This window comes from Tamandua tetradactyla, chromosome 14, assembly GCF_023851605.1.
Source record: "Tamandua tetradactyla isolate mTamTet1 chromosome 14, mTamTet1.pri, whole genome shotgun sequence".
Taxonomy (NCBI): Eukaryota; Metazoa; Chordata; class Mammalia; order Pilosa; family Myrmecophagidae; genus Tamandua; species Tamandua tetradactyla.
This window is the reverse complement of record NC_135340.1, coordinates 47,953,450-48,177,343: the sequence shown is the minus strand read 5'-3', so window position 1 is coordinate 48,177,343 and position 223,894 is coordinate 47,953,450. Positions and strand designations below refer to the sequence as shown.

Below are 223,894 nucleotides of genomic sequence, written 5' to 3'. Positions count from 1 at the left end.
GTCCTGGCCCCCACTCTGCAGAAGTTTTCAGAACTGAATCTCAGTTCAAATTATGGAGCAAATCTGTCTGCTCACTGGACAGCAAATGTATTGGCTCCTCTTATTACTGGACAAAGGCGATGGATTCTTTTGCCTGATGTGCTCAAATGACCAATTCCAGAGATACCAGGTTTCCAAAGAGAGCAACAGTTATTACTAGGTGTGTAAAAGGAGAGCGGATGGACTGTTGGCCTAAAATCTGTCCCCCTGAACTACAGTAATTCTGATAGTGTATTAGAGGAACAGATGGGCAGGGTTTAGGATAATGAGCACAGTGGTCCTAGGTCCAGTCTTGGCGGTTATTAAGATAACTTTGGACTTGGGATGGGTTAGTTCTGGGCTGACCCAAGACCCTTCATTAGAAACACTAGGGGCAGTCAGTGATTACAAGACTCTAACGTTGAAAAACTGGATAAATGGGTACAAATGAAGGTTAATCCCAAGCTTTTTACAATCATAGGGGCAGAAGATAAAGACTATACAATCATTATCAGAGATCAAGGCAGCTTGATTACAATTTAGAGATTTCAGGTATTTCCCCCTGTCTACTCCAGTGTACCAGAAAGCAAAAAAAGAATATCTAAATAATGACTCAATATTTCAATAATTTAGATTATTTAGTAATCTAAATAATTGATTCAGTAATCAAAACCATCCCTTAAATCCTAATTTCTCAGTTACACTCTGATCTTTGTTCAACTTTTGGCCCCACTACATCTACCACTTGTCCTGGAGAGGCAAAGAGAAGACTTGACTTCACATGAGAAAGGGAGAATCAATGTGACCATGATACTTAGAAATTCAGTTTCCTCTTCCCTAAAACAGAGGTGCAAATTCCACTTCACTGTGCTATTGTGAGGATTAAATGTAAATTTTCATAATGCAACCATCACAGTTCCTGGCCCCTACCCATTTCATTTCCATCCTCCCTTGGTCTTCCCATACATATATCCAATGTAATCAAATGCGTCTTGTTGATTCTTCTTTTCCTCATTTCTACCTATACCTATTTTCATAACTCATCAGCACTGAGAGAAGAAAGAAAGTTTGTAAAGCTCAAGTGGTTTCTTTTTTCTCTCTGGTTGAGAAAAAGTTTAAAGGCCAAATTTTTGGTTTCAGTGACTATGGATTTAATTCATCTGTGCTGCCACTCCTATGGCCTTGAAAAATACTTTCCACCGAGTGGGCATGCAGTAACCACCTACTGAGCTGTTTTGTTAACTTTAATCTTTTTTTAATTCTATATTATCATTTTTACCTGTTTTAAATTCTGTCGGTCTTCAAAAGGTAGACAAAGATTAGATATGGGTAATAGGACTTAAATTATTTTTCTTTTTTTCCTCTGGTGTCTTCTGACATGTTTTCTGTTTCTTTTATAGGGTTAAGTTGGCATTATCTCTTTGTTTTTAATAGCTCCCTAAACTCTCAGTCCTATCTTGCCCAACTTAAGTCAGCTCATCCTGTTGTTTTTCAGCTTTTTGTCAGTGGAGAGACTCTACAGCTTTTCAAGCTGTGCCTATGTAGGATGCAAACTAGAAAGAAAACTCTGATGAGCAGAATTTTTGGGGGGGGGGAGGGAACTGGGTACATGGTCCAGGAATCAAACTCTGGTTTCCTTCATGGAAGACGAGCATGCTACCACTGAACCACCTGTGCACCTTTAGCAGAATTTTTATTTGATAAGCTTTCTCATGTGAAGTCAAGTCTTCTCTTTACCTCTCCAGGACAAGTGGTAGAGAAGCTTTTTGGATCTTTTATCTTCTAGGAAGCTTCGTAAATCTGGAGAAAAACATCCTTTCTTATCCTTTGTCATGTTGTTCAAAGCTTTTAAGAAAGAAAAAAAAAAAAACAGCAAAGAGGAAAAATTGGTTTCATCCAGAGATGGCTCCTTGTGGAATTCCTGGACTGCAGAGAGATATTTAGGAGGCAGGTGGTCACTTTCTTTTGAGGTCAGACAGCTGTCTCTTTATCATACTGACAGTCCCTGGGTGGGAAGAACATCTGAAAAGCATATTATCTAAACATAAAAGTTGAGGCAGCTCTTCACCCTGCCTTGTCCCCTGCGAGTCTCTACAGGAGTCCCTCCAAACAAACCTCATGTCAAAATAGTGCCAGGTCCATTCCTTCCATCACATCCTGCTTTGCATCCTTTTGAAGGGCCACTCTCATTCTCCCATCTCTCACAAGCCCATTTCTGTTGGTGATTTAATTTTATACTTTAGAGATGAGAGAAAAGTCTGATGTTGTCTAAGTGGCAACATTAAAATGGCATTTCAGCCCCTGCAGAAATGAATAAATCATACAATCCACTTTGAAATTCGGAACTGAGGAAGATTATAGACCAAATGAACTTTGGGGACCTCACATGGAACCCTCAAAGAGGTTCTGAGTGACACTTGAGGAAGGCATTTTATGTGAACATTCAACAGCCCTGCCCATGAACCTGAAGGGACAGGCTCTCCCCAAAAGGGTCTTTATTTCAGCTAGTCAGAGGGCTCAGGGATGAAGGTGCTGTAAGAGAAGGACAAAGAAATCATAATAATATTAAATAATGATAATAATAAGGATCAATTTTATTGATTACTTATTCTGTACCGCGTATGCGTTGTATTTTTATGAGCACGATCCCATTTAATCCTCCAACCAAGTCTATGAGTTCTTCATTTTACAGCTGAGGAAACAAAAATAATGCAATAAATCAGAAGTATACATGCGTGTGCCTTGTTTCTCGTGGCCTTAAACTTGAAACAACTGTCTACTAATAGAGGAATAGTTAAATGCATTTTTAAGAAACAAGCTATTTACACAGTAATGTCTATAAAATGACACTCTTCTGGCCAAGAGGAAAGAAGGAAGGCAAGGATTCAAAGAAATTTGGATATGATTAAAATTGAACACATAGTAGTAACTGGGAAACCCATTGCTTCACCACAAAAACTCTCATCTAGTTCTAGACCAGTTTCTTGGTCTTTATGAAGCTTTATTTGTATGGTTTACAGGATTGTCAAGAAAGGCAGCCTTTGGGGATTCTGATGGAATGTCTACTGAAATGAATGGGTGGGGTAACGATATAATTTATCATCCAAACCAGGACACTTTTAGGAGTGAAAGAGTGTATTATCTATAACTGCTCCAGGCCACAGGCATAAACCAGAACTATCCCAAGCAGACCAGGGCACATGGTTACCTTTTAACAGAGACCCTGCAAAGGCAAGAACGTGACAACCCCAAATACAGCAGTGAGTCTGATCCAGGCTCGACCCTTCTTTGGCTCATGGGCTCCTTGATCTAACAGCCTATTACTTCATCTATGTTTGCAAATATGTCTTTTTCCCTTTGCATCCGCTGCCTGACTTCAGGTCTCTGCCCCAGCTAACTCGCTGAGGTTTTTTTTACTTCCATGTGAGTCTCCAAGGGAAATATCATCCTCCAGTGAGGACAATAGGTACTATCTCAGGTACTCTCTCACTCTAATCCACTGTCGCTAAGTGATCACTGCAAGGTTTGTCAAAGACCAGCAGCAGGACAGGTGAAAACAGTTGCATGAGAACTCCATGAAGAAAAGGAGACTTGTTTGCAATCTACCCCGCATTGCTCAAGAGATCGAGTCAGCCTTAAACTCCAGGGGACTAAAGAAAAGGAGAAAAGGGGCTGAGATAATTCAGAAAGTAAAAAACCAAACCACATTCCATTCAAATTGTCTCAATCATTTATCAGAAAGAAATCACAGAGCCCTGCGCCCAAAGTAAAGCAAATCTTCATTTTGTCTTCTTCAGGATGAGATGGAATGCAGAAGGGAGATTCAGCGTCTCCTCTCTTTGCTCACCCACTGCTGCCTCATATCACATTATTCACCAGAAGCCTTTCATGCCAGGTAAAATATAGCCCAGGAGAGGCCAGGTCCGTGAATTCATGAACATATATTTGTATCCATTTTATGGAGTTCTAAGGAATCCTATTTTCATGCAATAGAAAATGTCATTTAAGAATATTGCTCAAAGGATTTATTAAATCCTCTTCTTTCACCTTTTCATGGTTTTTCCTTCTGTGTCTTGTGGCTTGGGTCAGTTAAAATGAATGCTAAAGGTTTAGACCCAAACAGCAAAATGTGACAGAATTTCCTCTTAGCTGGTTGTTACCCAGGTCAATCATAGAAGTCAAATCATTCATGGAAAAAGAGCAGCCTCCTGTGGAAAATGTTCTATAGACAGCTATAAAAGGCATTTGTCCTGATTTCCCATCCTGCTTGAGGTACAGCATCGGAATGACCCAAGGACCTGGGAGCTCGCCCGCCCACAGCATGCCCTTTCCGTGGGATTATACACCACTGTAAAGCTTTGAGAGTGGGTCTGGTCTCTAAGGGTCAAATTAGAGGAAAGTCTCCTTCCCTGGCCCTGGGGTGGGGCTCGGAGGGGTTTAAGGGGATGCACAAAGAGAGCAGTGCTCCCCCTTCTCACACACCAATCCCTGTGCCTTACGAATGATCGTTAACACAAATGGCTGAGCGGTTTGTTATCTGTACGTTTATCCATTATTGTGCCCTGAGGAAGATGCCCAGAGACATCTACAGCCCGTAGTTAGAACTGGATTAAAATACAAAATTGGGTCACAAAGATGACACCGAAAGTGAAGAAGGAAGGCCCTGCCCCTCCCTAAACAAAACCAGTGCAAAGGCTACGAAGGCAGTGCTGAAAAACACGAAAAAGGTCCTTATATCACCCACCTTGCGCAAGACGCCCTTCTATGATGGTTTGAAGCTATATGTACCCCAGAAAAAGTCATGTTATTAAAGCTAATCCATTCCTGTGGGTGTAGACCTATTGTGGGTGTGAACCCATTGTAGGTAAGATCTTTTGGTGAATAGGATCTTTAATGTGATGCATCTCATTCAGGGTTTCTTAATCCTCTGACTAAAGTCCTTCATTAGAGGATGAGAAACACAGAAGACAAACAGAGAAGCTGAGAGAGATGGACACAAAAAAATGCAGAGAAACCACTGAAACAAAGAGAGGAAGAAACTGAAGGTGGAAGCCGAAAGCAACAAAATCGGGAGAGAAGGGAGAGACCAGTCACCATGTGCCTTTAGGATCACCAGTAGCCCATCTTCAGGGAGAAAGCATCATGTGTTGATGCTTTGATTTGGACATTTTCACAGCCTCAGAACTGTAAACTCGTAGGTTAATAAATCCCCATTGTAAAATCAACCCATTTCTGAAATATTGGATTTCACAACTTTAGCAAACTAAAACTCTATGACTCCAAAGACAGACCCAATATCCTCAGAAGAGCACCCCAGGGAGAAACAAGCTTGATCACTATGCCATCCAAGTCAGCCATGCAGATCTAGCACACTTGTGTTCATTGTGGATGTCAAGACCAACAAGCACCAGAACAAACAGGCTGTGAAGAGGCTCTATGACACTGATGTGGCCAAGGTCAACCCCTGATCAGGCATGATGGAGAGAAGAAACCTGTTTGACAGGCTCCTGACTATGATGCTTTGAATGTTGCCAACAAAATTGGAATTCTCTAAATGAAGTCCAGCTGGCTAATTCTAAATACAAAGTTTTTCACTGAAAAAAAAAAAAGGTATGACTTCTTTAAATGCCAGTATTTTAATTTGGATAATCCCACCAAACAATAAAGTCGATTTATTGGGAGTTATTGGACTAAATTAACTAGGAAACAATTTGTCATTTGTTTATCGTGTGAAAGTAATTCAGTGTAGGAAGGAAAGAAAACTGACATGTTGAACCTTTATTGATTGACGTGTTGAGCCTTTACTGTATGAAAATTCTGAGCCAGGCACTCTGCATTCGTGAAGCCATTTACTTTCAGAACAGTTCTCTGAGGTAAGTAGCATTAAACCCACTTTGCAGATTACCATGACTCAGAAATAGCAAGTAACTTGCCCAACTTCCCACAGTTAGGGAATAGAGGGGACGAGTCAGGTTCAGACCTTGAAATATCTAAGTCTAGAGCCCACCCTCTTTCTACTGCACCAGAAAAGCCAGATGCTTTTCTAGGTATGAGCTGATTACACACAGGAGTACCTACAATCATGTACATATTGGGAGGTTGCCACTTACTCATTATTATGCTCGATGGGTGAAAAAAGTGATATCTAAAGCTGATAGACCCATCCTCATCAACTCCCAACTACAGTATCAAGGAGAACAAATATTGAAAGGTTCAATCTGGTTTAAACCTTGTTCAAGTGCAACCATTTACAAGTCCCTTTTTTTAGTGCTCCTACTCTCTAGATAATAGTAGTTGGTGATTGCCCAGTCTTCCACACACATACCCCTTCTGGTCTCCTCTCTAAGACGGCATCCGAATCCATGAATACAGCTGGGTTTGGGCTCTTTCCCTGCAGTCTTCCATTCTCATGCAATCTTACATCCAGGGGTAGAATGACTGCAGGACCTTGTCGTTTGATCACCCAGTTGCTGTTGACCTTTTAATTGCTATTTGTACGTTTGTGCAGCTTGTCCACTGGGTTCTCTGTAAGTTTAGCCAGTGCCCAGTGGTGCTTCCTGGCTTCCTAAAGACCTCCCCTCCACTCTTGCTGGTAGGCTTGCTGGAACCCCTGAAGAGGTCTCCCCACAAGTCTCCTTTGGGCTCCAGACCTGTGCTGCCCTTAGCTAAAGGGCAATTTTCTTCTCTGCTCATCCTCTCCTCCCCTTCCCTCAGACACACACAGAGATCCACGCATACATACCAGGGCCAAGGGCCTTGGCCGCCCCTGTGGCGAGCTTAGCAATCGTGAGTGTCCCTTCTGGATACATAGGCACTTCTGGACACCTTCTGGGTTCCAATTAAACTGGATGAGGCCCTGGGGGGATGAACTCAGACCCTTATTCTTTGTTCACCTGAGTGGTGCTGCCGCTTTTACCCTGATGTGTTGCCCCCTTCTCAAACATAAATGAAATATTCAATCAATACTTTGAACTCTGCACCCACTCATATTTATTCAGCAGCATGGCTGTGCCTTACCTATGGCAAATATGAGCCTCAATATTTTTATACAAGTCAAAATTAAATGTCAAAAGGAGCCTTAAAGGTATGTGTGGGGCGGGGGGGTGGGGGGGGAAGAGCAGGGAGCAAACTCAAAAATGGCAATCTGTGGTCCAAAGATTTGGAGAATGGTAGATGGGGAGGCACGCTAGATTTTGCCTTGAATACAGGCAAATTATAGAAAGAGGCTGAAAGGAGGCTGCAGAGGGCATATATTGTATCTACTTATATATTAGAGCTGCTTTTTATCTTTTTCTTACTACCAACTAAAATAACCACTTTCCTCTGAGTTCCACTATATTCAGGCCACTGCTGGCCAACTGGACTAAAGTAGAAATGAGCCTTGTTCTAGGAATGGCTCACACCTCCCACCACAGCCCCCATTCACCTTCCTCATGGGTTTCTCCCCACCTCCTCCTTCTACTCTCAGAGTCCCCAGAAAGTGGCCAATGCAGAAAGTGTACCCCTCCACTTGCCCATCCATCCCCATTCTCGTGCCCAACAATTTCAACATTGGAAGTTGTGTTTTGTCCATCAGACCTGGATTAGAAATTTGAATATCTTTATCCCATTTAAGGTAGTTACAAGGTTTTCAGACACCTTATTTCAAATATTTAAATCTTTTTCTGAGGAAGAAATTACAAAGAACCAAGGTATATAAATAGCCAGTATTAGAATTTCCTCAAAATGTAACTTTAAATTTTATTAAAGTAACCAAATGTTCTCAAGTATTTCCAGATACTATGGAATATATTCTATGGCCACCTTTGTTTTAAAATCCAAATAAAATTACTCAAGTTATGATGCAAAAGCCAGAAAGATTTCCTGAGGCTTCTCAGGGCCTTAAATTCCATTGCTACTTGCCCCTTGAAACATCTGTTACCACTAAATTATCAGTATTATTATCTCACCATCTCACTGCTAGAATCCAGTACCCTTTCTTCCCTGCTCTCAGCCTCTTTGCTTCATTCCCCCATATACCTCTTACGCAAGAGTGTTACACATACCAGATTTCATTAGTGTTGGGAATTCATTCACTCATTTCACAAACATTTATTGAGCATCTACTACAAACCAAACCCTGTTGTAGGACCTGGAGACAGCAGAAAACAAGAGAGACAAAAGCCCCTGCCATTGAGGAGTCTACATTCCAGGGGAAATACTCAGATAATAAATACAATAAATAAGACACTATATAGAGCATCTGATAATAATTTGTGCAAGAGGAAAAATAAAACAGGGAAGAGAGATGGAGAGTGTTGAAGGGAAGGTATGAATTTTTTCAGTAGGAAAATCGAGAGGCTTCACCAAAGGGCCTTAAGGTTCGAGGGGCTGTAGGAAGGACACCCAGGCAGAGTGAGTAGCAAGCACACAGCACCTGAGGATGGAACATGCCTGAGAAGTCCGGAAACGAAAGGAAGGCTCCTGTGACTACAGTGAGAATGAATGAGGGGGGAGCTGAGATGTTATCTGAGGGGTTATGGGCATGGGTTAGGTTGGGGAGCAGATTGTGTAGCCAGTGGAACAGGGCGATGACTTCACGTTTACTCAGCGTGAATTGGGAAGCCATCTGGAGAACGTCAAGCACTCAGGTGTCAAAGTGGTCAACTAGGACAACAAGCCAAACTGAAAGGAACAATCAAGGCCTTATTCACTTACTGTGGCAGTACGAGCAAAAGTCAGAAAGAGGCACCTGCTCCATAAAATTCCACTTTTCCCACACATGGCTGAGGGTTGCATGGATGCAGTGCAGACAGTGAGGGGGAAAAGGTCTCATTGCTAAGGAGGTCTGAACCAAAGGCTACACCTGTGGACCAGAGGATAGACAGAGGGAAAGGGCTAGGAGAGGAAAGACGATGAGTCAAAGTGGAGTCAAGTGCATCAGACAAGGTCCTGGATAAGAAAGTCTCCCGATGAAAGATGCAAGTACATATAGTATGACTGGCCTGCTGGGGGAGTAGGCTGGGCTGCTGGGGGGATAAGTTTCTTGACTGAACCCCCTCCAGAAAACCTCAGGTCACTGGCTGTGCACCAAGTCTGATGTGGGAACAGTAATATCCCCTCCTAGGGCCTGACAGGCAAAGGCTATGGTGAGGTCTGAAAGAGCACCCATAGGATTTCAGTTGGGAACTGTAGGGCTCAGAGTAGGGGAGTGATGGCATCTGACTCGTGTTTGGCTCCTGGTTTGAGAGGAGACTGAATGAGGCAATGGCAGAAGCTGCAAGATGAGTTTGGAAACTTGCAATAGCTGAGGTTAGAGTTGGTGGCTGGAGCCAGGGTCCTGCAGTGGGTCTTGTGAACAGTGGTTGGGTTATATTTTGCAGGCCTGCCAATGAGATTTTCTGATGAATCAAATGTGGATGTAAAGGAATAAGAGGAAGAAAAAATGAAACCAAAGCTTTTGGCCTGAGCGGCTGGAAGGATGGGATCGTGGTTCACTAACAACGGGAAGGAAAATAGTCATAACAACACAGATCAGGAATGTCCAGCTGAATGTCAGGCATGGGAACCTCTTCCCAGCTGTGTCCCTCTGGGGTCCCAGCCTCTGGCCTTCTTGCTGGGCCTTTTCTCTCCATGTTCTTTCTCTCAGCCCCTCTATTCCATGGTTCCAGCCCCCTACCTTGAGCTGCTGGACTAGAAACTCCAAAATTCCTGTCATCTATTTTTTTTTATCAGTGGACAGTTTAGAGCTTTCCATGTGATAAAACCAAATAAAAATAAGAAAAAAACTGATTAAAGCAACTTCTGAGACAAAATAATTAGGAGAAATATCAGTTTCATTTCAAGCTTGTTGCTGGGGACAGAAGGCTCTGAGCAAGCAAAATGAAGTTTTCTCCAGGAGAAACACTTATAGAAAAGAAGAGAAAAATAGGTTAAAAAGAAGAAGAAGAAGAAGAAGAAGAAGAAGAGAGGAAAAGGAAGATGTAAAGGAGAAAGAAGGAAGAGGAAGGAGAAAGAAGGCAAGTAGGAAGAGGAAGAATGTAGAGAGAAAAAAAGCACAAATGAAGGTCTGGTTGAAGACTATCAGACTCCAGACTGCCGGCTTAGTGTATAGGTAGCCCCCTTTCTAGACAAGGTCTTTATCTCGGTAAAGTCTCTCCATGGCAACCTGAAACCGATAAACCCCTGAAGGTCTTTCTTTTCTAGAGAGGTGAGTGCTACTCCTCCACTACAATGGAGAAATGTGACAGCCATTTCTTTTTTGCTGGCTGTAAGTTTTTCCTTCCATTATGTCGTGCTTTCATGGAACGTTTTCGCTTACATCATATTACGGTGTGACTTTTGCACGCAGAATTGGTGTCGCTGCCCCTCAGCCTACTTTTTGTGCACAGGGCTCCCCTGTGGCCGCAGGGCTGCGGGCTGCGGAACAGGCGTTTGACCGGGACATCCATGAAAGCACTGACAGCTCAGAAACGTCAATCTTCCTGGCATCGTTTTATTTATACTTCCTATTAAAGATAATGAACTCCCATGTACCCATTACTCAGCTTCAGCAATTATCAACTCAGGCTGATCTTATATCACCCTCTTTTCTCCCTCCTGTATTATTTGTAAGCAAATCCCATACATCATAACATTGTATCTGCAAAATTTTCACTATCTCTTAAAAATACGTTCTCTTCCTAAAATATAAACTCAATACCATTATCATAATTTTGTTTTCATTTTTAATACTATTTTAACACGCATAATCCCTTCCTTAAGCTCATCAAATATCCACTAAGAGTTCAACTGCCTCAAGAATGCCATGATTTTTTTTTAATTTTGTGTTTGTTTGAATTGCAATTCAGATAAGGTCTACACTTTGGTGGACTGATCAGCCTTTTAAGTGTCTTGTGTAGGTTTCCCTTTCATCTCTCGCTCCCTCTTATGTTCTCCTTCCTTTTTTCCTTGCAGTTTGTTGGAGAAACCAGAGTTTTGTTCCTGTGGAATTTTCTATATTTGGATATTGCTCATTGCCGCTCCATGGTGTAGTTTACCGTATTCTTGCTACAAACTGGTGGACAGATCTAGAGGCTGCTGGCATTCTTTTAAAATCACATCTGCTATTTCCATTTATGCAATCACACTATTTCTCAGAATGTTAGCCTTTGCCTAATTTTCTTGCTTCTCAAATCTCGCAGCACTCTTTAAAGGTCAAAAACATTGAATTGCTTTATTCCAAATGGGTTGGCTACCTTAAATCCAGTATTAGAAAAAAATTATAATTTTAGAAAAAGATAATGTTAACTTTTTGATATGAAAGTTTTATTCACAATGAGAACAAAAAATTGTCCCAAACCTGGTGTAGGCAGAACTTTTTTGCGTGATATAATTCACAGCCTCCTTCTGGGAAGTAATTGGAATTGCAGTTAAAATGCTTCAGCAATTTTCTGATAGACTTCAATGAGATTAAAGACTTCAGGGAACCAGGGTTACCTACCCAGCTGGCTGGACAGCCTAATAATCTTTAAACCAGACCTTATTTTTTCTTATATACAGTTTAACAATGATTAACCATTGACTTTTCCTATAAAATCCCCAAACAGAATCTTGAATTGGCATGTTTAAAGGGCAGTGTGAAATAAAGCTGACCCAGGCTTATAATCTATTTGTCTAAGAAGGTGGTTTAACAACATTTAAGAAGAGATACTATATATTTTTTTTTACTACTTTGTGTAGCTAAGAAATTTCAATGAAAGATATTAAATGTATACACGAGAGTCTTCAAATACAAGGATGATTGGTTTCTTTGAAAGCTCTGAGTACTTTGATTTGACTAGTGGAGAGAAATTTCTTCTTTGGATAAAGTAATTCAAATGTGGCTGCTATCATGGAGTAAAAGAGTTTCCTTCTCATTCCTTCTATTGAGCAAATTGGTGTCTTGGATCTGGAATTCAAGTGTCTTGAGGAAACAACATGTCTTGATAAGTGGAAGTTGATTTAATATTAAGTTTTAATTGTTGAGTCAAATGTGCGTGTCAGAAGAAATGCTAGCATCGTGGAAAAATCTATGGCCTTTAATGCCAAGAAGTGAACTTCACTTCTGCAGTTTTAAGAATACATTTAACTCAATGAGAAGTAAAAGATGAATCTTGGGGAAAAATTTAAAACTTGATCATAAATTAAAAAGTCATGGGAAATGTAATCAGGTGATAGATTGTCTTCAATAAATCTTCCCATATCAATGATATATATAATAGAATATATAATAAATATAAATAGATATTTTAGAAAATTACATTTTGTCACATCTGTACAATATTTTTGTTGACATTTTCTGGAAACTCTTTTAGTTGCCAAGAAAAAATATATGAGGTTTTAAATGTAGGTTATCATGGAATTGAGTCCACGGTCCTGTGGACTGTCAGGATGTTGGATCATTACAGATGGCTGGAGGTGGCTCTAAACCAGACCTGCAGACCTCATTAGAGCAGGGCCTCTAAGAGCAGGTCTGGGCCCTGGATAATTTAGCCTCTTGCTAGCTAAAGATCTTCACACAGGATTTACGCTGGTATGCAAAAATCCCAGGCCCAGTCTGCAGAGCCAGCCCTGTTCATTTAAAGTGGCTTACTCCTCCTTCATTAGCCCCTAGTCTACACCAAAAGAGAACAGAGTTCCCAAACTAAGGAAATAAATTCTAGGGACAGCTGAGAATAAAAATAACGATTTCAGAGAACTGTTAGAAGAGATTAAAAGCCATAATGTTTTAAAGTGCCAGGCACAAAGTTCAGGGGACACATGAAGCACTTAATATTTATTATAATATATAAAATAATTATTAATTGTATCAAATTGCTACTTAATGTGTTGAATTAATGTTTATTAGGTCTTTTCCTTTCCCCGAACCAAGAGATTTCATATGTGTTCAGGATTTGGGGTTGGCAATGAAGAAAAGGTTGATAAAATGAAAATAATTATGTTTTTGTAGTGTTTTTTAAACCTCAAAAAGCTTTAACGTGCATATTTCACTTGAACCCTAGCTCACTCACAACTCAGAGTGCTCTGAGAAACAGGAATAAATCATTCTGGTTTACAGGTCTCACGAGACAAGGATGTGATATGACAGCCACACTTCCAAAGGCCCGAATTCCCAGAGGAGGTTTGGCCTTTGGAGGGTCTAACTTTTGCATAGGTTATTGTCCAAGATTCCAGGTAGGGTGACCAGGTGACAGGATGCGGGACCTTCAGTGATGGAACTGGGAAATTCCCAAACAAACCAGGACACGTTGGTCAGCCTCATTACAGGAGAGACATGAACACCAAATTCCACAAACCAAGAGTGCAAAAAATATTAATTGTGCCTACAGAGTCATGGGGAATGTGCTGCTTAGTCCCTGGTGTACATCGCCAAGGATCCATAGTATCTTTGGGAAGAGTCCTCAGGCTTGGACAAACAGGTCCTCTCAGGTCTCTGCTCTCCAAGGGAGGGTGGGAGCAGCGTACAAAGGCTTTTCACCACATCTTCTGCCAAGAGGTCAGCCTCCTGATCCTCCCCCGCCAACTCCCCACCTCCCCCCAGCTTAGTAATGCTTCCTGAGGCTCAGCAGGCAGGTCCCAGCAAGGACTGAGCAACCACAGAGCTCAGGTTTCCATCCTGCCCAAAGCAGATGTCTGGGGGTTGGGGGGTCAGCAGGGGATGGTGGGGGAGGGGATGGTGGGGGAAGGGGAAGGGGGGTAGGTTCCCAGCTTACAGCTGTGTGATGGGACTGTGTCACAATGTGAAGGAGAGACCAGCATCTCCAAGATTCCCCTTTCTTAGTATGCTTGTTTAGAGAAACCTAAAAACTTTATTCAACATAGAATTAAAGAAATTTAGGCATTAAAAAACTAGCAATGTTGTCAATGTTGTCCCCCGCTTCATTATTTTGAGAGCCAATATGTGGAGCTTGGAAAATATTGCCCTTATCCCTTGGGAGCTCAAGTATATGAATTTCACTGAATTATTTCTAAGAAAAAATGCTGATCATAAAGCAGGTTACATGAGGCCACATGTAAATGGGTCTCCTGCCACTCAACTCAGCAACACCTAAGCTTTTCACTCTATAGGGAGAGTCTGCTTCTGTCTCCCAAGATACAAAGACCCTAATTTCAAGTTCTCCACGAGGTGTATGTGTGTTGGGTGGGAGAGGAGGGAAAAATCCCTCTGAGGCGTTCCATGATTATTAGACATGTTTCCTAAAGAATGCTAATCTCCAATGAAAGAGAGTGAAGAAGAATTTGTTTTGTGGCTTAATGTACATTATGAAAGAAATACAAAGCTAAAAAGGGCATCAAAGAAACTGCAGTTTTTTTCATCAATGCAGCTACCACTGGAACAAGCTGAAGGGCTAAGACAAAGATCCAAGGAGACCCTAACAATATAGAAATACCAACCATACTATTTGAGTATTTTAGAAAAATGCGTATTCACAGGAAAGAAATGGCTAGATAAGCTTCAAGGAGACACTTTGACATACTTCCCTCAGCACAACACAACCCTCTCATTGTGTAGATAGACAACTTCAGCTAAGGATCAGTTACCTGGTGCATCAGGTAACTGCAGCATTCCCCCCACCCCACCCCCACCCCACCTACTCTTCACCCTTCCCAGGCCCACTCTGGGCGCTGGGAGGCTGATCTCTGCTCATTGCATCACCCAGCTCCCTTCCCCTCTTTCCAATTAGAGTCAACCAAGGGAAGACTTTCGAGAGATGAGAAAAGAAGACAAAGGTTGTCAGTAGTCCTTTTTGCATGGCCATAGGTTGGCAGTGGCCCTTTCCCTCCAAAAGGCACAACTCTGCCCCTGCTGTGTTCTCCGACAGTTTCAGCTATTTCTTGGGTTTCTGATATGTTTTTCTCCCTCTGTTGATTTCATGCCCAGGGCTGGTAAAGACTCCCAGCTCTTGTTAATCCTGGGGTAATTTAATATTCTTTGCTAGTTTCCTCTAAACCTGTCTACACTTATATAAATAGTCTCTTTGTTAAAATTTCCCGAGTAATCCTTCTTTGGGTGTGCCTTTTCTTCCTTTTGGGACCCTGACTGATGCCTTTGGTGTATTAAGGGTGGTGCTAATCTGCATAAGGCAAAGTAACAAAGTATGGTCACCAATGGTGACCAGCTAGAGACGAAGCAGAGGTAAGCTACAACCACTGTCCTTCCACTTCACACTTTCCCCTATCACCAGGGAGGGCATATATTCCTGGTGGAAGTCCAACATTTCTCCAAATATGACGTATAAGAGAGAAAAGAAAAGGAATGAATTTCTGTTAGAAATTTGACGTGGAATTTTCTATGCAGTTTATAGATGAGAAAGCATGGGTGCTGGTTTGAAGCTGTTATGTGCCCTGGAAAAGGCCATGTTCTTTTAATTCATTTGTGTGGGTGCAGACCTATTGCGGGTGAGATCTTTTGATTAAGTTATTTCAGTTGAGATGTGACCTACCCAATTCCCGGTGGGTCTTAACCCTTTACTGGAATCCTTTATGAGAAGATAAAGGCCAGGAACACACAGAGAGAGCTTAGAGAGAGAAATACAGAGAGAGAGAGAGAGATTGAGATTAGAGAGAAAGTCCCTGGAGACGCAAAGAGAGGACCTACAAATGTTCAGAGAGGAGACCATTGGAACTGAGAGCTGAAGGCATTGAAACCAGGAAGCGAAGGACCATCAGATGCCACCATGTGCCTTTCCATGTGCCAGAGGAACCCCAGATGCAGGTGGCCTTTCTTCAGAGTCCAGGCATCTTCCTACTGATGTCTTAAATTGTGACATTTCCATGGCCTAAGAATTGTAAATTGTAAGTTAATAAGTCCCCATTGTTAAAAGCCAACCCATTTCTGATATATTGCATTCCAGCAGATTTAGAAAACTGAAACAGTAGGGTTCTGAATTCAGAGTTTCTTCCTTATGTCAAATAGCTTTTCCATTGCCCTCAAAATATAGGTAATCAAACATAGGAATTTGGTCAGCAAGCAACTGCCTCATGCAAGAGCCTCTCCACACTCAATTTCTAGTTGAAGAAAATACACATAAAACAGAAATGTGGCACATACTTGAAGTCAGATGTATTTACGAAGTGAAGATAGGATAGAAAAAATATATAGGTATGTTTTTAAATAGGACATGAATTTTTGTCAGGTTGGAAAGGAAGAGTGAAAGCAAGAGAGATACATGAAGGATCTCACTCTTTAAAATGTAGGAAATTCATCCTTCTTAGGAGTCTGACCTTGATTATCACAGTTGCATCATTGAAAGGAGTTAGAATCTAATGTAGCAACCCCACAATAGATTGGCTTTGTATTGGCACCAAGATAATAATTCTGTTGACAAAAAAAATTCTCTTCCCATTTTACATAAAGATTCTGATTCCCTGGAATTCTTAAAATTTAAAAAATATATATGTATATATTCATTCATTTGAGCATAATTGGCTCATGTTCAAGGCACTGTTTGATGCTGAGAATGTGGAGATGAATAAGATATGTTCTCTGCCCTCAAAATCCTCACAGTTTAGTGAGAAAGCTGGCAGATTTGAATATATCAAATTAATTGTGATGTGATAAATGCTATCATAGAACAATATAATTAATAACTAGATTCCAGTGACCACCTTATGTATGTTATTGTTGAAGTTCACAATACATTATTCAGTCTGGAATTATTACATGTGTCTCCACAGCCTCTCTGCCAACACGTCAAGGAAAGGACTGCAACTTTTTCATCAGAAATGCAATGCCTCTTACAGTGCCTGGTAAGTGTCTGGTATTTTAATGAGAATTAAATAGATAATGCTATAAAAGTTCCCTGCAAAATGCAAACCGTGACATTAATGCATGCAGGTATTGTTTATTTAGTGGTTGGGCATGTAGAGAAATCCATTTAAAAAATAACCCCATTAATGCAGCTGCCATGGAAAATAATTTAGTGGTTCCTCAAAAGTTAAATATAGAATTGCTATATGACCTGGCAAGTCTATTACTAGGTTTACCCCAAAGAATTGAAAGCAGGGAATCAAACAGATACTTATACAACAAGGTTCATAGCAGCTTATTCACGATAGCCAAAAGGTGCAAACAACCCTAGTTTCCATCAACAGATGAATGGATAAACAATATATGTATTATATTTATATATATGATAGAATATTACTCAATCTAAAAAGAAATGAACTCCTGACACATACTACAGCATGGATGAATCTTGTAGACATTATGGTAAGTTAAATAAACCATACATAAAAGGACTAATATTGTATGATTCTACTTATATGAAATATCTAAAATAAGAAAATTCATAGATACCGAAAGTAGATTAGAGGTTGTCAGGGGCTGGAGGACAAGAGGGAATGGGGATTTATTGATAAACGGGTGTAGAGTTTCTTTGTGGGGTGATGAAAAAGTTTTTGTATTAGCTGGTGGTGATGGTAACATAATACTGTAAATGTAATAATTAATATCACTGACTTGCACACTTAAAGATGATAAAAAATGGCAAATTTTATGATATATATGTTAACACAATAAAATTTGTTAAAAATGACTCCATTAAAAGATTTGAAATGCCAACTCTTTTCTAAAAAGGCGTAGATTTTAGACGTAATCTTACAGATTACAATCTTACAAGATTACAGACGTAATCTTAACAGTGTGAAATTTTCATCACTCTAATAGTTATGTTATGATAAAAAAAAATTTTTTTGAAATCACTCTATACCATCTTTCTTAAATATTTCCACAGTAGAGTAAATGATAATATAGATTTTACCGAGACTTTCCACTCAGCAGACACAGCAGGCAAGGAGGTAGCAGCTGAGCTCTGTCAATGAGAAACCAATTTGGGTTAGACTGATATGAAAATTAAACTACTGTAGTGTATCAGAATACGATAAAGTGCTTTCAAATCTTAGGCTTGGTGATTTATTGAGAAGAAGGAAGTGACTTATTGGAAAAGAGGAAGTAAAAGAAGAAAAAATAGTAAGAGGAGTTAATGATGACGAAAGATGGAAGGAACAATCACGAAACCAGCCAATTCTCTCCTTCAGTTTTTACACTTGTGGTTTATTAATTTAAAGGGCTGGTGTAAAAGCTGGATTTATTTCATCTTATTTTTTCTCTTTTTTAGGCATAGGAAAGTGGGAAAATAAGGGATAAGAGAGAGTGATGTAAGATAGAAGTAAGAAGGGAGAGATTTGAGCAAAAGTAAAATAATTGATGAAGAAGAGTGAGGGGAAACAGACAGAAACCTAGGAACATAAAAATGGAGAGAAGTAAGAACATTTACCAGAAGTAGTGAAGGCTAGAAAGCAGACCTAATCCATCCCTTTGTGTAAAACATTTTTCTCCTTCAAAATCATAAAGCAAATATCTTGACAGTGGTTTAATATTTTACTTCATTTTTCTTCTACTGCCTTATGCTCAATATCCTACAGACTGGCTACTGTTATTATCCCTACCAGCCTATTCTACTCTTCAGTATTGTAACAGTTTACTTTAAGCATGAATTGCATTGTGATAGGCCTTGAATTGAGGTTTGGAGCAAATGGGTTACGATTATTTTTTCAAGAACAAGAACAGCCAATATGATGAGACAACATCAAAAATTGAGAGTAGCCCAAACTGTTGGGATTCAAGCTATCCTAAGATTTTAGAATCGAGAAGGAAACTGTTGGCTTGTAAGCATCATCTCTAAAATCGAAATAAAAAATATCTGTATGTTATCATCTTTGTAAAACCAAACTGAGTTAATGGACATAAAGCATTAGTATTGTCTAGGCACAAAGCAAGAGGTCAATGGTTGGATTTTGAAGGAAGAAACAATTTAAAGTAGGGATTTGTGCTTGAATTATTTTGATATCTGAAGCATCAAAAATGTAAACTTTGGGGGTGCAAGGGTAGTTCAGTGGTAGAATTCTTGCCTGCCATGCGGGAGACCCGGGTTGATTCCAGGTCTGTGTACTTCTTTCCCTACCTCACCCCCCAAAACATTCAACATATGATGCTGCAATAAAGGGATAACCACATGGAAAAAGAATGAAATGACATACAGCATACAAAAATAAAAATGCAAACTTTGATTTGCGGAAAATGCCTATTTTTTAATACCTTCATCTTTGAGATATAAAATCCACAAAATAAAAGTCACTCCATTAGAGATGCTCAAAGAAGGAGGGATGGGAACATTTCCTTCTAGTGAAAACCTGGCCCAACACTTTGACGTCTTCTAAAGAAAACCTGTCCTTGTACTCGTTTCCTGGCATCATGACTATCATCTTTCTTATCAAGATCTCCAGCCTTACACTTTGTAACATTCATATTAGCAAGCACAAGCAGTGATGGCATCTCTACAACTTTCTCCTGTCATTCCATTTTTCTTGCAGTTTCCATATGAGAAGCATGAATGGAGCTAGGGTAAGTAGAAGGTTATACATCTAACGATCGCATTAGAATACTACTGTAAAAAAAAAAAAAAAGTACAGGGCGGGCCACGGTGGCTCAGTGGCAGAGCTTTTGCCTGATGTACCAGAGACCCGGGTGCGATTTCCGGTGCTGCCCATGCAAAAAAAAAAAAAAAAAAAAAAAATTCACAATGGCAATTTCCTCAAAGGAAAGGGTCAAAACAATGTGCCAAGTAATTTAATTTTCAGAGTGACTTTAGGTCAGGAAATCAGGGGCCGGTTTGTGGGTAACTCGGGGAAAGCCAAGGATGGTGACAAAGGCCCGGATTCTGCACAGCGGCAGGCACGGCGAGACCGACCCCGCAGAGAAAAGCTTGTAAGTCCTTCGCAGCGCAATGTCTTACTTTCGGGTCTCTGACTGTCAGCCCTCCTCTCTGGTTAATATCATCGAGGGAATCCTTGCCTGACAGAATGTAATTTAGGATCTATTAAATATGATTACTTGGCCTTGAAAATGATGGATATTGGACAGAATTATAGAATCGCTTTACAAAAGAAAGGTCTCTTTTACATCCTTTCTTGTGGAGCCTAAAAGAAAGCCTGGGGAAATCCCTCAGTGGGTTTGTGGCATTTATATGTTAGGTTTATGAAAAAGGGGATTGATATTCATATTAAAAACTGTAAAAAGTGAGCAAGGTGAAGACTGTGCGCGTGCAGACAGCTGTGACGTGTGTCTGAAGGGTGAGTGGCATGCTGCCCAGTTGATTTACTTGCTTTAATTATATTAGTGATGTGAAAGTCTACATGATTTGAAACAAGTTCTTTGGGTTTTTCATTCAAATATTAGCCTCTAGTGACTACTTTTTATGGGCCTTCCAATTTTCAGTTATATTATGTTCATAGCTCAAATACTTCAGAGTTCATTGCTGCAGTTGCTTTGGAAGTGGCCTGTGCTTGAGTCTTCATTTAATTACATTTTGTTCTTGATTATAAAGTAATAATGAAAAATACAAAAAATAAATTAAAATCTTTAATAATTCTGCCACCCAAAGATTGCCATTAACATTTGTTGAATACCTTCGAAGTTTTTCTTTTATGTATGTATATACCTATATTTTTGTGTTATTTAATTGGTATAATATCATATATGCTGTTTTGTCACTTTTTTTACTTACAATCATTGCATGACCATATCCCCATATTTTAAGTGTTATTCTACAATGAAATTTTTAATAGTTATGCGCTGTTCATTTTATGTATGCAACATAAATTTTTAAACTGATCAGCAATTGATGAAACTTTAGGATGCCTACTATTCTAGTTTGCCAGCTGCTGGAAAGTGATATACCAGAAACAGAGCAGCTTTTAAAAAGGGGAATTTATTAAATTGCAAGTTTATAGTTCTAAGGCCATGAAAATATCCAAATTAAGGCACCAAGAGGTTATCTTCACTCAAGAAAGGCCAATGAAGTTACAGGTTTCTCTCTCAGCTAGAACGGCATCTGGCGACCTCTGCTAACTTTCTCTCCAGGCTTCTTGTTTCATGAAGCTCCCCCAGGGATGTTTTCCTTCTTCATCTCCAAACGTCTCTGGCTGCGTGGGCTCTTGTGGCTCTAAAGCTTTTTCCAGAATGGTTCGGTCTTAAAGGGCTGCAGTAAGCAACCTCACCTTGAATGGGTGGAGACATCTCCATGGAAACAATCAGAAAGGTCCCACCCAGCAATACTGAATGAGGATTAAAGGACATGGCTTTTCTGGGGTACACCGCAGATTCAAACAGCACACCTACTCACATTTTTTTAAAAAACATTATGATAACTCTTTGTACACAGCTGTTTCCTTAGGATACATACCCAAGAAGAGTTGCCACATCCAAAGGTTTGCAAAATATTAAGACCATGTGTAAAAAATATGGCTGAATTTGCAAATTTCTTTTATCATGCAAATTCTGCATTATAGAATCTCCACACCCTATCTTCTTAATTTTTACCTTGCTAGTACCGAAAACAGCTAGCAGATAGAAGTGAGATTACCACCGTTACATTTATGATTGGCTGTGAATTTTGTGTTAGGGATAAGGTGGGAGCAGGATCAGAATTCTAAATCATCTCAAAAAATAGGGAAGCAAATGGAAAAAGTTTCTACGGCTTGTGTTGCAGAGGATCTTACTAGGAAAGAAGAAAGAGACTCCATAAATTCATCTGGTAGATGAAGCCATAAATCATAATTAATATTTATATGGTACTTTATAATTTATATGTGCTTTTGTACATATGATTCTATTGGCATAACAGCCCTGTGAAGTAGTTGATTATCCTCATTTTCCATAGGAGAACTCTGCAACTTAAATAAAATCAAATAATCACCCAAGGTGATATGGCCAGCGAGGAGGGGAAGCAAGGCCTCATTCTAAGTCCCCAACTCCTTGTCCAAACTGCTTCTGTATGAAATATACTACCAAGTTGGGAGGAAGCTGCTTTATGCTGGCAAACAGTCAAGAATAAGACCAGACTCTATAAACGAAAGCTAGGAAGATTCCCCCTTTCAGGTCTAAGCTGACTCTCTTGGACTCTGTAATACTCCTTCACTAAAGAGGAATTTTGAACAATTGTGATCTGGAAAATAGCACCCATGAAAAGAGGCCAAAAAAAAAAAAAAAAAACCAACTAGAAATGCTGACACTGAAGAAAGTAAGCTGAGAAAGTGTTGACAACTGTCAACTTTGGCACAAGTCTAGAATGATAAGCAATGGGTCTCTGTTTTTTATATAAACAGTCAAGGGCAAATATTTAAATGACATTTAAAGAAAAGATTTGGCTGAGAAAATAATTTTGTAACAGGTTGATGAAATATTAATAAATAAAACTCTAGTGTCTAGTGTTATTTTGATCTTTTTTCACTTTCAGATGTTGATTCAGCCGTTTAAGTTTCTGTCTATAACATATTTATTATAAAAAGGGGAACATATGACCAGTTATTGGTAATGGGCAGGTCAGTTCATAGGGTGGGGGACTAAGAAAACTTCCAATAATTTAGACTCAGTTGTCATCCTCTTCACTATTGTTTATCCTGTTCAGAAACAAGGATGAAGTGTCCAGATTAAATATTAGAATAAAGTGTATTTTTTTTAAAAGATATAGATTTTCCCTTGTTCCCCAGGTTTTTATTATTTTTGGATACAGGGGCAGATCAATCGTTAGAAAGTTGTTATTGGCTTATTTCTATAAAATATTATCTTGAGTTATAATAGATGATTTCTCCAACTTTTCAAGTTCTCTTACAGTTTTGTCTTTGAATGGCTCCCAAATATTTCATTTAACAAACAGGTGTTTTTGGTAAACATAAATCTGGTCTATGAGGTTTATTTTGCCTGCCAGCCCATCTATCTTTGAAATACAAGCATCATATGCATCATGAACATTTCTTGTTCTCATATATTGACCAACCACTTACATTCAATGCATATTATTATGGAAATACTTTGTGTCCACTACTGCAAAAATAAATAATGGTCCCAAGGAACTCTCATTATATTAATAAATAGAGAACTAACACATAAACAAATTATTAGAATGCAATGGGATTCTGGGTCACAGAAATATTAACTTTGCCTCTAAGAGTGAAAAAGCTTTGCAGAGAAAGTGTCCTCTGAGCTGGGATTTCACAGTGAAAGGATGGGAAAGTTTAAGCACAAATAACATCTTGTCCCTTGTTTTAGTATTAGGTATTTTCCTTCAGTTAATATTAAGGAGCAGCACAATATCACTGACTCTCTGACTGTAACACTGAAAGCATCTTTCAGATTTCATAGCCACCTGTTCTTATCAGGGTTCTCTAGAGAAACAGAACCAACAGGACATATCTGTGAATATGAGATTTATAAAAGCGTCTCAAGCAACTGTGGGGATGCAAGAGTCCAAAATCCATAGGGCAGGCCACAAGGCTGGTAACTCCAATAAAGTTCCTCAACGAACTCTACAGGAAAGGCTGGCTGGCTGAAGAAGTGAAAATTCTCTCCTCTCTCTTAAAAGTCTTCAATTGATTGGCTTCAATCCAACTCATTGGATTCTCTCATTGCAGAAGACACACCCTTATTAATCATACATGTAATCAGCCACAGATGCAATCAACTGACTGATGATTTAATAAACCAGCCATGAAATATCCTTGCAGTTACAGCTGGATACTTGTCTGATCAGACAACTGGGCACCATCACCTGGCCAAGTTGACACCCGAACCGAACCATCACTTTACATCATCCTTTTGTAAAGTCTGCATTCTCTCCAAATTGACCAACCTGTCTATCATTTTGCATGGTGCCTATTGAACAGAGTGATAAATCACAGTTGATCAATAGACATTAACTTAACTATTAAGCTCCTTGATAAATTTATTACTGCTTTGTGGCACCAGGATGCCCAGTTCCAGAGGGTGCCATTCATATAGAAGCAATCCATGGGGATTCTAGGCAGTCTTCTGCACATCTTTTTATTTTAGGGCTTTCTTCTCTAACAATTCTAACTACTGCATTTTACTTTCCAGTTGAACTGTACCTGCAGAAGATATGTTAAGAAAAAATAGGTGCTTACTATCTATACTTGCCGCTTCCCCAGGTAATTTGGTTAAGAAAAATTTCTAAAACAGTAGTAATGGCTTTTCAAGATACTGTATTATCACTTACATTAATCTCTTGCTGGTATTGATGTAACATAGACCATTGGACAATGTAATCGCCATTGAATAGGTGCTATTGATGACTTCTGGCCAACTGAAATCTGCCAGATTTATTCAGAAATCATGCCAGCTTTGAGGTTTCTGATCAGCTATAATGTGCATTCTCTTCTAACCATTAATTGAGATTTTCAAAAGAAATGAGATATTTCTCTAACCTCTTCTTTAACAGTCAATGAGATCATAAATAATTTATTGCTTGAATGGCAGCTACCTTGCTTACCTCCGCTAGTAAATAATTCAGGGTTATTTTAAGACAGGCTTGAATTTTTTTTTTTTTACATATTTGAAATAAATGAATAATAGACCAGTACTTACATGCTTCTTCTGTACAAAGTTTTTTTACAAAGTTTTATTCTAGGTGTTTTCCAGTCATTTATGTTTCTTTGAGACATCTGCCTGGCAATGACTTTAAATAATAAACTTTACTCTGCTTTTAGACTTTTGCCCATTGGAGACTGTGGAGGTTTTCTCCCTAAAAAAAACGAAAAGGAAATCATGTGAACGGAGTAGAGAAACATTTTATACTCGCTTGTAAGAATTCAGGGCCAAATGAGTTCTGCAGGACTTTCCAACTCTAGGATTCTATTTGTCTAATGGCAGAGTGAAAACAACAGATTGTAGTTGTATGAATGTTGTCTGTACTATGTCAAGGAGAAATTCAACAAATTCATCCCGAATCAGATCAGATAGAACAGCCCAAAGATTAATGGGGTGAAAATTTAGCCAATTAATTGAATTGAGAATTATAATTTTCAGCTTTCAGACAGCATATATGGAAATAGAAGTCCCTAAAAATTAATTAAAATCCTCCCATGGGCTTTTGGATTCTATCCCGTTTATTTTCTTTTTCAGAATCTTTTGCAGTATGGGAGCATCCGGCCTCCTGTGCAGGGTCCTGTAAAACCACACAACTGAAATGTCCCTGTGTGGGATCCTTCACTCCGTGCTCTGCCTCTGCAGAAACAGGAGGTCATGACACGTAGGAAATTAGTGATTCTGCTGAGTACAAGAGAAAGCAGAGTTTCTGACAGTGGATCAACCTCTTTCTAATTTTTAGGGGAAAATTTACTTGCAGGTTATTCATAAAAAAAAATTGAGCCCTTTGTCAATGTAAAATTGAGTCTATCAGTGGATTATTAAGAAGAAAATAGACAACAAAGGAGTGACTTTTTACCAGCACTCAGGAAAATGTTTCCAGCTTCTTAAAATTTATATACTGGGTTGAGTTACCTGTAGCATTTCATTGTCAGCACATACAGGAATGTTTTATGCATTGCAAGATAAATGAACTCCCCAAAACAATTACTTCAAGGAAATCTTTTTTCTTGTCCTAAGCAAATCTAGAAATAAGCAATGAAAATAATAATTTCTAAAAAGCAACCTATTTATTGATATTAGGGTGACAACTATCTAATGGCCATAGCCTCTTCTATACCTCTCTGTAAATGCAAACCTCACCTCCATAACCTGCTTTTTACAGCTGTTTCTCTAATGTTGAATGAATCTATACTAAATCTCCTATCTAACAGTGATAAAAGCTAACCCTTATTGAGCAATTAATGTGTATTGCTCCAGACATAGTGTGTATATTAAGTCATTTAATCCTCACCACAACTCTGTGAAGTGCATACTGTTAGTAATCCATTTTGAAGATAAGGAAATTAAGGCACAAAGTGGGTAAGCAACAGTTCAAGGTTACAAAACCAATAAATTGTTCAGACTGTTTTAGAAGCCAGGTTGTCTGAGAGGTAGTCACTCAGTAAGGAAGAAAATCCTAGTATTATAAAGCAAACAGAAAATGAAAGAATTTTCCTTCTCCTATATAAGAGCCTTAATGGAATTTTTCCTAAAATATTTAGAAAGCAAGAGATGTACGTGAAACAATCATACATGTTAAATTTGGGGGCGAACCTCCCAGGCAGTGATCTTTATTACTAAGATTTGAGTTCTAAGCCAGTTTTTATAGCTCTGTTATAACTGCCAAATCCAGGCACTTATATAATAGAAATGCTGGCATGACCTTAATTCCAGGGGTGCAAAGGGTATAATTGAATTTAAGAACAATGTATCTCATCCATTAAGTCATTAAAGAGATCATAATAATCTGACACATTTGGTAAGTACTACATGAAAGTGGTTAACAATAATATGCAAATAAAATGAACTTGCACTATTAGCTACTGTATCTTCAATTGCGTTTACCAAATATAGCATTAAAGTATAATATAGTGATTTAGAAAATGCTATGGCAATAGGTTTTAAAAGTTTTTCAACATAATGCCAACACAGAGAGAGGGGATGATAGAATCTTACAGGATATCGCTAGTATGTGTTCTGCTTATATTTACAGCACTTAAATTTAAACCTAATGAGAAACAAGTCTTTGGTTCCAAGCTTCTGAAGTTGCTCTGGTGGTACAGTGAATCTGGTTGAAGAGCATATACAAGGATGCCAAGTAAATGCAAAAGTTGAAACATTCCTCCACACACAGAGGTATATTTGGCAATGCTGAGAAAAACATCCAGATGTTTGGCATCATATAGACAAACTTCAACTCAATGCCTAAATCTAAATGAACTTGAGAAGTAAAAACATATTCAGGAAATTTAAACAATTTAGATATCAGTCAGGCTCATTCTAGCACAAGTGAAATAAAGCAAAATCAAAAGCCCTCTCTTCTTTTATCAAGGGTAGAGTTGGAGACCTGAATTTTCTACTTCTATTGCCTCAATTCTCCATTTAATAAGATTGTTCATAGTACTAGTAGAGAAGTGCACTCATCATTTCAGTGCAAGAAAATCCAGGAGTGAAAATACATTGGCATGGCTCTCAAAGATCCAACAGTTATTTAAATCAAATCTTCTGGTTGTTTTATTTCCCTATTCAAAAGCTGATATAGCAAATAAGAATTCATAAATAAATAGATTTTCTAGATAAGAGCTGGTCAAAATAATTGCAAATATATTCAAAAGTCTTATTTAAGCTTATATATAGGCAGCAAGCCATGACTATGAATATATGCAAATATATAAATATATGATATAGATACGAAGCAGTGACCTAAAAATTGAAAATGTCAAAAATCACTGCCATAGTGAAATAGATAAAAACAATCAATGTTTTAAGTTGAATATAAGTGACTCAATTGGTGTGGTAGATTGATTACAAAAATGGTTCTAATTTTTTTCCTTCCACACTTATATGTCTTTACAGTTCTTCACATCGAGATGCACAATTTTTTTGTACCCCCAACTCTTGAATTGAGACTCATGTATAGCTTGCTTTGGTCAGCAGATGTAGTGGACAAGATGGGGTCTACTTCTGAGTTGAAGCCTCAAGAAGCTTATGCACACTCACTTGTTCTCTTGTTCCTCTTCCTTTGCCATGAGAACAAGCCTGGGCTAGACTGCTGAAGGATGAGAGGCCATGAGAAACACAGCCAAATACACAGCCACCTAAGGCTATTCTAGACCAGCCAGTTACCAGCTGACCCACCAACTGATCACATAAGCAAGCCCGCCTAGGCACAGTGGAGACTGGCACAGACCAGCAGAGCCCACTCGGCTGATTTACAGACTTATGAGAAATAATAAGTGGTTGTGTTAAGGCAGTAAGTTTTGAATAATTTTGTTATGCAGTGATTGATAACTGATACAATTAGTGTCAGACAATATTTTTATAGCAAAACAATACAAATATTGTTGTGTTAAACACAATAATCCTTGGATTTATATGTATATGTAATGTTTTTGCAACATGCTGTCACGGATTTGACCTGTGCTATAAGTAAGGCAGATATAATTATCTTCATTTTTAGGATGAGGCCATTGAGACACAGAAAAATTAAATCACACAGCTAGTTATTGTTGAGCAAAGGGTACAGGTAAGGATAAGTCAGAGAGTAGAATTCAGTTTTCCTCTCTCTAAATCCATATCAATTTTCAATAATACTTATGCTCTTAACTGGCTTCATTGAGAATAAAAAAACTTGGCTTAAAAGACTAAAAAGGTCAGCATCCCGGTATCCAGTGAGGCAGCTAATATGGCAAGTTCTGTCCTCATCATTAGGAAAAGTAGGGCATCACTGCATCTAATAAATCCTCTAAAACAAAAAAATGAGAAAATCCTCCAAAAACCTACACACTATTTAATATAAATTGTTGTTGTTGTTGAATGTCTTTGGCTGCCAGGGTGTTTATCTTTCATTTAGAACAAAAGGGAGCAGGGGGAAAATTCACCTCTCTTATTTTGGTGTCAACTTTGTATGATTTAACAAACCAGTTAAATAAGAGATTAAGAATGCACCAGTCTTTACACTGAGATAACCACTGAGCAATCAATGATAATTAAAAAAAATCAATTGCTCTTCTGTAGTAATTAAATTTGTCCACTTAGTTATAATTGATATTGTTTGCAACTAATTATCCAAATAAGGGCTCTGAGGGACTTTTAGAGAGTAAAGGAATTGAGCCAAAGATTCTTCCTAATTTGAAATTGAACTGAATGCCATGTTTTCTCAAAAACTGATTGAGTCTTCCCTAGAAACAAACTCAAATACCGTCAGGAAATCAGTAATTAATTAAGGACCATTTAGCATAGTACCTAGAACTCTCTGTGTGACCGTGGGCAAATCACTTAACCTCTGTGTTTCGGATCCCACATCCTTAAAATGGAGAGAGTAACAGTACCTTCCTCATGGAGTTGTTGTAAGTATTAAGTAAGTTATTATCATTAAAGTTAGAACAGTAACTGATCCATAACATGCCCTATGTTAATATCAATATAATTAGTTGTTCTTGGTACCATCTTAAGAACAAAAGGCTAATCACCAACTACATGTTTATCCCATTGCTTTATCCTCATTTGCACCTAATTCGCATAGGCATTCATGAGTGTCAGGTAAGTGTGGTAAAACTGTCATAAAATAACCTGAGAAATAATTGCATATTAAAACCAGATTCAAGCGAAACCATACTTTCTCTGGATGCTTAATGCAGCTCATTTGCTTGCTTAAGGGTGAGCTGTGGGTTCAAACAATGCATAATAACCAGGTTCAGAGCACACAACACATTTAAAGATGGTGGATACCAAAGTCCCAAAAGTCCATTGGCTCAGGGGTGGAAACAAAGCAAGTGAGTAGCTATAACAAGAAGTCTTGGGATCCGGTCCAACACAGTGTCAGTGGAAGGTCCAAAGCTGTGGGCAGGAGATTCCAGTCATGGCGCAGTGAGGATGGCAGTGAGCCTTGCAGCACAGTATGGTATTGGAGCCAATAGTCAGAGCCTCCAGGTGTCAACCTGCCTCTACCAGACACTCTGGAGTGGCATCTGTCCTGGTTTTAAGCCTCAAACGTTTGGGCTTTAATGTCTTTGTCAAAGGGGTGTCCTTCTGGCAGCTAGCCATAAGTCCATATTGGTGCAGGAATGCCTGGTTATCATTTCACTTGCTCAAGGACACGGTTTTCTGAATTCGTTTATATTCTAATTGTGGTCAACAGGTTTACAATATTTATTGGGTTCAAGATCATTAATACCCATGTCAATATAAGGCAGTGAAATGCTATTGTTCTTCTTGGGGAAAAAGAAAAGGCACTGAGAAGTTCACATATGCCGTGTGGCATATCTAATCACAAGTTATTAAGCCAATGCCCCCTTCCCTCTTGTGAGCAATTCATTTCTCATCACCAGAAGGGAAGAGTAATCATAAAATGAAACACAGAATGATCTTACCACTGATGCTTAGCATTTGTATATTCACTTAAAAGGTGACAATTTACTACAGCCCTCAGGCGGCCTAAATGACGTGTTAGCAAGTTATATGGATATGCTATTACCTATTTATTCTGATTTTCAATGCAAAAATGTCAAGGAAATCTCTACTTAAGTGCCCTAAATTACTGACTCCTGGGGCTGGAAAGTACACTGAGAAACTATTAGCTACTGAACCCATCCTCCAGATAAGAAGCTGTAGTCTGTATATATATGTAAACCTTTCCAAATTCTAGAAAAAGCTATAAAACTTTTTCATACATCTAATTCCTTATTCTTCCAGGAAATTCTTTGTAAGATCTTCTGGCTTCAGTTTAAGTGCGTGTGCATTTCTTCTATCATTCGATGGCATGAAGACAGCTGGTAAGACTCCTGATCCATGCATCATTTCCTTGAATTTTCTCCTTGGTCCCAGATCTGTATTTCCCCATACCAAGACGGATAGCTTTATCTTAATGTCTTCCATTTATCCCATAATCTGCCTTCCCAGATTAAATTAAGACTAATTTAAGAATATTTTATGCACATGACTCTGAAAGCACAGGTATCATGACTTGAGCTTTGCAGTTCAGTTATGCCTTTTCTAAACTTCCAAAATGCCCGTCTTTCCAGCCTTCGGAAACACCTAATAAGGTTTAGCGAAAAAGTTTACCTTGGAGGTCAGACATTTCTTATTGTTTCTGCCAATGGCAGGTTGAGCTCTGTAGCCAAGGATCAGAAGTTGAGCCTGAAGGCCAACAATGGATCATAGCAGCAAAATTTCTGGCATATTGTAGTTCCTAAGTAAATATAAAATTAAAAACAAGTAAATGTAAGAACGATATACAATCAAAAGCAAGCTCTTACATTTCTAAATCTATTTCTTAATTAAGGAGTTCTGGCATAAAACAAGGAAATAACCTGACTCTGATGTAAGAATTCAGAATTTGATCTTTGATTGAATTAAGTCAGCATTAGTAAGAATCTATTTCAAAATGACAGGCTGAGCACATGTATCTACCTTCATTTCTTCCCAATATCATTAAAATTCATATTTACAAATATATATTATGCTAGAAAACAAGAAAAGGAGTCAGTACCAGGCCAGAAAGTTGCAAGAAGTATTAGAGGAAAAGGTGGGTTAGGACTATCTATTTTCTTTACTAGAGAAAATGGAACAGGAAAATTTTTAGCCTGAATCACCAAAAGTTAAAAGAAAAAAAATAGTTGTTCCCTAGGAAACCCAAGCTGAGAACCAACATTAAGCCTTGGGGCATTGATCAAGGTCATTAGTTTTAAAACATCTTTTGGAATACAGAATAGGCTGGAGCCCTTCTCTTCCTCTTTTTCCCTTTCCATGCAAGCAGTATAAAACTGGGTGTTTACCCTCAATAAAAAAACTAAAAATCTTTGAAAGTTCATTTTAGATTTCTGAAAGTAGAAAGATAATTCAGGAAATAAAAAATATATTTTAAAATTCTAATTAGGTGGTGGTTACACAAGGCCTCACATGATAAAATTGAATAGAGCTGCACACACGCACACAGACACATGCATGAGTAGTGAAATCTGAATGATTTGTCCAAGTCTTGGTTTTGATATTATACTATAGTTATGTAAGATGTTAACATTGGAGGGGACTTAGGAGACAGTGCACACGACCTCTCTCTACATTTCTTTGCAACCTCCTGTGAATCTATAGTTATTTCAAAATGAAAAGGTTTAAAAAATTCTAATTTGCATAATCAGAGAGAGTCAAGAAAACAGTGAATCAATTAAACAAGAACAGGCTTCTATGAAAAGAGGAGCAATCAGAAGTTGATAACATAGAGTGCCAGGAAATCAGAAGTATTTTTGAAATTTAAAAAGACAAGAAATGCTAAAAATAGCTAACACTCCAATGTCTGAAGAATAAAATGCACAGAACTAAAGATTAAGTTGGTAGTCGGGAAGATAAACACGAGGAAATTTACTAATACACAAAGTAGAAAACCCAATAAATAGAAGATGTGAATAAAATTGGGAGAGAAAAAGTATAGATACAGGGGAAAGATCCAGGAAATTCAATGACTTTCAACAGGGACAATAGAGGGGAAACTAATAAAGGGAGGAAGAGGAGGAGAGGAAGGAAAGAAGGAAAATGAAAATGGGAAGAAGAGAAAGTTTTTCTGAGTCAAGAAAAATATGAGTCTTTAGGGTAAAGAAATCTACTGAGATAAATGGAAAAACACATGAAAAAATATTGGATCTACTTCTCAAACAAGAATAAAATAAAATAAGAGATTTGTGTTAGGTTTCTCTAGGGAAACAGAACAGGAGATATCTGTAAATATTACAAGATTTTATAAAAGTGTCTCACGCAATATAGGGATGCACAGGTCCAAATTCCATGGTGCAGGCTGCAAGCCGGCAGCTCTGATGAGAGTTTTCCGTGAATTCCCCAGGACAAGCTGGCTGGCAGAAGTACAGATGAAAGTTCTCTCTTCTGACTGCTGAAGTCATCACTTCTCCTTTTACAGCCTTCAACTGATTGGATTAAACATCTCTCATTACTGAAGACACTCTCCTTAGTTGATTGTAGCTATGACTGTTTACAAGATTTAAAATGGAAAGAAATGAGACCATATGAGTATTAGATAAATATATGGATAAATTCTTCTATAGCCTGGGGGTGAGGAAAACTTTGCTTAACTGTGACTCAAAATCCCGAAGCATTAAAGGAAATGATTGATAAATTTGTTTACATAAAAGTTTATAAAAGTTTAAAAATATGATTTTATTTGTTTTTTTCACAAAGCCAAAAAGAATATCTCAAGCATCATGGAATTGTAACCCATACCAAACTTTAAAATCTGTTCTGTAACTACTTGCCAAAGTATACTTGGAAATCTATTGCTTTTTTGTATATATGTTTTATTTCACAATTTAGAAAAACATTAAATACATATATATATATATATATATATATATATATATATATATATATATATATATACCTAAGCAAAGTAAATGACAAAGGACATATTGGGAAATAAAATCTGCAACTTCTATCATCACAGACATAGGGTTAAAATTCTACAACTTTATCCACAGACAAAGTTAAGGCTTCTAAGGCATAAAGAGCTTCTAAAATATTTTTGAGGAGATACAGAGCAACTATCACAGTAAGAAGAAAGGCCAAGTGATATAAGCAGACATTTCACAGAAAATGAAATGCTTTCAATTATATGAAAAGATACTCAACTTCACTCACAAAACAAATGCAAAACACAACTAGGCCTGGAAACTACTTCCCACCTTTACTTTTGACAAAAATCTAAATGTTTGTCAACACATTTTGGAAAAATTTTGAACAGACAGGTACTCATGTATATTGCTGGTTGGATACAAAATGGTATGGAGGGGAATTTGGCAATATCTGATATTTGGTGATATTTGACAAATATACAGTAATCTATACTATGACCCAGCAATTTCATTTCTATGAATCGATCCCAAATATATAATATCAAAAATATGAAAAGAAAACATATGCACAGGCTATTCATTGCACCACTACTTGCAATAGAAAAGATTGGAAACAACCCAAATGTCTATCAATGGACTTAATGAATAAGGGGAATCTCCACACCATAAAGTATTATGCAGCTGTAAAAAAGAATGAAGGCTATCTTTATTATCAATATGGAATGATCTCCAGGTTATAATATTCAGTGGAAAAAACAAAAAGCAAAATTTAGGAAAGATATAATTTTTAGCTAAAAAAAGAGGAAGTGATACAAATATATACTTGTGTATTTGCATAATTAAAAACGCAGAAGATAGAAGATTAAAGCATAAATAAATAAATCATTATCTATAGGTGGAAGGAGAAGAAAAGGGTGAGAGAACAAAGATGAAAGCTGGGCTTTTCTGAATATACCTTGCTTAATAGATTATACTTTGAAATCATGTAAAAGTTTTATGTAGTAATAAAACAAAGACACAGTAAAATATTTTAAGGTATGCCTGAAACTCAAATGCAAAATATAACAGACGAGCCACAAGTGCATCAAATTGGTGGTCTAAGCATGCAGAGAAAAAAAAAATATTTCAACTGACTCTAAAACACAGTAATTTGACCACACATCCCTAATGGTTCTTGATGTTATAAGAAGAAAAATTTCCCGAGGAACAGAAAAGACCATAATATAAAGCCAAAGAAGTTTAGTAAACCCTGTTATACTATTTATGAACTAGAAATACCAGTAAAGAAATCGTGATGCATTTCCCTTTTTAGAAATGTAGGTGTTCCTGGCTTCCCCACTGGAAGGCTGAGCAATGGTCAACGCAGTAACAACGAGCCCTCTCGCAACCAAGTCTGGCCTCTAAATATGATCTCTCCCTCAAAGGAGCCATCACTCCTTGGAGAAATGGCTAATTACATGTCTGGAACAGGAATTACACAAGCTGGGCCCGGACACTCTTTCATCAAGAAAGTAAGGAAGTTAGGAAGTTATCGAGGTCAATCAGGGTCATGTCAAAGAAGTTTAAGAGTCAATTTGATGAGATTTCCCCTGGCCAAAGATGGAAATCAATATGAATAATAACAGCCATAGATTTCAAATTCATCAACATATTAAAATCCATGCACTTATAGGACCCAAAAAGGAAAAACCTCACTCCACTACACTGGTTACCTTTAGAGGATGCTAGGGAATCTGATAAATAAAGGGCAAAAAAAAATAAACATAATCTGCCTTTCTGCATTGGATACTGATGTGCCTCCTCAGATCCCCCTTTTGGGACAGAGATGCTCGTTTTCCCAACTGCCAGGATTTTCCACTACTGAACGTTCTCAGCTGAGCCCGTCCCCAGGAACTGTCCTTGGCTGAAAGGAAGGTGCTCTCTCACCCAAGGTTACATCCTCTCCTCTGTGGCAACCACAAACAATGCAAGGGCAGGGCGTAGCAGCTCTACAATTCAGCTTCTCCTCTGTCCAGCCCCTGTTGCCCTCATTCTCTTGCAGGTATGGTTTCTGAAGGCTCTCCCCTTTAAGCCTCTGACATGCAATCTCTGTCTCAGCGTCTATTTCCCAGGGAACTGACCTATAATACTTTCGCATATGAAATACACGTCAGGGTAATAAAATAATTCATGAGGGAAATTTATCTCAATAATAAGTAGAGAAAGAATGATAGAATAAGATTAACGCCATATCTAGGCAATGATTATGAAGGGCTGCTAATGTTAAAAAGACAGAAACTGGATATTATGTACCTCCTGATGGAATTATATACCACCATTTAGGTATTTTTGCAAAAACATTTAACCTGAATGAGATTCTATCTCTAGATCCAACTATCAGTTTATAAGAAATAAATGAGCAAAGCATTATTTTTAAATGATACCATGAAGATATGATCTAAAAAATCCAGAACACAGGAGACTAACTGGACAAACAACCAAGTTTCTTCAACAAATATATAAAAAGGAATATATTTTTAAAGTGGGGGAGGGTAGGGAGAAATCTATCAACAAATTACAGCAAGTGGATCTTATTTGGCTTTTGCTTAAAGGAAAAACAAATCTAAAAACCCTTAGAACTATATGACACAAAGACTGAACCCTAAAGTAAATTAGGTACTATAGTTGATGATTATATAATAATATTGTTTCCTCAGTTGTAATGAAGACAGCACACTAATGTAAAATGTTAATAGGAGAGATTGCGTGAATGGGGGCGGGGTGGTATATGGGAATTCTGTTGAATTTTGAATAATATTTCCATGAACATACGACTGCTCTAATTAAACAAACAAAAAAGGTCCATGTACATTCAGATGTGAGTAAACTAAAAGAAACAAACAAAAATTATTTAAAAAAAAAAAATGCGACCTGTGCCACGAACCTCCCAGAGAGTTGCATGCAAGTATGATGACCCATTTGTTGAGTGGGAAAGTTACATGCTGTGGGTAGATAAGAACTGACAATTCCATTAGAACATTTAATGAAGGAGTTTTTTTTAATTTTTTGTTTATTTATTTTTTATTGATAAAACAACATACAAGAACATATATTCTGAACATACAAACATTCCATACATGGTGTACAAGCAATGGCTCACAGTATCATCACATAGTAATAAATTCATCACCATGAGCATTTTTTAGGACGTTTGCATCACTCCAGAAAATAAAAAGAAACAAGAAAAGACTCAGACATACTATATCCCTTTTCCTTACCCCTCCCTCTAATTGTCACTAGTATTTCCATCTACACGATAAATATTTTCTTATTTTAACATTTGTCCCCCTATTATTTATTTATTTTTAATCCATATGTTTTACTCATCTGTCCATACCATAGACAAAAGGAGCAGCAGACACAAGGTTTTCACAATCACACAGTCGCATTACGAAAGCTTTATCATTATACAATCATCCTCAAGAAACATGGCTACTGGAACACAGCTCTACAGTTTCAGGCACTTCCCTCTAGCCTAATGCACCTTAAACTAAAAAGGTGATGCCTATGTAATACATAAGTATAACCTCCAAGATAATCTCTTGACTCCGTTTGAAATCTCTCAGCCACTGATACTTTATTTTGTCTCATTTCTCTCTTCCCCCTTTTAGTCGAGGTTTTCTCAGTCCCTTGATGCTGAGTCCCAGCTCATTCTAGGATTAATGAAGGAATTTTTCAATAAGAAGATGTGCCACAATGACCCAAGATTCATCAGTGAATGTTTACAATTTGCTGAGTGCAAAAGTGAGGTCATCAGTTTTTTGAGTTTCTGTTCAGCCATGAGGTTGGGGCCCTGTCACTGCCTCTGTACATAGCCTGGGCTGGCCATCTAGAAGATGTGGAACAGTTGCAGCAGCATGCCACTGCTGTTTTTTCAAAGGGGAATTCGAAATCGGGAGAAGCCTAGAGAGTTACTGCAACAACAGTCCAAGTTATTTCAGAACCCGCCTTCCTGAGACTCATTTGCCAGTTCAGGCTAGAACCTCAGAACCTCTGCATAATGCACAAATTTTAAACCAAATGTTAACATCAACATCAGATCCAAGAAATACCTCAGCCTTGGTTTCCAAGAATCAGGTTTCAGAACTTCCTGGAGTGATGTCTTCAGCTTGTGATAAAGAGCCAAATATGGAATGAAGGATGTTCATGATTTCCAACTGAGCATATTCTGTACACACATCTATGACAGCCAAAGCTGAGGGTCAGCAAATTGTTATATATTGAAAGGAGACGCTTATTCGTGGAGAATCAGACTTTTCCTTTGAAGAACTGAGAGTCCTGAATTCAACAACCAAGAAAGCATGAACAATGGGTAAATGAAGACACACATGACACAAAAACGAAAGAAGCTAATGTTTTTGAAGAACATGGAAGAGAAACCTAAAGAGGTACCTCCTGCTACCTTTCCCAAGGCGAATGCTGTTTCTTCTTCTCTGGTGTCCTTAGCTGCCAGCTAGAGTGCAGCTCATCCTGTTCCTTGAACAGGCCAGCTAGTGACAGACCCGTTTTTGCAGTAGCCAGAAAAGATGCCAGACATGTAAATAAAAGTACTAATGAATTCATGTCAGAGTGGAACAGCAATAAAAGAAGTATGTGAAACACCTAAGCTTGTGAACATGAGTTCTTTTCATACAACTCCAAACACAGCACTGGGAACGGTTCAGGCCACACCATCTGTGCTGGTTTGAAAGGAAGTATGCCCCCTAAAAAAGCCATATTTTAATCAAAATCCCATTTCATAAAGGTAGAATAATCCCTATTCAGTACTGCATGTTTGAAACTGTAATCAGATCATCTCCCTGTAGATGTGATGTAGTCAAAAGTGGTTGTTAAACTGGATTAGGTGATGACATGTCTCCACCCATTTGGGTGGGTCTTGATTGGTTTATTGGAGTCCTATAAAAGAGGAAACATTTTGGAGAATGGGAGATTCAGAGAGAGCAGAGAATGCTGCAGCACCACAAAGCAGAGAGTCCACCAGCCAGCAACTTTTGGAGATGAAGAAGAAAAATGCCTCCCAGGGAGCTTCATGAAACCAGAAGCCAGGAGAGAAAGCTAACAGATGACGCCATGTTCGCCATGTGCCCTTCCAGCTGAGAGAGAAGCCCTGACTGTGTTCGCCATGTATCTCCTCACTTGAGAGAAAATCCATGAACTTCATCAGCCTTCTTGAACCGAGTTATCTTTCCCTGGATGGATGCCTTAGATTGGACATTTCTATAGACTTGTTTTAATTGGGACATTTTCTTGGCCTTAGAACTGTAAACTAACAATTCATTAAACTCCCCCTTTTAAAAACCATTCCATTTCTGGTATACTGCATTCCGGCAGTTAGCAAACTAGAACACCATCCAAAGCACAGCCATTGCCCACTGTCTATACAAAAGAAGCATTGGTTTTCATCATAGATGTCTTTCAGGCTCCTACACTTCCTGAAATTTATGATGACAAAGATAAATGGTCATTTCTAGATAAAAATGAAGATGCATTTGAAGCCCAGTTCTTTAAAAATGCAAAGTCTTCTGGGGCTTAGGGAATCAATAAGATTATCTCTTCTTTGTTATCTGCTTTTCCTGTGTTTGAAGATGCAAACAAAGAAAATTATGGATTGCCACAGCCTAAAAACAAACCCACAGGAGCCAGGAACTTTGGAGAATGCTCTATAAGCAGCTTTCCTTCAAAACCAAATGATGTGCCTCACTCAGAAGAGTTTGGGGATGATTCCACCATATAAAGGATGTGCTGCAATAAAATCTTGGCCCCCAGTCCCATGGACCCAGGAGACATCATGTCTGCCCCACAACTTGCATCTACACCATACCACATGCTTCTGGGCAGGCTAAGAGCATGCTCTAGAAGATAAAGATAATGTGGTGGCAAAACAGTTTACCCGTGTGACTTTGGATTCTTACGAAGAAAACATGGGAAAGCCCTCAAAAATCAGAAAGTTCAGTCCAATTCATGAAAAAGGCCCAGAACAAGTGTTCCCTGTAGACGTATCTTCAGCACCCCTACTCCTGAGCCAGCCCACCGCTGGCATGTCAATTTACAGGCACTGACCTTGTCATTGCACAGGACTCACCAGAAGCCAGTAACAAGCTCCAGGAAGAACAGGTACAAAATAGTTTGGTCAGAAATGTCGGTGCTCCAAACTTCATTGTTGAGAACCCATGGGATGATAAGCTGGTTCTCAAACTTTTATCTGGGATTTCTAAATGAGTGAGCTCCTATCCAAGTACTTTTGAACAGCAATATAAACTCTCAGCCTTCAAGTCCAAGACTGAATTTCAATTGGGTTCTTTTCTCCTCTGTGTTAATCACCTTCTTGGAGAAGGAGCTTTGTCAAAATATATGAAGTTACTATCCACGAAGATGTAAACGATATCAAATGTAAATAGAACGTTGTTTTAAAGTTCCAGGAGTATGCAAACCCCTGGGAATTCTACACTGGAACCCAGCTGATGAAGAGACTCAAGCCACGCATGCCACATTTTTATCAAGTTCTAGTCTGCCCATTTATTCCAGAACAGCAGTGTATTAGTAGGAGTATTCTTCAGCTTTGAGACACTATTAAATGTCATTTAACCTCTATAAGAAAAAAATTTTTAAAGTGATGGCCCAAGTTCTAATCGTCTCTTTTGCTATCAAAATGCTGTACATGGTTGAATAAATTCATGACTGCAAAATCGTTCATGGGGACATTATGCCAGAAAATTTCATACTTGGAAACAGACTTTTGGAATAAGATGATAGAAATGATGACTTATCTGCTGGCCTGGTACTGACTGACCTTGGTGAGAGTATAGATCTGAACCTTTTTCCAAACGGAATTACATTTACAGTAAAGTGTATAACAGTATATTGAGATGCTCAGCAAGAAACCATTAAACTACCAAACTGATTACTTTGGAGTTGCTGCAACTCTCTACTGTATGTTCTTTGGCGCTTACATGAAAGAGAAAAATGAAGAAGGAGTCTGGAAGCCTGAAGGTCATTTTAAAAAGAAGTCTTCCTCATTTGGATATGTGGAATGAATTTTTTTATATTACATTGAATATACCAAACAGTCATCAGTTTCTCATCTTTGGATTTTCTGAGGCAAAAATATTAAAATATTTCAACAACACTATACAAACAGGATTAGGTCCCTGCTGAACAGGCTAATTGTGCTGCTTTTAGAATATAAGCATTCTTAGAGAATGACAATGCATGTGAACACACCCTAGAAATCACTTTGTAAGGACTCATCTGCTCCCTTTGGACCTTGGTGATTTCCTCATTTATTGTTTATGTAAATATTTGTTAAAAGTGAGGTTCATAAAACATAAAAAAGAAAACTGTGAGACAATCAGGGAAATGTGAAACCTTCTTAGATATTCAATGATATTAAAAATGCTGTTGATTTTTTAGGGGTGATTATGATACTGTGGATATTTTTAAAAAGATCTTTACCTTTTTAGAGATATATACTGAAATATTTACCAATTAAATGAAATATCTGGGGTTTGCTCTAAAATAATTATGGGGGAGGATAAGTTGGGAGGATTAAGTAGAAGTATAAAAAAAGTAAGATTGACCATGAGTTGATAATTTTTGATGCTGGATGATGATAAATGGAAGTACATAATGATACTCTTTCTACTTATGAATGCATTTCTATAAAAAAATAAAATAAAAAGTCCACTGACTGCTGAACAGAATGCATGAAAACAAGGCCCAAATCTAGATATATACTGATAAAATTCTGAACTATGAGGATAAAAAAATTCTAAACCTTTCAGAGAACAAAACCAGATTGTCTATAAAACAGTGAGATTCAGACTGACATCACTCATCTCAAGACCGGTGCTAGATGATAATAAGACAAGACCTTTTGAAGTTCTGAAAGAACAAGGTTTTTATACTTAAGTTTCTATAAGTAGCTAAATTATCTCTCAAGTGTGAGAGCTAAATAATTTGCTACTTTAGGCTAGACATTTTTGGGCAAACAAAGGACTCAGAAGTTGGACCAGCCACGTACCAAGTTTGAATAAGTTACTTGAGGAGGTATTCCCCAAACTCAAGAGAAACAAATGCAATAGAGAGGGCAAAGATTAGAAATAGTGGTGAATATGATCTAGAGAAACTTTCAGAAGTGAAAACGAAATTTTAAAAGAACCCATTGAAAGTTGGTGCTTGAGATATTATCTCTTGAGTTACTAAGGTTTGGTGATAGGATTATATTTCGTTTCCCCCTGAGTTCAATTACACTACGTGTAGCGGATGCTGCGGAATATTTCCCAGATTGCCACCTCTCCACCTTTCTCAGGACCGACGTACTCACTCCTTTTGCTGGTGAGAGTGTTGACAGCTCTCAGCTTAGTCACTCTTTCAGAATTGTCCTAGCTAAAGCGTGCTGTCTTATTGAAGGACAAGGTAACTTCCTGCACAAGACTGTCTCAGAATCTGTTTCCCAAATAGCCAACTTGCAGCTACTATAGTAGTGGCTTTTACTGGAAATACTTACATAATAGTTTGAATGATGTTCTTATTGTGTTAAAACTGAATATCTCTGGAATATGGAACTAAATAGGGAGAGGGAAAAGAGAGATTTTTATTTACATTTTTGACCCTTCTGAAAGATTCTATTTTTTTTAACCTTGCACAGTCAGTATTTTTATTTAGCAGTGCCTATCTCTGGTTAGTAGGAATGTGGAATAATGCAAGTTTTTAATCTTCAGTGTACATTTCTGTATTTCCAAAACTGTCTCTTTAAAAACAAAAGGATTGGCTACTGAAATCAGAAAAAAAAATTGTTGGGAAAAAAGAGAAATTTTTATCATATAAGGCATCCACAGAGTAGCAGCAGCTATCCTACTCCTTTGAAAGTAGCGCTTAGAATCTCCCAAGAGAAAAGGTCACAGATCTTGAAAATGTCTGGCTCTAGGACCAGCAAACACAGACTTGAGGGGTTTACCCTGGTCTCTTATCACTAGAAAGAAATAAAACCATACTTTCCAACATTTTGTCTGTTTTGGCTCTTTACTCCATGGAATGCCCAAGATTTACCACTGAGTCAAGTGGTGAATTTTTAAAATTTGTCTTCAGATAATTTATGGTAATTCATATTATTGAACTATAATGTAATAAAAAACAGTAATGATAAAAAGTTCTTTTGATTTAAGGTTAAAACACAGAAAATGCATGAAAGATTTAAAAAGGTAAACTAAATATTAATCTCCTATATAAAAAGATGAGGGGAAAAAATGACTACTTTGAAGGGAAATGTAACTTCAAAGGAACTAAATGGTAATATCCAAAGCATTTAGACAATGTATGCTTTAAAATGCCACTAAATAAATAGTGTGTAAAACAACATTTTATTTTTCCACTATGGAATAATTAGAACAAAATCAAGGGAGGAATAAAAGCCTCACCATTTGGGTTTCCAGGTAAACAGGACATCCAGATAAATTTGAAGTTTAGATAAACAATAAGTAATATTTTAGTATACATATGCCCCATATATTTTTATTTGCTGAATCTGGCAACTCTTCTTTTAATTCTTTAACTTATATTTGTAGTTGGTTTTGCTTTTCCTACTTACCACCATTTGATAGCTTGTCCTGAAATGTTATGGAATTACATTAAGGCAGCTATTATTTAAAGATTCTCATGTTAATAATCTGAGGGAGAGTTCTAGCATTGTCAGTTTAGGGAGGGCGGTTCTGGCACAGATATTTAATTTTGCAATCTCAAAATACTTGCAGAAATTATCCCTTAGAGAAAGGAATCTGGAAAGTTTTGGACAGTTCTTCCACATTCTTACACCAGTAAATGCTGCCACTTTTTTCCTCTCTCCTCTTGCTGTTTCCTTTGCAATAACACACAAACTGTATGAATCAACCAGGCAATGGTGGTGTTGAGTGGGGGCTCATGAGGAGTTTCAAAGTGCGGACTGTGCTGACTGTACAAGATGTATGGCTTGAGGTGGGAAAAATGGGAACCAGAATGCAAACTCTTTGTCCCAGCCATGGACCTTCAAAAATGAGCACATCTCTTCTATGTCTCCACTAATCCAGATTGATATTCGTTTTATTTTCAAAGTGCTTTCCTACATTTTACTTTGCTACTCCAAAAAGCTCTGAGAAACAAAGAGAATAGCAGGTGGCCAAAGGTCACCCACCTGGGGTGAAACTTGTGCTCCTGATTCTCATCTGGAGAGTCTTAGTTCCATAAGGATAAGGCTGAGCTGTAATAAAGTTAGGGACTCTGTAGATGAAGTTCCTGTGAACTGATCACAGTTCTGGTCCCAGACCTTGACCTTACTAAGTAGAGGGGGTCCCTATTCGCATAGCCCCACACTCTCAGTTCATTCAATCACTCAATAAAAATTTAATGAGCATTGGACTAGCTATGAGGAAATGGCAGTGGACAAGATAGAAAAGTCCCTGCCTTCAAAGAGATCACCGTTTAAGGGGAAATAGGCAATTTAGATAAGCAATGACAATGAAATGTGATGAGTGCTATAATAAAGAGTTTTGAGAACATATACTAATGGTCTCTAACCTTAAGTTGAGGAACCCTCCCTGAGAAAGGAAATTTTAAGCCGAGACCCGAGAAACTAACAATAATGAAATAAGTGAAAGGAAAGTAGTGAAAGAGGACAGACCAGTGTCCCAACCAAGGGGAACAGATGTGCAGAAACCTGGAGGGCAGGGAAAGTAATATGAGGAGATAGTGTGAGAGATAGGGCAGTATCAAATTATAGAGGTGCACGGGCCCAATCCTGTGCCTCTTCAAGGCAATATTTTTAATGTATTTGTTAAATTTAAAGAAGGTGACTAAGCCTGGAGAAAAGTAATGTGGGGGTGAGGTGGGGGTGGGGACACTCAGCTTCTCCGCTGTGATCCCAACCCCATCCTAAGAGGCTTCTTCTTTTCAACCATAAACATAGCTCTCTCTAAGGAGTTCTGCTGATGACATTTTCTTCTATATTGTCACATTTGTATTTTTTTGTTTTAGCACCTTTCTTAATGCTGCTTTTCCCAAATTCTGATCTAGGAGGAGAGACAGGATGAAGAACTAGCAAGGGTCAAGAGTGGGGGTTCGTGCATTGTGTGAAGTTCACATGTATCACCCCTACCACCACCACCACCACCACCCACACACACACACCTTACCCCAGCATCACTGACTGCTAAGCTTCAGGGCCCATGCACATTAAGCATCCTGTCCCATTGTTGATATGGAAGCCACATTCTGGAATGCAGCAGGGGCCCTTAAACTTCCCTGATGAGAAAATCATCATTGAAGCTTTTAAAACCATGGAGTACTTGATCCCACTCCTGACCTAGAAGTCAGAATTTCTAGGGATGGTCTTTAGGGATTTGTACTTTCGAAACTCTCCTTGGGTGAAACTGATGCTAACCAATTCTGGAAATAATTGGACTACAGAGGGAAAATCATACAATTCAGAACCAGTAAAACCTGGTATCAGCATTTATTGGCTGTGTGATCTTGGACAAGTTGTTTTGCCTCTCTGAGCTTAGGTTTCTCGATTGAAGAGAAAAAAAAAAGGAGTGGCATGACAACTCATAGGATTGTTAGATTAGATGAATTCATGTCAAGTAAGTGCTTGACAGTGGTCCATAAGTGGCTGATTCCTACCTTACCCTACCAGGATGCCATATTCAATTCAGATACCTCCAACCCAGCCCTGCTTGCTACATGCTTTCATCTCCTGAGAACCCATCTTACCACTCCTTCAACTTACTACATGCGTCCACGGAGAAAGGACATGAGATGGTAGGCAGTGACTGCTGAAAAGGGGGTTGAAATTGAAGCCACCCCTACCTCATGCCCCATCTCATGCACAAAGACCTTCCCAAAGAGTTGGTCATTCCTCCTGATGACTGGATAAAATTATGGCAAGATGGTCAAGGCAGATTTGATTTTTTTCTTGGAAAAAATCAGCAGACAGAAATAACTCTGAAATGGTAAGTGGCACACATGCTGTGCTCTTCTAATGACTGGGATGATGACTCCCAGGAACATCTACTCATTATTAAGAAAAAAACTGTGCATGGAGACCTACATCAAAAACGTCCTTTAAAATAAATACTTGGATTATTTGGCACATGTTTTTCAGAATTCAGAGTTTTTAAATATACATTATTTCTGTTTTCTTCATAACATGCTTATGAATTAGGCTAGAACACATTGTTTCCATTAAAAAACATCTTTTCCTGGTTATAAAATGTGTACCTGTTCATTAAATTCAATTTGGAAAAATACTATATAAAAATAAAATTAAAATCATCTCTAATCTTACTACCCAGAGATAATAAAATTAATATTTTGATATATTTTTCAAGTATTTTATAGGCATATATGTATATTATCTACAATTGGTATAATTTAATATGTATAGTTTCTGTTTCATGCCTTTTTCACTTAATATTATATTGTGAATTTTTATTCTACTGCCAAAATTTTTCAAAACCATTATTTTTAATGTTGACAATATTCCAGCATATAAGTAAACCATAATTTATTTCACCATTGTTGGACATTTAGTTTTTTCCCCCATTTTTTTGCTGTTACAAATATTAAGAACTTGTTTTCTTATTTACACTTTACCTTTGGGAAAACTGACTCAGTAAGATTAAGTGACTTGCTGCAGGGCTGGAACTGGAAAACAAATTCTGTGCTCCATCTAATTCTCTTTTTCATAGACCACAGATATTAATTTTTTAACGCTATTAATCGATCCATAGACCATTCTTGCTACTTTAATGTATTTTATTTCCTAGCCTTCATGTTTAAAACAAACATTGCTGATTGTGTGGAGGTTATGAATGGAATTGATATGTAGTGGGAGTAAGTGGGAGTGAGTGGGAGTGAGGGGCCACACAGAGCCCCTATTACTTACTCCCTTCCTCATCTCTACCTCTTCCCACTCCACCAGCTTCCCAAGTTGAAGTGCTTAGTACTAAGTGCAATACTTCTTGGGTTGGATTAAAAGAAGAAAAAGCTTCTCTGAAGCACAATGCCCACAACCAAGACATTGGCCCCATCATTTCAATGCTTCCCCTCCCTTCTTTTCCTCTCCCTCTCTCTCTCTTTCTCTCTCTCATGCACACGCACATACACACACACCGCATACACATAGTCTGACTGGTTTTTGATTTGCAGTTTCAGCAGAAGCTGTTGGCAGTTGCAGCTCTGCTCTGTTACATCACTGAAAAGAAACATAGCATTAACAATTTCCATGTGGCCATTCTTTCTCCATGTTGCTTAAAAGGGATCCAGCACCAGGTCATGGAATGAACCCAGTCCTTAGAGGAGAGCCTGGAAACACAAGTTTTTGCTTGAGTTCTTTCGCTAATTTGCATTCTGACCTCGGACAAGTTGTTTGTCTTCCTGGTATCATTCCTTGTGTATTAGATGATTGTTTTAGTCAGCAAGCTACCAGAAGGCAATATACCAGAAACAGAACGGCTTTTAAACAGGGGAATTTGTTAAATTGCAAGTTTACATTTCTAAGGTCGTGAAAATGTCCAAATTAAGGCACTAACAAGAGGTTACCTTCACTGAAGAAAGGCCAATGAAGTTCAGGATTTCTCTCTCAGCTGGGAGGGCTTATGTGACTTTTGCTAGGTTTTGCTCCTGGCTTCTTGTTTCCTGAAGCTCCCCCGGGGGTGTTTTCCTCCTTTATCTCCAAAGATCTATGGTTGTGTGAACTCCCTTGATTCTGGTTGCTCTCAACCATTTTCCAAAATGGTTCCCTCTAAAAGGGCTCCAGTAAGCAACCTCACCTTTAGTGGGTAGAGACATATCTCCACAGAAACCATGTAATCAAAAGTTACCACCCACAATTGGGTGGATCACATCTCCATGGGAACAATAAAAAAGCTCCCACCCAGCAATATTTAATGAGGATTAAAAGACATGGCTTTTCTGGAGTACATAATAACCTCAAACTGGCATAATGATCCTTACAATCATTTGAGTTCCAACATGACATAGTTTTAGAACAGTCATGTTCTTTCAGTTGTTTTTTAAAGCATCTCTTAAACACCTTCCCTGCTAAAAATAATAATAACTTGCTTAAATTAAGATTGCCTCTTTCTGACCATCAACCATTTCTGCCTCCATTCCTTGTAAGGGTCCAACCCAAGAGGCAATACCTATGGTAGGACTCTATATCAGGGTTTTCTTGAGGGAAATACTGCTTTTGATTCAGTCAGCCAGGGCTTCTGTCCTGGAGTCTACATTTTAGAGGACAATAACTGGACCCCCTCTGCCCCTCCTTCTCCTCCTCACAGGGTGGCAGATCTCTGTGGCCAAGGGGATTTGCCCTCCTGGAACCTTCTTTTCCTCTTCCTAGACCAAGTTCCCTCAACCCAGAAAACCCATAATTCTCTGTTTACATAAAGCCCCAAGCCAGCTTCCAGGCTCTGCTTGGGCTTCTGCCCATATCTGTCCTCTTAAGAGCAGACAGCACTTCCCACAGGGTGGTCAAGGGTGGCTGTTCCTGGAATGTGCATTTCAAGGTATGGCTAGAACTTCAATGTGTGGAGTGGAATCTACTAACTTATTTACAAGTCTCTTTGAAGTCAGTACAGAGCAAAGGAAGGGACATCTACAGGAGGGGATATAGACATCCATTTGAACATTTTCCCCAGGCCCATGAATGTTGGGGATGGACCTGTTTGTGAGATATGCTGTCTTGCAAAGAGAGACCTAGAGCAGTAATGAAGAATGGCTTTTCAGACTCTGTGAGTTATTCGTGGCCACACTAGGAGAACTCTATATCTGGAGTGAGTGGGCAGTAGAAAGAACATGGGGAAGTCACAAGCTTTTCATCTTTGACTCTAGCTAGATGGATGTTCTGGACACAAAGGTGATTTGTAATTTCTTGTCTGGACTTCTTATTGCCAAACTAGAGTTATCATCTGATAGGCACAAATAGTCATATTATATTAACAGTAATAATAATAATAGCAATAGTTTATTGAGCCTTACCTGATTCCCATGTTGAAATTCCTTCTCTCTGTTTGTATTGCTATATTTTCCCTCAAACCTAATAAAAAAGAGGTATTAGCTAAAGCAAAGCAATCTCCTTAGTCTGACCTAACCAACCCTCAATTAACTAGTATACCTGACACCACTTGTAATAAATGGTCTATTAAAAACATATTAATCCCCAACCTCGTTTAACTATTTCTTATATCACAGTTTTATTCTGTATTAGAACACATGATTTGTAAATTGGCCCTATAAATTATATTCTTATGATATTCAAAAGGATCAAGTGTGTATCCTTTAAAATTCTTTTAGTTGTATTTTCTACCCAAGTTCAAAAAATTAGTTTGGAAAAATTCTGCCCAGTCTACAAATCAGCTGAACATGTTATTTATCATCTTTGGAGCTAAATTTCTTTAACTATAAAATGAGGGGGTTGGACTAGATGGTCTCTAAGCTTCCTTCAAAATCTAGTGTTTTATGACTGTCATGATTTTTATAAGCAGTTATGCCTAGAGCTATTTGGCAGAGAAAGTTGCAGAATGTAAAACCTTTAGGACTTAGCAAAGAAATGAAAAGACCACTCATCAGGAAGTGGGGTCAAGTTAGAGAGCAAAGAGTGTACTTGCCGGAACAACTTGAGTTGGAAAAGAAATTATTACAGAGTTAAACACAGGTCAAGGAGAAAGAAAAGACATGAGAGCTCTGTATTTTCATTTTGTTTTCCTGGAAGAGGAATTCTATGGTAGCTTTGTTCAACTTTGAGGAACAAAGTAAAGGATAAAATAAATAAACAAGCATATAAAATACCTGATTATAAGCTGTGGTAGTAGCTGCTACAGCCTAATTCTTAGTGTTTTAATCAAAGTCTGAAAGTTTGAATATTAACTCTCCATGGGTACTTCAGCATCAGAAATCTTCCCCAAAGCTCTATAGGTATGATTCTAAGCTCAACCTGGAGTTGAAAGCTGGTATTGAGTACCCAGTTTCTGTTAGTGACAATATGAGGACATAAGGCATTCAACTTTGTTGCGAAACTAAATAATGATACAGCAGACAAGAATATGTAACTGCTTGGTCAGAGTGTTCAACCAAAGGCCTCAGTTAAACCGCTCCAGGGAACATGGATGCTGCAAGGGGTGTGGTCCCTTATACTGTCTGCTAGGATAGTCTTCCTGCTAGGAGGAAAGGTACTATACAGTTTGCTTTAGGAATGTGGCCATATTATGAGATAACAAATTTCATGTCTGACTCCACATGCTTTGTAATTGATCAAACTGAAGAAAGTCGCAGGGATGGGGTGGGAGGGACACACTCGAAAGAGACTTGTAAAATCCCAGATCTGACTTATCAGCTCTGGAATAAATAAAAATTGGCTGTAATTCTAATAGCTGTAATATTAAATTTTAACAATGTAGGAAATAAATATATATTGTCAGTGAGTTTCCCATTCTTTTTTTCTGTTCAGAAAGTCACAGATTTCCAGAGAATCAAGTCAGTTTTCACTGTACTTATGTTTCTGGAAATCTGGCTCAGTTTCTTCCATGACATGTCTTTGTAGATCCTCTCCTCCTCTTTTATAATATTTTGTTGAACATAAAGAATGTACTAACAGTTGTCTGGGAAGTAGTACCTGTGATAGGTTCAGGTGTCAACTTGACCAGGTGATGGTGCCTAGTGTTCTATTACTAGGGACTTAAATCATCAGCAAGTGAAATTAATCTATGACTGATTAGATGGTGGTCAGTTAAGAGGAGTCCCTTCTGCAATGAGTGAGGCTTAAAAGGAGAGCTCAGTAGAGCTCAGCAGGGCTCTAGTGAGTGCTCAGAGCTGGTTCAGACCCAGACATTTGGATATGCAGAAAGGAAACACCACCAGAAAAAGCCATTTGAACCCAGAAGCCATGAGAGAAGGTCAGTAGGCATCACTGTGTGCCTTCCAAAATCAGCAAATTTGTTAACTAGATAAATCTCCTTTATAAAAGCCAATCCATCTCAAGTATATTGCATTCTGGCAGTCTTAGCAAACTAAAGCAAAACCTAATATCTGTTCATTTTCTTTTTCACCAAAATAGAATAAATCTCATGAGAAGTTTAGACATCTAGAACAGACCCCTGAACCATATGGCTTCTGTGAGGGCCAAATGAAGAAACTTCTATAGGTGTGGAGGAGGAGGGAAATTTTCACATGATATTTTGGACAACACAAGCCATATTTGAGCTCTGGGAAAGTTTCAGTCACAGCTGGTTCTTCAGGAGACCAGGAAGAACAAAGCCTGTAGCGCTGTATGTTATTCTATTTAACAAATAGTCACATAGCACTTACCATGTAGCCAGGCCCTGTAAGTGCTTTACGAATATTAACTCTGATTTTACATAACAACTCTGCAGATTGGTGAAGGTGATATCATCACCGTTTCAGTTTGCTAAAGCTACTGGACTGCACTATACCAAAGTGGATTGGCTTTTTCAAAGGAGATTTATTAAGTTACAAATTTACAGTTCTAAGATACAAAAATGTCCAAATTAAGGCATCAACAAGAGGATACCTTCACTCAAAGATGGTCAATCATGTCCATCGTTTTTCTTTTAACTGAGAAGGCACATTGTGCTGGTTTGAAAGGAAGTATACCCCCTAGAAAAGCCATGTTTTCATCGAAATCCCATTTCATAAATGTGGAGTAGTCCCTATTCAATACTGTATGATTGATACTGTAATCAGATCATCTCCCTGGATGATGTGATTTAGTCAAGAGTGGCTGTTAAACTGGATTAGGTGATGACATGTCTCCACCCATTTGAGTAGGTCTTGATTGGTTTATTGGAGTTCTATAAAGAGGAAATGTTTTGGAGAATGGGAGATCCAGAGAGAGCAGAGCAGAATAACGTAGCCACAAGAAGTAGAGTCCACCAGCCAGTGACCTTTGGAGATGAAGAAGGAAAATGCCTCCCGTGGTGCTTCATGAAACAGGAAGCCAGGAGAGAAGCTAGCAGATGACACCATGTTTGCCATGTGCCCTTCCAGATGAGAGAGGAACCCTGAACTTCATTGGCCTTCTTGAACCAAGGTATCTTTCCCTGGATGCCTTAGATTGGACATTTCTATAGACTTGTTTTAATTGGGACATTTTTTTGGCCTTAGAACTCTAACTAGCAACTCATTAAATTCCCCCTTTTAAAAGCTGTTCCATTTCTGGTATATTGCATTCTGGCAGCTAGCAAACTAGAACACACATGGCTGGCATCTCCTGGTCTTTTGTTCCTGAGCTGTGTTGCCTTCAACTTCTGATTCCAGTGGCTTTCTACATTGGCTCTCCAAGCATCTCCAAATGTCTGTGTCTAGGTGTCTGCTTTCTGTGTTGGCACTTTTAAGGCATAAATTAATTACAACCAACCTTGATTAGGCGGGGTCACATTTCCATTGAAATCATCTAACCAAAAGGTCCCACCCTCAATTATGTCGTCTCATCTCCATGGAAACAACCTAATCAAAATATCTCACCCACAATAAATCTGTACCTACAAGATTGGATTAAAGAGCATGGCTTTTCTGGGGTCCATAACAGTTTCAAATCAGCACAATCATCATCATCATCAACAGCACAACATCATCATCCATTTTAACAAATGAAGAAACGGGGCACAGAGAGGTTAAATCATTTGCTCAAGGCCCATAGCTAAAGCTGACATAACCTAGCACTGCAGAATCCATGCTCCTAACTGTCACACTCAGTCCTTTCATGGTGCGTCATTAACTGAGGAGGAGGAGGAGGGCAGAGAGTAAGAAAATGTCTCGGATGCCAGGCCCCTTAGCATTGTCACTTCTCTACTGCAAAAATACTGCTTTTAACTTTTACCAACTTCCACCTTGTTAGTCTGGAGATTCTTTCTCAGGTCTGTGCCTCTCAGATGTCCTTGGGATAAGAGGCGTGATGAGATGACCACTGAAGAAGAATTTTAAGAGTAATTTCCAGAAGTATCTGGCTTAAAAAGTTGAGATTAATGAGCTGAAGGAGAAAATAACAAGGTATTAATGGTCCCTACAGGATCTAGACCCCCTTAATCACCTTCATCATTTGTGAAAAAATCAGTAAAATTTTTTTGTTTTGATGTCTGTAGGTTAATAGGAATGACTTCTGCTTGTGTAAGAGAAAAGAGATATCAGTTCCTCCAAAATTTATATTTTAAAGGGTTAAGTACTTCACAGTGTAAGGTCCCCCAAGTACTAGTAAAAAGAAGTACAAAGATGTTAATTTGTGGGATTATTTGTCATAAAAAGAAGTTATTTACCCATCAGTAAGAGAATAGCCAAATTAAAGACTATCCATGCAATGGAATACAAAACAATCATTAAGAAGAATTAGGTTAATTTATACATATTTACAGGAAAAGATATACCTAACATATTATTAAGTGAAAAAAGCAAGTTGCAGAACACTCTGACAGTATTATGCCATTTTTTTGTGTGTGGGAAAGCCACCTAAGAACACACACAATACTCTCAAGAATGGTTACCTCTGCACAATGTGCTAAGAGTGGGTTGGAGGGTGTTTCATTAAGAAACGTGGGTGAGACCTCAATATGAATAGGGTCGGATTCATGAGTAACACGCTGTGCTCCAATTCAAGCAAATAGTATTTATTGATTAACAGAAGAAAGAGAGAGAAATAAGTTAAGTTACATCACCAGTTGGGAATTCACTAACACCCAAAGGAGAACTCGGGAATCCCGGAGACAGCATTTTCAGGGTCCAACTGGGAAAATCTTGAGCAGAGTATCCTCCCCACGGATGAGATTCCAAAGTCTAGCTGTTTGGGGGTAGTTTATGTATTACTTTTTTACACAATGGTGGTTAAATTCCAATTAGCTATGTGACCTGGCTCAAGTGTTTCTCATGAGACTGGCTAGGTCCCAGGAGGAACTCTCCTGAGCATGAACAATTTTATGAAAGTACATTTCCCTCTGGGAGGGTAGCTGATCCCCTCAGTTGGATTGCACATATTTGTATGTTTAGTATAAATGGTCATGAAACAGTCAGTGTGTTCCTGGGCAAGACTGCAGACCCCTGCACCCAGTTATCATAGTCACACTTCATTCCTCATGCTCCACAGTCACAGTCACATTTCACTGGGCCCTACGATCTGATCATGCTCCGGACACACACTATTATTATTATTCTTAGAAATTGTGTAAAGAATATATTTCTTCATATATTAATAATCAATGAATTAGACAAATTAGGCTTGAGCAGTCAGTAATAACATCTTATGATCAGATACCAAGGTGTGACAATGGTCAACATCAGCTGAGCCGAGCAAACTTCACAAATTCAGTTTCCCTCTTTTATATTTCATTTGGCCCCGGAGTCTGGTCTGCTCACAGTGTAGGCCATGGTTATTATGGGGGCAAATTTAGTATGTATCTTTTTATTTGAGTATACATACAGAGATTTTAAAAAGGAAATCATACCAATGATGAGTACATCAGACATGATTATATGTGAAGTTATCCAGGATAAAGAGACATCATCTACATGGTCTGAGGAGAAATAGGAAACATCACCCAGTACAATATTTCTACAAGGTGTGGGGAAAGGAAACATCCCCCAACCAGTGTTGTATTCCTGGATACTGCAGTTATCCAGAATTGGGACTTAACGGATTAAGCAGAGTATATAGAACTCCATGTCATCGCCCACACATTATAGTTTCCCATCAAATGTTTGCCAAAGAATGCTGCAACAGGAGAGTAGGCAACAAAGAAGAATTAAGGATACCATTGTAGCAGCCAGTGTTATTAATACCGAATGCCAGGTACTAGTGAGAGAGGTCCACCATGACTACAGAGGGTCTTGGGAAAGGGTTTGTATGGCTTATACTTCTTCATCTATTTCTTATAAAGCATTTTCAACAGAGTCTTGATTATGAGGGATATATACACAACATTCTACATGTATAACAGCACAAGTTCCTCCTTGAGCAGCCGTTAAAAATCAAAAACTATTCTGTTCTGTAAAACCACTTTTCTCATGAGTGGTTTCATCTAGCATTAAGGTTAAGACTTGTCTAGTTTGATTAAGAGCACAAGCAGTATGCTCAGCCAAAGCTTCTATATCTAATTCTACTTTGATAGTTCCAGTCCCTGGAAGGAGTATAGCTAGAGGGTAAAACAAGCAACTGCTTTTCTCTATGCCAATGGTGGTTTACCACATCCCAATTATAGGGGAGTTTTGGTAATGAGGTGAGAATATGCCCTTTAATATATAGCCATTCCCATGTAAATCTTCCCAGTCTAATTTGTGGGCACGTAGAGTTACTCGTACCACCAACATACCCACATGTATCCTTTGGGAAGTTAATCTTCCCAAAGATTGTTTGGGAGTTCCTATGTGTCTGTGGCTGTCCCACCATTTATTAGGGGCAGTAGATATTATAGTTGTGTTACCAAAAAATGGGGAATACACCCTGCCACCTGTTGGGGATCTTCCCAGGTTTGTTCAATAAACTGTGGCACTTTTTCCCTTAAAACATGCTCAGCCATTAGCCATACAAATCTATTATAAATAGCAAGTTCCAAAGTGGAGAGGAGGTTTGCCCATGTTATCCATAAATAATTTGTCAATGGCTCACTGTATTTCTTCCCAGGCTGAGGAACTGCAATTGGCATGTTCCAGCCAAATCCAGTTCTGTTCAGTGGCAAATGCTATTTGCCTTGGAAGTCCTTCAGATGCATCAGTGGGGAGTTCAGTGCAAATCCAGCAATGGGAGACATTCTGAACCTGGGCGTAGGTATGGGCCCATGATGCCAGACTATTAGCCATTCTTCTGGTAACCATCCAGTTGACAATGATGAACACTTATTCATGAAGAAAAAGTTAGTTAGTGGGCAATATTTCCAATACATCTTTCCTGGCATAGGTCACTACCGCTGTATTCCTCTCTGCTGTTATTTCCTCGGCCTGGCTTGATCGTGTTTCTTTACCCAGACTTTAGAGCCAAGTTTGACATCAGTGGAGCCAAATCCTCCTACATGAGTTGTCATATTAGAAGTATGATTTAGCTTTTCCAAGTCCTCCTTTTTATAAGGAATGATTACTAATTGAACTATATGATCATTTGGCATCAGGTGCACTGGTTGTGAAGAGACATTGTACAGTATCACTTTAACTTCCCCCACATAGTCAGAGTCTACAACCCTAGCCATGATTTGAATTCCTTTTACAGATAAACTAGATTGGGGAAGAATACCAGTAGGAATTTGAATTCCAATTCCGGTTGAAATGGTATACCTTTGGTTTGGGTCTATCCACGCTTTCTGTTAAAGTACATAAGTCATTTCCTGCAGAACCCAATGTTCCTAAATAAGGAGCTTGGGCATTTGGGTCAAATGCCCACCACTTTAACATGGTGGATGCTTGTTGATTTCTCATCTGTAAATTGGAAGTCATCATTTGAGCTAATGGAGTGGTTCCTCCCAAAAGTCTATTGTTAATCTGTTGTAATGCTATAAATAAATTATCCTTCCAATTTTTGTAGGTGTTCTGACCTAATTTCCTTAAATTCTCTTTTAATAATCCATTCATTCGTTCTGTTAGCCCAGCCGCTTATGGATAATAAGGTATATGATATATCCAAGTGATGTAATGCTGGTGACAACATGATTCTATTTCTTTGCCCTTAAAATGGGAACCATTGCCACTTTGGATTTGGAAGGGGATTCCACAATATAAAGTTATGATGTCTAATGCCCTACAAATATTTTTCTGGGTAACACATAATGATACAGCATTGGCAATGTGACTGTGTGATTGTGAAAACTTTGTGTCTGATACTTCTTTTATCTATGATATGGAAAGATGAGTAAAATATATGGATAAAAAATAAATAATTGGTGAAACAAAGGTTAAAATAGAGTAGATTGAAATACTAGTGGTCAATGAGAAGGAGAGGTAAGGGATATGGTATGTATGGGTTTTTTCTTTTTTCCTTTATTTATTTTGCTGGAGAGATGCAAATGTTTAAAAAATGATCATGGTGGTGAATACACAACTATGTGATGATATTGTGAGCCACTGATTGTAAACCATGTATAGAATGCTTGTCTGTCAAGAATGTTTGTATGCTTGTTATTTACAATAAAGATATTTTTAAAAAATTATATCCTTTATTCCTTTGTACTAGAGATATTGGCTTTAATATGGGGAGTATAGTTTGACTTGGGGAGGAATTTTCCTGTGCTATTTTTTCATGCAAATTAGCTACCCCATTTTTCCCTGACTTGGCTTGATTTTGTATATACCATTTTCATTCAATAATGCTAGATTCTTGTGCATACCCTATTTTATGAGAGGCAAGGATACTCATTATCCAATTCATAATGGGAATTCCAGATCTCAAAATAACTTCATGACCTATGGCCATTAGTTCAGTCTCCACTAATGCTGGTTTGAAGCTATTATGTACCCCCAGAAAAGCCATGTCCTTTTTCCTTATCCAATCTTGTGGGCGCAGCCACATTTCTTTCAATCCTGTTACAGTATTGTAGGGTAGAAACTTTGGATTGTTTAGCCCGTAAAAACCATCTGTCCAGCATTTTCAAGGGTGAACCATCAACTGACCAACCTCCTATAGAAACGCCACCATCCAGCAGACCTGGACACTTGCCAAATCTCTGGAGCAGCCTTGGAAAACTTGTCTGAGAATGGGGCTTGAAGGGAAAACCCCACCCATGGAAGTAATAGACTCACAAGAACTATTACCGCTACATACATTAAATATATGTTGAAAGAAAGATTCAAAATTTCTTAGTATTTAATTATTCAATAAAACATAAATTATAAAGTTTATGAATCAAGAAAACAATGGGTAAGTATACTCATAAATAACCAAATTCAGTTGTTTTTGAACTTTCTTTTGATTGCCCCCTCAATACAATAACTCACAGGCAAAATATAAAATAGAAATTTTTGAAAATTGGTCACCCTTTTTATGCACAATCTCCCTATCGTGCCTATTACACATCGCTTTTTTTGTTAATATTGATCACAATCCCACTAAACGGATTCCGCAAGAATGGGTTGTGCCATATATAGTTTGAAAGGCACCAAGCTAGGCAATATTCATTGACAAATACTTCCAGACTTTGTCACATAAAGAAACAAAATGTGAACCTAAAATTTTAAATGCAGTTTAGTTACTTTTTGCCATTTACACTTTCCATTTTCAATAACTTAGTCTCCTGATCGGGGCAGAAATTCTTGTCCTCAAGTTGGATGACACATGGTGGGAACCTTAGCATGTGTTCAAAGACAGAATCCAGAACAGCCAGCAACCTGGGAGTTAGCTCTGTCTTAGCCAATTTTAGATATTTAATCACCTTGTCTGAGATTACATACAAACTCATTTTTTTTCCAGTTTCTTAGAAGATTTTTTTATTGTGTAACAATTTTTTTTTCTGTGTTGCTTAATGATCTGGGTGAATTTCAAACAAGGATATATGAAATCTGAGCTAATACCAGGAAAGTGTGAATAAATTGTTGCTTTCCTTGAGGGAGGAGTAGTACTTTTAACAAGAAATCCTAGGAAAATATCTAGATCTATTTCAGATTTCCTTCAGAACTTTAAAAAAGCAAGCAAAATATGGTTTGGGTAAGGTTTTTGGTATATATGAAAATTTTTCTAATTAGAATCTTTGCTTACAGCTATTCATTCAGGTCCCTTTAAATGTAAAGGCATTAATTATATGATATTGTATTATTTAGAATTAACACTGGTTGCATGTAATAGAAATCCAAAATAGTGGTGGATCTATTCCTGTGGGTACAGATCTATTGTGGGTGGATCCTTTTGATTAGATTATTTCAATTGAGATGTGACCTACCTTCTTCAAAGTGGGCCTTAATTCTTTTAATGGAGTTCTTTATAAGAGGATAAAAGAAAACAAATGAAACATTGACTTTAAAACACCAAATATAAAACAACAAAAGACAGTGATCTGTGAGAGATGGGAAACACACAAGATTAGGAACTTCCATGTATCCTTCAGGTAGAAGTCATTCAATGTAATGATGTGCTAAAAGGCAAATATTAAGAGAAAAATATAACAGAATTATATAAATCCTCCTGTATTAGTCAGGGTTCTCTAGGCAAACAAAACTGACAAGAGGTATCTGTACATATTAGGAGATTTTCATAAAAATTGTTTCACACGACTGTGGGGTATACAAGTCAAAATTCCATAGGGTAGGCTGCAAGCTGGGAACTACAATGAAATTTTTTTTATGGATTCCCCGGGAAAAGTTGGATACCTGAACTAGAGATGAGAATTCTCTCTTTTGACTGCTGAACTCATCACCTCTCCTTCTAAAGCCTTCAGCTGACAGGTTGAAATGCCCCTTATTGCTGATGGCAAGTTCCTCAGTTGATTGTACATTTAAAAAAAAAAAAGAGAGAGAGGATAAAAAACAGAGAGACAATTTTGTCTTCAGATGTCTCCTCCAGCTGTGCCTTCTTCATTTCTTCAAGAAATACCTCATATTAAATATTAAATAAATATTAAATAAAAAAAAAACAGAGAGACAGAAGCTAAAAGAGATGAACTCTAGACAAGTTCACAGAAAAAAGTCACAGAGAAGCCAGAAGCTGAAGCAATGAAACCCAGGAGAGAAGAGCCAGCAAATGTCAACATGTGTTTGGTCATTTGATGAAGGAGTCCAGATTGCCAGTAACCAGTCTTCAGAGAAGGTATCATCTTGTGGATGCCTAAATATGGACATTTTCATGGGCTTACAACTGCAAATTTGTAAGCTAATAAATCCCCATTGCAAAAGTAAACCCATTTCTGATACATTATATTCCAGCAGCTTTAGCAAACAAAAACAGCATGGAATTCAGCTGAAAGAAGGAAAGAAGAGAAATGGCATGCCCCCTTCCTCTAAGGACATGTCCAGGAAACTGCACACACCATTTCCCTTTACAGCCCATTAAATAAAATGAAATCTCATGGCTGTGCCTTGCTGCATGGAAGGCCATGTACCCAGCTAAAAAGTAGAAAGGTTTTTTTACAAAGGTAGATGGCAAGGACAGATACTGGGGAAAAATAAGCAGTTTCTGCCACAATATACACTGCCAAAGACTGAAAAGCCTATATGCTTGATAAGGTTGATAAACCTTCACCTCTCCATCTTTAAAGGAACCACTCTGCTTAGCTTAGCTTATTACTTTGTCCCTAATGGGCAGAGACTGCCATGCTAAGACAGTTTGTGGATGGCTGGAACCAAAGTCAATTGTCCCTCAACTACAGACTGGGAAATGTGCTATTTTTCAGTAATAACTTCGAATGTTAATGGACTAAATTTATCAGTTAAAAGATACAGATTGGCAGAATAGGTTAAGAAATATAATCCAGCTATATGCTGCTTACAAGAGACTCATCTTAGACACAGGAAGGATACTGTGGTAGTTAGATTCAGGTGTCAACTTGGCCAGGTGAAGGTGCCCAGTTCTATAGCTGTGGACATGAGCCAGTGGCAGGTGAACCTCATCTGTTGCTGATTACATCTGCAGTCAGCTAGGCGGTGTGCCTGCTGCAATGGATGATGTTTGATTTAATTGGCTGGTGCTTAAATGAGAAAGCAGAACTAGCACAGCCCAAGTAGCTCAGCATACCTCATCTCAGCACTCGCAGCTCAGCCCAGGCCTTTGGAGATGCAGAAAGAAATAACCCTGGGGAAAGTTGTTGGAACACAGAGGCCTGGCAGGAAGGCCAGCAGAGACTACCCTGTGCCTTCCCATGTAAGAAAGAACCTCAGTTGAAAGTTAGCTTCGTTTCCTCTGACGAACTATATGTTAACTAAATAAATCCCCTTTTACTGAAAGCCAATCTAGCTCTGATGTGTTGCATACCAGCGGCTAGCAAACTAGAACAGATACAAATAGGTTAAAAATGAAAGGATGGAAGAAGATTTTCCATGCAAGTTGTAACCAAAAGAAAGCAGGAGTAGCTATACTAATATCAGACAAAATAGACTTTAAATGTAAAGACATCAAAGAGACAATGAAGGACACTATATACTAATTAAAGTGTCAATTTACAAGAAGATATAACAATCATAAATGTTTATGCTCCCAATCAAGGAGCTCCAAAGTACATGAGGCAAACACTGGCAAAACTGAAGGGAGAAATAGATATTTCAACAATAATAGTAGGAGACTTCAATACACCACTCTCCTCTATAGATAGAATAACCAGACAGAAGATCAACAAGGAAATAGAGAAGTCAAATAACTTGATAAATGAATTAGACCTAACAGACATATATAGGTCATTGCACCCCAAAGCACAAAGATATACATTCTTTCTCTAGTGCTCATGGAACATTCTCCAGTATAGATCATATTCTGGGGCACAAAACAGGTCTTTATATATTTAAAAACACTGAAATTATTCAAAGCACTTTCTCTGATCACAGTGGGATGAAGATGGATCTCAATAACCACCAAAGAATGAGAACATTTGAAAATATATGGAGATTAAATAACGCACTCTTAAATAACCAGTGGGTCAAACAAGAATTGCTAGAGAAATCAGTACCTATCTGGAGATGAATGAAAACGAGAATACAGCTTATCAGAATTTATGGGATGTGGCAAAGGCTGTGCTGAGAGGGAAATTTATTGCTCTAAAATGCCTATATTAAAAAACAAGAAAGAGCAAAAACTGAGGACTTAACAGCTCACCTGGAGGTACTTGAAAAATAATAGCAAACTAACCCTAAAGCAAATAGAAAAAGAGAAATAAAGATTAAAGCAGAGATAAAAGAATGGGAGAACAAAAGAACAATAGAAAGAATCAATAAAACCAAAAGTTGATTCTTTGAGAAAATCAATAAAATTGATGGGCCACTAGCTAGACAGACAAAGAAAAAAAGAGAGAGGATGCAAATAAACAAAATAAAAAATGAGAAGTGTGTAACCAGACCCTGAAGAAATAAAAGAAATAATAAGAGGACATTATGAACAACTATATACCAACAAACTAGACAACTTAGATGAAATGGACAAATTCCCAGAAACATACAAACAAGCTACACTGACTCAGGAAGAAATAAATCTCAACAAGCCAAATCACAAGTAAAGAGATACAATCACTCATCAAAAAAATTCCTACAACGAAAAGCCCAGGGGCAGATGGCTTCAGAGGGGAATTTTATCAAACATTCTAACAAGAACGAACACCAATCCTTCTCAAACTTTTCCAAAAAACTTGAGGAAAAAGGAACTCTACCTAATTCATTTTATGAAGCAAATATCATTTCAATACCAAAATCAGGTAAGGATGCCATAAGAAAGGAAAACTACAGGCCAATCTCCTTAACGAACATACATACAAAAATTCTCAAAAAAATATTAGCAAACCAAATCCAACAAAACATTGAAAGAATTATACACCACAGCCAAGTGGGGTTTATACCAGGAATGCAAGAATGGTTCAACACAAGAAAATCAATTAATGTAATACAGCACATTAACAACTCAAAGGGGAAAAAATCAAATGATCATCTCAATTGATGCTGAAAAAGCATTTGACAAAATTCAACATCTTTTTTCTGATAAGAACACTCCAAAAGATAGGAATCAAAAGTAACTACCTCAGTACGATAAAGGGAATATATGAAAAGCCAATAGCCAGTATCATACTCAATGGAGAGAGACTTAAAGCTTTCTCCCTAAGTCCAGGAATGAGACAAGGATGCCCACTGACATCACTATTATTCAACATTGTGCTAGAAGTTTTAGTTAGAGCAGTCAGACAGGACAAAGAAATAAAAGGCATCCAATTTGGGAAGAAAGAAGTAAAATTTTCATTATTTGAAGATGACATACTATACTTGGAAGATTCTGAGATATCTGCTATTTTTCTATTTATTCTTTCAAATTCCTCTTTATGCTCTTCTACTGTCTTATTGATCTCCTTTATGTCTTTCGCCATCCCACTTATTTTATTAAGTAGAGTTATATGAATATTTTTGATTAGTTGTTCCAATGTCTGCATCTCTGGTGTTTTAATCTGGTCATTAGGCAGGGTTGTATCTGTCTGCATTGTGATATGCTTAGCGATCTTCTGCTGTTTTCATCGCATGTAAATATCTTGACTGATTTACTTTGAGAGTTGATTTCTTTCAGTAGTCTAAGGCCTTGTGTTTGCGCGATGGATGTGCAGCCAGGTGTAGGGTACAGGGTGGGGCACAGCAGCGCTGTAATTCATTTCAAGGCATGTATAGGTGCAGATTGGGGATGTTCCACTGATGTTTGTGAATTTGGGCATCCAGTGGCACAGCAGATGTAGCTGTGTGGGTGCACAGGTCTTGTGGGGGGGGGGCGTAACCCTGGTATGCACTGATCTGGGATGCAGGGCTCTTTGTGTGCATGTGTAGAGCTGTGGCAGCAGGTTGGTGTTATGCCTTCATGGGTTGGGGGCAGATATGACTTGGCTGTGCAGGTAAGTGTTTTCTCAGAGATGGGAAGCGTGACTGAGGGCTGTATGCATGCTTGGGTCTAGGGGTGTCATAAACTGATGCACAGAGCTCAGGGGGGGTACAGGGTGAGGCTGTGGAACACTATTGGGGGGGGGCGGGTATAGCCTGGGTAGGAAGGTTAGCACCTGTAGCCTTTGTGAGCTGGCAACAGCCTGCAGGGAACAGGGAGGGGGAGGAGGTGCTCAGGAGGGGTGCAGGATAGGTGGGTTGGGCTGTACTTGGGGTGGAGGTCTGGGGCAGGCACACGTGCTGGAGCCTGGTGGGGCGGGGGCGCTTAGAGCACGAGGAATGGGGGAGCAGGTGACCGTGTCCGGGTACATGGGATGTGTGGTGAGTCACGGGTCATGGGGCTGTGCTGTTGAAGGTAGCGCATGCAAGGATCATGGCCTGGCTTACTTCCTACTCCCTATCTCCCCGTCCGTCCATGCACTCCCAGGGGCTCCACGTCTCCGCGCCAGGCTCCAGCTCTCTGCTTCTCAGTTCCTCAGCCTCTGCCTACTTGAAGCCTTAAGAACAAGAGTGGTTCTGATGGCCACGCCTACTTATTTTGTAGGTAATGCATAAAGTAGTACTCCCACCCTCTATTTGTCTCCAATTTCAGGCAGTATTCTCTCATGGTCAGGATATTTCTCCCAAGGATTTATGTAGCTGATGACGCATGCCATTTTAGTGACTTCTCTAGGACACTGGTTTGGCTGAGCTGTGATCACAGAAGAATATATGGAATGGAGCAGGTCTCCAAGAGTTATTTGAAAAAATAGCATCCCCATTCTGGGGTTAGCACTCAGAACACCTAAAGCTTTTCCCCTCCACTCCTCCTTTCTGCTTCTGTTGTTGGTAGTAGGCGCTTCAACCTTTCCAACTTCAACTATCCTCAGGGGCTATGGGGAGTAAAGGGCTATTTCCTAATGTTACCATATCGAAGATGGCGACACTTTTCATGGTTCAGCTGTGTACCTTCTGTGGTAGAGAAAAACATACCAACATTAAAAACTAACAATTCTTGTTGTCAGTGGCCCTTAGAAAATAATTATTCCTGTTGCTTTAGTAAAATTTCTTGTAGTAAAAAAAAAAAAAAATGTACTTGATACTTGTTCTCCTTTCCTCATCTACCAAGCTGTGACAATTATAATCAGTACCTGAAAAAAAACACAATTTATATTCTTTTCTAATGTCCTTTGTACTTAAAATCTTCAGCAGATGTATTAAACAATGGGTTAGGCAATGCATATGACACTAAAAGCATGGCAACAAAAGAAAAATTAGATAAATTGGACTTCGTCAAGATTAAAAACTTTTATGTATAAAAGGACATTATCAAGAAAGTGAAAAGACATCCTACAGAATGGGATAAAATAGTTCTGAATCCCATATCTCTAATAAGGGTTTAATATCCAGAATATGTAAGGAACTCCTACAACTCAACAAAAAAGACAAGAACCCAGTTTAAAAATGGGCAAAGGACTGAACAGACATTATCCAAAGAAGATACACAAAAGGCCAAAAAGTACAAGAAATAATGATCAACATCATTAGTCATTTGGGAAATGCAAATAAAAACCATGATACTACCAACTCATAGCGTCAGAATCTAGAATATACATTACCAGGGGATGGGGTGGGGATGGGGAATGGGAAGTTAAAGATTAAAATGTACTGAGTTTCTATTCGGAATTAATAGCTTCCAGCTTCTGTATCCTTCTCTCTCAACTTCTGTGTGTTTCTCAGAATTTCATCCTCTTATAAAGGACTCCTTAAGAGGATTAAGACCCACCTAAGGCAACTGAAATATCCTAATCAAAAGGTCAGGGTGGGCCACAGTGGCTCAGCAGGCAGAGTTCTCACCTGCCATGCCGGAGACCCGGGTTTGATTCCCTGGGCCTGCCCATACCACCCCCCCCCCAAAAGTCACACCCACAATAGGTCTACCCAAGTAGGAATGGATTAAATTTAAGAATATGATCTTCTAGGGTCCACAAGATTCAAACCATTACAGGTATATATGCCAAAGAACTGAAAGCAGAACTCAAATAAATATAGTACACGAATGTTCACAGCAGCACTATTCACAATAGCCAGAAGGCGGAAACAAGTCATGTTCATCAACAGATGCACAGATAAACAAGTTATAGCATATTCATAAACGGAATACTATTCAGCCATAAAAAACAACTTCTGATACATGTTACAACATGGATGAACCTTGAAAACATTATGCCAAGTAAAATAAGTCAGAAACAAAAAGAGACACAAAGTAGATTAGAGGTTACCAGCCTCTGAGGGAGGAGGAATGGGTAGTTATTACTTACTGGGTACTAAGTTTCTGTTTTGGGTGATGAAAATGTTTTAGTAATGGAAGGTGGCGATGGGAGCACAACATTGTAAAAGTAATTAATGCCACTGAATTGTATACTTAAAATAGCAAATTTTGTGATATATATGTGACCACACACCCACACACATATCCTCAGTAGACTCCTTAGTACCTTATCACTCAGCAATGATGCACCACCCAAGCCTGCAACTAACTGTACGATAACACTTGACCTTAATTGTGACTACAAAACGTTGAAACACCTGTAACTTGGGAAGCACTAGTGAACTAAAAGTGGAGATCTGGCATCAGACTGCCAATGTCCAAACTCCACTCCCATCGTTTAGCAACTGTGTGACGTCAAGTCATTTAACGTCTCTAAGCCTTATTTTCCTCAGCTTAAAATGGGAGCTTATCACTTCATATAGTTTGTACTTAACATAATAGTGATAACAACAACAACAACAACAACAACAACAAAGAGCTAACATTTGAGGGCTAACCATGCGCTAGGCATTATGCTGAGCACTCACGTGCACTTCATCCAGTTAGAGCAATTAAGAAGAAACTGAGACGCCAAGCACAAGGCTTTGCACATTGTAGACACCCAAAATATATCAAATAATGAGAGTCGAAGAAGCTAACAAAGTCTGGAGCTGACAGGCCAGCTGGGAGAGCCAGTGGAAACCTGTTTGCAGCTCCTGCCCCTGATCTCTTCGCTATCCTGGCAAAAGAAAGCGCCTAATACATAGCGTTTTGGTTTTCACAGACTTCTGCATTAGGGAGGACTAGCTGAGGGGGTTCCAGTCGGCCTTGAACCCGCTGTATTGGGCAACAGGGCTTCCATGGTCGAAATTTAGGGGTGAACTCGAAATTGCGCCCCTTCTAACTCCTTTATTCTCTCTCCCTGGAAACTGCGGAGGGATCCGGGACGTGCCTCTCTCCTCTTTTACCCGGCTCCCTCCAGACGCGCCGAGGCGCCAGCGGCCCTGAGGTGGGGAGAGCGTGTTTCCAGTCGGACCGCGTCCCCGGAGCTCCCGAGCGCCGCGCCTGCGCGCCCCGCCCGTCGCCGCGCCGGCCCTACGGACTCTGGTTGGCTTGTTTCGCGGTGCTTGGGCCCTGAGATGCTCCGCTGTCGGGTGTCTGTCAACTCCAGGTGCGTGAGGAGGAGTTGAGGAGTCCGGGAGCGAGGTGGAGTTGAGGAAGCCAGGGAGTGTCGGGCCTGCCACGATCCCGCCCTGGTGTCCGGGGCCCCAAAACCGGGGACGCCAAACCTCGCTCCTTTTCCTTTCCCACCTGCTGGCCTTTGGTGCTTCTCACGGGGAGCGGGAATCTCTGAGAGGAAGGGACGGAAAGGATACTTTTCTCCTCCTGAGGTTCGCATCACGTGCGGCAATTTTTTTTTTTTTAATTTTCTTCTTTCCGGCCAAAGCGGTTTTCACCCTCGCCCATCTATTCCTTTTGCTGTCTCTGGACTGTGTCGCTCAACCCTAAGGTGTTTGTTGGTTGTAGCAGATTAGGACCAGAACCAGCCATCAGAACCCTCTCTCTGTTCAGTTCCGTCTCACTGGGAGTGGGAGGTGGGGGTTCGAGGCCGAGAGAGCGGGCCGGAAGTAGTGAACCAGCCAGGAGCTAGAAATAAGGAAACGCTGTGATAAATGCTGCTAGAGGTTACTGCCCTATCGAAGGTTGTCTAAGTTTCTCTCAGGCCTTTCTTTTCTTGTTCCTTTAACTTGTATGATGCCCTCTTTTCTATTTTATTGGTGTGAACACTTGAAAATCCACAGGCTTTAAGCCTTGAGGCAACATTGGATTTCATTGAGATCAGTTTTTATGGAGTTGGGTGAATGCTTCCAGGATAACTTCGTGGTTGAACCGCTGAGCCCATTTACTATTTTATTTTTTATTTTCAGTTTGACAGGAAAAAATTATAGTCTCGCGTTTGCTTTTTAAATGTTAGTGGTCTAAAAAGAAAATAAGTTGGGAAAACAAAATCAGTTGGAATGTTTTGGAGCAGTATCAAATTAATGGGCACCCTTGTCTAAATACTTGGAGGACTGCACTTGCTATGGGGATCCCTGAATTGACACTAAGATAAGTTCGCCACTTTCCATCAATGTTTCTAACAATATACGGAAAGTAAGTGCTTTCCCACATGGTGAGGAAACATGACAATAGTATCCAGACTTAGTGCTAGTGGTGATCAGCTTTTAACCCTTTTTGGCCCAGGAGCTGTAGATAGCCATTCCCTTTTATAATCAGAGATGATGGTCATATGTGTGGGTTTGGTGTGGGATTTTTTTCAGGAGCGTTCCACAGAAACATTTATTAAAGGGAAAGAGAGACATGCCCAGCCAAAATCCTATGTGTGACCTTTCATTCACAAGATAGGCAGTTATAAAGCTGTGCCTGGCAGGCCTCATTGGCAGTGAGGGTGGTAGGAACAGATTTGTGTTTACTGCAGTTTTCTGGAAGAAATTGCACTTAAGGATTCAGGTCCACACATCCCCACCACCACCCTCCGCCATACACACACCAGCCAGGCTCATATGCCTGTCTGCATTCAGGGCCCAGGCACCTTCTTTGTGAGGCCTCCTTATCATGGAACCTTAGCTGAGGCACTTTTTTCCACTTTTAACTTGGTACCGTTCCACTCCCTCTGGCCTTCATCCTCTCTCTTCCCCCAGCCCATTGCTCCATGGAGGCAGGAGCCTTTTTTGTTCAGGGCTCCTTGACAGTGAGAGTTATACCTATCTTGACTCATCCACTTAACCCTTATCAGGTGCTGTTCCTAGGGAAAAATGGAACACTGGGGAGTGGCACCTTTTGCTTGCTTGCATTGTGCAGTTAAGTGATTAAAGTCTTGAATGTTACTTTCATTTTGGCCATTATCCTAATTGGTCCACCTCGGCACGTGATTGCTGGACAGGACTTAAATTGCCAAACTCTTGGCTGTACACTGAATTAGTGACTTAATTTTAATTCTCATGTCTCTTGCTGTGTATCAGCATGTTTAGAGATTTTTAGTGACTTAATTTTAATTCTCATGTCTCTTGCTGTGTATCAGCATGTTTAGAGATTTTTTGAGGTTGTTCACCTATAATTTCTCTTAACTCAATGTAGTGAAAGTGCAGCTTCATAGCACCAGTAGCTGATTGTTGCTAAGTTGGCTATCTGGCTTATAGAATGTATTTTATAAATTAAAATGGTGGCTTTCAGTCATTATTTTTATTGCATAGATTTGTGCGGCATATTTAGCCACTGACTAGGTGGTTTTTTTGTTTGTTTTTTGGGGGGGTATAATTATCCTCTTCTCATTCTAAGCCCCCCCCCCCAGCTTCATCACCCTTATAAACTACTTGGCCAATTTGAATAAAATTATTGATTTGTTGTGGGTTCTTCTGTCTAGTGTTCTGTTAAAAAGTATGCCAGTAATAGCTTTCACATACTTTTTTTTTTTTTTTTTTTTTTTTTAAAGGAAGGAAAGACAGAGAAGGAAGGAAGGATGGAAGGAAAGAAGGGAGGAAGAAAGGGAAACATTTTTAAACATTTTCTTGTTTTATTATATTTTGTTTGTTTGTTTGTTTTTTACATGGGCTGGGGCCGGGAATCGAACCGGGGTCCTCCGGCACGGCAGGCAAGCACTCTTGCCCGCTGAGCCACCGCGGCCTGCCAGATTTCACATACTTTTTTACCTCTTCCTCCAGAAGTTTTACAAAACAATATTCATTCCTTACTGTATGTTATCTGTTCGGATATTTTCTCGTCTATTTTGTTAAACAAAAATGTTGATGGTGATCTACTAAGTTGATTTTGTAATCCCTTAATGGGTAGTGACCTGCATTTAAAATTAACACTAATAGAGCAAATAGTAGAAAATAGTTAATAAACAAATAATTTGTGGGTTTTTTTGTTTCCAGTTCACATTGCTTAAGAGAACCAGATTTTTGGATTTTTGAATTCAAGATGTCTTTTAGGAGAAGACAGTAAACAGCATATATGTTATATGATCATCAAATCAGCTGATAAAAAACTCCTAGGTTTCTGATAGATTTACCAACTCTCTGCTCTCAAGTAGAAGACCAAACATAATTAGAGGGCTAGAAGAGCAATTAAAAAAAAATCTCTGATTCCCCTAAAAGATGTAGTAGTATAGGAAAATTGACATCTCTAATAAAAGAGAAAATAGCTATAAGATAGTTGTGAAAGTGCCTGGGAAACTTTTTTGGGGGTAATGTAGTGGTATGTGTCCTACAGAGAGAGGTATATTTTTATCTTTGTATTAACTCTGAGGCCAAATGATCCTTTATATTGCCTGAGAAGTGAACTACTGTCAGTGTTTAATTATTAAACTCTTTTTCTACTTCATTGCCTCACTATTTGTCTTTTAGAAATTCCACAACAAAATGGAAAAACAGAGAGAAAAAGAACTGTAAATTTAGTCAGTGTTCTTATCTCTTAATTAGAAACCCTAAAATATTGTTGCATAGATAAGGATAAAGTTTTATTTCATTAGTGTTGAACTAAAATAATACCTTACATTTACATATTGCTTCACAGCTTTCCTTTTTACATGCATTCTCTCTATTGATTGTGTGGTGGGCAGGCCAGAAGGCGTTTTCTCTGCTACTAAGATCATAAGGTGGCAAATCCAAAACTAGGACCCAAGTCTTCCAGGAAATTTTCTCCTAGCTTTCCATGTTATTCTTGTTGGGGTTAAGAAGAAGTAATTGAGAGTAAACAGTATTAATGTCATGGCTAAGAAATCCAACTTTAACAAATGAAACATTCCATTCTAAAGTTAGATCACGTCTACAATATTCTATAACTGAATGTGAATACATTTTATTTTTAGTCTTATATTTTACTTTTCACAATCCTTTCTAGCCCAGTTATTAAAAAGGAAAAAGACATAACCACTAAGTATTGACAAATCAGCTTAAGAGTAAACTAGGTTCTGGAGTGATGCAAAAGTTCTAAAAAATGATCATGGTAATGAATACACAACTGTGATGATATTGTGAGCCACCGATTGTACACCATGTCTGAAATGTTTGCATGTAGTTTTTTTTAACTTTTTATTGTGTAACATATTTTATGTTGTTTTAGCAATAAAAATATTTAAAGAATAAGCTAAGAGAATTAGAGTAAAAAATCTACTTAATGTCAAGTAATTCAACTTAGTCCCCTTTTAATGTAGCAGCTAATTAAAAATATAGCTTAAAGTTATAGAAATTTTTAGGTATTTCTTTGAAAGACATCATTTATGTGTGAAATTAGTTTTATACTTCTCAAATATTCTTCTAAAATGGTTACTAACTTACTTTTAAGCAAAGGAAAAGTCCAGATTTTCCTTTATTCTTGATATCTTTAACCAAAGGACAACTTAAATTATTTCTTTTCATATGAATAAAGAATTTTTATATTACTACTTTTTTTTTTTTAATTTCTAGACATCTGTGGAGTTTAAGAATGCTGTGGAGTTCCTCTCAGTGCATTGCTGAAGAATATGATGGCTGAAAACAGTTTTAAAATGCTAAAGATTCAACAGTGTGTAGCCAACAAACTTCCTAGAAATAGGCCATATATTTGCAATATTTGCTTCAAGCACTTTGAAACACCATCAAAATTAGCTAGGCATTATCTTATTCATACTGGTCAAAAGCCATTTGAATGTGATGTGTGTCATAAAACCTTTAGACAGCTAGTTCATCTGGAGAGACATCAGCTAACTCATAGTCTGCCTTTTAAATGTAGTGTTTGTCAACGCCATTTTAAAAATCTGAAAACATTTGTGAAACACCAGCAACTTCACAATGAAACCTACCAGAATGATCTCAAACAGGCGAGAAGATTGTTGGAGGCCAAGCAAGAGAAGCCACTTTATGGAATGTATCATAGTTTTAACACAGAGGATAGATGGACGTTACACCCATGCTCTAAGTCTGATCCTACGTACAGCCCTACAAAAAGAAGAAAGAATGTTCACGCATGTATGGTCTGTGGCAAGACATTTCCGTCACAATCAAAACTTGATAGGCATGCACTTATTCATACTGGTCAGAGGCCTTTTAAATGTGTCCTGTGCAGTAAATCTTTCCGACAGTCAACTCATTTAAAAATTCACCAACTCACACATTCAGAAGAAAGACCTTTTCAATGTTGTTTTTGTCAAAAAGGATTTAAAATTCAAAGCAAACTTCTGAAGCATAAACAAATCCATACTAGGAATAAAACTTTTCAGACTCTTTCATTAAAGGTAAAGAGTCCAGAATTGTGCCCCCTACCTAATAAAGTAAATGCAAAGCAGGATGGTTTTGAAAATGGTGATATAGATGAATCTGAGGAGAATAATCCACTTGATGTCCACTCTATTTATATAGTCCCTTTTCAGTGTGCAGCGTGTGAAGAGTGTTTTGAATCAGAGCAGATCCTCAATGAACACAAGTGTTTTCCTGCCAAGGGTGGCAAAATTCCAAGCAGGCTCAAAAGAAGCTACAACTATAAAACCATTGTTAAAAAAATCTTGGCCAAGCTGAAACGTGCTGCAGTTAAGAAATTAGATAACTTGCGATCTGAGAAAAAAGTATGTAAAACTAGTTTCTTGAAAAATCGTGATCTTATTTCTAGTGAGCAGAGCTCTGAGCAAACCCAGAGAACATTTAAGGATTCTCTTGGCAGACATGGACCACATAAGCCAGTTGGCAATAAAAAGAAAAAATCGTTGACTTTGCCATTATCTTGGCAAAAGCAATTCCAGAGCCAAAATGTGGGTAAAAATTTTAAAGGTATCTGTACAACAGAAACCATGTTAACTATGGATAACTCAGTGAATAATAAAGACATATCTATCTATGAGTCATCAGGTGAGGAATTCTTTAATAATTGTGAAGTGCTTCAGTGTGGTTTTTCAGTTCCAAGGGAAAACATACATACTGGACATAAAATGTGTCCTTGTGACAAATGTGAGAAAGTGTTTCCTTCTGTATCCAAACTACAAAGACACTATTTAATTCATACTGGACAGAGGCCTTTTAGCTGTAACGTTTGTGAGAAATCTTTTAGACAGTCAGCTCACTTAAAAAGACATAAACTTACTCATATTGAAAAGATTCCTTACAGAAGATCTCTTTGTCAAGTAGAACTTGACAATTTGAACAAACTTTTCTTTCACCCAGGTGATAATGTTAACTATAATGCTTCCCAACAATATCAGGCTCTTGGTTTTCAAAAATACGAAGTCTCAGAGTCAGATCAAATATCAGAAATAAAAGTAGAGGCAGGAACAGAGGATTTTGTTCTTGGGACCCACTATGAGAACAGGCAGCCATATCCCCCTAATACATTTCTGGAATTGGAGCGGAGTCATCATAGTCATTGTTGTGGCTATTCCGGGCATACTGAGAGGAATGATGGCCTCCTTTACCAGTGTAGTGTTTGCTCTAAAAGTTTCAGGTCTCCGTCTAAACTGGAAAGACACTATCTAATCCATGCAGGACAGAAGCCCTTTGAATGCTCAGTTTGTGGCAAAACATTCAGACAGGCTCCTCATTGGAAAAGACATCAACTTACTCATTTTAAAGAATGACCACAAGAGAACGTGGTTGTCTTAAATTCACTTATGTTATTGATACAACCACTAACAACATTTGTGGTCTATCTAGTCTTGTTCTTAAACCCTCTATTGTTTAACATGTATTTTTATCAAATGGCCTTCATTACATTGACTACAGAGGCAGTTGCTTGTCCTGCATTGTAAGGAAGATACATAAAAAATTAAAACAATGTTTTAGGGACAGCCAAATGAATTTTAATTGGGAAGAAAATGATCTGATGCTATAAAGTAAGCATTTATTTTATTTGAATATTATATACTTTTGCTGTATTATAAGTGTTATAAGAATGTGATGCTGTACAAATAATTTAGCCTCATCCATTTTTTAAAGGAATTATTCCTTAAAACATGCCATCTCCTTGGATATGCTCAAAAGACAGAGATGAAAATTGATTCTTAGCTGCAGCAGATAGCCCCACTGTATTTCATTATGCTTACATTCATGTGAAAGCATAATTTTGTCCACTTATGGCTCAGGTTCATTTGTAGATTTTTTCACTGTAAGTTTAAAAAAATACATAGATAATAAAATTAAAGAGATGAGAAAACTAGAACTATTTTCATTAGTCTCTTCAAAGTCATTTAGTCTTAGGGCTATGTAGTAGTTTCACCTCCCTTTTCCTCCAGTGATGAGGATTATATTTATGCCCAGGCTGTTGTCATCTTTTCCAAAAGAATTTTTAAATTAGAAGAGAAGTTCGAATGCACTTACTTACATTTACCATGTTCCTTTACCAGGAATATTTTCCAAGTACCATAATCTCTTCAGAGGTCTAAGCACAATTCATCTATTTGCTTGTTAAAGGCTGACAGCAATAGTCGCAGACTTGAGACTCTCACCTAGAGATATGTTCTCTTAAGACTTAAATTTACTTTAGTAAAACTTTCTTTTAATACCTCTTTGAGTGGTAGTATGACTTACCTAAGCCCATTCTAAGTTTTATCAAATGGCACTGTCTGTATCAGATTTTGCTTTTTATTCCTCTATGATTTTGCAAGATTCTAATGCTGAAGAATGTTATTTTGTCCCTTATTAAGTAGCCGTTTCGATTAGAAAGGTAATTATTTTATTATTCCTATGGAGAAATAAGATGCTCATAGACTTGAGGATATCATTCTTCTAAACAGAACTGTAATGATTTGGGAAATATTTCATTTAATCCTAAACTATGAAAGACATCACAAATTTTCTTTCATATTTGCAATTGTTCATAAAATCTTTAATAGTAACAATTTTTGGAAATAAAAAACTAAGTTCATTTCCTGGTTCCTGCCCATGCAAAAAAAAAAATTAATCATATTTCTAAGATGAAAGGAAGAACAGATGGGTATTTATCCTAGCACTCTTTAGTGAAAAATCCTCCTTTGAGAATGTGGATAAATGAACAGTTTTAAGTTTTGAATCTAAGAACCTTTGGGGTGAGGTTGGGGGTGATGTCTGCTTATTTTACCATAAGTGAAGTTCAAGTCACTTGGTTTTAATTTAAGAGAGGAAAAATGACAATAGAAGCAGAATGCTCAATGATGTGCAGTTGTGCTTTTTTTTTTTTTAATAATTCAGATAAAGATATCCAGCAAGCAGAGAATTTTATAGGCTTTACAGAAGAATTTCTTTTAGGTTTCCTTGAAACGTGTTCTTCCAGTGCAAGCAATATAACTTTTTACAGAATTTGCTTTACACAGACTTTTCAAGAACACATCTATTACATAAAAGCAAGGAATAACTAGTTCATATTTTCCAAGAATACTTAGAAGTTCAAGGATTTTATTTCTTAACATGTCTGAAATAATGTATTTTTTTGGTGTTTTCCTAAACTATGTAATTTTATTTGAAGGAATTGTCTCATGTACTCCTTTCTCAAACTACATGGGGAGAATTGTAACAGTGTCGTGCTTGTATAATTATGAGATTTATTTACCCAAACGATACTATTATTTACCTTTTTATGGGGGGGCATGCCTTTTTAAGATGTTTCATATTGAAAGTCGGAATATCGTGAAAATTTTGTCTAAGATGTATTGTAGTGCTATTTGAAGTACCTGTAACAAAACACTTTTTTTTCCTTTATTATTATTTTAAGCTTCTTATGGAAACTTTATAGGAATGAAAATAAACTGTATACATCCATGTTAAGATAATTAAATATTAGATGTTAAATAATGGTCTGCTGCATGCTGAAACAGTTAGCATTTTTTAAATCAATTACTCTTTTTTTTTAAAAAATAAACTTCATAAATATCTTTAAAGAAAACTAGAAGAATTTTTTGTATGATTCCAGACTGTAGCATGATTATTCACTGAGGTAGTTTGACTGAGTTAGTAGAATGGTTGTTTTTGTTTTGTATTGAAGGGAATCAAAGATGGCTAAAATTTTTGAAGAACTCAGAATATTTTTAAAATAAAGATTCAAGTTATACAATTTAGATATTTCATTTTTAAGGGAAAGTCACATAATCATGGGACAAAGTCCTTATTGCCATTCTCTTGGGCCATCCAATTGCCTTCCACATTGAGCTTCCTAACATGAATATTTAATCATTTACTTCCTAATTCACAATGTGTTTCTTTGAGAGCTCCTTATCACCTACAAAATAAAAATGTTAACACTATTGCATGTCATATGGTGTGCCGGTTTGAATCTATTATGTACCCCCCAGAAAAGCCATGTTTTAATCCTGATTCAATCTTGTGGAGATAGCTATTTCTTTTAATGCTAATTCAGTACTGTAGGGGAGAAATTTTTGATGAGATTATCTCAACAGAGGTACGATGTGCTCAATTGTGGGTGTGACCCTTTGATTAGATGGAGATATGTCTCTACCCATTCCAGGTGGGTCTTGCTTAGTTTACTGGAATCCTTGAAAAGAGGAAACATTTTGGAGAGATTCAGAAATAACAGAGCTGACAGAGAGAGAGAGCTGACACAGATGCCAACACTTTGAGAACAGAGACACAGATGTCTGGAGATACTTGGAGCCCAGCAGATGTGGCCATGAGATGTTAGGCAAGCCAAAACCTGGAGAGAGCCAAGGGAAACCAAAAGATGAAAGCCAGCCCTGGAGAAGCAAAGTGAGGAACCCCGACAGGAGCAGAGGCTGAAAGCATGGAGCCCAGGTGCAAGGGACCAGCAGGTGCCAGCCACCTCACCACCCAGCTGACAGAGGTGTTCCTGACCCATCACAACCTTCCTTGAATTAAGTTATCTTTCCCTGGATGCCTTAGTTTGGACACTTTTACAGGCTTAGAACTGTAAACTTATAACTTATTAAATTCCCTCTATGAAAGCCTTTCCAATTCTGGTATATTGCATTTCAGCAGCTTACAAACACATATGGTCTACCTGCTTACCCATTCATCCTTTTCTGTGTTTACACATTCATCCTTTTTCTGCTTTCTGCTTCAGATTTGTACTAAAGACATACAGAATTAGTTCCTCCAATACATATGATTCCTTTATTCTTTTTTGCTTCCTTGTTGTCTACATGATATTAATTTAAATTCATCACAGACTCTCATGCTATTCAAAGAAGAAATTTAGGTTTTATTCTTCTTTCTTTACTTCCATGATTATGGGAGAAAGTAGAAGTACCAGTGACTCTTTTGCTTAAAACTGACTTGCAGAAAACACTTCAATTTACAAATTATATAAGACAACCAATAGAATTACAGATATTTTTAAGACATAGTAATAATCTTTGAAGTCTGGTATTTCTACAATACCCCTTTGTTAGAAATAATATTTGTAAGACATGCTGAAGAATGGTACCTGCTTTTCAGAAAATGCAGGGAAAGAGGGAACACAATCCCTATCCTGTTGAGATTTCTCCTATAACCAGTTAGAGGGGCTTAGAAAGAATATCAGAGCTAAGTGCTAGAATTCAATGAGCACTAAGAAAAAAGGCAACTTAACTAGAAAGAAAAATAGTAGAATGAAATTACTAAATGGAATATGGAGCATAATATTTTGCATCTACACTGGCAGACTTCTCTTCATTCAAGTATGAGGTTAAATACTCCTTCCTCTGGAAGACTTTCTGAGGCTTATACTCCCACTACTTATTCATAGCACCATTCACCGTTAGTATGAATATTCCATCAGACCAAAGGTTTTCAAATTTTAGTGTGCACAGGAATCATCTAGGGGCTTGTTAAAAACATAGGTTTCTGGCCCACAGCCTCAAAGTTTCTGATTTAGTGTTGGTTTAGGCCCAAAAATTTGCATTTATATCAAATTCTTAGGTGATGTTGAGACTATCTTTGAGAACCACAAGGTTAGACTACATGTTTCTGGATCAGGAGAACGCATCTTTTTATGTGTTACAAAGAGGGCATAATACAATGGCAAATATTATGTCTTCAAGTATATATTAAATATATGAAGGAAGAAATGAATGACTGAGACAACATTCCAAACCTCTTAAATCTACAACTTCACTTAGATCCTTTCACTCTTGGGATGACTTGTACTTTGTTGAGATTAAAGCCAATCAAGTACAAACTCCCTAAACTTCCATTCTTTTCACCCAACAATGTCTATCTTTACCCTGTCTATCTTTCTCCCCATTCTATCTCAGAATAATAGTGTTCCTTCACCTTTTTGAGGCTAGCATTTTCTTGCCCTATTTTCCCTTCTAGAACTGCATCAATTTTTTTTCTGGCTTCTTTAGTTTTTCCCCTGTTCCTTGGTCCATTTCCCTCTACCTAAGAAAGTTTCATGTGCTCCATATTCAGTTATGGGTGCTTTCAGGTGCAGTGAGAAAAACCTGACTCAAATTGCTTAAGCAATAAGGCCTTTTATTGGTTTACATGATTTGAAGTCCAGGAACTAGATAAGCTTTAAGGTTGCTGGACCATGTAGTTGAATTGATACTGATTCCCTACATCTGCCCTCTCTTTCCCAAGGAAAACGTGATCTTAAGGCTGTCTCCCTTGTGGTTTATAGGAGGCTGTTGTTTGCAAACAGGACCACATGCTTCCTTCATGGCAGAGGTGGTGTGAGTGAGAGATCCAGTAACTCTACCACAAGAGCAAGAAACAACTCACCCAGAAACCTCCGAAGACTCCTCTCTCATCTACCGGAACTGGTTCACAGGTACATTCCTAAATCAACCATTGACAAGAAATAGGATTACCTGGAGCTCGGTCTGGGGCTCAACTTTTTTTTATTGTATATTATAACATATATACAAAGCAAAGAAATAAAAAAGCTATAGTTTTCAAAGCACCCTTCAAAAAGTGGTTACAGGATAGATCCCAGAGCTTGTCATGGGCTACCATATGATCCTCTCCTATTTTTCCTTCTAGCTGCACCAGAATATAGGAGGCTAGAGGGCTTAAATACTTTTTTTAATCATCACAATCGACATTTTTTCCCTTTTTTGTGTGTGTGTACAATAACATGTATATAAAAAAGCTAGAATTTTCCAAGCACAGTACCACAATTAGTTGCAGAACATATTTCAGACATTGACATGGGTTACAGTTTCACAATTTTAGGTTTTTACTTCTAGCTGCTCTAAAATACTGGAGACTAAAAGAGATACCAATTTAATGATTCAGCATTCATATTCATTTGTTAAATCCTATCTTCTATGTATAATTCCACCATCACCTTTGATATTTCCATACCCCTCATTAGGATGTTTCGGCTATGGCAATTCTAAGTTTTTCATATTGGGAGGGTCTGTCACTGATATGGGGTAGGGAGATGGAACTATCTGATGTTCTGGAGAGGGTAAACTAGGTTTCAGAACTTATCTGCACCAGGGACCCATCTGGAGGTTGTGCGTTTCTGGCAAGTTACTCTAGTGCCTGGAACCCTTTGTTGCGATCTTATAAATTGCCCTAGGTATTCTTTAGGATTGGCTGGAATGGTCTTGGTTGGGGGTTGGCAGGTTATGATAGGTAGCAAGGTCTACCTGCATCTTGTGTAAGAGCAACCACCAGAGTAGCCTCTGGACTCGATTTGAACTCTGCCACTGATACTTTATTAATTACACTTCTTTTCCCCCATTTGGTCAGGATGTAATTGTTGATCCCATGGTGCCAGGTCTGGATTCATCCCTGGGAGTCTTCTCCCATGTTGCCATGGAGACTTTCCCACCTGGATGTCATGTCCCACGGAGGGGGTGGAGAGCAATGATTTCACTTGCAGAGTTGGACTTAGAGAGACTGAGGCCACATCTGAGCAATAACAGAGGTCCTCCAGAAGTGATTCTTAGGCATGTCTATAGGTAGTCTAAGCTTCTATGCTACTTACATAAGTTTCACATGAATAAGCGTCATGATGGAGGGCATGGCCTATTGATTTAGGTGTCCCTAAAGATTGACACAGTATCAGGGGATTCCCTGATGGTAAGGTTTAATAGTTCCATAGTCTTTCTCCCCTCCCTCAGGAGACATTGCCAATACTTTTTGATTATCTGGTTAATATACTCTAGGATGTTTCCGGGTATTACAATAATCTATACAGGATTAAAGGGCCGCTTTCTCATTCTGTGCTCTCTGTGTTTCATTTGTTCAAATGAGCTATACCAATAGATTGAATTAGATTATGCACTACAGAAAATTTCAGTTCCAGACCAAAGAAATCTTTCTTCCATTGGTCTCAAAGAGTATGTATGGTTCTAAAATATAGACACTGTCTTCCTTACCCCTAAGTTCTGAGTTACTTTGTTCTCATCTCTAAATATCAGATTATATATATATATATAAAACAGCCTCTCAAAATCCAAAAATAATAATCGCCATTCCGGACCTAATGTGTCTGCTCTAAAATCTTACAATCTAGGCCCCTGTTTTCTTATAAGCATTTTCTAAAGGTGACCATACCATTGTTGTTTTTTTGTTTCTGGCTTATTTTCTCTCACCAAATATCCCACATGTTCATTCACATCATTGCATGCCTCACAACAATGTTCCTTTTTGTAGCAGCACAGCCTTCATCCATAAGTATACACCACGGTTCACCATTCTACTTCTCGGTCAGTGCATCCTTCAGCCACCTGTGTTCATCAGGCATCATGTAATGGGCCCATAGTCCACAGTCCATCAACATTCTCAATTTTAGATAATTTCTTTGTTCCCAGGAGACAGAAAACCAATAAACACACCCTCACCAAAAAGGAGATCTAAACCTCCTCTTAACTCTTGTCCCTCACCCCATTATTTACTTCTGCTGTTGCTGTGGTAGTGCTGATGATTTCCTTTTGAACATAGCTCATAGCGTGCAATACCAAATTTCCCCCGTACCCTGGATTTAAACACTCTTTGTACAAGAATCATATCTTTGAAGTAATTCTTACAAGAACTCATTCATATTTCTAGTGTGAGTCAGTGGGACACGTAGATCTATTCAACCCCTTTCAATGTTTTTCATCTTCAATATGGTAATATTACTTCTAGACCCACTAGAGAATCACCTTTGCTCCTATCTCTTCCCTACATTGGAGTTCAACCTCATTAGCTAACAGTTCACCCATCTCTAGCTTCTATATATCTCCAAGTCCCCTGTATTCTATATTATAAGTCTCTGATTATACCTTTATGCTGGTCATAAAAGTGTAATCATAGAGTATCTGTCCTTTTGTGTCTGGCTAATTTCACTCAGCATTATGTCCTCAGGGCTCATGCATCTTGTCATGACATCATTTTGTCTTACTGCTGCATAATATTCCATAATATGTATATACCACATTTTGTTGATCCACTCATCTGCTGATGGGCATTTGGCTTGTTTCCATCTTTTGGCAATTATGAATAATGCTGCTATGAATACTGGTGTGCAAATATCTGTTTGTGTCATTGCTTTCAGCTCTTCTGGGTATATACCAAGTAGTGCTATTGCTGGGTCATAGGGCAACTCGATATTTAGTTTCCTAAGGAACCACCAAACAGTCTTCCATAGTAACTGCACCATTGTACATTCTCACAAGCAATGCATAAATGTCCCAGTTTCTCCACATCTTCTCCAATATTTATAGTTTCCTGATTGTTTAATAGCAGCCATTCTAATAGGTATGAGGTGGTATCTCATTGTAGTTTTGATTTGCATTTCCCTTATAGCCAGTGAAAATGAGCATCTTTTCCTGTGCTTTTGAGCCACCTGCGTTTTCTCTTTAGAAAAATGCCTATTCATAGCTTTAGTCCATTTTATAATTGGATTGTTTGCTCTTTTGTTGTTGGGTTTATGATTTCTTTGTATATACAGGAAATCAAACCTTTGTCTGATGTGTGATTTCCAAATATTTACTTCCATTGAGTTGGCTGCCTCTTCACCTTTTTGACAAAGTCTTTTGAGGTGAAGAAGCATTTGATTTTGAGGAGCTCCCATTTATCAATTTTTTGTTGTTGTTGCTTGTGCTTTGGGTGTAAAGTTTAGGAAGCTACCTTCTGTTACTAAGTCTTGAAGATGTTTCCCTAAATTTTCTTCTAGAAGCTTTATGGTGCTAATTCATATATTTAGGTGTTTGATCCACTTTGAGTTAATTTTTGTGTAGGGTGTAAGATAGGGATGTTGGCTCTTTCATTCTCTTGGCTATTGATACCCAGTTCTTCTATGCCCAATTATTGAAAAGACTATTTTGTCCCAGTGCATAGGATTTGGGGCCTTGTCAAAAAGCAGTTGACCATAGATTTTGTGGTCTATTTCTGAACTTTCAATTTGATTCCTTTGGTCAATGCTTCTGTCTTTGTGCCAGTTTTGATCACTGTGGCTTTATAATAGGTTTTAAAGTCAGGGAGTGTTAATCCTACCACTTCGTTCTTTTTTAGGATGCTTTTAGGTATTTGAAGTCTCTTTCCCTTCCAGATGAATTTGGTAGTTAGCTTTTCCAAATCTTCAAAGTAGGTTGTTGGAATTTTGATTGGTACTGTGTTGAATCTATAGATCAATTTGGGGAGAATTGACATCTTAACTATATTTAGCCTTCCTATCCATGAGCAGGGAATGTCTTTCCACCTATTTATATCTCCTTTGATTTCTTTTAGCAATGTTATGTAGTTCTCTGTATACAAGTCCTTTACACCTGTGCTGTTTTGAAAGGATGTATGTCCCCTAAAAAAGCCATGTTTTAATCTAAACTCCATTTCGTAAAGGCAGAAGAATCCCTATTCAATACTGTGTGTTTGAATCTGTAATTAGATCATCTCCCTGGAGATGTAACACAATCAAGAGTGGTTGTTAAACTGGATTTGGAGAAATGTGTCTCCACCCATTTGGGTGGGTCTTGATTAGTTTCTGAAGTCCCATAAAAGAGGAAACCTTTTGGAGAATGAAGGAGATTCAGAGAGAGCAGAGCAGAACGACATAGCTATGAGAAGCAGAGTCTACCAGCCAGCAGCCTTTGGAGATGAAGAAGGAATATGTCTCCCAGGGAGCTTCATGAGACAGGAAGCCAGGAGAAGAAGCTAGCAGATGATGCCGTGTTCACCATGTACCCTTCCAGATGAGAGAGGAACCCTGTCCGTGTTCACCATGTGCCTTTCCAGATGAGAGAGAAACTGTGACTGTGTTTGCCGTGTGCCTTCTCACTTGAGAGAGAAACTTCATTGGCTTTCTTGAACCAAGGTATCTTTCCCTGGATGCCTTAGATTGGACATTTCTATAGACTTGTTTTAATTGGGACATTTTCTCAGCCTTAGAACTGTAAACTAGCAACTTATTAAATTTCCCTTTTTAAAAAGCCATTCGTTTCTAGAATATTGCATTCTGACAGCTAGCAAATTAGAACAACGTCTCTAGTTAAGTTCATTCCTAAGTATTTGATTCTTTTAGTTACCATTTTGAATGGAATTTTTCCCTTAACTGACTCCTCAGCCAGTTCATTGCTCGTGTATAGAAATGTTACTGATTTTGCACATTAATTTTACATCTCGCCACCTTGATGAATTTATTAGCTCAAGCAAGTTTGCTGTAGATTTCTCAGGATCTTCCAAGAATAGTATCATATCACCTACAAAGAATGAGAGTTTTACTTCTTCCTTTCCAGTTTGGATGCCTTTTATTTCTTTGTCCTGCCTGATTGCTCTAGTTAGAACTTCTAGCACAATGTTGAATAATAGTGGTGACATTGGGCATCCTTTTCTTGCACCTGATCTTAGGGGGAAGGCTTTCAGTCTCTTTCCATTGAGTACAATGCTGGCTATCAGTTTTTCACATATTCCATTTATCATATTGAGGTAGTTACCTTTGATTCCCATCTTTTGCTGTGTTTCTTTTTTATCAGAAAAGGATGCTGAATTCTGTCAAATGCTTTTGCAGCATCAATCGAGATGATCATGTGGTTTTTCCCTTTTGATTTGTTAATGTGCTGTATTACATTAATTGATTTTCTTGTGTTGAACCATCCTTGCATTCCTGGTGTAAACCTCACTTGGTCATGGTGTATAATTCTTTTAATGTGTTGTTGAATTCGATTTGCTAATAGTTTATTGAGAATTTTTGCCTCTGTGTTCATTAGGGAGATTGGCCTGTAGTTTTCCTTTCTTATAGCATCTTTACCTGGTTTTGGTATTAAAATGATATTAGCTTCATAAAATGAGTTAGGTAGAGTTTCTTTTTCCTCATTTTTTTTTGGAAAAGTTTGAGCAGGATTGCTGTTAGTTCTTTCTGGAATGTTTGATAAAATTCCCCCGTGAAGCCCTCTAGCCCAGGGCTTTTCTCTGTAGGAAGATTTTTGGTGAGTGATTGAATCTCTTCACTTATGATTGCTTTGTTGAGATTTTCTATTTCTTCCTGAGTCAGTGTAGCTTGTTTGTGTGTCTCCAGGAATTTGTCCATTTCATCTAAGTTGTCTAGTTTGTTGGCATATAGTTGTTCATAGTACCCTCTTATGATTTATTTCTTCAGGATATGTGGTAACACACCCCTTCTCATTTCTGATTTTGTTTATTTGCATCTTCTCTCTTTTTATCTTTGTCAGCCTTGCTAGTGGCCCATCAATTTTATTGATTTTCTCAAAGAACCAACTTTTGGTTTTATTGATTCTTTCTATTGTTCTTTTGTTCTCCCATTCATTTATCTCTTCTTTAATCTTTGTTATTTCTCTTCTCCTATTTGCTTTGGGGTTAGTTTGCTGTTCTTTCTCAAGTTCATCCAGGTTTGCTGTTAAGTCCTTGATTTTTTGCTCTTTCATGTTTTTTAATATAGGCATTTAAGACAATAAATTTCCCTCTCAGCACAGCCTTTGCCACATCCCACAAGTTCTGATAAGCTGTATTCTCATTTTCATTCATCTCCAAGTAGCTGCTTATTTCTCTAGCACTGGTTGTTTAAGAGTGTGTTATTTAATCTCTATATATTTGTGAATATGGTCATTCTTTGGTGATTATTGAGATCCAGCTGCATCCCATTGTGATCAGAGAAAGTGCTTTGAATAATTTCAATATTTTTAAATATTTAAAGACCTGTTTTGTGCTGCAGCATATGATCTATCCTGGAGCGTGTTCCTTGAGCACTAGAGAAGAATGTATAACATTGTGCTTTGGGGTGCAATGACCTATATATGTCTGTTAGGTCTAATTCATTTTTCAAGTTATTTAACTGCTCTATTTCCTTACTGATTTTCTATCTATAGAGGAGAATGGTGTATTGAAATCTCTTACTATTATTGTTGAAACATCTATTGCTTCTTTCAGTTTTGCCAATGTTTGTGTCATGTACTTTGGAGCTCCTCGATTGGGAGCATAAACATTTATGATTGTTATATCTTCTTGGTGAATTGACCATTTAATTAGTATATAGTGTCCTTCTTTGTCTCTTACGATGTCTATAAATTTAAACTCTATTTTGTCCAATATTAGTATAGCTTCTCCTGCTTTCTTTTGGTTTCAACTTGCATGGAAGATCTTTTTCCATCCTTTCACTTTCAGTCTGTTTGTATCCTTATATCTAAGATGAGTCTCTTGTAAGCAGCATATAGCTGGATTATGTTTCTTAATCCATCCTGCCAATCTATATCTTTTAATTGGTAAGTTTAGTCTATTAACACTCAAAGTTATTACCGAAAAGGCTTTTCTTGATTCCACCATCTTTATTTTTTATTTTGTCAGATCTGTATATTCTTTTCCCTCTTCCTCTTTGTAGTCTTTAAATTACCCTTAGTGATACTCTTCAATTCTGTGCCCTCCTCCAGACCTCCCTCTCCTGTCTTTTTTTTTTTTTTTTTTTTCCAACTGGCAGAACTCCTTTTAGTATTTCTTGTAGGGCCAGTCTCTTATTGACAAATTCTTTCAGGACTTCTTTGTCTATGAAAGCTTTAATCTCTCCCTCAATTTTAAAGGACAGTTTGGCTGGGTACAGAATTTTTTGGCTGGAAGTCTTGCTCTTTCAGGATCTTGAATATATCATACCACTACCTTCTTATCTCCAGGGTGCTAGTTGAGTAGTCTGAACTCAGTCTTATTTATTTCCCTTGTATATAGTAAATTGTTTTTCTCTTGCTACTTTCAGGATTTTCTGCTTCTCTTCAACATTTGACAGACCGATTAGTATGTGCCTTGGGGAAGGCCTATTTGGATTTATTCTGTTTGGAGTTCTTTGGGTTTCTTTGACTTGTATATTTATGTCCTTTATGAGGGTTTGGAAATTTTCCCCAATTATATCCTCAACTGCTCTTCCTAACCCTTTACTCCTCTCTTCTCCTTCTGTACACCAATGATTTTTGTATTTGTGCACTTTGTCCTGTCCATCATTTCCCTGATTTTCCATTCAATTTTTTCTTTTTTTTTTTTTCCGTTTGCTGTTTTGAGTCTTCAAAGTCAATTAACCTGTCCTTTGTATCACTTGTTATTTCTTCTGTCTCTTCAAATCTGGTGTTGTTTGCCTCTAGTATGTTTTTTATTTGGTCACCAAAGTCTTTAATTTCTGTGTTTTCCACTATTTTTCTATTTATTCTTTCAAATTCCTCTTTGTGCTCTTCTACTGTCTTCCTGATCTCCTTTATCTCATTTGCTATCTCACTTATTTTATTAAGTAGAGTTGTATGAACATCTTTTGATTATTTGGACCAATGTCTGTGTCTCCTCAGGTTTTTTAATTTGGTCATTAGGCATGACTATATCTGTCTGCATTGTGATGTGCTTAGTGATCTGTTGTCTTTATCGCATGTAGATATCTTGATTGTTTTACTTTGGGAGTTGATTTCTTTCAGTAGTCTAAATCTTTGTGGTTGTGGGATGGTTGTACAACAGGGAGCAGGCCACAGAGTGGAGCACTCAGTACGGTGATTTGTTTCAGGGCAGGTATGGGTGCCAGTTGGGGATGTTATGCTGATGCTCGTGAGCATGGGGGCTGAGTAGCCAGGAAGGATATAGCTGTGCTGGTACACGGTCTGGGGGACTTAGCCCTGGTGTGCACTGGTCTAAGGAATGGGGCCCTTTGTGTGTGTGTGTAGAACTGTGGCAGTAGGTTGGCATTATGCCTTAGTGATTGGGGGCAGATGTGACCTGGCTGTTCAGGTTGGCACTTTCTCAGAGCTGGGAAATGAGGCTGAGGGCTATGCTCATGCACAGCTCTAGGATTATTGTGATGTGCAGTTCCCAGAGCTGAATGACGTGATTGGTGGCCCGTGCACATGCGTGGGCCTGGAAGCACCTTAAACATATATGCTGAGCTCAGGGAGGGTGGGGTGAGGCTCTGCGACACTAGGGGCGGGGTGGGGGAGGGTGGGGCTCACATGGGAGTAGCCTAGGTATGGAGGTTAGTGCCCGCAACCTTTATGCACTGGTAACAGCATGCAGGGAACATGGATGGGGATGTAGTGCTTGGGAGGTGTGCAGGAGGGATGGGTTGGGCTACACTTGGGATGGGGGTGGGGGACAGGTATGTGTACTGGGCGCTGGTGGGGTGGGGGCTCCTAGAGTGCGGGAAATGGAGCAGGTGAGGCAGTTCAGGTGTGTGGGGTATGGGATGAGTTGCCGGTCACGGGGCTGCGCTGGTGAGGGTAGCGCGCCCAAGGAATGTGGCCTGGCTTACTTCCTAGTCTTGTGTACCCATCCGTGCACTTCTGCGGGCTCTGCTGCTCTGTACCTCCATGCCAGGCTCTAACTCTCTGCCTTTCAGTTCCTTGGTCTCTGCAACCAGGGCTGCCACATGTGGTACAGAAGGTTCTCCCAGGTCAGTCGCCCTCCTGTGCTTTCTCTAACTTTTCCGTGGAGCAGGGCTAATCTCAAACTGCTCTAGTTGGCCATCTTCCCATCAACTTTCTTTTAAGTTGTATGGGAGTGATACAGACATCTGGTTAAATTTGAAGTTTGGTATGGAAAGAAGGAATGTCTAGGCAATCAATGATGTCCACTGCACCTAGCTTAATATAAGCTGGGAGTGGGGACAAACAAACCTGTTATTCTGGCTACTGTCATATTCCACTCACCTTTTTATGGTTAGAGTTGTTGAGAATTCATCTTACATCTACTGTCCCAATACCTCTTCATTTACTAACTTCTTAGTCCTTCCTTAGCTGGTGTTTTCCTCACCACTCCTTGAGAACTGCTCTCTCGATGGCCATTGTAGTGGGCATTATTGGTTGCAACCACAATATACATTCCTTCTCTCCTTCACTGTATATAAGTCAGGTGGTCTGGTTAGGACTGACCCTAGGGGCCTCATCAGCAATGGGTCGATTCGTTTAAGTCCTTTAGAATTCTCTTATGTCCCTTGCCATTATGAATGTTCAGGGATGGGTAACCCAGGTCTAAGGCAGTTAGTGCCTATCATTACTTTAGTTGATCCGAGCAGCGTGAAACCTTGGACTTATTTGAATGATTGAGGAAGGAGAGTGTGAAGAAGAAAGGGCCATAAGTGGAATGGTCATGAAAGATGCTAGTCTGAGGATTAAATCAACATACAGAAAGGGGCAAAACAAAAGAATCACAGGAAGCCTGATCAAACTGTACCTTAATCTAACGACATTTGACTTTTCATTTATTTACACCTATGCCTTTTCTTATTATTTAAGCCAATTTGAAAAAAATTTTTATTCAAAAATCTCAATAAACGATGGCCACCAATGGTATTCTAGTTGACAAATCTCATGGTCTTTTTGAAGGTTTTTTCCTTTTGGATTTCTTTGAAGCATTTGACACTGTTAACTACCCTCTTTGGAAACTCTTTGTTCTTGATGCCTTGGTTTCTTTCCTTGATCTTTTTGTTATTTGCAAAACAGATTATGGAAATCTTGTAAAATAAAGGGAAAAGCACAAAGTACATATATTACAGTTTTATGAACGTCAAAACTCACCAGTTAACTTAGCAAATAGAAATGCTATGAAAAAAAGATCAAGAGAAACAGGGAGAGAAAGAAGGGGAGAGATGATACTCTATTGGCCATTAACCCCTAGATATTATTCATATTCATATAGTTAGAGCACTAGAAAGCTACATATGATCTGGAGATTATTGGCTAAATATCCTTAATGCCTGTTCTAGTTTGCTATCTGCCAGAATGCAAGAGATGGATTGGCTTTTAATAAAAGGGGATGTATTTCATTAGTTCTTCAGAGGAAAGGCAGCTAACTTTCAGCTGAGGTTCCTTCTTACGTGGGAAGGCTCAGGGTAATCTCTGCTGGTCTTCTCTCCAGGCCTCTGGGTTCTAACAACTTTCCCCAGGGTGTTTTCTTTCTGCATCTTCAAAGGCCTGGGCTGAGCTGCGAGTGCTGACATGAGGTATGCTGAGCTGCTTGGGCTGTGCTATGTTGACCTCTCTCATTTAAGCACCAGCCAATTAAATCAAACATCATTCATTGCAGCGGGCATACCTCCTAGCTGACTGCAGATGTAATGAGCAACAGATGAGGTTCACAAATCATTGGCTCATGTCCACAGCAACGTAACTAGGCACCTTCACCTGGCCAAGTTGACAACTGAATCTAACTACCACAATGCCTTTGGCCAGAAAATCACAAGATAAGTTATGAAATATATATATATGAACTGGCATGTAAACTGCTTATCATCACCTAAATCTCCTCTTGCTACCTCAGACTATTTCCATATGTAATGGTATTGTATCCGTTTTCTAGGTTTCCCCTAACAAAGTATCAAACTGAATGGTTTAAAACAACAAAAATTTATTGTCTCACAATTCTGAGAGCTAGAGGTCCAAAATCAAATTACCAGTAGGGCCATACCCCCTCTGAAATCTATAGGAAAGAATCTGTTCTGTGCCTCTCTCCTGGCTTTTCAAGTGATTGCCAGCAATCCTTGGGCTTCAATCTCTGCCTCAGTTGTTACATAGTGTTCTCCCCCTATGTCTGTCTCTGTGTCCAATTCTGCCTTTCTTATAACGATGCCAGTTGTATTAGATTAGGGACCACCCTAATCCAGTTTGGATTCATCTTAATCAACAAAACCTTCAAAGACCCTATTTCCACATAAGGTCACATTCACAGGACCAGGGGTTAGGATTTGAACATGTCTTTTGGGGGGACAAATTCAGTCCATAACAGGAATCATCTTTCTTTAAAAACCTGCTCTACCCTCTATCTTCTCTCTGTGCTTTAAAGAGCAATTATTCTTTTAATTACTTAGGATGAATTTCTCTTTATCTTTTCAGTGTCTTCCACATTTATTCCTTCCTCTTCATTTTTACTGCCAGCACTCAAATTTAGGCCTTTTTACTTTTGCCTCAGATTTATAGTAGTCTTCCAGTTGGTATTCCTATTCCCATGTTAATGACTCCAATCCATCTAACATTCCACTGAAAAATCATCTTCTAAACTAGATTTCCAATCAATGGTTTCCCATTGCCCTCCATAATAAATAGTTTCATTAGCTTTCAAGGCTTTTGATATGTTAAGCCTTATTGCTCACGCCTAACATTCTCCCAGCATGTCCTGTTTCTATGGTGTTATCTTTTCTGTAACTATATTATTAATATTGTCTCCACTGTTTGTGCTTGTCATAATCTTATTTATCTTTCAAGACTTATAAAAGTAATTTAGAAAATCTTATTTTACCTGTTTAATGGACACTATATTTGGAAATAAAACGCCCACAGATATTATATATGCAAAATCTATTGCACTTAAAGTTGTGACCATTTGTGCAAATTTCATTTCTAGCTCTATAGATGAACTTTACACAGTAGCCTGTAGAGGGTAAAAAAGGATTACACATTTAATCTCCATATCTACAGGTACTTTCTTGTTTTTTCTTTCATTACTTTGGTCTTTAAAAGCTCATCTATGTCACAAAATTCAAAAGTTACCAAAGGATATAAAATGTAAAATAAATCACCCCCTGTTCCTATCCTCCCTCCCAATTTCCTTCTTTCTATAGGCAACAGTGTTACCAATTTCTTGATTGTGTTGTTCTAGGGCAGATTTGCGGGAGATACATGTTTAATTTATTTATGGATTTGGGAATTGTAACAGTGTACATTCAATCTCAATAATAAGAAAACAAGCAATCCAACTAAAAATAGGCAAAAGCAGTCTGAACAGATACATCCCAAAGAAGATATATGGATGGCAAAAGCACAAAGGGAAAAAGACTCACCATCATTAGTCATTATGCTGGTTTGAAAGGATGTATGTACCCTAGAAAAGCCATGTTTTAATCAAAATCCCATTTCATAAAGGTAGAATAATCCTTATTCAATACTGTATGTTTGAAACTGTAATCAGATCATCTCCCTGGAGATGTGATTTAATCAAGAGTGGTTGTTAAACTGGATTAGGTGATGACATGTCTCCACCCATTCGGGTGGGTCTTGGTAAGTTTTCTGGAGTCCTATAAAAGAGGAAACATTTTGGAGAATGAAGGAGATTCAGAGAGAGCAGAGCAGAACAACATAGCCATGAGAAGCAGAGTCCACCAGCCAGCAACCTTTGGCGATGAAGAAGGAACACGCCTCCCGGGGAGCTTCATGAAACAGGAAGCCAGGAGAAGAAGCTAGCAGATGATTCTGTGTTTGCCATGTGCCCTTCTAGATGAGAGAGAAGCCCTGGATGTGTTTGCCATGTGCGTTCTCACTTGAGAGAGAAACCCTGAACTTCATCAGCCTTCTTGAACCAAGGTGTCTTTCCCTGGATGCCTTTTATTGGACATTTTTATAGACTTGTTTTAATTGGTACATTTTCTCAGCCTTAGAACTGTAAACTACCTACTTATTAAATTCCCCTTTTTAAAGGCCATTCTGTGTCTGGTATATTGCATTCTGGCAGCTAGCAAACTAGAACATTAGGGTAATGCAAATTAAATCTGCAATGAGATACTATTACACACCTACTAGAATGACTAAAATTAAAAGTTGCTGGATGTGATTAGAAAAAATAAATTTACATCATGGATATTTAGTTATACTTCATGCCATAGTTATAAATTTCATGACATCAAATAGCCACCAGATTACAAAAAAAGTAAACCAACCTACTAATCAACAAACCAACAAACCAAAAAGGAATTACTATATATTCAGCACCCATCCATGCCAGGCACTCTGGACACATTTGCTTTAATTTCTCCCTATAGCTGAAAAATGAGTATTATAAGCTGGGTGTTATACCAGGGGAACTGAACTTCAAAAAGATTAAATATTACATTATTTGTCCCAATATTTCATAGACTAATAAATGGCACAGCTGGCATGTGAACTCAGACCCACCCAGCTTCAGAATCTGTGTTCTTACTATAACACATTGTCCTTCATGTCCAATCTATATTAGACATTTTTAGCCTCACAAGAGTTATAGACTGATTAACAACACTTAATGGGCTTGACTAACAACTGCTAGTTACTATGAAAAAACTGTATGAAGCCTCATTGGACTTGGAAAAGTGTTCCTTTATTTTCTAAATGCTGCATAAATGGGAGTCACAAAATGTCAATGACTAATAGAGGAAACCTTTTTTTTTTTTCTTTCATACATGTGAATTATCTCCCCAATAGGCTGAAGGGAAGAAACCATGCTTTACATATCTCCTCCATCTGTCCGTGAACTAAGTGGTTTGGGATTCATCCTGGTCAGCTTGGCCTCTAGAACTTAGAACACCTGACCCAGGACAGGCTGACAAGCCTGATGGACTGAAGAAGTTCAGTGTGCAGACAGGTGTAGGACATGCAGGTGCCTCCTTGCTAAACCATGTAGAGGAAACTCTTAATGGCAAGTTTCCTGGGAATAATTTCCACATTATGGCTCAATATTCTAGCAAACCCTATACAGTGCATTGTATGTCTAAGACTGCTAGAGCCTCTTTTCAACACTTACCTTTATTTATATAATTTTTTGGAAGTTGAAAGGGCCTTAAACACATTTAACCCAATCCTTGAAATAGCTCTCTTCCATAAGAGTAAGTTTAAGTCACATGGTCACATAGCAATTAGTGTCAAAATCAAATTAAACACCATATAAAAAATTAACTCAAAAGGGATCATAGACCTAAACATAAAACCTATAATTATAAAACTAGAATACAGGAAAAAATCTTTGTGAACTTGGGTTAAGCAAAGATAGGGTTTCTCAAACACCAAAAGCACAATATGTAAAAGAAAAAAAAATTTTGAGTTCATAAGAGTTAAGAATTTTCTTTAAAAGACACTCTTAAGAAAAGCCACACATCAGGAGGAAATATTTGCAAATCCCTATCTGATAAAGGACTTGTATCCAGAATACACAATTAATTCCCAGTACTCAATGATAAGAAAACAAACAATCCAATTGGAAAATGGTCAAAAAATATGAACAAACATATCCCCAAAGAAGATATATGGGTGGCAAAAGATTGAATTACATACCCTGACAAAAGACGTTCTTAAACTTATCTGCATCCCTGTGTGTATGTGTGAATCCATTGTAAATAGGACCTTTTGAAGATATTATTTTTAATGTGTGGTCCAACTGAATCAGTTTGGGTTTTACTCCCTATTACTGGAGGCCTTATAAAGAGAGGTCAGAGAAACCTAGGAGGAGCCAGAAGCTGTAAGTCAGCAGAAACCACAAGATCAGAAACAAGGAGAAAGAGATGAACATGTGAAGGCAATCCAGAAACCCCAAAGACTGCAGCAAGCTAGCACCAGAATGTTACAGCTTTAGGGAGAAGGCGTGGTCTCGCCAAAGCTGTGATTCTGGACTTCTAGTCTCTGAATTCCTAAGGCAATAAATTCCTAGCAATAAATGGCAATAAAATCAATTATGCGTTATTTGTCATAGCAACTTGACAAACTAAGATCACACATAAGCACATGAAACCATGCTTAAAATCATTAGTCATTAGAGAAATGTAAAAGTCACAATGAGATGTTATTATACACCTATTAGGATGGCTAAAATTAAAAAGTCTGACCACATTAAGTGTTGATGGAGCATTCTCATATGCTTTAAGTGTGGAAGTTAAATGGTATGGACACTTTGGAAAACTAGCAGTTTCTTAAAAAGTTAAACACAACTGTCATATGACCTAGCCATTCCACTCCCAGTTATTTACTAAAGGGAAAAGGAAACAGAGGTTCACATTAATACTTACCTATAAATTCTTACATATAGCAGCTTTATTTGTAATGACTCCAAACTGGAACAATCCAAATATCCATCAACAGATGAACTGATAAACTGTGGTATATCCCTACAATGGAATAATAGTCAGCAATAAAAAAGAATGGACTACTAGTAATTGCAACAACATGGATGAATCTCAAAGTTATGCAGACTGACTGTATTAGGATTCTCTAGGAAAACAGAAGTGAAGGGATAGGATATACACATATATATATATATGTAAAACTGTCTCACACAACAGTCACACAACTGTGGGGCTAGTCAAGTCAAAATACTGTAGTGCAGGCCATGAGTTGGAAATTTTGATGAAGGTTTTCAATGAATTCTCCAGAAGTATCTCGGCTGAAGTAGAGATGGAAATTCTTTCTTCTGACTGCTGAAATCATCACTTCTTTTAAGGTCTTCAATTGATTGGGTGAGATTTCTCTCATTGTTGATGGCAATTAGAAGATTATAGATGTAATCATCCAGAAATGCAAACAATTTACTTATTATTTAAATTCATGAAATAGCCTCACAGTAACAATCAGGGCAGTGCTTGCTTGACCAAACAACTGGACACCATAATTTGGCCAAGTTAACAAATGAACTTAACCTTCACAGTGAAAAAGCAAGATGTAAAGGATATATACTGTATGATTTCATTTATATAAAATTCTAAAAGAAGTATATTATTCTACACTTGGTAGTGGCAGAAGGCAGATCAGAGATTGCCTTGTAATAGGTGGGCGTAAATGACAGAAGGGAGGAAATGCTAAAGGACAGGAAGAAACCGTTAGGGGTCTTGGGTATGTTCATTTTCTTAATTGAGGTGATGACTTCACGTATGTATGCACATATCAAAAGGCACCAAATTTTAAACTTTTAATATATATAGTTTATTGTATGTCAATTTATGCTCCATAAAAGCTGCTAAAAACAAATACTTAAAACCAAGCCAACAGACTAATTAAAACGAACGCAAACAAACCTAGTCCACATTCCCGGTCTGTTTTCCCCACTGCAGCTCTCTTCAGGGCTGAAAAACACCACTGCACCCGTGCCTGTTCGGCTAGCAAGTGGGAACTCCCACCCCAACACTACCCACAACCACTACATCACCAGTCCGGTCTCGGTGACTACAATCCGACTTGCAGGGTGTCTTCTCTCTGTTACCCGTTAGGGGGCGGATGCTGAAGTCGTCCAAGCTCTAGACCCAACGCCTGCATAGACTTCCGGTCCCATTCGATTCCGCTTCCGGGGGAACGAACGGGCTGCTGTACGCGTTCCCAGCGGAACCGTGAAGAGTGAGGCTCTCCGGGCTGGTGGACTCCCTCATCTCGGTATTAGGCAGCGACTGGTTTGGAAGTGTGCGGGGCTCAGCCTTGCCGGGGCCGTTCTTTTGTTTCCTCCTAGAGGAGTGAGAGTGCTGCCATGACGGCCCCTGCGCAGCCCAAGAAAATCGTGGCCCCTACGGTGTCCCAGATCAACGCCGAGTTCGTAACGCAGGCGAGTTCGGGGCGAGTCTGATGTGTGTATGAGGGGGTGAGGCCGGAACGTGGAATTGGGTATTTTTCTCGGGACCGGGAGCATCCAGAAAGCATTAATTGGCTCATCAGTTCATTCACTCGAGTCTTTACTGAGTGTGGGCTGTCTGCCAGCCATATGCTAGGTGCTGTAGATATCAAGGTAAAAGAGGCCATCCTGCCCTGAAGGAGTTCGTGGTTCGGGGAAAACAGACACTTGAAAGGAATACTACTGTGTGAACTTTGCTGTTTTCAAGTTGGCCGCAGGAGCAATGGATTCAGAGAAGGAACACCCCTGTCTGGCTGGGATAGGCAGGAAAGCTTCGCAGCAGGGATGCTTCTGGACTGACTCTTGAGAGAAGAATAAGCTTTTTCCTGATCGTAGAGTAACCTGATTTTAGAGCGGAGTGGCAATAATCTGAGAAGACACCTGTCCCAAATAGATCCATCTAGGAAGTTGCTAGTTCTGTCATCTGAGAGTGTTCATCTCTAACGTGTTTATTGTGTTACATTGTGAGCCATGGTTGTCTTTGAATAGGGAAGCAATTTTGCATCCTGCAGCAGTATTCCTAAACCTTATTAGTTGTGGTGGGACCTGGGTAAGAATTCCCCCCACCTGCTTCTGTCTTCTCTCTTCTTTGTTTTAGCAGATTTGCTGAGAAGCCTAGGAATCATTTTGAGTCCCTTTTTTGCCCCCTTGTCCCTCACGTTTCTAAATTCTAAATATCTTGTAACTCTGTCTTCTTCTTTACATCTTTACTGCTGTTACCCTAAACCAGGCTGCCATGGTTTCCTGCCTGGACCAAAGCACCCTCAAATGTTTCCTTTTTTTCTCTTGCTCTCCTCCAACCCATTCATCGTGTTGCTATTCAGAGTGATTTTATATAAGTGCAAATCTGCTCATATCACTTGCCTCCTTAAAATGTTTAGAGTCCTGATTGTCTTTAGGATAATGACTGGAATCCTTCAAAGTGTTCTGTGATCTGCCCTGTGCTTAGATCTTCAGTTTCCTCTGTTTCCACTCTCCCTTTCTAACTTTGTACCTTAGCCTATTGGACTGCATTGTTTGATTGTGCCATGATCTTTCATCTTCTGGTCTTTCAGCATTATTCCCTGTACTTGGAATCCTCATTTTTCCCCACCTTTATTTGATTAGTTCATTCTCATGCTTTTAGTACTACTTCTTTCATGAGACTATTCCTGACAATTTGAACTAGAAAAGATCTCCTTTTCCCCTTATACCTGCATTTTTTGTATGTGGTAAAAGTTGTTTATTAGGTTCCTGTTATTGTGGACCTTACATTTTAGAGACATGAGTTGGAAACTGAATAATAGTTTGAGACAGTAATAAATGCTGTAAGGAAAATGAAACAAGATGTTGTGATGATGACTGGAGTGTGTGGCCTTATGATTGAATTGAGTAGTCAGAAAGCCCTCTCTGAGATGACAGTCTGAACTTAGAGCAGTAGTATTTGATGTTGATTGATTGGGTAGGATGGGGGAAAGAAACAAATCGAGACTAGGTTGGACAGCTGGATGAATGATTTTCACATTTACTGGAATGGGGAGGAGAAGATTTATTGGAAACAGCAAGAGCTCTGTTTTGTCCACGTTAAGTCTGAGATGCCTAGTAGACATTCAATTGCAAATGTGAAGGCGATGGTTGAATGTGAGCCTAGAGCACTTTGGCAAGATTTGGGCATGAATATAAATTTGGAAATTATTGACCTATAGATGATATTTAAAACTGTAGGACGGGGTAATTTGTTCTAGAGAATATTACTAGTAAGCCTATACTATTTATTATTGTTCCACTTATTAGATTGTGAACTGTAAAGGGACCATAACTAGTTTATTCCCCATTGTACTCCCAGTACTAGCAGTGTACTTGTCATGTGTCATGTGATGAGTATTTGTTGAATGAAAGAACAAGTGAATTAATAAACATATGTACCAGGACCATTAAGATGCAGTGTGAGAAGTGAAGGTCCTCACCAGTCTTGGATCATGATTAATGTCTTAATATTTGCCGGGTACTGTTTTGGACTCCTCTAGACTGCAAAGGAGGAGTCTAGACTGCAAATCAATGAAATGTGATCCTTGTCTTTGGGAATTCAATTTGTGGAAGGAGGTTTTTAGAGACATAAAGTACTCACTGTAGTTCAGTGTGATAAGTGCCTGTTTTGAGGTGTGAGGGAATGCGTTGAAAATTGGATTTAAAATGATTACATTTGCCCAAGGAAAGAATATTGGGGAGGGCCTCACTCAGAAAAGTGCTGTTTGAAATGGATGTTGAAATATAGGCAAGTAGGTGGGGGAATGGGTTTTCTAGCTAGAGTGGAGAATTTGGACTTAGGTTTATCTTCTTTTTTAAATTTAATTTCCAACAGCTGGCATACCAGGACAGAAAATAATTTTAATTATTTATTAAGTGATTGAGGTGGAGAACTTAAAATTTAGTTTAAGATAATCAGAGATCTGAACTTTGTGACCTCACTTTTTTTATGCGATTGTATCTTTATTTCCTTTTTCTCTTTCAGTTGTTTATTTGGAGAAAATATATGCATCATAGGTGTGCTAAGTGGAGAGCAGAAAGAGTTTCTGTTCTACTTGAGACTAGAGGATTTGGAAGAGGGCACGATATTCCTGGAGGTAGTAGTGTTTGAGACCCCAAGGAAAGGGAAAAACTCAGGGAGAAAGAAGAGATCTGTTTAGATATACAATAAGAGTTTACTAGATCATTAATCAAGTAGAGATGTACAGTAAGCATTTGGATCAGAAGGCCAAACTTACATATTTATTTAGAAGTCCCTGACCCATGAAAAAAAAGGTCAGATTCAATTTTCTTAAGGGTACGAATATGGAGATGGTTGAGCTTGTGTGATGCCCATAGGGGCAAAATGAGGAAATGAGGCTATCACAGAATAATTGGGAATGAGGCAAGGATTTTCTGTTGGGTTAGAGAATGATTGGTAATTTGGGGAAATTAAGCCAGTAGTAATTACTGTAATGTTTTTGAGACATTACATTTTTGTTAGGGCCAATGTCCTAACTGCTTGGAAAGCAATTTAAGTGTGTTGAGCTATGAAAACAAACCAGGCACAAATCCTTCTTCTTAAACGTTCTACCTCAGTGGGCAGGAAAAATAGGCAAGTGATCAAATAATTATAATATGGAACGATAAAACTATAGTTGAGTTATTTACAAAATGAAGTGGAGGAAGAAGTGGTTTTTATCAACAAGGAGGGTTGAGGAAAGCTTCACAGAAAAGATAACATTTCAGACTTTACTTCATTTATCTGCCCATCCAACAAATACTATTTGATATTAATATAGCTACTCCTGCTTTATTTTGGTTACAGCTTGTGTGGAACATCTTTTTTCCATCCTTTCACTTTGAGTCTATTTGTATCCTTGTTTTTAAAATGAGTCTCTTGTGAGCAGCATATAGCTGGATTATATTTTTTAATCCATTCTGCCAATCTGTATCTTTTAAGTGGTAAGTTTAGTCTGTTAACATTCAATGTTATTACTGTAAAAGCATTTCTTGAATCCACCATCTTATCCTTTGGATTTTATTTGTCAGATCTATATATTCTTTTCCCTCTTTCTCTTTTTATCCTTTAAATTACCTTTACTGGTACTTTTCAATTCTGTGCCCTCTGCCAGACCTTCCTCTCCTGCCTTTTTTTGGCCAGCAGAACTCCCTTTTAGTATTTCTTGTAGGGCCGGTGTCTTGTTGACAGATTTTTTCAGCATTTGTTTTTCTTTGAAAATTTTAATCTCTTCCTCAGTTTTGAAGGACAGTTTGGCTGGGAAAGGAATTCTTGACTGGAAGTCTTTCTCTTTCAGGATCTTAAATATATCATACCACTGCCTTCTTGCCTCCATAATGCCAGTTGAGTAGTCTGAACTCAGTCTTATGTAGTTTCCTTTGTATGTAGTGGATTGTTTTTTTCTTGCTGCTTTCAGGATTTTCTGCTTCTCTTCAACATTTGACAGACTGATTAGTATGTGTCTTAGGGAAGGCCTATTTTAATTTATTCTATTTGGAGTTCTTTGAAACTCTTTGATTTGCATATTTATGTCCTTTATAAGGATTAGGAAGTTTTCCCCCATTATTTCTTCAACTAATTTTCCTAGCCCTTTACTCTTCTCTTCTTGGACACTGATAATTCTTATATTTGTGCACTTTGTCTTGTCCATCATTTTCCTGAGGTCAAATTCAAATTTTCCTATCTTTTTTTGCCATTTGGTCTTTTGTGTGTTCAAAATCAGTTGCCCTGTCCTCTAGTTCACTTATTCTTTCTTCTGCCCCTTCAGATCTGCTGTTGTGTATCTGTACTATATTTTTGTTTGATCTACTGCATCTTTAATCTCTGTGATATCTGCTAATTTTCTATTCTTTCAGATTTCTCTTTATGCTCTACTAGTGTCTTTTTAGCCATCCATTGATTTGTGTGTGTGTGGGGGGGCAGGCACTGGGAATTGAACCCAGGTCTCCAGCATGGCAGGCAAGAGCTGTGCCTGCTGAGCAACCATGCTCCCCCCCATCCCATTGATTTTATTTAGTATAGTTATATGAGCATCTTTGATTAGTTGTTCCAAAGTCTGTGTCTCCTCTGGTGTTTTAATTTGGTCACTAGGCTGGGCTGTATCTGTCTGCATCATGATATGCTTAGTGATCTGTTGCATTTGAGACTTCTGAGTATCTTGTTAGGGTGACTTTGGAAGTTGATTTCCTTTAGTGGACTGATGCTTTGTATATGTGGAATGGTTGTGGAGCAGGATGCGGGGTACAGCAGTGCAGTGATGGGTTGCAGCGCAGATAGAAGCATGGGTCAGGGACTCTATGCTGGTGTCTGTAAGTGTGGGGTGTGGGGTTGTGGAGGTGCCATGTGGAGGCCATGGGTGGGGGACTGCAGCTCAGGCAGACATTGAAGTGCAGGAGCAGGGCATGGTGTGGGGGACACCAGTAGGGCGCAGTGGAAGGTGGATGGGGGCGCTGAACTGATGCATGGGGGCTGGTGTGCAGGCAAGATGTGGGCAGGCGTGTGGAGCATGGGGGTCATTGGAATCAAGGTGTGGGGTTGGTGACAGAGGTTAGGGCACAGGGAAGGCAGAGAGCAGGTGTGTCCTTGCTCAGGTAGAGTGGTTCTGGGGGCCTGGGATGCTAATGTGCGAGTGTGTAATGACAGAGCACAGGTCATGGGAGTTGCAGGATGTGGGTCAGGGGTGGGTGGGGCCTTGGCACAGGTGTGCAGGTGTGTATGAGAAGTTTGGGGCAGAAGTGCACATGTGTGCGGGGGTCTCTTTGTAGCACCGTGCACACGTGAGCACCTACCAGGTATGGGAACAGGGTGCCTGTGCCAGAGGGTAGGGCAAAGATGTGCATGTGTGTGAAGTAGGGGGTTGGGGTGCAGGGGTCAAGAGATCAGTCTACGGATGCATGGGTGCCCAGCAGTGCGGATGTGGCTGTAAGCGTGCCTGGGTCTGTGGGGTGGGGCTTGGCCCTGGTGTGGGTGGGTCTAGGGGGCAGAGCCTTAGTGTGTGTGTGCACAGAGCTCAGGGCAGCCGGCTGGGGTTGCATCTGTTTGGGGATGGGTGTGGCCTGGATGCACAGCTCAGTGCTTGCCCAGAGATGGGGTAGTGGCTTGGGTACACAGGTGTGCATGCACATATCTGGGACGTCCTTACAGTGATGTACACATGCACAGAGTTGGGAATGAGTGGGGCATGGTTGTGAAACTGTATGGGCTGGGGGCAGATGTGGCCAGGGTGTGAAGATGAGTGGCTATTGCCTGGATGTGCAGGCAACTGCCTGCAGGGCGGCGGGGGTAGGGGGGAGGGGGGAGGAGGGGCTGGGTGGGTGCATGGCTCTCCAGAGGGCCCAGGTGATACTGTGTGCTTGTATGGGAGACGTGGGTCGGGCTGGGACAGGTGTGTACATGGGGTGGGGGGTTGGGGCAGGAATGCGCAGGGAGAGGGTGGGGAGTCAGGGCAGAGTGCTCTGAGTACGGTGCATGGGGGCAGGTGATGGGGTTCAGGTGCGTGGGATGTGGGGTGAGTTGCAGGTTGCAGGGCAGGGACAGCACACATGAGGGTAGCATGTTCAGAGAACGTGGTTTAGCTTACTTCCTAGTCCCTGTCTCCCTGTCTGTGTACTCCTGAGGTCTCCCAGCCTCCATTTGGAGATGGGTGTGCTAGGCTGTTTGCACTAGCTGGAGGGTCTCTGGTTCTCTGTGTCTCATTTCTTCAGCTTTTGCAACCAGGGCTTCCCCGTATGGTATAGAAGGTCCTCCCAGATCACCTACATCCCTTCTCTAGCTGTTCCTTGGAACAGGGGTGAACTCGACCTTTCCGATTCTGCCATCTTCCCGTAATTCTCAAATATTATTTGAATGCCTCTTATGTGTCAGTCACTGTGCAGATTCACCCTTTTATTTATAAATATATTAATGAATCTTTGCGCTTACCAGACTTTTTCAGTTTTCAAGAGATTGTAATTTAGTTTATATTTTTAAAAAAGGTAAGATTATGTTGTTTCTAAAATATTATAAAGTCTAAGTGTTTTCTAAGTAAAACCTAATTTGCTGAAATATATCAGCTCCTTTATTTTCTTAAAATAACCAACTGATAGATTACAGCTAATTTTTAGGTTTTGTTTATTATGTGATGGTGTGTACATTAATCTTAAAGGCTTATTATTTTACAAATCAACATTCATGAAGATTTGGATCTAGTTTTGAATACTGGCCCAACTGTTAAGTAATCTTGCATAGCTCACTAAAGCTCTCTGATTGTGGTTTCCTTTTTACTCTGCTGAAGATTTTTGAGTCTGGTTATTAACTGAGCTGTACTATTTCCTGGGAGCAATTGGAAAAGCATATTTGTTTTTTATTCTTTCATTTGAATTTTTATAAAAAAGAAAAGCAATGACAAAATTTTCATCTAGATTGAACAAGACTTGCTTGCTTCATTGGCTCCTTTCCTCTACCATCTGCAAGCATTTATTTGAGAAATGTATGTTGAACAAGTACAAGACATTATAGTATACCTAAAATAATACTGTATTGTGCCATGTTAAATGAGATTTGGGGGTGAAGAAGCAATGCAGAGCACTGCTGACATTTAGTGGGTTAGTGGGTTGGTGCCAAGTTTGCTAAATGGCCTGCATTCCTGTATGGTCCCATCAGAAGGTAGAGTTACTTTATCTCCCAATGTCATTAGTGCCGTCTTGAAAAGCTTGTCAGTAATTGGTCTCAGTCTTTCTGCTTTACAGTGGTATGAATTTTTGACTTACTGTTTATACTGTTTTCTTTGCAGTTAGCATGTAAATACTGGGCTCCCCACATCAAGAAAAAATCACCTTTTGACATAAAGGTAAGTATTTTGGTTTGCAACCTGTTTTGTGAACAGATACTCTCTTTATGTCTATTTTAAGGTTTAATGCAACAAAAGCAGGCCATATTTTTTTTTAATTGTGGGAACATATAATCTGTAATTTTTTTAAAAGTTTAAAGTGCAGTTTTGTGATTCTTAAACTAATAATTACTCATAGGAAAATATAGAAATTAGACATAAAAAAATAAAAATCACCACTCAGAAATAACCTTTACTATAATTTTGGTTTTTTGTTGTGTTTCCTTTAGATTTTTAAAAAAATGTGTGTGTATGTAATTTATTTAGCCATTTTCCTGTTTATAGATTCTTAGGTTGTTTTTATTCTTTCATTATTATAAATGATCATATAATAAACATCTTTGTAAATGTACTGAAGTTTTTGTGTAACCTTTAGACAGTTCATCTAGGATGTAATCTGTTGTTTCCCTTGTGTTTTTTTGTTTGTTTGTTTGTTTTGTTTTTGATGAACTGAAGATAAAGGTCATTGTGAAAGGAGTAGGAATTGTTTAGTATAGGAGATTAGATGACTAGTAATATTAAATAAGGGAATAGATTTATGATTCACTTGAAGCAATTTAGAGTAAAGGAATAGAAAAACTCCTAACCATAGTATTAATTCTCATTAGAACAAGTTCCTAAAGAGAGGTCTTTAAATGTAACAGATGTTGTTGATATATTGCATGTCAGGAAACAAATAATGAAGATGCACCTTAAGTTCAGCCATTATGAATTAAATTGTGATTCTTTTGGTACCCTTGGTAAAACTGAAATTCTTAACCTAAAATTTCTTGCATTATTTGAGCTTGTATGTTTCATTTATAAATATATATGTATATTTAATTTCCTATTTTGAAATACTTCCAAACCCACGGGGCAGTTACAAAAATAATACAGATCTCATACAGAGAAGTCTAACAAACATGTACTCACTCCCCACCCATGCCCCTGACACCCAGATTCACGAACTTCCACACCTTGCCATATTGCTATATTTTTCCATCTACCTGTTTATCATTCCATTTTCTGAACACTTGAGTGTAGGCTGATACATCATTTTCTTTGAATACTTAATACAGCCATGTACATTTCCTAAGAATAAGGACTTTCACTTTATGTACTCACCTTAAATGCAGTTGTCAAGTTTAAGAAAATTAACATTGATACAAAGCTTTCAGTCTATATTCCGATTTTTTCTTATGTCCCAATAATGTCCCTTTGTACCTTTTCTCTTTCTTTGCTAGATCCTATCCAGGATCATGTAATTGTACTTAATTGTCATTATCTCTTTAGATGCTCTTTCTTCCTTTTTTTTTTTAAATGTCAGAACATATATTTAACATAAACTTTCTCATTTCAACCACTCTCAAGCATACCATTCATGAAATTAATCATATTCACAATATTGCATTACCCTCACCACTTTCCATTACTAAAACATTCCCGTTTACTAATGTTTTTACCCTCACTGGAGATTAAAGGACATTATAGTATACCATAAAATAGTGTTGTATTATACCATGATAGAGCACTTCATAGTTTTATACTAGGGTTTTATTGTTATTATTACTACTACCGTGACTGAAGGCTATTATTGAAGGTTCACCAGGTGCCAGGCCTTGTACTAAATTCTTTACATGTTTACATGTAAAGAATTTCTTTACAGAGTTTTGCATCTATTTGTGTTTATATAACTATAGCTGTAGACATGGGTTTTGATCTGACTGCTTTAAATTATGTAATTTAAGTTATTTATATTTGTTATCCAGTTAATTACTGAATCATCTATTTTGTTTGAAAGCATGTGTTATTTACAGCAACCCTGTGGAGTAGTTTTATTATTAGATTGATTTTGTATATTGGGAAATTGAGAGGTTAGGCATACCAGACTTAAAACTCCAGAGCTTGAATTTCTTAAGTATTCCCCTCTTCTACATATTCTAATTCAAATGAATGTAAGTTCTGAGACTTTATCATATACATGTACATAACAGGATGAAATGGTTAGCATTTGCTTCTATAGGCCTTCACACTTTTAACTTACTTTCTTTCTGGCTTTCGAAAGCCCATTCTTAGGACTCTTAAATGGAATCGCTAACATTTATATACTTTAAAAGTAAGTTTTAAAAAATATCCTGTCCCTGTGAATTTTTATTTTCCCTAGAAATGTTATAAACACATAATTTTAATTATCTTTGCAAGACTCTATGTGTAGCAATGTTTTATTATTTATCTTTTTATACTCTTTTGCTTTTTATTTCACACTTTAAATAATGTAATGGGATTATTTTTAAGTCTCTTAGGTGTGGTTTCAATAGCGGTAATATGTGATAGTTTTCCTAAACCAATTTATTTTATATGAACTCAGAAATTGAAAACCATAAATTTAGGGTCTGGAAAAAAATTTGTTTAAGATATAAAAAAGTTTTATATGTTTGTTTACAGGTAATTGAAGATATATATGAGAAAGAGATTGTTAAATCAAGGTAGGAACAAGTTTTATTTTCACATGTTGAGATAAAGGGCAGATCAAAATGAATCTTATTTAAACTCCCAAACTAAATGTGATCATAACTTAAAACTTTTTCTCTTTCAAGTTGGTCATCAGGAAGATAATGACTAGAGAAACTATATCTAGGTGTTATAGAATCATAATTTATTTCTTTGCCTACTAGTTTTTGGCTAAGACTAGAGGAATTAAACTCTCTAGGATTTATTTTGGTTTTAGAAGGAATGTGAGGGAGAATAAGCATAAGGAGATTTTAATTTCAATTTGACTCATACTAATTTTCTTATTTTCTGATGAATCTTTTTTGAAAGGTTATTTAAAAATCATGCAAGTGAAACATACAAAATTAAAAGCATTAAAATAAGTGTAAAATAATAAAGTATATTTTATGCATTATAAAACAAATCAAATAACTAATAAAATTATTATTGGAAGATAAAACTATTTATTGACTTCTGTTCACCAATAATTGCAATAAAGTAAACTATGCAATTAGATAACATTCTGATTGCTACGAAGTTATTGTTTTTCCTGGCTTCTGTTGAGCCAACAGCCCAAATTCTGAAAAGATTGAGCCTATATGTAAAGAATGCATTAAGGGTAAAGAAAAAGCACACAACTCAATAGTTTAGATTACAAAAGTCTGTTTACCCATTTATGCCAACAGGTTGTAAATTGCAACATCTCTAACCATCTGATTAGGTTTCCATGAATCTTGACCTTTTTAGACAGAGCAGCATAGGGATTTCAACTTTCCATAAAGGAATGGTGCTCTAGAACAAATCTTTAAATACCCATTTAACTAAGGATATTAGCTAAGCCTTGCTTGGCTAATGAAAGCATAACAGTATTTACCTTGTTTTCTCATCTGAGTAGGGAGATTGTTGTTTGTGGTTAGATTTCCCTCTCAGAGTTTTACATATATTTATGTTTATATAACTATAGCTGTAGACATGGGTTTTGATCTGACTGCTTTAAATTATGTAATTTAAGTTATTTATATTTAAGTTATCCAGTTAATTACTGAATCATCTATTTTGTTTGAAAGCTTATAAGGAAAATTTTCGGTTACTTGAAGTGTTTTCTTGGTTTGCTCAGAATGATAACATCTGCTTATCCATGGTTGTGAAATGTGTTCAGACATAGTGAAGCAAGGAATTAGTATTGTAAATTGCTTTACTGTTTACTCATTCCTTTATTCCTTAATTCTTTTAATCACAAATAAATTTCGGCTCGGCAAAATGTCCGTCATTTAGTAAAAAGAGACAATACCAAAAAAATGTGAAATAGCTCAATTAAAAAAAATTGAGTATATGTTGAAATTAAAATATTTGGGATATATTTGGTTAAATAACATTAAAATTAATGTGGCTGCTAGGAAATTTAAAGTTAATGTGTGCTTTTAATTACATTACTTTCGGACAGTGCTGATCCAGAAAGTAGAATGTAAGGTTTTAGAAATGAGGATTTAGAAATTAGATTTCTAAAAAAAGGTATACTGACAATTGAAAAAAAACAAAACAACTTCTGGTAACTTTTTTTTTTAAACTTCTGATAACTTTTAATAACTATGCTACCTGTACAGTGTTGTGCTATACCAGAGAAGAGAAGCTTGTTAGGAGATCCCCTGAGCAGTTCTGTACACAGTGGGCACTGAGTGAAAAACTATTGTCCAATATGCAATTAAAGTGAATTTTCTGCAGTTGGAGATCTAGACAGTATCACTTAAGTTGTCATATCCATTCACTGGCCTGGTTGGCTGGAGAAGCCAGTAGTGTCTTGGTAGTGTTCTATCTTTGGGTTTTTATGTAGTGAAAATCTTCTTTTCATCCTCACTGAAGTTCTGTGACCTCGCTTACTCAGTGAAACTATTTAAGAGATCAGAAATCATTTGAAATAGTATTTTGACAGGATAATGGTCTCCTGGGGTATTATAAATTCATAATGCCTACACATTTAAGTTTCAAAGCTAGAAATTATTATCTAGTAGCAGTGTTCTGGTATGGCTACTTTATTTCCAAGATAGAAAATGATAAAACTAAGTTAGTGGGTATTTGAACCTGCCTTTGAATAGCTACCTCATGACTATAGCATTTTTTATTTATATAGAGCAAAGTGCTTCTATTAAAAAGAGATAGTATAATAAAGAGAAATACCTGATATTCCCTCCATGATTTTCTAGTATTTTAGACTTACTATTGAGACTATGGAGCATGTAAAATGTCTGATTCTCACATTTGCAATTAAGATGCATGTATCCCATGTGCTTTTGGGAGGGTATGATTCTTTATTGGAATGTTTCCATTTGAATATTAAATGAAACAGTGTTGGCCAGTGCTTAAGAAGTTTAAATAGACTAGCATTTGGCAGTTAAAATCCAATATCATGACTGTTGATGAATATTTGTTTCTTTTTTTTTAATTTTTTATTAATTAAAAAAAATTACAAGAAACACAAACATTCCCAACACATACACTCAGCAATTCACAGTACCATCACGTAGTTGCATATTCATCATGATCATTTCCCAGAACATTAGCATCAATTCAGAAAAAGAAATAAAAAGACAACAGAAAAATAAAACAAAAACAGAAAAAAAAAATTTACATACCATACCCCTTACCCCTCCCTTTCATTGATCGCTAGCATTTCAAACTAAATTTATTTTAACATTTGTTCCCCCTATTATTTATTTTTATTCCATATGTTCTACTCATCTGTTGACAAGGTAGATAAAAGGAGCATCAGACACAAGGTTTTCACAATCACATAGTCACATTGTGAAAGCTATATCCTTATACAATCATCATCAAGAAACATGGCTACTGGAACACAGCTCTACATTTTCAGGCATTTCCTTCCAGCCTCTCCATTACATCTTGGTTAACAAGGTGATATCTACTTAATGCGTAAGAATAACCTCCAGGATAACCTCTCGACTCTGTTTGGAATCTCTCAGCCATTGACACTTTGTCTCATTTCACTCTACCCCCTTTTGGTCAAGAAGGTTTTCTCACCCTTGATGCTGGGTCTCAGCTCATTCTAGAGTTTTTCTCAATTCCTTAATGCTGAATCTCAGCTCATTCTGGGAGAATGTTTCTTAACTAAAATTATTTTGGATTATTAATCTGTGTACTTGCTTTCCTAGTTTGCAGTAGAGCTGATTGTATTTGTTACATGGCCAGTGCCTTATTTTGCCAGGCTTCTGTGATAAATACACACAATGGGTTGGTTTACACAGTGAAAATTTATTGGCTCACAGTTCGAGAAGCTAGAAGGCTTGCTTCCTGGGGTTCGTAGTGTTCTGGTGCTGGCTAGTCGCAATTTTGGAATTCCTTGGATTGTCTCTCTGTTACGTGGCGATGTCCTCTCCTTCATTTGGTTTCCACTGATTTCTGGCTTCTTCCTAAGGCCCTTATTCTGTGACTCTGGCTTCTGTTTTTTGTTTTGTTTTGTTTTGTTTTGTTTCTTTACAGTGACTCCAGTAATGCAGATTAAAGCCCACTGCTTCAGTTGCCCATACCTTAACTAAAAAATAACATCTTCAAAAGGTCCTATTTACAATGGGTTCACACTCTCAAGGATGTGGTCAAGATTTCACTTAAGTAAATGTTATTGGATAATTTTAAAAAGTAAAATTAACACCCTAAAACAAAATACAAACATGAAAAAATCTTAAGTAAAATTAGCATTTTTTCAATGCATTTTAAAATATTATTCTAATATGTAAAATAATATTAAAACAAAAGATTTCAAACTGCATTATATTAATAAAAGAAATGTTTTTATACTTTACTAAAATAATTTTAATATTTATTTTTACATTTTTAGGTTTGCCATCAGAAAGATAATGCTTCTAGAATTTAGGTAAGTTAGAAGACTTCACCTTGATAAAGTTAAAGAGTGTAAATTAATACTTAGCTAAATTTTCTTTTATTTTGTGAGTGATTAAGAAAATAATTCTACATTTGCAAAGATTTTTATTTTTGTGACTGGTTTATTTTGGCATATGTATATGCTATCCTTTATTTTTCAAGCTGGTACCCCATTGTCAATATAACTTATGTTTTGAGTTGTTTCTTATTAGTTAGGATAGTGTGTGGCAGGCGATTTCCAAACTCTCACAGAGTTCCTCTGAGAATCAGTGACAATAATTTGAAGTGCATTCTGTAGCCATTTTTTCCCATGCCAAGCTAAGCTGACAATTTTGAAATTACCAAGGCAGCTTCATTTTGACCTAGTCATTGATAACATAAATATTTCAATCAGAAGGTAATGTTTGTACAATCTTTGGATTATGAAGGCTTAGATGCTTGTTAGAACCAAGAATGACAAGTAGGCTGAAAATAAAAGCCAGAATTGTTATTGATGATAGTAATAATTACCATTTACTGGACATTTGCATTTTGCTAGAGGCATTTTACAGACAGCGCTCACAACAGCCCTGCAAAGGAAGTAGTATCCTCTCCATTTAGTGGAAGAGGAAATTGAGATCAGAGAGTCTAAGTAATTTTTCCAAGATAATACAGTTAAATAATTAGCATAGCTAAGATACCAGTCTCTGATGCCAATACTCATGATTTTTCTGCTTCTCTACACTGCCTTGAGATCTGGTTTGCACCTGAGATCAGAGCCTCTGTTTTAACAACTGTCACTCTCTGCAAATACTGATTTGACCTTCACAAAAATGGCATGAAGTACAGAGGGGACATTGAAATTCGTAGTTATGAAGTGACTAGTAAATTGAGTACCTACTATATCCTGAGAACTGTTATATACTTGCAACAACTTCATAATTTCCCATACCAACTACAGTACAATTCTGACTTTACCAAGAGTTAGGCTAGACTAAGTTCAGGGCATATTCTTCTGCTCTTATGGAGAATTCATTTCTTCCCTTACTGCCTTCACTTCAGACACCAGCTGCAAGTTTGGAGGTTCTCAGTACCACCCTTACTTCTAATCAACTGGCTATAAACTTGAAGGTTCCCACCATCCTCTCAGGTTTGATCATTAATACTGGTCAAAAGTGGTGTGTTCACTGTCCAGTGGTGTCAAGAGACTGATTCCTGAGACACCAGGGTTTCGAAGAGAGAAAGAGTTTATTGCTAAGTGTGAAGCAGGAGATCATACAGCCTGTTGGCTTAAAAATCTGTCTCCTTGAAAGCAATAGCTCTGATAATTTGATAGTGGGTTTTAAGGATAGAGCACAGTGGCTTTAGATGACAAAGTTAGAGATGATCTAATTATTGTGCATGTGCAGAAATTATTATATTCTTAGTCACAGAATTATATAAGAAAATGGCGGCCTTATTATGACAATGAGTGTGATTTTTAGTATTATAATGAGGTGTAGGTCATTTATATTAAAATTTAGACTTCTGTGCCTGTCAGCAGGCCAATTTTGGTTAGATCCGGTTCTGTCTAGCCACATAGTTTTGAAATTAGATTGGCTTAGTTCTGGGCTGACTTAAGACCTTTCATTAATAAACATTAAGGATGGTCTCTAGTGATATTAAGACTCTAAATTTGAAAAACAGAACAAGGGGCTACAAATGAGGGTCAGTTACAAGGTTTTTACCATCACAAGATAAAGACTGTATAGTTTTACACTCATTATCAGAGATCAAGGATTACAGTTCAGAAATTTCAGGTATTTCCCTCTGTCTTTTCTAATATATTAGAAAGTAAAAAGAAATATCTGTATTCAGTAATCATAATCATTTCTGAAATCCTGATGCAAGTTAGTGTTAATATGTCAGAAACATTTTTCTGTGAAAATGCCATCATACCACTTTGTTTTTGAGTTGTCAGGAACTTCTGTTTTTTTTTCACTTCATAGAGAGCCTTAGATAAGAGAATATCCGGGGGTCTGATGGTGATAATCAGGTATGGGAGTAACCTTTGATGTCTTTCTACTTGAAAGTGTAAGACTCATTTTACAAAACCACATATTCTGTATTTGAGAAGTTTGTAATAGGTAACAACACTGATCTAGATTACAGGTAAATTTGTGAAGCATTCTTAAATTATAAATATCAGTTTTCAAACTATTTTCAGAAAGTTGTGAATAATTGTGCTTTTCTAGGTGACTAATACATTATGGTGAGTGGTGTTAACCAATAAACTATTTTTCTATGCCTTTTTACTTTTCATAGCCAGTACCTTGAAAATTACCTCTGGATGAATTATTCTCCAGAAGTGTCCAGCAAGGCCTTCTTGATGTCGATCTGCTGTATGGTGAATGAGAAGTTCCGAGAAAATGTCCCTGCATGGGAGGTAACAGTCTTAAATTACTTCATAATATTCATACTATGCCTACTTAAGCCGTTACAAAATAGCATAACTTTTTACTGATAATAACTAGTACTGTTAGAGCAGGACTTTTCCAATTAGAACAATAACTGTTGAGAAAAAGAATGGGTATATGAAAGATGATACCAGTTTTCATTTGGATTCAACACTTCCTTCAAACTAATTTACTATGTATTGAAAAAATTATGCGTGTTGTGTTATTTTTGTGCTTTGTGCTTGAAACAAATGGTATAGACTCTATAAAGATTTTTACATCAGGAGCTGCCAAGGTGAAAATTATATTAACAAGTAGAGATGAATATTAATATGCTCAAATGAGATAACATGTTAGTGTCTTATTTCACAGCAGAGAGTATATAGTTATAGATTTACATGAATAAAATGTGTTTCTGAACAAGATAGTTTATATTGTAGTTTCAGTTTTTTCTTTGTGCTTGATTTGTAATCTGTTTTCCCTTATTGAAATTTCTAATGAACTAATGTTTTCTCTTCATGTTGGTGCAATAGAGGTTTGATCAGTGGAGGTCCGAAGTCTAACTTTTCTTTGATCACCATAAAATGGTCAGCTTATGAACAGTTTCTTCTTTTCCAGGCATGTTATTGGTCTTGAGGGTATATGTTCTCCAAAATGAGAAAGTGTTAGACTCCTTAAGAAAAAAACATGGACTTTTTCTCAAATAGTCATTAAATGACTGCCATCTCAGGGCAGATTAGAGACCAAACTAAACTATGGGTCTTATATGTCTTATTGAGAAATCCTGTCAATTGTGCATGTTACAAAGACTGCTTTGGTGATTAGGGCTTAAATTAGAGAAACAACAATGCAGATTGAGACAATAAGGCACGCACAGGTTTAGAAAACAAATTATTGGATTTGATAATTAATTGAAGTTGCATTAGTGAAGGATGTTATTTTCAATAACCTTCCAGTTTAGGACAACCAAATATAATGGATGATGGTGCTGTTCACCAAGATATATAATAGAGAATTGAGGAATACTTTGGAGGATGCAAAGTTGTTGAATTGAATTTTGGACATACTAAGTTTGCCTTTGGGAATATCTATATGGAAATGTCTAGTAGAGGAATCTAAGGAGCTAGAGCTAAAGAGAAAAATTTGGATTGAAGATGTATATTTGGGATCAGTAGTATTTGATAGTTGAAGTAATGGGAGCAGGTGAAAGAATGAGAATAGAAACTTAGGAGCACTACCATTTAAGTTTCAAAGGGAGAGGAGCCTTCAAGATAGTGAAAAGGAGTTGAGGGTTGATTAGACTTGACAGCTATAACTGCTTCAGGGGAGTGATGTGGGTAGAAGTTTTAGAGAAGTGAATGGAAACAGCCAATGTCGAATGTCTATTCATAGACAATTTGGAGTGCTTGTCTATGACAGAAGAGAAATGTGGCAGTAACAAGGGGAGGCAGGTCAAGAGAGGTTGGATATGTTTACATTATTTACATGTTAACAGAAGAGAACTAATATAAAACAGGAGAGACTGATCTTGAGATTAATTTGAGTAGGCAAACTATAATTTTTGCCAAAGATGTTATTTATTTTATTTAAGTCAGAATAACAAAACACTTCAACTCCTTAGTAAGAAAATGAAGCCCAGACTAAGTATGGGCATAATCCACAGAAGAAAAACTAAAAGAATTAAAGCCATTATTTTATTAGTTTAAGGTATCTGAAACTCATATTACTGCCAGAAACCTATATTTGATTGCTACCGTTAATTATAATTATGTTACTAATCGTATGTATAATCATATTATTTACTTTTATTAATAGACAACTAAAAGCCTATTAATGTTTCTTTTAAGGGAGAAAAATACTCTGTAGGTATATAAGACAATTCAAATGTATTTTTATGTCTTCTCTTTTCAGACCTTTAAGAAGAAGCCAGACCACTTCCCATTCTTTTTTAAATGCATTTTGAAAGCAGCATTAGCTGAAACTGATGGTGAATTTTCACTCCATGAACAGACAGTCTTATTGCTTTTTCTTGATCATTGCTTCAATAGTTTGGTAATTTTACCTTTTGGGGGGATTTTCATGTTTTCTTGTTCTTCTATGTTGAATTGAAATGATATTACCTCTGTAGCCAGCTCTTCTTCCATAGTAGTAAGGATTGAGGATAACAACAAAAGCTTAGTTTCAGCCTCTTAATAAAATCGATTTTATAAGACCTGCTCATTTTTTAATGTACTTAGACTTGGTTTCTCCTTTTCTCTATCCAGACTCTAAATTAAAATGATAGTAAGAACTGAAAATCTCCAAAGTAAAGCAGAAAAATGAGAAGCAGCAAAGAGTCTTGTTTATATGAAGTTTGAATAATGAGATCTGTGCCATAAGCTGCACACAAAAATGTTTCCTCATTACCTTTTTTTTTTAGCCTGGACAGGCACCAGGAAACGAACCTGGGTCGCCTGCACAGCAGGCAAGAACTCTGCCACTGAGCCACCGTTGCCTGCCCAATCTCATTACATTTTAGTTGATCTTCATGCACAGACTGGCTAGTCAGCAGGAGTTGTATCTTGAGTTGGCTGATTAAGGCCAATTTTGGATGATCTTTGTGTATGATGCATTTCCATCCTTATGAAAATCTTATAAAAAAGTAAGCATTGACAGTAATATTTCATTTGTGCTTCCATGCTGTGGTTCTCTGAAGGTATATACACATTTATTTAAAGATAAGCACTTTAGAATCAATAATGCACTTAGAGCCACAGAGCAGAATGTATGGGGTTCTTTCTTATTTGGGTGTTTATTATTATTTCTTATCCAAGTGTTAGTTGTCAGCATTAGATAGGTAGATGGTTATTTCCTCTTTCTTTTATGTACTACTTCATAAGGACTCTTGTCCAGGCATACAAAAAATTTATTGTGGACTAAGTGCAACAGTGGCTAACTGGCAGAATTCTCGTCTGCCATGCCAGAGACCTGGGTTCAATTCCTGGTGCCTGCCCATCCCCCCCCCAAATTTATTATGCCCTCAGTAATTTAGACACTGGACTAGACACACTACTACCTGTTTAACATTTATTAAACAAAACAGAGGAACTAATCAATATAAATGGATGTGATTCTGAATCAGAAATTGAATAAAAACAAGATTTAATTAGTATTGGTAGTTTAGGGCTAAATTTAACCAACAGAAAAACTAATTTATTATTGAAATGTTTTGTTTTTTAGGTATTAAAATTAAGGATAATTTTAATATAAAAAATCATTCATTTGAAATTACTGATAATATGCTTTGCCCCAGGACTTAGAAAGGCAGTGTGTGTGCCTTATGTAAAGACTTAGGTACAAATGCAGGTGTACTGATAAACTGTTTTGTTAATGCCTTAAACAGGAAGTAGATTTGATCCGGAGTCAAGTACAGCAGCTTATCTCTCTCCCAATGTGGATGGGGTTACAGCCTGTAAGTATCTAATATCAGACATGTATGTTATAAGTGGAACACATTTGTTTTTAGACTGTGTGGCTTTCATATAGATGTAAAAGTGGTAGCTATAAAAATCTCTTTTCCTAGTTAGGACATTTATCTAGGTTACCATGCATTAATCATAGATGTAATTTTTAGTTTTAGAGTTTTTAGGTGAAAGCTAATATAGTGACAGTATTGTAAGATGAAATAAGGTAATATTTATTGAACTCATAGAAAAGAGGAGAAAACTAATTTAGCAAAGTGTTATCATCTGTAAGTGTGTCTTTAGATGAGATGAAATGCAGACATATTTTTTATTTACCTTGATTGGAATGTACATACATCTGTGGGAGAAGGTCTGGATCATGTTTAATGTTACCAGCTTTGTTTTTTCATCAGATCTTTATGAATGATCTTTCTATTCAGTTATCAAAGCCAAATTAATAGATCTTAAGGAATAAAGTTAAAACTACCAAATTTCAATGTAATACTTTATGCAGAATTCCATTTCTTGCACTTGGGTTTTTTGCTCACACCTAAATATTCAAGCACATTCTTAATAATCAGTTGATGGGATGAAGGCACAAGGTGAATATAAAATAATTAATACTAAATTGAAAAGTGGTAAGTGCCATAGAGAGAATATGGTGATGTAGGCATTTCCTTCTTGTGATGACTGTTTTATGTTCATTGTTTCAGAATCATTTTTCAGACTTCAGTGCTTATTTTTAGAAATAAAAAAGAAATTCAATTGATTATTGAACTTAGACTCTTTACTAGAAAAGGCAGTTTCTTTTGTATTTTTTTCTGTTAACAAGTATTAGAATTAAAAAGTTTTTAAAAATACAGTTATTAGTTTCTTAATTTTTAGATTTTGTCATGTTACTTTCACATTTTATGATATTGGTGTATGTCAATATATTAGGAAAATAGCTAATAGTTGGTCTTTATCTTTGTAGAATTTAAAGTTACTAGGGATTTACTGTCATATCTCTCTCAGGCACGATTGGAATTAGAATTAAAAAAGACATCCAAGCTAAGAAAATTCTGGAACTTGATTAAAAAGAATGATGAAAAGATGAATCCAAAAACAAGAGAACAGTATGTTGGCAAAGTTTTATTCCATGTTGGTTTATTGTGCTGGGTTATGGGATCTGGATGACATTGACTGGTTTATTGCTTCCTTTATATAATACTGTTCTAGTTTGCTAGCTGCCGGAATGCAACACACCAAAGATGGATTGGCTTTTAATGAAAGGGGATTTATTTTGTTAGTTCTTCAGAGGAAAGGCAGCTAACTTTCATCTGAGCTTCTTTCTTACGTGGGAAGGCTCAGGGTAATCTCTACTGGCCTTCTCTCCAGTCCTCTGGGTTCCAACAACTTTCCCTGGGGTGATTCCTTTCTGCATCTCCAAAGGCCTGGGCTGAGCTGCGAGTGCTGAGATGAGGTATGTCGAGCTGCTTGGGCTGTGCTATGTTGTACTCTGTCATTTAAGCACCAGCCAAGTAAGTCAAACGTCATTCAGTATAGTAGGCACTCCTCCTACCCGACTGCAGATGTAATTAGCAACAGATGAGATTCACGTACCATCGGCTCATGTCTGCAGCAACAAAACTAGGTGCCTTCACCTGGCCAAACTGACAACTGAATCTAACTACCACAAGTACTAAATCCAGAAAAATGATTAATAAATACTTTTACCTAAGACTTGCATAGGATCATTTTTCACAAAGGTCTGCCAGAGAAGCCACAACCCCACCATGCTTCTTTTCTTTCCCATTTCTCTGTGCCAGTGATAAGTAGATATAGTTGCTGACTGTTCTTTCTGCCTATTCTCTAAGCCTGTCCCTTATAGATAGTGTCATTCTTCTTCACAATTCTTAGGCTATTAATTCAGTTTTTCTTTCTTTTTCTCACTCCCTCTCTGTTAACAATGACCTTGACACACTTCAATCATAATTTATTCACTTATGCAACAAATACTGTTTTTTCATCAGATACTGAATGAAATCACTGAGTATCATCAAATACTGAGTGTCTGTTTTTTTCAGGTATTGTTTTAGGCATTAGTGATATAATTGAGAACAAAACAGAAAGTAATTCCTGCTCTTGGGGAGCTTATATTCTAATCTAGTTGCAGGAGACAGCAATGAGCAGATGAATTATGTTAGGTGATTATATGTGCTAAGGGGAAAAATAAAAAAGGCATAAGATTAAAGGAGCAGGTGAGGGTATATTCACATGTATGTTTATGTGAATGTGATGGTGGGGGCTAAGGGAGGGTGTTGTGTATTTGAAGTTTTAGATAGGGTGGAAAGAAAGAGAAACCCTCACTACAGTGTAGACATTTGAGTAAAGATCTATAAAAAGTGAGTTAGTCATGTGAATTTCTGATGAAAGAGCATTCAAGAAAGGGAGCTGTGCAGGTACAAAGGCTCTGAGGCAGGAGCATGATGGTGTTCAAGGAACAGTAGAAAGGCCAGCCTAGCTAGAGCAAAATATACAAGGAAGAAGAGGTTAGAGAGGGAATTGATGGTACTTGTGCTGTGAAAGAACTTAAAATTTTTCACGTAGGAGCGATATGATTGTTTATATGACAAGCTTACTCTAGCTGCTGTGTTGAGAATAGACTTAAAGTGGGCAAGGGTGGAAACAGGAAGATTAATTGGAAGGAAATACAATAGGCCAAGGAAGAGATGAATGTACTAACAGTGGACGTGGGGAAAAGTAGTCAGATTGTGGATATATTTTGACAGGATTTTCTGTTGGATTATATGTAGAATATGAGAGAAAGAGAGGACTCTTAGTGACTCCAGGAATTTAGCTCAAGCAGTTGGAAAAATGGAATTGCCATGCCCTGATATGAAGACTGCTATACACTGTGAAGATTTGGGGTCGATGAACAGAGGCTCAGTTTTGGGCATACTGGTTCTGAGTTACAGACATCCAAGAGAAGATGTTGATTAGACATTGCTTATACAAACTCTAGGGAGAGGTGTCTACGGTGTATGTGGGTGGGTAGGTAGGTAGGTAGGTAGATAGGTAGGTAGGTAGGTAGGTAGGTAGGTAGGTAGGTAGGTAGGTAGGTAGGTAGGTAGGTAGGTAGATAGATAGATAGATAGATATAGAGATAGATAGAAAGAAAGGTAGATGGATAGATAGGTAGGTGGAGATAGATAGATAATTTCCAAATATAATTTTGGGAGTCAGTCATATTATTGAGAGGACCAAGGTGGGAAATGTAGATAGAAAGATGATATCTTTATAGTTTCCTATGCTACTATTACAAATTACCACACATTTAGTGTCTTAAAACAACTCGTAATCTCTTAATTCAACTCTAGTTCAAAGTCTGATGTGGGTCTGACTGACCTAAAATCAAGATGTCAGGTAACAAGGCTGCATTCCTTTCAGGAGGTATTAGGGGAGAATCCATTTCTTCTACTTTTCTATCTTCTAGAAGCTGCCCACATTCCTTGGCACATGACCACCTTCCATCTTCAATACTAGTCATGGACATTCAAGCTTCTCTCATCGCTCAGACCTTGACTTGTCCTGTGTCTCTTACTTTTGCTTTTAAGGATTCCTGTGATTATTTACTAATCCAGGATACTCTCCCCATTTTACAGTCACTGATTAGAAACTTTAATTCCGCCTTTGCCATATAATGTAACATATTCATGGGTTCCTGAGATTGGCACATGGACAGTCTTGGGGAGCACTGTACAGCTTTTAAGGATCACCTGAAGTTAATGATCAAGTATTTTAAGTGAGGCTAATCTACATATTTGTATGTGTTTCTCCAGCCATGTTCAACTATGGAAGTAGGCATATAGACACTTAACTGGTAGTTGGAAAACTGGATTTAATTGAGTTTGGGATATAATCACATGAGCATGATGAAAACTAGCAAGGAAGTTGAGGATGAACGCAAGAAAGTGATAAAATTGTACCATGTAATTTAAGCTTGGTAAATAGAGAGATAAAGACTTGAGAAGGTGAGGGGACAATGAAAAGATAATTTACTCAATGGATTATAGGTCTAGGTGGGATAGAAGGTTTGTTGTTGGATTACTTGAGGCGTGGGCCTGAAAGATGGAGATGGTAGTTAGAATGTGAAATACTTAAAACTGAGATTATGGAGGGGTTACAGTTATTAGTATTTAGAAAATCCAGATATACCCAGTGGGAATGGGTGGCTGAGATGGGCTAAAGACAAGGTCATTAGCAGAGAGGTCAAGAATTAAGACATGGTGTTGGAAGGATCTTGTATATAGGTGTTGAAACCACCAAGAATATGAGAGAATTAGTATTAGAGAGTAAATGTAGCCAGGATCTAAAATCTTCATAAACTTCATGACTTTATAAACTTTGTAGGCCTCAGTTGTGTTATAAATGTCTTTATCTGATATTGCACATGCTTTTCCTTCCTATTTGATGTCTTTCTCTTCTTTCCCACTTGGTGAATTTCTTTAAATCCTTTTCATTCTTCAAGATGCCATAGAGCATCCTCTCTGTTAAGTTTTCCCTTCCTGTCAGCTTGCATTGATTACTCTCTCCTTTGTTCCACTACTGTACCTTATACTAAATCTATAATATGGTGTCCTATCATGGCAATTAGCAGTCTTTAGTTGCCTGACCATTAGATTTGAAAGCAACTTGAAAATGGGGATCACAGCAACTTCTTTTTTTACCACCTGTATTTAACAGGTCCAGGAAATTTGATTCCGTCATTCTGTCATTTGACCTGAAGGAATTTGAATTTTTAAAAAGAAATCATTCGACATTGAAGCATTTTCATTTAGAAAGCATTTCTTAGTATAAATTACACTGAGCCAATTTAACGTTTGGTTGATTACTGAAATTATTTTCTATGTGATGTTTGATTCATTGACAAATTTCTTTGTCCAAATAAAAATTTCCTAATTTTAGCTTTTACTTGTGAGTTTTCTTTGGTGGTTCCTATAGTCAGCAAATCCAAATACAGAATATTCAGATCTAAATATTATAAGATTTAATTCTTTCTTCATCTTTGATCAGTGCATTTTTTTAATCAATGCATTTTTATCATGTGCCTTTTAGCTGTTATCAAAGTGTTTATTCTTAAATGGAATAATTATTTCTGTCAAGTTTATCAGAAACAATGTTTACTATGTATAATTTTTGTCATCAGCTTTATTTTTTTATTTTTAAACAGTTTTGTTCTCACATCATGCAATCCAGCCTAATAAAACATCAGTGATTCCCAGTATAATCACATAGCATGCCTTTGCAATCATAATCTGTGTGAGGGCTTTTCCTTTTCTTCTGCAAAGAATCCCATACCCCTCCCCCATATCCCCACTTATTGACATTTAGTTTGGCATATTGCCTTTGTTACATTTAATGGAAGCATATTACTGTGTTACTGTTAACTCTAGACCCTGGCTTGCATTGATTTTATTTTTTTCTGTATACTATCCCATTTTCAGCACCTGACAGTGTTGGCATTCATTTGTTCTCCCTCATGCAAAAACATTCTGTTTGCACATTTCATCACCATCATTGTGCACTTTAGGCATTCCTAAGTTTTACCATTTCAGTTTTTTTCCTCTCGTCCACTTTATTTTTATGGATTATTTCTACTAATAATATGTATCATTAATTGGATAAAAGTTTGTGATAGTATTTATTTCATGGAACAAAATACTGTTGGTAGGACACAGGACACAAGGGAAAGGATCTGAATACTCCAAGAGGTTTGTTCCCTCTGTCTTTCTGAGGCTAATCAGGGAAGGAATGTCTAAGAGACGGTGAATAAGGCAGTTCACAATTTAGGAATCATGAAAAATAAAGCTCAAAGAGGTAAAGTAACTTCCCCAAGGTCATTAAGAAATTGAACCTGGGGCCCATTAAATCTGAGTGTAGAAGCCATACTCTAAACCACTATACAGTAACTACCATATCAGTAAATAGCAGAAAAATACTTATTCTAGGACATCAGTGGAAAGCTCTGTGGCCTGAAGTAGGGGTGATCTGGGAGTGTTTTTAAATAGTTAACCTTCAACTGAGGTGGGTGGAGAGAAAAGTCCACTCAGGCAAGGAGTGTCTAAGAAGCAGTAAATAAAGCAGTTGGGCAATTTGGAGAATCAAGAAAAATAACAGGTTTTTGATAAGAGTTTATCCAGTGGGAACTAGAATACCACTAAAAGCTTGTAAAATTGGGACGTAGTATCTATTTCATAGGACTAGTCAGTATTATATGAGATTTTTTGTATGAAATACTTAACATAGCTCAGCTCAGATCCTGGCATAGTAAGTGCTCAGTTAATGTCAACTTGTTTTTTTGGTTTTTTTGTTGTTGTTGTTAGTATATGTATTTTTTTTTTTTTTTTAAACATGGGCAGGCACTGGGAATCGAACCCGGGTCCTCTGGCATGGCAGGCAAGCATTCTTGCCTGCTGAGCCACCGTGGCCTGCCCTCAACTTGTTTTAATAATTGCATACTATACAAACTCTAGGGAGAGGTGTCTAGGGTGTATGTGGATAGATAGATAGATAGATAGATAGATAGATAGATGGGTGGGTGGGTGGGTGGGTAGGTAGGTAGGTAGGTAGGTAGGTAGGTAGGTAGGTAGGTAGGTAGATAGATAGATAGATAGATAGATAGATAGATAGATAGATAGTAGTAACTTACTAGTTACTACTAATTGTCTTTACATTGTGTGACTCATTATTTCAGGTAGAGTTTAGTTCTCCTCTTATGTATTTCCTTCAGGGCTGACATAATCATTTGCAGGTATCTAATACCTAATCCTTGTTTGTTGATTAATTGCTACACGGTGTATCTTAAATTAAGAATGAGTAGAAAATGTCAGATGACCATTTATTTTTAGACATTGTAATATTTGATCATATTTAATACTTTAAATGTGTTAAATTATAAAATTGCTCATCTCTTTTTAACTACATATTTAAATTTTAGATTTATAATGTTAAGGACAAAGTATAAATGCAGTTTTGAAAACTCTTTTTCCAATCCTGATCCTTAAATCACAAGTGAAAATTATTTTACAGTAAGAGAAAGCGAAGCGTTCTTAGATGCCTTATTAGGCCAGTAATGGACTCTTCTTTTCATAAGTAATGCTGTATTTACTTATAAAGAAGCTTTGTGTGCAAATTATACTCCCAATTTCAGAGAGAAATGGAGCACTTCAACAGTGTAAGAAAAGCATGTTCAATATTTGAAAATTTACTTTTGAAATAACAATTCTTTTTCAAAACTAGTTTGGTTAATGTAATCTCTGATTTTAGGGCCTATCGGGAAAGAAGATTTCTTTCACAACTTATCCAGAAGTTTATTTCTGTGCTGAAATCAGTCCCACTTTCTGGTAACTATCTCCTTTTACTCAGCTTACTTTACTTAGCTTGTTCAGATGCTCCTTTATATTCACTCATCTCTCTTTTAACTACGACACTTAGAATTGTTGTTTAATTGTAATGATGAAAGAGTATATGTCTTCTCTTTTTCAACTATGCTATCAATCTGAGTATCGTGCCGGCCTTGGAGGGTTATTTTAAAAGTGCCAAATGCTTATTGAAATGTTCATTTATTTAGCAAATATTTTTTAGCTTATTTACATTAGGATACAAAGGTGAACAATTCAGTTGCAGATCCTGTCCTCTGTCCCCATGACATTTACAATAAGCTATTGAATAGAGTTTCAAATGGTATCAAATATGGTTTGAGGGAAAGGGGAGAATTATTTTTGAGATATAGCATACAAGATGAAATTAAATAGAAGTATAGAAAGTGAAACAGGAAGGATTTTCCTTCTTCACAGTCCCCATTTATTGATGAAAAATATATACTCTGTATAGTACATACTGTATTAAAATATTCCATGAATATCATATACATGCATATTTATATGCAACCATACATGTACACTAAAAAGGGTTAATTACTCCTGGTGTGCAAGATTTTTTAAACATTTAATGAATACAAATAAAATATTGTTTACTTAATAAAGGTATATTTGCCATTGATAATATTTTATTTCACAGGTGAAATACAATCTAAGAACAGCTATGTCAGTGGACCATATTTATATTTTTTAATCAGAAATTGTAGCTTTATTTAAACTACAATACAGCAGTACTTATAATTCAAACCATCCAAGTAATGTTTTACAATTGAAAATCATATCCACAGTTCACTGAGAAAAGGAAACTGTAAGTCAGCTGTACCTAATTTGGGGCATAATACTATTACCAACCATAGTATAAAGAAAAAATTGTCAAAATTTTATAATCTAAGTAATTTGATATTGGTGTATTTAGATCGTTCATTTAAGTGGCTTAAACCCGGAAAGGGGACTAAGATTTGGTTTTCTTGACACAAATGATAATAATGAGTAAGTAGAACAACTAATAATTTTAGTAATTAAGGTCATTAAAATCTATATCTCTAGCTATGGAATGTTTATCTAGGGTCATCTGGAAAGGTTAAAAAAGCAAACAACAACAATATGGTGCCTGCAGTAATTTTAGCAGTTTATAAACCAATGGCTGTTACCACCATTTTTTACGTATTGTCAGGAAGCAAAATTTCTTAGATTGATCTTGACTAAACTTTAATCATAATCTGTTAACAAACTGAAATTGTTTAGTTTATACATCTTTATGACCTAGACTAATTCTTAAGAAATCTGGCTGTAGCTTTGGTCCAGTTCTACCATAGCCTCTAACTATACACCATAAAGTATTTTTCTTTGTCAGTTTTTCAACTGGAAAATTAAGAGCTAGAGTAAATGTTCTGGAATAGATATTCTCTAACATTTTTTTAAGTTGTTAAATTCTGTTCTGTTATTTTAGGGCCTGGATTATGGGCATATATTAACTGGAAGGATTCCAATAAACATTTGCATATATTGGTCGCAAAAGTATTCATATTTTTTCTTTCACATGAAGTTTTGCATTTTCCTGTACACTACAGATAAAGAAATGGGTTTATATGTGCACATGTTGGTTGCCTTCTACAGGTCTGGTGACATATTAGTCACTGCTGGATAGCCATAGCCTAAGCACCATTAGAGACCTGAATTATTTCCTGCTTAAATTGAAATAATCTTGGCAGAATGGTTTTGGCTGACAAAATAGTAGACCATATCCTGGCATTAGGGAAAAGAAAGCTACTGTACTCTGATAGTATTTCATATCATGCATGCCACAGATTATAATTACTTAAAAACAAAAATGTTTTTCAAAATAGTACGTTAAGAAAAGCTTATGAATAGCATAAATAAAATAGTGAGCTTAAAAAATATTTTTTTGTTGACATTGTAATGTCAAAAGTAGTACATGTTCTTAAAAATAATAATAATATACATGTACCATCGGAAAAAGTCATAAAAATTACCCCTCTGATTAGTTTAATGTGTATTTTTCCAACTCTTTTTTTAAGGCATTTTAAAGCTATATGTGTATATGTTGAAGCAGGTTACAGAACTTTTAGAAGTTTGGGATATAAAAACAATATGGAAGAGTGAAACAAAAATGATAAAAAAAAACATTTCTCTAGTTATATCTCCAAGCTTTTCAAACTATAGTCATTAAATTAGCGTTAAAAATATCTTTTCAGGATGAGCCATGGTGGCTCAGCAAGCAGAGTCTTGCCTGCCATGTGGGTGACCTGGGTTCGATTCCTGGTGCCTGCCCATGCAAAAAAAAAAAAATCTTTTCATACCTGATTTTTAAAATGTGCTTCTGAACCAAGCTAATTTTCTAATTTTCTCAGCTCTGTCTAGGTAACTACAAGGGTAAGTCCTGTTGATTTTGAAATACAAGTGAGGTCCTTCTTCTGAATTGTAGTTAATGCAATCTTGATGGATAAGAGCTAAATGACAATTAAGTAAATAACTGCCAGATTTAAGCTATAGTGCAAAAAAATGACCTAGTAAAAAATCTAACATTTTCTCTTATTCTAGAACCTGTCACTATGGACAAAGTTCATTACTGTGAAAGATTCATTGAACTTATGATTGATTTAGAGGTAAGAAATCTGTGGTGACTTTTCTTTTATAGAATCATTAAGGAGGCTAAGTATATGACTATTTTGAAATATTTCTTTATCACTTCAAACTGGCCTTAATTTGTTTCAAGGTGTTACATAGAGAAGGAAGTCAAAGGTAATTGGCCCTTCAAGTTTTTAGATGACTGTCTCATCCAACATGGGCTACTCTTTGCAGAATAACGGCATTTAGTATAGTTATTAAATATGAGCTCAGCAATGACAGTTTATTTTTCATATTTTAATTCCCCTTCATAGAGTTTTTAATAGTGGTTGAGGTTATGGGTTATGATAATCTTTTTAATAATCTCACTTTTCTAAGTGTGCCTCATATTTATATATTTTTTTAATTAGAGTTGTATTTACAGAAAAATCATACAGAAAATAGAGATCCATACCCCACACACACACATGCTATTTTCCCTATATTAACACGTTGTAATAGTGTAGTGTCTTTGTTACAATGGATGAAAGAATATTAATAATTATTATAATTATGATTCATAATTTACGTCATAGTCCTAAGTTGTTTTTTTCAATTTTTTTTCTAGTAACATATATATAAAACCTGAAATTTCCCCTTCGAGCCGCATTCAAATATATAATTTAGTGATGTGAATTACACTCACAGTGTTGTACTACCACACCACTGTCCATTAACAAAACTTTTCTATTACTCCAAACAAAAATTCTGTACCAATTAAGCATTGACTCCCCATTCCCTACCCCTGCTCCAGCCTTTAATAATCTGTATTCTAGTTTTTGACTCTATGAATCACTTTCTCTAATTATTTTCTATCAGTGAGATCATATAGTATTTGTCCTTGTGCCTGACTTATTTCACTCAACATGGTGTCTTCATGATTCATCCATGTTGTCATGTGTATCATAACTTCATTCCTTTTTTTACAGCTGAATAACATTCCATTTAGGTATATCCATTCATCAGTTGATAGACCTTTGGTATTGCTTCCATCTTTTGGCACCTGTGAATAATGCTGCTATGTATATCAGTGTGCAATTATCTGTCCAAGTCCCAGCTTTCAATTCTTTAGGGTAGATACTAGAAGTGAAATTGCCAGATCATGTGGTAGTTCTATACTTAACTTTTTGAGAAAGTGCTAAACTGATTTCCACAGCAGCAGCGCCATTTTAAATTCCTGCCAATAATGAATGTGTTTCTATTTTTCCACATTATCTCCAAAACTTGTAATTTTTTAATAGCAGCAATTCTAATGGTTGTGAAATGATACCTCGTGATTTTGATTTGCAGTTCTCTAATGGCTAATGTTGTTGAGTATCTTTTCATGTGCTTATTGGCCATTTGTATATATCTTCTTTGGAAAAATGTCTATTCTCGTCTTTTTCCCGTTTTTAAATTGGGTTGTCTGTCTTTTTATTGTTGAGTTGCAAGATTTCTTTATATATTCTAGGTATTAACTTTATGAATCTGTGGTTTCCAAATATCTTCCCTCATTCTTTTTCCTTTCGTGATGAAGTCTTTGATGCACAAAAGTATTTAATTTTGATGAAGTCCCATTTATCTATTTTCCTTTTGTTTCTTATGCTTTGGGTGTCGAGTGTAATAAATCATTGCCTAATACAAGTTCCTATAGATGCTTCCCTACATTTTCTTCTAGGAATTTTATAGTTCTGGCTACTACATTTAAGTTTTTGATCCATTTTGAGTAAATTTTTGTATGTGTTGTGAGGGTAGGAGTCCATCTTCAATCTTTTGCATATGGATATCCAGATTTTCCAAGACTACTTGTTGAAGAGACTATTCTTTCCCAATTCAGTGCACTTGGTGCCCTTGTCAAACACCAGTTGGCCATAGATGTGAGGGTTTAATTTTGAACTCTCAGGTTTTTTTCCATTGTTCTTTATGTCTGTGTATATGACATACATGTCTGTCTGTATAACTTCTGGTGCCCAGCTCTTTGCCATGGCTTTCTCTGTGTCTCAGAATCTGTTTATAAATGACTCAGCTAATCCAGATTAAGGTCCATCATTCATTTGGGCCATGCCTTGATGAAAATACCATCTTTACTAGAGCCTATCTGCAATGGGTTCACAGCTATAGGAGCACAAATCAAGATTAAGAATATTTCTAATTTTGGGTACACAGTTCAGTCTACTAAACTCAACATTGTCTTACTGATTGTGATAAGGGAAGAGGGTAGAGGAAAATGTGAAAGGAGTCTCCACCTAGGAGTTCCCACTCCTTTTTCTCCCAGCAGAGTTTCCTCTCTTAAACCTACACACAGTACATACTGGGATTTCATGTAGGATTTTGTTTGAAACTACTGGCTGGGATGATCTGAGATTCCTTCCAATGCTGGATTTTAGTTTTTGCTTTATCTTAAAAGTCTGTTGTCATCATTATTGTTTTTAAAGCTATCAACATCAATAGTGAATTTATTTACAGGATGACCCTTACCCCTTGCTTTCTGCTAATGTGTTTTTGGGATGACTGTAGGATACTTTGTGATTAACACTTCTGAGTTAAATATTGGTAGGCTTCCTTAGTTGAGAAATACATGTAAACTTATTGCCATGGTATTAATTTTTTCTAGGCTCTTCTCCCAACGAGACGCTGGTTTAATACAATCCTGGATGATTCTCACCTTTTGGTTCACTGTTACCTTTCTAGTCTTGTTCGTAGGGAGGAGGATGGCCATCTTTTTTCTCAGGTGAGCATTGATATATCTGAATATACTTTCTTAAAAAAATTTTTTTAAGTTATCTTTAGTTTGCTATATATTGGGAGTACCAGGGTATGACATTAAAGTAAGTTTTTCTCAATATTTGAATTGAACAATATTAATTCTTTTTTTTTTATTAATTAAAAAAAGAATTAACAAAACAATTAGAAATCATTCCAATCTACATGTAAAGTAATTCTTAATAACATCACATAGTTGCATATTCATCATTTCTTAGTACATTTGCATCAATTTAGAAAAAGAAATAAAAAGACAACAGAATAAGAATTAAAACAATAATAGAAAGAAAAAAAAAAACAAAAAAAACAAAAACAAAAAACCTATACCTCACATGCAGCTTCATTCAGTGTTTTAACATAATTGCATTACAATTGGGTAGTATTGTGCTGTCCATTTCTGAGTTTTTATATCCAGTCCCGTTGTACAGTCTGTATCCCTTCATCTCCAATTATCCCTTCTCTTTTTTTTTTTTTTTTAATTAACGGAAAAAAAGAAATTAACCCAACATTTAGAGATCATACCATTCTACACATGCAATCATTAATTCTTAACATCATCACATAGATGCATGATCATCATTTCTTAGTACATTTGCATTGGTTTAGAAGAACTAGCAACATAACCGAAAAAGATATAGAATGTTAATATAGAGAAAAAAATAAAAGTAATAATAGTAAAATCAAAACAAAACAAAACAAAACAAAACAAAAACCTATAGCTCAGATGCAGCTTCATTCAGTGTTTTAACATGATTACTTTACAATTAGGTATTATTGTGCTGTCCATTTTTGAGTTTTTGTATCTAGTCCTGTTGCACAGTCTGTATCCCTTCAGCTTCAATTACCCATTGTCTTACCCTGTTTCTAACTCCTGCTGAACTCTGTTACCAATGACATATTTCAAGTTTATTCTCGAATGTCCGTTCACATCAGTGGGACCATACAGTATTTGTCCTTTAGTTTTTGGCTGGATTCACCCAGCATAATATTCTCTAGGTCCATCCATGTTATTACATGGTTCATAAGTTTATCTTGTCTTAAAGCTGCATAATATTCCATCGTATGTATATACCACAGTTTGTTTAGCCACTCTTCTGTTGATGGAGATTTTGGCTGTTTCCATCTCTTTGCAATTGTAAATAACGCTGCTATAAACATTGGTGTGCAAATGTCCGTCTGTGTCTTTGCCCTTAAGTCCTTTGAGTAGATACCTAGCAATGGTATTGCTGGGTCGTATGGCAATTCTATATTCAGCTTTTTGAGGAACCGCCAAACTGCCTTCCACAGTGGTTGCACCCTTTGACATTCCCACCAACAGTGGATAAGTGTGCCTCTTTCTCCGCATCCTCTCCAGCACTTGTCATTTTCTGTTTTGTTGATAATGGCCATTCTGGTGGGTGTGAGATGATATCTCATTGTGGTTTTGATTTGCATTTCTCTAATGGCCAGGGACATTGAGCATCTCTTCATGTACCTCTTGGCCATCCGTATTTCCTCTTCTGAGAGGTGTCTGTTCAAGTCTTTTTCCCATTTTGTAATTGGGTTGGCTGTCTTTTTGTTGTTGAGATGAACAATCTCTTTATAAATTCTGGATAGTAGACCTTTATCTGATATATCATTTCCAAATATTGTCTCCCATTGTGAAGGCTGTCTTTCTACTTTCTTGATGAAGTTCTTTGATGCACAAAAGTGTTTAATTTTGAGGAGTTCCCATTTATTTATTTCCTTCTTCAGTGCTCTTGCTTTAGGTTTAAGGTCCATAAAACCGCCTCCAGTTGTAAGATCCATAAGATATCTCCCAACATTTTCCTCTAACTGTTTTATGGTCTTAGACCTAATGTTTAGATCTGTGATCCATTTTGAGTTAACTTTTGTATAGGGTGTGAGAGATGGGTCTTCTTTCATTCTTTTGCATATGGATATCCAGTTCTCTAGGCACCATTTATTGAAGAGACTGCTCTGTCCCAGGTGAGTTGGCTTGACTGCCTTATCAAAGATCAAATGTCAATAGATGAGAGGGTCTATATCTGAGCACTCTATTCGATTCCATTGGTCGATATATCTATCTTTATGCCAATACCATGCTGTTTTGACCACTGTGGCTTCATAATATGCCTTAAAGTCAGGCAGCGCGAGACCTCCAGCTTCGTTTTTTTTCCTCAAGATGTTTTTAGCAATTCGGGGCACCCTGCCCTTCCAGATAAATTTGCTTATTGGTTTTTCTATTTCTGAAAAATAAGTTGTTGGGATTTTGATTGGTATTGCATTGAATCTGTAAATCAATTTAGGTAGGATTGACATCTTAACTATATTTAGTCTTCCAATCCATGAACACGGTATGCCCTTCCATCTATTTAGGTCTTCTGTGATTTCTTTTAGCAGTTTTTTGTAGTTTTCTTTATATAGGTTTTTTGTCTCTTTAGTTAAATTTATTCCTAGGTATTTTATTCTTTTAGTTGCAATTGTAAATGGGATTCGTTTCTTGATTTCCCCCTCAGCTTGTTCATTACTAGTGTATAGAAATGCTACAGATTTTTGAATGTTGATCTTGTAACCTGCTACTTTGCTGTACTCATTTATTAGCTCTAGTAGTTTTGTTGTGGATTTTTCCGGGTTTTCGACGTATAGTATCATATTGTCTGCAAACAGTGATAGTTTTACTTCTTCCTTTCCAATTTTGATGCCTTGTATTTCTTTTTCTTGTCTAATTGCTCTGGCTAGGACCTCCAACACAATCTTGAATAATAGTGGTGATAGTGGACATCCTTGTCTTGTTCCTGATCTTAGGGGGAAAGTTTTCAATTTTTCCCCATTGAGGATGATATTAGCTGTGGGTTTTTCATATATTCCCTCTATCATTTTAAGGAAGTTCCCTTGTATTCCTATCTTTTGAAGTGTTTTCAACAGGAAAGGATGTTGAATCTTGTCGAATGCCTTCTCTGCATCAATTGAGATGATCATGTGATTTTTCTGCTTTGATTTGTTGATATGGTGTATTACATTAATTGATTTTCTTATGTTGAACCATCCTTGCATACCTGGGATGAATCCTACTTGGTCATGATGTATAATTCTTTTAATTTGTTGTTGGATACGATTTGCTAGAATTTTATTGAGGATTTTTGCATCTGTATTCATTAGAGAGATTGGTCTGTAGTTTTCTTTTTTTGTAATATCTTTGCCTGGTTTTGGTATGAGGGTGATGTTGGCTTCATAGAATGAATTAGGTAGTTTTCCCTCCACTTCGATTTTTTTGAAGAGTTTGAGGAGAGTTGGTACTAATTCTTTCTGGAACGTTTGGTAGAATTCACATGTGAAGCCATCTGGTCCTGGACTTTTCTTTTTAGGAAGCTTTTGAATGACTAATTCAATTTCTTTACTTGTGATTGGTTTGTTGAGGTCATCTATGTCTTCTTGAGTCAAAGTTGGTTGTTCATGTCTTTCCAGGAACCCGTCCATTTCCTCTAAATTGTTGTATTTATTAGCGTAAAGTTGTTCATAGTATCCTGTTATTACCTCCTTTATTTCTGTGAGGTCAGTAGTTATGTCTCCTCTTCCATTTCTGATCTTATTTATTTGCATCCTCTCTCTTCTTCTTTTTGTCAATCTTGCTAAGGGCCCATCAATCTTATTGATTTTCTCATAGAACCAACTTCTGGCCTTATTGATTTTCTCTATTGTTTTCATGTTTTCAATGAATTGAACAATATTAATTCTTAACCAGTCATTTTAAAAATAAAGTCTTGTACAAAATGAATGCATTTGTAGAAGTAGGTTTTAGTAATTAAATACTATAATCTTTTGTTAATGATGTGTAGTTTTATTATTCACCTAAATTATGATTTGGGGAATGTAGTCCCATATATTCACATATTATCCTATTATATTAGTAACGAAGTAACTGTGGAATATAATAGATGATAAGCATTAATTTTTATGTGAACTATACCCCAATGCTACGCCTTTCTCTTTCCATGAAATGATGGTGACAGAGACATGATAGCACAGAAGCATAAGGCACTTAATCTGTTGCCTTGAGTAGGGAGGAAAGTATTGTTGCGTTTCTTCCAGTGTCTTGAAGAAATAGCATGATACTTTTAAGGCTTATTTTTCAATAAGTTAATGGGAGATTCACTTTTTATGTGTGCATGCATAATCTTTTAAGAATAATTTTGTCCTGTATTTTTGAGCATTCATCTTTTTTTCATCTCTTCTTTAATTTCTATGCTGCGATTTTCTGCCTGTATTAAAATACACTAATATTCTAATTCTGATCTATCATATGTTACAACCAGAAATAATAAGGGTTTGGGATGAGTACAGCCAGTAGGCTCTATTGATTATGCATAGGAGGAAAACAGAGCCTCATTAGCAGCAAGAACTATGCCAGAGAAAGGACTTGAGGGCCCTAAAGACTGTTGAGAGAAACAAATAACTTGACTTTCCACCTTATTGTTTTTCCCTAAAAAGAGGAACATAGAAAGATGAATATCTGCAATTACTCATCACCAAAACTCTTACTTAGAAAATTCTTCTGAGTGGCCTCAGTAAAACATCTCATGAGTTCTCTTTAGTTGTATAGTTCTCTTTAGTTGTATTGTTTTATAAATTTATAGTTATGTAAAAAAATAGAGTTTTTTTGTTTGTTTGTTTTTTTAATTAAAATGCCTGACTTCCTTTGATTAGGTTCTCTTCCTGACTCTTAAGCATTAGGATTTTAGTTTAATTCTTTATAGAAAACCATGTCTTTGGAATAGATTATTAATAGTATATTTACAAGGCATATATTTTAAACTTGTTTAGAATATGTTCTAAGAAGTTTGTTGGAAGTGTGTACTCCAGAAGTTTCCAACATTTCTGAGAAGGTATATGGGCATATTATTATTACTTATAATAAATAAAGTTTGTTCATGCTTTCTCACTTTTAGGTTCACAAAGTTTATTAATTTAAATGTATCCTTCCAGCTTTTGGACATGCTTAAGTTCTACACGGGTTTTGAAATTAATGACCAGACTGGAAATGCTCTGACAGAGAATGAGATGACCACAATTCACTATGATAGAATTACTTCTCTACAGGTAATTGAGGTGCATTATAGCCTTTGCTTTTGTTCCATAAGGTTGGGTCATGTTATAATTTATGTTTTGTATAGTACAGCTAAAAGAGGTACTTATTTAATAGTGTTATTATATTAAATTTTTTAAAATCTTGCTATAATTCATGAAAAAAATTGACTTTCACTCTGTCTTGAGTATTCATATATATATTTTTTTTTCTTTTTTTTTTTTTTTTAACTTGGGCAGGCACTGGGAATTGAACCTGGGTCTCTGACATGGCAGACAAGAACTCTGCCACTGAGCCACCATGGCCTGAGTATCAGTATATTGATATCTAATACTCAGAAATAGTAATTACTGGTCCACTTTGGTTGTAAATACTGGCTTTACCATCAGTTTTATTTTATGAAAGAATATTTCAACATATAGCAAAGTATACATAAGCATTTTGTACATTTTTAAGATAAACATATGTAGTGAGACTGACATTTCAGATATGCACCCCCCTGCAAGAACCTATGTTTTTTTTCTATTGTGTTCTCAAGCTTTGCTTCCTCTGATGGTAGAAAGTGGCTTGTATCGACCAATTTAAAGTAAATTCAGTTCTTTCTATTTTGTAAAACAAACTTAAGTTAAACAAACTTAGGTTCAAAATTTCTTTCATAGTCAATTCCACTCTCTCTCAAAGAGTCTCTTCTTTTTTCCCAAAATGGGATGTGAATACATGGGGACACTAACATAACCTCATGGTTTTGGAAGAGAAGCGATCTGCATACTGTCTCAGCTCAGGTGTCTCTCCTGATTATCTCTGAATAGTAGCATTTTTTCTGTCCATCTCCGCCTTGAAGTTACCGTATCTGGTGTAGCATGTCGTCTGTTCTCTTATATCATCAGGCAAGACATGATGATATCCCAAGGAGTTTGGCTGTCTTCCCTGCTGATGAGTGCCCAATTCTGTTCTAGTTAACATTTGAGTTTTCTTGTAGTTTGCCTCCCGTTCATTTCTTTCTTGGACCGCCCAGTTTCAGGTTTGGGCTACAGGCTCATTTTGTCATTATCTGTTGAAATCCCCTGATAGGCTCACCCATAACCATGGCTACCTTCTTTGCATCCACAGTGGGGCATATGAAAACTCATGGATCCTGTCTGTATCACATGGGAATAAAGGGAGACTAAATATATTATCTCTAATACTCTCTTATGAGATCATTCTAGTTCCACTGTTTCCATTTTCTTGCCCCTTACCCTATGCTGATTGGGGTATTACCCTGCAAAGTCCTTTACTAGAGTTCCAAACAAAAACAGGGCATAGATGCTATTCTTTTATTCTCACCTCCACGCTGTCTCTTCAGTGGGATTTTACCCTGGAGATGTTCTCTTAGTTTTGTTAGGGTAGTACTTGAAAACAAAGTAGGTTTTATTATTAGTTATTCTTTTTTCTTTCCTCCTATCATTGAAACTGGTTACCTTGACTGTTTTCATGTATATTCAAAATCCAGTATCTGAAGTACAAAATTGAACACTGACTCTTTGTTTTTACACTTCTGCTAAGACAATTCTAGTTTTTCCCATTATACTGGATGCCTCTGGCTAAATAAGTGAGAGGTCACATATAAGAAGCATACAAGAAAGGAAAGTACGTTAATATTTTTTTAAATATTATTTCTAGGGGGTGCAAGGGTAGTTCAGTGGTAGAATTCTTTCCTACCACGTGAGAGACCCAGATTCAGTTCCCAGCCCTTGAACTTCCTAAACAAACAGACAAACAAACAAAAATTCAACAAATGGTGCTGCGATAAGGGGATACTCACATGGAAAAAGAATGAAATATAACCCCCTGCCATACAGCATGCAAAAAAAAAAAATTTCCATTTATAGTGTACAGATTATAGATAGTTGAATTAATATGTAGATGTAAATTATTGATTTTTTTAACTCTTCTTTTCTAGAGAGCTGCTTTTGCACATTTCCCTGAACTTTATGATTTTGCCTTGTCAAATGTGGCTGAAGTAGATACTCGAGAATCCTTGGTTAAGTTTTTTGGACCTCTTAGGTAAAGAAAACTATATATTCTCTTTTGGTATCATGTTCCTTGAATTTTCATGTTCTTTGTAGCTTTTAATCATTTTTATAATTTATTGCACTGCTTTAGATAATGTTACTTCTTGTGCCACTATTATTGATTTCAAAAAAACATTCTCTCCAGCAATTTATCTTTTTTTTTTTTTTTTTTTTTTTAAAGGAAAGACAGAGAGAAGGAAGGAAGGATAGAAGGAAGGAAGAAAGGGAAACATCTTTTTAAACATTTTCTTGTTTTATTGTATTTTTGTTTCTCCGTTTTTGTTACATGGGCTGGGGCCGGGAATCGAACCGAGGTCCTCCGGCATAGCAGGCAAGCACTTTGCCCGCTGAGCCACCGCGGCCCGCCCTCCAGCAATTTATCTTTGAATCACTTAAAGATAATTGTCCATCTTTTCTTTTATTTTCTTGTAAATCTGTATTTTTCGTTATAACTTATTTAATTTTCCTAGATCTTAAATTTTTCTTAGAGTAAAACATACAGATATAATCTTATCAACCATAAATACAATATAGCAGAAACCAAAAAGTGTTCATTATATGTGATATTAGAGATGTGACTTAGGAAAGCTTTGTTTACAATTTATGAAATCAGTAATATTCTCTGGCACTTAACTGTTAATATGCTTTTGAAAGAAAATGGTAATAATAATAAATATTTACTTAGTATGTGTTAGGCAGTCTACTAAGTATGTAAATAATTTCATCCTCAAAACATTTCTGTGAGGTGACACTACCATTTTATATACATATAAGGAAATAGGCACAGAATAATTAAGTAATTAACCTAGGTCACCAGTAAGAAAGTGGCAGAGACAGTGTTTAAAACTAGTCTGGTTTCTGAGCCCTAACTTTTAACCTGTGGTCTAGTTATCTCCCCGTTGTCCTTAACTTTTGGGAGTATTATATGTAGTTCATTGACCATTTCAAAGAAAACAAACTAGGGCTGCATAAGTAGTTCAGTAGTAGATTTTTTTAAAAAATATTTTTATTGACAAATCTTCACACACACAAAGTCCATACATGGTGTATAATCAGTGGCTCACAATATCATCACATAGTTGTATATTCATCTCTGTGATCATTCTTAGAACATTTGCATCACTGACTTTCATAGTTCAGCACTCTGAGTCTCAGGTGTCACATGAATATTCTAAGTTTCTCAGAACAACGAGGTTATATATCTCAGAATTCAGTATTTCAGAATCTAGAAATAACAGTTATAACTCCTGAATATATGTGACTGCTGTAAGAGCTTACAGTCTAGACCCTTTACAATAGACCCTGATCTGATACCCCATGCTCTCAACTTCAGTTCACCAAGTTTTTATATTATAGTTAGTCTGTATGAGTGAGGCATCATAATATTTGTCTTTCTGTTTCTGATATTTCATTCAGTATACAGTCTTTAAGGTTCATTCACCTAGCTGCATGCCACAGAACTTCATTCCTTCTTGCGCTGCCCAGTAGTCCATTTTATGTATACATCAGTGGTAGAATTCTTGCCTGCCGTGCGGGAGGCCCGGATTTGATTCCTGGTCCATACACTCAAAAAAACCCTAACCAAACAAAAAACATTCAGCAAACAGTGCTGCGATAACAAGATATTCTTATGGAAAAGGAATGAAATATGACCCCCAACTGCACAGCATACAAAAAAAAAAGAAAGAAAAACAGGTTGGTTGGATTGTTCATTTTGATAGGAGTATATAATAGTAACTCCTATAATACCACATAACTCTACTTCATTCTTTTAATACTGCATAGAATTCCATTAAATGAGTCTACAACACTTTTTAATCATTCTCCTGTTGATGAGTCTTTAATTTTGAAATTTCTGCTGTTACAAACGATTCTGCAATAAGCTCCTTTTTATTTTGAATGCAAAAATTTTTGGTACGAATTCCTAGAAGTAGAATGGCTGGACCAAAGGGAAATATGTGTTTAAATCTGTATACTGCTAAAGTTTCTTCAGAAATGGCAGTACCAATTTACGCTTAAACCAACAGTATATGAGGACTTATTTCTTTCCCTACCACACTAGGTAAATTAGTCTTTTATTTTTGCCAAATTTAATGATTAAAGAAAAACTCAGTGTCTTATTTTGTGTTCTCTAATTTTCTGTTTTTCTATTTTTCTTGATCATTTGCATTTCTTCTAGTGAATTTCCTTTGCTACTTTGTCTTCCATTGTTAGTCTTACTGATTTTTTAAGGCACTTTTATCAGTTCTGGATCCTGATTCTTTGTCTAGTTCATGTTGCATGTAGTTTTAGTTTCTCACTTAACTTTTTAACTTTGTAGCATCTTTTGTTCTTGCAAATGTGTTTCAAATTTTTAGTCAAATCTGTCTATCTTTTTTGTAATAATATCAGGTGCCTTATAAATAGGCCTTCTTCATCATAAGGTTAGAGAAATATTGTCAATTTTTAAACACCTTTATAGTTTTGGCTTTTCACATTTAATTTAGTTGTATAATTATCTGGAGTATTTATTTTCCCCTAAAACTCCTTTATACCCTTAAAAGATTATTGAGGACCAAAAAGAACTTCTGTTTATATGAATAGGTATATTGATATTTACTATTATTAGAAGTTAAAATTGGAAACATTTAAATATATTTACTACTTCATTTAAAAACATCAATAAAAATCCATTATATATTAGCATACATATTGTTATTGAAATATACAGATATATTTAAAACTGTTTTATTGAGATATATTCACATACATACAATCCATCCAAAGTATACAATCACTGGCTTTTAGTATGTTCAGTGTTGTGCAGTCATCATCACAGTCAATGTTAGAACATTTTCATTGTTCCAAAAAGGATATCCCTTGCCCTTTAGCAGGTACCCCTCAATCCCTCTGTTATTCTCAAGCCTGCATAACCAGTAATCTATTTCTGTTAGAGCAAACAGTTTTTTTTTCCATCTCCATAAATTTATTTATATTTACATTTTGTTTAAATGATGTCAAACAGTGTATAGTTCTTTATGATTGGTCTTTCACTTAGCATAATTGGGTTTTTTACTTTTTGTTTTTTGTTTTTGCAGTTGATAGAAGAATATTCATATATTACTATTCACTATAGTCCTTGGTCAGCTATAGTTATATTTTTACCCATCATTACCCTATTATTATTCCTATACAATGTATATAATGAAAATACCCTGTATTTTTACTCTGTTATTAATATCTTATAAAAGTATCTTAAATTGGTTCTAATTCATGAAATAACATTCTTATATTTGTACTATTAACCACTCTCATTGTCCGCAAGAGGGTCACTGTGTTACACAGTCCATGTTTCATCCTCTAGTGTGACTTCTATTGACATATATGACCCTAAACTTGCCCTTTCAACCACAGTCATACCCAAATATCATTGTTGTTAATTGTACTCACTATCATACACTACCATCACCTCTATTTCAAATTTCTTTAATATTTGTCTTCAGCAAAAACAACTAGACTTGCATATTACCTTCCGGATTCGGTTTGTTGTGAGATGTTTTCACTGAAGTAAAGGAAGAAAATCCAGTCTTGCATAAACGTGTGGTTTGTTCTTTTTTATTGTGGTAATATATATAGCACGAAATCTTCCATTTTAATCATTTTTAGGTGTACACTTTGGTGGTGTTAATTTCATTCACAATATTGTGCTACCATCACCACCATCCATTTTCAAGACTTTTTCATAACTTCAGACAGAAAATCTCAGCCTATTAATCCAGTACTTCCCATTCTTCCTTTAACGTCTGACCCTGGTGTCCTCTAATCTGCTTTCCATCTCTATGAAATTGCTTATTCAAGATGTTTAATATAAGTGGAATCATACAATATTTGTCCTTTCTGGCTTATTTTACTCAACATAATGATGTCAAGGTTCATCCATGCTTTATCATGTTTTAGAACTTCATTCCTTTTTATGTCTGAAAGTATTCCACTGTATAAATATACCACATTTTGCCATTCATTTATTTACCAGTGGGCCCCTTGGGTTCTTTCTACCTTTTAGCTATTGTGAATAATTCTGATACGAACATTGAGGTACAGGTATTCTGTGTGAGTTCCTGATTTCAGTTCTTTTAGGCATATATAAATATTGCGTTAGACATGAATTTGTCAGATCATATGATAATTCTGTCTTTAACTTTTTGAGGAACTACCAAACTGTTTTTCACAGTGGCTGTTTTACATTCCTACCAACAAGATACGAGAGGGGAGGCATATTTTGATAACTTCTTCAAGTAATTGGGGATATTCTTCTTTGATACTTTACCAAAACTTAACAAATGGTAGTTTTAAAAAAATTAATTTCAATTTGGACTCTGAAAACATGTCAAGGAATTCTGCATAATTAAAATGAATTAATAAATAGATACGCCATGCTCATGAATGAGAGAACTCAGTAATAAGGGGTGAATTCCTTACAAATTGATCTCTACCAATAATGCAATCCCAGTCAAAATTTCAGAATATTTTATTGAAATTGACTAGCTTATTCTGAAATATTTATAGAAAAGCAAAGGAACTAAAATAGCCAAAAACATTTTGTAAAAGTTGGAGGATTTGCACTATTTGACTTAAAGCTATAGTAACAAGCCATTGTGATATCAATTGAAGGATAGACACAGTGATTGGTAGAACAAATAGAGCGTCCCAGAAATAGACCATGCTTATTTGTTTGATTTTCAACTAAGATTTCAAGGCAACTCAATGGAGAAAGGGTAGACTTTTTTAATAGTGATGCCGAAACTATTGGACATCCATAAGCAAAGTACAAACCTTGGCCCATACCTTGCATCTTATATGATAAATAATTCAAAATGGACCATAGACCTATCAAAATTAAAGCTACTAGAAAGAAGGGTAGGAGAAAAATTTTATATTTTGGGTTATGTAAAGATTTCTTCAGGCATCAAAATAAATCCATAAAGTAAAAAAAATTGGTAAGTGGTTACCAACATGTTTTAGACTGCTGCTATTAGAAAGGCATTGTTAAGAGAATGAAAAAACACACAATAAACTGGGAAGAAATATTTGTAAAACGCACCTCTAATAATTAATTGATATTTCAGTGTTTCAGAACTCAGTTTTTTAAAAAAAAACCTAATTAAAAAATGGCAACGTATATAAACAGACACTTCACAAAAGAAAATGGAGATGTCAGCCCATGTAAAAATGTCATTTTTCATTACGGAAATGTAAATTAAAAACATGAGATACTATATACCTATTAGAATTGTTTTGCAAAACAGTATTGACTCCTGATAAGGATGTGAAGCAATCAGAGTTCTCCTACATTGCTAGTGGAAATTCAGAATGGTATATACCATTTTGGAAAATTTTGGCAGTTTCTTGTAGAGTTAAACATGCACTTACCATATGACCCAGATTCTCACTTAGGTTCAAGAGAAATGAAAACTTAGGTTCTCGTGAAAATCTGTACAAAAATATATGTGACTTTATTCATGATTGTCAAAAGCTGGAAACAATGCAGATATACTTTAGATGGTAAATGAATACATAAACTTAATATATTCAAATGTAAACAAACACGAAATGGAATCTTATGTACAAATAAAATGGAACCAGCCACAGATAACACACAGTGATATGGGTGAATCTCAAATTCATTGTGCTAAATGAAGGAAGCCAGATCAAAATGCTGTATAATCTATGATTCCATTTATTTGGCATTCTGGAAAAGACAAAACTATAGAGTTGGAAAACACATTAGTGGTTGCCAGGGACTGGTTTATAGGGAGGTTTTGACTATCAAGTGGCTTGAGGAAAACTTGGGGGGCATTGAATCAGTATTTAAGTATTGGAAAGCTGTCATGCTCACAATAATGCATGCAAGTTTTGCAAAATTCTTATTTTTCACTTGGCAGTTCGGATTTTATCATTGTCAATGCATATTATCACTTGTTTTCTTTAAAATGACAGGCTTATTAAGACCATTTTTTAAGATAAATTGCCATTTATGCAAGTCTGAATAGCCACAGTTCATCTATCCTTGACTTTCAAGTAAAAATTGTATTCTATGAAGAATGACTAGTTCAGCTGAAATTCAAAAGACAAGTTCTTTTCCTTGAGATACCATCATCATAATTCATTTTGCTTCAAAAGTATTTTATATGTACTTCTCATCTTGTCACACAAAATACTTTTTAGAAAAAGGTACTCAAAGAGTGTAAATTTAATAAAATTCGGAACATTTTACTGCTTCATCAAAGATATTCTTAAACGAAGCTGGTTTTGTTTTCCTCCCTCCCTCCCTCCCTTCCTTCCTTCCTCTGCCTTGATCCACATTAAAAAATACCAGTAGTTTTACCCACTATTGCTTTTGCTGTCAGTGTAATATAAAAATAGTAAAAGCAAAAACAAGCAATATCTTGGTGTTAATATAAAAAAAGAAAAAAGTCCTTGTGGTCTCCCCGAAAGGATTTTAGGGACCAAAGTTTTGCAGATGATACTTTGAGAACCCTGTATTATGGTTTTAATTTTCATTACTGATTTTTGGCATTTTCTATCTGTGTCACATTATATTTGCCACATAAAACTTTTAAAGCTATCTGTCAAATTATGTGTTTCAAAAGTGAGGTAAAATGAATTGTTATGAATAAAATATTCTGATCTGAATATTCCTTGTTTTCCAGTTCAGACACACTCCACCAGGTGGCATCATACCTCTGCTTGTTGCCAACCCTTCCCCAAAATCAAGAAACAACTTTTGATAAAGAATTTCTTCTAGAATTGCTGGTAAGTATGGTTTTTGCCAACTTTTTAAATCATTTTAAAAGGTAGATATGGTACATTTATCCTCTGGGCTAATGATTAGTTAGATCAGCTGTTTTGGAATTATATAATCATTTGATTTTCATTTGGTTTCTTTTCTCATCCCTTGAATTTCCTTTCTCGGGTCTTTTATCTCTTAAAAATGCCTGATGGCATGAATTCATTGTATTACCAAACATGAGCAGTTTTTATGTCAGTCACTGAGTTGGGGCATCGGGGATATGTAGATATTTGGTAGCTAAACCTGTTTTTGCCTCTAAGGAGTACAATACATATATATATTCATATGTATAAATGTTAAAGTGATCTTTTAAAAATAATGCCTTGAGTATAAAGCTATGTCTTTATCGTTAGAAAATCTTAGGGATTTTAAAAAATAGGGTAAGTTATCACAGACTTAATGTTATAAGAATTCTAAGGAATTTCTCAACCTTTTGGGGAAGATAAGAGAATTTAACTCCCAAACTCAAATGTTTTTTTAACTTTTTTTTATAATACAGTAATATATATACAAAGCAAAGAAATAAAAAAGCAATAGTTTTCAAAGCACTCTTTAACAAGTAGTTACAAGACAGATGCCAGGGTTTGTCATGGGCTACCATACAATCCTCTCAGATTTTTCTTTCTAGCTGCTCCAGAATATAGGAGGCTAGAAGGCTTAAATATTTTTTTTATCCCCACTATCGACTTTTTCTTGCTTTTTTGTGTGAAAAATAACATGTATACAAAAAAGCAATACAATTCAAAGCACAGTACCACAATTAGTTGTAGAACATATTTCAGAGTTTGATGTGGGTTACTGTTCCACAATTTTAGGTTTCTACTTCTAGCTACTCAAAGATACTGGGGACTAAAAGATATCAATTTAATGATTCAGCATTCATATTCATTTGTTAAATCCTATCTTCTTTGTATAATTCCACCATCACCTTTGATCTTTCTATCCTTCTCTTTAGGGATGGTTTGGGCTATGGCCATTTTAAGTTTTTCATGTTGGAAGGGTCTGTCACTAATATGGGGTAGGTAGATGGAACTATTAAATGTTCTGGAGAGGCTGGGCCCTCTAGGTTTCAGAACTTGTATGGTCCAGGGACCATCTGGAGGTTGTCGGCTTCTGAGAAGTTACTCTAGTGCACGGAACCCTTGTGGAAATACATTGCCCTAGGTGTTCTTTAGGATTGGTTGGAATGGTCCTGGTTAGGGTCTGGCAGGTTACGATAGGTAGCAATGTCTAACTGAAGCTTGTGTAAGAGTAGCCTCCTGAGTAGCCTCTCGATTGTGTTTGAACTCTCTGCCACTGATACTTTATTGCCAAACTCATTTTTTTGATGAGGTTTTTTTTTTTAATTTAAAGTAATATATTTTATAAGTAAAACACAATAAAGAAGAATTTGAGATTAAAAAGTGGAAGTCTTGTTCCCCACTGACCTGCATTCTGTTTCCCAGAGATAATCAGTTATGTGTATTGTTCCAGATACATATTTTTTAATTGTGGATTTTAATTGTGTATGTAATTCATGAGTGCATTTTAGTATAATATTGAAGTATGTAGATCAAAACTCATTCTTCCAGAACTTGTTTATGCATTTACATATAAATATACACGGTATAGGAATCTAATTTCGGGTATACTTTTTAAACATATATTACATCACACTTTAATTGTTCTGCTGCTTGCTTTTTTTTCCATTTAATGTTATATTTTTGGGTCCTGTACATTTCAGTAATGTAGAGCTACTTTATTTTTAACTCCAGTATAATCTTCCATAAATGGATGACATCTTAACTGTATCTCCACTGGTAGACACACTTCAGATTGCTTACAGTTTTTACTTTTACAGATAGTGATGTAGTTCTTGTTCTGGCCTTTTTATGTCTCAGTGTGGATACTTAGGAGGGTTCTCAGAAATGAAATTGTTTGATTGAAATGTATGCTTATTTAAAATGTAAAAAATCCTCCCAAATTACCCTTCAAAAGGCATACATTGCCACAAAGTGTTTTAAAGTATCTCTCTCTAAGCTTTTGCTTTCACTGAATAGTATTAGACTTCCCAGTTTTTTCCATTCTGGTGGGTAAGCAAATGATAAGGTAGTATAACTTTTTGTTTCCTCATTGCTATCAGATTAAGTAGCTTTTCAAATGTTTCAGCCATTTTTTGTGCCTGTACAAGCATCTACTGGGTCACTGTAGTTTTACGTTTTTCCTATGCATATGAAACTGTATTAGGCACAGTTTTACAATTTATTTTCTAATGTAATACTTTTAATACAGCATGTAGTGCAATACCTTACTGTAGGAAAGAGTATAGTATTCTAAACTTATAGAGAAGGTAGGGTTTAATAAACAAATATGTTTGCTGAATCATTAAGTTGATATTTCTTGTAGTCACCAGTATCTTTGAGCAGCTAGAAGTAAAAACCTAAAATTATGGAATTGTGACCCATCCCAAACTCTGAAATCTGTTCTACAGCTCGTTATGCTGTGCTTTGAAATTTATTGCCTTTTTGTATATATGTTATTTTTCAGAAAAAAGAGAAAAGTGGATTGTAGTGATAAAAAAAATATTTATTCCTTCTAGCCCCCAATGTTCTAGAACAGCTAGAAGGAAAAATCTGAGATGATGGTATGGTAGCCCATGACAAACTCTGGGATCTGTCTTGTAACTACTTGTTGAAGAGTGCTTTGAAAACTAGTGCTTTTTTCTTTCCTTGCTCTTTTTCTATGTTATATAATGCAATAAAAAAGTAAAAAAAAAACAAAAAAACATGTTTTCTAATCTATTACTTTTAATATAGCATGTAAAATGCAGTACCTTTTACTATAGGAAAGAAGATGATATTCTAAATTTTGAAGCAATGATCAGAAACTATTTGTAGCAGGAGTTTTAAGCCTAGTAACAGGTATTCAAGTGCCATTTGGAGAAAAATCCTTGGGAAGGCTTTGAAAATTAATTCAAGTATGGAAAATACTTTTCTATCAATATATTCACTTGCATGAAATATATCTCTTAGGCCATCATCTTTGCCTTCAAATTACTTTTCATTATTTCCAATTATAGTGCTTTCTAAAAATCCCTTGTGATATTTTCTGACAGTGTAAAATCCTGTAATTCAAGCTTGGGGATTAATAGTAAACCCTCACTATAGAAAGAACTCTTTCTCATGGAATGTAGGTTTGAGTATAAAGCTAATTTTGTGCCTTTTAGGGTCTTATACCAAAATTTCAGCCTGAAAATTTAAATAATTATGCCAACAGAACAATTTTTTAAATTTTATAGTACTACAATATTTTTTCATTTTTCCCTTTTCCTAAAGTATTTCCTCAGAGTTTTAGATTCTTTTAATATCCAAATTATGATTAAAAATTTGAAATATACTTTTTTTGACATAACAATATCTTCTAAAATAATCATCTTTACTGAAGAGAATGTGACACATTTTTCAAATATATCATTTTAGCATTAGGTTAGTTAGGTTACAAACTTATTTCTATATTTGAGGTAGATTGTTATAATGTTAACAGTGCAAGGGTACATAGAGATCAAATCCAACTTTCTCATTTTATAAAGAAGGAAGAGACTTTGGCCAGGGAATTAATGAACTTCCCAAGTTGTAGAGCTAGTTAGTTTAAGAATGAAAATATTGCCAAGGGTTTAGCATTCCCAATTTTTTCTTACATTGGTGAATATAAAATGCTAGACTTTTTAAGCTCTTGTCATGTGCCATGTGCTTTATTTTAAAATATTCTATTTCATTTTCACAAGAAATCTGAGAGGTAAGTGGCATTTTCTCTATTTTACAAAAGAGAAAAATAACTTCAGGGTGATTGAAGTAACTCGTCCAGTTTTTATATAGCTTATAAGTAGAGGAAGTAGTCATTGAAGTCAGGCCTGTCTGATTCCAAAGCCCATCACTAATGGTAGCGCTTTTATCTGTGATGTATAAGGAAAGTGAAAAATGAGAAAAAAATCTTTTAGTAGATGCTTCACTAATTGAAAGTCATGAAAATTTTCATTCCATAATTTATGGTAATTTCTCCATAAGTTCTTATAATTGAAAAAGATGCTTCTAAAAGATGCACGAATCTGTTTTTTTCCTTTTAGGTATCTCGTCATGAACGACGAATTTCTCAGATTCAGCAGCTGAACCAGATGCCTTTGTACCCAACTGAGAAAATTATATGGGATGAAAATATTGTCCCTACAGAGTACTATTCTGGGGAAGGTATGGTTAAGAAAACAGGATTCAAAAGAAGTATTTGCAAAGTCCACTTGGGGGAATGGCCAGTAAGGGGGGAAAATTCAACTTCCCCATTGGGAGAATTCCTGATATTCACACAAGCAGTGGGGACAACCAAATCAAAAGGCTGAGCCCTCAGTCTTGGGATTTGTTCATATGAAACTTACCCCTGCAAAGGATAGGGTAAGCCTAATTAAAATTAGCATAAGAGGGGCGGGCCGCGGTGGCTCAGCGGGCAAAGTGCTTGCCTGCCATGCCGGAGGACCTCGGTTCGATTCCCGGCCCCAGCCCATGTAAAAAACAAACAAACAAACAAAATACAATAAAACAAGAAAATGTTTAAAGATGTTTCCCTTTCTTCCTCCCTTCCTTCCTTCTCTCTGTCTTTCCTTCCCTTCCTCCCTCTTAAAAAAAAAAAAAAAAAAAAAAAAAAAAAAAAAATTAGCATAAGAGGGCAGGCAATAGTGGGTCAGTGGCAGAGTTCTCGCCTGCCATGCCAGAGACCCGGGTTTGATTCCCTGTGCCTGCTCATGCCAAAAAAAAAAAAAAAAAAAAAAAAGAAATTTAGCATTAGAGTCACCCCCAGAGAACCTCTTTCATTGCTCAGATGTGACTTCTGAGTCAAACAAAGTTGAGAGGTTATCCTGGAGGTTATTCTTATGCATTATATAAATATCATCCCTTTTTTAGTTTAAGGTATATTAGAGAGGCTAGAGGGAAATGCCTGAAACTGTAGAGCTATGTTCCAATAGCCGTGTTTCTTGAAAATGAATGTATAATGATAAAGCTTTTGCAGTGTGACTGTGTGATTGTGAACACCATGTATCTGATGCTCCTTTTATCTATGGTATGGACAGATGAGTAGAAAATGTGGGTTAAAAATAAATAAATAATAGGGGGAACAAATATTAAATAAATTGAGTAGATTTAAATACTAGTGATCAATGAAGGGAAGTGGTAAGGGTATAGAAAAAAGGGAACAAAGGTTAAAATATAGGGGGTAGATGGAAATACTGGTGGTCAATGAGATGGAGGGGTAAAGAGTATGGTATGTATGAATCTTTTCTTTTTTTATTTCTTTTTCTGGAGTGATGCACATGTTCTAAAAAACGATCATGGTGATGAATATACTACTGTGTGATGATATTGTGAGCCATTGATGGTACACCATGTATGGAATGTTTGTATGTTAAGAATGTTTGTGTGTATGTGGTTTATCAATAAAAATATTAAAAAAAAAAAGGAAACAGGATTCAGGTCAACATGGAACTTAATTTAGAATGCATCATAGCAATTGAAAACATTCTCTACTCTAAATGTTAGGATCATTTTCTGGTACTCCAAAAAATAGAAGCTACAGACTATTCAATATTTTGTGTACTTAGTGCTAAGGATTTTTTTTAATCACTAAATACTCTTATTAAATTTAACATGCAGAGCTAGGGTATTTGCTCTATGTGCCTTTGTAACAACAGTCTTATTTAAAAGGATAGCCAAAATAATTTCTGGGTCACTTGCATATGTATATTTGAATTAAGCACAGTTATGACTTATGTATTGTGTCCAGTTGTATATGATGAGCCTTATCAGTTACTTTAGCTCTTTCAGCATTGGGCCTGGTAGAAAAATTGAGTCACTAGGAAAATGATGTGAAATTTTTGTATATTGATATTTCTTGCCTATAGGTTCATTATTGCTTCTGGTTTGGTAGGTATGGATAAAGTTGATGAAAATATAATTTGCCAGTAAAATGTTTTTTCGAGTTCTGCTGTTTTTTAACCTTTCTGACATTGCTGTTGAATGCTTGGTCAGTTATCATTAAGGGTTATAGTATTAAGTGAAAATAATGGCAAAAATGTTTACTAATATAGTCAGGGGTAGGTAACTCCAGGAATAGAGAGTCTGGAATATTATGCAGGGCCTTTACTTTAAAGTTTAGCCAGAAGACAGGGAAGGTACCACAGTAATCACTGGAGGTTAGTTAAGCAATGTAATATATGAATTCAGTTTTCATGATAAATTTTGTCTTGAGCCATGTTTATTGTAGCATTTTTTACTTCTGGATTTACCAGGTATAAATTAGGTGATGAAGGAAGAATTTTCAGGCAGCTTGAGACTGTTAAATATCTTCAAATACTTTTAAGAAGCACTGTTTGTATATGAATCATTGATGTACAGATTTATATGTATTACTGAAACTCTTTATCCCCAGTTCTTTTTCTAAATTTTATTTGTGTTTTAACTTTTTTCTATTAAAGAAGTTGTAAGTTTACAGAAAAATCATGCAGAAAATGCAGAGTTCCCAAATATTCCCTCTATAACATCCCTGCATTAGTGTGGTGCATTTGTTAGAATTGATGAAAGAGTATTATTATACCATTAACTATAGTCCATTGTTTACATGAAGATTCCAGTTTGTGTGGTACAGTCCTATGGCTTTTTAAAAAATATTTTATTCTAATAACATATATACAATCTAAAATGTCCCCTTTATTTTTAAGATCTATACATGTGGCCATGTGTGCATCTAGTCCATCAGTCCTGACTGTTGCAGTGCACTGTGCAGTGTTCACCCACCCACTTTACCACTCTGCTTCCCCAGTGATCAGGAACCTCAAACTGCCAACTTCCTATGACCAAAAACAGCCTGCCATGAATAGTTTTGTGCATTTCCCATTAAAGTCCTGGGTGGGGATCTCTGTAAGCAACTTCTTACCTATATGGTGTCTTTTTTTTAAATGCAATTTTATTGAGATATATTATATATTCATATACCATATAATCATCCAAATTGTACAGTCCGTGGTTCACAATATCCCCATTATCATCACAATTGACTTTTGAACATTTTCATCACACACCCCACTTCTTAATAGATACCTTTTGTTAACCTGATTCCAATTTCTGTATGAAAATAAAAATAATAAAATTTATCAAATATGCTATGTTTCACATATTATTAATTAGATTCCTGTCAAACTTATGGTGCCATTTCTTAATCAGAACAGATGTCTTATTAAATGAGTAGTTTTAATATGTATGTTGTTTTCTTTTTCAGGTTGTCTTGCTCTTCCCAAGTTGAACTTGCAGTTTTTGACTCTTCATGACTATCTCCTCAGGAACTTTAATCTCTTCCGCTTAGAATCAACTTATGAAATTAGACAAGACATTGAAGATAGTGTCAGCAGAATGAAGCCATGGTTAGTACAGTGGTTTCTGTTATAATGAAGTGATGCAAACAATTACTGACATACTTTTGTCAGAAACCTCGAGTGTATTTAGAAATAATATACCTGCTTTGATACCCTCTAAAATAAGAAATACTACTGTTTGAGAAATTCTTTAATCTGAATTAAAATATACAAAAAATGCTAAAATATAAAATATGTATCTGGGTACTTTGAGGGTAGATCTAGTGAACTGGTAATAATGATGGAGAGGTTGTCATTTTCAGGGAGGAAAGGAAGAAATATAAAGGAGAGTAATTTGGACATAAATAAAATCATAGAGAGAAAGATATGTGTTGGCTGGCAGGTCTGCACTAGAGCAGGACAATTGAAATCCTGGGAGAAGTTTATGATAAAGAAATACTCTTTTATCCTGGATACTCCTATGGCTTTCTCACCAGTCATCTCAGACCGTCAGCCTCTCTAAAGGAATTGGTGATGGGGTGGAGGAAAAGAGGGAGTATGCTGAGCCTTGCATGAAAAGTCTTCTCTGGCTCCTCATGCACAGATTACCTTGAAGAAATTAAATCATCAGGATTTACTTTTAGGGTCATTTGAGTAGGTCTGCTTATTTCAGTAACTCTTCTTAAATTTGACTCCTCACTTATTAGCTAATGTCTGGAATTCTTTTTGTTAGGAGAGTCTTTTATTCTCATTATTGTAGGCAGCTCTGCATTGTGAGATTTGTGAAGGTTAATTCTGGTTTTATAGACGTAGCTGACTTTGGATAAATGTTATTCAGTCACAGTTTCACTCTAAATATGAAATTGATGAAGATAAGTTATTAGATATCAGAAGTGACTAAATAAAATTGATTCTGTGCAATGAACATTATAGTGGTCATATCATGCATATATATACAATTATACTATACTCTATATGAAGTTAACATTTTGAATGTGAACTGATTCAGGTATCTTTTGGTCTCTGCTTATTAATAATTACAAAGAGCTACATGGACACTGTGATTATCATCTTTTTTTTCACTTCTATATTTCATGCATAGTTCTTTTTTTAATTATTATGTGAAAAGTTATTCTGGGTGAGACTACAAAACACAAAAAAAGTATTTTTGACTTAATAATTGGTTGAGTCAGTAGGCAGGCTAAGACTCTAAAATTTGTATACCCATTTGCTGATCATCCCTGCCCACATGTTTGCTGAAATTATTGCCCATTGTTCGGACCCCAGGGGTTTTGCTTGATCAGAGAGCTTCCTTACAGTTTATGGTTACCTTGAGTTTAATTAGATTCTAGACCTGATTTTGGTCATTTTGCAAATCAGGGATGTATTAACTAGCAGTTCACCAGATAGAATTTACTTATAATTACATAAATGTAAAATAAAACAAAACACAGATTCTTGAAGTCTAAGATTTTAATTGTACTGTAATTTGCTAGGTGTAGAAAATTATCCTTTTTTGGAGTTAGTTCTTTGATATTTGTAATGATAAGTCTGCATTCTTACTGACCATCATTGAAAGCTGTTAAAATGATGAAATCTATGAGGAATGTGCTTCTTTCTGCTTTGAATTTCCTAATGATGAAAAAAGTAGCAGAGGCATTTTTACTCATGACATGGTTCTACTAATCATATTTTCAGGCTGCTGAAACCACTGAGCAGTAGTAAGAGAGGATGTGGGTGTAGGAGGCAGAATCTGTAAAAATAGTGCTTCATATTTCAAACATTTTATCAGGGGAAACAGGTAGAAGGAAGTAATTAGTAGATTCCTGGGACTGGGGGTGGGGCAGGGATGAACTATAAATGGACAGGAAAGATCTTTTTTTTTGAAAAAACTTTTTAGTTTAAAAGACTTACCAAAAAAACAAAAAAGGGACTTCCGGAGAAGATGGCGGCTTAGTAAGACGCGCGGGTCTTAGTTCCTCCTCCAGAACAGCTACTAGGGGAGTAGAAACGATACAGAAAAGCTCCCGGATCCACGACAGAGATCAAGAAGACAGCGTACCCCATTCTGGAATGGCTGACTAGCTGGGAGAAACCGCTCCGGTGAGATCGCCGAGGGGCGCGGGCTTCCCCGGGCTGGGGAGGCAGGCGGCCGGAGTCCCTCCCTCCCTCCTTCCCGGGCCGGCTGGGAGAATTGGACAGGTGGTCCCCTCAAGCCGTGGCGGCTGGCGCCCCCCCCCCCCCCACGCACGGCCCCCCGGACCAGCTGGGAGAATTGGATCGGAGATCCCCTCCCCAGGCCGCGGAGAACGGTGACCGGGGTCCCTTCCAAACACGTGGCTTCCCGGTCCGGCTGGGAGCGGTGCAATCCCCCGGGCCGCAGCGGCTGGCACCCTCCCGCCACGCTTGGCACTCCGGGACTGGCTGGGAGATTTGAACGAGCGTTCTCCCGGGCTGCGGCGGCCGGCGACCCTCCCCGCGTTCGGATCCCCGGGCCTGCTGGGAGATTCGGATTGGCACTCCTCCAAGCCGCTTCGGCTGGCGAACCTCCCCCACGGCGAGAGTTTTCCAAAGTTAAAGGACCCACAGCACCTTTTACTGGTGGGACCCACAGACAAACGAGTGCCACGAGCACCACCTACTGGGCAGGATAAGACAAACAGAACCCAGAGATTTCACAGAAAAATCTTTCAACCTGTTGGGTCCAACACCCAGGGAAATCTGATTAAATGCCCAGACGCCAGCAGAAGATAACGGATCACACTCAGAAAATTGAAAATATGGCCCAGTCAAAGGAACAAACCAATAGTTCAAATGAGATACAGGAGCTGAGACAACTAATGCTGAATATACGAACAGAAATGGAAAACCTCTTCAAAAACGAAATCGATAAATTGAGGGAGGACATGAAGAAGACATGGGCTGAACAAAAAGAAGAAATAGAAAATCTGAAAAAACAAATCACAGAACTTATGGAAGTGAAGGACAAAGTAGAAAAGATTGAAAAAACAATGGATACCTACAATGATAGATTTAAAGAGACAGAAGATAGAATAAGTGATTTGGAGGATGGAACATCTGAATTCCAAAAAGAAACAGAAACTATCGGGAAAACAATGGAAAAATTTGAACAGGGGATCAGGGAACTGAAGGACAATATGAAGCGCAGAAATATACATGTTGTGGGTGTCCCAGAAGGAGAAGAGAAGGGAAAAGGAGGAGAAAAACTAATGGAAGAAATTATCACTGAAAATTTCCCATCTCTTATGAAAGACCTAAAATTACATATCCAAGAAGTGCAGCGCACCCCAAAGAGAATAGACCCAAATAGGCGTTCTCCAAGACACTTACTAGTTAAATGTCAGAGGTCAAAGAGAAAGAGAGGCTCTTGAAAGCAGCAAGAGAAAAACAATCCATCACATACAAGGGAAGCCCAATAAGACTATGTGTAGATTTCTCAGCAGAAACCATGGAAGCTAGAAGACAGTGGGATGATATATTTAAATTACTAGAAGAGAAAAACTGCCAACCAAGACTTCTATATCCAGCAAAATTGTCCTTCAAAAATGAGGGAGAAATTAAAACATTCTCAGACAAAAAGTCACTGAGAGAATTTGTGACCAAGAGACCAGCTCTGCAAGAAATACTAAAGGGAACACTAGAGTCACATACGAAAAGACAGAAGAGAGAGGTATGGAGAAGAGTGTAGAAAGAAGGAAAGTCAGATATGATGTACATAATACAAAAGGCAAAATGGTAGAGGAAAATATTATCCAAACAGTAATAACACTAAATGTGAATGGACTGAATTCCCCAATCAAAAGACATAGACTGGCAGAATGGATTAAAAAACAGGATCCTTCTATATGCTGTCTACAGGAAACACATCTTAGACCCAAAAATAAACACAGGTTGAAAGTGAAAGGTTGGGAAAAGATATTTCATGCAAATAACAACCAGAAAAGAGCAGGAGTAGCTATACTAATATCCAACAAATTAGACTTCAAATGTAAAACAGTTAAAAGAGACAAAGAAGGACATTATCTACTAATAAAAGGAACAATTAAACAAGAAGACATAACAATCATAAATATTTATACACCGAACCGGAATGCCCCTAAATACGTGAGGAATACACTGCAAACACTGAAAAGGGAAATAGACACATCTACCATAATAGTTGGAGACTTCAATTCACCACTCTCATCAATGGACAGAACATCTAGACAGAGGATCAATAAAGAAATAGAGAATCTGAATATTACTATAAATGAACTAGACTTAACAGACTTTTATAGGACATTACATCCCACAACAGCAGGATACACCTTTTTCTCAAGTGCTCCTGGATCATTCTCAAAGATAGACCATATGCTCAGTGACAAAGCAAGTCTTAACAAATTTAAAAAGATTGAAATCATGCACAACACTTTCTCGGATCATAAAGGAATGAAGTTGGAAATCAATAGTAGGCGGAGTGCCAGAAAATTCACAAATAGGTGGAGGCTCAACAACACACTCTTAAACAACGAGTGGGTCAAAGAAGAAATTGCAAGAGAAATTAGTAAATACCTCAAGGCGAATGAAAATGAAAACACAACATATCAAAACTTATGGGACGCAGCAAAGGCAGTGCTAAGAGGGAATTTTATTGCCCTAAATGCCTATATCAGAAAAGAAGAAAAGGCAAAAATTCAGGAATTAACTGTCCACTTGGAAGAACTGGAGAAAGAACAGCAAACTAATCCCAAAGCAAGCAAAAGGAAAGAAATAACAAAGATTAGAGCAGAAATAAATGAAATTGAGAACATGAAAACAATAGAGAAAATCAATAAGACCAGAAGTTGGTTCTATGAGAAAATCAATAAGATTGATGGGCCCTTAGCAAGATTGACAAAAGAAGAAGAGAGAGGATGCAAATAAATAAGATCAGAAATGGAAAAGGAGACATAACTACTGACCTCACAGAAATAAAGGAGGTAATAACAGGATACTATGAACAATTTTACACTAATAAATACAACAATTTAGATGAAATGGACGGGTTCCTGGAAAGACATGAACAACCAACTTTGACTCAAGAAGAAATAGATGACCTCAACAAACCAATCACAAGTAAAGAAATTGAATTAGTCATTCAAAAGCTTCCTAAAAAGAAAAGTCCAGGACCAGACGGCCTCACATGTGAATTCTATCAAACATTCCAGAAAAATTAGTACCAACTCTCCTCAAACTCTTCAAAAAAATCAAAGTGGAGGGAAAACTACCTAATTCATTCTATGAAGCCAACATCACCCTCATACCAAAACCAGGCAAAGATATTACAAAAAAAGAAAACTACAGACCAATCTCTCTAATGAATATAGATGCAAAAATCCTCAATAAAATTCTAGCAAATCGTATCCAACAACACATTAAAAGAATTATACATCATGACCAAGTAGGATTCATCCCAGGTATGCAAGGATGGTTCAACATAAGAAAATCAATTAATGTAATACACCATATCAACAAATCAAAGCAGAAAAATCACATGATCATCTCAATTGATGCAGAGAAGGCATTTGACAAGATTCAACATCCTTTCCTGTTGAAAACACTTCAAAAGATAGGAATACAAGGGAACTTCCTTAAAATGATAGAGGGAATATATGAAAAACCCACAGCTAATATCATCCTCAATGGGGAAAAATTGAACTTTCCCCCTAAGATCAGGAACAAGACAAGGATGTCCATTATCACCATTATTATTCAACATTGGTTGGAGGTCCTAGCCAGAGCAATTAGACAAGAAAAAGAAATACAAGGCATCAAAATTGGAAAGGAAGAAGTAAAACTATCACTGTTTGCAGACAATATGATACTATACGTCGAAAACCCGGAAAAATCCACAACAAAACTACTAGAGCTAATAAATGAGTACAGCAAAGTAGCAGGTTACAAGATCAACATTCAAAAATCTGTAGCATTTCTATACACTAGTAATGAACAAGCTGAGGGGGAAATCAAGAAACGAATCCCATTTACAATTGCAACTAAAAGAATAAAATACCTAGGAATAAATTTAACTAAAGAGACAAAAGGCCTATACAAAGAAAACTACAAAAAACTGTTAAAAGAAATCACAGAAGACCTAAATAGATGGAAGGGCATTCCATGTTCATGGATTGGAAGACTAAATATAGTTAAGATGTCAATCCTACCTAAATTGATTTACAGATTCAATGCAATACCAATCAAAATCCCAACAACTTATTTTTTAGAAGTAGAAAAACCAATAAGCAAATTTATCTGGAAGGGCAGGGTGCCCCGAATTGCTAAAAACATCTTGAGGGAAAAAAATGAAGCTGGAGGTCTCGCGCTGCCTGACTTTAAGGCATATTATGAAGCCACAGTGGTCAAAACAGCATGGTATTGGCGTAAAGATAGATATATCGACCAATGGAATCGAATAGAGTGCTCAGATATAAACCCTCTCATCTATGGACATTTGATCTTTGATAAGGCAGTCAAGCCAACTCACCTGGGACAGAACAGTCTCTTCAATAAATGGTGCCTAGAGAACTGGATATCCATATGCAAAAGAATGAAAGAGGACCCGTATCTCACACCCTATACAAAAGTTAACTCAAAATGGATCAAAGACCTAAACATTAGGCTTAAGACCATAAAACAGTTAGAGGAAAATGTAGGGAGATATCTTATGAAACTTACCATTGGAGGCGGTTTTATGGACCTTAAACCTAAAGCAAGAGCACTGAAGAAGGAAATAAATAAATGGGAGCTCCTCAAAATTAAACACTTTTGTGCATCAAAGAACTTCATCAAGAAAGTAGAAAGACAGCCTACACAATGGGAGACAATATTTGGAAACGACATATCAGATAAAGGTTTAATATCCAGAATTTATAAAGAGATTGTTCAACTCAACAACAAAAAGACAGCCAACCCAATTACAAAATGGGAAAAAGACTTGAACAGACACCTCTCAGAAGAGGAAATACAAATGGCCAAAAGGCACATGAAGAGATGCTCAATGTCCCTGGCCATTAGAGAAATGCAAATCAAAACCACAATGAGATATCTCACACCCACTAGAATGGCCATTACCAACAAAACAGAAAATGACAAGTGCTGGAGAGGATGTGGAGAAAGAGGCACACTTATCCACTGTTGGTGGGAATGTCAAATGGTGCAACCACTGTGGAAGGCAGTTTGGCCTTCTCAAAAAGCTGAATATAGAATTGCCATACGATCCAGCAATACCATTGCTAGGTATCTACTCAAAGGACTTAAGAATAAAGACACAAACGGACATTTGCACACCCATGTTTATAGCAGTGTTATTTACAATTGCAAAGAGATGGAAACAGCCAAAATGGCCATCAACAGACAAGTGGCTAAACAAACTGTGGTATATACATAACGATGGAATATTATGCAGCTTTAAGACAGAATAAACTTATGAAGCATGTAATAACATGGATGGACCTAGAGAACATTATGCTGAGTGAGTCTAGCCAAAAACTAAAGGACAAATACTGTATGGTCCCACTGATGTGAACCGACATTCGAGAATAAACTTGGAATATGTCATTGGTAACAGAGTCCAGTAGGAGTTAGAAACAGGGTAAGACAATGGGTAATTGAAGCTGAAGGGATACAGACTAGTATCCCAACAGGACTAGATACAAAAACTCAAAAATGGACAGCACAATAATACCTAATTGTAAAGTAATCATGTTAAAACACTGAATGAAGCTGCATCTGAGCTATACGTTTCTTTTTTGTCTGTGTTTGTTTGTCTTTTTTTTTTTACTATTATTATTATCTTTATTTTTCTCTGTATTAACATTCTATATCTTTTTCTGTTGTTTTGCTAGTTCTTTTCCTAAATCGATACAAATGTACTAACAAATGATGATCATGCATCTATGTGATGATGTTAAGAATTACTGATTGCATATGTAGAATGGAATGATTTCTAAATGTTGTGTTGATTTCTTTTTATTCTTTAATTAATAAAAAAATGAAAAAAAGAAACAACAACGACAAAAACAGTAAAAGACTTTCAAACATAAGATCCATGTTACAAAAATAATGCAAACCCCACATAGAGAATTCCAGCATACCCCTGTTTCCCCAGATACTCAGATCCACCAATTTTAACATTTACCACATTTATTATATCATTCTAGCTGTTTATCCATCATTCTTTCAATCCTTCTATCATCTTTCTCTATATTGTTGTGTCTGTCTATTTATCAATCCATGTTCTGAACACTTGAGTGTAGGTTTTATACATCATCCTCCTTGAGTCCTTAATAGTAGCATATACATTTCCTGGGAACAAGGATATTCACTTCTATAACTACCTTAGCTGTGGTTATTAAGTTCAAAATAACACTGATGTAAATACTACAGATTGTCTTCTAGTTTTTTCACCTGTTCCCTTAATGTCCTCCTGAGCCTGCTCTCCTTCCTTGTTGGAGCCCTTCAGGATCATATGGCCTTCAAGTGTCGTGATCTCTTTCCTTACTTTATATTGTGGGAACATAGACAAAACATAAAATGTCCTATCTCAACCATTCCCAAACATGCTATTCAATGCATTAATCACATTCACAATATTGTGGTACTCTCACCACCTTCCGTTACTGAAACTTTACCATCTTCCCCAGTAGAAGAAGGAAAAAAAAATGCCTTCCCCAGCCTTTGCACTTTGACCTGTGCCTTTCCTCTTCTTCAGGGTTCATCCATGCAAAGAGTCTAGGGGATAGCTCCAGGCCAAAACATGAAGGCCTTACTGGTCCTTTCCACACATGCGTCTTGTCTAGGGCATGTGGGTGTGGCCCCAATTTACACAGGTACAAATGTCCCCTTTCCCTAAAAAATAATTTCACATGGTCCCAGGTACTGCACTGTATGTCTTAAAACCAGCAATCTCTTACCCCAGGCAGCACTACTGGACAGCTGTCCCATAGCATTCTGTGGGAGACTTCCTTGAGCCATAAGCTACCTTCTATACTCAGGGCAAGTTGTGGTACAGTGAGTCCCTCACACCACCACTAGTTAGTTATATTGGGCCAGACATACATGCTCCCAATATGTGCCCAAAGGTTACTCTGCTCTGCCCAGAACTGAGACCAGGGATCACAATGGGAGTACAGGCTGGCTCTGTGCTGAGCCTGTGAGGGTGGAGAAGGGGCCAGCCACATCACCATGAACTAATACATCAGGTAACACTGTGATGAGGTGCTTGCCCTTTACTGCAATCCTTTAATTTTTTGGAGCTTTGTGGAAGATGTTTCTGCCAGTTCTTGCTGGTTATTCAGAGCTTCTGTGAGGGGACAGATTCCTGAAACATCTCACTCCACCATCTTGATCCTCAGGGGATCTTTTTTGAGGATAATGAAAATTGTTCTGAAGTTGGATTGTGGTGATGGGTTACATAAGTGTAAATTTATTTAAAATCATTGAGTCACATCTTTTTTTTGTTTTTTTGTTTTTTGTTTCTTTTTTTTATTTTGTTTTGTGTCTGTGTGTGTGTGTGTCTTTTGTTGAATCCCATCTTTAAAGTGAATGAATTTTGTGATATATAAATTATACGTTAGTAAAACTATTAAGAATTGAAAGTGGTATAGAGTTATTTTACAAGGATTAGACACAAGATACTGGATTTAGAAATTGTCCCCATTACTAACCATCATTGGTGTTGCAGGACTTTTATTTTTCTTAGTTTCTCTCTTTGATGTCATGAATTTCTACAGTTTTTTGTTGTGATATACAAAGTCTTTATCAAGGGTGTAGATTTTCTTTATCTTTGTAAAGATGTCATTTTTGGCAGTACTTTCCATTGAATGTTGCTACAGTTTTTATGTTAGGGATTTCCCAAATACAGTATTTAATGTAAAAACTAAAGCACTATAGGACTAACATAAGAGGAAAGAATGGATATTTGGATGTTAGTGGTTCTGTTTATTAAAAACTAGCTTGAGTTTCCCACACCCAGTTCATGGAAGCATCTTTTAAATTATTTAAATATTAGCCCTAAAGAAGTGTTTTCAGATACTATCACTTGTTTCCTTGTTTTTAATTTTTTAAAATTCTAGCTTATTTTAAAACATTTGAAACAGCTTATAGAAAAATTTAACAGTACAATAAAAGAAAAAATATTAATAATTGAAGTTATCTTGATGAGAAGGTAAAAAGGATAATATGAAATAGAACTAGGTGTGCTGGACTATTTCTTTGACTGAATGGTTCAGCTCTAAAATGCTTTTATGAATATCATATTATCTTTCTTTTTCCTGACTATTCTTCTATCTCCATTCCTTTTCTGGACTATGTTTGCTGTTTCAAACTACCACATATGCTACCTATATATTTGAACTTAGATTTAAAATAAAATTTTGGAAATAAGGGTTTCTAATGTTAGAATTAAAATACTATCTTAGTTTATATTTTTCCTCACTAGTTATACTTGTCTAAAAGTTGGTGAAAGATTATTTTTTGTTTAATAATCATCCATTTCTTTGGTTTTCAGGCAATCTGAGTATGGTGGTGTGGTGTTTGGTGGTTGGGCACGAATGGCTCAGCCTATCGTGGCCTTCACTGTAGTTGAAGTTGCTAAACCCAACATTGGTGAAAACTGGCCGACCCGAGTTCGTGCAGATGTTACCATCAATCTGAATGTCAGAGATCACATCAAGGATGAATGGGAAGGTAATTTTGTAATTTATGAAACTACCTTTTGCCTTTTTAGTTTATAACTTTCACTTAGAGCATAAACAAAGCACTTTTACTAACCATTACCCTTTTAAACTTTTATTGAATTTTGTTCTTAAAATTTAAGAGTGGCAGTTGTATAATTATTACTAAAACTTCCAGGGATTGTACACAAAAATAGACCTTACTATTTTAATTAAAAGCTTAAAATTGCATACATGTCAAAGTGTTGAAAATTGTGTTTACAAATGTGATAGGAAAAAGTGTTTTTTTGGGGGAGGAGGGGCAGGCGCATGGTCTGGGAATCAAACCTGGGTTTCCCACATAGAAGGTGAGCATTCTACCACTGAAATACCCATGTACCTAGATAGGAGAAAGTTTTAAGTCTTAAATTTTTAAAAATAATATTTATGAATTTTTAGGATCAGTATAAAATGAATAAAACATTAATGTTCACTAAAGAAAGAGGAAATATTACATATAATGTGCACCCACATATAGAGCAAGTAAGGAAAGTGGGTATTTTTTAAAAGATAAAAAATAGCCCAAATGAAGAAAATAGAGATGCATACAATTTGGCAGGAATAATGATGCAAAATCAAAATTAGGCAAACCCCAAAGGAATTAGGAGGCTCTAATAAAACAACTCAGAAGTAAAATAATTTCTTTGCTCCAATGGAAGGAAATTAGATAAAAAAATCATTGGTATTAAATGTACTTAAGGAAAAATAATTGCAGAGAAATCAGTTCTTAGCTAGGCAGGGAAGTTCTTGTTCACAATTAGTTTTATTTAAAAACAGATGTGTTCAAAGTTACTAAGTCAAATACAGTTAATAGTAATATAGATAACACGTGCCAAAAATGGCACATGAACTGATTTTTAATTGGCACTTTTATATTTTTCTCTCAGCTGCCTGTGAGCTCTCTTGCTTGCTGCTCTGCTGTGAGAAACAGTAGCTGGTAGGTTTTATCTCCCTTCTACCTTCTTGACATGCCAGAAAGAAAAGGATAGGCTCTTAATAGATCAGTTTCCAGAATTTACTGTTCCTGATATGGTTGTTTATAACCATAAGGAAAGATGATACATTTATCAAGGAATTCTGAAGGAATCCAACAGTGAAGCTGGCCAAATGTTTAACAAATGGCCACTGTAGTGGGTATAGTTTGGTAGGTTGTTATTGTGACGTCTGTGTCCTTCAGAATAATTCCAGTCTGGTTAATTATACATTTAGAATAATGTATACCTTTATTACTGCTGAACTTCAAAGGAGCTGGAGAAGGTCTTATACTTATTACCCCTTGAAGCCTAAAGAGATTTTAAAATAAGCACCATTTTCATGTAGGTAATAAATTGAGATAACTTTTAGGTACCCTAGAATTAGCACTGGTTGGTAATAAAACTGAAAATCAACACAAAAGACCCTTTTTGGATGAAAGATGACAGGTCTCCATTGTGATGTTAAGGGGAAAAAAGGTGTTTTTTGCGAAAGCCCTCCTCCTCCATAACTTTGGAGTTTGCTGTCAGAAGGACATTAGTCTTCCCCCCTCTCCCTACTCCTTTTACACATAGGTCTGGTAGAATGGGTTAATTTTGATGGGCAAGATAGGGAACAAGAAAGTATTGTGGGATGACTAATTCATCTGTGGGGAGAGAGGTTTTCTGAGAAGCCAGATCAAAATGCAGCTCCCGTATAGATTGCAGAAGGGGTAACCAAATAAAAAATAAGGGTCACAAAATCAAAAAGTGTTTTTACTGAAAGTTGTCTCATAGAAACAGAATAGTTTTAGAGATTTCAGATTAAACAGTATAAAACGTTTTTATCCTTTCAAGATTATGTAAAGCTTAGGCCCTTATATTCTCCATTACTAATTAAAATTAAGGAAACAAATGCTAGTTTTTCTTCAGAAGACACATCTAGGATGGGTTGCATGCTTATTATAATATAGATGTTTAAATGTAAATCTAAGGTGTCCAACAGTAAAATGATCTGCTTTAGTAGTGAACAGATGGACATTCTACAAGGATGCCAAAGAGGAACTCTTAACATTGGTAAGGACTAAGTGACTTCTCAGGACCACTTCTTTGGCTCTAGCTTTCAGAAGTCATGTAAGCAGTATAAATCAGATAGTAAAACTATTCACCTAGTTCTCACTGCTTCTCATGCTTCTTTCCATAGAATCTGTTGGGAAATACACAATAAAGGCAATATTTAATTCAAATCAAAGTTAGTATTTCTAGCTCTACCCACACACAAACCTCCCTTCAAATTGAAACAAAACAAAACATAATGGTCCCAGAACTATTAGCCATACACATTGCTGATTTGTTTAGTTTTGTATCTTTCAAAGATTATGAACAAATAGGCTAACTGACTAACAAAAATGATTCAGAAAAGAAATGAAAGTAAGTGGTATGATATTACTTGCTATGAGGTCTATTACTTGCTACTTTGTCTTCCAGTGTCTTTACTTTTAATAGAGCTTTGAAACCACTTGATTACACTATTTGGTCTAATGACTGAAAAGCTATGGACTTTGCACAAGTTTTCTATCTCTTGACATTCACTTGTAAAAATTTTCATTATTGTCAACTGAAAGTATATTCAACCATCTTTCTCGAGATGGTATCTACAAAAATCACTTTTGTGCCTTGATATATTATTATTCTTGAGTTGACCTCTGTTAATGAAATACGATTAGGCTATCCTTGCAATGACACTGATGGACAGTTTAAACTCATATTAGAAGCCTGCTTAATATGATATATGGATTATATGCCGACCTTATTTTTTGGTTACTTAGTAAGAATGTTAAAAATAAGAATGATAATTAGCATCCAGTTTTGGAGCTGTAGCATAACTTGGAGTGCATATTTAGAAATGTATCATGGTGTAAAAGTCTCCAATTTTAATAAAAAGAGAAATTTTCATTTCAATTATTGCTATCAAACTATAAGTATTAAAGATTGTAGAACTTATAATTATGTTACAGTATGAACATAATTGTCAATATCTCTGATATTTTTAATGTTTTTTTAATTCTCTGTTCCAGAAATAAGAGGATGAGAATTTGCTTACCGAAGACTGTAAAACAATGAAATTTGAATCAGTGAAAATGTTTTTATTTTACCAGGTCTTCGTAAGCATGATGTGTGCTTTTTAATTACTGTGCGTCCCACAAAACCTTATGGCACTAAGTTTGACCGGAGGAGACCTTTTATTGAGCAGGTTGGCCTGGTTTATGTTAGAGGCTGTGAAATCCAGGGCATGCTGGATGATAAAGGGCGTGTCATTGAAGATGGTATGATGATCTATATTTTTCAAAGCATGTGTGTAGAGAATGATGAATTTCTTTGTTTTTTTTTTACCTTGTTAGGTAATATTTTTTAGTTGTTTTATATACTAAATCAGCACAAAGGTTAATGTGTGTGATACCTACCACCCAGTTTTAGAAATACAGACTTCTATGTTAGATATTGGAATGATCAAAATCTTTTGAAGTCACCTCTACTCAAAACTTTTCCTTTATAATACTTTATAATATTGCTTTTGAAAACCTCTTAGCACTTCTGAGAATTGGGTATTTTTGTGCTCAGTGGTCTATTTCTCCTTTTTAAATTTTACTGATTGATTTTAGCGGGATTCTTTTTTCTTCTTTTTTTAAAATTTTTTTTATTGCAAGCAGTTTACTTATTTTTCTAAATATTTTATTGACACATCTTCACACACATACAGTCTGTATAATAGTGCACAATGAATAGCTCACAATATCATCAGATAGTTGTGCATTCATCATCATGATCATTTTTAGAAGGTATGGACTCATCTGTCCATACCTTGAATAAAAGGAGCATCAGACACAAAGTTTTCACATACAGTCACATTGTAAAAGTTATATCTTTATGCAGTCATCTTCAAGAATCAGGGCTATTTGAACACAGCTCAACAGTTTCAGTCACTCCAGTACACTGTAAACTAAATGGGGATATCTATGTAATGCATAATAATAACCTCCAGAAAACCTCTTGACTCTGTTTGAAATCTCTTGACCGCTGAAACGTTGTCTCATTTCTCTCTTCCCCCTTTTGGTCAAGAAGGCTCTCTTAAGCCCATGATACTGGATCCCAGCTCAGCTTGGGAATTCTGTCCCACATTGCCAGGGAGATTCGCACCCCTAGGAGTTATGTGCCACCTAGTGGGGAGCCAGTGAATTCACCTGCAGAGTAGGCTTAGAGAGAAAGGCCACATCTATAGCAGGGTTCTTAATTGCCAACAATAATACCCTGCAACTAGAAATGTATGGTGGTATTTAGGTTGTTAAATGACTGGGAGTGGAGTAGAGAGGGTGTTACTGGCATTTGATGAATGGGGCCCAGGGATGCCAAATATCCTGTCGTACCCAGAGCAGTCTTGTAGAAGAAACTGTCCTTCCTAAGGTGCCAGCATTGACCTATTTAGAAACACTGCCTTACAGGATTAGTCAGCTCTTTGCTTTCCTATGCTTATCACTGACTGTCTCTTTGAAATTCTTTCTTATGTTGTCCTGAATTCCTTTTTAATACTTATTATCAAATTATAACTGCATCCATATCCAGTGACTTTATGATTCAGTTGCTCAGCTTCTCTCAAAAGTTGAATCAGCTTCTACCACCTGTGATTTTGAAATTGTACCATTGCTAAACTGCTAATGATTAAGCTACTATTAGTACTAGAATAAAAGAAAATTGAGCATAATGGAGGATACATGGAGATCAAGTCAAAAAAGAAAGGAGAGAAGGGAAAGGGACAAGAAAAAGCTTCTGGGGCTTTCAACATTAGTATCCTGTATTTTTGTGTATGTGAAATTTCCTTTCATTTTAGTGATATTAGTGAAAAGATGAGAAGAGTGATGAACCTCTATCAAATTAACAAACATGAAAGCTATGCCTTAAACTCTAAAATCCGTATATTCATTTACTCAGTAAAGTGTCTATTGTGTATTCACCATATATGTAAGCAGTAGGAAGAACTACGAGTGACTGACAATAATAAGGATAAGCTCTTTGACTTCTAAGAGCTCCTGTTTTGATTAAGGGCATATATAAGTACTTAAAATTCAGAGTGGTGCATCATAAACATTACATGACTATTATGCTGTGCTGTTATGCAAGCAATAGAAAGAACAGATAAAAGAGAAGATAATTACAGCTGCTTGGAATTTAAAGTAGATAAGGAAGGGTATTCCAGTTAGTGGGAAGTGACTGAAGTCAGGACAGTTTTTTCATAATTTCTAGAAAATGAATACTTTCTTTGATATTTGAAAAGTATTTCTTATTTCTTAACATGCTTTTTCTAAATGTTCAGGACCTGAACCTAGACCCAATCTTAGAGGAGAGTCAAGGACATTTAGAGTGTTTTTGGATCCAAACCAGTATCAGCAAGATATGACCAATACTATACAAAATGGAGCAGAAGATGTATATGAAACTTTCAATATAATAATGAGGAGAAAACCAAAGGAAAATAATTTTAAGGTAATCTTTGAGCTATAAAACTAAAAGTGTTGTATTGTAGTTTGAGTAATTTTTGTAGCCTCAACACATAGGTATTAGATAAAAAAAACATTTTTGGAAAAAATAGTCCTCACTGCTTATTTGAGTCTAAACATTAAATTCTTAGTATATAGATTAAATATAAAAACCTAAGGAAAATCATTTGCTAAATCCATTTGTCTTTTGAAGAGTTTAAAGACTTTAATTATAAATTAATCTGGGTATTATTCTAAAGGTCTGCCTCCTTCCTCTTTTTTTTTTGAAATAAATGATTACTCAGTTTATATTGCAATATAAGAGGGAGAAAACTGCTTGCTTATGTGCTTACTGGGCTTTGTATTTTAAGTAAAAAATAGATATACTTCTAAACCACTTTAAGAATAAAGACATGGAACTTCAGAGCTCCAAATTACTCTGTTTTATAGTGTATTTATACTTTACTCATAACTGGGAAAATGGTGGTTTGGTGGGCTAAAGATTTTTAATTGTATAATAAATTTGTGGGAAAGAGTTTTTTGGTAAAGGAAGTTTTTTAAAAAATTATTTGAACTTTAACTACGAAACTTAAAGGTTGAGCAATTCCTGCATTTAATAACAGCCAGCTTTTGCACAAGAGTGCCTCTCTTTTCTACCCAATAGCGCAGTGCTATACATTTTTGTAACTTTTTACCAGCTGTTGTGATTAAACAAAAAGCTAACAAAGAAACTCTATTCCAATATAAGTAGTGAAAACTGTGTTCTGTAATAATGTCCATTATACACTATTTGGTTTAGAAGAACTCGCTACAAAGGAAATGTATATTTTCTGGTTTTTATGGTAGTTTTTAGAGCTAATGTCACTACTAATGATTATATCAGAACTTACAACACAGAAATTGTCTTTTCCTACCTTCCTTTCTATACTTATCAGTTACTAAATGAGACTCCAGGAAAAAATATGTTGTGTTTCTTCTCCAGATTACCTGTGTTTTCAACTTATCCACACACTCCCTCCGTATCGGTTGCAATTACTCATAAGCATTAGAAAACAGAACTGCAGCTCTGTTGTCACAGTTGCTTGGTTCTGCAGTTCAGAGTTGCATCAAATGAATACTAAATAATAAAGATAAAACAAGAAGAAAAATAATGAAATAAAAGAGTTTTCATATGGAAAAGAGGTTTTAATACACACTAAACTGACTAAAATAAAGACAGTGTAGTTCCTGACTGGTTTAACCTTTTTACACAGCTCTTGAGCCCTAAATTATGTCCTGCTGTTGGGAAGCAAGAAGGGTAGAAAGGATTATATTTGTACTTCACAAAGTATACTGCAAAAATTCCTCTTTCCTAGGCACAAAGAGTTAAAATGCTCACTTCATTATAGATTTTGATAAGCCTATATTGTGGTTCAGAAATTGTGGGGAAAATTGGGGGAATAAGCAGGTGCTTCCTACCTTCAAGAAGTTTGTAATTTAATAGAGGAACCATATTCCAGAAATAGCTGTGGAGATTACATAGCACACTAAAGAAAAGGCTATAATTGAGCAACTAATTTTGACTAACAACAGTTTGATCAACTCTTTCCTCCTCGTTTAAGGACTCCTGCTTCTAAACTTTTGAAAAGTAGATATTATGATGTATTAGAATTCTGCCTTATAATGAGTTCCAAATAAGTATTCTAGAGCTTTCTGCTATAAGTGAAATGTCTATATTTTAATACATGAACCTTGACATTTATTTTGTTCTTTAAAGGTCCATTTTAGTAACTTGGAGGTGAGTTGCAAGATTGCCAAAAATTGAGGAAATGAAAAAAATCCCATTTAGCAGTAAAATGCTAATGTTGAGTCTATAGTAAAAATAAAAGTAGTGCTTTAAAATATTTGATTTGTTTGCACTTTTTCCTATAAGGAACTTACCTTACCTAATTCTCTATGACAGTGTAGTAGGAACAATATTAAACTGTTATATAGAGCAAATTCTTTTAACCTCTCTGAATCTCTACCTTTCTTGCTCCCCAAATAGCTATAAAGGTTAAATTTATTCCTGTAAAGCAAATAATCAGTGGACTAATAGTTATGGTACAAGGTAGAACTTATTTAGAGTTCTCAAACTAGAAACCTCCCTTAAGATCAAGATTGAATATTACATTTTTCCTTTATATGTAAAAATAAAACAGTTGAACTAGATGATCTCTAGGAATCTTATTTAATCTTTTTGGACTTCTGGCTATCTCTGAAATCAGAGATATTGACAATTTTATTTCTCCAGAGTTTTAAGTAAACTGAAAATAAGACTTCATACCTTTAGATACCATTTTTCCATTTGCCTATGTCTAGATTGAATTTGTTCTTTTGATGCCAGTTCTGCTTTTTCCAGTATTCTCTTAAAAATGAATGTCACCATTTAATACGGTAGTATTTTCCTTTTCTTAGAAGCAGTTATTACATTACATAGTGTACATCTGACAATTGATGGGATCTTATTAAAGTCAAGTAGCCACTTGAAAGTCTAAATACTTAGGCAGCTAAAACTCAAAACATGTCCAGAGCCATGCTCCTAATTTCTCTGCTTTCAGCTAGATTGTTCCCCATCTCGTCTCTTTGTCCAAGACAAAAATCACTAAGATACCCTTGATTTTTCTTTGTCTCATACTCTACGTCCAATGCATCAGTAAATATAATTAGCTCACCTCCACTAGTGATGCTATGTTGAAGGCACTATCATCTCTCACATCCTTGCCTACCATGTTTGCCTACCTTCTCCTTATACTGTCCTCCACATAGTGGCCCGAATTATCCTTTTAAAACATAAATTATGCCTTGTGTTGAGTACATGCCTACAAAAGGCATGTTCAGGTCCCGACCTCTTGTCCTGTGAGTGTGAATCCATTTGTAAATAGGACCATTGAAGATGTCATTAGTTAAGATGTGACCAAAGTGAGTAACACAGTCAGTTACCTGTTTTTTAATCCAGTATGCTGAAATCTATATAAGCATAGGAACTTAGATATGGGAGAGAAGGTCATGTGGAAAGCAAGAAGCACAAATCAACAGAACCTGGAAGACCCACACTGACTTTAAAAAGTCCAGGAACCCTAAAGATCACTGGCAGCCAGCCCCAGAGTACCATAGCCTTCTAGAACAAAGCATTGCCTTGCTGACACTTCCATTTTGGACTTCTCCAACCCTCAAAACTGTGAGCCAATAAATTTCCATTGTTTAATCCAACCTGTTTTATGGTATTTGTTTTAGCAGCTTGGTACACCTGCAAAAAACTCTATAGTTTTCCATCACATTAGAAAATTTTCACCATCGTCCAAGAGGTCTTTCATTATCTATCCCCTGGTTACCTTTCCTTCATCATCATGTTCTGTGTTCTTCAAAAGTCCAAGTCTTTGTTCATGGTGTTTCTTATACCTTAATACTCTTCTCTCAAGTATTTGCCTGGTTCACTCTCTTGCTTTGCATGGGTAACTGTTTAAATGTCATCTCTGAGATTTCCCTGGCACCCTTATCTAATTAATGTACCATTCCTCCTTCATATCATTCTCTATACTAATAGTTTTTTTTTTTTCACTTATAGCTTTTATCACACCTATTAAATATTTGTTAGTTATCTGGGTTTCCCATTAGAATTTAAGACTGTGAGGGCACGGTCTTTGTTTTGTTTCTCATTTATCCCTAGCACCCGGACCTGTGCATGGTACATGGTATGTGCTCAGTAAATATTTACTGAGTGAATAAGGAATGGAGAAGTTTGTTTTCAGGTTTACAGTACCTAGGACAGTCTTACATCTCAGTAAATGTTGGATTTCAGTCACCTCACTTAAATTTTTTTTGAGGTTCCTTTCTGATGTTCATTTATTTGACTTTTATTGAGTGCCTATTGTGTATCTGGTATTATACGAAGATGTATATTATAAAAATGAGTAAGACAGTTTCTACAATTGGGAAGCATGAACTAATCAGAGATGTTAGAACTGTAAACAAATAACTACTAATGGGAGATTAAAATGTGCCAAAAGCCATCAGAAGGGTATAGATATACTAGCATTGAAGTTCAAAGGAGGCATTCAGGTTCTGATCCCAAGAAACAGGGATAATTAACTTGTTTATGCTTGGGAAAGGAAAACTACATACTTTATTATATACATGGTCAGTGTCCCTCATTTCTTTCCTTCTCTCTTTTTTAGATTGTACAGACTGTCCTAATTTAGATCCTTTATTTCTTGCCTGGACAGCTGTGATTAGCCTCGTCAGTCACTACCCTTAGTCTCCTCACAGTTAGTTACCTGTTTTTCATACATTTCTTTCTTCTGTTACATAACTGATCATTTTACTCTGCTTCTCAAAAAAAAATGTGGCTTTCCATTAATGATGAAATGAATCAAAGCTCTTTCACAAATTCTTTACTTTGGTTAAATTAAAAGGCCACTTTCTCATGAAGCTTTTCCTAATGCCAAAAATTCTCCCTTGTATCTATCCATCTCTTTCACCTCTCTCATCTCCATCACAATCACAGTTGTGCTCCCATTGTATTTTGTAATATTCTTTACTATTTGCCCCACATTCTGCTGCTTTGTATTATAGCTAAGGACATATTTTATCTCCCTACTAGAATTATAATTTCCTTAGAGTGTAGAACCCTCGTTTTATTTGTGTTATGTGAACATATTCATTTATCTGTCCATCTGTCCACTCACCTCTCCCGTATTTAAACTGTTCTAGATCCCTGCATTTATGGAAATTATATTTTGGTGGAGATTAGACAAATAATAAACAAGTAACCAAGTCCATGAACAAGAGAATTTCAGGTAGTATAAGTGCAAGAAAGTAAAACAAGGCAATGTGATTAAGAGTGGGATTAATATATATACCTTTTATTTTTATTTTTTAAAGTTGAATTGTATAGCATTTATGATATAAAAATGGCTAGTTGATTGTTAAATTATTAATGACCAAGCCTCCTGATTTCCATATGTGAAGCAGATCACTTGGTTGAAGTCCTAAGAATTTACGTTGGCTCTTTTTTTTTGGCATGGACAGGTCTCTGGCATGGCAGGAGATTATTCTGCCTCTGAACCACTGTTGCCCACCTACCTTAGCTTTTGATAATGATTTTTGACAGTATATGTATTAACTGCCATAATAACATTTTATTCAGTTGAGTCTTTCATTCTGAAACTTCCTTCATTTTTATCATTTTGCCCACTTTACTTTTTATTTCTTATTTCTAGCAATGCTAATTTAAGTATTACTAGAGATGTTTCCCAACTGAGGCATGCAATAATGTACTTGTGGTTGTGTGTAATCTTAGCATAGAGTAATCATAGAATATAAAGTAAGAAAAACTCTAAGGGTTTCTAAGAGAAAGCATTTTCTTTAAGGATTGGTTCTATAATGTTTTCTTACTGTTATGTAGACCCAAGTCAAATTTTCATCCTACCCAATAGAAATCAATTGGTTAACTCATTTATGGCATTCTCTCTGAATGAACTCCTAGTGGATAAACTGTTCTTGCCAAATTTGGTCTTTTGTTTAACTAGTGTATGGTATCAGCTGAAAATATAGTTGTTGATTCAGTCTAGCCAAGCACCTGTCAGCAGAAAATAGCTTCTTACTCTGAAACACTCTGGAATGCTGGATTAGTGCTGCCAGCTTTACATTCCAGTGAAGTACAAATGTTTCAGAGATCTTATTGACTCAATCGTTTTCTGTTTTTTTACTGACAGGCTGTGCTGGAGACTATTCGAAACCTAATGAATACCGACTGTGTGGTACCTGACTGGCTGCATGACATCATTTTAGGTTATGGGGATCCAAGCAGTGCACATTATTCAAAAATGCCCAATCAGATTGCCACCCTTGATTTCAATGACACATTTCTCTCCATTGAGCACTTAAAAGCCAGCTTTCCTGGTCATGATGTTAAAGTAACTGTGGATGACCCAGCTCTACAGATACCCCCTTTCAGGTAAAATCAGAACTGGATATACCCCTGTAAAGCATTAGGCTATCAGATCATGACTGTTGGTTATGTAAGTTTTGAGTATTGTATCTGGATTTTGTTTTGGTAATCCCTACTCATCATACAATAATTAGAATAAATTTATGTTATTCAAATCTATATATTTCTAATTCTTAGTATAAATGCTATTTTATGACCACAATAAATACTCTTACAGAGTATTAGCAAATGCTTATTGTCTGAAGAATGCTATATAAACATATTTATAGCATTTACTGGAGAAATATGTCTTTGTATCTTATGCATGGTGTGCTTCCTAACACACATGGCCATTTGATGTTGAACTTTTTTGTTTTTGTGAAGAATTCTCTTTTTTAAAAAAAATCTTGCTAGGTTTCACAAATTTCTAATATTCATAATATGGTTATATTTAATGTTAAATGATCTTTGGTTTTAAAATTTGAGTGGAATAGAACAAAATACTTGAAGCAATTTGTTGCTGCTCCCTCAGTTCCTTCATATGGATTAGTGCAAAGCACTCAGTACACCTATGGGTGTAGCACAGGGCTTACTTTCTTGGTTTGTAGTTAAAACACACAGCTCTCAACTGGCTGTTAAATATAAATATAATAATTCCACATAATAAAAAATAAATCCTTTCTATCACCCCACACCTAGTCTCCCTTCATATTCCCCTAATTTTCTTAATGGCAAAAGCCATTCTTCCAGTCATCCCATCTTGAAACCTTGGCGTTATTTTTTATCTATTCATTCCCATAACTCCTGTCATGTTTTATAGATTATACCTTAAGATACCTTTTCACATGTTATTCTTGACTGCTACTTCTCTAGGCTCATAATATCTTTAGCATTTATGATGATAGTGACTTTACTGCTTCTTACCCCCAAACCCATTTCTTGCCTTACTGCTAGAATCATTCTACTTCCTAGCTAAAAAGCTGACTGTTCCCATTGTTCACCAAAATAAGGTTTGACCTTTTAGTCCCTTTGATTTTTTTAGCATCTTTTTTTTGTATTTCTTGTCCATTTAGACTGTAAAGAAAGACTGGATGAAATCTTAAAAAGAGTTTTTAGGTCGTTCATTGACTTCCCTCAGGTATCTATAATCACCTCCTAAGGTATCCCTGGCCCTAGGCTATTAACCTCTGTCTTGAGGCTTGATATTTCAGACTCCAGCCTGTGTGCTAGCCTCATTTTTCTCTATTATACCCTATTCTCCATTAAAACTGCTGCTTGTACTTGAGCCTCTGCTATTGCTTCTTTCATCCTGGAATATCTTTTTTTCCCCTCTTTGTATTTGTAAATTATTCTAGGCTCATCTTTGATACTACCTCTCCCATAAAGCCTTCTTAAGGGACAGTGTGGAAAACACTTTACAGTGCAAGTGCCATAAATATTTAAACGTTTTTTCTTTGATTCTTCCTTACATTATCTTTTCTAATGTGAACATTCTTGACAAATATTCATAACTTATTTTAATGTTCTAAATCTACTTTTTTCATAGTTTATACACTAATAATGAATTCCTTTAGGCCAAGAATGTTTCTTACTCATCCGATTATTTTCTGTACAATGTCATGTAAATGGGTGCTCAGTAAATCATTGTTAGTTATTAAAAATGAACACAGATTTTGGTTTTGTAGGATAACTTTCCCTGTAAGAAGTGGGAAAGGGAAGAGAAGGAAAGATGCAGATGGGGAAGATGAAGACATTGAAGAGGCAAAAACCTTAATTGTTGAACCTCATGTTATTCCTAATAGAGGTCCTTATCCTTACAATCAACCCAAACGGTAATTTTACTACCTACGCTAATTGTAATGATAAATATTTTTTACAGTTTTTGATAATTATCTGATTCTTTGTAAACCCCAGGACACTTTTGTTTAGATACTGTGAGAGATAAATATTAGAGGGCCGCCTTAATTTGAGCACAGAGTTTTTTACTTCAAGACCCTGTGTTACAAGCCTCATACATGTCTGCCATAACTAATAAAGTGGTGTTATACTTTGTGTTATTGAGAAATAGCTAGTTTTTCTTTCTAGTAGATTCCGTCTATATCAGTTGGTCTGGGGGAGGGGAAGGGGATAGAGTATGAGGATAAGGGGATCACTCAGAAGAGATTGAGAAAATAAACTGAGAGAGATGTTTAGACCTCTGATCATTCTCTAAATTTTTCTAAATGTTATTTATTTGTATTTTTAACCAACTTTTTATCTACTCTTTTGTTTGTAGTAATACAATTCAGTTTACTCATACCCAGATAGAGGCCATTCGTGCTGGAATGCAGCCTGGGCTGACTATGGTAAGTTATTATTACATATGTTCTTACGTGAATTAAGATTAGAAGGAAGATTTTTGGTGTATGTTTTATGTGAAACACAAAAACCCAACCATGTTTAAGTGTTTCTCGGAAATTGTGGCATCTTAGGGATATAGAAATCTTTTGCTTATTTCACTATTCATAAATGAAGTTTTATTGGAACACAACTATTCCCATTTTTTCATGTATCATCTCTGGCTGCTTTTGTGCTATATCAGCATAATTAAGTATTTGTAGACAGATTAAATGGTTCTCAAATCCTCAAATATTTACCATCTGGCCCTTTACAGGAAAAGTCTGCTGACTCTTGATTTAGAAATGTGTATTTAATTTCCAAAGTGTTTGAAGATTTTCTTGTTATCTCCCATTACCAATTTCTAGTCTTAATCCATTATAGTCAGAGAACATACTTTGTATGATATCTGCTTTATGTGGGTTTTTTAAAAATGTGCTCAGGCTTATTTTTGACCCAGGTTATGATCTTTCTTGGTGAATGTTCTATATGTCCTTGAAGAGAACATGTAGTTTTTGGTAGAGTGTTCTATAAATGTCACTTAGATCCGTTTGGTTGATTTTTGTCATTTCCTCTCTTTCATTGCTGATTTTCTATCTTCTATTTCTGTTGATTACTGAGAGATGGGTGTTAACATCTCCGAATATAATTGTGAATTTGTTTCTTTTTTCAATTCTGTATTTTTGCTTCATGTGTTTTGGAGTTTTGTGGATAGGTACATATGCATTCAGTATATCTTGATAAATTGATCCTTTTATCAATATGTAATGTCTCTCTTCATCACTGGTACTTTTCTTTACTCTGAAGTCTACTTTTTCTGATGTTAATATAGCTACTCCAGCTGTATTTCTTTCTTATGATTTCTTATGATTAATGTTTGCATGGTATATATTCTTCCATCCTTTTGCTTATAACCTACCCATCTGTATATTTGAAGTCTGTTTCTTGTAGACGAGCATATAGTTGAGAGTGGTTTTATCCATTCTGACAGTCTCTATCTGTAGACCATTTACATTTAATCACTATTGGTATGTTTTGATTTAGGCCTGCCAATTTGTTTTCTGTTTGTGCCTTCTGTTTTGAGTTCTTCTGTTTCCCTAGCCTCTTTTTTGGTTTGACAATTTTTAGAGTACCATTTTAATTTATATATTGTGGGGGCTTTTTGTTTGTTTTGCTTTCTTTTGATAGCTCTTGTATAGTTTTATTCAATTCATGGTTGCTCTAGGAATTATAGTAAACATAATAAACTTCACAGTCTACTTAGAATTGGTATTTTATCACTTTAAGTTGAATGAGGCTACTTACCTCTAGATAAGTCCTTTTATATCTTCCCCTTTTGTGTCATCTTGTATGTTACATCTACAATATTGAAAATGATATCAAACAATGTTAGAATTTTTGCTTTCAACTATCAAACATTTTTAAAAACTCAGGAGAAAAGAGTAGTCTGCTACTATATTTATCTGGATAAGTACCATTTCTTACTTTTCTTTTATTCCTGATATTGTATTTCCTCTCATGTCATTACTTTTCTGTCTGAAGAACTACTTTTACTGCTTAATGTAGAGCAAACCTGCTAGAATTGAGTGATTTTAGTTTTCTTTATGTGAGGATGTTTCATCCTTTACTCCTAAAAGATATTTTTACTGCATGTAGAATTCTGGGTAGACAGTTTCAACTGTTTGGTTATGATGAGTCTAGGCTTGGATTTTTGTGGGGGAGTTATGCTGTTTGAGGTTTGCTGAGCTTCTTGAATCTGTAGGTTTATGTCTTTTGCCAGATTTGGGAAGTTTTCAGGCATTATTTTATTAAACATTTTTTTCTACACTATACTCCTCCCTCTTCTTCAAGTTCCCTGACTCTTACTTTCTTCTTTCCATTCTACTATTAAGAATCTATCCAGTGACTTATTAAATTTTGACTATTTTATTTTTCATCTCTAAAATTTCCATTTTCTAACAGTGTGGTAATTCAGTAGTTGGACTCTGTTTTCCTCTCCTTTTTAGGTTGTGGGCCCACCTGGTACAGGAAAAACTGATGTGGCAGTCCAAATCATATCCAACATTTACCATAATTTCCCAGAGCAGAGGACTCTAATTGTTACTCATTCCAATCAGGTAAATGCATCTGTGTGTATGGAAGGGTGGGGAGTAGGGCAGGGAGGAAGAGATAGAGAGAGGGAAGGAAGGAGGGGAATGATGGATAAAAGCACAATGGAGGAGATTTTTCCTTGTATGATAACCTCATCATAGGTACCACAGAACAACAGGAAAGGCTAATTACTGTAGAATTTGCTATTAACTTATTCCTGAATATATTAAAGGATATATAAAAACAATCTCTTATTTCTAATGGGTGGGGGCAAAATGTGGAAAATCTAAGACTAATTAATACTGGCTATATGGTCAAATATTAGGGTTAAATTAAATTACCATTTTTTTCCTTTTCCCCATGCTAAGCTAGAGCTTTTTCTTTGCGATTGGAAGCATTAAACCTTAACCCTTAATAGTAGCACTTTTCTTCATTTAGTAGAATGAATAGTCCTAAAAGACCAACTCCAAGACATATTGATACTGCACTGAATTTAATACATTTATGAAATAGTACATATCAGTGTCTATGTTATATTGAAAGATTATTTTAGGTTTCAGGTCCAATATATAAGGCATTTATAAATAGCTAAAGCAATAAAAATAAACTCCTTCATTGTATGTAATAAATGAAAATGATCTTCATATGTGTGCTGTGATAGTCATTCTGAAGCTGTCACCAATTGTAGAAATGAGGAGGAATAAATGAAGTTTACCATCCCTGGTATAAAAGGTGAGAGACACCTCTCAGAACAACCTGAAACACATTAGAAAACTTACATGGGAATTCTAAACCTCAGAAGGTACTTATTTTCTGAGAATAAGTATTAATATTGATAACTTCAGCTATTTCTTTGGATGGGTTAGCCTACAAACAAGTGCTGGGTTTTTAGAATGCTAAATGTCTATTAGTCTTTCTGCTCATCAACTTTTAATCTGCAGGGTTTTTTTTAAGTAATATTATCCACTTCATTCAGTTGTCATGTTTTTATAATATTTTTTTAAATTTATAAGCCATTGTGGCATTTCATACAATGTTCTAAAATTGTGGGGGGAAAAGTTGATGGGAGCGTCATCTTGATAAAGGAAACAAAAAATGGTGGCAGGTTTTTTTCTATTGAATAAAATCTAGTCTTTAATACTTACACCTATTTATAAATGCCTAGAATGAAAAAAAGAATATACCATGCATTGACTGTTGTTTTGATATATTTCTAGGTTTTACCGTAATTTGTTATGATTTCCCATAGCATCCAATATTGTATCCTTTACTGATTGACTTGTATAGCACAATCAAGGAAGGCTATTTTGCAATAACATTTCTTGATGCTTTGATATTCAAATTATCTTTCATGTTGTCCATGGAATTTTTGATGTTTCCATTCAATTAAGTGTTTTGTTTATCAGATCTTCATTTTCATGTGATTCATACAGTTCTCCAAAATCACTATGGGTTCTGAATCTGTTGGGTCCTGAGTTTTTGATGGCAAATATCAAGAGTTAGGATAGTAGGGAACTTTTCTGAAATGTTACATTAATGTACTTAGTTTCTGAGTTCTAATTATCAGAGTTTTTATAGCAGAGGTCATCTGTATTTCCTTTTTTTTATATTTATGAGATTGAATGTTGACTTGCTGGACAGGGTTGAACATCAGATAGTAAATGAGGAGAAATTGAAATGTTTGAGTGGGAATTCATTTTTAAATGATACATTTATTAGTTCATATTTCCATACTGTGAAACTTTTGCCTTCTTTCACAACCCTGTAACTGTAGCAGTTCAGATAATGATTACTAGAATTTGAAGGGACCCTAAATTGAATATTTCATAAATAGAAAGGGATGATTTTTTAATGGCTTTCGGCAGAATTGTTTGCCATAAATGAGTGTTCTGCTCTTTGTTGTATAGAAAACTTTAGACTTTAGGCCTAAAATTTGAATGATACACTTAAGCTTTCCACTCTGTGTTCCTTTTGGTGTGTTCTGTCTACTACTTACTGCCCAAGAGTCCTTCCCCAACTGCAACCCTTGGAAATCCTGTTGAATGAAACAAAACTTGGTATGGATTATTGATTATTTTAGGTATTATAATTTTACAGGGAATAGCATCTGAGTCAAAACCTTTTACTTTTCACAAATTAGAAACAGAGGTTTAAATGGGTAGGTCATTTTATGGTTTATAGTTATTCATTTGACCAAGTATACATAGAAAGCAATTTCAGAAATCAATAAAAGTACTGTTTTGTTTAAATTGTAAATATTGTAATATAAGACCTGTTTCTCACTGTTTTGATTCTTACCTGACTGGGCCATACTCATTCTTTTCTAACCTTATTTTCTATTATTTTTTAAGGAGTCTGCTGATTCCTTGAAACTCACCATTATCTTGTTTGTTTTGTTCTCTAGGCCCTGAACCAGTTGTTTGAGAAAATCATGGCTTTGGATATTGATGAACGCCACTTACTACGTCTTGGTCATGGAGAAGAGGAGCTGGAGACAGAGAAAGATTTCAGCAGGTGAGCAGAGGGGATGAGTTTTAAAACAGTATACAAAATAATTTTTTTTAATTGCTATATTAAAGAAACACCAGGAGAAAAGAGCAATGAAAATCCAGCTTAATTATAAAGGATATAGCATAACTTACCTAGACTATGGGTTGACTCTGGCATAATTTACCTAGGGATATTAGGTAAATTAGTCAGTAGATTTCTTATAAGATCATTGTCTGGTTTTGGTATCAGAATAATGCTTAAATCATAGAATGAGTTAATCATAGAATGTTTAAATCATATCAAAATGAGATAAAGATACTGCAGAGACAGCATATAGATGGTTCACGGTTTTTTAACACATTCTTCCAGTCTCTGTCTTTTAATTAGAGAGTTTAATTCATTAATATTTAAAATAATTACTGATAGAAAGGGCTTAGTCTATCATTTTGCCATTTATTTTCTATATGTCTTAGGTTTATTGGTTCCTCAGCTCCTCCATGCTGTACTGTTTTTGTTTTTGTTTTTTTATATATAATTGATTTTTTTAGTACATCATTTTGATTCCTTCTTTCCTTTTCTGTGTTTTTTTGAGTTATGTTCTTAATGGTTACCTTTGGCTAATCGTTTAATAGTCCCAACTTTGTTTCAGTAGTAAACAGATACTCTGCTCTTTCATCTCTTTTATTTTCCCTTTGTGTTATTATTGTTATAGATGACATCTTTACATCTTATGTGGCCATTAACATAGATTTATAATTATTATGCATTTTCTCAAATCAAATAGGAAAAAGAAGAGTTACAAACCAAAAGCATAGTACTGGTTTTCATATTTCCCTATATATGTACCTTTACCAGTGTTGTTTATTTCTTTATTTGGTTTAGGTTTATTATTTAGTTAATGTTCTTTCATTTCTATCTGAAAGACTTCTTAGCATTTCTTGTATGGCAGGTCTGCTGGTAACGAACTCCTGTAGCTTTAGTTTTTCTGAGAATGTCTTAATTTCTCCTTTATTTTTAAAGGAAAGTTTGTTTTGCTGCATGCAGAATTCTTGGTTACTGATTGCTTTTTTTTTTCTTTAACCACTTAAAATATGTCATTCATTTATTTTGGCATTCATTGTTTTTGGTGGGAAGTCTGCTAGTCATCTTGTTGAACATCCCTTGTACATGACAAGTTGTCCCTCTTTTGCAACTTTTGAGATTTTCTCTGTCTTCCTATAGTTTGACCATGTTGTCTCTCGATGTGGATGTCTTTGAGTTTATCTTGCTTGGAGTTTGTTGCGCTTCTTGCATGTGGAATTCTAGGCTTTCATCAAATTTCATGAGCTTTGACAATTTTTCATATGTTCTTTCTGCCTCTTTCTCTTCTATCCTTCTGGGACTTCAAAAATGCTATGTTGGTCCACATGGTGGTATCCCACTGGTTCTTAGGCTTTATTCACTTTTCTTTTTCTTTTTTCTTTCTGCTACTCAAGCCAAATAATTTTAATTGTCCTGTCTTCAAGTTAACTAATTCTTCTGCCTGTTCCAATCTGCTGTTGAATCCCTGTAATGAATGTTTTATGTTAGTTTGTGTACTTTTCAGCTTCATAGTGTCTATTTTGTTTGTTATTATCATTTCTATCTCTAATTGATATTCTCATTTTGTTCATATGTTGTGTTCTTAGTTTCCTCTGCTTCATTGCCCAGGGATTTCTTTAGTTCTTTGAGCATATTTAAGACAGTTGATTTTTTTATTTTAAGTCTTTGTCTAATAAGTCTAATGTCTGGTTTCTGACAGTTTCATATTTCCCTTTCAATGGATCTTGCTTTTCTTTCTCTTTGCATCTTTGTGATTTTGTTGTTGTTGAAACTTGGACTTACAATAATATAATGTGGTAATTCTGGAAATCAGGTTCTCCCTTTTCTTCAGGGTCTGTGGTTCTTGATTGTTAAAGGCCATAGTCATTTATTTGTTTAGTGATTTTTCCTTTTTTTTTGCAAAGACTTTATTCCTTGTTCTGTGAGGTCACTGAAGTGTCTGCTCCTTTAGCTTATGTTAAGTCAGTGACTTAACTTGAACACTTGGAACTGAAACAACAACAATAAAAACACCTCTCCCAGTAACACTTAAGATAGACTATGTATAATTCTGCCTCAGTCTTCACTTCCTGCTTTACACTGAAGTTAGTAATCAGCCGGTGGTGAAAGATTAAGGTCTTTTTTTTAGGTCTTTTTTAGCATGTGCCTTTTCTGGGTGTGCATATGGCTTTTTTGATTCCCCACTGTACATATGTGCTTTTTGAATATTCTAAATTCCCAAAGAAACTCTGTCCCTGGCTTTTCCTCTCAGGCTTTAGATGCTCTGCTCTACTTTGTGTTTTAATTGTAATCTTTTGACCCAGGAGCTTCAGGGTTCTTTTCATTTTACAGTGTCGTTGAGCAGTCTTATCACTTTTCTATTCTGAGTGGGATCTGAGTTAGATAAAAAAGATGAGTGCCTAAGATTAGTCCTTTGGATAACCTCCAGAAAGGTTAGAAAGACAAGCACAGTAACTTATAAATAAGATCTTCTCTCTTTCTCTACCACCAGGTACCAGAATCTCACAGTAAGAACAAGGTTGCTGCTAAGTCAAGGGTGTGAGTCAGTGGGTGGAGATGTAAGGCAAAAGCAAGTAAAAACACCACAGAGCTTTCCTACCATTTTTAAATTACCCTTTTCTGAATTTCAGCATTCGCTTGATTGCTGTAAACCTTTGACTGTTTTCCACAAGAAGTTGGTTCTGATGGTTTCTGCTTGTTTTTCAATATTTCTGTCAAGAATGGGTGTTAGGAGCTAACTACTCTGCCATTTTTGTTTATGGCATTCCCTAGATGGTTATTTTTTCACATTTCATCTAGACATTTAATCTGCACATTTTTTGGTACCCTCTAAGAAGGTCTTTTATTTAATGAAATGCAAACTGAAGGTAATGATAGTATAAGCTATGGGGTTGTGAGCATTACTTCAGGTATTTGTTGCCAGTTTAGCTGGACTTTATGTTTAATATTGCATATTGTAAATTAACTAAAATTTTATAAATTGAATTTCTCCTGCCATTAGTATTTTAATTTTTTTCCCTTCGAAGTTGCTTTATAATAGCTCATTTGTTTTATATTTAAACCCATTTTTAAAGCACAACCTTAAGGCAATAGATAAATTAATGGCTGCAAAATATTTAATATATCCTTTGGCTGTTTGCCTAAATTGACCATAGACATCAAAAGAGCTGAAAGTGCATGAAATTATTATGTATTATTTATTCTTAGATATGGAAGAGTCAATTATGTCCTGGCTCGAAGAATAGAACTTTTAGAAGAAGTCAAACGTTTGCAGAAGAGTCTCGGGGTTCCAGGAGATGCATCATATACGTGTGAAACTGCAGGCTATTTCTTCTTATATCAGGTAAGAGATTTTTGAAATTATACTTCATTGTATATTGACCCAGTTGAAACTGTAATGAATTCTTGAGATTCTTCTTAAAAGCATTTTTTGTTGAGTGTATTAAAATCTATGCTTTTGCCAAAGCTATAATTTCAAATGTTAAATGTTTGTATTTTTTATTATTTTCAATTTTCTTTGCTAAATACTTTGCTTGATGACTCATTCAGTGAAAGGCTAATGTTGCTACTTTTTAAATATTTTCTTTTCTTTCTTGCTATTGGCAGCATTTCTATTCTAGTTTCCCAGTGGTAGCAAAGTGCAGTTCTATAACTTACTTTTACTATGTGTATTAATCAGCTAAAGCAAGAGAACATTCTCCTTTCAAATTTCCAAAAATACATTATGCCTTAGAACTGATTGCACAGTGAGACTATAAAGTCTAATACCAATTTAGAACTGGGTTTTTGCTAGGATTATTATTATTTTTTTAATAATTTAAAGTCATGTTTTTATTTAATAGACTGAAACATCACATTGTAGCTTTGACTGAAACAGTACAAGAATCATTAATGGGTCAGATATTACAAATTTACATTCAGTAGCAACAGCATATTCTGAAAATCAGATCATAAAATTAAAGACTGGGCTTGAACAAATAAGAGAAATTGCCATCTAGAAAACAGTCACCTGCACTGAAGCCATCTGCTGTGAGTGAGAGTTGTGCTTTGTGGTTTTTGAAGCTCTTGCTACTTTATTAGCAATCAAGAAGAAGAGTTGCAAAATTCTGACTTACAAATAAAGTGAGGAGGCTATAAATATGGCTAGAAAGTACTCCTCAGGGAAAGGAAGCTAAAAGCCAGCCCTTGTTGAAACTATGCTTGAACTGGCTGTGAAGGCATCTTTCATTTCTGAGGAGCCATGAGATTCACGGTTCTGTCTGTGACAAATAATCATGATCAAGAAAATTATGGTGGCAGAGAAATTGTATTATTAAATTCTCACCACTGAAGGTCCAGAGGAAAAGCTCAAAGTCCTTGTCTCTTCAGGAGAATGAGAGAAGGGCCCAAGGCCAATTAATGCAACTGCTGTGACTTTGAGGGTCAATCTCATAGTGTGGTGGGTAATGAACTTCCATCAGCAGCAGTCTGGTGGAGGACATTAACTTGAATCATTTCCCGAAATCACCAGGACTGCCCTTCTAGAGGACAGGCTGTCTTCACATACTGGTAAAGTAGAAAATGAGGACTGAAATCTCCGAAATGTGTATGAAGTTGGTAATAGTGAGGGACTGGAATTTTCTATTAAGGCAAATGACAACTTGGAATCCCTTCTGACTTCAGTGATTATGGGTATCAGTGACCCAAACTTTAGTCTGGAGAAGGCTTTCATGACTGATTGGTGCTTCTGGGCAGCATTCAAGATTGCGCTTGATTCCTTGCTATTAGTTTGGTATCTGTTCTTCAGAAAGGTGTGGATTCCTAAAATATAATCCAAAGCCACTGCCTGAAGCAAGCATCCTATGTCAGAAACTAAGAGCAGATGGTTTCCAGCAACACAAATAATCATTAGTGCTCTTTACCCAAGTCAAAAGGAAAGCATGGTTGTACTGTAACATGGAGAATATCAAAACTAAAATTTAGATTAGTGTTTGGTTAAGTCTTCCTGGTAAGGGCCCACAGCTCATGGGCTACTGCCGGGTTGTGCCTTGGCTCACTGTTCTTGGGCAACCTCCACAGTGGCCTTCAGGTCTGCTGCATATTTGTCTAGGGCAGGTTTCTTTGAGTAATCTCCTTCTCCAGGAATGCTGCTTCCTATTTGGGCATTTGTAGATCATACTTCAGTTGTATGCTGGAAGTCCCCAGACATGCCTATGCTCAGTTCAGCTTGCTTAGTGGAAATGTTCAGCTTTTTTTTTTTTTATTAATTAACAGAAAAAAAAAAATTAACCCAACATTTAGAAATCATACCATTCTACATATGCAATCAGTAATTCTTAACATCATCACATAGATGCATGATCATCGTTTCTTAGTACATTTGCATCGGTTTAGAAGAACTAGCGACACACCAGACAAAGATATAGAATGTTAATATAGAGAAAAGAAATGTTCAGCTTTTTACACAGCTCTTTCCGGAGTAAGTAACATCTGGAAGTCTGGATTTGGTCCTTGACGAAGATCATGCCCAGAGCTTCCTATGGTCATCATCATTCTGGCAGACTCCAGGCTGGGCACTTGGCATTTATCTCTTCTATCATGGCTACCATCTCTGACGGTGGAAGGCCCTACATACTCTCCTCTCCACTGGCGTTAATTTACACCATAACCTTTAACCTTTCTGGAGAACTTTATTTCTATCAGTAACTGTTTACTTTTTTTGCCAGTTTCACAGAATCCACTGTTTCCAGCATGAAGAAATTGGGGACAAGGGACAAAAATCAGTTTGTTGACATTTTGTTTCTGTAGGTAGCCAGTGAAGTGCCGTTTGATTTCAGGACAGGAAGATAGAATTTTAGGATTTGATGCTTTGTCTAGCAGTTCCTGAACATAGTTCTTCCCAGTAGTGCACTGACCATGCTCATAAGCCTTAATCACCACATTTGTAGGTTTGGTGTTGCTGATTGCTGCTAGCAGGGGCTGGATGGCTGGGAGATTCAGGGGCTACTGGCCCACCACCTGTTGCAGGCATTCATTTACTGCCCACAACACAAGCCCCCATCTAGGGTTAGTTTTTTAAATATGAAAACCAATCGGAAATAGAAAGCTAAGTAAAATGAATAAAAATAAGCTCTAATAACCAGTTGGTTTACTAATAATTTTAAGTGGATTTAAGACATATTCAGAGAATGAAGATTTTTCTATAACTTTAATTATTCTTTTTGTTTTTATGTCATTTGTTTTAAATATAAATCATAGCATTGAAATTTTTAAATATATATGTAAGAATGGGCTTTATGCTCATTATAATTAGATTTACAGACCAATCTGGTACTATTCAAAATGGACAGATTTCATGGTTTCCTGTAAAACAGAAAAAAAGCACACATCATCATTTAAAGTATTCTGCATTAAACTCAGACTGTTTAGAACTTTGAATGATGTATTAAAGATCATGCTTAAATACATATTTAGCACAAAATAAAAATCACTAGGCTCTCACTGGAAATTGCTTTTAAAAGTTGAAGAGATAATCTGTAACTTGTGGTGGCTTAAGTAAATTTTTGGGAAAATGAACCTGAAGCTTCACAGTGTAGATCAACAATTTTCAGTATTTCATGCATATAGTAATCTCACCAGCAGTGTCATTTACTAGGGAAATTCCCAACCCCTGTTCCCAGAGAGTCTCATTTAATAGTTCTGGGGTAAGGTTTAGGCATATGCATTTATAGTTATCTCCTCAGATATTCTGTATAATTAGCACACTGAGAAATATAATAGAAAAAGACCTGGGAGAATTACAAACATTGAAATTTCTGGCTGGTAGAGGCATAGCTAACATTATACAAGGATGAATCTTTATAAAGATACTGCAGAAAATTGAAAAAATTGAAAAAATTGTTGAAGTCTGAGAGAAGGGTTAGAACCAAATTGATTTAAAAGATGGTAAAGTTGGATTTACCATATACAGAAAGAAACTTAGGTACTAAAAATGAGGGTTTCTTTACCCTTACTTCTTTTTTAAAAAAAAGTCTATAATAAACTGTCCTGAATATATATGGAAAATCTGCAATGTCAGAGATATTTGCTGCATTTTTAATTAAAAAAACTTTTTATCCTGTGATCATAAACGTTACTTTTATAAAAGATGGATGATCTAATCTATCAGTTACTTGGTTGAAAATGGTCACTGGGTCATTTTTTTCCCTCTCCTAGCAGATCTTGTTTTTACCAGATTTTAAAAATTTTGTAATTTAGGGTAGGCGACGGTGGCTCGTTGGCAGAGTTATCACTTGCCATGCCGAAGACCCAGGGTTAATTCCTGGTGCCTGCCCTTGTTTAAAAAAATATATATAAATATATATATTATATATATATAATTAAATTATATTATATTTAATATGTAAATTAAATTTAAATTATATTAATTTAAATTATATATATATATAATTTAAAATGTAATATTTTAGCTGGCAAAATTAAACCCAAGTGTATTTTCCTTCAGGTGATGTCTCGTTGGGAAGAGTATATTAGCAAAGTGAAAAATAAAGGGGCAACATTGCCAGATGTTGCAGAAGTCACCACTTTTTTCCCTTTTCATGAATACTTTGCGAATGCCCCTCAACCCATTTTTAAAGGCAGATCTTATGAAGAAGATATGGAAATTGCAGAAGGATGTTTCAGACATATTAAGAAAATCTTTACTCAACTTGAGGTAAGGATTTTCAAGTTCTTTTAACTTTCCTTTAAAGATTTTTAGTTTAGTTTTTTTTTTAATGAAATATGGATTGTTTAAATCTAACAGAACCAATTGTTACTTTTAAATGAGATTATTAAAAACATCGTCGTTTTACTTCAAGAAGTAAAGTAACAATTAAGATATAAATCTGATCTTTGTTATTTTGGCTTTCTGGTATAAAAGTCTTCAAATCTACAGAAGGGATGCTTTCCCATCAGGGTCTTCAGTGATAGTTCTAAGAGTACCACATGCCATTTTAAGTTCCTCATATCCTTTGACCTGTAGGCAAAAAGTGGAGTTGTCCTGTTAGCTGGGATGATGAATCTGGATAATTAAAGTGAAATAAGCTCACTCCTACATAAAGAGGACAGAAAAGAATATGTCCGGATCCCAAGGACCCTCTGGGATGCCTTCTAGTTTTTGCATGCCCTATGGGAAACACTATTGGCATACAATTGCAGTCCTGTAAAAGGATCACATTTAGATTTAGATTCCTCAGTTTAGTATACTCCAGATAAAAAGAGCAGAGACTGTCTCTTATGTTTTAAATATGATGTATCCCTATTTCCTAGAACAATATCAGGCACATAATAGATATTCAGTAGATATCTAATGCATGTATGGGTGGGTAGGTAAAAATATGCAGAATTATAAATATACATGATAAAATTTTAAACCTACAAAACATATTACATTTGTTTATGATTACATAAACAGAGTATAAAAGGATATAAGCATACTTGTCTTATAATTGTAGTTGCCTTGGAAGGGAGTGGGAAGAGAAATTTACAGAGTGGCTTATCTGGATTAGCAATGTTTTAATTATTTTAAAAAACAAGACAAATATATTGAAAAGGTCTGAAGTGAATATAACAAGTTCATATTTGACAAAACCTGATATTGGTTTCTCTACTTGGGCTGGTTGCCCCTCATATCTTATCTGTTATTCATCCCTAGCTCTTCTCTGTGGGAGATCCCTCCCACCCCCATGTCCTCTAATTTTATCTTGGGTTTAACCAATGAGAGTGGTAGTAGGAGCTGAAGAAAGAGAGAAACCAGGGTATTTCTCCACCTATCCTCTTTGCCTTGAATTTCATTTCCTCCATTGCTCCAGTTTCTCCTGCGCTGGCCCACTAGACTATACTATCAGCTTGTTCTGTGACCTTAGTCCCTGGGCTCTTATAACACCACCACATCCCTTTATCCTTCCTATTCTAGGAATGATGATGACTTCCTTCTGTTACTAAGCTTTGGACTGGTTTACCATTCCCTGGTTCACATTTCAGCTCCTCATCACCTGTATAACCAGTTATCCTGCATTAAGTTCCCTTTGTTATGAGTACTTGAAATAGTTTTCTCTTTTCCTGGAGAGACCTTGGAATAGACAGGTACAATGTGATTGGTATTTTATTCAGTATTTTTGTTTATATGGGAAATATTATTTTAACTTATACAGAATATAAACATTCCAGATTGCAGCTTGAATATCAACTATTGTTTGAACTCAGTACCTAACTAATAATGAACAAAACTATGATTCATTAGGCTTGAAGAGAGATAGTGAGAATTATTGGATGTTATATTTATATTGATTTCTCAGGAGTTAAGTCTGATTGCCTAGAATATATGAATGTATGAATTAACTATGTTTATTTTCCTAAAATAATCTCCCTTCTCTCACTCACTAGGAATTCAGAGCCTCTGAACTGCTTCGAAGTGGACTGGATAGATCTAAATACCTTTTGGTGAAAGAAGCCAAAATCATTGCTATGACCTGTACTCATGCTGCCTTAAAACGACATGACTTGGTCAAGTTAGGTTTCAAGGTAAAGACTATTTTAGTGCCTTAATTCCTCATCTGTTTAGCTGTTAATTTTTTTTTTAATTTCCTAGACCATTTACCTTGGGGATTGGTGCGGTTCTTATTGATTGGTGCATTTCTTCTTGAAGTTCACATTTATAGTTACTTAAAAATGTCTCTTTTAAAAGTGGATGATCTCACGTCTAAATGGTTAGTGAATTTCCAAATCTAATTTATCTAAATTCCAGTACTTGGTAAGATAGATTAATTTATTTCATTAAGTATCACTTACTTATTAAAAAAAATCCAAACAGGATGGTGCAACATTAGCTCAGTGGTAGAATTCTAGACTGCCATGCCAATCAAATCACTGGGTTTGATTCTCGGTGTCTGCCCATGCCAAAAAAAAAAAGAAAAAATATCCAAGCAGAACTAAAAGTTATAAAAATAGTATCCTCAGATTTTCATATATTTTTATCTGAATACTTGCATTGTTCACATATTAAGCATGCATCTAGTTGCTGGTTATTTCTTCATTCAGTAAATGAAAGCCTTCCATAAGAGTATATGGAATATGCTTATTTAGATTATAAGTTTAGAAATAGAAATGCTTCATCACGTGATGAATATAGGAGTAGAGATAAGAGACAGTATCTTGGTAGCCTGTGACTCAGTTGAAGTAGAATGAAATGACTGAGCAGTAAATTGGAATTTGCAGACTCCAAATGATTTTTTTTTCATTTTTAACCAATTTTATTCGCACATCATAAAATCCAACCTAATAGACATGCCTTTGCCACCATAATCTCTATGAAGACATTTCCTTCTCCATAGAATCTATACCCCTTCCCTGTACCCCTTGCTTGTTGACATTTAGTTTTGGCATAATGCCTTTGTTACATTTAGTGGAAGCATATTACAATGTTACTGTTGACTGTAGACTCTAGTTTGCATTGATTGCACCTTTTCCTGTGTACCATGCATTTTCAACACCTTGCAGTGTTGACATTCATTTGTTCTCCCTCATGCAAAACGTTTTTATATTTGTACATTTAATCGCCATCATTGTGCGCTCTAGACATTCCTAAGTTATACCATTCCAGTCTGTATCTTCTATCTTTCCTTCTGATTTCATACGTGCCCCCAACCCTTCTCCCTCAACCATACTCACATTCAGCTTCATTCAGTGTACTTACGTTATTGTGCTACTATTGGGTAGTATTGTGCTATCCATTTCTGAATTTTTACACTCAGTCCTATTGTACAGTCTGTGTTCCTTCAGCACCAAATACTCAGTTTCGACCCTCTTTCTGTCACCTGATAAACCTGCATTCTTAACTTTAACTCTCAAATTTCACTCATAAATATGGTTTGGTCTCATATTAGTGAGACCATACAGTATTTGTCCTTTTGTTTCTGGCTTATTTCACTTAGCATAATGTCCTCAAGGTTCATCCACGTTGCTACATGCTACATGACTTTATTCTGTCTTACAGTTGTATGTATGTATGTATGCATGTATGTATATACCATAGCTTGTTTACCACTTGTCCAGGTTTGGACATTGGGCTGTTTCCATTTCTTGGCCGAATAATGCCATGAATAATGCCCCTATGAACATTCGTGTGCAAATGTCCATTTGTCCTTACCTTCAGTCCCTGTAATGGGATTGCTGGGTCATATGGAAATTCTATACTTAGCTTCCTGAAGAACCGCCAGACTGCATTTTTCTGTACCATTTTACATTCCCACAAACAGTGGATGAATGTACCTCTTTCTCCACATCCTCTCCAGCACTTGTCATTTTCCATTGTTTTAATAATGGCCGTTCTAATAGGTGTCAGATGATATCTCATGATGGTTTTGATTTTCATTTTCCTAATAGCTAGCAAAGTTGAGCATCTTTTCATATGCCTTTTAGCCATTTATATTTCCTCTTCTAAAAGGTGTTTTTTCATGTCTTTTGCCCAGTTTTTAATTGGGTTGTTTGTCTTTTTGTTGTTGCATTTAAGAATCTCTTTATATATTCTGAACACTAAACCTTTATCTGATATGTGGTTTCCAAACATTGTTTCCCATTATGTAGGCTGCCTTTTTATTTTCCTTACAAAGTTCTTTGATGCACAAAACTGTTTAATTTTGAGAAGATCGCATTTATCTATTTCTTTTTGGAATGCTCATGCTTTGTATGTAAGGTCTAGGAAACCAACTCTATTACACGATTTATAAGAAGTTTCCCTACATTGTCTTCTAAAAGTTTTATGGTCTTAACTCTAATGTTTAAGTCTTTGATCCATTTTGGGTTAATTTTTGTATAAGGTGTGAGATATGGATCCTCTTTCATTCTTTTGCATGTGGAGACCTAGTTCTCCAAACAACATTTATTGAAGAGACTGCTCTGTCCCAGGTGGGTTAGCTTGGCTGCCTTATCAAAGATCACTTATCCATAGATGAGAAGGTCTATATCTGAACACTCAATTTCAATTCCATTGTTCAGTATATCTATCTTTAAGCCAGTACCATGCTATTTTGACCACTGTAGCTTCATAATATGCTTTAAAGCCAGGTACTGTGAGACCTCCCACTTCATTTTTCTTTCTCAAGATATTTTTAGCTATTTGGGGCATTTTTCCTTCCAAATAAATTTTGTTATTGATTTTTCTCTTTCTGCGAAGTAACTTGTTGGGATTTTTGTTAGTATTGCATTGAATCTATAAATCAATTTGGGGAGAATTGACATCTTTACTATATTTAGTCTTCCAATACATGAATACAGTATGCCCTTTCATTTATTTAGGTCTTCCATGATTTCTTTTAGCAATTTATTATAGTTTTCTATGTATACATCTTTTGTATCCTTAGTTAAATTTATTCCCAAAAATTTGATTCTTTTGGTTTCCATTGTAAATGGAATTTTTTTCTTGATTTCCTCCTCAGATTACTCATCACTAGTGTATAGAAACACTACTGATTTGTGAGTGTTGCTTTTGTACCCTACCACTTTGCTGACTCATTTATTAGCTCTAGTAGCTTTGCTGTAGAATTTTCAGGATTTTTGACATATACTGTCATGTCATCTGCAAACAGCGAGATTTTTCCTTTCCAGTTTGGATGCCTTTTATTTCTTTTCCTTGTCTCATTGCTCTGGCTAGAACATCCAGCACAGTGTTGAATAATATGTTGACAATGGGCATCCTTGTCTTGTTCCTGACAAGGGAAAGCTTTCAGTCTTTCCCCATTGAGGATGATGCTAGCTGTGGATTTTTCATGTATTCTCTTTATCATGTTGAGTAAGTTCCCTTCTATTCTTGTCCTCTGGGGAGTTTTCATCAAGAAAAGATATTGAATTTTGTCAAATGCCTTTTCTGCATCAATCAAAATGATAATTTTTTTTCTGCTTTAATTTGTTGATGTAGTATTTTACATTGATTGTTTTCTTGTGTTGATCCAGCCTTGCATACCTGGAGTAAAACCCACTTGGTCATGGTGTATAATTCTTTTAATGTGCTGCTGGATTCAATTTCCAAGTATTTTGTTGAGAATTTTACATCTATATTCATTAAAGAGATTGTTCTATAATTTTCTTTTCTTGTAGTATCTTTGCCTGGCTTTGGTTTTAGGGTAATGTTGGCTGCATAGAATGAGTTAAATAGCTTTCCCTCCTCTTCATTTTTTTGAAGAGTTTGAGCACTGACCATGCTCATAAGCCTTAATCACCGTGTTTGTAGGTTTGGTTTTGCTGACTGCTACTAGCAGGGGCAGGATGGCTGGGAGATTCAGTGGCTACTACTACCCCACCACCTGTTGCAGGCACTCATTTACTGTCCACAGCGCGAGGCCCCATCTAGGGTTAGTTTTTTAAATATGAAAATCAATCAGAAATAGAAAGCTAAATAAAATGAATAATAATAATGAAGCCATCTGGTCCTGGGCTTTTCTTTTTGGGAGAGCTTCTTGATAACTGATTCAGTCTCTTTACTTGTGTTTAGTTTGTTGAGGTCATCTATTTCTTCTCCAATCAATGTTGGTTTGTTCATGCCTTCCTAGGAAGTTGTCCATTTCACTTACTTTGTCTACTTTATTAGCATATTGTTGCTTATAGTATCCTCTCCTTATCTTCTTTATTTCTGTGGGGTCAATGGTTATGTCCCCTCTTCCATTTCTGATTTTATTTATTTGCATCCTCTTTTTTTTTTGTCAACCTAGCAAGGGTCCATCAATTTTATTAAAAAACCAACTTCTGATTTTGTTGCTATTCTCTGTTGTTTTCATATTCTCAATTTCATTTATTTCTGCTCTGATCTTTGTGGTTTCTTTTCTTTAGTTTGCTTTGGGGTTAGTTTGCTATTCTTTCTGTGCTTCTTCCAAGTGAACAGTTAATTCCTTTTTCTTCTTTTTTAATATGGCATTTAAGGTAATAAATTTCTCTCTCAACATTGCCTTTGCAGCATCCTGTAAATTTTGATGTGTGTGTTTTCATTTTCATTTGCCTAGAGATATTTACTGATTTCTCTTGTAATTTCCTCCTTGACCCATTGGTTAAGAGTGTGTTGTTTAGCCTCCATATGGATGTGAATTTTCTGTCCCTCTACCTGTTACTGATTTCTGACATCATGATCTGAAAAAGTGTTTTGTATAATTTCAGTCTTATAAAGTTTACTGAGACTTGCTTTATGACCTAACATATCTGTCCTTGAGAATGACCCATGAGCACTTGAGAAAAATGTGTATCCTACTGTTGTGGGGTGTAATGTTCTATAAATGTATGTTAAGTCTAGTTCATTTAAATCCCTGATCCTTATTGATCCTCAGTCTAGATGTTTTATCCACTGATGAGAGTGGGGAGTTGAAGTCTCCAACTATTATGACAGAGGTGTCTACTTCACCCTTTAGTATTGTTAGTGTTTGCCTCATGTATTTTGGAGTATGCTGGCTCAGTGCATAAATTTTTATGATTGTTATGTCTTCTTGTTGAATTGTTCCTTTCATTAATATGTAGTGTCCTTCTTTGTCTCTTTTAATAATTTTGCATTTAAAGTTTAATTTGTGAGATGTTAGTATAGGTACCCCTGCTCTTTTCTGGTTGTTATGTGCATGAAATATCTTTTCCCAGCATTTTACTTTCAACCTATTTTTGTCCGTGGGTCTAAAGTGAGTCTCCTGTAGACAGCATAGATGTGTCCTGTTTTTTTAATCCATTCTGCCAGTCTATGTCTTTTGGTTGGGGACATTAACCCATTAACATTTAAAGTAATTACTGTAAAGGCAGTACCTTCTTGTACCATTTTTCTTTTGGATTTTATATGTCACACCTATTTTTTTTCTCTTTTTATCTTTATCTGAAATTGTTATTTTTTTTTTTTTACATTATGATTATGATGGGTGGTTGTATGGCTTTTAAACTTTTTGACAAGCTTTCCCATTTCTCCCTTTCCCAGTATGACAACATTTTAATGGAAGAGGCTGCTCAGATTCTGGAGATAGAAACTTTTATACCTCTTCTTTTACAGGTAAGAAACCTAAAGAAAATAGTGTTTTAAGAATTCTGGGGGCAATATCAGAAAGCTGTATAGTTTAGGATGCTAATTGCCACAATTATATGTTCTCCTTAACTTCACTATATTTGGTATTCTATTAAGCCTGAAACTTTCTTTAATCTATGCATTGGTTATTTACTAGTTTGTATTGTTTCTGAGGGTACTATTTAAAAATCTGTAGTTTGTCTCTATAAAGAAGTTTTAAAAGACTTAGTAATTATATTCAAGAAAATTACATTTGCACATTTGCAGTTTGGAGGGTAGATGAGCTGGGGTTCTTTTGTTTTCTTTTGTTTTGCTTTCATTTCTTGTGTTAATATTTCTAGAATTGTTTTTGATGTTCACTGAATGTATTGGTTTTTTTCTGTATTTTAGTACTAAGTTTTTTAATTAAATGGTGCTATTTAAGAATATTTCTTAAAGTAATTTTACTACTGAAGCATTAAAAACAAAGTGTGGAATTCCAAATTTAAGAATAGAAACTGCTCTAATTTATAGTTCATTGGGTTCTAAAAAGTTGTTTTATAAGCCAAGTTATTTAGAATTTGGGACGCATTTTATCAGGATCTGTTTCAAAGAACAAGTATGCACACAGTGGGAAATTTACATAGTAATGGAGGAAATTAAAGAAGATACAACTTTACTGGTTTGGAGGCTCAGAACTGGCTCTGGGCATAATTTTGGTAAAAGATGTTTGCTTTGATGTCTTTCCACTTCCCTTTTGGGCCTCTGTCTCTCTATATACTCTGTTTGCCTAATGCTGTACCTAAGCTTTACAGATCTCTTAGATTACTTTCTCTGTTAAAATACTGTAATTCTGTGCTTGCCTTCTCAGTCTTTCTACCCCTTCACCCACCATCAGCCAAGAGCAGTGTCTCCCTGCTCAGTTCACAAGTCATTCTGTGGACTTGCACAATTCCTCTTTGTGGAGCTGGTGAATATCAAGAATTTGTAAGCTAATGGAGTAGTTTATGAAAAACATGACTCTTGTGCATTAGTTGGGAGACTAACAGGATGATATATTAATTCAACTATTTTGCCGTTTCCTCACTTATTTCTAGAATCCTCAGGATGGTTTTAGTCGACTGAAACGATGGATTATGATTGGTGATCATCACCAATTACCTCCAGTCATTAAGAATATGGCCTTCCAGAAATATTCAAATATGGAACAATCTCTCTTTACTCGCTTTGTTCGTGTTGGAGTTCCTACTGTGGACCTTGATGCCCAAGGGAGAGCCAGAGCAAGGTAAAGGAAACAAAGGGGAAAAAAATCATGTCTATTTAAGATATTAGTTTGGTGATCCAAGAACTTCTCAATGTCTTTTACGTGGGCTCTTAGCTTTCCTTGTTATGTAGGAACTTACCATCTACAAATATGAAAGTACCTTTATTGCCTCCTGCATGAGATGTGAATTAATCAAAATAAATTATTTTCTTTCATATTTTATTCACGGAGATTAATTTAGGTGACTGATTATCTAAGGGCTTTTGTTCTCTTCCTTCCCCCTTTTTAATGTCCCCAGAAGATAAATGATTATTATAATTTTAAATCTAAAACGAGGATAATCAAGAGAATACACCAGTTTTTATTTTACTTCACAAATGGTACAGCCCCATCTTTGTAATTATGCCAAAGTTTCCCTCACTTTACAGTCTTCCCCAATTATTTAAATTTTGGAGTAAAGATAACATTTACCTCAGGAACACTATGGAGCTATCATTTTGTAATACCAGTGTTCTGACCCTTGATTACTTGAAGTAAGGAAGCTAAGGTTGAAAAAGCGTTGTTGCTGAAAAAGAAAAGCAGATACATGGGTGACATGAACATTAAAAGGAAGCACAGTTCCATTTGAAGTCTCCTTATGTATATTGAAAGAGATTTTTGCATTGCTAATTTTTCCTTTGGTGGGGGGGGTAATTTTTCTTTGGAAAGCTTATGCAACCTCTACAATTGGCGATACAAGAATCTGGGAAACTTACCACATGTGCAGCTCTTGCCAGAGTTTAGTACAGCAAATGCTGGATTGCTGTATGATTTCCAGCTCATTAACGTTGAAGATTTTCAGGGAGTAGGAGAGTCCGAACCTAACCCTTACTTTTATCAGGTAAGAAGAATGTGAAACTTTTAAGTTTATTTTATATTTGCCCGCCTGAATTACTGCCTAAATTAGTGGTAGTTATTTGACTAACTATTGAAAAAAAGAAAAAGAAAATCCCTACCTCACACGCAGCACAAAAAGAAAAATCAATTTTGAGTGGATTAAAGACATATATACTGATGAAAAGAGACCATAAACACTGGAAAGTACTAGAAGAAAATATTAATAAATATAAAATGTTGGGGTAAGATCTGAGCATGTTACCAATAGCAGAAAAATTAAAGATTTTGATTTCCAAGTGCAATTTATCATCAGCATTTAAAAACAGTGGGTTGAATTTTGAATATATATAGAGTACTCCTGTAAATCACTTTAAAAAAAAATACAGCAGAAAAATGTGATAATGATAAGAATACACTATTCACAAAAGAAAACATTTTACACTCATGCTATGTTAATGGGAAAATAATTTGCTGGACAAATTGTCAATATGTATTAAATGTTCTTCACTTCTAGTAATTTATCCTAAATAAGTAATTTGACAAGTTTGCCAAGATTTCTACCCTAAAGTGTTCATCACATCATTTTTTTGTTTTACTACAAAATTATTTTGGACATGAGATTCAACCTAAGTGCCTTTCAATGGGCATTAATTACATTATTGCCTTATTCAGTTTTTGAAGTACTTTTAGTAACAATAATAATATTATAACTTTGTTTTCTGATCACCAAATATTTATGATGTATTAATGAAACAAAAAGCAGGTTGCAAAGCAGTGTCCCATTTTATTTTTTAAAAGGAATCGCAAAAACATACAAACATATGTATACAAATAATTAATACAAAAGATCTAGCAGGATATACAAGTAAAGAATAATAGTCTTTGGATGGCAGTATTTGGAGTTCTTTTACATTTTTTTTTTCTTGTCGTTAGAGCTGAATATCCAATATATGTTCTATTTAAAGATTTTGCTTTACTGATAAAAAGCATCATAAAACACTGACTTAAATGTGTATGTGTAGATATAGCTCATGAGCATCTTCTTTTCCCTGTAAATATTTGTTTCTATTAGATCAAGTTAGTCTTTATATATTTAAACCCAAGAACATGGGCAGTTCAGTTGTAGAATGCTCACCTTCCATGAGGGAGACCCTGGTTCAATTCCCAGACCATGCACTAAAAAGAAAAACAAAAAAAAACCAAAAACAGATGTAACCTTTAAGTGACAACTTCAAAAATATTAGAATCTAACTAAATTTGCTTTCTTTGTAGTCATTTTTGGAATGCTGTTAAATATTCTATGAGTGTTCTGATATTTTCATTACATAATCACTTCTGGAATCTCTTTTTAGTCAGTTTCATTACCTAAGCCAACATTAATATCCAGCTTTATCTGGTTTTTTTTTAACATGGGCAGGCACTGGGAATCAAATCCGGGTCTCCAGCATGGCAGGTGAGAACCCTACCTGCTGAGCCACTGTAGCCCGTCCTATCTGTTGTTTTCTTTTTAAGTCATTAAGTCTATTATGAGTTTTCACTATTTTAAAAAATAAGTACACTTCTGAAAGACAATTTGCTGTTATTATAAATATTTTTCGAGTTGAAGACATTTTCTCCCAAAATAAGAGCACTCCACATTAAATTGGTAATATTTGAAGAATTAGTTTCTGAGAAGTAGGGATGGTTAGACTGATGAATAAATAAAAGTGATTAATTTGAAGGGGAGTTGACTTATTTGGAGTGAGTTTTAAATGTTGTCTAAATATAATTCATGTTGTTTTATTGTTAATACTTTATGTCTGACTTATTAAGCAGTATTCATTTTTCATATGAGTAAAGAATTGGGTTCTGATTGTTGAGGATTCATGCATCAGTCTTGCAAAAAATACTCTTGTGTTAAAAACTGAATTTGAGCCTTAGATTTATTATGGTCATTTCCATGATTTCCTGTTTGTTCTTCTACCTGTATTAAAGGTATTGCTGAGATAAATGTAGTTCACTACCAGTATTGAAAATGGAAAGATTTGCACAGTCTTTCAAAGAACTAGAGAATTTAAATGAAAGAGATAACTCAGACTGTGTGTTTGTCATCAAAACAGGGTATAAATTATTTTTCTGAAGGTCTTCCTGTAGTTTTGTGTTGCTATTACGTGGAATCTAGCTTCCTTTTATTTTTTATTTTTATTATCTGTTTATGTTTTAATTTTAGTTTCTTCTCTCATCTAGTACTTTGACGTTAGTCCACACTGAAGTGAATTAAACAGCCTTGTATACAATTCCTCACTTTCAGATTCAGTTAAGGCATGTATTTTAAGCGTCTTCCCACCAGACTTTAACAAGAACTTCTGGAGCAGTAAGCCATACTAACCAATTTGAGGCCACAACTTCTTCCACCTAAAGTGGTCTGATAGAGATGGCAAATGCTAGTAAGAGAACAAAAACAAAACAGACATTACAAAAAAAAAAAAAAACTGAGAAACATGAGGAAGAAGGAAGAGCATTGTACAGAAATTGAGAGTTTTGACTGTAATACTGCTAGATATACTATTAGTCTGATTTCTTAAATGATTCCCTTGTTCCTTAATGCTAACATTTCTTTCCTTAATCACAGTTGCAGTGTGCTGTAGCAGAATATCTTTATTGTGATTGTTGTGGTCAGAGGAACATTAGGCCTTCAATTGTTAACTTTTTTTTTATTAATTTTTTATTAATTAAAAAAATTACAAGAAGCAAACATTCCCAACACATACATTCAGCAATTCACAATATCATCACATAGTTGCATATTCATCATCATGATCATTTCTCAGAACGTTAGCATCAATTCAGAAAAAGAAAGAAAAAGACAACAGAAAAATATAAAAACAGAAAAAAAAATTTTACAGCCCATACCCCTTAGTGATCCCTTTCATTGATCACTAGCATTTCAAGCTAAATCTATTTTAACATTTTTCCCCCTAATATTTTTTTGTATTCCGTATGTTCCTCTCATCTGTTGACAAGGTAGATAAAAGGAGCATCAGACACAAGGTTTTCACAATCACACAGTCACATTGTGAAAGCTATGTCATTATACAATCATCATCAAGAAGCATGGCTACTGGAACACAGCTCTACATTTTCAGGCAGTTCCCTCCAGCCTCTCCATTACATCTTGGATAACAAGGTGATATCTGCTTAATGCATAAGAATAACCTCCAGGATAACCTCTCGACTCTGTTTGGAATCTCTCAGACATTGACACTTTGTCTCATTTCACTCTTCCCCCTTTTGGTCAAGAAGGTTTTCTCGATCCCTTGATGCTGGGTCTCAGCTCATTCTAGAGTTTTTCTCAATCCCTTGATGCTGAATCTCGGCTTATTCTGGGATTTCTTTCCTATGCTGCCAGGAAGATCCACACCCCTGGTAGTCATGTCCCACATAGACAGGGGGAGGGTGGTGAGTCTGCTTGCTGTGTTGGCTGGAGAAAGAGGCCACATCTGAGCAACAAAAGAGGTTCTCTTGGGGGTGACTCTTAGGCTTAATTTTAAGTAGGCTTGACCTATCCCCTGTGGGGTTAAGTTTCATATGAACAAACCCCAAGACTGGGGGCTCAGCCTATAGCTTTGGTTGTCCACACTGCTTGTGAGAATATTAAGAATTCAACTTGGGGAAGTTGAGTTTTCCCCATTCTCACCATTCCCCAAAGGGGACTTTGCAAATACTTTTCCACTCACTGATCACATCACTCTGGGATTCATCAGGGCCTCACCTGGACAAACCAAGAAAATCTCATGTCCTATACAAAGTTCCATGTACTTAAGGTGTTCAATCAACTATCTACATAAGTTATATTAGGAGATGCACTAGTCAAAGTATAAATTTGTACCAAATAAGCATTTTTTGCTTTAGTCTCACACATAAGTTGAAATTTTTAAATATTAATTACCACCTATTTTCAGCACCCTGCAGTAATGACATTCTTTTGTTCTTCCTCATGCAAAAACATTTTTTAAATTTGTACATTTAGTCACTATCATTATACACTCTAGGCATTCCTAGATTACACCATTTCAATATTTATCGTCTATTCTTTCTTTGTGATTTCATTTATGCCCCAGCCCTCTTCCCTCTACCATTCTCATATGCAGCTTCATTCAGTGTTTTAACATAGTTGTATTACAGTTAGGTAATATTGTGCTATCCATTTCTGAGTTTTTATATTCAGTCCTGTTGCACAATCTGTATCCCTTCAGCTCCAATTATGCAATATCTTACTCTATTTCTATCTCCTGATGGTCTCTGTTACCAAGGAAATATTCCAAGTTTATTCACTAATGTCAGTTCATATCAGTGAGACCATACAGTATTTGTCCTTTTGTTTCTGGCTAATCACACTCAGCATAATGTCCTTAAGGTCCATTCATGTTGTTACATACTTCATAACTTTATTCTGTCTTACAGCTGCATAATATTCCATCTTATGTAAATGTCACAGTTTGTTTAGCCAACTGTCTGTTGATGGACATCTCTTGGTAATTCTTAATAATACTGCTATAAACATTGGTGTGTAAATGTCCATTTGTGTCCTTGGCCTCGTGTCCTTTGAGTAGGGACAGCATATAGATGGGTCCTGTTTTTTAATCCATTCTGCCAGACTATGTCTTTTGATTAGAGAGTTTAATCCATTAACATTCAGTGTTATTACTGCACGGGTTGTATTTTCTTCTACTATTTTGCCTTCTGGATTTTATATGTCATATCTAATTTTCCTTCTTTTTACCTTTACTCATAGTCTTCCTTTCTACACTCTTCTCCACACCTCTGTCTTCTGTCTTCGTATCTGTCTCTAGTGTTCCCTTTAGTATTTCTTGCAGAGGTGGTCTCTTAGTCACAAATTCTCTCAGTGATTTTTTGTCTGAAAATGTTTTAATTTCTCCCTCATTTTTGAAGGACAATTTTGCTGGATATAGAGTTCTTGGTTGGCAGTTTTTCTCTTTTAATAATTTAAATATATCATCCCACTGTCTTCTTGCCTCCATGGTTTCTGCTGAGAGATCTGCGCATAATCTTATTGGGCTTCCCTTGTATGTGATGGATTGCTTTTCTCTTGCTGCTTTCAAGATCCTCTCTTTCTCTTTGACCTCTGACATTCTGATTATTAAATGTTTGGAGTATGTCTATTTGGATCTATTCTCTTTGGGATACGCTGCACTTCTTGGATTTGTAATGTTAAGTCTTTCATAAGAGTTGGGAAATTTTCAGTGATAATTTCCTCCATTAGTTTTTCTCCTCCTTTTCCCTTCTCTTCTCCTTTTGGGACACCCACAACACATATATTCATGCGCTTCATACTGTCTTTCAATTCCCTGAATCCCTGCTCATATTTTTCCATTTTTTTCCCTATATTTTCTTTTTCTTGCCAGATTTCAGATGTTCCATCCTCCAGTTCAGAAATCCTATGTTCTGTCTCTCGAAATCTACCATTGTAGGTTTCCATTGTTTTTTTCATCTCTTCTACTGTGTCTTTCATTCCCATAAGTTCTGTGATTCCCATTCAGACTTCAGTTTCTTCTTTTTGTTCATTCCTTGCCTTCTTTATATCCTCCCTCAATTCATTGATTTGGTTTTTGATGAGGTTTTCCATGTCTGTTCGTGCATTCTGAATTATTTGTTTCAGCTCCTGTATGTCATTTGAATTGTTGGTTTGTTCCTTTTACTAGGCCATATCTTCAATTTTCCTAGTGTGATTTGTTATTTTTTGCTGGTGTCTAGGCATTTAATTACCTTAATTAGTTTATTCTGGAGATTGCTTTCACTTCTTTTATCTAGGATTTTCTTGCTGGATGAATTTGTTGTATATCTTTTCTTTGACATTCTGTTCAGCTTTATGTGGACCTTTAGCTTAAGTTTTGTTTAACAGAGGAGAATTTTTCAGTTCTTGTTTTCTTGTTTCTTGCCCTGCTTGTGTGGTGCCTTTCCCCCACACACACTTAGGAGGGTCTACTTAGATATTATAGACCCTGGCTGGATTTTCCCAGACCAAACTGGTCTCCTATCAGGAGGAAAGAGTCACCTGCATCAGTTTTCCCTGAGGGTGAGACCCAGTAGGTTGAAAGACTTTCCTGTGAAGTCTCTGGACTCTGTTTTTCTTATCCTGCCCAGTATGTGGCACTTGTCTGACTGCAGGTCCCACCAGCATAAGATGATGTGGTACCTTTAACTTTGGCAGACTCTCCCTGCTGGGGGCATGGTGGAGACAGAGGAGAGGTTGTAGGCTGGTTTTAATGGCTTCAAATTACCAAGCCCTGGTGTCTGAATTCCTTGATGGAGGGATTCCACCTGGGTGGGGCTTCACCCCTCTCCTGGGGAAGGCACAAGCTCCTGATAAGCCCCCAAAAGAGCTCACTTCTGCCTATGCCTGGGGCAGTTGCAGCCTGAAAAGTCTTTCTGCTGTATCCAGAGGCAGTCAAGCCTTTGTAGATACACAGCCACAAAAACCTCTGTTTCCTTCCTTTTTTTTTTTTCCCCCTTTTTCTGTCAGTCCTACCTCCTTGGCGCCGGGGCAAAAATGAGCAACCTCTGCTTTGATCAGGTTCACCTAAGCTGAGGGCCTATTTTTAGTAGTCAGAATTTGTTAATTAGTTCCACAATTGGCATTTGATTGTGCCCAGTCCCTGCTGCTGGTAAAGTCCTTTCCTTTCCCCTCTGGGAATTGGCCTGTGGGGGAGGGACGCTGGCCGCCACCGCTTTGGGAACTCATGGTTCTGGGGGCTGCTGCAACCGGTCCAGCTGGTCCAAACTGGGGTATGCTGTGTATCCGGTCACTATCGTCGCTCCAGGAGCTGTTCTGTACTGTTTCTGGTTATTTAGTAGTTGTTCTGAAGGACAAACTAAAATGCGCACATTGTTAAACCGCCATCTTGACCCGGAAGTCTCAATCAATTGTTAACTTTTATTTCACGGTTCTGTGTGTTGCAAATATCAAAAGAAATAATTACTACATACTCTATTTAATTTTACCAGTTTTAAACTAGGATAAGACTTTTCTATTTATTTTCTTAGCTTTTTTTTTTTTTTTTTTTGCATGGGCATGTTTTCCATTCATTTTAAAAAAGGAGTTCACTTGTCCAGGTTGTTATCTCTTCATTTCTCACGGTATGCTAAGTGAATAAATTTTGCTAGATTAACCATTCATTATCTCTATAAATTTGAAAATGAAATAAATGCACCATCTAATTATGTTTGCATTACAGAATCTTGGAGAGGCAGAATATGTGGTAGCACTTTTTATGTACATGTGTCTACTTGGTTACCCTGCCGACAAGATCAGTATTCTAACGACGTATAATGGGCAAAAACATCTCATTCGTGACATAATCAATAGACGTTGTGGGAGCAACCCATTAATTGGAAGACCAAATAAGGTAAATTCATGAATACAGTGTACTGTCTTACTCATCATGTTGGCAAGACGAAAGGCTCATATTTATTGTGTTATTTATATTCTACTTTGTCTCTTTGCTATCTCTTTTTCACGATACACAAAGAAATGAAATAATTAGGACTAAAAATAATTTTCTGACAGTCCTATCTGATAGTTTTACTGACTTGCTGGGAACTTCTGTCTCAACAATCACATTGAAATTTGGTTAATAGTAACCAGAAGTAAATGTTTTTAGAGTTCTTTCTGCTATAGCATTACATTTAATGTACTGTTTTTGTAGAAATATAAGCTGTAGGGTTTTTTCCAACAGTGTAATTTGTACATTTTTATGCTTTTTTGTTTTTATGTAATATGATGGAACAATACCGAATATAAATGAAGATGCTTAGTTTTATTAATAAAGTATCAATTAAATTAAAAAGAATAACCAAATACAGTATTATTAATCATAAAATTGGAGATTTGGTTATGAACATGGCTATATAAATTAGCTTTTTTACTCAATTTTTAGTGATATGATAGATCAGGCAATTAAGACTACGTAGAAAACATTGGTAAAAGCTAGGGAATCAGCTTTGAAAATGCCAGTTAAAAAAATACTTTGTGAAGGTGAGAGGCATTCTCTGAAGTATAAATGTTATGGCCCTATTATTCAACAATGGATGTGGAAATTGGGTTGAGTAGAAGATTTCCTGGTCCCAAGTTGTTTAAAAGAAGACTATAAGCTACCTTTGCAAAAAGTAGAGTACCACTGTAGTAGCAGAGGAAAGAGGATCTTTTGAGAAAAAGAGGGTCTTTTGTTGTAAAACACCCTGCTCATCTCAATTTAACCTCTAGCAAATTACTGATCCATGAAAATACCATTTATTTATTGATGAATAGTAAAAAGTGAACTAGCACATGATCCATTTATATAGGGGAGAATGAGGGAGCAAAACACCAAAGCATACTAACAGACAGGATATGTGCTCCAGAAACTATGTTAGCCTGGAACAGATAGAAGGAAATCATTTCTGTGAGGGAAGCTTTCATCATTTCTGTGAAGGAACAGATAACGTGTGATCTCGAAGTAAATAAAACAAAATCACAGAAATGAAGACAAAATTAGAAATAATCACAGAAGAATAGATACTGCAGAACACACCATAAGAAATATGGCAAATGAAAATAAGAAACTAATAACTTAGAAACATAGGAAGTTTAAAAGTAGGAGGAACTCAGTTTCAGAATCTTCATTTATAAGTAACAGTCAAATTTAACTAACTTTAACTAGGAAAGTTATCATCACTTACAATGAGATGAAACATCAATTACACAGTGTCTAAATGATGTCATCAGGAACCCAGGTTCTTTTCATCCTTCCGTTCTAACATTCTCATTGTATCTGCCCAGTTCTCAGATAAACTGTCCACCCAGTTAAGATGGCAACAGAATTTCCAGGTATAACATCCACGTGACAGCAAAGGACTTACATCCAGAATATTATGAACTCCTATAAAAGTCATTATATACCCAACACAAAATTGGCAACTGATTTAAACTGACACTTCTTGTATGAAGATGTACGAATGGCCAGTAAACACACAAAAAGATGCTTGTCATCATTCGTTGTCAGGGAAATGTGTATTAAAACTACAAAGAGCTGCCACTCCATACCCAATAGAATGGCTAAAATTAAAAGTATTGACATGATATCAAGTTTTGGCAAGGGTGTGGAACAACTAGAACTCTGTAACTGGAGCATTGCTATTCAAAGTGTAGAGTGGCACAGCAACTTTGGACACCAAGTGACAATTTCTTTAAAGTTAAACATATAGTTACCATAAAATTCAACAATTTCATGCCTAAATATTTATCCAAGAGAAAGGAAATACATGCCCACGAAAATATTTGTACATGAATATTCATTGCAGCTTTATTCAGAATAGCCCCAACCCAGAAACATTTCAGTAGGTAAATAGATAAATAATTTAATGGAATACGTGAGTACACACTTCTAATATGCACTGCACATACATGAATCTCAAAAACATTATACTGAGTGTAGGAAACTAGGCACAAGAGCATACACTTTATGGTTCCATTTTTATGTAAATGTAAAACCGGCAAAAAATACTTTATGATTACAGAAGGCAGATTGGTGGTTGTCTGGGACTGGAGATATATGGAAGATTACAGATTTGATTATAAACAGCACTGAGGGAATTTTTGAGTGTCATGGATTTCTTGATTGTGGTATATTCTTAAAATGGGTGTATTTTGTTGTATGTAATTTATACAATCAATAAAGTTGATCTTAAAAGAAAATAAATACTTCCTAAAAGTAGGGACCATGAATTATGGTTTGTACACTATACACATTTAACTTTTTGTTGAATTAGTGGAAAAAAAGATGAAAACCTGAGTATGTCAATATTAGAGACTCTGACACCTTCCTTAACTTTCTTATTTGTATACATATTCCAAACTGAACAAAATCTATGAAAATTATTTGTTTATTTTTTTGATGGAGAAATGCTATAGATGAGTCTGAGGGATATGTTAGTTAAATAATAAATAACCATGCTAAAATCTATTGCAGGGCATCAAACCGCGATACTTATTAATTATAATTAATAAGCTAGATGCAGTCTTTGCTTCTTGGAATTTGGCATTCTCGTAGGGGAAGGCTGTTAATTCCACAAAGAATTATCTAGTTAGAATTGTGAAAAATGAAGATAAAAAATTAGAGTCCCTTACATATGAATAACACAGAGACATACCCTAATGAGGTTACTAAATGTGTTTTATTTCATAGCATTCATGAACTATTTGTTCTTTCAATTCCAAATGCTTTATAGGTGGTTGGTTATTTTAAAGACAAAATGTTTGCTTTTTAGTAAATTATTTAAATGATCTCTAGGGTCTTTTTGTTGTGCTTTTATAATACCATATTTCCTTTTTTTTCTTCCCAGGTAACAACTGTTGACAGATTTCAAGGTCAACAGAATGATTATATTCTTCTTTCTCTAGTTCGAACCAGGGCAGTGGGACATTTGAGGTATGTAAGGAAAAAATGTTCATAATATTATTGAACCTTACTCAGTTTTGAATTTCTGTGGCCAAGTAGATTAAAGTTTTCTCAAGTTTAAATTGTTATGACGATTTTTAGTGTTTTTTTTATTGGAATATAACAGTATATTCCTTGTATGGTTAACCATTGACATTGCTACTGAATTGTTTGACTCTTAAATGTTATTTCACTCTTTAGTAACACTCAGAGATAGCATTTTATCCTAAAATCTTAATTTGTATAGTCTATATCTGTTGGAAATTAAATGTTAGAATGAAGGTGACAAAGTGATGAAAATCCTCTAGAGTAAATTTTTTATTTCATAAGATTTCTGATACTGGCCCCACACAATCTTTGAATTTTAGTGTTAAAAGATAAAGGAGCCACTTGTTCTAATATTAAGAACTGTCTAAACAAAGCGATCGGTTTTTATCATTTTTAGTAATATGTTTATGTAAATAACTTCTTATTGCAGGACACCCATTTAGTTTTATTTAAACCTTCATCTCGTATGACTTGCTAGCAAAACTATAAGGATAGTTCATTTTATTATTTTATTTGGTGTGTATAAAAAGAAAACTACCTAAGCTCTCATAACATTGTCAAGTCAAGATATATTTGGAGCTTCACCCAGTGGTTTAGTTCCATTAGACTGGTAATGTTTATGTAAGAATATTCAAAGATGTAATGTTTCAAGAAACTGTTTCAAGACTATAGCATTATATAACAACTTATTTATTTTAATGTCAAGCATGTATTTGGAGACTAACTTTTCTAAAAAGCAGGTCTTTTTCCATATTAAGACACATAACTGCTGTCTGGGCCATCATTATGGGTTGCATAATTAAAACCTCTGTAAAACAAAAACAGAGCAAAAAATAGTGATGATGATAAAGATACGGATACCTATACACTAAGGTTTAAAAAAAGAGATCGATTTCATATTTTCTTGCATATCAAAATTCTCTAAGCAGAAATACCTTTATCTAAAGAAATTGATTTTCTTGCTATTTGCCAAATTTTCCTTTTAAAAGTCTTATCTTCCACATTGGGAAGGTGGTTGTTATCATTCAAGCATAGAGGGGAGATACCAATTTGACTATTATTTATGATTCCAATTACCCAGATAGCTTAGATATCTTAGCTAGCATTTTATTAAACCCCCATAGAACTTTTGGTTTGTAGAACTAATCTTTCATATTCTTCCTTTTCTAATAATTTCGAAAATATTTGCTTTTCAAGTTTCAAGAGAAAAAGAAAGCCTACTTCCTGCCCCAATTTCTTTTTTTTAAATAATAGTTTTAGTGAGCTATAATTCATGCCAATTAAATTTTACCAATTTTAAGTGTATAATTCAGTGGGTTTTAGCATATTCACAGAATTGTGAATATCATTGCAGTCAGTTTTAGTACATTTTGATCAATCCAACAAGAAACCCTCTATCCATTAGCAATCATTACCCCCACACCCTAGACAATCCCTGTTCTACTTTCTGTCCCTATAGATTTGCCTGTTCTATATATTTCAAATAAATGGAATAATACAATGTGTGGTCTGTGGTTACTGGCTTCTTAGCACAGTGTTTTCAAGGTACATCCATGTTTTAGGATGTATCAGTACATGTTATTCCTTATTATTGCTGAATAATACTCCATTGTATGGATATACGATATTTTTTCCATTCATCAGTTGATGGACATTTGAGTTGTTTCCACTTTTGTCTGTTGTGAATAATGCTGCCATGAACATACTTGTACGGTTTTTCTATGGACATACTTTCTTTTCTCTTGAGTGTATACCTCAGAGTGGAATTGATAACTCTAAGTTTAACCTTTTGAGGAACTGCCACACTATTTTCCAAAATACCTGCCATATTTGTTTTACTCATGCCTTTCTTTATCTACTTGCTTTATCATTAATTAAGGTGATGGGGTAGGGGCCAGACCATTCAGCTTGAGTTCCAGAGACCTGTTTTAGGACAAAGTGAAGCTGTTTAGAAGCCAGCATAGCAAGACTTTTCTGGTTCCTTTTTCAGCATTCATTGTTCTTGTTCCCCATCTTATTTGGACAGCCAGATACCAATAGAAATGCTGTGAACTGTTCAAAGCAAAATGGTGAGGCTGCAAATTCCCTGTGTTGTTTCTTCATGGATTCTATGAGAGCGATAGCTTTGTTTTTTTAACAATTGCATAATATAACTGTTTCTCTCTGACCGTCTTCTAGGGACTAAGAAAGAAGTTGGTAGGCACCATTGTACTGTTTTCAAGATACAGATCCAAGGAATTTTGCCTACCCATCCTGCCAGCCTTTGTAAAAAAAAAATAGCCTGGTAGTTTTTTTTTAGGTTCATAGTTTTTGGTCATTCATTTAACAAATATTTTCATATCCTTTATTATATGGTAGTGTTCTGGGTTCTAGCATCCATGGACCCTGCCCTTACAGAATTTAGAGTCCAGTGGGATAGATATTAAACATATCTTTGGAAGATACCTTCATTTGATACTATAGAAGTTTTTAGTTTTAGTCCAGCTCACCTCACATACAGTGGAAATCAAGCTTAGTAAAGCTTCTTTGCTGTACTATTGTACTGAAGACTGGAGAGAAAAATTTCCTTAAAGGGAGCAGTGCAATGTCACTGCAATAGTACGATGTCTGTGTTTGCCTAGCTACATAGTCCCCTACTGACTGCATTTAGGCACTGTAAGTAGCAAGGTTCTCTATCTATGAAGAATACCCAGCAGGAGTTTCCCATTAGGAAACCAACACACAGAGTTTTTCTTTGAGGCAAAGATGCAACTCTTCCCCTCTTCTTGCAGGTTAACCTTAAAGTTATACAAATTATGGAAAGAAGATGAAAAGGGGCATTTTGTTCCCGGTTATATGTTCAAAAAGACATATCCTTCTGAATGTGGAGGAGAGAACTGAACATATAATAAAATGATTACCATTAAAATAACAGTTCAGCTCACCTACTTCTACCACCCTTCCCCCTTTTTTGCCTCAGAACTAAGGGTTTTCTTTTTTTTGTTTTTACATTTTAAAAAAATTTTATTGAGGTGAAGTTCACGTACAAAAAAATTAACTGTTATGAAGTGAATAATTCATTGGCATTTAGTACGTTCACAATATTGTACAACCAACATCTCTATCTAGTTCCAAAGCATTTTCATCATCACAAAAGGAAACGCCACATTAAGCAGTTAATTCCCATTCTCTTCTACCCCCAGCCCCCAGCAACCACTAACATTAAGTTTTAACTCTAAGCTCCTTATAATTTTGTGTGAGATTTCATGTTAAGCATTTCTAAAACTCTACATATAGTTTCCAGGTAGGAACCGCCCACCTATAGCATGACCCTTTAGAGTTCTGAGGAAATATAGAGAACAATTTGGCATACGGTAATCCAGAAAATCATATTTCCTTCATGAATGATGAATCAAGTGTTTTATAAATATAGAGATTCCTCAAAGCTAGTGAAGAAAACATGTTTTCCCCAAGTTTATATGGGTCAGAAACTCCTACCTAAATCAACATCTTCTGATTGAGGTGAGGGAGGGGGAGGGGCCAGAATCAGTCCTTCCTCACACACATGTATCACTGATGTTATGTACTGATATCACAGTGTACCTGCTGATAAGGGAAACTAGATTCCTATTAGAGCCATAAATCACCATAGAAAATGAGGCTGAATTAGAGATGTTCCTAACATTTCTTGTGTAATGCAAAGGTAAAGAAAAGCCATCAGATAAACATTTCCAATTCCTGGTTCTGTGTCTTTGTAACATTAGGCCTCTGCAATACTTAACACTTTCTTTCAGGGGTTAGGAGTGATTGTAACAGATTTACTCTTCATGAAAGTCTTTCTACTTGTAGAGCACTCACAAATGTAAATTATCATATAAAACGTCTCAAGGAGAACTGCCCTCTGTATTTGAAACCAGAATTATCTTTCCACACTAAAACACATTCTAACTAATAATGAAGTGAAATTAGATTTAAAATATAGCCCCTCTTTTATAAATTTATTTGATTCGAGCCCTTTTAAAAAATGTATATTCTTTTTAAAACATAGATTATAGAAAACACATCACTCATCAGGTAGTCAACTACAAATGCAGTTTGATCATTCAATTTAATTGTTTTTATTACTATTTTTGTGAACAGAGTCCCTATTGTAGGCCTCACTTGAAGCCTGTTTGGCCTCACTTGGAGCCTGGGGATTTGGTAGGTGAAGGAGTGGAGGAAGGGCTGGTTCGGATTGATTCAGTAGTTACGGTACTTACTTAGTTACTTTGGCCCTTTTAATCAGTGCATAGTTTTAATAAAAAGCATTAACTTTTTACTTGGTTTGTTAGTCACATAACAATGATTAATTGGTAGTACCTTTTCTGTTTACTTACTTAAGTTTTAAAATGCTTAACTTTTAAATTGCCACAGTTTAGAAATACTTGGATGAATATGTAAATAGAGAAACAAAAAAAGCTGGGTAAATATATTATTTATCTTGAAATGTGTTAATTATTTTCTTTGCTTCCCTTTTAAATAAAGAAACTAAAAAACTGTGTAAATATATTATTTATCTTGAAATGTGTTAATTATTTTCTTTGCTTCCCAAAGGGATGTCCGTCGCTTAGTGGTAGCCATGTCTAGAGCCAGACTTGGACTTTATATCTTCGCCAGAGTATCCCTCTTCCAAAACTGTTTTGAATTAACTCCAGCGTTCAGCCAGCTCACAGCCCGCCCACTTCATTTGCATATAATTCCAACAGAACCTTTTCCAACCACTAGAAAGGTAGGATTTCTTTCTTCGTTATATAGTGCAGCATTTTCTCTGAGAAAGAAATTGAGATTCTCGTATAGATGACCACGTTAGCTAAGAATATCGTGCAGATAATCTGATCACTGATTTAGAATGCTCCTCACACCAAGGCAGTGAATTCTTTTCCTACATTAAGGATAGCATACTATAGACATTGAGTTTTGTTTCTTTTTTACTTAACAGTATGTCCTGGAGGTTCATTGGGCTTTTTTGTTGTTTTTTTTTCTTTTCTTTTCTTTTCTTTTCTTTTTTTGCGTGGGCAGGCACCAGGAATCAAACCTGGGTCTCCGGCTTGGCAGGCGAGATCTCTGCCTGCTGAGCCACTGTGGCCCACCCGTTCATTGGGTTTTAAATAAAATGTTCACAGTACAGTTCTCTTGCCCACTCTCTTAAGAGAAAAAAAAAGATTGAATTCTGTGCGTGTGTTTTATGATAATCCTAGTGATTTCCTTTTAAAAACTTTTTAAAGAAATGTTACTGTAGAGAAATAGGGAAAAGAGGGTGGAGAGAGATGATGGGGTAGGATCATATGAAGCCTTGATATCTGGAGTCCGAACACAATCCTATAGCTCTGAGATTCTCAGTCTTTTTGTGACCTAATAGGCATATTCCCGACAAGATGTCTGGGGCAGAGCCTAGAAGACTTGATGTTTACTATGCTCCCTGATGATTCCTATACAAGTGTTGCAGGGATATACTTGGAGAAACCTGGAGTGGAGGGCAGATTAGGCAATACCAATGAACACAAGGTTTAGAAACCACTGTTTTAGACAGCACTCATGGATTCAAGCCCCCAGGGCCGAGGGCTGAGAACATCTCCCCTTCCTCTGCTCTAGAGACAGTTTAGGGGGTGGGGAGTGCTGAGCAAGCAGCTAGTACCGCTTCTGTGGAGAGGCAGCTCCCAGCAAAGCCATCAGAAAATAAGCAACAAACAAATACAAAATGAAACAAAATAAAACCTTCCATGTTTTTATGTTTTGTGGTTTTTTTGCATGGGCAGGCACCAGGAATCAAACCCAGGTCTCCAGCATGGCAGGCGAGAACTCTGCCTGCTGAGCCACCATGGCCTGCCCAAAACCTTTCATATTTTGAAGTGCATATTTCAAAGTAGAAGTAATAGCATGGCATTCTTTGTACACAGAATTTGTGACCATTGCAGAAGGTGATTCATCAAAAGGAACACCTGCTACATACAATTCAACCATACTGCTTAATCTGAGAAATGCTATTTTATGATACTGAATATTTCTAACTTTATATGCATTAAATAATTTTGTCATTTTAAGATATACTTTTTGTTGGCATACATTTTTTACCTTTAAAGATTTCTGAATTGTTCCTATGGTAAGAAAGAGGGAGACTTTGTAAACATTTTCTTAACGACTATAAATAGAGTTGATATCTATTCTAGGATGGTTTTAGAAAGCAGTGCAAATTTTGTCTTTTTATCATTTGCATTTACCTTTTTACTTATATTGATAGAGTATTGTCTCTCAGAGTGCTGAAACTTTATCAGAATCACCTCATTCTACTCCAGATATACTGACTCTAAATCTGTGGGGGCTGGATCCCAGGCATTTACAATCTAAAAATGTCCCATATGATTCTGATGGATACCACAGAGTTTATATTTTATTTTATTTTATTTTATTTTATTTTTTTTTTTTTTTTTTTTTTTTTTAAAGGAAAGACAGAGAGAAGGAAGGAAGGATAGAAGGAAGGAAGGAAGGAAGAAAGGGAAACATCTTTAAACATTTTCTGGTTTTTATTGTATTCTGTTTCTCCGTTTTTGTTACATGGGCTGGGGCCGGGAATCGAACCGAGGTCCTCCGGCATAGCAGGCAAGCACTTTGCCCGCTGAGCCACCGCGGCCCGCCCCCCACAGAGTTTATATTTTAGATAGTATTTGTCAAAAAAATCTTTGATCATATACTTTATTAGTAAAAACCTTTTGGGCATACACCCCATGACTAATAGGCTATATATTAAAAATAGCAAATCTTCTCATTTCTTAGAAAAACATAAATAGAAAAGATAGTTTTTATATTTTCTTTATGAACTATCTTTTATATTCACTTTAGTGTGTTGGAGAGTACTATTTTTAGACCATGATGATTTTTCTCTGTTCAAATGATTACTTACCTCATGTTAATTCTTATATATCCATTAATAGACTAAATCCGTATTTTGCTTACACCATGAAATTGTATTAGAAGCCAGTTACTCTTAGCTCTTCTAATCTCTTGCTCTTCTAAATTTAATCAAATCACTGCTCTCACATCACTTACACTGTATGTCCTCTTACTAGTAGTCTATGTCCTACAAATCCTAATAGTATTTGTATACGTGACCTTTGATTGAAATGTTAGCTTCTAAGATTTTTCACTATATACTTGAGCTTCTTTTTTGCCTTCTCTAGAATGGAGAGAGACCATCTCATGAAGTACAGATAATAAAAAATATGCCCCAGATGGCAAATTTTGTATACAACATGTATATGCATTTGATACAGACCACACATCATTATCATCAGGTGAGTTTTCTCTAAATTGACTCCTATTTTTCTTGCTGTAGGAAAAATCTTCTCTTTTGCAGAATAAATCTTTAAAGTATTGATTCCTTGTGAGAAACCAACTAAGGCAGGCTTTTGTTATTATTCATGTAATATTCATATTTTTATACATCTTTATTTAGGTATATTTGGCATACAACAGAAACCACATATTTAAAGTATATAATTTGATAAGGGTTGACATAAGTATATACCTTGTGAAACCTTCACCATTATTACAATGGTGAACATATTCATTATTCCCCAAAATTTCTTCATGTTCCTTGATAACTTTCCTACTTATTTCCATGCCTCCTTCCCCACTGTCCCTAGGCAACCAACAATCTGCTTTCTGTCACTATAGATTAGTCCCTTCTGTAGAAATATATGTAAATGGAATTATATACTATGTACTGTTTTTATCTGGCTACTTTGATCAGCATGATTCTTTTGAGATTCATATTGGCTGCTATAAAAATCAATAATTCTTTTTTATTGCTGTATAGTGTTCCATTGCATGGATATACCACAGTTTGTTTACCCAATCATCTGTTGATAGATGTCTGGGTTGTTTCTAGTTTTTGACTATTACAAATAAAGCTGCTATGAACATTCTTGTACAGATATTTGTATGGATATATGCTTTTATTTCTCTTGTGTAATACTAGGTGTGGAATGTCTGGATAATATGTTAGATATATCTTTAACTTATTAAGAAACTGCCAAACTTTTTGAAAGGGTTGTACCATTTTATGTGTCAGAGTTCTAATTGCTCCATATCGTCACCTAACTTTGATCTGGTTAGTCTTTTTTATTTTAGCCATTCTAACAGATAGGAATATATTGCACTTTCCTAATGACTAATGATGTTGAGTATCTTTTCAAGTGATACTTGAAAAATGGTTATTTGTTGTCTGTATATAGTCTTAGGAATGCATCTGTTCAAGCTTTTTTTTATTGGGTTGTTTTATTACTTTGAATTTTGAGATTTTTTTTTTATTTAGTCTGATTAAAAAATTTTTTAATGAATGTGCATTTTACTAATACTTTCTCCTAATCTGTGACTTCTCATTTTCTTAACAGTGCGTTTCAAAGATGCTCTAAATTTTGGTGAAGCCCAGTTTGTCAATTTATTATTTTATAATTCATGCTAAAAAAAATCTTAGTTTAATCCAAAGCTACGAAGATTTTCTCTTATGTTTTCTTCTAGAAATGTTATAGTTTTAGGTTTGACATTTAAAGCTATGATACATTTTGAGTTAATTTTTTGTATGGTATGAGGTATGGGTTGTATTATTCATTTGCGTATGTATAGCCCATTGTTTTAGCACCTTTTGCTGAGGAGACTGCTTTTTCTGTTGAATTGCTTCTGTTGAATTGCCTTGTCATCATAGTCGAAAACTCGATTGTCTTACTTCAGTGAATCTGTTTCTAGGATCTCTATTCTGTTCTATTGATCTGTGTATCTATACTTTTGCAACTATCTACAGCTAATTTTTTTTTCAAAAATTGTTTTGTATATATACATTTTAGAATCAACTTGTTGATTTCTACCCCCCAAAAGCTGTGATTTTAAGTACGATTGTTTTGATTTTATAAATCAGTTTGGGGAGAGTAGCATCTTAACAATATTAAGTCTTTCTTCTCATGAATATGATTTCTCTCTCCATTTATTTATGTTACCTTGAATTCTCTAGTAAGTATACTGTAAATTTCAGCATATAGACCTTACACATAGTTTGCTAGTTTTATTGCTAAGTATTTTTATTTTTAATTTTTCTGCTATTGTGAATGATACTTTATAAAAATTTTGTTTTCCAAAAAGATAAAGAGTCCCTGAGAAGATAAGCCAAGCCTCAGCTCTAGGTGTCATGGGGCAGAGGGAAAACCAAGTGTATAGAGCTGTTCCAGTTTTCTATTTGAGTGGAGAAAGAAACTTTGTCTTCTATCTCTGCTCTTTCTCTGCCATGCATGGCATTGCCTAAAGCTTGGCTCCTCTCTGCCCCTCATGGAGCTATTTGATTGGAGTTGGCCCTAGTCTGAGTTGATATGGCAATCAGTACTAGTTAATCATTGTCTTTCACAGAAGTGTAACAGCAAATTCTTCAGCTAAACTTTGCTATCTGAATTTGTAGATTTTTTCCTTGTTGCCTTAATTTTAAATTGGTTTATGAAACTTATTGCACAAACACAGACTTTACAATGATTATATGAATACTTTATATAAATATACCGATGGTTAAGCTAAGATTGGTGGGTCTAAGTATATTGTTTGTTTCCTTAAATTAAAAAAAATAATAAAACATAAAAAAAATTCTTCAGGTAAAAAATCTAATAGATTTTTCTTGTTTTCTTCTGTGAAATTATAGTATGTACTTTGATTATTAATAGCTGACATCCAGGTAGACATATTCTTTGGATTCAGCAAAACATAAGCCATTTACATCACTGAGAGTTACTACATTTGTAATATAAAATGGCGTGCAGTATTTTAGAAAAAAGCTCTAGTGTTATGAAGATCATGTTAATGTGAGGACTGACCTTTAATAAACTATAGTGGCTTTTCATTTGAATTCATACTGCTGTTGTCTTTTTCATTAGACTTTATTACAACTGCCACCTGCTATGATAGAAGAAGGTGAAGAAGTTCAAAATCAGGAAACAGAACTGGAAACAGAAGAAGAAGCAACACCTGTTCATACTGATAGTCTACCCAATCAAGCAGATGCCAATTCCATTCAAGAAACCTCAGCCTCTCAAACAGAGACCTTCCCAAATCTAACGGAGACTAATCCAGGTCTAGCTGAGGTCACTCTCAGTTCCAATCCAGAATCTATCCTTGCTCTATCAGAGACCACTGTTGCTGTGGCAGAATCTATAACTGCACCAGCAGATGCTAATGCCTCTTTAGATGCTACACCTACCTCAGCAGAGACCAACTAGCAAACTGCAGCCCTTCTGCAAGAGGACATTTCATCCCATAGTTTAAGTAAAGTTGCTTTTTGAATTTTATACTTGCTTCTGCCGTTTTCATGGCACTCATGAGCATGTTTGGTACTTTTTTTAACTGATCTCAATGTTTTTGATATGTTAAAGAAAATTGCTTATTTATACCACACAAATTCAGTTTCCTTAGCTCATTCAGAAGGGCAACACTTGATATTTTGATCATTACCCATATATATTTGTAATCATTCCTGCATCAAAAGGAACTTCTGGAGTTGCTTCCAGGAAGCCTCTTTGTTGCTCAGATGTGGCCTCTCTCTCTCTGTACACCCAGCTTTGCAAAGAAAATCATCATTGCCCTTCCCACTGTTTGGTACAAGCCATTCAGAGGTACAAATCTCCCTGACAACATGGGGCATTACTCCTGGGGTTGAGTTTGGCCCTGGTACTGTGGGATTGACAACACTTTCCTGACCAAAAGGAGGGAAAGAAGTATAATAAAATAAGGCATTAGTGGCCAAGAGAGATCAAATGGAGTTAAGAGGCTGTTCTGGAGGCTGCTCTTATGCAAGCTTCAGTTAGATAGTGCTAATTGGCCATGGTTTGTTAAACCCTAGTTAACAGCCCTCCTATTGACTCTTCGAACACCTAGGGCTCAAACTGAGACTCTGTAAAGGTTTTATCCACTAGATTTGCCTTCCTGAAACATAAAATTCTCGGAGGGTTCATAGGTCAGATAAATCCTGAAATTCAGAGGGATCAGCCTCTCCAAGATTATCGATTAATTACATCCCCTTATCCTTTAGTGTGGACATCCCTTCTCAACATGAAAAGTCAGAACAGGCATTGCCCAAAGATCCCTTTAGATTGGGAGAGGGATTAAAGGAGAAAATGGGATTTAACAAACAAGTATGGCTGCTAAATTACTATATTAATATTCCTTCTTAGCATCCATTGTTTTGGAGTAGCTAGAAGGAAAAATCTGAGATAGTGGATTGGTAGCCCATGACAAACTCTGGATCTGTTTTGTAACTACTCGTTGAAGTATACTTTGAAAATTATTGCTTTGTGTATATGTTATATTTTTTTAATTTTTTAAATATTTAAGCATTTTTTCAAAAAGGATTTCTGTAGAATATAGAAGACATTCTTCACATTTTCAGGGAACTTCTTTAAAGAAAAAGAATACATTGGAATTAACCATAAAAGCTTTCAAGCAAGGTCCAAACTGGAGAGGAAATTGTTTCTTCTATCATTTTATCACTAACTGAAGTCCTGTTTCCTTTTGCTCACTTTTCCTAGCTGTTTTCCTTGCCATTAAGTCATCAACAGCTGAAGGATGTAGCTTTCTTCAATCTAACAAAGAGCTTACATGCATTTCTTTCCCCAACATCTCAGAATGGTTCCTGAGATTGCCTGTATTAGAATCACCTAGGCTGTCTGTTTAAATTGCAAATTCTTAGGATCCACCCCCAACCTAATAAGTCATATTCTCAGGATTAGGAGCCCAAGAGTTTGCATTTTTCATAAGAGCTCAACACCTCTAATGTTTGGGTTACTGGCAAAGTGACATCAGGCAAGGTTGGTGAGGCCAAGCCAGGATTCAACTAAACAGGAAGAATCTGGCAAATCAGTCTGGGCAGGAAGCAGGATTCAGAGTCCAGGCAGTAGAGTCAGTGAACTTAAGTGAGTGTAATTCTTCCAATCCAGAGGTTCTTGGTTTTCTACTCTGTTTAATTCTCTTGAAAGATAACCATCCACAAGGAGATTTTCAAGTAAAATGCTCTCCAGATTTGGAAAGGGCGATGTGAACCAACAGCATCAGCATTCATAGGAAGCTTGTTAGAAGTACAGAAATTTGTACCCTATCCCAGACCTGTAAATCTAAATCTGCATTTTAAAAAAAGACCTGAGCAAATTCATTTGCCACTTTATCATCTGGGAAGCAATGTCGTGAGATTACTATGCTGTCCTCACATGGATGAAGTGATAATGGTAGAATAACAGTTAATGTGGCTAATGGTTTCTGACAAGGTATGTGTGGAGGGTGAAATTGCCCACTAGTTCTCTCCCATTTTGATCAAAAGCCTGCTAGAGTGACTTTAGAGGAGCATTACCCCCAAAATATCCCCTCTAATGCATCTGCCTATAGGTTTGATGGTATCCAAAGACCCTATAAAGAAATAAGTGCATATGAGCTGCACACTACCGTTGAAATGCTTCTGATCCTGATATTTGCAAGAAATTATTACTCTGTAAGGAATTTAAACTCAGAAAGTCAGGTCAATGACGTAATTTTGAGTAGATAATGCTTGCTCTGTTTATCAGGTCAATTGATATGGTCCAAGCTCTCATCTTTCTTTTCTTATTTTTATTTTTTTTTCCAAGCTCTCATCTTTCAATGTGTCTTACTACATCAGAATAATTGTGTAAATATTGGGTGAGGATGGGGAAAATGAAAGTGATGATGAGAGTAGTGAAATGCCAAGGAACAGGGGTCTCCCAGGATAGAACCAATTGTTATCAGAGTAAGGATTAAGCCGGATAGTCTATTACATAGTTTCTCTGATTAAAGAATTAGTGGGGTTCTCTATGAAGATAGCACTCAGAATTATTTTCATTTGTGAGGAGCTATTAGCAAGAGAGAAAAAAACTTTACCATATTACTGTCTCCTGGAAAAGACTGATTTTTCTCTCTATCCTGTAGGAAGTATACATACCTGCAACCAAAATAAGCAGACTGGAATGTTGCTTTCTAATTAAGTGAACCATTTTTCTATACATCAACTATGCCTGTACATCAACTGTACATCACTGTGTCCAGCTGGGTGACAACTTTCTTCTATGCTGCTTATTTGTCACATTAAAAAGAAAATTTAACTAGGAAATGGATAAGTCCTTTGCTTTTACAAAAGGAATTTAGAAGGGATTGGGGAATAGTGGGATTTGAATTGTTTTAAGTGGTCTATTCGCTGTGAAAATGAGTTGCAATTGACTATAGAATCATGGAATTTTTAAAGAAACTTAAACCATCTTATTAAATAGACGCTAGCTTGGAAATATTGCAGGTTCAATTCCAGACCACTCCAATAAAGCATATAGTGCTTTATTGTTTCCTAGTGCGTATAAATGTTATGTTCACACAGTACTGTAGTCTTAAGTATGCAATAGAACTATGTCTAAAAAAAATGTACATACCTTAACTTAAAAATACTTTATTGATAAAAAATGCTCACCATCATCTGAGCCTTCAACCAGTTGTGATCTTTTTGTTGGTAGAGGGTCTTGACTCGATGTTGATGGCTGCTGACTGATCAGGGTGGTGTTTGCTGAAGTTTGGGATAGCTGTGGCAGTTTCTTAAAATAAGACAACAGTGATGTTTGCAGTACTGATTGACTCTTCCTTTCACAAAAGATTTCTCTGTAGCATGCAATTCTTTTTAACAGCATTTTATTTATAGTAGAACTTCTTTCTTTTTTTATTAATTAAAAAAATTAACAACAAACAACAATAAGATATTCCCTTCTACATATATAATCAGTAATTCTTAATATCATCATAGTTGCATATTCATCATTTCTTAGAACATTTGCATCGATTTAGAAAAAGATAAAGACAACAGAAAAAGAAATAAAACGATAATAGAGAAAAAAAGTTATACATAACATACCCCTTACCCCTCGCTTTCATTTACCACTAGCATTTCAAACTAAATTTATTTTAACATTTGTTCCCCCTATTATTTATTTTTATTCCATATGTTCTACTCTTTTGTTGATATGGTAGATAAAAGGAGCATCAGACACAAGGTTTTCACATTCACAGAGTCACACTGTGAAAGCTATATCATTGTTCAATGAATTTCTTTCAACTTCTTTCAAATGAGGAATCAGTCCTCTCAAATGCTACAGCTGCTTTATCAACTAAGTTTATGTAATACTCTAATGCTCACAGTTCTTCACCAGGAGTGGATTCCATCTCAACAAACCAGTTTCTTTGCTTATCCATAAAAAGCAACCCCTCATCCATTCAAGTTTTATCATGAGATTGCAGCAATTCAGTCCCATCTTCAGGCTCTTCCTCTAAAATTCTTGTTGTCTTGCTATTTCTACCACATCCACAGTTACTCCCTCCACTGTAGTCTTGAGCGCCTAGGGAAAAGGCATCCGTGAGGGTTGGAACCAACTTCTTCCAAACTCTTGTTAATGTTATTTTGATCTCCTCCCATGAATTGTAAATGTTCATAAAGGCATTTGGAATAGTGAATCCTTTCCAGAAGGTTTTCAATTGACTTTGTCCCAGGTACATCAGAGGAATCACTATCTATAACGGCTATAACCTTATGAAATGTATTTCTCAAATAACAAGACTTGAAAGTCAAAATGACTCCTTGATCCATGGTCTGCAGAATGCATGTTGTGTTAGTAGGCATGAAAACAACATTAATCCCATTGAACATCACTAGAGTTCTTGGGTGTCCTGGTGCATTGTCAATGAGAGGTTATATTTTGAAAGGAATCTTTTTCTGAGCAGTATGTCTCAACAGCAGGCTTAAAATATTTGGTAAACCATGTCGTAAACAGATGTGCTGTCATCCAGGCTCAGTTCCATTTATAGAGCACAGGCAAGTATATTTAGCGTAATTCTTAAGAGCCCTAGGATTTTCAGAATGGTAAATGAGTTTTGGCCTCACATTAAAGTCACCAGCTGCATTAGTCCTTAATAGGAGAGTCAGCCTGTCCTTTGAAGCTTTGAAGCCAGGCATTGACTTCTCTCTAGCTATGAAAGTCCTAGATGGCATCTTGTTCCAGTATAAGGCTGTTTCATCTTCATTGGCAATTTCTTGTTAGTGTAACCACCTTCATCAAATATCTTAGCTAGATCTTCTGGATAACTTGCTGCAGCTTTGCATTAGCATTTGCTGTTTCATGCTGCACTTTTACATTATTGAGATGGCTTCTTTCCTTAAGCTTCATGAACCAACCTCTGCTAGCGTCAAACTTTTCTTCTCTCTCACCTCTTCTCTCTCAGCCTTCACAGAATTGAAGAGCACTAGATCCTTGTTCTGGATTAGGCTTTGGCTTAAGGGATCATTGTGGCTCGTTTGATCTTCTGTCCAGACCACTAAAACTTTCTCCATATCAGCAATAAGGCTATTTTGTTTCTTATCATTTGTGTGTTCACTGGAATAGCACTTTTCATTTCCTTCAAGAACTTTTTCTTTGCATTCATAAGAGCTACTGTTTGATATAAGAAGCCTAGTTCAGCCTGTCCTGGCTTTCTATATGTCTTCCTCCTAAGCTTAATCATTTATAGCTTTTGATTTAAACTGAGAGATTTGCAATTCTTCCTTTCACTTGAATATTTAAAGGACATTGTAGAAATAAAGGGTTATTAATTGGCCTAATTTCAGTATTTTATCTCAAGGAATAGGGTGGCCCAAGGAGAGGGAGAGGGAAACGAGAATGGCTGGGCAGTGTAGCAATCAGAATATACACATTTATCAATTAAGCTTCATCTTATAAGGGTGCATTTTGTGGTGCCCCAAGACAATTATGCTGACCACAGATCAAAGATCACTAATCACAGATCACCATAACAGATGTAATAATGAAAAAGTTTGAAATACTGTGTGCATTAGCAAAATGTGACACAGAGACCAAGTGAACACATTCTGTTGGAAGAAAATGGCACCAATTGACTTGGCACAGTCTTCAATTTGTATTTTTAAAATGCAATATCTGAGAAGCACAAAAAAATGAAGTGCAATAAATTTGCCTGTAATGAAGAAATGGAATCAAAGATATGGAGACTTCATGGTGACAATGGGGAAGACTGGGATAGGATCCAAGTCTACAATTCTCATGCATTGTTTTTTAATCAAGAGCACATGATTGCTTTATAAATTCAAAGGTTTTCTATTTGGGATTTCTACAGAGACAGGTACTCGAACTATATAACTATTAGATTAGTTCCCAATGCTCTTCATCCTATTTTTCATATCTGAATATATCATGGTTTTAGAATCTGTTTCAAAAAGCAAACAAAATATGCTTACCAAGAGAGAATGAGCTCGAAATGAAGCAATTCAAGTATTTGACTCTTTTTTGTTTTGTTTTGTTTTAACAAAATGCTGAGTTCGTAAAGTTCATTACCAGCAGTTCAGGATAAATAACTCTATTGATTTGAACAAATGGATGAGAAGATATAAATATTTTGAGGATTCTTGAAGTTGGAGTGATGATAAAAGTTGAAGTGTTTTGTTACATACTGAGAAAAATGTAAGTGGGCCATTTTGTTCCTACAGAAAATGAAGTTTATTATGATCAGGAAACAGCTTGATATTGTAAAACAGACTTTGGACTCAACTAGACCTGGTTCACGTTTTACCTAACTTGTTTATCAGTTAGTTGACCTTGGGCAAATTTTATAAACTCACAAAGTCTCAGTTTTCTTTTCTATAAAACGGGAAAGATCTGTTTTATTTGTGTTTTTAAAATAGGTTAATGTTCATGAAAATATCTTGCACCTATAGGCTCAGGAAATACCAGTCTCTCTCTCTCTATTTTGCCTCAAAGCAATATAGGATACTGCCACCAATTCTCTGAGGTGGTTGGGAAAGAGGGTGCTTAGCTGTGCCTCTCTATCCAGGGAACATGGAGGATGATGAATAAAGAACACATGGTAGCAGTTGACCTTTGAGGATCTATCAAAGATCAAGTTTTCTGACAAGGAACCTCTGAACTAGTCCATTGCAACATTGAGGGTAGTCTCAGCTAGAATTAAAATCCTGGTAGATCAGCATCATCAGAGGGAAGACGCTGGGTGTCATCATGCTTCAGATATAGGAAGTTGATGATTTCTATAAGTTCTGAATCCTTTACTCCCCAAATCAACTACATTATTGTATTGACTTAGATTTGTGCCTTGAATGTGTTATTTTTCTTTTTATCTTGCAGTCACTCAAGTAGCATTTTTAGTGATGATTTTTAAGTTAAAACAGCAAGATAAAAAAAAATTTCCTCTTGTTTTTTTAACTTTCATCCCTCTGCAAGTGCCAGAAAAGCAGTAGAAGTCAAGCAGTGACTTGCTTCTTGTGAAAATGCTTGGTGATTAGCCTTTGTAATTATGAAGCAGTCATGTTAATAGATGTTCAAGAATAATGTAACTGGATCCTGTACTGGGCCAAGGGTGGAAATGAAGATATGTGAGATCATTTTTTTTCTCCGTTTATTGGTACCTTAGGGCCTAAAAGGGATTTTAACTATATGGGAACCAGAAGCTTTGGATGTTTAGTTTTTCTTCCCAGGGAACAACCACAACTTAGTCCTTTGGAAAGGTACTCAGAGCACATCATGCTTACTGCTGACTCACAGTATGCTAGCTTTTCTCAGTTAGCTCACGCCCTTTACCCTCTGTGCCGCTTTCAAAGTATTATTTATCCCAGAAAAGCCATATTTTAATCCTGATCAAATCTTGTGGAGGCAGAAACTTTGATTGGATTATTTACATGAAAATGACACGCCCAATTGTGTGTGACCTTTTGATTAGATGGAAATGTGGCCCCACCCATTCAAGGTGGGTCTTAGTTTACTGGAGTCCTTTAAAAGGAAACATTTTGAAGAAAGCTCAGAGCATGCAGACATTTGGAGATGCTTGGAGTGCCAAAAGAGAGAGCAGATGCCTAGACATGGATGTTTGGAGATGCAGAGCCCAGCAGACATCACCACGTGCCTTCTCAAGAGATGCTAAGCAAGTCATAACCCAGAGTTGTGTCCTGGAGGAACTTGGTGAAGGCGCACAGATGCTTAAAGAGGAAACCACTGGCATCAGAAGCTGGAAGCAATGGAAACAGGAACAAGGAATGGCAGACTCCAGCCAGATGCTTTTCCATGTGACAGACATCAGCCTTTCTTAGATCAAGATATCTTTTTCTGGATGCCTTAGTTTGGACATTTTTATGGCCTTAGACTGTAAATGTGTAGCTTAATAAATTCACTTTTTAAAAGTCATTCCATTTCTGGTATATTGCATTCCAACAGCATTTAGCAAACCAGTACACCCTTACACTTATTTCAGTGTTAAGCTTTTGCACTTATATACAAAAAGGGCTGATTCCATTCTTTTTAACATATATTACAGAAAACACTAGTCTTGAAAAACATTTTGTGAAAAGCATATTCCATAGTCAAATATATTTGAAGAACACAATGAATTCCCATTTTGCAGAATCACAATGCATTGTTAGCTAATTAAAATGTCCTAGAATTATTGCTGGAAAGAATCTTGTTTAACTTTGTTTAACCGACTTATTTGATGATAGAATCTTTTTCTTCACCTCATAAGACAGTTTAGAGAACTAACTCCTCAGAACACAATTTATGACCCAATAATTTTATATTAGCAATTGAGCTTTGAGACCTTCTTAGAAAATAAATCCCTAATACGTTTTCTTCCTGTAAGTAACCAGAGGCAGAAACACAACCAAAAAGGAAACTGGGGATGAATTAATTTGTACAGCATGTCATTATAGTCTAATTTGTCATGTGATATTAATAGCAATGTCCTGAAAATGCAGATGAATAAAAGTTTGATC

The 223,894-nt window shown here is 36.3% G+C and overlaps 2 protein-coding genes, 2 long non-coding RNA genes and 2 pseudogenes across 4 annotated transcripts; 3 read left to right on the top strand and 3 right to left on the bottom strand.

The window, feature by feature from the left end:
• Positions 1 to 36,734: 36,734 nt before the first annotated feature.
• Positions 36,735 to 40,094, top strand: LOC143655447 (mitotic checkpoint serine/threonine-protein kinase BUB1 pseudogene; annotated as a pseudogene).
• A 25,712-nt stretch (positions 40,095 to 65,806) lies between these two features.
• On the top strand, positions 65,807 to 75,795 carry ZNF770 (zinc finger protein 770). The gene is made up of 2 exons (XM_077127387.1): positions 65,807 to 65,912; positions 70,210 to 75,795. The coding sequence occupies exon 2, from the start codon at positions 70,266 to 70,268 to the stop codon at positions 72,342 to 72,344; it is 2,079 nt and encodes a 692-aa protein (XP_076983502.1). The 5' UTR covers positions 65,807 to 65,912; positions 70,210 to 70,265; the 3' UTR covers positions 72,345 to 75,795.
• Positions 75,796 to 87,329: 11,534 nt separating this feature from the next.
• On the bottom strand, positions 87,330 to 94,077 carry LOC143655875 (uncharacterized). The gene is made up of 3 exons (XR_013162322.1): positions 93,839 to 94,077; positions 92,837 to 92,935; positions 87,330 to 87,547 (listed from the first exon to the last, which is right to left on the bottom strand). It is a non-coding gene; the product is annotated as an uncharacterized LOC143655875 (long non-coding RNA).
• A 29-nt stretch (positions 94,078 to 94,106) lies between these two features.
• Positions 94,107 to 223,310, top strand: AQR (aquarius intron-binding spliceosomal factor). The gene is made up of 35 exons (XM_077127386.1): positions 94,107 to 94,356; positions 101,700 to 101,756; positions 104,220 to 104,260; positions 108,115 to 108,150; positions 110,442 to 110,562; positions 112,484 to 112,624; positions 113,955 to 114,023; positions 115,030 to 115,130; positions 121,324 to 121,400; positions 123,999 to 124,063; positions 126,658 to 126,774; positions 131,772 to 131,885; positions 133,814 to 133,917; positions 140,615 to 140,717; positions 144,857 to 144,977; positions 148,051 to 148,192; positions 158,670 to 158,848; positions 161,984 to 162,151; positions 164,194 to 164,363; positions 170,092 to 170,333; positions 171,992 to 172,138; positions 172,582 to 172,651; positions 174,689 to 174,799; positions 177,178 to 177,287; positions 180,552 to 180,687; positions 184,828 to 185,037; positions 186,750 to 186,887; positions 192,301 to 192,372; positions 193,461 to 193,648; positions 194,336 to 194,507; positions 201,739 to 201,909; positions 204,884 to 204,969; positions 209,599 to 209,773; positions 212,220 to 212,333; positions 214,953 to 223,310. Exons 1-35 carry the CDS (start codon positions 94,282 to 94,284, stop codon positions 215,292 to 215,294), a joined length of 4,485 nt encoding a protein of 1,494 aa, XP_076983501.1. The 5' UTR covers positions 94,107 to 94,281; the 3' UTR covers positions 215,295 to 223,310.
• Positions 159,593 to 166,006, bottom strand: LOC143655876 (uncharacterized). Its single transcript, XR_013162323.1, has 3 exons — positions 165,815 to 166,006; positions 165,344 to 165,473; positions 159,593 to 161,031 (listed from the first exon to the last, which is right to left on the bottom strand). It is a non-coding gene; the product is annotated as an uncharacterized LOC143655876 (long non-coding RNA).
• On the bottom strand, positions 182,723 to 184,622 carry LOC143656491 (pyridoxal phosphate homeostasis protein-like; annotated as a pseudogene).
• Positions 223,311 to 223,894: the final 584 nt, after the last annotated feature.

Excerpts from the sequence above, each read along its gene's own strand:
- ZNF770 (XM_077127387.1), top strand. The coding sequence starts at position 70,266 with ATGATGGCTGAAAACAGTTTTAAAATGCTAAAGATTCAACAGTGTGTA.
- AQR (XM_077127386.1), top strand. The coding sequence starts at position 94,282 with ATGACGGCCCCTGCGCAGCCCAAGAAAATCGTGGCCCCTACGGTGTCC. Across the intron at positions 121,401-123,998 it reads GAAATCAGTCCCACTTTCTG|AACCTGTCACTATGGACAAA; the intron begins GTAACTATCTCC and ends CTCTTATTCTAG. Across the intron at positions 158,849-161,983 it reads CATCAAGGATGAATGGGAAG|GTCTTCGTAAGCATGATGTG; the intron begins GTAATTTTGTAA and ends TTATTTTACCAG.